The sequence below is a fragment of the Salarias fasciatus genome, chromosome 16 (genome assembly GCF_902148845.1).
Source record: "Salarias fasciatus chromosome 16, fSalaFa1.1, whole genome shotgun sequence".
Lineage (NCBI taxonomy): Eukaryota > Metazoa > Chordata > Actinopteri > Blenniiformes > Blenniidae > Salarias > Salarias fasciatus.
Window position 1 is genome coordinate 29,168,548 of NC_043760.1, and position 247,500 is coordinate 29,416,047.

General features: G+C 47.4%; 7 protein-coding genes across 8 annotated transcripts in view; 3 read left to right on the forward strand and 4 right to left on the reverse strand.

Annotated features, from left to right (window-relative positions):
* The first annotated feature begins 46,692 nt into the window (after window positions 1–46,692).
* st6gal2a (ST6 beta-galactosamide alpha-2,6-sialyltranferase 2a) lies at window positions 46,693–80,272 on the forward strand. 2 transcript variants are annotated; one of them, XM_030111872.1, is made up of 6 exons: window positions 46,693–46,927; window positions 63,641–64,699; window positions 68,875–68,972; window positions 70,835–70,936; window positions 72,652–72,826; window positions 77,074–80,272. In XM_030111872.1, exons 2-6 carry the CDS (start codon window positions 63,742–63,744, stop codon window positions 77,319–77,321), a joined length of 1,581 nt encoding a protein of 526 aa, XP_029967732.1. In that variant the 5' UTR covers window positions 46,693–46,927; window positions 63,641–63,741; the 3' UTR covers window positions 77,322–80,272. The 2 variants fall into 2 exon arrangements, with proteins under 2 accessions (XP_029967732.1, XP_029967733.1); XM_030111873.1 differs by having other exon boundaries at window positions 46,693–46,923.
* On the reverse strand, window positions 73,992–109,837 carry LOC115403081 (vertebrate ancient opsin). The gene is given in 7 exon segments (XM_075410458.1): window positions 73,992–75,690; window positions 80,331–80,351; window positions 80,353–80,565; window positions 91,732–91,949; window positions 91,952–92,056; window positions 108,978–109,538; window positions 109,611–109,837. Coding segments are annotated over 6 exon segments (1,140 nt in total). The 5' UTR covers window positions 109,345–109,538; window positions 109,611–109,837; the 3' UTR covers window positions 73,992–75,474.
* A 10,217-nt stretch (window positions 109,838–120,054) lies between these two features.
* Window positions 120,055–158,993, forward strand: uxs1 (UDP-glucuronate decarboxylase 1). Its single transcript, XM_030112197.1, has 15 exons — window positions 120,055–120,840; window positions 128,677–128,704; window positions 130,031–130,079; window positions 132,777–132,820; window positions 133,540–133,600; window positions 135,029–135,209; window positions 139,822–139,926; window positions 141,233–141,292; window positions 141,643–141,764; window positions 149,850–149,969; window positions 150,441–150,484; window positions 156,366–156,426; window positions 156,511–156,568; window positions 157,114–157,217; window positions 158,217–158,993. The coding sequence occupies exons 1-15, from the start codon at window positions 120,753–120,755 to the stop codon at window positions 158,346–158,348; spliced, it is 1,257 nt and encodes a 418-aa protein (XP_029968057.1). The 5' UTR covers window positions 120,055–120,752; the 3' UTR covers window positions 158,349–158,993.
* Window positions 158,994–159,084: 91 nt separating this feature from the next.
* Window positions 159,085–164,295, reverse strand: ecrg4a (ECRG4 augurin precursor a). The gene is made up of 4 exons (XM_030112198.1): window positions 164,143–164,295; window positions 161,339–161,386; window positions 161,098–161,267; window positions 159,085–159,380 (listed from the first exon to the last, which is right to left on the reverse strand). The coding sequence occupies exons 1-4, from the start codon at window positions 164,210–164,212 to the stop codon at window positions 159,231–159,233; spliced, it is 438 nt and encodes a 145-aa protein (XP_029968058.1). The 5' UTR covers window positions 164,213–164,295; the 3' UTR covers window positions 159,085–159,230.
* Window positions 164,296–194,528: 30,233 nt separating this feature from the next.
* Window positions 194,529–228,774, reverse strand: nck2a (NCK adaptor protein 2a). The gene is made up of 4 exons (XM_030112592.1): window positions 228,523–228,774; window positions 202,716–202,957; window positions 196,718–197,460; window positions 194,529–195,623 (listed from the first exon to the last, which is right to left on the reverse strand). Exons 2-4 carry the CDS (start codon window positions 202,939–202,941, stop codon window positions 195,429–195,431), a joined length of 1,164 nt encoding a protein of 387 aa, XP_029968452.1. The 5' UTR covers window positions 202,942–202,957; window positions 228,523–228,774; the 3' UTR covers window positions 194,529–195,428.
* Window positions 228,775–242,701: 13,927 nt separating this feature from the next.
* Window positions 242,702–247,470, forward strand: fhl2a (four and a half LIM domains 2a). Its single transcript, XM_030112631.1, has 6 exons — window positions 242,702–242,789; window positions 244,917–245,091; window positions 245,166–245,340; window positions 246,033–246,202; window positions 246,318–246,504; window positions 246,588–247,470. Exons 2-6 carry the CDS (start codon window positions 244,936–244,938, stop codon window positions 246,737–246,739), a joined length of 840 nt encoding a protein of 279 aa, XP_029968491.1. The 5' UTR covers window positions 242,702–242,789; window positions 244,917–244,935; the 3' UTR covers window positions 246,740–247,470.
* The window catches only part of c16h2orf49 (chromosome 16 C2orf49 homolog), a 2,731-nt gene continuing 2,677 nt past the window's right edge, over window positions 247,447–247,500 (reverse strand). Inside the window, exon 4 of the mRNA XM_030112632.1 lies at window positions 247,447–247,500. This exon is cut by the window's right edge and continues 1,212 nt beyond it. The gene's annotated coding sequence lies outside the window, so the exon portion shown is untranslated.

Genomic DNA, 247,500 nt, shown 5'->3' on the forward strand with positions numbered 1-247,500 from the left:
GTAACTTCTGCAAAAGGAAGCCACATCCAATTTACTTTTACTTTTGAAATCAGTCCACCTGAGAGACAATCCATGTGCTGGCGTCTCTGTTCATCCACAGCGCCCATTCAGAGGCCATGCTGCGACTTCTGATGGACGGCGCCAGAGCAGCACTTCAGTGCCTGGATTCTGGGTGGAACCCTCCTGCACCGTGAGGAGCTTCTGTCCTGATATCAGTCGCTTGCATCTCTTCCAGTGTCCAGGATATTATACCAGCTGGGTAATCTGATTACTGGTCGGGCAGACATGGTAACGTCCTGGATTTGATTCTTGCCATTCAGCTGACTGTTCAGGACCGGGCTCACCCTCTGGGGGGATTTGGTCGTGGTTGTGAACAATACTTTGGTTATAAAGGCTGCTACAGTGAATATTAGCCAAAGTTCTACTTTATTTTCTAGAATTCTGGGTTATATGTTTAATATGAAATCTAATTACAGTGTTGTCTGCAGTTTACCTGATGTTTGCTGGGTAGGTGTCGAACTCTTCGCCCCTTGATCTCAATAAAACACGTAAACGAAAGATGGAGGGATTGTTTACGTCATCCTCTTCAGAACACGGAAACATCCAGGAGGTAAGGGTTCACGGTGTTTGGAGACGCTGATACCAAGTCTTCTGTGTCCAGAACACTTTATCGTGAAACTCACAGGAAACAATTAACGTCGTTCTGTAAATAGTGAGTAATGTGATGTACAGTGTGTTAAATTTCCTGTGTAAACACAACCATAGAAATCAAATGTCTGCCAAAGCTCAATCCTGGTTCCTGGTTCCTGGTTCCTGGTTCCTGCTGCTCTTTTTGCAAGAAAGACAAATGAGCTGACAGATGGGGAGCACAGTGACACACACACTCTCAAACACACACTGTTTTATAATTACTCTCATTTCCTGGATACTGCTCCCGACTCTGACCGGCCCGGTCCTCGACTTGAAACACTGCAAACGGGAATAAAGATCTACCACACAATGAGTAAACAGCTCTGTGTCCCCACAAAGACAACGTAAGACCAGAGTACAAACACACACACACACACACACACACACACACACACACACACACACACACACACACTCACACACACACACAGAGCTGGTGGCTGGTGAGCCCCGCTGCTCGGCTGCCCGCTGCAGTGTTTCCGTTCATGGTCCTATCAGGCCTCCTCTGTGGGTGCTCGGCCTGGACTACGGGTCCGGGGGGGACCTGACGTCACTTCTGTGAATGTGTGTGTATCAGTCCGACAGCAACGGTGGAGTGCAAGTGTGAAAATAGGTGAGAGAGAGCAGCTGAGCGGCGTGGGCGGTGGATATATCAGGACTGCTGTTTTCTGAGATGTTAAATTAAGGCACAAGCCGGGCTTCCTCCCAGTCCCCGTCCCTCTGTCGCCCGGTCCCAGGTTCAGCCTGAGCAGGGCCGGTTTGGTGAGCCGGGCTCACAGGAGGTGCACCACAGCAAATCAGGGCTGTTTTCTCCATCCTCCGTCCTGTGAAGCCCTGCCTCAGTGCTGCTTGGCCTGCCCGGGCTGCAGCACCCATCGCTGCCTGCATTAGCTGCTCTCGGGTTATGCAAAGCTTACATCATGCAGGCATCCATGCATTTATGCCCCGGGGGAATAGTGATGGCGAGGGGAGTGGGGGAAAGACCACTGACGCTGGAATTACCACAGGAAACTCTCTCTTCCTGCCGGAGCAGCAAGAAATAGTAACATTGAAACATTTAAAGCCTCACCAGACAACATCCCCTACAGTTTCATTAAATCTTTATGCTGTGGCTCTCCTACAATGCCAGGAGACCTGCTGTGTGTGTGTGTGTGTGTGTGTGTGTGTGTGGGGGGGGGGGGGGGGGGCAGAGAGGGGAAGCTTGCCATTTGTTCTTTCTGTTTTGTGCCTTGGGTCTGAAGTGTGGTGTTATTTAGCGCGGTGCACAGCCGAGCCTGTTCGGTGTGATTACAGCAGAAACAGAGGATGGAACGGCTTCCTCCGCCACACACACACACACACACACACACACACACACACACACACACACACACACACACACACACACACACACACACACACACACACACACACACACACACACACACACACACACACACACACAGCGGTCGCTCCGACAGCACCAGCAATCAGGCCCGACCTTCACACCCACAGCAGCTGATTCCAGCCCCGATCGGAGCAGTGTGGGCAGATGAAACGCTTTGTGTTTTTATTGTTGTAAAATACATTTCAGACTCAGCAAGCAACCTTCTGCTGTTTTAATGTTTGAACTCAGTAAGTGAATGTTGCTTCCCACAGATATTACCTTCATTCTGATCAAAGATCCAGATTTATTCTGTTTTAATGATGTGAAAAGAGTTAATAGGGTCAGAATCTCCCCTCAGCCCACGCGTCTAAAGCACAAAGTCAAAGGTTTTTGAGAAGCGACCAGTGCTAACCACTTCTCCACTGCGTCACGTTTCACCATCTTCAATGGAGACTTCAGAAGCTACAGACTGATTTTAACGTGTTGATCCTGCTGAGGCTGTTTCAGATGCTGAAAATAGACTTTATTTCCTCATAAATGGGACAGATTTCCTAAACTGAAGGCCGGGATTGGAAGCGCAGACCGTCAGGATGTTCCGTGTGCTCCAGCGCTCGGCTTCTCGCCGCCCATCAAGCTCCTGCGATCCAGTGCTGCAGTGTGCTGTTTGATAATGCTGCTTAGCATTCAGGAGGAATCTCCAGCACTCAAGTACTCCCAGCATCACGCTTTTAACTCCGTCCCCCTGGAGGAGCGGGGATGAAGGGGGAACGGGAAGGCAGGCAGGAGCACAGGGATCCTTATGGGAAGAGCGAAATTTCACAGGACAAAAGCCTGTTACTGAATTCTTGTCATGATCCTTTGGATAATAACCTCGACTATCCTGCCCCCCCCCCCCCCCCCCCCTCCGGATCTGACTGGCTGGTTCTGTGCTCCTGCATACCAGCCTTTGCGCTGTCCCACCACTCGCTGGACGCCGCTGAATGCCTCTGTGTTGGACCGGACTCCCCGTCCCTCCAGCAGAGCTCAGAAAACAAGCAGCTTGTGAAATGACAAACAAAGGCCGCTGCGCTGGCGGGGAAGGCGCTGGCGGGAAGGCGCTCTTCTCAGAGCCTCACCTGACGGCCTGATTGCTGTGCGGTTTGAGCGTCCTCAGACCCACAGCTCATCAATATACCTGGCGGCGCCGCGGCTCTCTGCACTGCAGCAGGACGCCGGCGTCAGCAGGATGAATATTTATCACAGCCACTCGTCACAGGCAGCAGGGGGGGGGGGGGGGGAGAAGAAACTTTCCCCAGTGGCGTCATGATTCCGGCGCTGAGTGGCGTGAAGCTTGTTCGCTCTGATTGGCGAATGAAGGGAGGACCGGGCTGAGCGGAGCGTCTCCTGGGTTACAGTAAATGTCTGGGCTGATCAGCTCGGATTGGTTCAAGTGGTCGCAGAGGACTTCCCGAGCCGGCGGGGTTACGGAGCGAGTCCTGCAGACGGTCTGGAGCACGAGGGAGACGCTCCGGTGTTATCCTCGCCCCGCCTCCGTCTCCTCCAGGAGCGGGCTGGAGGCAGGATGAGGGAGAACGCCGCCCCCCGCCCCGCCGCCCGCCCCGCCGCCTCCCCCACAGATGCACAGTTTACTCCGTTCTGTCCTTATTCACACCAAATCCTCTTCTCCATGCAGCGTACGGGAGTCCGGCGCCGTCCCGGCTCTTCTTTGTTTCTCGCTCTGATTAACTGAGAGGGCGTCGCTGCAACAGGCCACATCTGATGTGCTGCCTCTGATTAGAACATGTTAGAAACATCAGCGCCGCTCCGTCTCCTCCGTCTCCTCCGTCTCCTCCGTCCTCCTCTCCCACTCCGTCTGCTTCACCCACACCGCGCTCCTCCTTGATTAAAGATTTCACTTCAGATGGTTGCCTTGTTTTCCCTCCGCCTTCCCCCCCCCCCCCCCCCCCTCCCCCCGGTTATGTATTTTTCCGTCCGTCTCTTGTCGTCACGCCGGCCTCTCGGTTGCCCAGAGGCCAGTGTTTGATTGTGCCGCCGCTCTCTCCGGTCTGACCTCTCGTCTCTGAGCGCTGTAGTCTTCTTTCACGCTCCGTCCCAATCGGCCGGCCTGACCTTGGCGGAGCAGCGGAGTCGGAGACAGTGACGGGTCTCTTATCCGGCTGCAAATGAGAAGAGAAAAGGAAACACACAACTACACACAGCAGAGGGCCGCTTTCATATTGTTCAAAGAACTCCGTTTGAGAAACGTCAGTGTGAACCACTGGACAAAGAAACGGGAACCAAATGAGAGGAAATTTACAAAGCAGTGACGCGAATAACAAGGCCTCGGTCAGACAACGGTTTCGAGTGTGTTTTTGGCGTCGGTTTACACGACAACGGCGCTCAGAGACCCTGAAGCCCTGCTGCCGCACAGTGATACATCCGTCTTTATTTAAGCAGTTTCACTTGAGGAGGGAGAGCCGCTGTACCGGGTCTGACTCTGTCTAATTCATTCATTACAACAAAGGTCAACAGGTCAAACAGCTCCGACACTTTCCAGTGGATTACACACCATAACATTATGACTGCAGTCATATGTGGGGTGCATTCAGTCACAGATGAAACCGTTTCCATCCTGACTTCCTGCTGAGGTGTGATGGGCTGATGGGCAGCTGAGGGCAGGGTGGAGGAGATGGAGCTCGGGTCTGGAGCTGTGGGGAAACCCTGCTAACAGAAGCCTGGCTCCCTCTGAGAATGGAAGTCATCTGTCACGTCTTCACAGCAGATGGATGTACTGTACGTACACACTACCACACATTCTTCTTTTAGGCCGTTCTCCGTCCATCACGTTGGCCTGACTGCATCCATCACCTCCCTCCTCCTCCTCCTCCTCCTCCTTCCTCCTGATCTCTCATTCACAGGAACTCCTCACAGAGCAGATCATTAAAGATAAACATGTCTCTGCTGGACTTATTTACATCAATATATAAACAGTTTTTTTAATTAGATCATTCTTTTCCAAGTCAGCTAATCAATCATTTAACATGTATGTGAAGATATTGAACGTGGTTCAGGCTTCAGGTTTCTTCTTCTGGTCTATAAAAGTCCATTAGTTCAACAACTAGAACGAGAACACAGCGGTACCTGCTGGATATGAACACTGATTATGGTTTATATCAGCTTTACAGTGCGAGCCGTGGCTGAGGGGAGCGTTTAGTTTCCAAATAAAGCAGTAGAGAGGAGGATTGAACCTGAGGCTGATGACGGTGCTGCAGGAAAACTCCTCTCATCATTAAATTCGATTTGGCAGAAACACAATCATCTGCAGGGAACTCTGCGGCGAGGCGTCGTCAGATTGCAGAGATATTTCAGACGAGTGTGTGTGTGATGGAGGATAATCCAGGTGAAATTTACACCCCTGCTGGTCGTGAGAGTCATGATAGTTCAGCTGAGATTTCTCCATTTCAACCTGCAGGCTGAGAGCAAACCAACATTTAGTCAGAGGACGATAAAATACCCAAGTTATGGAAGACTGGAGACCGGAAAACTGCTTTATTCTGAGAAATCCAATGCAGCAGGAGAGCTGCTTTCATACCACCTCCTCCAAAAGACACAAACCCAGAGGGTCTTGCAAACAAGTCATGAACTGTAAAGCAGAATGTGGTAAGATTTTCATTTTCATTGTTCTTCAAGTGTTTCACTTTAGAAAATAACCCATACAGTGAAGTGAGTTAGAAAATAACTACATGCTCAAAATAAGTCTTGAGAGAATTACAATTTTTCACAGCAACAGGTTTATTAAATGTGTGCACTCCCACAAACTACATGTGCGTCTGTGCACTAAGTCAGACCTGTCAAATACGTTTTATTAGAGGAGCCACATCTGACCCAGTTTCATCTCCAGAGGACCAGGCTGGTCAAACAGCACCAGATGAACCTTTACATCTCTTTACTGTAGCGTAGAGCAGCGGTTTTCAAAGTGTGAGGCGCGCCTCCCCTGGGGGGCGCCAGAGGGTTTCAGGGGAGGCGCGGCGCGACAGAGAAAAAAAAAAAAAGAACAAAAAAAAAAAAACGTGTGGGCTTCCGAAGCAGTGTGTCCTGTGAGATTCCTCACGCCAGGGATGGGAATCGACAACCGGTTCTTTTGTAGAACCGGTTCTTCATGTCTCAATTCCAAAGAGTTATTTGTCTGTCTCCTAAACGACTCCGCTTATCGGTTCCGCTGTGTGCGTGACGACGTACCATGCGCTCTGCGCATGCGCTCACAGCAGCCACGGGGCAGCTGCGGTCCGCTCCGGCGCAGCTTCAGAGCCGCGGACCGGAAACTTTAGGCAAGGATCATATTTTTCCTCACTCCGGAGCCCTGCTGCTTCAGTCTGAACAGAAACGAGTCGGTGCCAGATGAAAGTAGACACGTGTTCCTAAATCAGTGATTTCAAAATAAAATCTGTGTCGTGTTTTTGCCTTCACATTGTTTTTTTGTAATTCTTCTGGTAGAATATATGACAAACAACGCGATCTAATCATTATATGGATTAGAAAAATGAACGATGTTGTTCTTACTCATTGCAGGAAAGTCAAAGACACTAAAATTGCACAAATCAAAGCTCCATGACCGGAGCGGCTGTGTTGCCAGATTGGGCGGGTTTCTGCACAATCAAGCTTGTTTTGAACCCAAGGCGGGTTGATGGAATGGCTATGTGTTGTGACGTGTTTTTTTTTTTTGAATGCAAATCAGGTTTTTACGGTTTTAACATGCATTTTCTACAGAGATGGAGCTTTGGATTCCTTTCTATTGTTGGATGGTTTTAACAATATATTTGGGGCAGATCTGGCAACCAACATCAGCTGACAGTAGACACACCAAGACCTTGTGAGTGACAGAGCTGCAGAGCTGGACCAGACATGCAAGGGCATCCAGTGTGAGGCCGGTGTAATTTGGTTTTGAGCTTTCCAACCTGGCGTCAGGAAGAAGCTCCAGAGTTTGGCTGTATGTTACACCAAAAGATGAAACTGGGGCTACTTGCACCTTGCAAAGTTTTCATGACATAGATATTTTTTCCTTCTGTTCAGGATGAAGATATGAAAGAGTTAATGCAAACACCCCATTTGTATTGTTTCATTTCTCACTCAATGAGAATCAATTGATAAGAGAATCGTACCAATAAGCAGTACTGATAATGGAATTAGGATCGCTAAATTCTTAACAATCCCCCCCCCACCTCAGACAATAGAAGTAGGCGGGTAAAGGGGGGGCCACCATGCTTTTGACTTCTCTTTGGGGAGGCTCGCTATTCCACACTTTGAAAACCCCTGGCGTAGAGTATATGTGATGAAGATATCTATGTTTTAAAAAACTCAGTTACCGCTGAAGATTATAACAGTCTCAAACCCTCTGCTGTGAAATCCAGGTAGACAGCCTCTGAACTTCTCCTGTTGCATTCTGGGAGAGCTTGTGTTTGGTATCGGTAAGGTGGCTTTAAAGGCAGCTTCACTGAGACCTCTGCTGACGGTCTCCTGGCTGGTGTGGCCGGATTGGAACCTCTTGTGGGCCCGTTTCAGGCCACGGACCTGATTTTTGACACCCTTGCGATAACAGATGGAAATATATAGAGTTGTGATTATCTATCAGTTAGCAGGCTATATCTTATTTGATCTGAGCTTTACAGATCAGATGGGGTGGGTGTCGTCTCACTTCCTCATGACTGTTTTTGACCGGCGTCTTCATCAGCTTCTTCTACAGTCCTGTGTCTGATATCCTCAAGCATCCCCGCCCCACAAACAAACAAAAAAACAAACAAACAAACAATCTCCTCCTGTCGCTCTGCAGCACATGTCAGTCCTCCATCTGTCCTCCTCTGCTGCTCAGGTGTTAAACTCAGTCGTTCATCACTTAAAAACCTCCTGCTTGTTTAACACCTTCATCTCAACATCAGCTCTTCACCCCCTTTCCCACCATCCTGCCCTATAACCTCCTCCTCCTCCTCTTCCTCCTCCTCCTCCTCCTCTCCTCATCGGTCCTCCAGTCTTGCAGGAAGCCAGACAGGAAGTGGTTGAGGCTTCAGACAGGAAGCAGCAGAGCAGAGCAGAGCGCTGTCTGGCAGCAGGATCGGCCACATACGATCCTTCCTATGCAAACATGACGTGCGCGCTGGAGATAACAGATCAGTATCAGCAGCTGCTGAACGTCAGCCTCGAGGCTTATGGGAGATGTTATCAGTCCCGTTTATCAGAATTCACCAAAAAAAAACCAAAAAAACCCCCCAGTATATACTCTGAACCGTTTGTGAATAAAATACTTTTCTCATATTATAGTATTATTAATAAAACATGCTTTCCTCATTTCCTCCTCATTTGAACATATTTTGCATTTTAAGGACGTGCCTTGCTCGTTGGCTCATCGGCTGTTTGTCTGCTTTGAAAAGACGTTGCAGCGAGTGAGGAATCGGTGACGTGATCTGGCTCGTGGAGCACCTCCAATAAACATGCACAGCTGCATGAAGCGATACAGACGCGGCCCACAGTCATAACGGGTTAAAGCAAACACACCGCCTCGTCCACACGCTCTTTAATTAGCTCTTTGTTTTCAAAGCAAGCTCAAGTTTGCTGTTCCGATGAAAAATCAACTGTTCCTGATTCTCCATTGCTTCGTAATAAAATGATAACGCCAGAGATTTAACGAACAGAAGGTTTCTGGAGTCGTCTTCAAGACGAGACAGAATCATTAAAAACAGTCCCATTCGGCATCGCCCTGTTTCAACAAGGCCTTTCGACGTGACTTTGTGCACTTTTTCTTTCTGCTGTTGCAACAAAGAATTAAAGAATTCAGCAGATGAGTCAGACTGGATTTCCACATCTCCCCTACAGCACTGCTGGTCTTCAGGTTGAGGCTGGCAGAGGGAGAAACCGCTCGAGCACGTTTGGCCCTGCAGCCTTCATCGTGCTGTAAACTCACCGCCGCACTGAGCTGAAGCCGCTAAAGCTGCCATCGAACAACAGCAATGCGATAACCACCATGAAATATTTCAGTAGTTTACGTCTGCCCCTGGGCCTTATGTTCGACACCCCTGGCCTTAACTCAGCTGTGTTACGATACTGCCATTTGTGAATAAGAGTGAGGTCACACACACACACACACACATGCACACACACACATGCACACACACACTTCCAGTTTTTGGTGAGCTGTGCAAACTTTCTGCTGATCGGTGTCCTGTCTGAACAGGAAGTTCGTCTCTTTTCTGATGAAAAACGCTCTGTGGGCCGGAGATGGAGGGAGGGAGGCGCAGATGAAGCAGGAACATTTTCAAAGAAAATCACTGCCGGTTGTTTATCTTATTTTCTAAATTGGCCACAAAAAATGTACATGTGTACATGCAAAAGGGGAGAAAGCAGCACTTATGGAGGGGGAGGGGGGGCGGGGGGGGGGGGGGGGGGGGTCGGAGAGGAAATGTCTCAGAGTGAGGAGCGGACTTTAGCAGAAGGCGGGGTCACGCCTGCAGACTGTCGTGCTGTAATGCTTACTCAGCGGCGGCCGGGCCTCGAGGGAACCTCCGGCTCGTCCAGCTGCTCTTCATGTGACTGAACTCCTCCGAGCAGCTCCAGGCTCCGAGTCCCAGCAGACGCCCACCTTCTCCATAGGAAGAAATCAAGGTTTACTTACAGAGACTTAAAACAGCTGATCTGGGTCCTCAGCGTTTGGTTCACACGAGTCAGTCATGGAAAAAGACAGAAAGAAGGAAAGAAAAACCCCTGGGGAAGACTTGAAGTGGTCCAAAACAAACAGAGCGAAAGAAAACACCGTTTAGTGATGAAGGCCACTGAAAGAGGAGCTGGCACGGTCCAGCTGAAGCTCTATGGGTCCAGATACCAGCCGACTGTCCCAGACCCCGTCCAGATACCAGCCGACTGTCCCAGACCCCGTCCAGATACCAGCCGACTGTCCCGGACCCCGTCCAGATACCAGCCGACTGTCCCAGACCCCGTCCAGATACCAGCCGACTGTCCCAGACCCCGTCCAGATACCAGCCGACTGTCCCAGACCCCGTCCAGATACCAGCCGACTGTCCCAGACCCCGTCCAGATACCAGCCGACTGTCCCAGACCCCGTCCAGATACCAGCCGACTGTCCCAGACCCCGTCCAGATACCAGCCGACTGTCCCAGACCCCGTCCAGATACCAGCCGACTGTCCCAGACCCCGTCCAGACGGCACCCCCTGGAAGAGGCTCTGGCGCTAACAGCAGGAGATGACAGGATGAAAACACTCATCAGGTCCTCTGACAGCAGCGGGACGGCGAGGCAGCCGGGGCAGATGGACGCATGGCGAGCAGAAGTTTGACCCAACCGAGAGATGAAAATTAACATTCATTTTTAACTTCCGATTCCTTCATTATTCACGAAGGTGAAAATGCATATTCATGAAGGAAGAGGTGTAAATATTACAAGAGATCAGTATCTGGCAGGTCAGTTTCCACCGCAGCAAACAGGACAAGGCGACAGGAACAACACCAGCAGGACGAACCATAAACGGCAGGTTAAACGAAAACGGGAGATATTACTGATCTCAGAGCAGAGTGTCATCAGTGTAACGTTCTGATGAGCACAATGTAAACGTCGTGATGAGAAGCCAGGTCAGGATCTTTCAGGTGTGAACCTCACACAGTGTGTATGGCGGTCTTCCAGCGGCAGTGAGCATGTGCGCTCCCAGAACCACAGCTGAACATGCCCGGGGTTATAATTAGTCATAATGATTGCCTCCCTTGATGTGGCGCAGAAGCCGTCCATCTCAGTAGATAAAACAGGCCGATCTCCTGACTGACTGGAGGGGTTCGCTGGGTTTACACGCCGCTCATCGCTGGGTTACCACGATCCTGCAGTCACACGGCAAGAAAACCTGGCGTCGGCGCCATAAACCAAGTGGTAGGAATGGTGAACCAGAGCAAAGACCCACAAGTCTGGATTTGGGTGTTTGCAGGTGAGGGATGTGTAATTCCTCAGGATTTAGCAGATGATTCTAAATGATCTCTCCGCAGAAGCAATTAAAGCGCCGCTGACTTCCAGCGATTCCGCCTTGTTCATAATTCACACACTGGGTTATGTCACGAACAGAGCCAGTTAGAGCGCACGCCTGATGAGAGGCAGCCATTTGTTTGCTCATGAGAAAAGCCTGCTCTGGCAGGAAGGACCGAGGAGGAAGACGATGACAGCAGGCCGAGGAGAGACGAGACGCTTCCACCGTGATAATTCAGGAGGCGCTGCAGGAGTCCGGGCGCTGCTGCGGACGGGTAATATCTCCTCGGCTAACGCCGCACCGGCGCTGAGATGAGATCTGAAGTGAATTACGAGGGCAAACAGATAAGATGTCAGCTGCTTCTTCACACGCTCCGCTATGATCGAGGGGGAAATTTCATTTCATCAAAGATTTCAATGCAAACAACGCTTGGAGGAAAACATGGAGTCAGACCCATAAAATATGATTTTCATGAGTTTAATCACTTCACAGAACAAACACACTGATGTTTGCTTTATATGGAAGCTTCATCCAACAGGAAAGTCTGAGTTCTGATTTTAAAATACAAAGAGTAACTTCATGATATTAAACGGTCCTGCTGAAGGAGAACCAGCCTGTTGTGGGTGTTGAAGGTTCTGACGCTGTCAGGTTCACTCCTCACTGCTTCGTCCAGAGACGTCTTTGTTTTTCTGTTTCTTTTTTTTGGGAAACTGTACTTCAGTCAAACATGTGAACACACTTGAACACCAGTATCAATACTTTACCGCTGACGTGATCTAATCTGGCTTAAAGAGAAAGGTTCAGAGTTACAGTGACGGCAGCAAAGGAGGAGCAGAAGAGAGATGAACAGTGATATATATGTAGACTTCCAGTCTGAGCTCCTTCAATAAAAGTTAGTTAGTTGAAAAGTGATGTGTGTTTTGCATCCAGGCAGTACGATCATACACTCGTTGTGTGTGTGTGTGTGTGTGTAAATCTTTGTTCTACATTCTGAACCTGCTCCCTCTCACTCACACTCTGACCTTGTCAGGATGTGTCTTTCAGCATTTCCTCTGTTCCCCTCTCGTCCCCCGTCCTCTGTGCTGACTGGACTGTTCGGTCGGACATTTCCTCAGCCAAACTGCTGCTGCCCGCCTGCGCTGACGGAGATCTCCACCTGCGGCAGCAGGAAGCCCGGCCTCCGCCTGCTCTCCTTCAGACAGGCTGAACCTCACTGCATGTTCTGACACCAGCTGAACCTGGAAGACAACCGCAGCTCCTGACGGTGTGGCCGAAACGAGACAGGCTCAGTGAAGAAAGCTAGGAGGAGGACATAATCACTAAATATTCTATGGGAGTGTCCATCCATCCTCCATCCATCCAGAAGTCAGTGTTCTAAAGCCCGCCTCTCTCGGAGGACACAGAGTCATCTTGGCTGGTTTGAAATAACTTTGAAATGAAGCCAAACACTAAATTCCCACAGTAAGATGAACCAAACAATGGAAGCACCTCTCTTGCAAACCAACACAATAGTTTGAGCGGTGAGAATACGGCGGCTGTGAAAAGGGTTTTTACCAGAGAGAGCGTCTTTGTCTGCGGCGCCATTGTCTTCCCCGTATCGCCTCCTCGGCCCTGGAGACTGGCCTAACCGGCCCGGCTCTGCTCCTTCCCTCCATCCTGCATCCAGCGTCTCCAGTCGAGCATGAGATGCTTAGAAAAATGTTATCTCGCGTACTGCTGCCCTCTGAGGGGCATCATGCCAGGCCGACACTTCGGCTCTGAAAGCCCTGAATGGATCAGTGATGACCCGCGAACCCCCCACCCCACCCCACCCCACCCTCAACCCAACCGGTCGTCACACTCGGATGAGCGCGGAGAAAGACCGGCTCATTCCCAGCCGCTAATGGCTGCCTCTGGGCAGCCAGGGACAGGAAGTCACACATACAGCAGATTCAGGGAGGGAATGCAGATGAAGAAAGACTCCTTCAGCTTCAGGTGCATGAAATCATTTCTGAGAGAGCAAACACGAAGTGAAGGTGACTGCTGTTCGCACACAGCTCTGAGGCGGACGTACCTGGAACAGGGGGGGGTGAAACATGAGGTCCACAGGCTGCCATGTGGTCTGCTGTTTTTTTAAATAACAGTTGTTTGGTTTGGTGAAGATTTTCTTATCCTGTATATTCTGCATCGCAACAAAGAAAACCTCTAGAGTTTGAATTAAAAGTTATTATGTTTCTGTCTTCCCGCTCCAGATGAACTGACTCCACAGCTTTAGTGTTTCAGCCGAGACTCGAAGACAGAAAGAATAAGTCACGACTTGCTGCCTCAGCAAAACAGGAGGAGAAGAAACAGATTTTCTATCTTTACAAACCGATTCATCTGATTGTGTGAAATACCTCAAGACTTTAAAAGACAACATTCACTCTCAACAAACAACAAAATAACCTGAGCTGAGTAAACGCTGCAGCTGAACATTGTTTATTCCTCTGTGACACTGATCTCCAGCGTGTCCAAAAACCAATAAACACACATGAATAAATCAGGCCGTTACGCCGCCTCCCTTTACTGCCGGTGTGGTTTATTTTCAGTAATAATCCCACACACACCATCCTGGTGACACAGAACGTCATTAATGTTGTAATTTGCAAGAGAAAATTGTCCCCAATAGATCATTTTTAATTTAATGTTTGCGGAAAACTGCGCTGCCCAGCTGTTTTAGAAAATTACTGAACGTCAAAGAACTCTGATAAATAATAAATAATTTACATTACAGTTTAATGACTCATTTTGAACATTTATATCCTCAGTCAGAATGAATAATTTCAGTCCGACAGAGACCTCTGTCATCACAGGTACGCTGGGTTTTATCTCATCGTCATGAAAGACACTTTTCACGGATTTGAGTCGGTCAGTTTCCACTCAGTACTTTTTAACAAGGCGTACTTCCCACTTTTTTTTCTTTTTTTTTTAGCAATTCAGCTTCATTTATCTGCCTGTTTGATTAATTCTGAGGTTAAACACGTCCCGTTACGGAACAGTTGGTTCAAAATGGCAAAAGAAGAAAAACTGACAGAAAAAACATTTTGATCAAAGTGCTGATTTTACTCATTTATTCAAGAACAAGTATGAAACTACAGGCTCATAAATCTACCTAAGGAGAATTTCAAACCAAAATGCAGAGCTATTAACACTGTCAAAAAAGCCTTCTATAGTCATGAATTCCTGGATAGCATCATGAAGTCCAATCAGTGTCTCAATAACAGGAAATGTACTGTTGTCACTTGGACTCAAGGTGGTGGAAATTCCCTCTCTGTGTTCTCTCTTTCGCCTCCTAAATCACGTTGTCATCTGTAGAGGTTAAAATAAATCCCGCTGCAGGAAAGGATTTGACTTTCTACTCCTATAGAGAAACTGCGGACCCTCGCCTCGATAATGTAATGCTTCATTTCTATAAAGGTCATCCCTCCAGCTCACCGTTCCCAAAGTCTGATGTCTGCATCGTCACCAGACTGCTGCTGGACATCAAGAATCTCTTATTTTACTCAGTTCTTCTTTTCATTTCGACTCAGGGCCACGTTTCCTACCATGTGTCAGTTGCTTCAGTGTGAGAGGAGAGTTCTGACCTGATGAGGAGTTCACAGGGCTCCTGATTCAGACATATTTGACTAATTTGTGCATATTATCCAGATATTATCTTGTCCAGGTATTTTGCCTTGCAAAGGTCCAATATGCACGCTGACGGCGTGTCTTGCAAAGTCCGCGGTCACGTCCGACACGCAGTGTTCTCATGAACCAGGCTGTGTGAACGTTCTCAGAGGACTCTCCCTCCAAGCTGCTCAGCAAACCTTTTCAGGCGGACACTTCAATGAGGACGCTCATAATAATGCTCGTGGTGCTTCTGCTGCCTCTCCACGTAATGCTGCGATGGCTCTGAGCCAGCCAAATCTCCTCCTCCTCCTCCTCCTCCTCTTCCTATTGTCTTCCCTCTCTGCAGATTGTCTGGTGCCGTGCGTTTTATACATCCCACTTTAATGTCTGGTATCTGCTGGGCATTGTTCGGTAAAGCAGTGGGAGTCTCATTGTGCTCCGGGCGCCGTCTTCATCTGCTTCTGCTCAGCGCTGTGGAGCTGGAGCTGTTTTGCAAATTCAAATTTAGAAAAAAGAAACTTATCAGATTCAATGATGCAAAATGCTGAATGTATTTTTGCACTTGACTTTAGAAAAAAGATGTTTAGCAGAGGAAATGGAAGCTGTGGGGAAAGTGTGTAAACGAGGCCTGAACGGTCAGACCGATCAGACCGCAGTGAGTTTCACTCTGCTGATGATGAGTCGCTGCAGTTTAAACCCTGAACATGCTTCAAGCGGTTGAAGACTTTACACATTTCCACAGACAGTCATCCATGTCCAAGTCAAGGGTTTACACTGAGAGTTACAACACTGACGTAACGGGCGCCATTTTTTGTCACAGACAGTTTGAAGCTTGAGATCACAAGTTCAGAATGTTGTTTGAGGCTACAATATTTCTCCAAAAGCTTATTTTATACCTAATGATAATATAAACATGGCTCCATGGCGTGATAGGCTAGATTTTTGCACTGTAAGAGCATCATATAGACACCCCATCATCAGTGACTCTTCCTGAACAACATCCAGGCATGTTGCCTCCGTTCCACCTTTTGGTCGCACTGCTGTCACAACCACAACCAGCGACCGACCAAAAGAAAGGTCCGACTTAAAACCGCATTGTTCCTCCTGGATCCGAGGTCCGACTGTCGGTGGAATCCTCCTCTCTAATACCTGGAATAGATTTTCCCATCGAGGCTGAGGAGTCGGATCCCCCTACAGCTGGATCACACTCCGGTGATGATGAGGGTTGTTGGACGGATGCAAACGGTGCTAAGACACACTTGGACACAGCTGAAGGACACGAGGACAGGGAACAGCAGTCAGACAAGAGGAGGGGAAGTCTAGGAGCCTGGAACCAGAGACAGAGTGAGAATATCACCTAAAACACGTGACCTCTGACCCCACGTCACTCACTCATGTCAATTTTCCTTTGCGTACATTTAGAAAGCCTAATAACTCCAGAGAGAGGATGCTCTTCCTCCTCCTCCTGTATTTCTACACGGCTGTCTGTATTTCTGTTTCAGTAAGTGATGGAGAATCTTTTTGGGCACAATGGAGACACTGCCTCCTGTCAGAGCTCCGCCTACACTCCATTAACGTCATCTTTTTCTTTTTCAAACAGGATTCTTCCGTTTTGCGGTTTTCCTTTCAGTGGCGGTGTCCTCGGCGTCCTTCACCCGCTGAGTCCTGCTTTGTTTAGCGTGCAGCGAACGCGGCGCCGCGGCGTTTTGCTCTAGACGAGATTGATTTAGTCCCGTTGTAACGGCGATGCAGCAGCAACTCCATGTTTTCTGAAAAAGGAGGGAAGACTTTGTGCTACAGGACGCACAATCTTTTGATTTTTAGTTTTTTTCTTCAGTCATTTCATTCAGCTAAATAATGTTTCACCTTGTGTTTCTTAGAGGACACTGAAGGGATTGTGCTTTACAACCAGAGCCAAAACTCTGACCCAGCACTACGTAATTATGGAGAGCGATTCAGTTTTCATCAGGACCAACATATCTACTATATTTGTTAACTTGTGGGGGGAAAAAAGGCAAAGTGACATCTCTTTACAATCTCACATTACTGACTGCGTGTTCGTTCAGCCTCTCTCTGAGGTCGGAGTGCAGTCATATGAAAAACATGCTTTTTATGGATACACATGTATAATTAACATGCCACAGACGCACACAGTCAGCCCGCCATACATGCTTCTCTCATTACAGTCGCAGCTCCAGAGATAGTCGGCTGAGCTGGGCGGCTCATGAATTCACCAGGGCTCCGGGGCGTCTTGCGATCGCCGACGTTTAATGAGGTGTTTGTTGTGCTAATGATCAGAAGACATGCATAACATTTAGAAAGTTTATGGGGCCATGTGGCTGCTTCATCTCGTCTGCTCTTCAGCTCTGAGCAGTAACGTCTGAAAGATTTCAGAGCTCAGCTGTGGCTGCAGTGAAGGTTGGGACGCCTCCGATCTGCTCCGATCTGCTGTGACTGAAGACATGACTGAACAGAAAGGACGCTTTGGTGCTCATTTTATCAAGGAATGAAAACCATCCTGGTCTTCTGTGCTTCACCCAGCTGGGATGGGATTGTGTTTTTTTCTGCAGATCTTTCTCGAAAGTGCGTCTGTGCTCTGTCATCTGTAAAGGTTTCATCCTGAAAGAAGAAGTGATGAGAAGGAGGAGCGACAAACACAGAGGTTCACCGGTCAGTTCTGTCTTCCTGATGGAGGCTTTTTCACTTCCTGTGACACTTTCATGTCACCGACTGGTCGTGTCTGTGGATTTTTTTTAAACTTCGCTCTCTGTGCTTCTCGTTAACCTCAGAAATCTGCTCATCTTTGCCTGCGACGCTCCTCAGTCTGTCACTGAAGCGCTTCCTGCCTGGCCTGCTGGACCACGGCTCTGTACCGGCGCTCTCCACCTCCATTTCCACAAGGAACTCCAGAAGAGGAGACTTTTTCAGAACCTGGCCTTTGTCTTCAGGCTTCACTCGTGACGTCCACACGCTCCTCATAAAAGCTCTAGAACGAGGGACCGGGATCAGCCTCGCTGCTCTGAAGAGCTGGCCTCAAAGAAGCTGACTGTAGCTACAGCAGTGTGCTCAGGTTCTGAACTCCCTCTCCTGCTCTTCAGACCTGCACCTTTCTAATGTTGTATATCAACTGCTTTATGTTGTTTTGTTTTTAATGATTGTACCATAATTTTTGAACATTTCTCTTGTCTTTTACAACTGAATATGTGGCTCAACCAGCTTCTGCAGTGGGAAGACGTTCACTGACAACTTCAGTGTCTTCTGGACTGTCGGGACAAACAGGAAGGAGGTCAGCAGCACAGGGAAGGTGGAGCACTTCTCACCTGAGCTTTAAAGAGAGTGGGGCTCAACTGTCCAAATGAGTCAAGAACAAACTGCAATACCATGAACAGCAGACATGAACCAGTGTGTGTGAGGGTGAGGAGGGGCCAGTGAAGAAGTGAGCAGTGAAACCCCGGCTTCATTTACAGCACGGTAACCTAAATCCATTTCCCTTTTCGGTTGCTTGTGTTTATTTTACAGTATGCTGTCTTTTATCTTTTATGCATGGAAGTTCCTTTGTGTGCGAATAAAGATAATTACAGGCACAGCAATGTACAACGTACAATGTACAACCAAGGTACGATCCCTCTCCGACTCCCTTACAACCACTTCGAACTGCTGCTAACGATCAAGTCGAGGTCGTAGATGATTTTATCTATCTTGGAGCCAAAATCTCTTCCGATTGTTCTTCCGACTGAGAGATCATAAGGCGCTTGCAACTCGCCCGCAGCTCCTTTGGACGCCTGCACCCCGTATGGCGACAGCAACATCCGATTAGCTACCAAGATACGCCTGTTAAATTCAGTGGTGCTCCCTGTTCTCCTCTACGGGAGTGAAACATGGACACTATCACCGAACAAACAAGACGACTGGACGCTTTTCAGCGCAACTGCCTTCACAATATTCTCGGCACCAGGCGGTTTCATCACGTCAGAAACGAGGCTGTATGCGCCAGAGCCGGTGATCCCGTACCGCTCTCGACCATCATCAAGAGAAGAATACTACAACTCTTCGGACACGTCTCTCGCCTTGGCGATGACATTCCTGCCAAAGCAATCGTCGCCGAGGCCACCCGCCGTCCGCCAATCGACAGGAAGCGCCTCCACGGCCGTCCGAGGCCTTCCTGGCTAAAAGAAGTCTCCGAGTACCGCCCACTACCCGTTCTTATTCGCAAGGCCCAGGACAGAGCCACCTTCAGGATGCTGGTCGCCACGGTCACCTAATGGCCAAGTGAACACCCAGAGGTGCAACATATGTTCTGTTAGCTAAACAACCAAAAAAAAAAAAAAAACTATAACAGTATCCATGGTGAATGAAGGACTGGGCTCAGACTGAAGGAGGAAGATTTCAATGGTCCTCTGTCTGAAAGTCTGAAAGACAAAACATCTAAACGTTCTGCCTGTCAGAGCCACATGAGGCCAAAGGGACGATGCATTTTGAGGACAATGACCATTTGTTTGAGAAAGAAATTCAGTTTTGCCACCTGAGTGAACTGTTTTGGAAGAAATCTGGTGAACCAGGTGGTTCTGCTGAACTGTCCAAGTTGTTTTTGAGAAGAGAACCAAGAGAACTGAGAACTTCTGGTCTGAAATGAAACGTCAGAGATGAGCCAAAGCTGTTGAGAAGGATCTTTACATTCTGGTGTCTCTGACTGTTTATATGGGGAAGAAATGTAGATTTGAAACATGAGTGAACAGTTTTGGGAGAGAGAAGAGCTTTAGTAGGTGGACTGCGGTGTTGAGCTGAACTGTGAGACTGTTTTGCCAAAAGATTTCAGAGTTTTGAAAAAGTAATTTCTGTTTCAGGAAATGAGCAAAACCAATGGAGAGAAACTGTAATTCGGGATTTAAAACAAAATAATTTGCACAGAATCCAACAATAAATACATCTGACTTATTTTATTACCTTTATCCTTCTAAAGCTATTTGTTCATTCATTCTTCATTTCATTGCCTTTTATACTCCCACTGTTTTAATGTTTCTCATCAACTCAATCACATCAGGATAAGGTTCTTCATTGCTCTGCTTTAATGTTTTTCTTGATTACTTTGTAAAGCACTGTGAATTTCCTTCTGGCCAATCGCTCCTCCTCTGCTCCACCAGGCCTCTCCGTCACCTCGTCCTCCTCCACCACCAGAACGCCAGCAGAACTTTAGCACTTGTCACACGTGACCTTGAACTCACCGGCACGACTTTAGTTTGACCTCGGAGTCGACAGCCGTGTGCTTCATGATCTGACTGCTGAAGCAGCTTTGACCCCTGCTAGAGGGAGATTTCCCCCCACAGAGATCACATGATTCAGTCCAAGAGGACTGAAGAGGAGGAGGCTGGACTGATTCACACCACCCATCAAATCACACCCAGGGTAGAAGAAACAATTCAGTCCTGCTCATCAACACAAAGAACCAGCAGCATGTTTCCTTTTGCTGGTTTTCCCAACATTCAATGTACCAAACATGGATTTCTGCTGACAAGTGATTCAGTTGAGAAAAAGTTCCTCTTCCTCACCTCTTTGACCCACAAGTGATGTTTGATGAATCCAGAGGGTTTTGTGCTCACACACATTCTGGATGTCATCCTTAGAGAAGTTTAGAACCTGTTCTGTTTGGTAAATGAGGAACCTGATCTTCCTGTTTTCTGGATGTTTCTTCTTCCTCACAGACACCTCATTATAATGAAAGTCTCGCCCGGAATAATGAGCCATTCTGAGGAACTTCATGAAAACACATGGTTATATTCAGGCTTTCCAGCACCGAGACACTGGAAGCAAGTAGGAACGTCAGCCCCGATCAAAGAGCGTCCTATCAAATAAGAGAATGTGAAGGAGAAACAGTCTCCTGAGAGGATTTCAGGTTTTAGCTGAGACTGGTGAAGCCAGTTTTTCTTCCAGTAAATATGGAGGTTAAGATGAACGTCACCGTCTCTGATTGATTGTCGAACCAAGACGAAAACATCCATCAAGAAAACACAATTACCTGATGTTCACACAAACACTCCCAGCTGGCAGCACTGGCTGCTGGAACAACGGAATGCTTGAGCCTGTCTGATTTGCATGTTCTGCACCTGAACCGGTGACTGGACAGGCACGGGAAACACCGGGCGAGCTTCTTCCAGGGCTCTCGTCCTGGACAGAAGTCTTCTCATGTTGGGTCTTTATTTAAAAGAGACACGATAACTATTCCAGCAGTAAATCTGGTAATATCAGGATCTTTTTTTTTTAAATGACTCATTTATGGTCCCATAAAATAAATGAAAGAGAGGAGAGAGTACAGCCGTGAGGAGAACCGGCAGAGGAGTAAATGACGATTGATAAATCGCCACCTGTTGAAAACGAACACGTGCTCCAGAGGAATGTGTGGCGGACACAATTAAAGGCAGAGGGATGGTCTTTGTGCCCTGCAGAGGTGTGGGTGAAGGTGAGAAGGACTCCGGCTGCAACATCCACACCTCTGTCAGCGAAGCGGAGGATCGGATGTCTCCCGGACAGAAACTCTTCTTTCCCTCTGTTCTCTGATGCCTTCATGAGGAGGAGGCCAGAGCCTCGGGTCTGAAGTCACCGCGAGACACTGGAGCTGTGATTTGTGTCACAGACACAATGATGGAGTCTTTTCCAGGACGTGGGACAATGTGGACGCGAAGAGAGGGAAAAAAACCCTTCCAGCTGCTCAGCAGTGTTTCAGAGTCCGACCTGCTATTACAGTTACTCTCCTGTAACGATAATGAGTGTGAAATGCTCCTCCACTACTCTTTAGTGTTGAGGAATTGAAAAAGAGAAAAGCTAAATAAAGAAATAACACTGGAGGATCTCAGACGTCTGAGGCTACAAGAGAGAAAAAAGGAAATGTGAAGCTTGTGAAGGAAATGTTTATTCTCTGTTGAGCCGATCTGAGACTGGATGTTGTGCGCAGTAATGCTGTGAAGCTGCAGAGAGTTTCCTGTACGGTGGACGCAGTTAGAGGCGCCCTGGTTCTGCCCTCGGCTCGCCCCACGCCTGCTCCTGGACGCCCAGGCTAAATATACGACTGCCATCTAAACGTGTCCTGGTACTGTCTCCCACTGTCTAATTCTGCGGTGCCGGATCAGTCACTGTGTCTGGTTTGGTAGCAGGGAGTCTCACTAATTACCATTTCAAACCGCTAGTTTGGCTTCCATGTTCCCCTCATTATATCTGATGGGGAGTCTGACCGGTCGGAGGAAAGCTGTTCAAAAGCCCAAACAGAGCTCAGGAGAATCGACACAGCGCCACACAAAGACGCACATTCACACAGCGGCAGTGTGGCCGTGGCCGTCAGAGCGGCCTCTCGCTCACACACATGCACGGCCTTTGTTTGGTACAGTTCGTGAAGTGGCACGCATGTAGAAGATGCACGACAAGCAAAACAATTACAGCCTGGCTTCCCACACGCTGAATAAATCATGCAGATGAAGCGCTACCTGTTGTGATTTTCATACTTCAGCGTAACGAGAGGAACTGGAGCTGTGAAGATGTGCGAGAGGCCAAGGCGGTTTCATTCAGGCCTGCACGTCATCCTAACAGCATGTCCACCATGCCTGCTCTGTCATGCAAATGGAGGAGACTGAAACGTCTGGGAGGATCAGACTCTGTCACCCAGCGGGGAGCGCTTCCTGTTTACAAGTGAAAACAGGAAGCCTTTGTTACATTTTGGGGGCCGGTTCATACGACATCGCAGCCACTGAAAATCCAGCTTTTTAAAGAAAGGCTCCAAACACGGGACTTTTAAAAAACTCTCGGCAGGAGACTGGGCGTACGACCATTTCCACGCTACAATCGGTATTTAACGGTTTGGAAGTGAGCGTATCAAACCTCTCGGCAGATCTGACATCCTGTAGCAAGGTTTGACTCGCAGAGCAGCAAAACCTGGCGGAGCGTGGAAATAATTATTAGGCAAACCTCAACATGTCATGAAGCAGAAGCAGGCACAAACTCAGAAAAGATCAGAAAGTAAAAGAATAAAATAATGCCTTCAGGGAATATCTAGTAAATCTCCTCTGTGGGACTGATAAAGGTTTTCACTTTCAGTAACAGAGACCAGGAGCGCTGTTTTACCAGTGCAGGTGTTCACCGTGGAGCAGCCTCAGACTCTTCAGATCCAGGTCTTGGCTCGGTGGGGGAACGTTGCCGTTTACCCTGGAAAAATGTTGCCTGTGTAGTTTCACACTATATTTGTTTGGTCAATGCAGTGACTTTTGATGTGCTGGAGCCTCGAGAGGACCCGATGTAAACGTAGCGCTTACTTCAAAGTAGCTCAAATGCTTTATTTAATCAGACACATATATTCTTCCCTCTCACACACACTTCTCCCTCATGCTTATGGTATATTTTCTTTGTACATGAACATATATATCTATTTATTTCGAAGAATGTATGCATGAGAGAGGTGAATATGAATGAAGTCCTGTCGAGCCTCGTTCTCAGATCTGCACTTGTTTCTAGGCAGGATTGATAAACGAGGGCCTCTGGCTCTGTCGCTGTGTAGACGGGAAAATGCTGCGACTACACACCATGACCGTAGTGAACTGTCAATAAGAACAACATGTCGCTGTCATTAATGCCATGACTCCTGGTCCAGATTCTCCTGGTCCTGGTCCTGGTCCAGGTCCTGGTCCCAACTAGAGGACTAACATGAGAGCGACATGGCTTCAGAGCGTTGCTGCTGCTTCTTCGTTTACTGACATTGTTTTCAAAATGTTGCTGTGTAAACATGAAAGTTTTCTGAGATGGAAATGCAATCATGATGTTTTCACAGGAAATGCTGTTGTCTAAACGGCAGCGATGTGTGAACATGTTATGAAGTTTTCTAGCTTTACAGTAACAAATAGACAGAACTAAAAAAAACAAAAAGAGAGGTTTTTGGAGTGAAAAAGAGAAAAAGAAAAGAACAAAAAGAGAATGGGCAGGTCAGCAGGTGATTAAACATATTTCTATATGTCTACACTCAGAGCTCTATGTGCAGGGCAGTCATGATCCAGGTACAGCACAGACATTGACGCAGCACATTTTTTTCAGTCAGTTTTGTCTTTATGCATTCTAGCGTTCTGTCTCTAATACAAATCTGCTAAAACTGTCAAATTGTTGGTTCAATCTCCCAACCTCTTCTCAAATGTTCTGCTTCCATCATCCGAGTCTTCATGTTCAGCCTGGGGATCTGGGGATCTGGGGATCTCTCCAACACTCCAGATGTTTCCGTCTCTGAACGGCCAATCAGAGCACACGTTTATCTGTAACCTTCATTTCTCGAGTCATAAAACTGAAATGAATTTCTGAAGCTGCTAGTTACTCTAATTCTATTTTATTTTATTTTTTAAAGTGAGATTTGATTAGATCCAGCCTGTCAGCCTGTGTAGAACGCTGCTGAATACAACACGACTTCCATGTGCTGCACATGAAGGATAGAGGGAAAAGAAGTGAAAAATCTCATCCTACTCAGGCAGTAATCCTCTAAAGAGGGCTTTGCTGCCTTTCTCTGCCAAACACTTTGATACATTCCTTTTGAAAATACATGATTCAAGAAGCTGGAACAGAGAGACTTTACTGGGATTCTGGAGGAGAGATGTAGGGATGCTCCATATCCCTCTTCTGGATGAACAATAAGTTACCAGGTTGATCGTTTCTAGCAGAGATGGAGAGTCAAGGAAGATGCTTTATTTTGAAATAACATATGAAATCTTCGGGTTTTCTAATGCTATTCGTAGAGGTGAAGGTGTTCTGCCCTCTGGGTGAGCTGCGCTGGGCTGCTTTTGTTTTTTTATCCAAAATAAAAACTGAATTCCACAGCATGCTGAAACCGTGAAGGCATCTCGATTGTAAGAATGATTTAAAATACTACTTAAAGCAATAAGAGATCAGTCACTAATGCAGGCTCAGAACTGCGGGCCTGGTTGGATTGTTACAGATGCATTCATGAATGTGTGAGTAGCACTTTACGGTCGTAGCTGTTTGATTTTTCATAGGCTTGTCGTATGCAGTGAGGCAGCAGTGGCTCGTCTCGACTGGCTTTCAGTCTCCAGACCGGCGGTTCTGCCTGTCCATGCACCAGAGTGTCCTGAGACGCTGAACCAGGAGGCTCCCCCATGTGAGACAGTGCTTTAGTGTGTGTGATCAGTAAATTCCATTCACCCTTTGTTGAACAATAAAATAATTCCTTCCTTGAACCTGCTGCAGTTGAAGCATCAGATCCTTTGAAAACAAACCTCACTTTGGATTTAACATTCACAACTGGATCAGACTCGGTCCGACACACTTGAAAGGTTCAGAATTTCAGATTTATGCATCAGTCAGCTGCAAGACAACATGCAGTTTGTCGCAGTGTGTGAATGTAAAAGCATTGTGTTGCTTATTTAGTCTTGATGATGCAGCTAATTTCATTGCATGAACTGAATTTTATGTGTCAGATGCCCGAATCCATTTGTGTCTGGCTGTACTGTGCAGTAGGTGTGTGGGCCAGGCGGCAGAAAGATTGGGTGAAGATTCAGTGTTTGCACCTGAAAGTGGATCTGCTGAAGGCAGCTGTTTAATTCCTGCAGTCGGCTGTCAGTGAAGGCATCGCTGCATCTCTATGCGCTGAATATTTTAACCAGCCGATGTGCAAACTTGCTGAATTCTTCGCATGCTGTTGGGGGGAAACAGCAGAGGGTGGAAGCTCTCGCAGCAGACCGGCCATCATACACAGGCCTGTCCATCAAATACCCCGTCGCCATGGAAACAACCTAGTTCCGAAGTAGCGCGAGGCGGGTGCAGCATGGTAACGGAGGCGAGCCGGCCGGGGTGTGCGCTGCTTTAAAGGGACCACTGTCTTCCTCGTCTTCTCTGGTTAGACAGAATGAAAGTGGCGAGAGAGCGAGCGTGACACAACATCTGCCTCTGGAACCCAAAATACACACATCCGGAGAGCAGCCCGACTCAAGCCCGATTCCAGACACACACTGGGGGTTTGTGTGTGTGTCTGAGTGGGAACTGAGCCTTAAAACACTAAATACACTGTAAATATACGAATGCACCCGCCACACAGGGGAGTTCTGGGGGTCAGGATACGGCTTTAGGGTAAAGGTCACGTTACAGCTAAAGTTAAGTTTAGGGCAGGAGAGTGGTGCTGCTGAAGATGTCCATCAACGGGCCTTGCACGGATTTAATCTCATTCTGATTGCGGTGAAAATAAGTGAAATAAGAAAATAGATGACACAGATTTTGCCAGTCTTTCATGAAGTGGCGAAGCAGGTTCAGAGAGATTCACAGAGGAGTTTCAAAGAGCTCAAGCAGACTTATCTTATCAGCGGCATGTGATCATTAAAGGCATTACATCCAGCTTACATCACTCAGATAAGAGGCAGATTACCAGCAGAGGTAAAAACCCAAAGAGAAAGGTGAAGGAGAGGGGAGACAGAAGAAAGTTGCAGACAGAAAGATGAAGCTGTCTCACTTAAGCTGCAAAGACTGGAACATGAAAACAGAAGCAGACGGGCCGGTCGTGGCTGTCATTAAGAAAAAAACCCAGCATGGTTTAAAATAAACTGCAGGAGTGTCAGTTCAAAAATAAACCCTCATCAGAATATTAATCACACTGTTTGCATGTGAAAAAGAACTGATTGCTGCTTTCTGAGATTGTCAAACCTCTTCAAGACAGACAGCGAGCAGGAAGGAAACTGTAACCTCAAACCCGAGACGAGAGACACTCCGAGAGAACGGGAAGTGAAAAAAGGTGAGCTGCTGAAGAGCGTGGCTGTCGTTCGGTGTGACAGAGGGAATTGGGCCGCCGTCTCCCAGGAAGTGACAAGCATGGTGTGAAAAAGTCTCTGGTAAGCCTCATGGGGTCCAATACAGCTGCAAAAAGGGAAAAAAAAAGCAAAGCAACAGCAGAGTAAATGAACATGACTGCAAGTGACAGAAACCAGAGTCCCAACACTCTGCGGATCAGCTGCAATGAAAATAAATCACACAGTATGTTTAGACGCACATGTAGGACTGTTCCCATCGCACAAGTCTTCTATTGTATGGAGGAAAAATAAACTATGGAGCAACGTCAGAGCAAAAGAAAAGTAGCTGAATGGCGTGCTGTAAGTAATCAGTTGATTGACAGAAAACCTTCTAGTTTGGTTTTTTATTATATTGAAAGGAATAATGTTTCTGAATAAACATGTCTCTTCATTGAAGATGCAATTTGTAATATTTTCAGTAATTATGCTGAAACAATCAGATGAATCTAACAAAACAAGTCACATCTTCTGAAAAGCCTTTTCGTGATTTGCTAGTTTGGTGATTTGCTTTGCGTGTTTAGCCAACAAAAATTGACCACTCTTCTAACTTGTCTCTGTTCTAGGAAAGATTTTTAGATCCATGTTGTACAGTGTGGAAAGTTGTGAACTTAAAAGATGGTTAAAATGACGGCCTCTGTACAGGCCTTTAGTCATGCAATACAAGATAGCACCACAGACATGTAATTACGCTGTAACGTGCATGTAAGTACGCTTTAAAATGCATGTAATTACACATTAAAATGCATGTGATTACACTTTAAAAAGACGTAATTACGCTACGCATGTAATTACACATTAAAACACATGTAGTTACACATTAAAGCGCATGTCATTACAGTTTGAAACGCTTGCAATTACACATTAAAACACATAATTACACTTCGCATGTAATTACACATTAAAACACGTGCAATTACCGTATTGGCCCGAATATCCGACGACTCTGATTATAAGACGACCCCTTTTTTTCAAATATCATTTTGTGAAAGTAAAAATATGTTGAAGACAATAAGGTTACTCATAAAATAACTTATTATTGTACAATTATTCAAAACCCAAAAACTCACAACAGAGAAAACATTTCACGTGATTTAAGATTAAAAAAAAATTGTTGCAGTATTAAATCAAAAATATTTTCTCTTTCTCAAAATAAGCAACAATAAGCAACAATTAAGTACCTCAAAGGTTCAATAACTGCATTAATGATGGAAATAACTCTATAACCATCAAATTCAAGTTCTATTCCGCTTCATGAACATTAATAATTCAGCAGTCTGTGAATGTTGGATTCAGTTCTGCATGTAGAGAACAGTTCTTCAGAAAGAAAGCAGGAGATTTCAGCTGGTCTGAGCGTTTATTACTTTCTCCTGAAGGGACTGTAAAACTGAAACAAACCAGATCTACATATAAGTGAACATAAACACAAAATGTGTCACAAGATACATCACTGTCTAAAAGCAAAACAAGTCAGTATTTAAAATCAAAGCCGCTAGCTCAATGCTAACTATTAATGGAAACGCCATTAACATGCTAAAAGTATTAACATCTGCGTTGAAACTTCAAAACAAACGGACAAACTCACAAGTATCAATTTCACCTCCATCCTGAACATCAACTAAGTACATTCCAGTACTTACAGGCAGATATTTTCGATGCGCTGTTTGAAATGAACCCTAGAAAAACAAACAGCAGCCACACTGCTCAGTCTTCTTCTCACACTGCTGTAGGCTTACACTCTGTCCAACTCACTACCGCCCCCTAACGGGGCGGCTGAGTCACTGCATGCAAGCAGAGGCAGTACAGGTCACTGGTACTTTGGCTCCATCTAGTCCTCGATTATAGCACGACCCCATTTTTGAGAATACCGTTCCTGGAATAAAATATCGTCTTATATTCGGGCCAATACGCTACATACGTAATTACACAGTAAAACATATGTAATTAGACTTTAAAAACATCAAGACATATAATTACGCTTCACATGTAATTAGACATTAAAACACATATAATTGCGCTTCGCATGTAATTGCACAGTAAAACGCATGTATTTACACTTTAAAATGTTTGTAATTTCACATTAAAACATATCAAATTACGCTTCGCATATAATTACACAGTAAAATGCATGTAATTACACTTTAAAATGACTGCAATTACACTACACATGTTTTTACACAGTAAAATGCATGTATTTACACTTTAAATGCTTGTAATTACACATTAAAGGACAAATAATTACATTTTGCATGTAATTACACAGTAAAACGCATATAACTATGAATTAAAACGCATGTAATTACACATTAAAGCGCACGCAATTATGCTACGCATGTCATTACATAGTAAAACACATGTATTTACACTTTAAAATGCTTGTAATTGCATATTAAAACACATGTAATTATGCTTCCCATGTAATTACACATTAAAATGCATGTAATTACACTGTAAAACACATGTAATTAGGCTTTGCATGTAATTACACATTAAAACGCATGTAATTACGCTACACATGTAATTATGCAGTAAAATGCATATATTTACACTTTAAAATGCTTGTAATTACACATTAAAAAGTATGTAATTATGCTGTAATGCACATGTAATGATGCTACGCATGTAATTGCACAATAAAACGCATGCAATTAAACATTAAAATGCATTCAATTATGCATTAAAATGTTTATAATTACACTACATATGTAATTACACATTAAAACACATGCAATTAAACATTAAAACACGAGAAATTACACATTAAAATGCATGTAATTACGCTACATATGTAATTACACATTAAAACGCATGTAATTAAACATTAATATGCATGTAATTACTCTACACATGTAATCACGCTGTAAACGCATGTATTTACACTTTAAAATGCTTGTAATTACACATTAAAACGCATGTAATTACGCTGTAATGCACATGTAATTAATCTACACATGTAATTACACTTTGAAACGCATGCAATTACGCTGTAACACACATGTAATTACACTTTAAAGCACACACAATTACGCTACGCATGTAATTACACTTTAAAACGCATGTAATTACACTTTAAAACGCATGTAATTACACTTTAAAACACTTTTTTTTCTTGAACCTACTATCCTCTGTAATTTCTACAGTGGTATTTTTATTTTTTGTCTAAATAAGGCCTAAAAGCAGGCTGATGTGTTTTCCACAGGGCACACTCACTGTCTGCAGGTATCTTAGATAACAGAAGGTTGTCTCACTTAGAAGTAGCCTCAACAAAATTGGCTTGAAGGCCAAGGAGAGTCCGTGTTCCATCATGGCACTGTTGAATTTCTGGTTGTGGGTGCTGAAGGCGTTTGACTACAGCTCCACTCACCGCTGGGCGAAATGCGCATGGTTGCCCTACTGCAGTCAGAGGACTTGGTCATCACTGGATGACAGATGACCACTAGCACACAGCAGCGGTCCAACAGGTGACTGCAGAGAGCACAATATCCTGTGAGCTTTCCCATCTGTCATGGGCCAACCTTTCCCCTCAAGATCCAAGAGCTGTTGGACAGAGAGGCGTTGTGCATTCAAGCTGTAGCACATACTCCTCTCCAAATAATGGATTGATCATGTTATGTGTGGACTACTGTTTGCTTAATGCAAAGACAAGGAAGGATGCTTATCCCCTGACTCAAACTGAAGAGTTCCTGGATGTCCTGTTCCTGGATGGCGGTCAGTAGTTTTCAATACTGGACCTTGCCAGTGGGTACAATCAGGTGCCCATTTAAACTCATTAAACCCTTAATCCTTGAAATAGATGCCAGTCAGGCTGGACTTGGGGATGTGTTTTGCCAGGAGGGGAAGTGACGACCAACTACTTTAGAAAGCAGCGGCCTCTGACCCACCTGTCCAACTACAGCTCCCAAAAACTGGAGTTCCTGGCATTAAAATTGGCAGTGATGCAGAAATTTAGACATTATCTACTTGTAAAAAAAACTGTAGTGTTCACTGATAACAACCCCCTCAGCTATCTGCAATCAGTTGAACGGGGGGGGGGGGGGGGGGGGGGGTCAACAGTGGGCATCAGAGTTGGCAGTGTTTGATTTTGAAGTCAAGTATTGACCTCCCGGTCAATAGTCAGGCAATCATAATGCAGATGCCGGGTCCCACTAGCAACAGCCCCAGAGCACATTCTCCCTCTTTCTGTGTTTGAACATGCTGACGAAATCCATTGACTATCAGAAGACACGCCAAAAGTTGCCCCTGCTGTTGTTGGTGATGGTTGCTCTTCCAACACAGCTTAAAGTTGGGTACCTGGTTCTTCAGGCAGCAGATCCAGTGATTGGTTCTTCCCTGCAGTAATCACTGCATGCTGGTTAAAGCACTACAACCAAAAGTTCGCACATTTAGTGGAGGGTTGACCAACTCTAACCCCTTGGACATCATTTCCAACGAATTGACCCTGTTGGACAAAGGTAATGATGGATGGGAACGAGTTCTCCAAATTTGTCAGATCAGTGAGCCGGTATGGTGGCCCAGATGCTGACATAAAAATGGTTCTATATGTGACCAAGGGGAAGTGAAACTGAAATTAGGAGTGGTACTGTCACTTTAAAATCACCGCAGGGCTAGTCTGGCGAGAGCTGACTTCAAGTGAGATTTTAAAAAACTCAGGGAGAACAGGAGGGAAAAGATACACGCGCAAGTGTCTGGAGAAAGAAGGTGATTGAGGTGTGCTGGTTGGGCTATTTCACCACCACGCTGAGAGAGATTGAGCTACAGAACAGCGTGAGTGATCTTTGTCAGTGTGTGAAGTTAATATCATTTGTTCTGTATACTCTGAGTACAATGGTTTTCAATTGTGTTCTGTGAATTCAGAGGGGAGATTCGCAGTGTTCCAGGTGTGTGTGTGTTCATGCACAGGTCAACCACAGGAGTGGAAGTAAGTTTATAATATTTTGTGTGTGAACTATGTTTGAAGGCATGTTAATATGGTTGTACTGTAAAGTTTGTGTTGTTTATAAAGTTCCATTTCATGCATTTACTGAAATTGGTGAATATTTTTGTTTGAAGAAACTCCTTCTGATGTATTATATCTGTGTTGTCTCTGTTTAGGAGAGAGAGCTAGTACTGTTGTCTATATCACTACCATATTTGTACGTATTGATTTTGTTTCACAACATTTCTGCTTCTACTGTGAACTACCAACCTCAATCCTGTCACATGAATGCTGACTCTAATGCTGTTAACTCTGTTGGGGAATAAAATCCCTCATAAAATTTATATTGTGTCCAATCCAGTCATTGCATGACCTGGATATATATACCCATGGTGTGCCTGGAAGCATTCACAGTGTTTAAGGGAAGAGTTTTTTAAAGGATTGCTTGAAACGACTATGAGGGGAAAGGGCAATGTGAAAGATGTAATCAAGCATTGCATCATTTGTGAAGTACATTTCCCTGGTTACAGAAAAGAAAATGGCTGCAACACCTGCCTCAAGTGCTCTGCTCACTACACAACAGTGCACCAATCAACAGGCTGTATTCGCCATGTGAACTCGTGTTTGCTGAGAAAGCCTGTGGATTTCCAGTTGGATGTCGGACTGTCTGAGAGTGTGGTGACTGTCAGTTTTTGGTTTTTTTTTTTTATCTCATAAGTTAGGTTTAGTGGGACTTTTAATTCACTGGTTTTGTTGTTATATTTTCACTTTTTTAGATGTTTAATGGCCATTGTGCAGTCTTTGAGTTATATTTGATTTAGAGTTGTGGATCTTGTGTTTAGTGACACCCTTTGGCAGGATATTTTATTATCTATGATTCTTAAATGCATGTACTGGCAAACCTCCAATGATTATTGATTCTTAAACGTGCGCAGTTGGGATTGTGTTGGAGTGTGTAAATCCCATCTATCTTATTATATATTTTTTTTCATTTCTAGTCTGCTGTTTTATAGTGTCGTCTGGATCTGGTACTGTGTGGTGTGGTGATTTTCTTTTGTCCTAGATCACCTTCCAGCGTAGCTTCTCTTATCTCGATGTGGATAACAATACGCCAGTCACAAGTCATATCAAACAATAGAACCTTTTTATAGGAAATGAGGACATAGACACACTGAGCTCTGGACTCTGGTTCCTACTCTGATCATGAGCAGCTCACACAGTGTGCAGGGTGTGTGTTCATGCAGCCGCCTCACACAGGAGGGACAAGGTCTCACTACATGATGTTCGCAACACAGGTGTTCTGTATTCTTCTCCTGCAGACTTGTTTGTTCCAGTCAGTCGTTACCCAGTCTCGAGCGCTGGCTCTCGGTCTGGATGAACCGTCTCCAACCGTCCCTCCCCTCCGCGGTGTTGTTCACCCCTGCCGCTTCTACTCTTGGCACCAACCTTTCTTAATAAGAACACACTCCAACACACCCTCAGCTATTCTCCTTTACTTTCACTCTGCCATTATGACACTGAACTCCTTTGGTAAATATGTTTGAGTAAGCATCCCCTCTAGTCCAGATCTACTCTCTGATCCTCTTACAGGCAGAAAACTTTTGCCAGGTGCTCTTAACCCTCTTAGTTTTTGACCAACAGACCACAACTCCAGCAATATGAACAATATTGCTCCACTCTATTCTGGTCAGTATGATTGTTTAATTACTGCACTCAGCTCTAAGGAGTTAATCACCAGATCACCAATCGTTGCCACACTAGCTTATTAAACTTGCAATTCCTAACAGTAGCCTTAGCCCTCCTGTCACCTGTGGTTTAGTGGTCATGTTTGAAGAAAGTGTGTTTATGGAGAATCACAGTTCTGGTCTTTGTTGTGAAATCTGGATCAGTGGATGAAAATGTTTGCTGAATGGAGCTGACCCAAGAGCACCTGGAAGGTCTTTGACTCTACAAACACAGCGAATGTCATGAAGAGATGTCAAGCATCTGTTTCTGTAATGATGAGGCCTTTTTGTCTATATTTGTCCCTCCTGGGTCGCTGAGTCCATCCATCGCTGCTGAGCGCAGGAGGAAATGTGGAACAGAAAAGGCTCAAGCAGCAGGTCTCCCAACACATCCATCATCCTCCATTCTTCCTAATGCACATGTAATATTTAAGTGGAACAAAGTAGGTGTGGGAGCGAGGCAAGACGAAGGAGGCAGAGGAGCAGGAGAAAGGCCCTCACATACCTTTTATTCTCTTTCAAAGAAATGCAGAAGTATTGGGTCTTCAGCGTGTTCCGCGGAGACTTCTTTTAACAAATGCTCCTTCATTGTTTCCACTGATATTTCCCTTTGGTATTAAAATGGTGTCTTGTCTCTGTGTTCATCATGTGCTGTAGGTTTTGCTGTCAGGTCGGCCTTTGAAAACATATTTATGAAACATGAGTCACGTCTGTTTTCCTGAACTCTTCCTTTCCGACCACATTTATTGAGAACTTTTCCACTGAGAACTCAACCCAGTCTCACTCCAGACTGTGTAACAGCTACGTTGGTCCACAGCACATGCAGTAGTCATGTCAGGAAAAACGCCTGGAGTGTGTTACAGTGCTGTTTGATCATCCAAGTCTGTCCTATGGGCATTTCTTCAGGTCACGGGACTGTTGTCTCTCTGCTACTCTGATGAAAAGCATGGTGGACATCTCTTCCATTTTGGGTGGAAAATGCTGTATTTCAAGATAGTTTGAAGACTTACCTTCATTTTGACGACTTTTCTAGATACAGATGATCACTTTATTCCCATATTCTGTGTTCAATTGATGTACGCAAACTGTAGTTTTTTTTCCTTTTGGTGTATGTTTGGCGTAATTTCCTTGTTGCTACAGACGTGTTTGAAGCCCCCTCCTCCACCAGCTCCAGGATTACCTTCTGCTGCTACAACAGAAATTTCCTCCGTCAAACACTGCACTTTTTAATCTCACCCCCTCCTCAGCTGTCGCCGGGTCGTGTAGACAGCCGATTAGCTTAGCCACTGGCTAGCTCGTTCGCAAACTAGCATCGTAATCCAGGCAGTGTCCAGAACCGACGGTATCAACAGTTAATCCGTGAGGCAGTCAGTGGTCAAAAAACAGTGAAGCACCAAAACACACAGGTCAGTGACACACACACAAGAAACGGCGCCACACACAGGAAACTTGTCTGGTTGTGAACCCAGAACATTCTCACTGTGAGGCAAGAGAGCTTAATCACTGCTCCACCATGCAGCCCTTCACTTTAAAATCATCAGCTAAAATAATGTTGATTTGATAGTTACCTCTTTTTTTCCCCACCACTTAATATTCGTATTCATTAAAGACTGCAATCAAACACGTTTGTGGTGCCATTTAAACACTGCGCATTTCATTCTCTTTCAGAGAATAAAGTGAAGAAAAGTTAAAGTCCTGAACCGCTGTTAAGGATGGATTATAGTAAAAGAACTTTTGATGCTTTTGGTGCTAAACACAAAAACATTACAAAGAGGCTGTAGTGGAGAATATGTTTCATATGCCTCCCCAGAAAACGACACATCAAAAAACTGCAATACTTTGCAAACAGGTCTTTCAGTCTAAATGACCAATAAAAACACTCATCACAAATATGAAGAAGAGGTCGTCATCTGCATATGAAGTAAATACAAACAACTTCCAGTCACTGCTCAACATAAGATGAGTGAAGGTCTTGTCTTCAGTAATTAGCCTGTTAGGTGACAGTTAGCAATTCTAGCCAAGGCAAGTGGACAAAAATAAAATAAAAATCACACACAACCAAATATCAGGGTGAAATACAGACACCAGATGTTGGATTAGGTGTGCCCATCTCCAATTCCAAGAAACATTTATAACGTTTGAGAGACGCTCACCTCTTCAACCTAACCTGTTGAAGAGGTATCCTTCAATGTAAAAGTCAAAAAGATGTCTATTCTGTCATCCTGTCTGAGGTCTTCTGCCACCAGAACGTTTGTCTGACACACCAACAGCACGTCTCCTCAGCCCCTGTCCAAACCAGTGGTGTAACCTCTGACCCGTGCTTATCACTCACTGCCAGTATCAGCTTCTCCGTCTCAGCCTCCGTCGTTTGTTCAGAGCCAGTCTCTCCAAAGCATACATCATGGCGGTTTCACCTCTTTCCTTCCACTCGTTCAGCTCTGACGCTGGACTCCACCCACTCCATCCGGCCTCCTCTCTCCTCTTTACCTCTTCTGTCCACTGTTTGCTACACTGCATGTTTGACCGCAGGCGCTTGATCTCATCCACCCACACCACATCTACATCTACTTCTACATCTTTCGACCTGCAGTGTTGTCATTTTTGGCCCATCATATCCTCAGTCAACCTAATCAGGGTAAAGATGTTCTGGTGGTTACATTTAAAAATCCCCTTGTCCCACACCAAACCCTCGCCGTTCTCCGTGAGCCATGTTTTGGGCGTTTAACTCACCCTGTCTGGATGATGTACAGCGGGGTGTCGGATGGTCGTGAGAGACAGAAGAGAAACAGATCACTCTCCGTGATGCTTGTTGTCAGCTGGGACTCAAACAGGGGTCTGCTGGGTCAGAAGTCCTGCCCACAGCCCACCTGCCTCAGCACCAGTAGCAAAACCACCGTTTCTCCCTCTCCATGGAGGGTGACATCTCACAGAGCTGGGTCAGTTTCCAGGCGGCAGAGGCAGATTAAACAGTTGCACATGTATCATCGTTAGTTTAATCATGGTTTCCAGGCTCCTGTGTATTAAACCTTGCGTGCTTTGTCTGGACCTTGTTTGGATCGATTCAGTGTAGTGTCTGTCATCACGCAGTTCTGTCTGGATTCTTGTGGCGTCTTGAGCCCATGGCCTTGCTTTCAATGATTTCTCTGACTGTCGGAAGTCTTTGCGGGGTTTGGAGAGGTTTAAGTGGGTCCTGTGGACTCACTTGACTGCTGCCTCCCTGTGCAAAGTAATTTTATGATTCACTATCTTACGGAACTCATCTTTTCTTTGAGCGCTGTGCTTGCTTTGTCAACGGGTGTCTGTTTTTCTAAAGATTAATCGATGAGAGTGTGCAGCCAAAATAACAAAACTGAGCATGACAAACCTTAACAGCCCTGAAGGTTTCTAAAAACAGCTTATGAATAGTGAAAGGTGCAAACACAAACACTAATTAACATAGCATTTGCATGAGGCTCGGTGATTTAATGGCATCACGAACTCTTCAAGACGTTTCCTGCTTCACACCCAGCGTTGGCTCTGGGACTGGCAGGTTGGGTCCTGGACAGGACTCCACACACACACACACACACACACACACACACGATCTATAGTTCATGTAACGTCTTGGCTGGGAATGCTAAGCTGTTAACAAGACAAAAGAGAACATCCATCCGTCCATCCATCCGTCCATCCATCCATCTGTCCGTCCACCCGTCCTTCCATCCATTCATGACCTGTCACGGACTGACAGCCTTTCTGTAAAGAGTATCTTTACCTTTATGTCATTTCAGGAAGTGTGTTTTCTCACCCCTGACTCGTCTTTCAGTGTTGAATACATCGGCCCACCCTCATTGTTTCCTTTGACACTTATGTCACTCAGTCTTTCCCTCTTCCATTAGAATGGTGTCCTGTAACTGGTCTCTGTGGGATCTAATGACTGTCGTGGCAGAAATGTGACGGTCGGTCCTGGGTTGGGCCGGGGGAGGACACTGGATCACAGTCTTCACAATACTGGAGTGGAGACAGTGAGCAAAACCTCAGGAGATGGAAAGAGCTCGATGACATAGAGTTTACTCTCACAAAGACAGCAGACCAGAGTCAAAACCCGGATCAAGAGTGAAAACAGGCATTTCACGTCCTCTCTTACATCCTGTTGAACTCCTCTCATGGTGGAGCAGAGCACTGCGCCCCTCCTTTAGAAAACTAAGCCCTTCACGATTCCATGAATAATCATGTCAACTTTAAAGATTATTGATCTCTTCAGCTACCTAGCCCAAGTATTTCTACCCGACTCCACTAGTTTACCTCATTGAGCCTTTTCTGAGGACTGACTCTTCCTGTTTTATTTTTCAAACATCTTTACTGAGTTCAACGTGGTTGAGGAATGATCCTTTTTAAGACTCTTAAAGCATATCATACAAAGGACGAACTTTATCTGAAATTTCATTATAGGCTATACAATGCATGTCCGTATTTCTACAGCGAAGGAGCTTTCACCAGAAAAGAACAGACAATCATCACCCCTGCTTAATGTCAGGGTCGTTTTGGTCAGAAGATAATCAGCATTTAAAGGTCTTTCATTTCTCAGTAGCTCACCTCCATCGGTCATTGCGTTAATGTCAGGCAGGTATAAATACTGACCTTGATATTAAGAGCAACACTGTGAGGAACTCCCTCAGACCAGACGGTAAACTGGACCTGACGGACCGGGGACTTCAAGCATCAACACAGAAACAGATGCTGAAGTTTCCTTCAAACCGCCGGTGACTCTTCCACAGTCGGTCGTTTAAAGGTTGAAACGCTTCACGTTACAGGCCTTCACGGTTTGGCCCTCTTGGTGAGCTGAGTGACGTCCTCATGCTCAAACTGGACAACATGTATAAGACTGGATTATGCTATTTTTAGCACACACTACTGTTTTTCTGTGCCATAAACAATTCATGCGTTAGTTTTAGAGGCATTTGATTATTTTCTTCATTTTAAACCAGTGCACAGGTATTTTTGGAGTTAACTGAATAGTTAAAACACTCAGCAGGAACATAGAGGCAATGTTAACAACTTGAGTGTTGTGTTTCCAGAGATCTTCGAAGAGAAAAACAGCAGATGTTTGTGTTTGTCCTGTTGTTTTATTTCACTGTTGAGTTTCATTGATTTTGAACAGAGGCCAGACTGAAACGCCCCCCCTTCCGTGACGGGGACCCTCTGCCCCGGTTACTGATGCCCAGGGCTGTAACACTAACTGTACATCCAGTCCTTCACAGATTTTGAGCACAATGTAGGTGTTTTAGATATAAAGTTTCATAGAATTCAGAGAGCAGCACTCGGGTTTCCATACATACAGGCCCTGCCAGCAGGCCTGTAGGTTTCTCCATTATAGCTGTGAGATGAGCTCATGACGCCCATTGAGAGACGCATCCCCGCCAGACAGAACCGTCCGCAGCAGACTCGCTGCCGTCCCAGCTCAGCTTCTCACGCATGGGTGTGTGAGGGTGAACATGAGCCTGATCGGGCGCTCTCAGGGGTCTCGTCCTTCAGCCCGTCGTCCCCTCGTCAAACACCTCCGCCGGCGTGGCGTCGTGGTGAACGAGTCCATTAAACCAGCCCGGCTGTTCAAATCGGCCGAGATGCAGCGATCGGGGGAAACAGATGGCATGAAATGACCTGGATATTGGAGGCTGGGAACGCCGGAGCACATCGGTGTGTCGCCATGGAAACCGTCACGCTTTCGCAGGTTTCTAATGCCCACAATTAGCTGAGAAGAAAAACAAAGTGTGGGGAGATTAGAGAGACCGCCAGATGTTCTGATGTGAATTAGCAGTGGAGGGAGGCTCTGACTGCCTGCTGATTCATCGCAATCACAGCTACGATTCGCAGAAATGATTACGCAGGTAGCAGCAAACACTAAATGTGGAGCGGAAACAGTCGGGAGGCCTGTTCATCGTTCATCCAGGATTTAAGCTTCACTGTCTGTAAGAATTAAACATTTGTTCTTCAAAAAAAATAAAAAAAAATAAATAAAATTTAAATGTTTCTAACCACAGAATATGACTGAGCGATCTACTATCCATCATGCAGGAGTTGTTCAAATCCCTGAAAAAAATCAAGGGTTAGCATCACTTAAATTCCCTCATGGATGGAAAAAAAACTTAGATAGGCTCTGACACTATTGCAGAAAATATCATCCAAGCAAAACTCGTTATATTATCTGTTCTCTCACTTTTATAATATTAACAGCTGAGCGCCAGACTTATGTTTCAAAGTGTTCTGGAGAACAATAAGTGAAAGTGAAAGCCAAGGCTAACTGCACACAACCCCACAGCCAGGAGTTTGGTGTCAGTTCCTCTGTGTAATAATATCCTTCTTGATTCAATCACTTTTTCTCTAAAGTATTATTTTGGGAGTAATTCTGAAAACTCGTCAAACAGCTAAACCTCCAAGTTTGAACATACAAAGTAAAAATCCCTTTCAGACGCTAAGCAAAGCACCGTGATGCATTTAGCATTGTTTAGCATTTAGCTCCTTATCAGCTAATGAATTAAAAACACTGAGCATTTCACATCATACCTGAATCTTTACAGCAAACATTTTATTGACCGTAAGTGAAAAAAAGCCATTTTGGAATTTTTTTCTGCCAGAATACAGTAAACCATTTGACTCACACCAAGCTTCTGGTGAAAAGGTTCCAGTCAGTGTGCGGTGGTGCAGTGGTTGCTTTTTTCAGGGCTGATACCGATATTTACAGCCGATTTTATTTTGCAGTAAAGGTGAAAATAATGGTGTCAAAATTTTGAATAGTTCAAAGCCTCTTGGGCTTCCGTAGCTACTTCCTTTTTGTGTTTTGTAGGCTAACAGCTGAGTTTTCGGAGCGTTTCATTATTGTTCGGCTTTTTTTAAATGAGGGAAATATATGTCTGTCAGTCATGCATAACTAGCATTTGTGTTTTGTATTTAGTCAGTGAAATGTTGCTCAGTTTAATTTGTTCCAGCAAGTTCCACGACTGTTGTGCTAACTGTTAGCATGTCAATGGGTTCTCCGATACAAGTCAGCATAAAGCTAGCTGGACTTTTTTCCATAATGCAAGTTGTGATTTCCTGTGTTTCAAAGCAGAATTCAGCCTCTACAGGATTAATTTGCCAGTCAGGAGACAAATCTCTTCTCTCCAGAGCTTGTTTCACTGACAAAACTTCTCTCTATGCATGTGTATCTATTAGGGGCGTCTTTAAATATTCGACAATTCGATGATTTGTTCGAAGGGCCTGATTTGATTCCAATCATGCAGTCGAAGCATCGCAAAATGTGGCTATGAAACAAGGACCATTTCATTACAGCTGTATGGGGGTGCTGAATGACTGATTTTACATAGAATTGCTTGTTATTTTCCAAATAAACATGATATAAATCCTATTTGATATACATGTTAGCCTATCAAATATACTGTGGATAAATTTACTTGTACTTTTATTCAATATTCTATCTATTTAGTGTTTGTGAATGAACCACCATGGTGAGTGGCACAATACAATTTTGCGCAGAGCTCCGTCACAGAGCAGCATCTCTGTGGTGATTTAGCTTAACTTTAAAAGGCTCACAATGTCGAGAAAAAGAAACAAAAACAAAACTTCAGACCAAATCAAAGATGATCCAAAAAAAGTCAAATGCAAGTTGTGTCCTTTCATATCACTTCACAACAACATGGCCTTCCACCTTAAACGGGTCAGTAGCCAGATAATTGGGCTAATAAAAGACGGTTATGTCACTCAATTCTCATTTTTAATGCTAACTTTTATTTCGTTTAATTGTAATATTTTAGGTTATTATTATTATATTATTATTTTTATTTATCTAAAAGGCTAATGCTATTTAATTTAGTTCTTTGTTTTTGCATGGATGTTGCGCTGTGAAACGACCCGACACAGCGCAATTCAGCCTATTTCATTTAATTTGAGCAGATAATGTGAGAAATTGTTTAGCCCAAAAAATTGAGCTTATCTGCAGAGCTTATAGATATAAATAAATTACAGAACGCCTCGACGCTCCGTGTGTTGTGTGAGCACCGCTCTACGCTGTGCCGCGCTGCTCCGACGTCCGTGTAGGCACCGCGCCGCAGCGCGCCCCACCCCCCCTCACCGCTCCGCCAAACAAGATGATAGATTCGACTATCAGTCGACGATTGGCAGGATCAGACGAATCAGACTCGACTATGGAAATTCTTAGTTGGGGACACCTCTAGTATCTATGGATCTATGCACATATATCATGGCTCTGCAGGCTTTCACTGCTCATTGGTTGTTAGTCCTGTTGGTTCTGAGTGTAACCAATCAGATGCTGCTGTGGGCGGGACAATGCTGGAGGCAGCGCATGCTGCAGGTAGAGAGACGGGGCTGAATGTGAGACAAAATAATCCCGTTTCATACTGATCTATCAGTCGTCGGATTAAAAAAAAGGCCGATGCCAATATGCGTCAAAATGTGGAATATCGGCGTCGCCCAGCTGATGAACCGTCGATCTCTGCGATGAACAGTGATCAGATACATTAAGCCCACCTCCTCCAGCACCGGTGTGGACGCGCTGAGCGTCCCACCTGGTCCTCTGCATTCCTTCCCGGCTCCTCACAGAGAGGCTGTGCCATAATGGAGCGTTGCTGAGTGACACACACCTGGAGAAGGACGATAAGCCCCTGAGTCAGGTGTGCAACAAAGAGCCGCCGAGCCGCCGGGGGGACGGCTGCTGGAGGCGCTTCAGCACAGGGTCTCAGAAACACACTTCCCACTGCCGCCTCACACTCCACTTTTCATCCACGGTCTGGGAACACACCAGCCAGTTCGTGTGAGTCATCTGCCTCCAAATGCCCCGTTATGGAGCTCCGCTCTGAGGAGAACAGCGTGTGTGTGCGTTATTTCAGGGGAGTATCTGTGAAAACTCCCCGGCCCATGTGTGCGCGGCCACTTGTGGGGAATATTTAGCAGCTCTGACACGACTCCTTGTTCCCCCTCCTGTCCCTGAGTGACCATCTGAGCAGCGTTCAGCGGCGAGGCAGGATGTTTCCACGGCGAGGCCCGGACCGGTGCTGCTGGTGTAGCGGTTCACCGGCAGCGGGCTGGATCTCTTTGTGCTGTGATTTATTATTCATTGGCACAGTTGTCCGTGCAGCAGTAATTGCAGCGTGCAGCCGCAGCGCCTGCATCTGACGGAGCACAAACGAATAAATAACTCTCGATGGCGAAGCCATTTGAACATTTGACATTTACTGATGAGGCAATTAAGGGAGCAGCGTAAAAACGTGCAACCTGCGCGCTTGTCCCAGCGCCGCACGGCCATGCACGCCACTAATTGTCTCTCACACGTGCACGCTCACAAATAAATTAAGCGGAACGCATTCACCCCCCCCCCCGATATCTGTTCCACAGCTCGTCCTGCATCTCAAGGCCCATAAAGGATGTAATAAAACAAAGACGGGTGGCTGCTCGACAACAAAGGCCCTGGGATTTAACTGTACTATGTTTTGCATATTTCGCACAGCTGTGCTTGTTTTGTGTGGCTTGGAGGCTCAAAGTAAAAAAAAAACACACACACACACTCACTCAGTTAGAACCTCAACACAAGCGGCCTTTTGTTCTTTAAAATGAGATAATACCACCAGCATCAGAAGAAAGACAAACTGCATCCAGCAGCTGTACATAATCACATTCCCACTGCTGTTTACTGATGCATACATGCGTTATGTGATTTCAGATCTTGTCACCTCGGTCTGATTAGAACCAAGCCGGAGCTTTTTTTCCCATGTCGACACGGAGAAGACGCAACTGTCCTTCAAAACTGGTGAAACAGCTGTAGAAGCTCCTGGGGCTCATCGTTGCTGCTATATGCTCAGGATGGTCAATAAAGCGGCAGGAAAGGATATTCCAATGGCTAAAGTGAAGATTTGGTGGTTTGCATTTAAGTCACATGACAGAACTCATCAATCTATGACTAAAAAACTGATCCATGATTGATGGACGAGACAAAAGCAAAGAGTAATCCTGTGATGTTTCTAGAAGCCATAAAAACCCAAAGCATCCACCGATCTGACAGGTTTTGGTCTCTGCATGATCACAGCTGCTACGCAAAGCTCTCCTCCTTCTGTCGGCTGCATCTTACAACCAGTTAACAGAGCAGCTCCACACCTGCAACAAACTCTAAATTTAATTCAATATAACCTCGTTTCATTCAACTGTGATCAAGTTGTGTGTGTGTGAGACAGAGAATGTGTTTCAAGTAATATTTCTATTTTCGTCGACTCCTTCACTTAAAAAGCTCGGAGAATTGAATGAATGCAGCGGACTGAGTGATTTTCTTTAATGCCACGGTTTAAACGCGTCTACTGTTCCTCCGTTTCTGCTCCCAGTCAGTTCAGCTCGCGTCTGAATCCTGTTTCTCCAGCCAGAGACGAGTCTGTAACCACTGACAGCTGAGCAGAGGTCGCTCCACGACAATGTCACCTGGAATACTTTGCATTTTTGGGAACTGAAAAGTGTACAAACCAGAAAAACTGTGTGAACAAGGGCTTAAGTGTCTTCATACAGTACAACAGGGGCGTCATAGGTTTTCAGTTCGGGGGGGCTTAAAGGGATACTTCAACATTTTGGCAAATTGGCCCATTTAGCGCAATTCCTCAGTCATTTTGAACAGCATACTTACTTTTTTTGTGAGGGCGAGCTGTTGTTTATCCAGAGGTGAGTCGGGGAAGGTTTTCGGGATGGACACAATAGAAGTGAATGGTATTTTTGGTTCCCCTCATCAAACTCATCAAATAAAAAAATCCGACAACCCCAGAACACTTTGGTGGACACGTTATAATCCGCACATTCACTACGCTGTGGAACACCAACAAATAATATTGTAGCGTTACGACACTGAAGCAAATACTGGGAACTACTTTTTCTTTTGAAATCACTACGCCCAGACGCCATGTTTAGTAAGTAGTTCCGTTTTAGCAATCTACACATAAACAACTCAATCTGGTAATTTTGCATTAATATTTCACAGCGTAGTGAATGTGAGGATTATAACGTGTCCACCAAAGTGTTTTGGGGTTGTTGGATTGTGTAATTGATGAGTTTGACGAGGGGGAACAAAAATACCATCCACTTCCATTGTGTCCGTCCCGAAAACCTTCCCCGACTCACCTCCGGATTAACAACAGCTCGCCCTCACAAAAAAAGTAAGTATGCTGTTCGAAATGACTAAGGAATTGTGCTAAATGGGCCAATTTGCCAAAATGTTGAAGTATCCCTTTAAGCCCCCAGGAGATGTGCAGGATGTGAGCAAAGGTAGCACAAAACTCCACAAACAGCTAACAAAACCTGAGGAATTATTCATTGTTACTGGGTTTTTTTTGACGCAGTAAAAGTAGAAATAAAGGTTTGCAGAGTAACAGAGTGTTTACAGCTGCTGTTCTCAAACTGGGTCTCTTTACCCCCAGTAGGTAGTGAGCCAGAGCTTGGGCTCTGTGAAAAAAATGAAAATAAAATGATAATAAATTAATAACCATCCTGTATCAGTAAAAAAAAAAAAAAAGAAGTGTATATCTACATGTAGGTGTAAACAAACTAATTCCTCCCACAGCTATGGACCAATAAAAACCCTGACCTGAGTGATGCAGATCTCTAAATCTGTGATCATTACTCTCATCACTCACAGCTCCTGCCTCTACTCAGCGTTTCTATCCAGTGATGATGGAAACATTTAAATCAGCTTCTTCATCGAGTGGAGCTGAGTCTCAACCAGCAGAATGAGGAGAGGTCAGGACCTTCATCTGGAGTTTGGTTCCAGTGAGAACAGAGACAGAAGAACAAGATGAAGCCATGAAGCCACCGAGTTAAAGCAGAACCTGGTTATCAAAAACCAGAGTTAAACAGAAGAGAGAGTGAGGAGAACATCAGCCTGAAAACAGGAAGGGTGAATTTGGCTATGACTTCAGAAACAGCGAGGGGCTTCTGGTTTGGTGGCAGAGGAGGATCTGAGTCTGTTTGCCATCAATCAATCAAGAAGAGAGAAACTGTGTCGCGACAAACAGGTTCAGCTTCTCACTAGTTTAACCTGTCAGTGATGTGAGTGATAAGACTAGTTGCATCTATTTACTGGATGACTGTAACTGTTCTATGTTTGTCTCTTTTCTGCCAATGAGTCAAAGTGGCAATAAGCGTTGAACCTCTTGAGAAGGGTTTGAGCTGTTTGTTCAACAAACCGTTCTCATCTGGACTGGTTCAGTGTTCATACTGTTCAACTAAAGATGAAGGAAACTCTGGTATGAAGCTTCACAACTGCACACTTTATTTTTAGCCCTGCTCATGTTCTGAAAGCTGTAAAAGCTGTAAATTAAAATTGTAAATGCTGTGAAGGGAAATTGTAGCTTCAGTAAGTCTTTGCCTGTGTTTAAAATGATAGAAATTGCATTGATATTACTCCAATTTCATTTAGTTAAGTTCAGATCTTAAATATTTAGGTTTGAAAGTTCAAAAAATAGATAATTTATTTGGCATTTGGGGTTACAAATGGCTAACCTCGTAAACCAGCCCTGCCCACTTGATAGCTCCACAATCCAAATGTGGTGTGCAAATATGGTTTACCAGGCTGACAAATGGCAGATTGTGTTTAATTAACTTGAGGATTATGAGTAGTCCTTGCAAAACGTTCTCCCCTGTCGAGATCCCTGGATTAAAAAGTCTGAGAACCCTGGTTTATAATGATAAATACAGGTTTCTATTTGTCAGACAAGGAGCATTTGGTTTAATAACATGGGACTTTCTGCTTTTAGCTGGAGCTAACTAGCTGTTACTACCAGCAGTGATCAATACTTACTTTACTGAAAACCTGTTTTATATCCATCTTTCACCCATCCCTGCACGCTCTTCTCCTCATCAGCTCTCTGAGCTTCAGCAGCAGCAGCCTGCAGGTACCGGCTGACCGTGAGGCCACAGGGAAAACCTGGACTGGATTCTCAGTGCTGAGGTCGTTCTCTGTATGAACAAGTGGAATGGATTCACCGAAACTGACAGATTATTGATCATATATGAGTGAATAATGAACGATGAATGAATGAAAGATGAATGATATGCTTATTTATTCAAACTCATATTGTCTCCAGTGTCTTTTTTTGATATATTTTTTTCTTTCAAAACGAGGATTGTGGGAGGGAACATCGAGGTTGCCAAACAAGCAGCACCACATTCCGTATTTTTTCGGCTTCTCGTTCATCGGGTTTGTTTCGGTTTAATGTCAGAATTGAGTTTATTTTTCTCAGAACTCTGAATTTTCCTTAAAAATTCTAATTTATCAGTTTCTTACTTTTATCAGAGTTGAGACTTAATTCTTCAGAACTCTGATTTTATTCTCAAAAATTATGATTTCAATCTCAGTTTTCTGACTTATTTAACCCTATTAATTCTAAGAAATTAGCCACTGTCATTTCTTTGGTGGTTTTTTTGTAAGTTTAACCCAAATCCCTCATAATTCCTTAATTTGCCGCTGAAACGTTCCTCCTCGTGATGTTCGGTTTTGCTCCGGGCCCACAGGGCGGGGGGCGGGGCCTCCGCTCTGACTCCGCCCCCCAAAAATCGGATGTGGATGCGAGAAAAAAAAAAAAGGCCAGCAACAATGTGACAGACAACAGAGCCGCTGCGCTCCGAGTCCGAGTGCTGCTGCTGCTGCTGGAAACCTCCACAGAGGAGCGGGTCTCTGACCGAGCCGAGCCGAGCCGAGCCGAGCCGAGCCGAGCCGCGCAGCACAGCCGACTGGCGCGCGATGCCGGGGCGGACCGCAGCATCCAGCGGGGCGCGAGCGGCGCTGTAGGTGAGGCTTTGTTCGCGTTCTGATGCCTTTCATGCAGGTCTCTCTCCGTGCGTGCATGTGCGCGTCGCCCCTGCACACACAGAGGGGAGGATGTGCGTGCACGACGTTTTGGTCCAGAGCGGCGCCTCGTGCGTGGCTGCGGACCGAGGACCGCGGGTCGGTACCGGGGAGCCGCTTCGGCATCACGGGGCGCCGCTTCCATCCGCACGTCAATCAGTTCAGCAGCCGCTTCACAAAGGACGCTCCAATAAACACGATGCGCGCGCACGCACGCACGCACGCACGCACGCACAGAGCAGAGTTCAAGGCTGTGTTTGTTGCCGAGGCACCATTGAGCCCGTCTCTCCGCGGTTTTTCGGGGATCTGCCTCCCGTGGGCCCGCGGAGGAGGTGCGGAGCCGTCCTGCTCCTCCAGGCTCCTCCAGGCTCCTCCAGGCTCCGACCACCGCACTGCCCGCGGTGCAGGGAAGCCCAGGAGCAGCGTGCACAGGGCCGAGGTCCACGTGCACGCAACGAGCACCGTGGTGCCAGTCCTCAGCCTGCTGATGGACAGAGACGGTCAGAACACGGTGTTCAGAGCAGGGTGGAGGCGCCTGGGGGGGCACGGGGGGGGGGGGGGGGCCGGGCGGGCCCGGGACTGATGGCAGGACCTGGTCCTGAGCAGGGGGGGCTCGGGCTCCTCAGAGGGTCTCTGCCATGAAGCTCCTGTTTGAGGGAGTTCAATTAGATTAACTTCAAATGAGCTTCCTCCACTGAACGTGTGTTAGAGCAGTGTGTGTGTGTGTGTGTGTGTGTGTGTGAGACCAGAGTTTAGTGAAGTTCCAGTGCTGACCACCCACTGGGCTCATTGTGACAGCTGCTCGTCTTTGAAGTCCGTCCAGGCCGTCGGCCGCAGGCCCGCGGTGTTGTAATGTTAATTTGCAGCAGCCTTGTTTCTTGTCAGAAATGCGGCGTCTGGGGAATTTTATCGAGTGACTTTCTCCTCGAAGTGTGTGTGTGTTTTTTTTTCTTTTTTTTTAGCTGCCACAGAGCACCGTTGGCTCTGTTCATTTGAATAAAACTAGAGAAACTAGGAGTGTTTCACTTCTGGTTTTGGGCCGGTTGTTTTGGCGCGTCGGTCGCAGTTCTCCTGACCTTCAGGGTGGGATAACGGGCTGAACTCCGGCTGGAACGGGAGCTGCAGCTGCTGTAAAAACTCTGCAGGTTGATGTGGCGACCTTCATTAAAGGGAAGAAACCCAGTCGCTTCAAAGCAGGAACTCCAGGAGAGTTTTCAGAAGAAGCTGTGAGAGAGAGAAAACGCTGGCTTCAGCTTCAGCCTGTGGCCTCAGGTTCTACTGCTGCTTCCTGTTTCCTGATGAGAGAACCTCTGCTTCTCAATGGAAACATCATGAACGTGAGATGTTTGTCTGCCACACTAATCCATTCAGAGGAAGAGTGGTTGAAAGTTTGGTGGGATTTTGATTAATTATCTGGAGGCATAAAGCAAACACGAGGCTGGAAGGATGACAGCTGAGGTGTGTGTGGGTGTGTGTGTGTGTCCTGATGTTTTCAGTTCTGCAGAGGTGGTGGTGAACTCCCCGCTCAGACAATGCTGCGTCCCTGCTCAAACATCTGTCTTCTTATCGGCCGTCTCTGACAGCGTGTCACATGTTCGCCTCTCAATCCAGCGTTTACCACCCTGCAGGATGTGGGGCTCGCTGGAGAACAACGCAGCGGGATTAAAATGTGTGTTTCGGGGGAGAACTCGATCATCTGAACCAACACACCTCTGGATGCACATCTGCACCAAGACACTGAATCACTCGGCTGATCTGAGTTACACACGAATCACCTTCAAGAGCGACAGCAGCAGAGGCTGAAACCCATCGCAGTGAGAACACACACACACACACACACACACACACACACACACACTCGCACAGCTGTCCTCAGCAGGCGGCTGGTGAAGCGTCCTCTGTGCTGCATCCACAGCCTCACCTCGCCTTGAAGTCTTATTGCATCAGGGAGAACCAGATGTTTTCCGCTGCAGCAGCTCATGGTTCAGGTCGGCTCTTGTCCTGAGAGGATTCTGGGGGATTCTGACCATGGCGGCCTGAGTTGTCCACCTCCCGGGGAGCCTTGCAGAAGGCTCTCCGGTGGAGCAGGTGAAGCGGAGCTGCTGCTTCTCCGCTCTCTGGCGCCGCATTATGAACGCACTAATGGGTTTGTAGACGCACGCCGCCAGCCTGCACAAGCATTTAGGCTCTGGCAGGGCTGCTGCATTAATGCGTTTACACAGAGCTGTCTAATTACGGCGATGTGCCGGCTGGCACCTCTTTGTCTCTGCAGCTGGATGAAACGTGGCGCCCTGCCTCCGCCGCCGCAGACGCGGCGCAGGTGTGCGGGAGCGCCGCCGTCTCCGCACGCACCTTCATTCTGCCTCGGAGCGCCGCAACGAGGCAGGCTTCCAGCGGTTCCTTCACAAGTCCTGCAGAACCCAGCTCTCCGGCTCAGTGCGCACGTGGCTGGAGGTGCTGGGGCGGCGCTGTTTGTTTCTCAGTTTACCTGTTCCCTCTCCACCTGTCTGACTGTTGTGGGACTGAAACACACAGCGGTGTGTGAATGTGTGTGTGTGTGTGCAGCTGCAGCCAGCTGGGCAGAGATAAACACGGATAAATTAAAGTGATCAGCGGCTTGTAACAGTTCCGAGGCGGCGGTGTGAGAATATTCATTCACACTCCAGACAAACACGTCAGTCAGTGCAGGTAGTCTTTTTTTCCTGTTTTCATGCGTGGAGAGCGGCGGCAGCGAGAAACGCTGCTCTAAAAATACTGATGCAGGCAGCGGTGGCCTAATAAGAGAGGAAAACAAAGAGTGATGCTCAGATGAGGGACGGCGCGATTGATGTGAGGAAGAGAGTGTGTGTGGTGGCGAGCGTTCAGCCATCAGGTGGAGTTCCACGCGGTTTCCGTTTCCACATCACCTGAAGAGCTCAGTGGAAACGTGGCTTCATCTGACGGAGTGTGTGGCGCTGAGAGAAGCAGCCGCTCCGGTCAGGAAAGGTCGAGGTGCAGGAAGCGTCTCTGTGAGGGGATGCAGGGTGTGTGTGTGTGCGTGTGTGTGTGTAACAGATGTGTAGCTGCAGATCTGCACATCGAAGAAGCTTCTTCCAGGACTGTTCTTCTTCCACTGTACTTCCTGAAGCTGATTTCCTCTCCACGTCATTTCACTGTTGCGTCGACGGCTCCGTGTTCCGCAGCACCGCAGACGCAGCATCCTCCTCTCAGCTGGAGCTCAGTGATGTGTGTTTCCTCGGGCTCGACGGCCTTGAGGCGGATTAGTTGAGCTTTGAGGTTTCCAAGTCGCTGTTGGGCCAGCAACAGGACAGCGTGTCTGCTGCCGAACCTCCGCCGGGGTCCTGAGGGTGTTGAGGCGTCGGGCTTATCCGCCGCTGTCCGGAGTTCCGGTTTCACCGCCGTCCGCTCCAGACTGCCGGGAGGCGGCGGACGGTCTGCGCGGGCGGCGCTCTCTGGGAAGGTGGAGGTGTAATTTCAGATGCGCTCCGACCGGCCAGACCAGCAGTTATCTGAGCCCGATCCCCCAGGCCTCGGGACCAGCTGTGCCCCTCAGTCCCGGCCGGGCGCGAGCGCGAGCGCTGGGGAACACATGGCCGTCCTGCAGCGGCTGAGGGGAAACATGGAGTCGGTGTGTGTCCCCCGGGACGCCGTCTGGAGGGACGCGCCATGTCTGAGGAGCTTATTGCGCCGTTGCTTTCATAGTTGTCTGTAAGTCTGTGTGAGGCGTCTAATCGCGGTCCGTGTTTAGAAGCCAGTGTCCAGAGTTCAGGCAGATTATGGAGGTTAAGCCGTCTGAAAATGGCTGTTGAGCTGTAGATTAGGGGGCTTGTTCTCTGCAGCTAAGCATGGTTATTTCATTTTTTTTTTTTATTTTCATCGAATGCAACAGCCTGTGTGGTTGAAGCTGATACGAATGAATCCTGTCAGCATCTTTTCAGGCATTAACGTCCGCTCCCCGAACCAACCCTGTTCCTCCGTCTCAGAAATCAGTTTTGAAGCCTGAAAGTCTAAAAATACGAGCTCAGACACTTCCTGCCAGGGAAAGGGAGTGAAACGGCGTTTTAACTAGACTCTCTTTATTTTCTCACGCGGGCTGGAGTCTGCGGAGGGCGCCGGGCTCCCGCTGGATTTATGGGCCGTGATGAGGTGTGGAGCTGGTTTCCTTGGCGGGACCTTGCCGCTGGCAGGAAGTGTTCAGGAGGCTCTGCGGCGTGGAAGCCGGTCGTCGTGAGCCGTGATTTATCAGAAGAGGATGTGCTCTGGAGGTCAGACGGACTCGGCTCTCCTTTCATCTCCTCTGAACTGAACACGAGGATCGCTGGTTCGGCCTCGCCGAGTGAGGTGCTGTAATTCCCCCGTCACCGGACTCTGCCCGCCGTCTGGACGCCGAGCAGCCGGTGGACGAGGACGAAGACTTTCTCCGGTCTGGTTACTCCCTCCAGATGAGCCGGCGTCTTCCCTCTTCGGCGCTGGTCTAAATGAAACGCGTCCTGCGTTCTGCCGGGCCCGATCGGCCCGGGTGAGCCCTCTGGACTGTGGCTTCTCTGCAGACGGCGGCGGCGGCGCTGGGCGGTGTGGCGGGTGGGGGTGCCTCCCAGCGTCGGCACTCGGCCGTGAATTCTCCCCCAGCAGATGGACAGTGACAGGTGTGTGAGAGACTCCCGCTTCCCTGCACCTCTCAGCCGCTTTTTGGGCGTAGCTGCTTCCCGAAAGGAAGATTAATGATTTTCTCAGCGCACTTCTGCAAAAGCAGACATTTTGGTCCTGCTGATATAATCAGTAGTGAAGCTGAAGGAGGGCAGGAGGGGACGGGACCGGCCTGATCCGTCTCTGTGGGATCAGGCCTAATGGAGTTACTGCTGGAGCCGGTGTCGCAGCAGCTGGAGGCTCCGGCCCTCGTGCCTGGAGTCCCGACGCCACCCAGAGACATTCTGACGGAACCAAACCCTCATAAGTACCTGTGCTTTCTGTACTTCTGCATAGAAATGCTTATTCACGGAGGAAAGTTAACATTTAACTCCAAACCAGAAGTGCGGCGGCTTCAGACGAACTTCTTGTTGTTTGAGATTTCTCTGAAAGCTTTTCTGTAGATAGAATCTCAGGCAGGAAGAAGGAAGGTTTTCTGCTGACAAGCTCAAACTGTCACCCATCAACAACTTCCTGCTGCTGCTGCTGGAAGAAATGACCTGCGGCAGGAAACAGGCGGCTTTCAGGCAGGTAAAGGCAGTTTAGAATCAGTTGACAAGGATTTCAAAAGACCAAGTACGTGCACGCCTATCTGACACACACACGCACGCACGCACGCACGCACGCACGCATGTGTTTGTTGATTGGACCATGTGTTCATACAGACGTAGAGATGAATTTATCCTCAGAGCAATTGACGTAAACAAGATTATAAATTCATGAATTACAGCCCTACTGAGGTAAAATAAAGTAAGAGCAGAACTTGGTCGTATCTGGCTTCTGACTTTTCTTTTACCAGCTGTTCTTCGTGGTCTTTGTCGTTTGCCAGAGGTGAATCGTTGTCTGTGGAAAGGTGAGCTGGCGGCTCGGCCGGGCTTCAGGGCTTCAGGTAATCCGTTCTTTCTTCCCGCTGCTTCCTTTCACTCTGAAGCGGTGTGGAGAGGAGTTCTGGACGCCTGCAGTAATGCTGCGGTGGTTCCTCGCCGTGTCGGTCCTCTCGCCGTAGGAATGGTTTTCCAGCCTCCACGCCGCTGCCGTGTTCTCATGAGCAGACCGACGGCGCAGCATCCAGGAGGCCTCCTGGTTCCTGAGCTGCTGGTGTCGAAACTGAGGAACGGGAGTGCGGATTCATTTTTCAGGAACAGAATAAATGTTTCTCTCTGAACTAATTCATCTAGTCTGCAGCGTGACTGGATCCAGTTTTCTCTCCTTTTTATTTTATTCTTTTAGAAGTATTTTAAATGTGGTATCTTAGGGAAATAAAACTGGCTCTGTGGCCATGCAGACCCAAGACCAGCTGTCATGTAGGTCTGAGGCCGGAACAAAAACCTCCTGTTGGTTCAACACCAGCAACTCAACCAGCAACTCAACCAGCGGAGACTTTTGAAGCAGCAGTCAGAACGATGTCTCTCAGTAGTTTAACCTCTGAGGATGAGGAGGTTTAACTACAAGCTAAGCTTCATGCTACTTGATTTGTTTTGAGTGTGTAGTTCAGGTCATTTTGTGGTAGTGAAAAAACGTTTGTTTTATTTGTGTAGTTTATACTGTGTGTGTGTGTGTAGTTTGAAGCGTGTGTTGTGAGTGTGTGTAGTAAAGCGCAGACTTTAATGAGGATGCTCGGCGAGTCGTCGCCCAGAGCAGCCGTTGCCTTTACAGCAGCGATGGAGCCGCTGAGCCGGTGTTGAATGGCTCCTTCAGTCCCACATTATTCGATTCTGTGATTGCTTTTCGGATGAGTCGGGTAGTAAGACACAACACAGAGAATCCTCCGTATCGCAGTCGTCCAGACTGTTTGTCCTGCCTGGGAAAAGGCTGAGGAAGCAGAGCTCTTCGTCTGTGTTCCACAGCAGGAAGCCGAGTCTCCTGGATGTGTCCTCAGAAAAGACAGGAACCTGTCCTCCATCGTCACATTTGCGGGTTACTCCGTGGTGTTTGGAGTGTGTTCTGGACGCTCCATCACTCTGACAGGCGTGTTTCCTGTGCAGCCTCGTATGCCACACTGTGATGATCCGTTAATTAAAATGCCTTCGGCGTACAGTGGAGTCTTTTGAGCGAGCGAGCCTTTGTCTTTGTACTTGGAGCTGAAAGCCGTGCGTTTGCTCATGGGCTGACTGCCCGTGCTGACATGCAGTACACGCAAGTCCATGCAGGCTGCCGTCGCCCGGAGCTCTGCATTCCTCCCGAGCGTCTCCCCGGGAAGCCCGAGGTTGAATTCTTCCTTCGCCGTCAGTCGGAGGTGGAGGTGTCTGTGCGACGGCGAGCCCGGCGGCGGCGGGATGGCCTCGGCGGTGAGGAAGACGGTCGATCCGCTGCTGGTGGCGAGTCACATCTGCACGCCGATACCGGCAGCACAGTGAAACACGCGCGTTGACTCGCACGGGCAGGAACACGGCAGCGGATGCAATATTAACTCCGGCGAGAGCGTGGGAGCCTTGAAGTGAGTGACTGTGGAGGAAACAGACTGGAGCACATCCAGGGGAGCAGCGCTGTCTGCGCCTCCATCTGCATGCATGGCAGCTCGGCTGAATGTAGGTCACAGAAGACGGCGAGCGTTGAGCGTTGAGGGGGGGGGGGCAGGAAGGTGAGCGGAGGAAGCCTCTCATTATGTCATGGCGTTGAGGAAGCCACAGGATCAAACCGGGATTTATAGGCTGACTTTAACCCGGGATGATTTCGTCTTCTCTCTGGGAGCAAGAAGTAATAATTCTTCCATCCATCACACACGCAGACAGTGTATTTACACAGCGGCACAATAAATCATCGGTCCTGTCGGCCCGCCGTCCCACTCTCGCCCTCCGTGACTGGACCAGAAGCCAATTAGCTGCAGAGACAGCTGGAACACGAGCGCCGTCTCTCCTCCGTCCACGGAAAACGTTCCCGCCGTGGCTCGTCCTGCTCGCCGTGCTCTGTGGGGACGGAAGATGTGATGAAGTGCAGTGGAGTCGGTGTAATTACACAGGGCGAAGTCTGCTGTGGCCGCGGTAATAACCCCGTCGGCCCCCGGGCGGAGGCCGCGGGGACGCCGCTCGAGATGCAGTGACTCATTTATTTACGTGTCCGATCGGGTTCCGTTGTCTCGATCAGATGTGAGCTTTCCGGCAGGATTCATTTCCTTCAGGTAAAACCTCCAACAGACTAATAAAGCTCCTTAATTTGATCTTCTCCTTTTGGACGGTGGAGTTTGGACTTTCCTGAAGTGTGTGGTTGATGGCTCGCTGATCTCCGTCTCTAATGGGAGGGTTGAACTGCGGCTTTGGGAGGAAGTTGCTTCAGGACCTTCAGCAGGTCAGAGACGGGATTTAATCCAGACGTATTCAGTGACGCTTCTTTCAGCTCCTGTTTATTCCACACTGTTTCGGTTTGGGTGTCTGTTTACATGACAGCGTTGCTGAAAGCCTCTGAAAACAGGACTTCTGGAGAACAGGCTGGGGGTGTGGCCTGACGGATGCTGCCTTCCTCTGTGATCTGCAGCTGTGTCTCTGGAAGGACCGTGCGGGCTGCGTGACGATCGCCTGATGCTTGATTTCACATTGAGTTTGTATTTTTGGACGTTGCCCCCGAAGCGCCCCCGCCGACTCCGACTCTGGGAAACTGCACGGGGAGCGGATGTCAGACGCTGTGACAGCGCTCCAGCCTTAAACGCAGGGTTACGGTTCCTCCGAAGCGGCTCTCGGCGCGAGCTGTCCACCCGTGTCAGAAATCAAACGCTCGCACTCGGTCCCCACGGCCGCTCCGGAGGCCGGAGCGAGCGGGCGGGCGGGCGGGCGGCGCCGTCCAGGGCCGTGCACGAGCAAACCGCCTCTCCTGCCTGCTCGAAGCTGCCGGTCACGGAGTGTGTCTCTGAAAACACGGTACACGAGAGAAAGCCCAGCTTTTAGCCGATGCATGGCGCCGTAGTGAAACCCCTCTGTGCTCGTGTGAGAGGATTAATTCATAACGATGAATGCAGTGTGAATTTAACAGCAGCTCTGCGATCCACGCTCCTGAAGACACAGTTTGTTCCGACAAACAAGCAGCGAGTGAACAAAATGGCCAAGAAAGACGGTTTCAGGAGCGCCAGTCTTCCCTGTCCTCCCCTGTTTGTATAAACAGCTCCTACTAGTGGCCCTACAGGAAAACTACATTCTGCCTGTTCCGTGTAAACAGACGCCGTTTTGAAACGTTGCTCAAAGTTTTCCGAGACTGAAACGTAAAAATGACGTTTTCACTTGAAACGCTGTGTAAATGGGGCTTCTGTGTTTCCTGTTTGGTTCCCCGTTTGGATGAACGGCGTCTGAATAGAAACCCTCACACCACGCCGAGGCGCGTTGAGCAGGGCCTGCTTCAGGGTCCGGTTCCTCTGAATCCTGTTTGTTTACGTTTCCTTCTCTGAGCTGAAAACTCGACGCGCCGTCGGCTTTCTGAACAGACCGAGCGCAGGTTTTTTTGTTTTTTTTTTTTAATCGTGGTTACTACAGTTTGCGTTCACACCTACCTTTGCTGTTTGGTCCAAACGGCGCACCAACTGGCGAGCCTGTTTCCATGACGACCGAGCGTTGTCGATGTGGGGATGGGAGCAGGATGCTCAGGACTGGGAGGAGGTTTCAGTGGCACTTGATGCTGTTCTCTGATATCGCTGTGTTTCACTAGATGAAGATGGAGAACACACACACACACACACACACACTCTGCTCCACTCTGAAGAACACATCCGTCCATTGCAGACTACCGCAGCCTCTTTAGCCCAAACCTATGAATATGCAGAGCAGTTAGCATGCGTCCGGGGCACCCCCGCCTGGAGGCCCCCTCTCCAGGCTGGTGGAGCTCCTCATGAGGGGCTTCTCGGCTTCGCAGCCGTTTCGACACGCGGGCGGGGAACATAAATCCATCTTCAACACGTCTCGTGTGATTTCGCTGCGCTCGCCCAAAAAAAGCCGCTCAGGTTCATAAATAGCCGCGGGTCCCAGTAGTGGAGGAGCACCACCCACCCTTCACCCACTTGTGTTTCAGACTGCTTCCCAGCATCTCCCTCCTGAAATGCCGCTCTGGAAAAGCAATTTTCCTCCAGGCATGAGGCACATACTGTATTTGCATTTATATCGTGTTCTGTTCATATTCCAGGGAGAGCTGCACTGGAATTTCAGATATCTTCAATTCAGAGAAATCTCAGATGTCTCTGCTGACCACACAATTCTGTCGGCACTAGAATGCAAAAGCAAACCTGTCCTGGAGCTTTTATAGCTTCGCTGTGATGTATCGGCTCTCAGCCGCTGGAAAGCGCTTGAAGTGCAGCAAGGTGAACATTAAAGGAAAACATCTTTACTTTCTCACTTGGAGAACAGCCTCAGTCTTGTGGGGTCAATATTTCATGAGGAACAAGGCTCCAGCCCGTGTTGCACCCTGGGAAATGTGCACAGTTCTTCAGTTTCAGATCGCCCCGCTGTGTGGATGTAGCAGTCTTCAGCTGCTGCCTGCATGTAAACAGCCCAGACCAGGGTTCTGCAGCCTGTATGACCAAAAGAGACATTTCAGTGACTTTCCGTCAAGTCCAGCAGTTCTGGAGCCATAAAGAACATTTGAAACCTTTAAAATGAGGCGAATGCAGCTCAGGAAGCTTCACTCTTGGTTTTGATGAACAAACAAAAACTAGATTTTATAATGCAATCATGAAATTTCATTACTTTGAACCTATTTTTGTGCCGGTTTCTAACAGTTTTGTTCCTGTTTTTAGGTTTCTTTTGTTGACAGTGTTTAAATTATAGCAGTTTTAGCCATTTTACCTCTTTTTAAACAGTTTCTATGCTTTTCTCCTGCCATATTTCATTTTCTTATGTTAGAAGTTGGAGAAATTTCAGGTTTTTTAAGCTGTTCTGTAACTTTTTTTCCCCCCATTTCTTGTGGTTTTTGCTATTTTTCCCTCTTTTGAATCCCTTTTGAACGACGAGTGATGAATCATATAATAATTTAAGCATAAGTTAAAAGTTTATTCAGGTTTCATGTGGTGAAGGCTTCATGGAGCCGCTACAGAGGGACTGAAGAGCCACATGTGGCTCCGGAACCGCAGGTTGAACACCCCTGGCCCAGATGAATCCGCTCTGTCGTACTTCCTGCTGCCCGCCGTCCGCAGCGTTGACGGAGCGCTCTCTGTACATTTCAGAAAGGCTTTTTCCAGGTGAGCGTTTACAGGTTGAAGGATCCTGCCGGATTCCCCTGGCCGCTGTGGAAAAGTGTTTCCTGCGAGGTGGTGTGCGACCGTACTCCCTCCAGGCCTGTACTTACCTGGCAGCTGTGGTTCAGAACACTGAGACTGTTGCAGCGAGCCGCACGCAGCAAGGCATGCTGGGATTCAGGCAATGTGGTTACGTAAAATACATACATGGCTATAAACGTTCTGCAGCAGGGTTTCTATTCTGGAGACGTCCAGAGAGCCTCGCCGTACGACAGTCGTTTCTACGCACCCTGTGTTTTAAAGCGGGATGTAAGCGTTCTCCGACCACACGGGTTCTGACGTCCAGCTGCAGCCGGCGCCGCGCAGCGCGACCCCGGGGCGGAGGGAGGGGATGGGGGCTGTAGGGTGAACCGGCCTGAAGTGACGTGTGGGGCAGGTGGAACGCGGAGCCAGGAGCTGCTGAGGCCGAGCAGCTTCACCGTGCATAATGAACTGCTGACTTCCTGTTCAGACACACACACACACACACACACACACACACACAGACACCTATGTCATCAAGTCAAACCATAAGAAGCTGTCATGCTCTGAATTCTCAGCTGGAGTTCAAAAGACAGAAAAACCTCAAGCGCCTCCCCGCCTGGCGACCCCGATCGCGGTTGAGGCTGAAATCTGCGCTGTTTCTAAACGGCTCTGCATCAAAGTGAGACTCGCTTCACTGATTCCGTTGCTTCTGTTCCTGTCTGCGGGTTTTTACATTACAGCACTTTATTTTTTGTTTCCGTTCAAATGAGTCATTTTACAAACGCTTCTAAATGTCAGCAGCAGTTCAGGGGGATCCCGCTCATCATGTTTAGTTTTATCGTCTTATAATCGGTAAAGGTTAAGTCGTATAAAGCGAGCTGATGAATCTGTCAGCATTGCTCCAGAAACCAGAGAAATTCCACTCCTTTAATCTGAATTTAATGGTAGTTTTATGTCACATCCGAGCACACATGTCTTGATTCTATTTTTTATGTTTTATATTTCACTGTTAAGCAGTTTCGGGGTGTGTGTGACTCTAATCAGTAGTCATCTCTGCTTGGCTGTCAAATCGTGAGGCTCCTGACCAGTGGTGGACAAAGTGCTCGGCTCCATTCCTTCAAAGTATTGATGCTCCTTTTCAAACGTGACTCCAATACAAGTGAAAGTTATTGGGTCAAATTCTTCTTTTGAAAATACTAAAAGTAGCAAAAGTACATTTTTGTTTGAATGTCAAACATTATTGCCTTTTTCGCCAAAATCAATTAAAGCAACCAAACGACTGAAAGTGTCTTCTGACTGCATTGAGAGCTGATTGAACCTTTCGGATAAAAGCTGGTAGGAGACGCTGATAATCCGAACAAGATGCTGCTGAAACACAGCTGAATTTCAAACACTGAAGGTTAGTTTTGGGGAACACCTCAGTTTGAAACTCCAGAAGTATTGTAGCTAACTCGGTGTGTTCGCTCTCTAATGTTAACTAACTTATTAATCCACACAGGAGTGACTCCAATACGACAAAGCAGCAGGTATAAGTATCATTTCGTTGACTGCGAGATCAAACTATCGTTGCTACAAGTACAGGCTGCTTCATTTGAAGTGTTTATCTGGAATTCAGGCGTTTACACAGTGTTCTCTTAAGTCCACGTTTTCTCAGGATGGACGAGCTCTTGTAGATTGAGGTGAAGTTTGAGCTCAGCAAACATTTAGAACAATACGAGTATTCTAATTTTGAAGAACTCAGACATGGATCTGGCCTTGGGCGATCCTGTGTTAAACCGTCATCTGTAGACCCGCCAGCTACAAAATGATCCAGCTGATCCGGTCGCCCTGGCGTGGAGCAGGGTTTATTTCTGCGTGGTCCTGCAGTAAATCCAGGTTTCAGCCGTCCTGCGTCCCGGCGCTGTACGGTCCGTTACTATCGTCCCGCTGCTGAATGACGGCGGCTCCAGACGAGCGTAGCGATGCTGCTGTAGATAACCAGTGAAGCCGTGGCTCCTCGGCGGCGCTCTTCATCTGCACGTCTTAATGAGCGTGGCCGAGCGGGCGCGAGCGTCAGTCCGTCCACGAGCCGTTCGGAGGGCGGCCATGTCTGCTCCAGGCCGACAATGGGAGTGGAAATGAGGCTTGTAAACGTGCATTCAGGCCCTCAATGGCCGGGATTCATAAAGCGGGACCGTGTCTCCGTGCAGCTTTATCATCCTCTCTGGAAGAATGCGTATGCAAATGTGTGTCTTTGTGCGCGCAGACAGTTTTAGCCACTAATCCCCTGGTGTGCCTAGCCCGTCCAAAACGCCTAGCAAGCCTCTGAAATGCTCATTTTACACACAGCCGTGCAGCGCCTGCCTCGCCTTTTGCCACATATGTTTTATACAGGAACGATTCTAAACGGCGTGTGGATGTATGTTCTCCCGGCGAGCTGGACCGCAACGAGCCCAGCACCACCCCCCTTCCATTTACCACAACACACAGATACCCCGCTGCATGTTCAGCCACGTCTCTGGGAGGAAAAAAAAAAAAAGAAGAAGCAGAGAATATAAATGGCCTCTGAAGATGATAGTGCGATCAGATTAATTCCAGAGAAAGTGGGATGATTCACTGAGCTGTGCGGTCGGACGGGACGTCAGACCTCGCCGGTTTCCATAGAGATTAATTGGAGCTCCTGACCTTGTCATCTGTAATTTTCTGAACGGGTCTTACAAGTACAATGCTGCCATTGTTAATTTCTGCCACAAACGTACAGAATCTGCAGCGGAGCACTTTCAAATCCTGCCTTTTCCTCCTCTGGGGTGTATAGAACACAGCGCTGCTCGATTCATAGCAGGCGGATCTCTGGATGGAGATCGCCGGAGATCAGGGATCACATGCTGCCCGGTTTCATCTGGACCGGCTCAGACTCAGAGTATAGCAAAGAAAATGTTCATAAAAACAACCGATAACAGGACCATCTCCAGTTTTGTCCAGACAAGCATGAAGTACTGCTGTTTGCCGTTTTGGAGCGTTTCCCCTGAAGGGGAACGTGGAGCGGCCCTGATGGCGCCACCAGTGAGCACCGCCACCTGGGTATTGGCTTCAGGGACCTTTCTGTGTGGAGTTAGCATGTTCTCGCTGTGGGGGCGTGTCCAGGTAGAGCTCAGCCCCAGTCATTCATGGGGGATCTGGCAGAACATCTGGTCACGTTCAGGGTTGCCAGATCTGACTCCGTTTCCAGTGCAATGTAAAACTCGCTCAACTCAATACTTAACTCGTATTTTCCCAATGGAAGACTCTCCATAAACACTCAGCTGCACAGAATAAATGAAGACAAAAGGCAGCAGGAGCAGGCTCACAGACTCTCCACCACTGGATCACTGCTGCTGCTCAAATTCAATTCCAGCATGAACCATGAAAAACCAGACACCTGAACCCAGCTGACTGTGATTTAATTGATCGTTACTGTTTTTCCAGCCCATCATGTTCAAAAGAAGCCCGACTGGGCAGAAACGCTCCAACCTGGCAACCCTGGTCTCCTAATGCCAAACGTCAAGTCACTGACTGTAAATGATGAAAGAATGTTTCCATTAGACTTCAGTGATTCACTTCTTTACCAGCAGGCCTGGAAAAACCTCCTCATGAGAGTAAAAACGTTGCAGCCATGTTTTTCGAGGTTTTTCGAATGTAGGCGTTTCCATTACCAGCTTTTAAATCCCACATTTAGATTTTGTGGATTTCTTGGGCTGATGGAAGCAGCCAGTGTCTGGACACGCTCCTCTCCCCTCCCAGAATCCTCTGGGAACAGCTGCTAAGAACCAATTCCCACTTTCAGACTGGTTTCATTCACTTATTTATTTATTTCCCTTTTTGCGCGATGCAGGTGTGAAATTCATCCGGCTGTCGAGTTATTTGCACCTGCTGCGTACAGAAGGACAAAACACCGAACCCTTTGTCTCCTGCACAAAGAACTGCAGTTTGCCTTTCTGTTCCAGCCGCCATACATCCACCCTGCCTTTCCTTTCTGCTCTTTGCGCCGCCTCTCGTCCCTCGTGGCCTGGGTCTCGTCCAGATCTTCAGTCTGGCAGCGTCTCTCCTCCATGTTTCCCGTTTTGTTGTTTCTTTGTGCGGCTCCGTCTTCGCCCCCGCCTCTCCATCTGTGCCACACACTCACTCAAACACACATCCTGATTACTGCCAGGTGAGGGAGACTCCAACGCACACACACACACACACACACGGGCTGACGCGACGAGCCTGGGGGCGCACACTCACTGACAGAGGTGTGTGTGTGAGTGTGTGAGCAGTGGAGCATATAGATGACATTTGCTGGTTGATTGCGTTGCCACTGCATTTTTCAGCTTTTTTTCTTATTTTCTTTTCGTATTTCCTGTGTGTGTGTGTGTGTGTGTGTGTGTGTGTGTTTGTATTTGCAGGTGTTAACTAGCAGATTTTCCTCTCGGTAACATCTGACCTCGGCGAGGCAGACATGTCGAAACGCCGCCCGGCAGATTACTGTCTGACACCGATCCCACCAAGACACACATGCTGCAGGTTTTGACAAAGACCTTCAGTGTGTGTGTGTGTGTGTGTGTGTGTGTGTGTGTGTGTGTGTGTGTGTGAGTGTGTGTGCAGATGTGTCGGCTTGCTCACAGTGTTCTCCTTCTTCCACACTGACTCCGCTCCCTCTGGCCCAGTTGCTCCCTGCTGTTTCCCGCCTGCTTGACCGGGGTCAGCGATTGAGCTTTGACCTTCTGTGCGGCCCCGGGGCGACAGGCCTGGATGTCTGGGGGACGGGGGGAGGACGGGGGGGAGGACGGGGGGCGGGGGGCTCTGAGATCACTGCTGCTCTCTGCAGGACCCGGCAGCCACACAGACAGGAAGCTGTAATTAGGGCGAGAGGTGTTTTAACGCAGGCACCCCTCCACCCCTCCTCCACCCCTCCACCACATCCACCACATCCTCACATCGCTCCGTCTCCAGAGAGACAAATGCTCCCACATTAAGAGACCAAAACTCATAATTAAGCGTGCTTGAGAGGATTGTCGTCCTCTGATGTGAAGCAATTTAATGCTTCATTTATTCACCTCCACTGCTGTTCTTCTTTTTTTTATTTTTCTCTCAGTAATCCATCGGCGAGCTCGGCACTTTGTACAGCAGAGTTTTATCAAAGCTGCAATAAGGAAAACTGGTGATAATAATGACTTTCAGTCATTGATTTGAATTGAAATCCGTTTGATGTTTGCAGCCACAGGGACTCTTAAAGGTTTTACGCTAACTGCTAACTGCTAACTGCTAACAAAGGAGGCTAATCAAGAAGCTTTTTTCTGGGTTATCTGACAAACACGAGCAGCAGTTTCAACTGTAAAAGTCACACAAAGAGCTGCAATAAAGAGAGAAACAGAAGTGTAGGATCCCTTTACATCAGAAAGTGATCGTATTCAGTGACGAACGGCCGTTTTGAGCGGAGCTTTGTGTCTGATCAGCGGCGGTAAAATGAGCAGTCCTGCTCTGAAGTGGAGCGAGTCTCCTGCTCATCAGTCCCTCGGCCGCCGCTCCGCCGCTCTGAAACGCTCCGTTTGAACAAACCTTTCATCCAACTGTCTGCATCCATCCCGGCTCCATCTGAAACTGGGATTAAACCTCTCTGATCGGTTCCAGGAGAGCTTGAAAGCTCATTTGTGGCGTTGATGAGATGATTTACGTTGTACTGATGTGTCTGATGCGGCGTTGACGCTCTTCCTGCTGTCGGCTGTAAATGTGCTTCCTGGTGATAAACGGCTCCGGTCTTGTTGTTCAGTTGTGAGTAACGAGCTCCCTCCTCTCCGCAGGGTCCAGCTTGCCGGTGGCAGACTCATGGGCAGGAGGCGATAGGAGCTTCGGTCCAGGTGAGGCTCGGCGCTGACTCCGGACCCCGGCTGAGCGCCGGGCCATGAAGTCCAGCATGAGGCAGTGGCGGCGGCTGATGCTGGCGGGGATGCTGGCCTGGGTGCTGCTCTTCCTCGCCCTGCTGTCCTACTTCCTGGAGGCGCGAGTGGACGAGCCGCTGACGTCGGCCGGCTCGCTGCTGTCCCAGCACCCCGACACGCGGCGCCTCACCTCCATCCAGGCCTCGCACCCGCAGCACGCCCGGCCCGACCGCGCCACGCCGCTGACCACCGCCCGTCCCGGACGCAAGCCGAAGCCAGAACCTTCCGCCGGGTCGGCGGTCCCGGACGCCAGCCGGGAGGCGAGCCGCGGCCCCGACGGCGCCCCCTACGCCGTCTACGGCAGCCAGGAAGGCGCCCGGCAGGACTACCTGGACCCGCAGAGCCTGGCCGCCTGGTCCTCCTTCGGGACCGAGAACGTGGGCTCCCACTCCGACCCGTCGGTCCAGAGCCGCGAGAGGAGGGGCCGAGCCGGCACCACGCCACGCCGCGGCGGCGAGGAGGAGGAGGAGGAAGAGGAGGAGGAAGACGAGGAGACGGGGAACAGAATGAGGACTACGGCCGAGCAGAGGGCCGGCGCCGACTCGTCCGACCTGGAGGAGTACTACTTCTCCAAGTCGGCCTCCGTGGTGCAGCGGCTGTGGAGGGGCCGGGCGTCCGCCGACATGCTGAGCCCCCGGCTGCAGCGCGCCATGAAGGACTACGTCGCCGCCAACAAGCACCACGTGTCCTACGCCGGGCGGCGCCGGCCGGCCCGGAGCGCCAAGGAGCTGCTGTGCCAGATGAAGGCCCAGGCCCGGCTCCGCACGGTGGACGGCTCGGAGCAGCCCTTCTCCGGCCTGGGCTGGGCCCGCCTGGTGCCGGCCCGGGCCCTGGACCGGCCCGACCTCGGCCGCTTCAAGACCTGCGCCGTGGTCACCTCCGCCGGCGCCATCCTGCGCTCCGGACTGGGCAAAGAGATCGGTGAGTGGCTGGTCGTCAGGTCGTCCGATTGTCGCCTGCTGATGACGGGAGCAGGATTCCTGTTACAACACACCTCAAACTAACCGTCTCGCCACGCTCCAACCCAGCGCCCGCTCCCATGACTCAACAGGACTCAGCCGGCTGAGTCTGCAGGACGGTTCCAGACACGTTTCCATCGGAGGGTTGAAGGGCTCACTGATTTCACAGTGAGGGGGTGGAGGTGGTGGAGGGACAAGACGTCCAGCTGGGAATGTAGTTAATCTGTCTTCAGGAGACGTCCAGGTCTGATCGGGTCGGTGTGTGTGTCTGCAGTGATTGGCACTTCCTGGTTGTGTGTACCTTTTGTTGATTAACTTGTCAGGCTGATTGTTAACAGTTGAGTGTGTGCCGAGCCAGCTCTGTGTCTCGGCATTTGTGTGTGTGTGTGTGTGTGTGTGTGTGTGTGTGTGTGTGTTCTTGTATTTCTATCCTTGTCGGGGCCAAATGTCCCCACAAGGATAGCAAAACGTGGAACGACGTGCCTTGTGGGGACCTTTTTCCGGTCCTAAGTAGGAGAAACAGTGTTTTCTTGACCATGTTGTTGTTACTGAAAAAAGTAAAAGTGCAAAAACATTTCTTTAGGGTTAGGCTTTGTTGTGGTGTGGGTTAGGGTTAGGGTAAGGGTCAGGGTTAGGGGCTAGACATGAATGGGAGTCAATGGACGGTCCCCACAAGGATAGAAATACAAGACTGAGCGTGTGTGTGTGTGTGTGTGTGTGTGTGTGTGTGTGTGTGTGTGTGTGTGTGTGTGTGTGTGTGTGTGTGTGTGTGTGTGTGTGTGTGTGTGTGTGTGTGTGTGTGTGTGTGTGTGTGTGTGTGTGTGTGTGTTTGGCAGTGTCTGGGTAAGTGGGGAGAGTGTGAACTCGGTGACAGATGGCTTCCTTTAAAAAAAAGAAGCACCCCCCCTCTGCTGGCCAATCAGGCGTCTCCTCATCACAGATATCTCCCCGCTCTTCGCTGTGAGTTCAGCTGTTCCGACTGCTGCTGAGTCCGGCTCCGGCTTCGGCTTCAGCGTTACGGGTTCATCTCCACGGTGACTTCCTCAGACAGAGCGGCGTGTCGGAGCTCTGAGCATGCAGGAGGCCTGAACCTCCACCTGCTCGGCAGATCTTCCCGGTTTTAACCTCGGTGCTACTTTAGTGGCTGCAGAGCGTCGGCGCTCATCAGGCCGTCTCCATGACGGAACTCAGGATCTTTGATTTGCACTTCCTGGTGCAGAGAGAATCATGAACTGTCATCAATCACAGAAAATCTGAACTGACTGACGCTTCGCCAGCCCAGTGTTCTGAGTCAGATCATTTACTGAACGGCCCCGCAGTGTCGGACGAGCTTGGCAGCATTAATTCCTGCTCCTCTTCAGCGGGGAATCGTTGATCTCTGACGGCTCCTCTGGAGCCGCCGTTCATCCCAAGCGGCTGAAAACCCTCATCCTGCTGCAGCCACAGGTCACACCGTCAGCTGCCTCACTGCATCCTGGGCGACTCTCACTGGAGAGCGGCGAAGTGTTGCTGCCACCGTGTGGCGAGCAGGGAGAACAGCAGGGAAATCAACCCTTGAACAGTTTTTCCGGCTTTTACTGAATCTTTTCAGAAATATATTTAACTCTTTGTGGAGGTAAAATTGGATGATTTACGTTTGAATTTTTTTTTTTTTAAAGTTGCTGGTATGAACTATATCAGGCCGTCATTTTAAAATAAGGTCAGTTTTGAAGTGTAACACTGACCAAACTTTTAGAATTTTAGAATTAATTTGTCGATTTAGAAAATGACAGAAGTCTCTCGTTGTGTTGTAGTATTTATCATTACTCCACAATTCAGTCAAAATGAGAAGAACTCGGCCAAGTTTCTATGATAATAGGGAGATTAAAGCGAACTTTCGCCATCATTTTCATGAATTCTCAAAACCTCACTGAAGCTATATTAGAGCACATGGATCCACTTGTGATTTTTAATTATTTCCCATTTAAATTAAGAAGAAATGAAGAAGGCACTGTCCCAGCTTATTATTTTATCCATCATTATGACTAAATCAAACCAACCTGTATTCTCACACGTGGTGTTTATTGTGTATCTGCTGTAAAATGTTCGATTCGTCTGCAGTGTTTTTCACTGTAAATCACATTTCACTGCGGTATTGACCGTTATGGCGCGTTCACTTATCGAGCTGCTATAAAGTCACTTTAAGACGTCCATCATGTGTCCAGAATTACAGTTCATTTTAACCAGTCAGGACTAAGTGTGGAGAGATGTTTTAAACCTAATGGTGCAGTTTGATGAACTCAGGTGTTTCAGAACATATCGAGTTTTATTTCCTCATCAAGTTTCAAAAATCAAAATCAGAAAACGAACCTCTGAACTATGAAAAAACCTCTCATAAGGAGACCTGAACCCTGAAGGTCTGATCTGGACTTTACTGCTGTTAAAACCAGCAGGGTTCGTCTGAAGAAACATGATCGTCTGTCGCTTTTTATTCCTGCAGGACGTCAGAGGCTTTTTATTTCTGTCACTCAGCGTTATTTCTCCAGCATTTTAAATCCAGCTGCGGCGGAAAGCAAAGCGCCGCGCACGAATTACCAGAAAAACGATGAGGAGCTAAAAACACAGCGGTTCGCATAAATCGGCATTAAAGCTTCACAGACGGTGGAAACGGCCTCATGCTGCATCCAACGCTTCAGAATCGGCTGCAGCGGCTCCAGATGTGCACATGGAGAAGGTCCTGGTTTGATTCCAGGCTTTATCTGTGTGGGATTTCACCTTTGACCCCTTCTGCCTGTCTGGAGGAGAAGCTGATGAATGAATGAGTGAACAACACTGACCTCTAGTGGCCGTATTTGATAAAGCACTGGTGTGTGTGAATGTGTGTGTGTTTACTCAGTTTTTATCTTCGCTCATAAAAAAATCTGGAAATGAAATAACAGTTGAGCTCAGGCGAGTGTTTCACTCTCGAGACGACTCTTTATGTTTCTACAAACAAACCTGCAGCAGAAACGGGAAACACGTTACTGTCAGACACCAGAAACTTAACAGCTGGACACATTAAGGTGCTCCGGGAGCTGATGGGGGTCAAAGGTCAGAGACCCATGGTGCTGACCTGTCCGCTGTGGGATTCCAACCTGTGACCGTCGGCATTGTTCTCAGCATTCTCCCTTCAGTTGGGTTCTTGACTTTAATTCAGTGAATTCAGAGGTTTATGAAAACTTTAACATAAAATTTAGGCAATAAGTGGCATTGAGAGAGAACTTTACTTTTTAATCATGTGGAAAAAAAATAGATGGAAACTGAAACGTGTCACAAGAAACAGAAATAATGAAGAACTGAACGAGGAGTGAGGTCTGTGTGGAGAGGATGAACTCCATGGATCAGTCGTCGTCCTCAACCTCTGCTTCCGCTCTTGTAAGATTAATCTGTAAGCTGTGAAACATGCTTCTCCCCGGGGTTTCAGCCTCTGGTTGCTCTTTAGCTGGAACACCCGGATCCCTGGGAGCGTTGAGGCGAGAGCAGGTCGGGGGAGGAGCGCAGTGCTGCTGGTGGCGGTGATGAAGGAAACCTGACGGATCATCCATTCTGCCGTCAGCTCGGCGTGTGAGGAAGACGACCGCGACCGAAGGATCGATCGGCGCACGGCCACAAATGAGCTCTCAGTTATCCCCACGGCCATCCATCAGGAGCATCATCCCAGTCTCCCGGACTTCGAAGGACGTTCAGCTCGGCGAGGCTGCCGGTGCGACGCCCCTCAGTTCCCCCAGCCCGCCGCTGGAGAGCACTTCAGCGCCGCCGCCCGCCTCCTCTCCTGTTTACTATGAACCTGTGGCTGATTTGCATCTCTGCAGTCATTTGTTGCCATGGTAACTGGCACGCTGTGTGCCGGTGACTGCTTCTCTGTGTGTGTGTGTGTGTTGTGGAAATGATCCAGAAAATGAAGCCTGTGTGTGTGCGCGTGTAGCAGGAAGTGAATGTGCGCGGCGCCGGGCCTCTCTGGAGGTGGACCGTCGTTCATGTCAATCGATAAAACAAAGCTTTGTGTGAGGGAGCGCTTCATGGGAGCACCGCGCCGTACTCGGCCTGCTCCTCTATTTCCTGAGTCTAACGTGAATAAATCAAGGTCAGGTTGTTGATGAGTCGCTGTTTCCTCCGCAGACTCCCACGATGCAGTTTTACGCTTCAACTCGGCGCCGACGGAGGGATACGAGCGAGACGTGGGCAACAAGACCACCATCCGCATCATGAACTCGCAGGTGAGCCGCCGTTCATCCCTGAATGATGCCTGACCGTAAATCATTAATTCCGCGCTCCGTCCCGCAGCGCGGCTCCGGCGTGCGGCTCTGCACGTAATGAACCCATTAATGGCCGCAGCGTTCTCGTGCAGTCACTCGCATTTGTTTCAGCTCTAATGCAGAAGGCAACGAGCAGCGTCCGCTAATGACGGCGCTGTCTGGCTTCACATGGACGTCCAGCTTCGTGCTGGATGTGGAGCGTGTCTCTGGTCAGCGTGACGCAGAGCCGAGGCGTGGCTCCGGTTCTGACAGGTCGACCCTGCGAGGACTCCTCTCCTCGGGAACGTCGACTGCCTTTTCCTATCAGAGCAGAAATCAGACGAGAGAGGGATTCCTCCACAAACACTTCAAATCTGGTGGAGCAAGGCAGCAGTACATTCCTTTCAGCGCTGCCGTCTTGTTGATAAAATAAGAAAAATGACTCTTAAATCTTGGTGGGACTGTGTGGGAGGATCCGGAGCGCCAGTCTAATAAGTTCTCCTCGACATGGCTGCTGTAAATATTTGTATAAACAGCACGGAGCTCTGCCCTGCCTGATCTGCTCTCACTCGCTTTATTATTGTCATTTTCTCTCTAAGCTCAGACACAAACTGCATAAACACGTTTAAAGCCGAACAGGACTGAAACAACGCTGATGTGGAGAGGAAGAGATAAAGATTAAAGCCGTGGCGGCAAAAAACTGGCTTTGTGTTATTAAAAGATGTTTTGGCATTTTTTTACAGGAAGAGCAGTGGAGTTTCTCTGTCTGAACACATAAATACTGCTCTAATACCACACACACACACAGCATTGAAAGGGAAAAAAGCAGTCATCTGAAATAGTTTCAGTTTCCTACATCCATCTGAATAGGACGGTGTTCCTCTTCCTGACGGGCCTCAGCTCCAGCTGTCACTTTCACTGCTGCTTGACGAATGGCTCCCGATAAGAAACGATCCGGTTTCACTTTTATTTATGGAGCTGTGGGTTCAGCTCTTATCTCAACAGGCTCAAGTCCACAAAGTCGGTCTCCAACCTCCACATGAGCAGGAAAAAAAAAAAACTCACCGCCCCGTGCGGGGGTGTCACGCCACGGCGGTTCTCTGAAGCTTGTTTTATTTGGCTGGAGGACTGAAACTCACCATAAGAGTGGAGTCAGAAACCAATCAAAGCTGACATTCCTGAACATAAAATCTTCAGGTGCTAAAATCTCAAACCAGATGGAAATATGAGACTAAAGCAGGAGTCTTAAACATAAGGCCTGTGGACCAAAACTGGCCACAAGAGCCTGCTGTTCGGCCAGCAGACCACCAAAGCAAAGCTTAGAAGTTCGAATTGAATAGGGCGTGTTGGGTTTTTCAGCCCTGTACTGAGATGAATTCATCTAAAACGTTTATCCAGTGATGGAAGCAAAGCCTGCATTATTGATTATTGATTGATCCGTATGAACTGAACCAGACCTGCGTGTCCTCCACCAGGCCAACAGCTGCTCCAGTGAATCCAGCTCTCAGTTCCACAGGCCGGTTCAGCCCTCCAGCGCTGATTAACCTGCAGACGGCCTCCGTCACTGCAGAGAAACGCTGCTCCGCCATTCTGTTTTCATGCGCTGAACGCCACCGGAATGAGAAGCGGACTCCTGATGTTCTGGTCTCTGGAGGACATTGTTATTCTGGCGTGTGGATGTCCATCATGGCCGCTGTCGCCTCTGATTAAACGCGGGGCGGCGTGGTGCCCGGCGTTACAGGAGCTGAACTCACTGGAGAGTTTTTTACTGGACTGATAGCTCGCCGCTCGCCGCCCGCCGCTGCTCGCTGAATTGATTTTTCTCCTCTCATGTCTCCCTGCAGATTTTGGCCAATCCCACGTATCGATTCAACACCAGCTCCATCTATAAGAACGTGACCCTGGTGGCCTGGGATCCCGCGCCCTACACCCTGAACCTGCTCAAGGTGCGTCTGGAGGACCGGTGGCTTCCGCCCGTCCTTGAAAGACTCTCGTTCAGGTTTGCTCGTCGGTGAAGCGTGTGGTTTTTTTTTCCTTGCGTCCTGCCTCCGCCCTCCTCGTCTCCACCTCCTTCCTCCTCGGCTGCTTTATAATTGCTATTCAGGGAACGCACTTCGGCCTCAATCAATAAAATCATAGCGTTGTGTGATCAGGTTTGCAATTAAAATGGATTCTCCTGCAGCAGGTCTTCATGATTTAGATTCAATAGGCTCGTTATTGAATCGTCCCCGACTCATTCTGTCAGTTTCCTACCAGCGTCGGAACCGAAGCTCAGGCGAGACTCTCAGCACCGGCAGAGTCTCGTCTCTGCATGTGGTGAGAATAAGAGGAAGTTTCCGGCTTCATGAAGACGCCGGGGAGGAATAAATGAAATGAGAGTAAACAGAGGGGATGTTTGCTTTTCAGCATGAACCACTCGAGTCTTCAGCCTCGTCCCAGAGAGACGGCTCCGTCCTGCTGGACAACTCATTCTGAGCCTTTCCTCATTATTTACCACATCCTGCATGAGACACCGAGTATCTGAAAATAAAACTCTGAGGACGGGTTTCTAGTCTGAAGTGGTCAGAAAAGTGATTTTCCTGTTTCTCCTCCTGTTCAGTCCAGCTGAATCATGAGGATCAGAATCTGAAAATGTTCCAGACGTCCTCCTGAGGCGTCGACGTTCTGGACTGTTCCACGCCCAGAGAGAACCCGGGACTGGCTTCCCTTGAGCAGCTCAGCTTTAACATGCTGGATGGTTCAAATCCTGCGTTAGTGTTTTCTGATGAGAAACTGCTTCAGTTCAGTTAAGACTCACAGAAAGACATTTTCGTGTATTTAATTAGTGATTTTGTGTGTTGATTACAAGTTCACAAATAATGTGATTAATCGCATTTAATTATGGTCAGATTTGTGATTAATTATATACAAATTTTGCATTGACAGCACTTATACATAGAGAATTTGCAGACTTTATTTTCCATGTTTGGAAACTGAGATAAGTGTTACCAGAAGCATCAGAACATTTTGTTTTTCTAAGAAATTCTAACGAGGAAAGCAGTCAAAAGGGAACGTTCATTATTTAAACACAGCAAAGAAGAACCCTGAAGCTTACATCTGAAGGTTGTTATTTTACCATATATAGAACACACACCTCACTGCTCTCCTGTTTGTCAATCAGTGGAATCATTTCTCCGCCGCACCGTAAACCGCCGGCTCGCCCTCGGTGCGGCGGTCCGTGGAAAACACGCCGTCCGTCTCTGAACTCCTGCTATATAATGCAAATAATTAGTGCTGCGTTTGAAAATCAAAGTCATTCATAATTCAGACGGGCTCACGTCGACGGCCCGGTGTTTTCTTCCTTTATTATGGAGAAGCAGCAAATTACGGTCAGTGAGTTCAGGTTCTGACACACACACACACACACACACGCGGTACATTGAGCAGAATGCACATACACGCTCTAATGTAGCTCATCATGAGAATCCTAAATTATCAGCTGACCTCTTTTCTTTGCGTCCATTGTCGGCCTCCAGCCTCCATCTCGGCTCTTCCCGCCTGCCGATTGTCTCCATTGTCCGGGGCTGAATCTGCTGCTTCGCCTCAGAGGGAACGTCTTCCTGTCTGTGTTCCTGAAGAGAGACTGACCCTGTCCGTCTCTGGTGTTCTTCCCCCCGGTCAGTGGTACGAGAGTCCCGACTACAACCTGTTCGGTCCGTACGTGGAGCACCGCCGGCGGAACCCCGACCAGCCCTTCTACATCCTCCACCCCGGCTACGTGTGGCGCCTGTGGGACGTGATTCAGGGCAACACTCAGGAGAGCATCCAGCCCAACCCGCCCTCGTCTGGATTCATAGGTGAGAAAACACACACACACACACACACACACACACTCATACATGTATACATTTCATGCATGCAGAGCTACAGCTGCTTTGTTCTCTTATCTTCATATTTCACTGCTTCTCGCAGAGCAGATGTATGCAAACGTACACACACACACACACACACACACACACACACACACACACACACACACACGTGCACAAAGCGAGGACCTGATGGGTTTTTCTTCGGCGGCATTATCAGCATGCGGAGCCGCTGCAGAGCCGCTCTGCGGGGGGACGGGCCGCAGCCATCTGAGGCGCTCTCCAGCATGTCAATAAGCTGGCCGTTTTGGCGTCCGGGCTGGCGTTCTGCGCTTTTCACAACAACATCGGCTCAGAGTAGTTATGGCGACGCAGAGAGAGACGGGCGGGGACGACGGGGCTGCTGGAGGAGCTTTCACCAGGATGAAGACGCATCAATACCTGCAAAAACACACAACTCCAGCTACTTTAGTTTTTTTTTTCCTAGTGACACAGACGATGACTAATGCTGTATTTTCACGAAGCCAAACAATTGCCGCTGAAAATGGCTGCGATCTCAACTTAAAGTCTATTCTACTGAAACCTTCTGCTTCAGAATACAGTGAGACGTCCTGAACTCCCCTGGAGCCGTGACACTGTGCATGTTTCTCCAGCCTCGTGGCTTTGAGGCCGGTTTTCTATATATCTCAGCTCGGGACTCGGCGCTGTGTTCTGCCCACTGCTTTTAGGAAAAATCCATGTTTTCTTGTGATTCTGACGGTTTGCTTGGGGGCGTGGCCGGACTGGAGCCTCCGACGGGCCGGTTTTGGCCCCCGGGCCTCATGTTTGCAGCCTGGGCTGAGTGCGCCGCCGTTTGACCTTATCGTCTGTCATTATAGCGGCCCGCCCGCCGTTATCTGGCTAATCTATCTGAGCAGCCGTTGCTCTGGGGACGAATGTCAGGCGAATGCAGACGGATCGGATCCAGAGCCGCCGTCCCGGTTCTGCTCCGAGAGCCTCGCCTCAGCAGAGGACAGGCGCTGGACACGGCTCCCTTCCTGCGGTGTGACTGTTGAGGCCCGCGCCTCGCTGGGACGGCGCTCCTCTTCGTGTTGACGAGATGCCTGTTATCAGGGTTCAAAGGTCACACACATGCACAGCTTCTCGACACGTCTTTCAACAGCAAGAATATTTATTAAAACCACTGAGTCGAACAGTAAAACACCCAATGAACACTGATCGTTGCAGAGTCGGCCTCTGGCAGCTGGACCGGCTCGGACGCTCGCCCGGCCGGCCCTCAGGCTCGGCACCGGAGCCTTTCAGCAGTCTGTGTAGTCCAGCCCAGTCAGCCCGGAGCGGCGGTCCGTCCCTCTGTCCGTTTTCCGCTCGCATCTCATTTAAAAGTGAATGTGCAGCAATACATGCAAAGAAAGAACATGAAACTACATGGACTCACCGATCGGATGGCTACATGCAGACCGAGGCAAACTTTATACAGGGTCAGAGTTCAGTATTTACAGTCCGAGCGGAGGCCGGGGGGGGGCTGGAGTTAAACGACGACATCGATCCACCAAACCACTGATCCAAGCACAGACCCGGGACGCTTTATGGCACGATGACGACTGAACAGCAGCGAAGCAGAGGCACTGGGTGAACCTGGAGACCGCCGGGCTCGGCGGAGGACGAGGGTCTGAGGAGGCTGACTGGAGCTTAAACGCAGCGCAGCGGAACTACTTGAATTTGCATGAAATCTTTCGTTTCACTTCGGCTGTTGGACACAGGCGAAAACCTGGAGGGACTCATTTCTCAGGGTTCTCTGGTTCAGGCAGCGGTTTGCAGCTGCGTGGCGTCGAGGCCGCCTTAATAACCGCTCCAGCGTCTATTATCTGCCTCCTGACAGCGGCTCATCGATTCCCCGCGGAGTCCGGACGGGGTCGATGGGCCGGGCGGCGGCGCTCGGGAATACTGCTGCTGCCGGAGCAGGAAATCTGCATGAAGCCCGTCCAGCGGTCGATGGCTGGGCGGAACACAGCATGCATGACACACACACACACACACACACACACACATACACACTTTCTCAGCTTCCCCTCACGCTGCCCGAGCTTCAGGACATTTATTTCCCTAATCAGATAAAACATTATCTCTAATTTAATCAGAAGAGTTTGGGTAATTAGGCCCAATCCTTCTCATCTTAATCCCAGATTAGAGGTAGTTGAGTTTGTGGAAACTCTCCAGTGTGTGTGTGTGTGTGTGTGTGTGTGTGTGGGATGACGCTACTGTCCACTGAACCCAAACGTGACACAACATAACGGGAGTTTTTCTTTTTTAGTTGTCACCTCTAATTATTGAAATTCGGTTTGAGATCTGGTCGAGAAAATAAAGAGTTTGTTTCCTGAAAGCCTTTTCCTCCATGTTCAGTTCAGACGATACATTTCCAGACACTTCTCCACAAATACAGTTCACCCTGTCTTCAATGCACTGGACGAGAAGGAAAGTGCTGGGTCGATAATAAAACTATCAAGTGAATTTATAAAAATAATGTTTTAATGTTTGGCTTTAGAGGAGATGTGTTGGCCGTCTGGAGGAATCCCGACTGAACGGACGAGTACTTCCTGAACGCCGTGGAGCTCAGTCACTGGGGTCGGGGTCGGGGGTCAGGGCGTGGCCTCGGGCGGGTTGGTGTGCTTGGTGCCGGGCGTGCTGGAGCACGGGTTGAGCACGTCCGTGGAGATGTGGGCGGTGCAGGCCACGGCGTTGCTGTGGATGCGGCGGTTGAGGTGGATGACGGTGGTCTTGGAGGGCATGGAGGTGTTCCCGTTGTCCGGCGACAGGCGGCTGCAGTGGAACAGGACGAGGAAGCACCTGTAGAACTGAGACGGGGAGACGGACGGTCAGAGAGCGTCTCCAAGGATTACCTGAACAGCGCCGACTGGCCGTCGGGGAGGAGAACCGACAGCAAATCGAATGGGGAAAAAAAGTTTTCATGCACTCTGAACAGTTACAGACTAAATGCGAGGAGCCGCAGCCGTGGACATTGAGACATCTGCAGAGCCTTCCTATTGGCCGCCTTCACATCATGAAACGCCGTCCGTCACAGCGAGTCTCTCCTGCTGGAGAAGCGAGCAGGATAACAAACGGCGAGGAGAACGTGATAAACAGGAATCAGCAGGAATGTGCAGAGCGCGCATGTGTGTGTGTGTGTGTGTGTGTGAACCTGCTGCACTTTTCGCCGGCTGCATTTCACAGTGTTTGAAAGATATCCAGCGGCGCGCTCTTCATATATTATGAATTCAGCTCGGTTCTTTTCTGCTCCAGCTCAGGAAGACGCTTGCTCTTTTATTGTCGGCTCAAATGAACGCCGCGTTCACACCTCCGGTTTAATCGCGCCTGCGCCTTCAGATCGACTGCTGGTGTCGGTCACGAGTGTTTCAGGTGTGAATGTCGGAGCGGCATGTGTTCAGCATGTCGGCGTGGAGACCTTCCTGGAAGGTGTTCTGCAAACCGAGGTCTCTTCATTCCCTCCAGATTCACCTCCTCATGCTCCACGTCTGAGCTGAACACTTCCAGCTGTCGTTCTGACCATATGACAGCTTATCGGTACAGATGATGAAGACGTCTGTTTTCACACAAACCTGTGTGAAACGTCCTTGAAACTCCTGTCGCTGCTTCATTCTGCGTGTTTCTGCAAACTCCCCCCGACTCTGAGGCCGCCGTGGGAAACAAGCCTCCCCTTTACCCAGAATTCACAGCAGCATTGACTTGTCCGTGCTCTTTGCGGGAACGTCCCTGGTTGGACTGTGGTTGAGGGAGTTTGCATGTTTCCCCCAAACAGGCCAGTGAGACGGAGTGAGGCCGTCTCTCTGTCCCGCTCTAACGCGAGCAGAAGACACTCCTCACACGCTGAATTTGATAAACGCTCGATGGAATTTCAAGAGATCCCTCTCTCACTTTTATTAAGACAAGAAGAATAAAACCAGCTGCTGCATGTTTGGAGAGAATAAATAGGAGTTTGGCCAGTAGTTCATCTGAATTCCAGTCTGCTGAAAGCTTTGAGATACTCCGTTAACATGATGAAACACTCCTTCATCCAGTGCAACTGCCTGAAACGGGCTTCTCCTCCCGCGCTGAAGCCCGTCAATGAGTCTGCGCCGGTGACTTCAGGTGTTAAAGTGTGTGTGTGTGTGTGTTAGAGGGTCAGCTGCAGGCCAACTGACGCTCTCTCTCTCTCTCTCTCTCTCTCTCTCTCTCTGCAGGTATCATGGTGATGATGGCGCTGTGCGAGCAGGTGCACGTGTACGAGTACATCCCCTCCATGAGGCAGACGGACCTGTGCCACTACCACGAGCGCTACTACGACGCCGCCTGCACCCTGGGCGCCTACCACCCCCTGCTGTTCGAGAAGAGCCTGGTCCAGCGGATCAACACGGGCCCCGAGAGCGACCTCCGCAGGAAGGGCCGCGTCACGCTGCCCGGCTTCAGCGCCGTCGACTGCGACGTCTGAGATATGAGGGCTGACCCTCTGAGCCGCCCCGGCGCAGACCGACGCTCTGGCCTTTCCTGGCTGACCACGGGAGAGATGCAATAAAGCCGCGGCGGGCGAGGAGGCCGGAGCTTACGAGTTTGAAATTAGATCCACCAAGAGCATAAGCCATAGCCCTCCAGGGAGGGATCAGCGCCGAGGTTTCCGACAGACCTGGTCTTCAATAAAGAAGGTTTACTTGAGCAGAGACGGAGAGGAGTTCTCTGAGATGAAGCTGACTTTGGGACATTTTTCTGCTTTAGCTGAGCCGCGTTAGCTGTGGAGCTGACTAGCGTAGCAACTCCAGGTAGACAAGTGAATTTTTGAAATACCGGGTGTGTTTTGACTCAGTAAATCTCCGTTTTGCAGTAGTAGGAGTGGTTTTCCACTGTTTATAATGGTGGGGGGGGGAGGGGGGTCTTTCTTGTTTGTTTTGTTTTGTTTTTTTTACATTTCTACTTACTGGTCCAAAGGGTTGTTGTGAATAAATAAGTCATCCATGCTGAATGTCTCAATATAGTCACACAATCACACGAAGCGGGAGGACCTGACAGAGTGCGGCGGTCACGGCGTCCAGACGCCGCCGCGTATCGTCCTGTGAAATCAGACGCCGTGTCTCGTGTCGTCCTGAGGGATTAGTTCCACTACTGAATACTGAACGACTGTGCGGACGACCGCCGGTCGGGGCGGAGGGGGCCGAGGCGGGATGTGCGGAACAGCCAGGTGCTCGGAGCAGCCGTAACCCTGTGCCTCCCCTCGGGTTGCCTTGTCGACTCCTCACGCACATGCAGTACATGTGGCGGCGGAGCAGCTGATGCACATCAGGGGATCGTCAGCCTGCTCAGTGATCACCAGCCCCCTGGTCCCCCCCCCCCCCACTTTCCTAGTTTCTGATGGTCGGTTAACGATTGAATGTATTCTCACCGTTGCGTGTTGCGCTGTGGTTCGCTCATGTACAGCATATTGCAGGGTTTCTTTCTTTTTTTGTTCTTTTCTTTTGCCTTCATGAAGTAGATTCCCTACATCTATAAGTGTCTCATACTTTCTGAAGCCTCTCATATGAGTTTGAAGCGGTCCTGCAGCTCGGCAGTGTAGACGACGATGAGAGAGGGATTCAGACGGCGATATCCTGGGCTCTGCTCGTCTCCAGGCGGGATGATTGTGTGTTTACAGTGAGCCTGTGCCATAGCTGCAGAAAGCTCCGGAGGCATTCAGTCAGTGTGAACAACATGGGCAGGTTGTCATTTCCCCCATGCAGTCAGGGGGGGAGCAATCGCTCATTGTGCTCTTCTATAAAATGTGCTCGTGCCATTGGTGGTGGTTTGGTAATGATGCGGGAGGCATCGCGGAGCCGTTTGAAGGCTCTGCAGGAGTCGTGCGGTAGGATGCGGGTGATTCTGGGGGTTGACTGCGGCTGGGTATCAGAAGAAATCTGCAAATCCAAACACTGTGAAAACTCCGGTTTCTCCATTGGTGCACGTCCTGCTTGTGTTTTATGTTAAAGTGTCGAAACCACTGTAAAGCTGAATTTCGGTTGAGAAAATGTCTCTGAGCACGATTAAAACAGATGACATGACTAATTCAATGAATTACTTGCACGACAAAGGTGCTTCATCACATTGATGTGATCTTCCCTTTATTGCCCCCCAAAGCATTTTCCACAGTGAGATATGACAACGCTCTACTGGCGATGATGGGAGTGAATCACTGGAAACGCTTGACGAATGGTCTCGTGTTAATTGGAAGCTTGTCTGACGCCGCCCTGCTTGATGTTTCCTGTCACTCAGTGCTCGCCTACGTTTTTGCTCCGCATATTGATTAAAAATAAAAAAATGCAGAGGTTTGATACCCGGCCCCAGCAACGCAATAAATTCTGACCCCAGGAAAGTCAGCAGAAGACTGCACCCGAGACTTTAGGTGTTTAAGAAGCTTGAGGAGATTTCCGTGTGTGTGTGAATCATGCGGTTTTTCGGCCGTGCCGTCGGTGGTCGTGTGTTTTCGTGGTTGTGATTGTAGCACACGAAGGTGCGAACGCCGGGACACCGTCTCTACTTGTACATTTCTAACAACCTTCAGTTTCCCATGCAAATCAGGATCAGGGCTAGTACTTAGTCTGTGTGTGCGTGCTGTGCGGCGCCGCCGCCTGAAAGCGTCGTGGTTTATACTGCAGGCGGACGCGGTGCAGCTGGAGTTCCTTTAAGAAGTGGTGTTTTCCAGAGTTCACTGCATGCCGATGAATCACGTCCAGCACTGCTGCAGCTATCAGCACTTTATCCAGTGCAACGCCTTCTGGCAACTTCATCTCTGCGTCTTGCTATTGTGCCAATTTCCATCTTTAATTGCGTCCCAGTTGTGCGGGTTAATTGCGGGACGAGGAGTCAGAGCGGCGGCGGAACTTCTGATGCTGAAGGTCAAATTTAATTACATTTCCTCCACTTTTTAGGGGACTGCTTTGTTGCCAGTATTAATTAGAAGACGTTGTTCTGAAAGTTGACATTAGCCCTGATGTTAATGTAGTGAAATGAGGAAACATGTTTGGTCATTAACTCTTGCCCCTCTCAGCCGGGCTCTCGAGCGCCTTCCTCCGGAGGCCTGTTTTTTTATGTCCTGCTTTCATTCAGGGTTGTGGGAACGTTTCTCCACCGCACTGCCTCTGAAGGATTGTTAAACATTGAGTCTTTTTTCCGATGTGACCATCCTGCGTTTTCCGGCAGTCTTCTATTTGGGGGGGGGGGGAGAGAAAAAGAGACGTTTGTGTTTGAGGGTGAATTTTGTCTCTCACTCCTAGCAGCCTTAGGGTGTTGTTGATTTCTACTTTTCGGTGAATTCTCTTCTAATTACACTTGAATGGGTGTTTAAATAGAGCATTTGTATGATTTCAGTTGTTGTAACTTGTCCTTTTTTTACAGTGTAAATAAAGCAGTTGTATATGTGACGTGTCTTGTGATGATTGCGATCGTGTCGTGGGACGGCGGCGGCGAGGGGACCGACCTGCTTGTTCATGAGGATGTAGGATGAGAGGGTTGATGACGGTGCTGCTCTTGGCCAGCAGCGACGGAACCACGCTGGCCACGGGGCTGATGATGTTGGGCGGGCCGAACGTGGCCATCATGGCCACCACGCCGTAAGGCATCCAGCACAGCAGGTAGCACGCCGCCGTGGTCAGGACCATGAACAGGATGTGGTACTCTCGCTTCCTGGCCGCAGTCTTACGGATTTTCCCCACCTGTGGAGGAAGAGGGAGGAAAATCCAATCAACGACAAAAACATCCCCTACCACCTAAAGCAGGACAATATCCATGTAACATGGAGGAAACTTTAATTTGATGTAATTTGGAGTATTTAATTCTGAATTAAATGCATCGTCACCGTGGCCATTAGTAACTGAAGGTAACAGTATGAGAATGAGCAAGAAAGGAGGGTCTGGTGAGATACTCATGCTACACAGAGAACCGGGGTTACGCAAGTAACCTACAGTAGTCTTTCACAGCATTCGTTTCGTGTCTCACATTGGGAAATCCTGACTCCTGGATCGCTGTGCAGATGTTACGAGGTAACAAGTGACGAGAATCCAGATTCACTGGGCCAGACTGAACGCAGAATGGGCTAATGTTGGAGACGTAGCATCAAGCCTGTAAAATCTGGCGAAAGTGCGACAAATCAACTCAATGGAGATCCCTCTGGAAAGGGCCCACGGAGTGGCGAGACCTCTGGTAGAGTGTGCACACGGTCCCTCTGGGGGCCGCAGTCCCTTGGCACTATAAGCCGAAACAATAGTCCCAACAATCCATTGAGAAATCCGTTGTTTTGAGACCGGCTTCCCCAGACGGCTCAGCACAAAAAAGTTTTTCTTACAACTTTTCACCCTGCCTATATAGATCCTTAAGGCCACTTCTGCTCATCTGAGGAGAATGGCGGCGGGGTGGAGGACACCAGGTCAACATGATCCCAACACCTTAGGCATGAATGCTGGGTTAGGCTGTAAAGTCACTCTCGCATTCCCTGAGGAGAACTTCGTTCTCACCCGCCCGTTAAGGCTGTAGTCTTCAGGGCTACTATGTTCAAGTCTACCTGTCCAAGGGGTTCAAAAGGTGAGTCGGCACCAAGGGAAGGTCCCAGGATGGTGCTAGTGATTTGCACACCGGGAGCTCACGGCATGCACCCTACATAAAGCAGCAGATCAAAGGTTGCTGACCTGCCGTCTTCCCCTCGAAGCCAATATGACAGGCAGAAAGTTTTTCTTTTGTCCACCATGTCTTGTAAGAAAGACAAGATCCCAGTCACAGAACACTGGAAGGGAACTTGTGAGTCTGAGCACCATTTCTCAAAAATACACCATTTTCTCTCAAAAAGGGGCCCTGGCATTCTGAATGGCTTCAGGTACACTCAGAGGAAGACACAGTTCTCAGGTTCAACCTCTCACAGACCAAGCCCACAGAGCCAGACTCTTCAAGTGGGGATTCAATATTTCTCAGGTCCCTCCGGGTCGGCGGGGACCAAGGCTCCTGATGTCCCGATGCAGAAGCTGAGTTATCACCACCAGCCAGTGCTTCGCCGGCCAGCAAGGAGCTATGAGAATCATAGTAAAGCCTCCATTCTGCATAGAGGGAGTTTCCCCTGGACAGGCCATCTGCTCCACAGTTCATTATCGCCGGCACATGAGTGGCCTTCAGGGACAGGAAGTGTCTGCTGGTCAAGATCAGTTTGTGTGCCGGTCTGTGTAACTATAAAAGACCGCAGACCACCAGCAACTCCAGACGATTTATGTGGGACGAGCGCATATCAAGAGCCCACGTCCCATTTACTGCTCTTCAAACCCACCACCCAAGCCCACTAGGGAGGCGTCTGTTGTGACCACCCTGCATGTATTAACTCCCACTGGCACTCCCTGTGTGAGGAAGCCCAAGCTTCTCCGTGGGATTAATGCTGCTGTGAATGTCACAGTGACTCTCACCTTGCGTGAGCCATGACGGCGTAGGTCGAGCTTGTGAGAAGCCACCCAACGAAGCATTCCCTTCATATGTAGGCGTCCTATTGGCACCACCGTGCTGAGGCCATTAGTCCCAACAAATGTTGCCAAAGCCTGACAGACACAAAATTCCCCCTTAGAAAAAGGGCCAAACAGTCTTTTAGCACCTGTAGCCTTTCTCCAGTCAGTCTCCCTCTGGCCTGAGCTGAGTCTGCAAATTGGCTTACGAAAGTGATTTTCTGAACAGCAAGATAAACACTCTTTTCTAGGTTTAATTTGAATCCAGATTCAACAGTGTAGCCTTGTGTGATCTGCTGCCTCCTGTTGGGATGACGACCTGGAGTCTCCGCCCCCCCCTAACGGATCCTACAGTCGTCTCTGCGCATTGCACAAACAATTTCAGGCTCAATGTCAGACCAAACAGGACTATATAGACGTAATTTGTCCCCTGAAAGGCGAACCAAAGATATTTTCAGTGTGGTAGGTATGTTGAGATGTGAAAATAAGTGTCAGTGTTCTGACCCCCCCCCCCCCCCCCCCCCCTACTGGAGGCCCAGATTTCTCTCTTTTTTTTAAAAAAAAAATATTACTATTAAAAACTAATGATGCATTCCACAAAGACATTAAAAAATGTAAAGGAACAAGTGTGGTTTTCATTTTCTTAAATTATCGGAATTGTCGGCTAGTCTACGTACATTACGTAGGGAGCCTACGTCAGTGTTGACGCGCAAGTTGCCGCACATTTTTTATGAATCGGCAAGAGAGTTTTTGCTATGTACAAAATGGATATACGTACACAAGTTCAAGTCTGAGTGGAAGGATGCACTGATGAGGAGGTTAAGCCGGGAGAAACGCCTCCTCCCTCTGTACTGACCAGAGGACAGCGCTGCCTCCACTCAAAGTAGGTTCAAAGTGTGTGTGTGCGTGTGTGTTTTTGAAATAATGAAGCCTGATGTAAGTTGTTGCTGGATGTGCTGTTTATTATGTTAAGCATCAGTGCTGTGCAAATACATTTTATGGGTAATATAATAATTGTGCCTCTCCCCCATACATTTGATATGCCCCCCTTGAGACTGATGTGTGGCGGCGGGTCTGGGTCTGGTGCGGCCATCATTTCTTCCTCCAGCTCAGCTTGTTCAGCCATCAGGAGGGAGGTGGCGTTACCAGCCTGGGCCGCTCTGTATGGCTTCTCTGTAAGGCTGGACTGGAAGCGTTCTGCACTGTGTAGGAGAATGCACCCCGGGGAGGACAGCGATGTTTTAGCCATGCTCACCTGCAGCTGCGACGCTGACTTCCACTGTACTGGCTAACGCTAACCTGGCTAGGCGTGTGGATAGCGGGACCAGGCTGTGAATGTTGCGACTTCCAGGGGTTTACAGTGGGAGTATGGACTCTCAGTTGGTGCTAGCTGGTGAAGCTAATGTCGAGAATTACTGCTTCTCAGGAGAGGTATTGCTGCCATGGAGTGTTACCACTTTGGTTTTAGCTAGCTGATGAAAATATTGCTATTTGCACCAGCTAGCAGCTCAGACTACTGGTTGGAGACAGACCCGTCTCAGCAGAACCACTCGGCTTCTGGATCAGACCGAGATCCCAGCGCCCAGCGACCGAGTCTTTCGCTCGCGTTTGTGGAAGGTTAAGCTAGGTCCCAGTGAAACAGCTAGCTCAAGTGAGAGAGTTTGGAACTTTTGCTGTTAGCGAGAAGAGGTTTTAGAATGGCAGGAAGAGTCAGCACTACTGCTTGACTCCAGCCAGGGACGGCTGGCAGGATGCAGTCGGAGGTTCTGATGACGTTACGCTGAAGGCGTTCCCAATGTGAGACACGAAATGAACGCTATGAGAGAGACAGAGCATTCAGTTGTCTCAGTAAAACACATATTCATTACTAAGGCTTAATTTGAATGAACACGATCAAATGGAAATATTTTCTGTTTTCATTTTAGAAAACGCTTGCTTTTAGACAGCAGCATTTTGAAAAAGACAACGGCACAATTACCAGGCAAAATATGGAAAGAAATGCAATAAGCTCACAATTACAGAGCTACAAGTGCAGCTTATCAAACCATTATGGTCACATTCTGCTTCTCTTTAGACGTCAGAATTTAATGGATCTGGTTTCATCTTGTGGCTCAGCCTCCAGTCCTTCTAATGGCTCCTCAGGAAAATGAATGACAATAACGGCAACCTTTATTTTTTTCTGCTTTATAATGAAACATTATAGAACAGGTGAAAGAACAAGACATGGTTCAGAAGCGCTTATGTAAAGCCCATTATTACTGCATGAGTCTGACTGATGGAAGCACGATGGGTTTGACATCCTGAGGACAGAGAGATGATTCACCGAACCTTCAGACGTGAAACCCAGCTCTGAAATGAAGACTTCAGAAAATGAAAGAAACTCAACAAACGGTTATGACAAACAAGCTGCTGTTTGTTTCTGAATGGGAAACAACGCCTGTCCTCTGGTCTGTTCATTTTTCCCTTTGCGGGTCGAACGACAGAAACAACATTACATCTGCATGTGAAACTTCACAGCAGGTTAGTCGTTAGAACAATGGATTTTCGAACAAACTGGATTCAGACACGATTCAAGAACTTTGCAAATGCATGGAAACAAAATCCATGACTCCATATTGTCCAGGGAGTTCATGAAAAAGACCTCAGAATGCTTCCCGGTGTTGTGAAAACAGTGAAAACACCTCTCTGACACACACAGAGCATGAGGCACATATTTTACTCTCAAACAGGAGGGAAACATCAGACACAGGTGCCTCGCTCCATCAGGATGCCTGGCTCACTGTCACTCGTCCTCATGTTGTTTAAAGTTGTCACCGCTGAAAATAGCTGCCAAGAATCTGCTTGTGGCAGATTGTGTGACTCCTTTACACTGTTTGAATAGTTTCTTTTGAAGGAATTTACCACAATTACCACGATTTATCGCAAACCAAACCAGGTGAAAGTGTGCTGTAAAGTCAGCTGTGATTGTTTTAGGCCCCATTTACACCACAGCGTCAAGACAATATAGAAAATCTCAAAGAAAAATTTGCCACACAGTCTATATTTGACAACCATGTGGTCTAAAATTGAGAATTATATCTTGTGTAAAACTAAAAGCAACGATAAATTGATTGTAAAAGTGAAATCACATATGCTATGATTACAAAAGTAAAGAACTAGTTTATATGGTAAATTTAATAACTCGAACTGGCAAATTAACCCAGACAACCCCTTTATGTCTGGTTTGTGTTTTGTGCAACAGGCCAGTCTGAGATGAGCTGCTTTACCAACGCAGCCACAGACTGCAGCTTTATTCAACACTCAGTTCTAAAACAGCATGTTTCCCTCATAAAATGAGACTTATTAACCACTTCTTAATCCTTTCCCATGTCAAACGATACAGCCTGGTGGTTCTGGTACGTTTCTTCTCTCTTCCTTTCATCCAGTAAACCTTCTCATTGAGGCAGTTCTTCAACAATGCGTTGTCGTGAATACATTTCATGTCTCTGAATAGCGAGCTTTCTCTTCCCTGACTGGCTGCGGTCTGGATGGCGTTGGAAACATCTCGTTTCTTTGTGCATGCTCGTGTGTATGAGCTTTTCCCCGCAGCGCTGGGTGAAAATGCAGAGAAAACAATGAAACCCGAGCACGCCGAGGCTCCCGGCTGCTGAGTTTCCTGTACGGACGGCGCTGCAGCGAGCTGACGGCGGAGAGGCCGGGGTCAGCTCCCTGCCACGACGCCCATCCAGGTCCCCAAACCAAGGACGGCTGGTGAAAACAGCACAATGGGAAGGGAGATTAAAGACAAAAAGGATGGAAGATTTCATCCAGGCAGCGGAAATTGTCTGCAGGCTACAAATTCAGCAGAGTGCGAGGCGACTCTCGCAAGAATTGCTCCTTCTCTATTGTTTCCATAAATTGCACCCTGCAGATAAACAACACACGACATCTACAGCAGCTTCACATGTAAGTGTTCTGTTTCTGCGTTCCGTGCCTCAGAAGTGCTGCTGGGTCTGAACTGCCCTGAAAAATCAGCTGCAGCCGCATAAATGGATTTTCTCTGGATCCTCCCACAGTCCGTAAACATGTGTTTGGGGTTAATTGGTGTCTCTAAATTGCCTGTACATGTGAAAGTGATTGTGAATGTGTATGCTTCGTCTGTGGTGTGTGGTTGTGTGTGTGTGTGTGTGTGTGTGTGTGTGTGTGTGTGTGTCCCCGATGGACTGTTGATTCCTGCGAGTCTGAACCAGATCAGGCCGTTTACCAGATGGATCACTGATTTCACTGGTTGTTCTCAATCAAGGAGCCAAAAAGGCATAAAAACGCCTAAATCGACCCAACCCTGACAGGAAACAAGAGCAGAGTCTGGTTTGTCTTCACTTAACTTGTCTTTGCTAAAGAACATTCTTAATGTGAGTATTTTGTACAGTAATCTAACGGCTTTGCCAGTCTGGTTCTTAAAAAGATCGGAGCCAATATCAGTAACGGAATGTCTTAAATGCATTACGCCACAGCTGCATAAAGCCACGTCCTCCTTTAGTCATGCAAATTCCATTACCAATCAGCCAACAATCAAATTATGAAGGACAATCTCAACGGCGTGGACAGCATCACATTTTCCTACTTATTTAGCTGTGAGGATTAACTTTCCCCAGGGTTCCCTTGGTGATTCATCAAACTGCAGAGTAATCCTAATCCAATTAGAGTTCTCCCAACAACTCTGTGGATGTCTTCATGGACAGGTGGCTCTGCTTTAATCTCAGCCCGAGCTTCACTCATCGCATACTTACCTGAATTAAAATCTTCTCAGCAGGGATCCTCAGAGCTCCACACTTTCTCATCATTTCTTCTGTACTTGCAGAAACTTGACCTGAATATTCATCAGTTTAAAAAGCAATCGACCTGCAGACGATCTGCTCTGCGGCGTGATAAATGAGTGTTTCAGAAGCTCTCGTGTTTCTAAGCAAGAGTCCCATCCTTTGTGATGCTAGCGCTCACATTAGTCTTATATCCTCCCGGCTGAACACCGTTCTTCGTTGTCTTCATTATAAATTCATCAATTCAAAGTTTACTGCCTTGTTTTTTCCCCTGACACATTCAGGTATCGGCGCTGTATCAATGATCCAGCTTTGCTTTCACTTCTTCAGTGGAACCAAACTCCGAGTGCCGAGAATCCATGATCTGATCCCGACTGTGGTGAAAATACACAGCAGCAGTGTTTTTCACAGACATGAAACCCATGTGTTTCCAGAAAGTTCTGTTTTCCTCCCGTTTCCACGGAGACAGAATCAGAGCCTTTTCAAAATGTTCCACTTTGGGATCCATTGTTAAAAAAAAGTTGAGTTTTCAGTTTGTCTGGGCACCGTGTAAACTAGAACAACTCCAAAAACACAACAGAGGTTTGCAGCACAAAGTTCTCCACATGTTAAAAACACAAACTGCAGCCTGGGCTTGTTGTTCTGGGCAGACTGACTCGAGGTTCCTGCTCAGCTGGAGCGCTCTCTGCCGGTTTGACTTGTTGAGCGTACAGAGCAGGGGCCTCAGTTAAACGTTTAAATTAGAAAACATCAGCTTCCTGCCAAAATACAAGCTTCTGTGTTACTCTACATGATGTGTTGCTCTAGTTGTATTAACAGGACGACGTTTTCTCTTCTCTTTAATTTAATAAAATGTCATGTTGCTTGGCGGTCCGCCTGCGACAAACTGTTGCATGATCAGAACTAGAATTTGGCACTCAGAGAGCGCAGACCTCCGCCACAGGTCAAATCAGTCACCAACAACAAGAAGAACACCATATATAATAAAAATTGTGATCGGGGGGTGATCGGAGCGGAGCGGTGCTGACAAACCAACCAACCAACAAACCAACAAACCGATGTGATTACATAACCTCCTTGGCGGAGGTAAATATCTACAGAATAAACCAGGTTAGGACCTGAAGACTGGTGGGAATGTCACCTGGACACTCTACCAATCAAATCCTGATCAAAACAACCCAAACTACGTTCTATCAATAATCTGAGCTGATATCTAAACACGGAGTTGTAGCTCTGCAGCAGGGAAACACTTTCTATAGAGGAAACTTCTGTTTCACTCTCTGTTAAATTTCCTGTCTGAAACGTACGTAGACTTTCAGTGTGATTTCTACGCCGTGTTTTATAAATGAGGCCACAGGTCTTTGAGTGCTGACATCCATCCAGACATCCAAGCCACAGTTTTTCCTTCTCTTGTTCACAAACATATCTGTGCCAGAAGACCCGTCTCATTCCGTGTGAAGTGTGTGTGGTGCGGCTGTGTGTGAGCTGAGCGCCGTCGTTTCGATTGTCCCAGCCTCTTATCTTGATGAAGGTGTTTGCTCCCTCATATCTCGGATCTCCTTCACATTTTTGTTTTATTACTTGTCTTATGTAAAGAAAGTGCTCTCTGCGGCCTGGGTAATGTACAGCCCTTGGTCTGGCTCCCTCTTGATGCAATCAGAAAATGAAATCTCCCTCTCGGAGAACTGGTTATTTTAGAGTCTGCAGAGAGCTCAGTGTGTCTGGGAGGCCTTATCCTCAAAATGCCTTTCAGTTTCTCTTCTAATCCTGAGTAATTGGGCAATTTTTTCTTCAATTTCTTCAAGCAAATCTTCCTGGACATGACAAATGAAGGCTGTGGGAGTTTAACCTTTGTTTAGATTTCCTGGCTGTGGAGCAGGGGGTGTCAGACTCGTTTTAGCTGAGGGGACACACACCGCCGGATCGATACAGCGCTAACCTTTAAATCTGAACTTTAGAGTTTTCTTCTGTGAGAGGCTGAGTAGAAGTTTTGAAAAACTCAGTGCTTTTGAAACATGTTGATACTTTCTGCTGCAAAAATCAGTGAAATGAACCGAAATCTTTTTCTGTAACCAGTCAGAATGCCGAGGTTCCCCGCCTTCTGTACCCTTTTGAATTTGCAGAGATAAGAAACTGTCAGTGGCAACAAGATGGTGGTGAAAGGGTGAAAGCAGATCTCGCTCATATGGACTGATAAAACTCTTCCGCTTCTTCCCTGTAAAGTCTTTTACAGCGCCGTGTGTTTTCTCCGCCGATGGAAATGCTTTGTAAAGCTGTGTGAGAAGATCAGCCTGTCAATCACCGCTGCTGCTGAGTGCTCCGTTCATCCAGAGGAGCGAAATACAAATAAACAAGACACCTCTTCATCCTGGAGGGGCGCCGACTGTATCACGACTGTGTTCAAAACTGCTACTGCATTTCATCTTAAACCACTGGAGACATGGAGAGGAGGCAGCAGGAGACACAAAACAAAGAGCAGTTCATCTACTGTGGTCCAGACAGACGGATTTCTAATCGCAGGACGCTCTGGAGAAGCCGCTTGTTGACTGCTTCCCAGGAGGTCGGTCTGCGGCCCGAGTCGCTTTAACAACAGTGGATTACAACGGTTCCACAACAAGACAATGGCCGAGCAGCTCAGACTACGTCTGAGCGGTAAAGCTGCGATAATCCCCGCTGCTGAAGCTCCCTGTAATCCCAGGAATAAACTGATCCAAATCTCTCCCGGCCCAAGACGCTCCCCAAACTCTGCAACCTTCAAGAACCCAAGCCTGAAGGGACGATACGGGCCGGCTGGAGTCAGGCCAGGAAAAACAGGGTGGAGGACCGGTCTGTGGTCCTCCACCCCCCCCAGACCCCGTTCACAGGATAACGTGTCGAATGCATCGTTTTTTTTTTTGTTTTGTTTTGTTTTCGTTTCAGAAAGCTTTCGCGTTTACACGGCAACATTTTGAAAACGATGGAGGACTTCAGCTCCATAAAGGGTTTTGTTCAGTGAAACCTTCCACTTTCTTTGATGTTATCACTCTCATATTGGTCCACTTGAAGGAATTCATGCTGACGGGTCAAATCAATAATCCCAGTCCAAATATCTACATAATGAGTCCTGAGAAGCACAAAATAAACGGAAGCCTCTTCCTCTGTGTGTTTAATATGTTCCCTTATCTTTCCTCCTAAAACATGAGAGAAGATTTTTAATCAAGAACACAAAGTTTTTCCTCACTTCATTGGATCTTTGGACACTGTAACACACAGACCACTGAACTGAGCCCCAGGCCGCCGTTCCTGTAGTTTCCAGACCGTCAGCTGGACCTGAGTGAACACTGCAAACCTGCTGAAGCAGAGTGAGTCTGACGCCTGTGATTTAGTGAGCGAACATGAGCACGATGGCAGCGGATCTCATCCCGGAGCGCCGTTCTCGTCCACCGGCTGAAGCCGTAACTATTTTCTGATGGATATCTGCTTGATTTATCAACTGTCAACCAAATCTGACATTTACTGTTGATGTATTTAGCCAGAAAATTCCTCTATCAACCTTCGCTGCGGCCGTGTTGAGGACTGCATTGATGTGACGCCGCGGCGTCGTGTCATCTGTCAGCTCCCCTCGCCGTCGCCTGCCAGACGCCTGAAATGGATGTGAGGCGCGTCGGGGTCTGCAATGTGACTGGCAGGTCGCCATTCGCCGTCCCCACGCCGTCCCCACGCCGTGCCAGGCGTCCTGCAGCGAGGCCGAGGCCACGATCGGCCAATATTAACTATTCTTCATCTTTTATCTTTAACGTTTAAAGAACTGAAGAGGAATTTGAATGTTGGGCTGTATTGTTATCATATTTGGGAACCTGAGTGTTTCTTCATGTCTCTTCTCTCGGTTCTGAGTGACAGAAGCTTGACGTTCAAAAGCCTCGTCTCAAACATCAAGCTTCCTTTGTGGCAGAGGTTTTCTCAGAGCGGAACAGGTCAGGATGTTTGTGGGAGCAGCAGCCTCCCCGCCGGGCTCTGACATTTCTGCTGGTGGGTGTAGCCCCCCCCCCCGTGGTTCCATTGCACATGTGTTTGGCTTTAATTTCTCTGGATGCTTCAGAAACATCCTCACCTTCTCTGAGAGAGAACAGCCACCGCTTCGCCCCATCCCATCCCTTCAACCTGGCAGCCGTCAAAGCACTGATCAGTCTGAGAACTGAGCCCTCCACAGGCATGAGATGTCTGTGAGCGTGCACGTGCACGTGAAGCTGTGGGTTTTTTGCTGTGCGCCTCCAAACAGCTGAGTCTTAAAAGGGAGAGCTGAGATGTTGGTCAGGAATCCCTTCACAGCAGCTCATTAAGAGGATTCAACAAGCCTGTTCTCCTCTGAAAACACAGCGTTAGACCATCTCGGCTCATTTCTAACTGCAGCGGCTCAGAACCCTTTTCTTCAGGGAAATGTATTCGACATCCTCCCGCCTGTACGCTCTTCAGCCTCACACACACTCCACATGTGAAACACAGTTTCTTCATTATGTTCTACAGCGATGAGTTTGGGTTTCGCCTCCGTCTCGGGGTGTTTGGCGACGCTTCAGCTTCAACGGTTTTTCACCACAAACGACGGTGGACGGAGGAAGACCTGAACACGCACCTGCTTGACGGCCCAGAGCAGCCGGCCGTAGCAGTAGATCATCACCAGGACGGGCAGGCCCAGGCAGAAGATGAAGAGGCAGATGATGTAGGCGTGGGACTGGACCGTCCGGACCGTCCAGGACACGGAGCAGCTGGTCCCCGCCCCCTCGATGCCGTAGCTGCTCCAGCCCAGCAGGGGGGGCACCGTCCAGAACAGGGAGTAGAGCCAGGAGCCCCGACGGCCAGCAGCGGCTTCCGGTAGTCCGGCCAGCGCTTGTTGTACACCGTCAGGGTGCTGTAGCGGTCGTAGGACAGGATCACCAGGGAGATCAGCGACACGATCCCTGAGGAGAACACAGCCTGGTCACATCTGCACTGCTTTTACTTTGAAGGAAACAAACTGGGAGCAGCTGTTCATCAGAGGACTTTCCCTCAACTTGTTCAGCTGTGCTGCTCCTGAAGCTCACACACACACACACACACACCACACTTCACACAGAGTTCACACTCGATCAGTGTCGAGTGCGTCGAGGGCGGATTGTCACGCTGGGTGACTTTAAACCTTCCGCTGGAGACACTTTATATCAGCATATCAGATCTGTTACTGCTGCTCCCAGTCACTGTTCACTGATTGAACATTTCATTTGGATTTGATGAATAAATAAAAGCTTATTGCTTTTGTTCCTCGAATGCCCTCTTTTTCTAGATTTCAAATTAACTGCAGGAGGTTTTGAAATGATTTATTAAAGGATGTCTCTTTATACTATTTCGTTCACATTAAACACCCTGAAAAATGTCATCTCACACTTGAAACTGGTGTAAAAATTACTTTGAACCAAAGGAAAAGGGTCAAAAGAAGAAATCACAAGTTGTGAGGGTTTTTTTCAGACGCTGTCGTCCAGTGATGTAAATAATCAATCAAAGGGAACAGACTGGAAGATTAGAAACCGACACAACGCCAGTAAAGTCTGATGTAACTGAAACCCGACAAAACTCATGAAGCGTGATCGAGTAAACTTCTGTTCAAGGCTTTGATTCGGTTTGATTTTTTAAAATATTTTTCATACTTAAAGGTGCATTAAGAGTTTGCACGTTTTATGCGAAACACCGACCCCTGCAGGCCTTGGGCGTAACTGCAGCTTAGTGAAACACTCGCACCTGTGGCTTGTCCATGTACGTGCACGGAAGAGGGGAACTCCTTCCTCACTCTTTAAGTAGCGCTCGAGTAAAATTTAAGTTTCTTTTGCCTGGGTGGGGTCTGTGCTGGAGCTGTGGCAGTGCTAGAAGCCGGTCTTTTCTTACTTTCTGGAAGATCCATCCTCAATATGCTCAGTTGTTGCTCGCTAAGCATCTGGCAGAGTAATGGCGGACAAAACGAAACTTAAGCAAATTAGGCCATTTAGCGCAATTCCTTAATCATTTCGAACAGCATACTTGCTGTATTTGTGAGGGTGAGCTATTGTTTATTCTGTGGTGAGTCGGGGAGGGCTTCGCGGCGGACACAATGGAAGTGGATGGTATTTTTGGTTCCCCGCATCAAACTCATCAAATACACAATCCAACAACCCCAAAACACTTTGGTGGACACGTTATAATCCACACATTCACTACGCTGTGGAACACCAACAAATAATATTGTAGCGTTACGATATTGAAGCAAATACTGGGAACTACTTTTTCATTCGAAATCACTGCGCCCAGACGCCATGTTTAGTAAGTAGTTCCGTTTTAGCAATCTTCGCATAAACAACTCAATCTGGTAATTTGCATTAATATTTCACAGCGTAGTGAATGTGCGGATTATAACGTGTCCACCAAAGTGTTTTGGGATTGTTGGATTGTGTATTTGATGAGTTTGACGAGGGGGAACCAAAAATACCATCCACTTCCATTGTGTCCGTCCCGAAAACCTTCCCCGACTCACCTCTGGATAAACAACAGCTCGCCCTCACAAAAAAAGTATGCTGTTCGAAATGACTAAGGAACTGCGCTGAATGGGCAATTTGCCAAAATGTTGAAGTATCCCTTTAAAGGCAGTTTTCAGCCGATAACATAAAGCATCCATCAGTCCAAACCACCAGTTTAAAAGTTTAATTTAAAGTCATTATTGAAGTTTCAGCATGCAGACTTCCTTCCTGTAGCCCCTGATTTCTGACCATCGGGAATCAAACAGAGAAAGAATTTCCTTTCACACCTTGTTGGATTTCCTTTCAAAATTAATACAGTGTCTGTGTTAAAAATACTGTTTTCAAACTGAAAAACAGGCCAAAGCCTAATTATGTGATTGATCAAGATTTAAAAAATTAATCTTTAGTTATCCCTACATTAATTCATCACAATTAATGTGATAAACTCTGAGAGTCCTAAGAAAAACAGATCGACGGAAAAACTCTGGAGTCCGTTATGAATGAATTCTGGATCGAAGATTAATAATAATAATAATATAATAAATAATAATAATAATGATAATAACATAACAATAAAGCTACCATAAACATTTAAAGCATTTTTGCATTTTGTGTGTCATGAAAGAGAAATTCCTGCAGTTGTCCAGACAGCCTGAAAAACTGACTGATTTTAAGATTTGGTCCATTAAGAGAAATAAAGGCGATAAATACACATTTATTTTGTAGGTCCAGTCTCTCCTGTCCCTCCTGTAGCTCCTGTTAAGCAGAGACTTGCTGTTTAGTGCCAGCCGAGCGGAGAAAACATGAACAACGTGACGTCGGATCAAGTACGAGTTCACTATCTACGAATGTGCAAAAGTGCCAATAACCAGCTTAGAAGCGCCCGGCGTCCAGAGTTACATAACTCTCTTCTGGAACGCCGCTTTGGAAGCGCCCACCTCTTACACCGAAGTGTTTTTCCTCATGGCGTGGCTGACAAACAGCTACTTTAACTTTTCATGAATAATGTGGAGAAGTTTCAAACATTTCGGTGCAGTTTATCGTCTCCGTCCTTGAAATCTCATGACCAGAACGTCTTCAGAGAACTGTCTCCCCGTTCTGGCAGAGAGTAGATCCACCTTCTGGATTTAACTCATGAAGGACACCATGAGAAACTGGAACTGGAACAGAGACGTAAACCTCCAAAGAGAATGGAATGGCTGGAAAAACAAACTGTAAAACACAAAATGATTCAAACGATGAGGCGAAGCTCCGGGCTGCAGCAAGGTGGAGTTTACAGATCTGAAAGTTCAGTTTGGGACAAAGTGAGTCGATTTTGCTGCTGAAGCCCCGTTTACTCGACAGCGTTTCAGTTTGGTTGCATTTTTGGAGTTTGTTTAGATGATTGAGGCTCCGAGCCACAGAAAACGGCTCCCAAGGTGGAACTTTTCTCCAGCTCCATGTAAACGGGGGGGAAACGCAACTTTTTGAAAACGCTACTCCTGCACATGCTCAGCAGAGGGACAGTAAGAACCATGTTTTCCTCCTCATTTTTAAAATCTTTTCAGTACATTTTCAGTAAATATCTCTAATTTTCACGGGATCCGAGCGCCGGCTCAGTGACTGAGGTCTGTTCCATGAGTGAACAGAATTATGAATCCCGACGCTCCTCCTCTCACGTTCAGAGCTTCGCCTTTCTTAACCAGTCCCATTCACAGCTCCACGTTCTACCAAAAAGGAAAGAAAAACAGATGATCCGAAGTCAAATCTCTTCAGAATTCAAAGAGCAAAGCCCCCATAACGCTTGGCACGACCGTCTGCCACTGACAGAATCACGAGTCAGAAGTCATCGTTCTCTTGAACAGTGAAATGTGCCTGAGAGAAACCAGGAAACAGACCGAATAAAGCCTGAGAGCAATAAGCCTCTCAAAATAAAAAACAACAACAAAAGTCTCATGTCAGCTCGAATTCCAGTCAGAGTCCACATTCCAGCTGAAATAACCTGAATTCTTCATTCTGAAACGCCGTCGTCACAGCAGCGGAGCAGCGAGGATCTTCTGCGGACCGCCGTCCAGCCGGAGCGGCGCCCACATGGCGTGGGGTGAGCGGGGGTGATTACACGCTTCTGCCTCGTAATTAGCTTCCATGTCAGCTTCAACATTGCTATTATGTGCTGATAATTTTAACTTGCCACTTAACACAGAAGTGCCTGAAAACGGGAATAAATGTAGAAATGTCAGCGCAGCCGCCACCCGCTGTGATTACTCCCATACCCACAGACCCTCTGTTATTCTGTCACTGCACTTTATGGCCTTATATATGTGTCTTCATACAGCTGTCCAGGTGGAGTTCACACTGAAAAGAGCCAGATCCGTCCAGCTCTGAACACAGCAGCAGCCCATCACAAATATGGCTATTACTCTGTTTTGCATGAGTCGATCTGTAAAAAAATCCATTTCCAGGTCTTCATATAGCTCCTCCTGAAGCGAACGGCCTCTTGGTGCAACGGTCGCCTGTTCGAATCACTGCCATTGACTTGTTTTTTCTCCATTAGGTTGCAACAACAACTGTTGTTCCCACGCCATCCCTCATCTTATAAGATTCCAGTGCTTTGCTGTGATGGGGACTGTTACCAGCGGCAGCTCATCATTCTTTAATTACAGCCAATACTGTGAGTGTTAACTTAAATACAGCACGTTTATAAACCGCATAGTGATGGTGAATCTAACAGCCGCCTCAAGCTGCAGCCGTCAAACCGCTGGTTGGTTTGATTTTAAGTCCTTTATTTATAATATTCAGCAATTCGTGAGTTCGATACTAAAACGTGCCCCAGACTGTTTATCTGCTCTTTTGTGGCAGATTAGTTATAGAAAATTAAGCAAATATATTGTTATATAGTTTATTATTTATCATTTTTTCTATTTCTGGGTGCTGGGTAGGGGGGCCCCTCTCTCGTCCAGCCGCCCCTGCGTGTTGCACAGTGTGGTGAGCGCTGCTCATGTCCAGCTGCTGTTCCCTCCTCTGTTTGAATCCTCTCCGGGTTCCAGCAGGAACATGTCCATAGAACAGGAAGCCTCATCGAGCCATCATGCTCTCTGCGAGTCTCTCATAATCTGTGCAGTTTCATCTCCACGTCAAATGGAAATACGACTTCACTAAAACTGTCAGACTGACCTTCCTCTGCGTTCAGCGGGAGAGAGAGAGGGAGAGAGAGAGAGAGAGAGAGCTTCCAGGCTTTGCTCGAGCTCCGTTTCCTTTTGCTCTGAGTACAGCTCACTGTTCCCTCCATCTTTCACTGTTCTGCATTAGTTAGCTGCTGGTGCTCCTCTGAGGCCCCGGATGTCTCCGGTTCATAGACATGATCACACAGCGCGGCCTGAACCGCCGACTGATCACACTGTTCACTGTATATGTGAGATTATAAAGCACATATCTGACGCTTCATGGCTGACGATCATAATGCGGAATACAATCTATATTTATGGGATGTGTGGAAAGTGATGGAAATGCAGGACTGTCCTGCACAAAGCCAGACATCTGGTCACACTAATAGACGTGCTGGTGGGAGTACCGGTACGCTTGGTGCTTGGAGAAGTGCCAGGACGCTCAATTGACATTTTTAGAAGTCCCGGAACTCCGTACCGGCGCGTACCGGCCCACTTAAACCACTCTATCTAATCATACATTCATAAAACGTCTTCTCTAGTGGAAGCAGCTCCCTGCTCTGCATCAAGAGGAAGAAATCCTGAGCTTGATCTATTAAGAATCTGCATGAAGATCGCCTGTAAGAGCGGGTGTACTAATGGGGCGAGCTGAGGGTTGCAAAATACCACACAGCGAGTAGAGCGCCGGAGTCCATGAACACGGAATGCAAGAGGAGTGTCCCAGGGAGCACGAAACGTCAGGACGAGCCTATGAGAAGACATTCATGTACAAATCTGAAGACACCTGATAATTACATGTATGAGGCTTCAACAGAGAAGCTGAAATCCTGCCTTGCTCCTGCCCTCATCCGCTGTCATGGAAAAAGGAGTAAGTGAAAAAAAAAATCACCTTTTTAAAGCACCTCAAACATGTGGCGAGTGTGGCTAAATCATGGCTCCAATCAACAAAGCGAGCACATGTGAAGCACCAAAAGTCCTTACGAAACAAGACGATAGCATATGTGGAGAAAAGTTGATGATATATGTCCATTTCCGCGAGAAAGAAAAGGTGTGTCCTCTGCTCTCTGCCAATTCTTGCTGTCAGTTATAATGGGGCTGGATGGGGGAAAATCTCACACTTTTCCCAAACTGAGGCCCCTACTGTCTGAACTAAAGGTCTGACTGCTTTGAAAACCCCACAGACTGGAAGATAAACACATTTCCCATCAAAAGTGATAGTTTTGCTCACTTTGGCCCAAAATTCTGAGATTTGACAGGAGTTTTCTCCCAAAGACAAACTTTTTTTTTCCTGCTCCCTCCCACTCCGGCTTCATGTCCAGCTTCATGACCATATATGGGCGTAGAGTGATGACATCATCCAGCTGGCCCTCATGACCATGTATGGGCGTAGAGTGATGACATCACGCAGCTGAGAGCAGCTGTCAATCAAACTCTGTTGGTCACTTCTCTCATTCAGTGACGTTTAAAAGCTTTTAAAAATCATCATTTTAAATCATCAGGAAGGTACGAGGACGTCTCAGTCGCCGCCCGGCGGGCCGGCTCGGTCCCGACCAACATTGCTTCCAGCTTTGCTTAGAAGACTTTCCATTCTGGAAATGCTCTTTTTCCCACACATGATAATGATGATAATGATGATGATGGGATCTATAAATCAGGCCACATATTGAAGTTGAAGACTTCAACTCAATGACACTCATTCAATTGCAGCTTCTGCATCAAATAAATAAACACATTTGTATATACTGGAGTAGCGTCTGTGTCCTCTCTCCTTGCACATTCATGCAGTTACTTGTATTTATTGATGGCTGTTTGTGTCTTTATCCTCTTGTATTTTGTCCTCACTCACGCTCTCACCTGCAACATCTGATATTGTCTCCATAAAATGGATCTTTTTCTTCCCACCGTTGCTCTCAAAGAAAATCAATCTCCTTTCATTTCCTTGTGCTTTAACATAGATGGAGTGCTGTGCAGTGAATTCAGAACAAACGCTTTCCATTTACTGCATTGCTGTTGCATTTTCATGGATACTTGGATTGTTTGATGAGTGACAGTAAAGAACTTATGAGATAAAGTGTTTGTTCTGACTGAACAGGCGTCACGTGGCCAACGCTTTCTCCTTGATATGTTGCAGAGACGACGCTGGGTGGTACAGTCCATGCTGAATTATTCCAGTAAACAAGACAAAGCAAAGCAGTGCTCCTGTCAAAAAACATTTTGTCATGATAGTAAAGATCAAACAAACCATTGTGGAGAGAGATACAGAAGAAAAAGAGTCCTGCTTTCATTCAATTTGCACTCTTCCTCTGCCTTCTCTTGGAACCATTATTACCAGACTGAAAAGAACAGCTGTGGGCTCATTAAACATAATGACACAGGACAGCGCTGGGCTCAGCATCTGCACTTCCATGACAACATTTTTCATATCTTGAAGCTTTTCGTGCTTGTTGCAACAGATCTGGCTGCAGTGTGTTTTCTACCAGCTGTAAATGCAACACTATGCTAATAATACTGCAAAACTGTGATCATCATCTCCTCTGAGGCAACACTAATCAGGGAAATTGTTTTTTTTTTTTTTTTCCGGCTGAATATGAATTTAAATTAAAGAAGATTATTAACATTTTTTCATTTTGCATAAACCTGTAGTGACGGAAAATTAAGATCTAAAACCTCTAATTATAAAAGCTCCGCAATAAAATTTACAACATCTGAACATGGAAAGCCTGGAGAGAAGAGGGGCTGATATGTCTAATCTGTTACTAAGTAATCCACAACTGTACTTAGATTACTTTTTCATTAAGGAGTAATGTGACTGGATTACTATGTCAAAAGTGGGAATTATATCATAATTACTTTGTCAAGTAACGGTTCGAATACTTTTTCCCAATATTTAGTGAGATCAAAAGGTCTGAGTGTCCACAGAATCTCAGATAATTTATAGAAAGAAGGGAAACAGCGTCATACAGCGGAGACGAGAGCAGCAAAACAAACCCAGCGTGGCCACGGCGGGAAGAAATCCGGCGACGGCTATATATGACATGTTTTTCCAAGCCGTTTTTAAACGCACCATCAGAGTACACATACTAACAGGGGTGCTAATACCTGTGGCGCTAACGCCACATGCTGCTGATAATGCTCAGCCAACCCCTCTGGGTCTGGACCAGTCAACACATCCAGTTTTAACGCTTCAACATCCGATAGGGTTGCTTATTTTTACTGTGACAATTCTGCAACTTCAGTTTCAGCTGTTTCGAAGTCAGCGGCAGTGGCGTGCGCTCTCATTAAAAGACAAACTTGCCTCCACATGCAATGAATGAGCTTTACTGGGAGTCCACCGACGCTTCCACCGACATATTAAAGCAACACTAATCCCAGGAGAGCAGTGTGTGACGCTTTAAATCTGGTGATTTGTTAGAAACTTCCCTATAATGTGTGTAAGGGGATAAACTCTTTCTTCCACCAAGCCGTATTAAAGCAGAATTTGGAATGATGACAACGGGTTTTATCGTGGCAGCCAGGCTCATCCCGCAGAGCTGGAAACGGCAAGAGCAGATTCTGCAAGAAGGATTAAAATAATGACAGAAAGTGCTGAATTTGGAAATACACCACTTAAAAAGAATACCTCAAACAAGCCGACTCAATATGTGAAACATTTTTCGCTTTGAAATGATAAAAACTTGATTATTCTTACAGAGCATGTGGAAAAATGTTTCCTGCTTTCAAGGTTTTAATTTGTTTTGATTTGTCTTCAGTTATCACAGATGATGAAATGTCTTTCAAGATAACTGACAAAAGCAAGATTAATTTTTCACTCTTAGAAATGTTTCTATAAACTCTTGATTGTGAGCAAAGCCAGGCCAGTATAGATGCTTTAGGGCAGGGGTTTCCAACATAAGGCCTATGGGCCAAAAGTGGGCCACAGGAGGCTCCAAACCGGACCAACAAACCAGAAAGAAACTCTCACCATTTCAATGAAAACATTTAAAAAAAAAAATACTCTGAAGATTTTTGACCCACGCCCTTTCCCTATCATTGACAAATTTAGACAACCTCATAAATACCTTTTTTTGTGTCTCTTCGTCCAGTGGCTGGTCCCCAGCTGTTAGCATCGTAGCTTAGCTCAATTGCTGGAAGTCAATAGGGAACAGAGCCGTACTGACAAAAGTGCACAAAATACTCCTTACAGTGGTCCAGGGATGGCGTATTAGCAAGTGACGTGTTTCTTTTCAATCCGTTAAAGTAACGTTTTGATAGACACAGACCTGCATGCGCAGTGCTCCGTGGAAGGATATACTGGAGCACAGCAGTAGAAGCATAGACTCAGCCGCTGTGCACCGGTATATCCTTCTGCGGCGCACTATGCTTGTGCAGATCTGTGTGTATCAAAACCGTTTTGATTAAAATAACGTTTTGACAAAACGTTATTTTAATGGATTGAAAAGAAAACACGTCTTTTAAAATGTTTTATAACCATTTGGATTTACTTTATGTGCTAATACGCCATCCCCTGGACCACTGGAAGGAGTATTTTGTCCACTTTCGTCAGTGTGGCTCTGTTCCCTATTGACTTCCAGCAATTGAGCTAAGCTAACTACGATGCTAACAGCTGGGAACCAGCCACTGGACATGAAGACACAAAAAAGGTATTTATGAGCTTGTCTAACTTTGTCGAACACCCCGTTTACATGCTTTAACAGACAGAGTTACCACGTTTACAAGTCAGCGCATTCAATCGGGATCTCCCTTTCCAAACCACGGCGCACGTCATCGTGTTCTCAAAACAGAACAGCTCTGACCTGAGTGGCTTTGTGTTGCCAGATTGGGTGGAGTTTCCGTCAAAGCAAGCTTTTTTTTGAACACGTTGGACGGGTTGATTAAATGATTATGTGTTTATGACATGTTTTTTATCATACAAATATGGTTTTGACGTGCATTTTCAACCGAGATGGAGGTTTGGGCTGCTTTCTACGAGTTTCTGATTTTAGAAACTCGATCGGCTAGATCGGCAGATCTGGCAACCTCCTCCACTGGACTGCAGAGGCAGACACTGCTGCGGTGATTCCTGTCTGTAGACGGAACGCAGACAGAACGGTTGTTCTGTTGTACATGATTTTTCTGCAGACCATACAAATCGCTGACTTTCAGAAGAAAGCATGTGCGGTGTGCGCGCTCAGAATAACAGTTCGTATCAGAAGCCTCACACGGACAAAAGTGTGGTTGAGCTGCATATTTCTGGTGAGTTTCGCGCCTACTCGTTACTGGACTCAAAATACCATGATTCATTGCAGATGGAGCATGCGCAGAACCGAAAACAATGTCCCGTTTCTCGATTTGTGTTTACATGGCGGCACTTTCGAGTTTGAAAAGGAGTAACCCAGCAGTCATTTTCAGGTTTTTAAAATCTCGAATATGAGCTTTTTTGGGTTTTTGCGGGTGTTTACATGTCCACGCGCTACTGGGTTATTGCCAATATCTGAATTTGAAAAGGGTTTGAAAAGGGTTATTGGCTGCATGGAAACGTACTGAATGATAGGGATAGGGCGTGGGTCAAAAATCTTCGGCGTATTCCTTTAAGAGCAGCAGCAGAACACATCACTGACACTCGAGCTGATATGAAAGCCCCGTTAAGACAGTTCCCCTCTGGCATCATAAAGCATTTCTATTGAGACTGCAGTCATTTTTCATACAATTGCTTGGGTTTTGATTAAAAAAAAAAGACGTTTTCATCACGTATGCTCCGTCCTGCAACAAAGACAAAGTTTGAATTGAAAGGTTTTCATGGCTCTGTTTGCTCCATTCAAGGTGAACTTGAGCTGCATGTGGCTCCTGGACTGAAATATATTTCACATTCCTGGCTTTATGATGATGATATTACTTTTCTAACTTCGCTGTGACAGTGCAAACTCTTCATTTAAGTACTTTATATGCATGTGTTTCTGAAATACACCAGAATGCTGGACAAGGTTTGGCTCTGGATAAGCAGTGAGAGCTATTGAAAAATAGCCTACAGGTGAGCTGAGAACTGTTTTTTTCATTCCTAAGTAATGTAAAGTCTGGAAACTAGTTGCTGTTGAAAGTCACGCAGGAATGCAGAGTGACAAGTGTCTGTCGTCCTCACGGCTCTGGGGCCTGGCATTCGCTTTTATTCTGTCATCCTGAAGCAATTAGATGCGTGCATGTTGAGAAAATGAGATTTGACATTGAGGTTCAAGAAGGCGCAGGGGGGACTGTTTGTGTCTTCACTGCCCCACGCTCTATAAATATGATCATTCAGTTGCGCCATTTTTAATCTGGAAGCGGCTCTGGGCGGTCTGACAGGAAGTGGTGACTAATTATGATGTTGTCGGTTATGGGTGAGTTTGGATTCTGGCAATGACACACTGAACCGTCCTGTCTGGACGGCGATGAATATCTAAAATAGCCACTAGTGTCGGGGATAATCTGATACATCCAGCGTTTTATATGCATTCAAGGATGATCATCTGCAGCTTGATATGTGATCCTGCCCGAGTGCGGCACTTCCAACAAGGCCGCGGCCCTGCAGCACGGAACCAAGGTTAGTGTGAGACATTTCAAAGGAGCTGGACCGGTCCACCTGCAGCCCAGTCCAGGCAACAAAAGGAAGCATTCTATGACTTTTAATAAAGACATTTCAGGAAAGAAGACGCTGAATGAGCACCTGGACGTCACAGAAGGCTGAATCTTCAGGCCTCGATGGCACTGTTAGGAGATTCTCATCTTTTTTATGACTTTTACTGATCACCACAAAAACAAAAAAAAAAAAGAAAAAGCTCACCGATTGTTGTGTTCAAAGATATTAAGGAATTCTGGCTTCCACGTCGACTCTCATTAAGTTATCGCTGCAGTTAATCATCTTCCCAGGCAGCATATAATCTGATTTAGCTTATTATCATCAACAGCCTCCTAATTATGTGTGTGTTAACCTCATTTGTTGCACCAAAAGCAGCAAACCATGATGCTCTCAGACAGGCCATCACAATGTCCCTCTTTCCAAATCCACTCGGATCTTCACACCAGTCCGTTTTCTTTCCGTCACAGCTCCCGTTAGGAAAACTGTCGCCTGGCTCCTGGAATATGGCGCCCGCTAACAGGTGCTGTGATCAACAAGTAATCAGTGTTCTCTAATTCACTTGTCCCTTTTCCGATCTGTGAGCAATAAGCTGCAGCAGCCTGGACCACAGCGCTGAGTCCAGCTGAGGCTGGATGCTGCAGGCGCTGACAGACATCCTGAGGAGAACAGAGTCAAAACACCCGCTGATCTCCCGACGCTCCATGAACCACACATGCCCCCTTCCTCTCACTGAAGTGCAAATTCCAGGGCATCAAACCTCCCTTTGTGCACAGCTTCAACAAGGTGGAGAAAGGAAACGGCACGGGAAAGCCACAAAGATTTACAAGCTGTATATTGACAGGAGCATAAGAGGAGGATGAGGAAGGAGCGAGCAGGGAGGAAAACACAGTCCGCCGGGTAAAACACCGCTCTATCAGTGACGACGGTCACTTCAGCGCCTGGAGCAGTGGGGCAAACAAAATAATTCAACCCACAACATCCTTCTGAAATTGTGTTTTTCTATTATTCATTTTCCGTCTCTTGACGGAGCGTGGTGTGCTATGATTTTTCTCAGCGTTCCAACGAAAAAATTTGGAGAAAATTCACAAAAACCGGGCATTTTTCCTCAGGTTGAGAGCCGACTGAATTTTCTTTTTTTAATCATCCCTGAACAAGTCCATCGTGCCTCGCCATTCGTTGACATAGAGACATCATTAAAATATCAAAATGTTGCCATTTTTGCGCTCTATCCAGATGTGAAAACCTCATTTCCATATCTTCTACAAAAATTAAACTGTGAGGTTCAATACGGAAAAAATTTCAGCCATTTTTAGAGTTTAAAATGGGTGTGTATTGGAGAGGGCTACAGTGGTAGACCCTCTATCTACATGAAAATGAAAGTATTTCTCTCATCCCACAGCCACTTCTAGCTCAATCTTAGCAAACTATACATCAAAACGTAGGAATTTTCCCTGTGATTCTCACAATGCTTTTATTTTGTCTCTGTATCAAACGGTTCTCTCTGCAGATGCATTTGTTTGAGGAGAGTGCAGAATTATCTCCCATCCGCTCCAATGCATTTTGGAGAAAGATTTTCTCGCCTGAATCCAAAAGTTCACACATTTTACGGACTGGCTGTGGCTAAATGGATGATCCCACAGACATGACAATGTCAGGATGAATCCATGAAAGGCTTCTGATGCTCACTGTAAAAAAAAAAAACAATCAATTTCACCTCTGGGTTTTCTAAAACCGACATTTCTTCAACCATACAAACTGGATGAAAAAGCGCTGATTCATTGTCATGGCTGGTGCAGCCGGTCTCCATGGCAACAGACACACCTGCTGAGTACAGCTGGTCTCCATGGCAACAGACACACCTGCTGAGTACAGCTGGTCTCCAAGGCAACAGACACACCTGCTGAGTACAGCAGGTCTCCATGGTAACAAACAACACCTGCTGACATTCTGTCATGACTGATCTCAGCTAAGAACTCACAGTGAATATGGAATAACACACACACACACACACACACACACACACACACACAGATTCGGCAGCAGCTGGCAGGCACAAAGTAAAATCTCCTCTGGAATTTTCTAGTTAGTTTATTCAGTCGTTCACTAAAGAGGTCACATGTAGAGGTTTTGAAATCCGTTTAATTTTTTCCCAAATTCCGTTTTTTTCCGTTTTAATTTTTCTGAATAAGGTATTTTGCTTTTTATGCTCATTTTTACCATAAAAAAAAGTGTCTGGTAAGTGGAAATGAATAAATGTCCACAATTTAATAGCATATAACAGTCCATTTAATGTTTAAAGTGCTGCAACAAAGAAATACTTTTCAATTAAATTTTAAAGAGAAACATAATAATAATAATAATAATAAACACTCCACCGTCGCATGTGTCTTTGCGAGTCCAGTCCACGGTACGTTGACAGCATTTACAAAAACGCATTTACAATAAAGCTTGCCCCTGAGGCATAAAAGTCCGTGTACTGTTCTACTCTGTATTTACCGCTTAGCATGGAGTTTCGTAACTTTTTGGAATGTGTGAGAGGGGAGGGAGCAGTTCGCTTGGACATCGTGTTGTTGTGTTAGCATGTTAGCAGCATTGTGGAAGTGACGTACACGTTGCAACAGCTCGGGCATGTTTGCTTTGCACTATAAGGTTCCATTTTCTCCCGAAAACTTAATTTCAGGCCAGATTAGGGCCAATTCCACAATATTCCGCATTTTATTCCAATTCCGTTTTTATTGGTCATTTCCGCGATTCCGTCCACGATTCCGTTAACACGGATTTCATATGGCTCTAGTCACATGGCGGTTCTTCGCTGGGTGATCCGGTTTCCACCCACAGTCCACAAAAACCTGCAGTCGAGGTGCAAACGGGACTGGATCTGTGTTCACTGCGTTTCCCCTCAGCTCACAGGGATCACTTCCAGCCTGGGCGGTACGCCCTGCTGTCTGGGACTGATGAAGGAATGAGAGACAGCTTGTTTTCAAACGCCGTACGTCTTTCCGGCACAGCGTGGGTTCCACGCCGCACCGCAGAGGTCACGTTTGGCTGGATTCAGATTAAATCGGCTGTCATTTATCCATCTGCCAGCCATCAGGCGCCTTCAGGAGCAGATGTTCCTGCACACATCTGCTCATCTGGGCTGACGGTGACTCGATGCGGAGCCATCCGGAGGTGACAGGAAGTGCCAGCGCCGCTTCTTAACCTCATTTCAGAGTCGACGCTTTCTTGTTTTCTTATGGTTTCTCAGCGTGTCTGTTTGTTATCAGGGTTTGCAGCTGTTTGTAGAAACACTGACTCAGGGTTTATTACACGCCTGCAGCGCTGTTTCTGTGTGACGGTAATGCTAGGTTGTTTTTTTTTCTTTTGTTTAATTTGTGATATAAATACAGGAAGGGTCAGCAGATAATGCTAAGACTCATGTTCACGTGTGAGAAGAAGCCTCAGAGTTTTTCATTACGGAGCAGATTTCTCCTGGTCCCGAGCGCCCGCCGCCACTTTCATTCCTGCTTCATTAATTCCCTCTAAGGATACGTGCAAGGTGAGAGCGCACCTGAGACTGGAACTGCGGCTTTACCTGATCTGCTTTCAGCCTGGCCTTTGCCTCATAAAGCAACTTTATACCTGGAAATGCTGAGGCTGAAATTCATAAAAGTTGTTGTGTGTTTTTACCAGCTTTACGTCCAATGATGAACTTTCACTCCTCAAACTGAGACCTCTTGAGAAATGTTTCTGTTTAGTGCCTGTTCTTCCCAGCGGGGAAATGAAAAGCCTTGTCCTTGCATCAGCTCTGGGAAATCTATAGGCTATCTGATTTTATACACTCATCGGCTATTGATCTTCAGGGCAAAGATTAAAACCATAGAGGAAACAAGAGAAGCCATCCTGCAACAATCAATGAGTAATTTCTTCTTATCTTATACTTTCAGAGGTCAGTTCACCCGATTTGTTCCACTATCACACCATCATCTGGTTGTGCGACTGCACTTTAAAACCCCTGGAAACACTCATCTGGCTTCATCGCTCATCTCTGTGTTTGCCTGCGAGTAAAAATACAAGCTCCACTCTTCATTTCCGTATTTTGAGGCACATGAGAGAGTTTTTTCCACATTGTTTGTGGCGGCTGTGATCACAGAACAGCCTATCTGGCTGTATTCTGTGCCGTGTGGGGAGAGGGAGAAGGTCAGGGTGCAGGAGAGAGACGGGTTATTACAGATCCATCGATCCGGGTCGATAGGAAACATGAATCTCTGATACACCTGCTTCAGGAGAACGCCGCCTCTAGACTCCCGTCCAGCCCGGAACACTGGCAGGAGTCTGTCACATTTAATGTGAAATCAGCAGGATGGGAAATGTGCTCATTGATGGTCGAGCACTACGGAGCATCTAAACCGCATTTTCCATTTCTGTGTTAATGTTTCAAACCTTTTTATCATTGGATCAAATCACTGAATCTTATGTCTTGTAATACTTATTTAGCAAGTTAGTGCATGGAGGAAATCTAATTATAAAAAAGAGCCTTTAAAGGTTCTATTTAAAATGAAGAAACACACGAGAAAGATTACATTCAGCCAAGGACTCTCACCACAGTGCAGTTAAATCCAGCTGTGGTGTTAAATACGGTGTCAACGGCGCCGTTTCAAGATAAATTCAGCTTAAAGACTCTGAATGAGGCGTTCATGTCCTTGTGATGAGGATATTTCCCACCTGACGCCGAGCGTCATTAATCTTCAGGTTCCACATAAAGGAACCCCGCTGGGCCCATTGTGTGTGAGAAGGACACCGAGGCTGTATAAATGTGATTTGTACACCTTGTTCCCTTCCCAGCGTTGAGAGGAGGATATGTCTGGATCTCCAAGGACTTCACGGATATTCCCTCAATTCCAAAACAGATCCAGAGTGACTGCAGACAGTCGGAATGTGTGCGCTTATTCCCCGTGTCTGAATGGAGCTACAAATAAATGAGCCTCATCTTGTCTTGAAGGAGAAAGTGTTGACTGCATTTGAAACAACCCAGCCAGAGTCCCATGCTTTGAATACATCTTGGTTGAATGTGTTTATTGAGAGGAATGAAAAAGAAAAGAAAAAACAGCACGTGACTGGTGCCATGATTACTGAGCACTGTGTGGATATAGTGGATGAGCTGTGCGCCTTCATGACACTTCAGCCCGAGCTTTTCAATATATTCCTGTTAGTGGAACTACTGCAGCTGTCAGAAACGCTTTATTCTGCAAAATAAAAAAAAAAATGAAAAGATATTTCAAACTTTTATTTCTGCCTCTGACCTCAATAAAGCATTAGGCGTGTGATATAAGGGGGATTTCCACGCAATAATGATAAATCCAGCTGTCTGCTGCAGCCTTTATGGGGACTGAAGGAGATCTGGATCTAAGTGGATTTATGGTTGTATGATATTGTACCATGCTGCTTACAGAGCTTCATCTCCCGAACCCCAGGTTGGCTTTATTATAAGTGTAATAACGCGTAAAGAGCGCAGAGACTCCGTCCTGCCCGTCGTCTGGAAAGAGGGCTGTTTTCCAAAAACTCAAACGCAATTAGGCTGACAGGATTCAATTCCCCCTCCCCGCTTGGCAGCGTTACCCCGGCGGGAGGAAGGCGCGGCGCTTACCGAAGCAGGAGTTGATGAAGCCGTACCAGCTGCAGCCGCGGCTCCCCAGCAGCCACCTCCCGCGGATGCTGGACGCGAAGCTGAGCGTGGTGCCGAACAGGCACACCAGCATGTCGCTCACGCTGATGTTCAGCAGCATCATGTTCACCGGGGTCCGCAGCTTCTTGAATTTGCAAAACAGCAGCAGGACGACGAAGTTGTTGAGGAAGCCGAAAGTCATGATGAAGCCCAGCACCACGGACAGCACTACGAAGCCGGTGGGGGAGAGCTTGGCCGAGCCGGCCGGGGCGTCCAGCAGCTCCCGGTCATCGCTCAGGTTGAAGCTGTAGTTGGTGCCAGCCTGACCGGAGAACATCCTGCGGTCCATTCATCTGAAGTTTGCCTTGGCTCGGGGGGGGGGGAGGTGTGATCACATTGCTCGGCTGGAAAGTTTAAATATTTAGCAGCTTCCTCCCAGAGTCCGTCTCCGCGCGCCGCTCCTCCGTGCGCCTCATGGTGTGGTCAAAACGCACATTCCTCCACCTCCTCCGCCTGATCTGCACACTTTAGGACTTCTGGACCCTGGAAAACTGTCGTCAGTGAGAGAAAAGCATTTTTTTCTTTGTATTTAAACCGCCGAGCGCCACCTGTTACCTTGACGCGCCGTCTCCGTCTCCTCCACGTGCGAGACGCCGCTTCGTATGTCTTATGTCTGATCGGACTGCCTCACTCAATTAATCCCATGTACAAGTGACTCAAGCCTTTCCTGCTTGTCGTGGGCGGTCAACACTTTCCGGTTGTTCATTGTAATCCGCGCTCGCAGTGGAGACTCCGGCAAGGTGGACGGATCGGTCTGCGGCGCGCGCGAAGCTCCGACAGGATTTTTGGCAAGACGGCTATTGCGTCACGAGACGCAGGAATGCAAGAGGCCCGGGGGGTTCGTGTGTGTGTGTGTGTGTGTGTGTGTGTGTGTGTGTGTGTGTGTGATATTGCACATTGACCCACAGGGACTTAACGCTACATCGACGCAAATTTATACAGTTATGCATTTATTTGCAAAAAAAAAAAAAAAAAAAAAAAAAAAAAAAATATATATATATATATATGCAAATCTCAAAGTGCTCCAGCTCAATTTTATGTATCCATGGGAGCAGTCAGTGAGGAATAAAAGCGAGCATATCTATTATCTAAAAGCGAACGCAGGGATATTCCGGGCTGAAACGGAGGAGGGATTGTAAACTGTGATAAAGAGAAATACTCCAGGGCTCTTTTGAAGCTGGTTAGGAGGCATTCCACAGGCAAGGAGCAGCCGAGCAGAAAGACCAATCCAGCATGGTGCAGGATTATGTCCTGGTGGGTGGAGACAGCTGGAGACTGAGGAAAACGTCTGCTGAGCCGGGTTTTGGTGTGCAGGTTGCCTTCCGGCCTTCTGGCGGTGGAGACCACTGCTACAGACAGTCAGTCGGTATAATGGGACTCAGATTGTCTGACAGTGGATGTTAACTCTTCATCCAGAGTCCAGTTCTGTTCGCAGCAGAAGGTTTGCTGGTCTGGTGTCCGACAAACCTTCATCCATAGACTGAACCAAACGCAGTGTGTGCCGTCGTGTGTGTCGTCTCTCTACGAGCGACGCCTCAGCTCTTCCGGAGCTGCAGTGAACATGTTGCGGTGTGTTTACGGCTGCATCCTTCACACGGGGTTGATAACAGTCTCCAGCGGGCCTGCGCGCTCGATAACGGCCTCCGGTCTGCATATGCTGCAGATAAAGCGCGCTGAGCTCAAGAGGAACTGGGCCCTACTTTCACATATGTAGGGAGTGATAAGAACCAGGAAGTGCCACTCAGTCCGACCAGCACTGAGAGCAGTGAATGCATCCTTTCAGTTCAATCCTGCATCTCCTCAGTCTTCCTGAAGGAACGGAGGACCAGCCAGCGCTTCCTCAGGACTCCACTCAACGGTGTGCCGAGACCAGTTTGTCAAAGAGTCGTGATGAAAGAGGCGCATGGCGCTGATAGCTCAGTTTCCCATAATGCCCGGCTTCCCCGTTTGCTCACTCTGAAGGAGATAATTCAAAGTCAGTTTAGAGCAGCGGATTGAATAAAGCAGGAGTGTCAAATATCAGGACCAGGTTTGGAAAGTCATGCACGTATTCTAACAGTTTCGGGGGGAGTTTCACTTCACTGACATTTCACTGTATTTAGCATCAGAAGGTTTCACTTAAATGGAGTCATTCTCAGTAGAAATTTAAAAAATATAGACGTTTTCATCATGTATATTCTGCTCCACGTTTAAATTTAAAGGTTATTAAGCCACTATTTTGCCCACTAAAGATGAAAGTGGGTGTTATGTGGTAGCCTCGTAAACCAGACCCGCCCACTCCTCATCCACATTTGGATTTGGAGTTAAGCTTATCTCTTGAGCTCATCTCCAAAATCCAAAACGGATGAGGAGTGGGCGGGTCTGGTTTACGAGGCAAGTTATGTGGACCCTGAACTGAGAGGTGCTTTACCCTCCAGACATAAACGCAGAATTACACAGATGTTCAACTGCTACTATCAAGAGATGGTTTGGATGATTTTTCAAATGTGAGGCTGGAACTAACAAATAATGAGCATAACCATCGATGAACCTAGAGCGCTGAGAGAGGCTGAGGCTGAATCAGGCTCAGTGAGGCTGCATGAGGCTGCATGAGGCTGCATGAGGCTGAATCAGGCTCAGTGAGGCTGCATGAGGCTGAATCAGGCTGCATGAGCTGCATGAGGCTGCATGAGGCTGAATCAGGCTCAGTGAGGCTGCATGAGGCTGAATCAGGCTGCATGAGGCTGCATGAGGCTTCCAGGTTGATGCTCTGCTGCTCACTCTGTTTACAGTGAGAAATGGAAATGGATGCTTCGATTGAATGAGAAGCTGTGGTTCACATTCCCTGTTTTTAATTATTTATTCCTCATATTTAAAATGTCAGAGTGTGTCGTTTCACGCGTTCCTCCTGTCCAGCTGAGAACTCATCCCCACAGAGTAAATTCTCTCTGTTCTCGTCTCCCAGCGGGAGTTCTGATCGGGTCCTTCTCCAGCCTGATCCTGTGATTCGCTGACAAAAACCCCTGATGCCCATCATTCATGTAAATCCCCCAAACGTGACTTTCAGCAGGACTTTCTGTGTATTCTCTGATCATCTGGTGCATCTCCTGAATAAATCCATGCGTGGCTCACTTTCAGCTGAAGAAATGTAAATATCACTGTTAAACATGCTTCTCGTGTGAAATATGATCGCAGGCTGGACCACCACATTTTTATCTGTGTTATTTTAGAGTAAATCAGAAAACGGGTGGAGCGGCGTGGTTATATATCACTGCAGTGCCTGAGACATGTTGCCCCACACTCAGGGAGCGATGTTAAAATAAAAAAAAAAGGCCCATAATTAAAGACATGGTTTCACCCTGGAAGCTCGTCTCTGAAGGAAAATAATGGGAAGCAGTTTGAAAACTTAACAGACGGTGATCAGTAGTCCTCAGAGATTGCTGAGTCCTTGAGATCGCTGTTATTAGGAAGACTTTTCATTTTCATTTTAAAACCACAGCTAGTTTGTTTGACTTCATTTGTGGTGATCCGAGCGGGCGTGGTCCAGGAGGAAGAACCCTCCGCTAAAACTCCCTGTACGGACGAGTCCTGTTCCAACGGCGTGAACCCGGCACTAATTCCTCTGGCGAGCAGTGGAGCTGCTCCGTCTTCACTCCGCTCCTATTCGCTAAGCTGTTGATCACTCAGAAAGAGCAGAAGTGACCGGACCGGAGCTGGATGCGGCGGTCTGCGTGCCCGTCCCCCGTTCTGAACAGCTGTCACATGGCCCGCTACCAAATGGCGCCCCGGCAGATGGGCCGCGCCTGAAACCGTCTCAGAGGGATTTTATCAGCCAGTCACATCGCCGCATTAAACACCTTTAAAAGAAAAGAAAAGATGAGAAGCAGTAGGTGATATAATGGAAAGAATTTTCATCTCCTCCAGCGCCACAGAGGAGAGAGGGAGGGACGGTGCCGTGATGGTGTGATTACCGAACGGGTGAAGGCTGATCTCTGAGTCTTCACTCAGAAACTCGGCCTGCTGGGAAGACGAGAGCTAGAGAAGAGAGGACGGTCTCAACATCTCCAAGAATGGCTCATCAGGATCGATGAGAACGGCCGTTTATTTACATTCCTGTTTCCAGCAGGTGCGCTCTCTGCTTGCTGTCGGTGTTTGCACACCATTAGTCGATCTCGCTGTGAACTGGAGGAATATGTGTGTGTCTGCGTGCCGACCCGGCCACCATCTGAAGCCCCCAGCAGACTGGAAGCTCAGTGCCGTCTGACTTTACGTTTATCATCCATCACTGAGCTGTGACGACCGCCGTTATGAATGCACCGCGCAGTCAGACGACAGAGTAAAAAAATACATTTCGATTATGAAAACATTGTCAAGTTTGAAGCCTGGAGCCAGACAATGAATCAGAAATGTCACGAAATGTCAACATTTTCAATTATAATGTCAGTTATCTAAAAGTTATCTGCAGGTGTAGCTGAAAAGTCTGAAGAGTAAACTGTGCATATTCTCCAATCGGCATAAAAAGCTGGAATGTTTCAGTGATTCATGGCTTTGGTTTTCATCGCTCTGGCCTGCAGGTTAGAAAACAGAACAAGCATGGCTCAGATTATAATAATATGTGATTTCACTTTCAAACTGAGCGAGTCTAAAGCTGATCAGCTCCAGTTCACCACCCCAGTCTGTTATTTTCACACTGCGTGCCCAGTGACCCTTATAAGACGCTTCTCTGATCAAGACTCTTTTCACATGTACTTGTGCACCAATGTTAAATACAACCGACACATGTTTGTAAAAAACTGTTCGTTTTGATCAATTCCAAGCACTTCTGATCACCTCTCTTATGACGTGATCAATAAACTGGAGCAGTTTTAGTGAAATCAGTCCATGGCCTCATTCTGTCCCTCCACATGGACGTCTGCTGTCTGGCCCCCTGCTGTGCTCCAAACATGAAGACTCCAGCCACCAGGGGTCATTAGAAAATATCTAATAAGATGCAGTTGACCTCATTGGCCTTGTTAATCATCATGACTGAATCAGTATTAATAAAATTGGACATTACCAGCCCCATGAATTAGATTTGATTGATTCTGAACAAAAACGATGATTTTTATGAGGGTGCTTTGAAATATAATCTAATTGCTGCCGGCTCTCAGGGAATTTAGGGGCCAAGATACGGCCAACTGCAGTAGGAAATAAAGGGTAATTATCTGGAGGCTGCATGAGCTAATAAAAGAAATATCAATATGGATATGAGCAGTTATAGGAAAAGAATCAATTAGCAACCTCCTCTCGGTTTGTCGTGCAGTCAGTGAAGTGTAAGACAGATTTCTAATGGGATAAAGCTGTGTTTGTATTCATTCCATGCTGCAATGCAAACATACAGACAATATAATACCTTTACAGAGCAGCTATAGACCTGAGAGCAACACGATCGGAATTTTAAAAAACATGAAAAAATATTATTCATAAGGGCTCAGTTCATTTACATCCCCTCTTCTTACTGCACATTCAATGACTGAATGTTTTGCATCATGGCTCGGGGCTGTTGTGGCTCAGATGGTACCCGGGTCATTTGGTGTCCTTGGACAACAGACTAGTTCCCCTCTGCTCCCTGTGGAGAGACAAGCTCTGTCACCGGCGCTCTGCAGCCCTGCTGTGGACAGGACACTGCTGTGAGGACAGAGGACAGGACACTGCTGTGAGGACAGAGGACAGGACACTGCTGTGAGGACAGGAGGAGGACAGGACACTGCTGTGAGGACAGAGGACAGGACACTGCTGTGAGGACAGAGGACAGGACACTGCTGTGAGGACAGGAGGAGGACAGGACACTGCTGTGAGGACAGGAGGAGGACAGGACACTGCTGTGAGGACAGGAGACTGGGACTGACAGCAACGCTGGAGAGGACAGGTGAGGGCTGAGGATGGACGGCATGGCTGCGGTGCATCGTCCATCCATCCATCCCCATTATCCAGCCATCATCCATCCATCATCCATCCATCATCCATCCATTATCCAGCCATCATCCATCCATCATCCATCCATCATCCATCCATTATCCAGCCATCATCCGTCCATCATCCACCCATTATCCATTTAGTCATCATCCATCCATCCATTCATTCAAATCCATCCATCCATCCATCCATTCATCCATTCATTCAAATCCATCCATCCATCCATCATCCAGCCATCAACCATCCATCATCCATCCATCCGTCCATCCATCCATCCATCCATCCATCCATCCATAATCCATCCATCATCCAGCCAACAACCATCCATCAACCATCCATCATCCATCCATCATTCGTCCATTATACATCTATTCGTCATCCGATCATCCATCCATCCATCCATCCAGCCATCCATCCATCCATCCATCCATCCAGTCATTCAAATCCATCCATCCATCATCCATCCATCATCCATCCATCATCCATCCATCATCCGTCCATTATTCATCTATTTGTCATCCAATCAACCATCTATCTATTCATTCAAATCCATCCATCCATCCATCCATCCATCCATGACTTCACTGCTTCACTAGTGTAAGGCAGTCATTCCCAATCTTTTTTTTTCTAGGGACTCAAATGTTTAAGATTGTAAACCTAGATGGACGCTCACATCACTGTCACACAATGAAAGCAAATAAAACAAAAATACACTGTCGTGTGCCCTGTGAACACTGTCCTTGTTATCTTCAGTGAGTTTTTCCTTTCAGAGGATCAACTCGATGGGTTCACCATTGGTGTTTTTTCAGCTTACATGGTTTCAAATGTCCGTTTTTCAGTTTTTCACTAAAAAAGATGCATTCAGGTTTATTTTTGTCGACTGCTTCCATGAAGCCACATTCTATGTAACTCTCCTGATGCTCTCTTCTCTTCTGAGCGATTCGTCTTTCTCTTCAGCCTGACCCTGACCTACTGCCTATTTTTTTCCCGCCGCTCATTTGTCAAGTTTACCTCTGTGTGCATTTTCCACGCTTTATTTAGGTTTTAAAAATACTTTTAAATAAGTGATACACACGTGAAGTGAAGGCGGAAGGTGAGTAGATTGTGACAATTGAAATGAATGCTATCTCACCTATTTTTAGGGACTCCAACCCCACCTTACCACACACACACACACACACCACACACCACACACACACACACACACACACACCACACACCCACACACGCCTTGGGGTCAGGCCCACTGTGCTCACGAGGAGCTGGAGGTTGTGGTTCTCCTGGGCAGAACCAGAGGGTGTGAGAGGAGTGATTGCGTTGAGGTTTCTGCCGGCGCCTCGTCCCTCATGCTCGCATGGAGCCGGTGCACGGACAGCATTCCTGGAAGCCTCCATACTGGCTTTTCACCTTCAGCGCTGTGATCAACTGAAACGCTCCGACTCTTTTTTGAAATGAAGCCAGTTCAAGACAGCTGGAATGAATGTGCATGTTCTTATTTCTGGCTCAGAAGGAGTCCCATGTAATTCCTTTTTGTTCCATTTTGCTGTACGTTCCCTTGTGAATCGTCAAAGCAGACAATTTTTTTTTTTTTTTTTTTTTAATTGCCAAATCGGTGCCTGAAGACAAACATATTTCTTCTGACATTTCGCTTTACCTCAGGCTGAGTCCCTACATACACTGTCAACTGTGAGACCTTTTGAAGAGACGCTTTAACAGGAAAAATGTACCTCAGGTGGTCTCCGGTCGGGAGCGCAGACATCTGAAAAATCGTTTGGATTCAGTGGGAAGAGTCTTCTGCAAATGCCAAAGGATCTGAACACTTATGAAGACGCCGCCGCATCAGCTGAATGTGCTTCGTGGAAATAATCTCCTCACATTCCCATCACCCTGCTTCCAGGATCGTTTTGCTTGAGGACGCCCCTGCCTGTGGGACGAGTGTTTCAGAGCGTCTGTCTTTGTCTTTGCGTCCCCATCCTCTGACCGTGACTCACCTGAACGTGGGAGTGGCGCGAGGCCTGCGGGGAAAACGACGGCGTGGAGTCAGCATTGCTGCCGAGGTCACTGGGAAATGTTTCTGCTTCTGCTCGTGTGTGTGTGTGTGTGGTGTGTGTGTGTGTGTGTGTGGTGTGCATGCAGTGGATCGCACATGTGTGTGCGTTCCTGAAGTAATTGGTGGATTGGATGTGTGTGAGCGCTCTTATCGTCTGGGTGTTTAACGACCCGTCTCTGACCCTGCCTTGCTGCCTTGCTGCCTTGCGTCCCGCCAGCCGGAGCTCCACCTCTGGGTTCTCCTCGGCGATCTCTTCTGCCTGATCCCGTCTGCAGATGTCGCGGCTAATCGTCCAAAATCCCAAAATAGAAATGTTAAAAAAAAGCAGCTTCATTTTCTGCTCCGTCCACATTTCAGTGAGACGAGCTCATTTCTGTCAGAGCTGCTTCTGGACGACAGCTGCAGTGACGGCCGGTTCCGTTGTTTCCCGGCATCAAATCACAGAAGTCTGCTTAAAACGCAGCTGAGCTAAACAACAGAAATCCGCGGTCGTGATGCTTTCAGCCGATGCAGCCGTGTTGAGGTTGATCAGAGCGCCGATCAGCCCTGCAGCATTGACCTTCGCTGAGTGTTCAGTTTATCTGGCCTTAAGTTCAAGTTTCTGGTTTACACTAGAAATGCTTTTCCGTCTGCTTTAAATTAAGTGATAGATTTTTTTTTTCTCGATTTCTTTTTCCTTTTCTTTGCATAACCTCATTCAACCCTCTCAAGGTTGCTCACTTTGTACCGAGTAACTGCTGCTTCCGTTTGAGAACGTCAGTTTCTCGTTACAGCCTCAACAAATACAAACGTGATGCTGAGGATTTCATCAGCTGAAGTACTAGATCAAGTTGTCTCGTGTGTCGTATTGCTATTTGCTACTATTAAAACCTCAATCTGAACTCACTGAGTTCCGAGTTTACAAGAATCAGCAAGGCCTTTTCAGTGGATTCAGTGCGTCAAGCAGTCACGGTACTGGTATTTTCTTCACCTTTGACCTCACCTTGAAGCACAGACTCCATGTGGGACTGGAAGCATTCCTCCTAAATGTTGGCCGACCACTTGCTCCTCCGTTTTCAAATAGTTCACCATTTGAAAGAACACTGATGATAGTGAATGCGTGTCCTTTACTCTACGTCTTCTTCAATAAACGAATATTATGTACAGAAAAAATCCAGAGCCAACCGACCCATCCATCTTCTGTTTGACTTTATCTGACTGTTACACAGTTCCACTGAGCTCTCCACCACTGCTCTCCCTAGGAAACGTCAGAAAAATCCACTGTCGGTACCTCATTGTGATTTTTCCGAGGCTGATTCATATTCATGGTGGTGACAGGTGTGTGTGCGTGAGCGCCGAGCGCCGTGACTTATCCTGATGTGCTGAACACGCCGCTCGGCTCGACGCCGACTCCTCCGAGGCCGCTGCTGCTGCAGAGCGCCATCGCCGGAGGAATGCAGCCAAGATAAATGGATAAAGCCCATCTCTGTAGCCTATTATGTGGACTTACATTCTTTTGCAGTCACATAAAGGTGATCTATTGGTCCCACAAAAATGTGCAGTCGGATCAATATTTTTTTTATGCTATGGGGGCATTTTGCTCCTCGCTCATCTGACACCAGTGGAAATTGGAAAAAGATGTATATTAAAATTTAATTGGATGTATACAAAACACTTCACTGTATTGCAACACAGGAACAAAAACACCCTGTGAAGGCGTAACACTGGGATAAATGAAACCTTTGCAGTTTAAATTGTGACAATATTAAAAACTGAGATGAAAATGGACCAACATCAAAATCAATAGTTTAGAAAATAGCAGCTGATTGCAGGCGTGGAGAATTTGTTTGGCATAAAAACACCCGGACAAACAGATATCTGCAGCGTTCTCCAGTACCTGATAAACACTGCTGCATCGCTGATGCTGGGATTCACAGTGTTGCTTTTCAGCGAGTTCAAACCAGTTTAACTGGAAAAATATTGAAAGCTTTACCTTTATTATGTTTCACTACTTGTCTTTATATCCGTTGCCTTTCCACTTTGATCTTTGCTGCTGGCATTACTTTAGGCATAATTCCAGTTTGTCTAAAATATTGTGGAGGAAAAATCTCTTCTTGTCTCAGTTTGACCCAACAGTCACGGCAAGTTTAATCTACAACCTTGACTTTAAATATGAGTGTTTCAATGACCTTGTGTCTGTGTCATGCTGGGAAGTGTCTCTCTTCCTGATGCACTCTGTGCTTTCTCCTCTCCGCCCTCCATCTCTGTCCTTGTCCCAGTCCCTGTCCCTGCCTGCAGGTGTCTCTGGTATTGGCGCTCAGGGAGTTTCCAGTCAGTGCTTCCTGCTTCCTTCAGCATCAACCCTGTTGTTCTCCATGGTACTCCATTTAGAGCAGCAGTAGTCAATTAACTGAAGGTGAATACATGAAATCCAGGTCACTTGTAGAAATCTAGAGAGAAAATGTCACTTCATTTGGATCACTGCGCATGTCACATATCAAAACAATGAGGTAACACTTCTGCTCTGAATCAGCCAAGTTCTGCAATTCCCGTGACTATTTTAGACTGATAATGTGTGAAAGTGAAAACAGTGAGAGGTCAAAATCATAAATTGTGCACACCAAAAAAATAAAGCTGCAGCCTCCACCCATCCACTGGAGCCAGTCCCAGCAAGAACAGGGTACACCTGGGACAGGTCCATCACAGGACAAACAGAGGCACAACAAGCCCACATGTACCTAGGGGCAGTTTAGGATCACTAATTAACCTCATCGAATCAACACACAACCTTAGGGTTTAATACAGGAATCAAAATCCTTCATTTTGGAAAGGAAAAAGAGATCCTATCTATCTATCTCTCTAAGTTTGATGAAGCTGTAGAAAGTGGCGTCTTGCATTAAAAGCAACGTTGTTGTTTTTTCCTGAGAAAACATTCCTAAAGTATCAAACTACTGAAAAAGTCCTCATGACATAAAAGTGGCATTGTTGCTCTGACAGTGACGTCACACCGTCAGGACAGCTCAGGCTGCTCAATCGAGCACCGACAGATCGCTCCTCAGTGATCCTCGGCCCAGCTCACAGACATAAACTCCGGCATGTGTACGTTTTTTACCCTTAAACTGAGCGGATACTTATTCCGTCGGCACGCAGGTAGCTATTACTGCCAGGCTTGATTCTCGGGTGCTGTTATTTACTTATTTTATTTTAGCGACATCTATGAATTCTCGCTATCAGCTTAGCAACTTGCTAGCCAGGCGCAGCTAACGTGAAGCTAACGGCTAGCCGCTCGGCTTCTCTTCATATGTTTACGCGACGTTAGTTTGTTGCCTTTTTCCGAGCGCGCACGTCCATGAACCAGACTGGCAGGCGGCGGCGTGCGCGGCGGTGTGTGTGAGTGTGTGTTCGGCGCAGCGGACGGATGGCGCTGGAGACAGAGCGCTGAAGTGAGCGCTGGGACACGGTGTCACCTGCCACCTGAGACCGCCTGCTGCCTGCTACCTGCGCGCCCGCCGCTAGCCACGTAGCCCCGCCGCCGTCCTGTCGACGTAGCAGAGCGCGACCCGGCTCCTCTGTTAACGGTTAACATGGAGTAAAGAGGTGCCGAGGCGGTAGAGCAGCCGAGAAAACTCCGACAGCAAACTCCGCGGGGGGAGGAGATGAGCGATAGTGGGTCAGAATGCGCTAGCTGGACCTGAGCGCCATCCGGTTCCTGGTCCAGTCGCTCCCAGCTGGAGATGAAGCGGCTTGTCTGGATGATCTCAAGTCTAAACAGAAGGATGATGAAGCTCCTCTTGGCCCTCGCTTTGGTCGCCTACATTGCCTGTAAGTACAGTGAAGTGTGTTCTCCCTGAGAACAATATCATATTGTTTATTCTCAACGAGGCCACTCAAGGCAAGCATCCCTGTGAGTGGGGTAAACCGGTGGTTCCCGACCTTTTGAGGGACCTGGATAGCAATGTAAACTGACCTCATCCCCACAACACCTGGACAATTATCAAAAACAAAAGTTGGAGGAGCTCCATAAGTACTCTGTTATAATACGCTATTGTGTTGGGTGAGTTCCTTTCTCTGGGTTCATACTTCAAACTTTAATTCACCAGTTTTTCAGTGTTTTTGTTGTTTCTCTGAAGCCAGAATGGTTCAGCTATTTCTTTCAGACTAGCTTCCTCTGTGTAATTTGTTCTACTTTGTGAGCTTACCTTGTGTAAACCACAGACAGGATGTTCTCGTCCAGCGCTGAAATCCTTGAGAGATTCTGATATTTCTTTAGATTGCTAATAGAAATTGTTAAAACCTGAGGTTTTGGGTGACAGAAAGGAAGAGCGGCTGGGATTATTTCCTCACTGTGGTGTTTTTCTTGGTGTATACAGCACATGTGACACTTTTCAGGGGCGAGATGAGGTTAGCCAGGAAAATACATGAAGTTTAAGTGTCTGTGGCCTCTCAGGCAGGGTACAGTGGAATTTGTCGCCTAAAGCTCCTGAAGCTGGTGCCACTTCAGTCACAAATAATAGTTTACTTGCAGAATCCTCAAACTGTTAAAGCTGTAGCACAACTAGAGCTAAGTGGTTAAAATACTACACTTACTGTCACACTTAGACTTAATAGAATTTTTAGGATTTGAGGATAAGTAAAAGCATCATATAAGGTTAGAGGTCATCATCCATTTCTTTTTTTTAACAATGCTACTTCAAGGATGCCCAGTATTACAAACAAGTTATTATTAATACACTGAATGATAGTTGCACCATTAATCAACATAAATGTTTGGATATGTGAAGAAGTCTTGATCAATAACTGTAATTTATTGTAACATATCTTGATCATGCTGCATTATTAATGTTAAGTTAATAGTTTTAAATGTGAACGTAAGTTAAGACGTCTGTGACAACCAATGAAATAATGACCAATAAGGTAATAACTTGCCAGTAATGTAATAAAGTAGTCAAACGTTTGTTGCAGTCAGGTAGATTAATCCGTTATTAACATGTTATGTGATGGACGTTCTTAGATTTTCGACTGCCACAGAAATCTCTGATGATGATCGTTGTTTTTGTTTTTCACTTTGAATGAATTGGCTCATTTATAAAACTCCAGTCACTTACATCTTGTATTTTTGGTCACATGACGACTTTAGTTTTAGGAAGTCAGGATCTCAAATTTTTAAATCATGTTGTTAATCCTGATGACTCTTAAACATCATGTCCCCTGGAATCACTGTGGGGTCTGTGTTCGCTCCTCCGGGTTTAGGTGAGACGACAGCAGAGGTGTAACAACTGTTTGATAATAATACTCGAGTAAAATGAAGGAGTAGGCTTTCCAAGACATTTACTGACTAACCTCTCGACTGTTAAAAACGTTTGGATCTGCAAATTCATACATTCATTATAACTATATATAAATATAAACATAAACAATATAACCTTTAGTACAGCAGGAAATAAAGACATCTTTGTAAAACAACACATTAAGGCAACTTTTGCTGCAACAAGTTGAGAGTTTTTTTTTTCTTTCAAAACGTTGCCCCAAGACATTCTAACAAACAAGAGACGTCATTTGTTTGCTCAGCGCCAAAAACATTTCACTCAAGCTGCTGTTCTTCCTTTTGGACTATCATGAATAGTCCTACAACCTTCCACGTCAGTTTGTAGATATATGTATATAAAACTGATCAAGACTATGGAAGTCATTTATTTTAGTAGGTCTTGGGAGTCATGTTGGGTGGAATGAGCATGGGTTCTGAAATTTAACGTGCTTTGCTCAAAACTCTTTGTGTGTGTGTGTGTGTGTGTGTGTGTGTGTGTGTGTGTGTGTGTGTGTGTGGTGTGTGTGTGTGTGTCTGTGTCTGTGTCTGTGTCTGTGTCTGTGTCTGTGTCTGTCTGTGTGTGTGTGTGTGCACAGCGAAATAATGTGACTATTCTGATGGATTCCAGCCAGAGCTAACGGTAATGAGCGGCATGAGGTCTGGTCTAACAGAGTGAAGCGGCGTTAATTTCTTCAGAATCGTTCTGAACAGCATCATGTCCCCGTAAAGCCTCGACCTCTTCACCCTCAGGCACACTCGCTAATTCACTCCATCATAAAGTCATTCTCTGGGTCAGGCCTTCTTCTCAGTGACCTAAAAAGCATCTTGAGTTGACACGTCTGACTCCGGATCGGTTGCGATAACAGAAGGGTGTGCTCGCTCTCACTTCTGTTCACAGTTAATTTTCCGAACGAATTCCATTATTAGCCGCCAGACTGGTCGACCTTCTTTTTGACTTCCTCCATAAATCCGTTGTTCTTTTTGTTTATTCAGTTTATGATCCTTGCCCTGAGCTACACAGTCTTCACGAGGCCCGGGGCAAAGTTCACGTCCTCTCAACACCAGATGCAGCGTGTAATATAATCAGTTTTGATAACCTACATTTGTTTTGAGGTCAGAAGTTTGCCGACCAGAAGCAGATTTCACAGCCACAGTCCAGCTGGCTGGTCGGTCCAGCACTGTGACGGGATGGGCTTCAAAACCGGTTCTGGTGCTTCTGTAAGTCCGGGCGGGGGCCCGGTCCTGCTGGAAGATGACATCTGCCTCTCCATACAGATCCTCAGCAGAAGGAACCATCAGGTCTAGAACACTCAGTCCTTCTTATCCTTGGCCCGGTTGAGACGCTTCCTACGTTGGCTCAGGCTCGCAAGAGGCTTGATCCGGGGAAGTTTAACTCTTTGAATGGAATTATGGAAATAAATACACTTCTCCATGATATTCAAATTTTTTGCAAAGGCTCTGTGGTCAAGTGTTCAAGCCGACTGCAGTTACTCTTTCAGCTTTTCTGTATTGAAACAGGAATATTAAATACACTAAAGTTAATGTCACGTAGGCCTGGGCGATTATATGATCGTGATTGGTGATCACGATTAATTTCCAGTCGATCAGACTGATCAGCTGTGAGCACATTTACTCGATCAGACATGGCAGAAATGTGCGTGACCACAGCCAATCACAGTCGACTTTTTCCTGCTCAACTTCCGCCTGTAAGTTGTCTGAGAAGTAAAGCAGCGAAGCAGATGAAGTCACCCATGACTTGTCGTTATCCTCTGAAGATGAGGCTGCTGTTGACAGGAAAGGCTGCTCCACGCCGCACCGCTGCTAGCACACTGATCCGCAAGGAATCTGGTCTTTTGAGTACAGGAGCTACTTGTGATAAAGTTTAACTAACGATCGTTCAGTTCTTCTCTTTTACTGAAAAAACGGTGCATCGCATCATTGAACATATCACCACGTCTTGCTGCTAACAACATGCAGAGAGAGCCTGCAGCGGCTGCAGCCCTTCTTCCTCTGTGGTGTCTGTGTGAAATAAGGTTGAACATGCAAACAGCACACCTAGTGGCATGAAGTGCAAATGCAGTCATGGCGTTGTCTGTGCGCCGTGGTCTGAATGAGGATCTCCCTGTTGTTATTCCAAATGTTTCAGAAACCAGAATATTTATCGTAACACGAATATTGACTGCACGTAAACGTAGCCAGTGTCGTCTTTTCAGGCCACTGCACTGTACGTGCAAAATTCTAAGAGGAGAGAAACGATCACATGCATGATTACTTTTGTCTATTTTTTTTTTTGTATTATTGTAGTGTTACATTTTAAATCTAATCTGTCCAGTCTAGATTATTTAAATTTTGTACATTTGATGCAAGCATTAATGATGGCCGCAGTATATTTAGCGTCATAACTTGAAAATAATGTTTACATTCCAAAGCACCTTCATTATCTCCAGGCGGTTTCTTTAGTTTTTTTAATCTTTTATAGCAACAAAAATCCTCAGGGCTGTAAACTGTCACACTTTAACTAACGATCGTTCAGTTCTTGTCTTTTACTTAAGAAAAATGGTGAATGGCAAGATTTTATTATCTTGGTGCTAGATTTTTTTTTTTTCCCATTTACTGCGCTGTTAAGTGAAATTGTTGTTATATTTTTCTATGTTTATATTAATTAATTTGCATTGCTATTTACTTGGTTTGTTAATAAAATGTTAAACTATTCTGTAGTTGTAGTTTTCAGTGCAGATGCTTTAAAACTTGTTTAAAAACAATATAACATATCGTGATTATAATCGAGATTGAATGATATGGGAAAAAAAAAATCGTGATCATTTTTTTTGCCATATCGCCCAGCCCTAATGTCACGTCTCCATCACCTCTCTGCAGCGCTCTGGTTTGAGTGGCACTCTGTTCTATCGGTATAATTGCACAGTGCACTGCTTTCCTGCGTGTGGTTTAATACCACAGGAGTGGCGAATTGAAGCCACCAACTGTTTATCTCCAGGCGGTTGTCTTCAAATATTTAACACAGGGCGGTGCGATGCTCATCTGTTTACATTAACATGATGGATTTAGGTGCAAAACAATCACCGCTGCACCGCCGCAGGCGTTTTTCTACTGGGAGTGAAGTGACAAAGTAAATCCATTCAGTTTGTATTCAACAAATTGGTAAATTTGTTGTTTAAAAAAATGATGACAGTGTTGTTGAAAGACGAAGGACCTGCGTCTTTGTTTGTGTCACTGTGTCATCTACTCTAAGTGGAGCAAATTCTGTCAAAAAAAGAGGATCTGCAGAACGAGCGTCTCTGTCGTTTACCTGTCCTGGAAGACGAGTTGATAACTCGGCTCAGTCAGTACATGATTTATACACGGTTAGAATGTTTAATGTCTGAAGCAGCGTTTCCTCCAGACCATGTGCGCTCTGCCCTTTACCCGCGGACGGATGGAGGTCGTCTGCCGCCAACACTTATTCCAATCAGCCGATTAATTGACCAGCAGCTGCGGCTGAGCGTCGGAGCTGTCAGCTCGGCTGAGTGGTGTGAAAATCAGCCGAGCGGCGCCGGCTTCCCGGCTCGGCACCTGTTTAGTTCCGTATCAGGTCATAATGAGGAGGAATGGCGGACAGAGACCTGTTGATACAGCCGCAGAAGATTCCAACCAGGAATCAGAGGAAAAATGGATTAAACTTCAGATTGCGGTGGAAGTGGTGGTTTTAATTTAATTCTGATGGGAAGCTGTGTGCTTGTCAGCGTGGTTCTTTCTTTGTTGGAACATTTCGTGCACATTACGTGTTTTGTTGTTGAAATGCTTGTTAATATTTTACTTTTTATTGATGCCACTCATTCACAGGGAAAGTGCATTTGTGGAACAGCTTGTAGAATTCATCTAGAGCTGCACAATACATAGAAAATATCTCAGTGTCACATCATCAGCATGTGCAGGATGTAAAAGACTGATCTGCCTCCATATGCTGGGCATTTAGGATCTGCAAATTCACAACCGCAGAATTTTACAGGGTTTATTAATCACAGTAAATTCACATAATTGTGCCATTAATTTAAAAGACTAGATATTTCATGCATGTTAGCCACAAGACAGACGTCAGAGGCATAAAGTCAAACAGTGGCTCCTCATAGGCTGCCGGTGGGAACATGTGCAGGTGTGATAATCAAACAGAACTGGAGACGAGAACAAGCTCTGATGTTTGAAGGAATCCTTGTTGAAACACAAACACATGTCCATCATCTACCTGTTGATTTAAATTAAGCTCATGTTGTTATCACGATGCTAACCATCTTCACATGTCCACTGATCGCACAGCCGACTGACTGCACTGTTTGGTGAGGTTCATATTAGTATTTTTAGTACTCAAAGTCAAAAATCCTCGGGGTATTCCTTTAAGAAACAAGACATTAGCTTTTTATTAGCTACTTTAAAAACAAGAGCAGCACAGACACCACTCAGTGGGAGCCTTAACCGTTACAGAGACCTTATTAAAGCCTGATTCAGAGTCCATCATGCAGCCCAAACCTGAAGGCTGTATTTCCACTGAGCACCTCTGCTCAGCTGCTCCGTCGCCGCTACTCGCTCCTGGACTGTAGGACCAAACTGGCTCTCTCTCACACACAGCCTGCTGTTAATGAGTCAGTCAGTCATACTTTAATCATGCGTGGTGTGTGAGCCTCGGAGCAAAGCCCTGCGTCCGCTGAGCGGTGAGACTAATGAGCGCCATCAGGCTCAACCTGCTGGATCTTGATATTTTTCTGTCCTGACATGATTTCCAGCCGTCCTCACTTTGTCATTGTCATTAATATTAAAGGATCCACGCTGCTGACGCTGCTCCCGCTCTCTCGCTTACCTGTGTGCCACGCTGCCGACTCATGGCGTCTTGAAATACTTGCCGGGCTTTTATTGCATGTTCCTTTAGAGTGCGGTGCCATGTGGAGCAGAAATAAATTAGGGTTATTTCCGAAAGGGGCTGTTAGAAGAAAGGCAATAGTCTACCCAGCATTACGGTTATATTTTGGGCTTAGTTTAGAAGAGTGTCTCTCAGACTTCACAGCTGGAAGAGGCTTAACACTCCAGGTTACCAGCTGACGCTCGTCCCATTAGCTGTGGAGCATTAGCTGTTTTTTTTTTGGTCCGTTGTTGTTCAGCCGTCTACATTTCACACAGCAGCAGCATTATAACAGGAACTCATCCTAATGAGGACGGAGAAAGCAGCCACCACTTTCAGAGTAGTGGCTGTTTTTAATTGAACAAAGCAAAAATAATAGTTATTATTATGAATTTGATGTTTTATGTATTTTAGAACATATGACTTCCTCTCTGTGCCACTGGCAGGAGCTGGAACGCCAGTAGAGTCATGGCTCATTTAAATTGACCAGCAGTTGGTGATTTGAAACATCGGCAACTTGATGGTTAAAACGTCAGTGATCAATCCGGCGGCCATGACGGTATCTGCAGTGGCAGTATTTCAGGAGGTGGAGGCACCAGGGCTCAGTTCAGTACAGACCGTTTGGTGTTTTTAGATCGGAGTGTTTTTGCCAAAGCCGTCACAGCAGACTCCAGTGTGACCTGAGCAGGCCCTCCTCGGCCCATGAGCAGGGCAGGCCACTGTGATGATGTGTCCTCCAGCTACACAGCAAAGCATGTCATACCACAGAAAATCTTTTAAAACGATAAGCGAACATCTGGAGCTCCAACCTTTACTCTGTTTATTAAGTCTGATTGATGGATTGTTCCTGCACACTGGATTGATTCTGCCAGTTAAGCCCGGCTGTGTGGCACATGCCAGGTTCACAGCCCTCAGACGGCAGGGCGTGTGGGAACAGCCGTCCAGAAAAACATTCTGGACAAACAGAGAAAGGCCGCGTCAGTTTTTATACCTTAAAATGTCTTTGCAGCTCAGTAGACAGAGAAAATGTCAGTGTGACAACTGAAAACGTCGCCGGTCGATCAGTGCTGGATTGTAAATGATGAGACTGGGATCAGAGGGTAAATATTCTCACACATCACGAGTTTAGATCCGTCGTTGACACTGAGGTGGACATCCCTGCTTCTGGTTTAAACATCTGGTGTATTTTACAGCCTGACTGAAAATACAGCGTGATAGCATATTGGTTAGCATTGGAATGGTATTACAGTGGAGGAAATAAAGACAGGACAGCCATTAATCTATTTTTGGACCGATCACGAGGTCCTGATGAATTTCCCTTCATTCATTCTTGTAACAGAGTGAGGATTGAGTCAAACAGACCCTGAAGGGTTGAGGAAACCTTTCAGAAACAGACAAGAATAGAATTTCCCTCAGAACCTGTTTGAATTGCTGATCTGATGGTGACTTTCTGTCTCTCTTCCAGCTGTCTGGGGAACGTATACAAACATGAGGTACAGTATGAGCTTTTTTCTCTCTTCTGAACCCCGTCTTAAACATTTAGGGCTTTCCTCGTCCTGCCGCTGCTTTAACCCCAGACCTTCTCTCCAGCCTTAAAGGGACTTAAGGCAAGATTTGTGAAAAACTACACATCCATTTCCAGTTTGTTCAATGCTAATGGGCCGTGAAGCATCAAAAACCTAAAATAACAGGCCAATCTGCGTATCTGCCTGTTGCCTTATACAGGCTGTGTGCCGCATGCTGCAGTTCGGCGTCCGAATTTCCCGCGCAATCGTGGGGATGTGACGTAAATTGACGCTGTATGCGCGTTGCCGACAGCTCTTGAACAGGAAGAACATGGCCGCCGTGGACACGGACTCAAACACTGCTGGGATACAAATGGATTCTTCAGCAGCCATCAAACGACCTGCATCCACTCAAAGCCCACAAAAAAGTGCCACCACAAAGAAAAAAAGGACTTTATCAGCGTTATCTCGTGAGTCAAAAAAAAAAAAAAAAAAGTGTTTGTGCGCGCTCCCGTGCCGCCTCGGCTGGTGGCTGCAGTTCCCCACAGCGCCTATCGGGGCAGCACTGAGGTAAATTTTGTAAAGTTGCCTTAAGTCCCTTTAAAGTTTTGACTCACTGTTCTGAAGCCCTTCACTGCGACACACACACACACACACACACACACACACACACACACACACACACACACACACACACACACACACACTGTTCGTCATGACACCGGAAACGTCTAAAGATGAGCCTCTGAACCAGCAGGTGTGTCTTCGTCCTTCAAACCAGAACATCGTCAACAGACGTGTCCGTTCGTCCCTCATGACTCACGGCAGTTAACTCTCTAATCAGAATTCATAATGTTCTTCAAGCGCAGCAGCATTGATTACACACCCTGAGAGCGGCTTGCTTCGTGGAGGCTATAGAGTATGTGATGAATGTGTGCTACGTGATTAGTATGACGAGCTGCTCTGCTCCTAAATGTTGCAGTATTTGTATTTATTTTTCATGCCTGACGGCCCCGGCGAGGAGCTCAGCTACATGTAGGTTGATGTGGATCCACGGGTCAGCCGTGATCCCTGGACGTCTCGTTACAGTGACGTCTGCTCGGTTTGGTATCCGTCATGCTTTCATCTACATCTACACCCTTCAGACCTTCACAACGCCGGCGCCGCCGTGACAGTGACTGTGTTCGATACTTCCAGCGCTAAAAGGCAGAGCTGGATGGCTTGTCGGCATCTGTTTAAACACCGGCTCTGCTCGCCGCTCTGAGATTGAGACGCCTCTTCACTCCTGTTGTGTTTGTCCGTTTTTCATCACAGATCAATACAAGAGCACGGCGAAATGAAGGTTGAGCAGAGAATTGATGAAGTAAGTTGAACGCTGCTGTTTTCCCCGTATTCTTCTCTTCTGTTTAGCCGGTCTGAGGGTCTGTTGTTTGCTCAGGGCTCCTTTCTTCTTCTTCTTTCCTGCAGTGCGTTCACTATGGTGCAGCATTGTAAACACACCCAGCTGCCATCAGAAATATATCATGACACGAGAGAAGCGGGTTGTCTTCGTATGAATACTCGGCTTTCTAATATAATCCTTTCATGGCTTGACTCGACACCCAGGATTTAATGATTTGACAAAAATGTGTTGAAGTTATTTTTCAGTTCTCTCTACTTCATCATGCTGTCAGTTCCCTTTTCCTGACCTGCTGTTTCTGCTCGCTGGCCTCTGTTGAGGTTCTGGCACAGCGTCAAACAGTTTCCTTCAAACTTGACAAAGCTTCTCAACAGCAGTCCAGTCTGTGACCTCCACCACTCGGTTCTCGCTTTTATTCATCTCATTTAGTTTCACCTCAGTGTAAGCTGGGCCCTGGTTATTTCTTTAAAATTCCCTTTTCTCTCATTTCTTTGATGAGCCAGTCATGAGCTGAACCATCACGCTCAAGGGTTTTCTGTTGCCCTTTGTTTTGTATTTTTGTCGGCCTGCATGATTTGCATGTCGTAGATAGAAATGTGAAGAGGTTAGTGTTACCAAGGCAGTGAGTCCGATTCCAAATGAAGTCTCTCACATAAACATATAGACACTATCACACGATACAGTTTATCTGCAGCAGAGTGTCGTTTATCTGAGCGCCTCCACTCCGGCACTGCTTGGTTTCAGGGACAGTCCGCTCCGTTTGGGCAGCATGAGCGCTCGGCTGGACTCTGGGCTGGACCTCAGAGGTGAACTCTGGTCCACTGACAAGTCAACTATGATCCGGCCCGCCGTGCATGTTGGGTAGTGGAGGAACAAAGCTACCAGCGCTAGTCCAGAGGAGCAGACAGTCAGCAGAAGGAGAGAGCAGGAGGACGGCTGGTGGGCCGAGGAGCAGCTGCCAGAGGACGAGATACTGCGGCCGCTGGTGGCTAGCTGCTAGCCGCTAGCCGGCTAAAGGCGGGAAGTCCTGCTTCGGTCCAGACCGATCGATGAGCCGGGTTCCTTTATTTCTGCTCATCAGGGGCACTTTCCTCTACAACTTTCACCCTGGACTCTTGTTCTCTTCTTCCCATTTTCTACTGTAGGTTTTCATTCATTTGTTTTCAATGTGCTAAATCTAGGAGCTAAAAAAGACTTATTTTTAATCTTTGACAAGTACAGCACTGATTTAATACAAAGGAAAAGGCAGGACGGTCTTATTTGTAGTTAACATGTCTATAAATCTGAGAGTCTCGTCATCATTTGGGTTATTCGTGGTTCCGTGTTATTTCCAGTTGAGCGGACTGCGAAGCGCGGTTCGGCTGTTCATGTGACGTCCTCTGTGCCTGCTTATGAAAACAACCAGTGATTTTGGAAACGCCGCATCGCTTCAGTCCATTCGTCAATATATTGGACTGAAAGCTCGCACGCACGGACACCAACGCACAGAAGTGAAAAGTCAGCCACCCGACACAAATCGCAATGCTTTTAATATCGAATGAGAACTTATCACATATTGCAGACGCTGGGTAAATTAATTAGCTGCTATCAGGTTGACCTTCCAGTTTAAAGAGTTGGCTGGCTCATGAAATGTGACATTCTGCGGCGATAACACAGGTAACATTCTGATCCTTTCAAATCAATTTGGAGCTCAGACTGTATAATGATGATAAGAGATATAGCTCACAAATATATTAATTATTCCATAAATTCAGGAAATGACAGAGTTTTCCACAGTTTTCAAAGGAGTGTTTTTTTTTTTCTTCTCTTAAACCAACGGTTAACTTTTTAATTCTTCCGGAGAATCAATCCAGGTAATTATGTGGCACAGACTTCATTTTGTTGTATTTTTCACACACAAAAGAATTAGATTTATACAGAGGAGTTAAGAAAGAGGACATGCAGTGGAGCTTACACTCTTAGCGCCTGCTGTCATTTTGATATTAGCTAAAATTGAAATGATCCGTTGTCTGATATTTGAAACAATCAAGAAAATTTCATGAAATTACAGTGCATTACTTGCCACCCTCAGAGCCTGCTTAAATGAAATAATTGGCTCTGATATCCTTTTGTTTCCTGCTGCTTGTCTGGGCTTCACTTGTCAGAAACACTGTGAAGCCTCGGCTGCTTCAGCGAGCTTCTTTTCACTCTTTATGTCCTCGCCTCATTTGCAGCAGACGAGCAGATATTGCACAAAAGAACTGGACATGACCTGCATCCTTTTCCCTTCATTTCTGTCTCGTAATTATCACCAAAAGTATTGACATTTAAATAGATATGGGTCTATTATTCATGTATTTATCTAATTGCTTTGAGCATGAGGAAGCTTGGCAGCAGAATACAGATGTGCAGCAGGATCGTCATGTCATCCTTGATGGCTTATATAAGATGCAAAGGCGAGTACAGAAGGTAACGGCAATTTCTGCTGACTGAATAAATGAATGGAAACTTTCAGGAAAACGACCTGTTTCATGGGAATCTGTGCTCAAGAGATGAGGCGGCGTGGCGTTCTGTTTGAAAAAGCACATTTACATGCTGATTTCCTGAATGGATTCATTATGCTGTGAGTGCAGATGTGCTTTCAATTCGTCCTCCAACCTCTCGCTTCTCTCTTCTCTTCAGGCCGTGGCTCCTCTCAGAGAAAAGATTCGTGATCTGGAACAAAGGTGTGTATCTCTTCTGAACACCCAGGTCCGTGCGGCCGTGCGCCACATCCTTTTTAACCTTACAAAACCGGCGCCGAGCGGAAAGCGATAAAGAGAAAGAGGCAACACCTCGAGTTTTGGAATTTCAAAAGCATGAAACCCTTTGTGCGTGTCTGTGTTCAACACGGCGCTGATTTGCATGACTTCCCCTCATTAATGGGCCGTCTGATAAAACTTACTGTAATTAATGGAATTGTGTCGGCGCCTCCTGTGGCGCCCGTGATAAGGACGGGCTGTAAACGGAGGGAATAATGACGCTGCCGTGACGGCTCTGTGTCCGTGCAACACGCCTGTCTGATTTGAAGGATGAGCGCGTTCTCCCTTTTGTTTTCACCTTTCGGTGTCTTTAATGCGCTTGTTTCATTGGTCAGTGGGAGTCTTTTATTCCTAACCTATAAAAAGACAACGTGTGTGACCTTCTTGTGTCATATTAAAAAAAAAAAAAAAAAAAAAAAGTCCAGAAAAATAAACTAAAGATTAATGAACTCGTGTTGGACCACTGCTTCGATGAGGTTAGGTGATTGTACTGGGAATGTGGCAGCAATCAACCCATCTGTTACACATGTTTGATAATGTAACAGTAACATACAGTGTTTCTGTTGTTGTTGTTTGGTTGTGATGTTCTTCCAATCCTCATTCATTAAAATCCTTTTTTTTTTTTTGTGTGTTCTCCGCTCCAGTTTTTCCCAGAAATATCCACCCGTGAAATTCCTGTCAGAAAAGGACCGGAAGAGAATTCTGGTATGTGACCATCATCGGTACACCCTCAGTCACACTGCCGGACCACGAGGCCGACGGCGCTTCCTTCAGTAAACGTTTGAACAGGTGTTCTGACGGATGAGGGCTTCGTCATGTCTCTCATCTGGAAACGCACCGTATTCGGTAACTTCTGGTGTGACGGTTGTAGAGTCTGCCAGCGTTTTGAAACATTCTCAGATAAACAACACACCCACAATGGAACTGTTCAGTTGCAGTGTTTTTAAATGAGTTCCCCTATGAAAAGATAAGTGGCCGTTGTTGAGAGTTTCTCCGGAGCGCTCTGTGAGGCGGCGCAGTCTTTTCGCGCTGTCAGAGGAGGAAATCTATCTTCATTGTCCGATGCGTGACGCTCGGAGTGAGTCGGAGAGCGAACCGTTTCATAACAGCCACCGAGTTATTTTAGCCCCGGCATTACTCACTGCTCACACACACACACACACACACACACACCAGACAGATGTGACATGGACGCGATTGCTGGGAAGAAGTAGAACCATTTTCCACTAATCGTACGACACAGAGGAATGGCTGTGGTATCCGTGGTAACCGTACGGCAGCGGCGGTGACAGCTGTCACATTAAGATGCTTTGACGTAAGTCACACATTATGCTTCTGTGAACTTCCCGTCAACACTTCCGCGGGCCAGCAGGTAGCTTCTGGGATGTTTTGCCAGTGAAAGTTCAGCTATTTCATTTTTACCCAATATTGGATTTGTGAGTAAAGTTTCAGTTTCAAGCAGGTTATTTTGATGCTTCATTTAAAACTGGCATGTCAGAGGACAGCTGAGAGTTTGGACCATCTGGTAAATCTGGTAAACACAATGAGATCAGAAAAGCAAAGAGAGAATCATTAAAACAAAATGTTGAAAAGTCTTCTTCTCAAACACAGCACCCGCAGTGAAAGACTCCAGAGGTTAACAATACTGCATCAATATTCGACATCGCTCATTCATTCATCATTCAGTAGATGCACTGCGGAGGAAGTTCATTAAATGTTTGAATATATTCATTCAGGGGGAAAAATGCTGGTCAGCAGATGGTGATTTATTACATTTTCCAACCTGTTAATAATTCAGCGATCAGGCTAATCATTCAGGTGATGGTGAGGTGAAATGAAATGGATCATTGTTTAATTTCACACTTGACATGCGATTGCATGTGGAGAAAGTTTCTGATGAGCCACATAAAAGGATTCAAGTCTGTGAAGAAAGTTGGAATTCAGCAGAAAATATCACGCCTGTTTCTGATCGTATAACAGGACGCTGCATAGGGGCGTACATAGCTGCTGTACCGTGTGTGTGTGTGTGGGTGGGTGGGGACTATTGAAAGGCCATGAATCTGCTGTTCAATCCCAACCGGCCCCTGCAGTGACCTGCAGTCTGTATGTAATGCACGCGTGTTCCCCCTCCAGATAACCGGAGGGGCTGGGTTCGTAGGCTCCCATCTCACTGACAAGCTGATGATGGATGGCCACGAGGTGACCGTGGTGGACAACTTCTTCACCGGGAGGAAGAGGAACGTGGAGCACTGGATTGGTCACGAGAACTTCGAGCTCATCAATCACGACGTGGTGGAGCCGCTCTACATTGAAGGTGAGTGGAAGAGGACTTTGCCTTGACTGTAGCGTGTAACTGCCTCCTCGACGTCAAGCTTTACCAACGTTAATATTATAAAAATACAGTGGAACCTGGGTAAAATCACAAATGGTGGCTATTTCTGATCCTACTGACAAGGCGAGAGATTCCCTTTTCCCCGCAGCAGGAGTCTCAGTGTTGTCTGCTTCTCTTAAGAAATGCCGTTAAAGTAATGTTTTCTCTGAAATTCTAACGATTCGCTCAGTGGTTCGGCAGGCTGCATTGAAACCTCTTGCTAGGCTGGTATCGGCCCACGGGCCTTATGTTTGACAGCCCTCGGAGTCCACCTCTTAATCCTCCAGCTCAGCTCCTGGAAGTGGAGGCTGTGTGTGTTGAAGATGCGAGTGTTTTAACATTAATCATTACAGTCCCCTGGCTTCTGGATGCTCCAGGCGGCAGAGGAATTGGTACAGCAGCGGATCGTTCTGAGACGGAGGGTTTCCTGGAGCAGCAGCAGATCAGGGTGTTGTTGTTAGAATAGGTTTTTCTTCTGCTTCTTGAGGCGGGCCCTCGTGCGCTGACCCTCTGGAGTCTTCTGCCAGTGATAATAGAATGTGAGCAGCTCTCCAGTGTTCGTCTTCGCAAGAAACTCTTTGTGAATGAGGAAGAAATCCTTCCCATGTTTTCTCAGGCCTTTGGTGAAGCTTTTCACATCAGCCTTGGACCAGCGTTGCTGAACGGCTTCAGGGAAGAGTTTTCCTGCGGCAGCTGGACAGCCCCTTCAGGCCGTTCTCAGTGGCGGCCTGGGGCCTCATTAAGAAAGCGTGGCGTAGGATACACACTATACACATGAGTGTATGAACATCTGAAAGCTAAAAATGGCGTCCGCCCCCAGAAAAGTCCGACTTATCAAACCGGGAGACGCTCACCTGCGCGCTCTTTCCCGTTAGAAATCACAGCCGGCTGGCTGAGCTGCTCAGGTGGATTCTGCTCTTGTCCCGCTCTCAACACATCCTCTTCCTACCATGATATTCCTGAATATTCTGCCTGCTGATCAATAATGGATGTCCTGATTGATCGTGGCAGAGAAGCCAAGGAAAACGTAATGGGAAGTGAATTAGAAATACTGGTGAGGGAGGTGGAGGCAGGAGGATCGTATTGGGTGACAGTGGAATCACTAATAAATGGAAAATGAGTGAGTGGCAGCATGTGATCAGCTGATGTGTCCTCACAAGCAGTAGAATGCGAGAAACACGGACGGAAACACACCCCTGAGATTGAGGGTCATCTGTTTAATGCAACCGGGATGTTCAGTAATGTTTGTACTTGTGTCAGTGGTGCAGTTACTATTTTAATATATTTAACGTTGCCAGAGGGCTTTAATACTGTTGAGCTGCATCCTCACCTGAGTTGTAGTACGGAACGGTGGGGCTATCCCATCATGCCATTGCAACATGAACCACTCAGAGTTTAGGGATCTATGCGTCTGTCACAGTTTGATGAATAAGTTAGCAGTGCTGGTTATTCCCCTCAGTGCTGTATCTGTAGCACTGACTCGCCTCACTCCTCATAGTTCTTCTGATTGTGATTTGTTTATCCCTGAGACGCCACTCTTCTGTCGTCCTGCCTCCCAGCTCTCCTCTTCACTTCAGCTTGCAAGACAACTTGATCCCGCCTGTAAATAATAGAGTCCCGCCAGCATTCTAGAGCCTGGGACAAAGGAAGAAGGAAAATGGTCCAGTATGGAGGACAATAAATCATCCCATCTCCATAATGGTTGTGAAGAAAAGAGCATTGTTCGGTCGCACAGATGTGCTCTCTGTTTACACTTGGGAAAAACCCCTTCTGCATTTCTAACTACATTTAAACAGATGTGATTTACAATAGTCGAGAGGCTAAATGAACCCCATCTTCACCTCTGCACGCAAAAGATTCACATGGACAGAATCCACTGATGCACCCAATGAAGGGTGGAAAGTAAAAGCATTTGAAAATCTTTTTCTGCCTGCAGTCATTTGCTGTGTTGTAGAGAAGTGATGTACATTCAGGTGTGCAGATGATGAAGTGTTTCTGTTTGTTTTTTTGTTGAAACAAGCTCCCAGTATAGAGAATTCTATCATCATTTCCTGTCATGAGCTCCTCAATATTCTCAACAGTGCAAACCATTTAATGTCTAATCTTTTATTTGAATTGTATGTCATCATTTAAGAGCGTCTTACGAGACATTTAACAAGAGCATTAACAGGCCAGTCATAACAGTAAAAGTTTATTTATCCCTTTATGTGAGGCACTTTTATTGTGTGGTGTGGCCAGTCTGACAGGGGAAAAGAATGGAAAGAATTGGCTGAACTGAAAATACACAGTGCTTCTTACCATGAAACCCACATATTTAATTTACATCCAACATCGCCGCTGATTGAAAGTGCAGTCTGGTGAACAGTCTTGAAAACGCAGTTCATAGATTCCCTGCTGCTCTCCAGGTGACGAAATCCAGTGAAAGTGTGTGTTTCTGTGTTGCTGGAGATGGATGAAGCACTACAATAAAGGTGAACTGAGAGGTGATAAAGAGTGAGCGCAGTGCATTGTGTAAAAGTGAAAGTGAAGCAGGGGATCAAGAGGTCAGCCTTTCAGAGTGGAACGCTGTCGGCTGAGAGAAGAAAAGCAGAATTATTTGGGGAAGAAGACTCCAGTGGAGAACAGGGTGAACTGGTACAGGGGAGGGTATACAGAGATTTAATTAGGCCTTGTTCCAAGGATGAATACACTGCTCAGAAACAACAGCTAAGCCCATTAAATTTTTTTTTTTTTTTTTTTTTCAAGGCTGCCAAGGTGTTTAGTCACTTCAGAATCATACATTTGGCCGTGATCCTGTCGCCATGTATGCTTTCTCTTCACTGTTGAAAGAATCTGGATCTGAAAAGAGAAAAGCTCAGAGCATTAGTCGTGGCGCTTCTGACTTTTTATATGAAGAAACAAGTCTTGATTTAGGATGAACACAGCACTAATGATTTTCTTATGTTTTCTGGGCTCCTATTTTCATGATGTCCTGTCGATACAGACACACAGCTTTAGCCCTAAATGATTCCTATTCCAGGCAAATTTAGGCTTCAAGTTAGTTTTGTTCAAGCAGAAACTTCTTATTTTTGACCAGAAACGATAGCGAATTCTTCCAAAACTTAATAAGATGATGTACCAGAGGCACCACTGTGGGAACAATATTTCTCATTTGCATTTGAGCAAAAAGTGGCATGTCCAGAATTATCCACACTTGTCAGTAATCAGTAGAAAAGCCTCTATAAGCTACTGCAGTAATAGTAACTCTTGGTTCTAAGATAGGGCTGACAATGAAGTGCGCTCTCAAACATTTCTTCAGCAGACAGCGCCATCTAGTGGCTTCAGAAAATAGACAGTGGTTCGTGAAGCTCCATCTGCACATCCCTGTACAGCAGTCAAACTCTTCCTTTAAGTACTGAGCAGCTTGTTTCATGTCTCCACTGCTGTTTTTTTACCATTCTTTTTCAGCACTAAGCTCCAACTCTCGTTTTCAGCATGTCCTCCAGTTTATCCTCAGAGCGGTCCTCTTAAAGAGACGCCTGTCTCCAGGGGACACTACTGCTTGGATTTGGAGTTTGTCCCCGCATTTTACTGTGTTTTGTTTTGTGAAGAGTAAAGTAATAAATAGCAAAGAGATTTCCTCTTGAGTATCTCCACCTGCAGCCACATGAGTTATGCTCTGTGTAGGAGTCAACCTCTGCCTCTCTTTAAAGTGCACCTTCTGCAGTATAAACACAATTTATTATGTTTGAATAGCAATAAAGACACCACACATTTTTTTTGGGTTGTCTTCCTCACACATTTTTGACAGATGTGACGCATACGGCGTGATTTATTGTCCGTAAAGCACAGTGCAGTGTTTTGCTCTACAGCGTGTCTCGTGTAATAAATGACTCCTCAATAAAGATCCACCAGTGGCTCAACATGAGGTTCAACCCGCAGGTAGAAAACTCAGTGCTTGGATTCATTTCCTTCAGCCGTCTTCATTCCGCTTGCTGAAACAGTCCCATTCAGATTTTGATGTCACTGAAAACGCTCCCACTCCATCGCCACGTAAATTGTGTGAATTTTGGGAGTTTATTTAGACGACAGTGGTGCTCTGAGCCCCAGAAAATGGCTCCCAAGGTGGAACTTTTCCATCACGGTCTGACACCATCTCCATGTATAGGGGGGTAATGCTGCTGCTGCACATGCTCAGTAGATCAACAGTGAGAGCAATGTTTTCCTCCAGAGTGTCATCATTCTCCTGGTCCTGGACTTGGTACTTTTAGCGTTCTCTCATTGTTAATGTTTAGAGTGTATTGTTCTCGTTATTCTCATGTTTAGTGTGTTGCTGTCTGTAGCGTGCGTCTGTGTGGTTTCATTACAGAAACAAAACTCCACATTGTCTTCAGCGTTCCTGTGTGAACAGACATGGTTTTCCTGCAGTGTAAATGCTAACCTTTTCTGAAATGAAGGCGTCTGTCGGGGAAACACTGGAACACAGACCTCAGTTAAAGCAGCGGCCTGACACTCGGCTGGACTCCGTCGCACCAGTGCGTTACGGTGGGATGATTGTTTGTGTTTCTCTCCACAGTGGACCAGATCTATCACCTGGCTTCTCCAGCTTCACCTCCCAACTACATGTACAATCCCATCAAAACTCTCAAAACCAACACCATTGGGACTCTGAACATGCTCGGTGAGCGTCTCCACGTCTCCGTCTGATTGATTCTTCTCTCCTCAGGGAATTGGGACAGCCTGGATATTGAACATGATGCCATGTCTGCAGTTTTCACAGAGCTAGATTTCCACTGACAGCAGATCAAATACTGAACATTTGGTTTAATGAAAAAATAAAGCTCACTTTGCTCACTCACCACCAGAGTCTGGATTAGTTGATATAAAATAGAGTACTGTCCACAAAGCTTCTGGAATTCTGTTTCAAGTCCTGTCTTCAAAAACTTCTGCTATTTATAGACAAAGTTTGGATGAAATTGCTAAACCTCCCTCCTGTTTTTTTTAACACCTTCCCCTCTAAAATGTTATGGCCAGTAAAGTTAATTAGATGTGAAATTCTTCTCCTTTTCTTTTCACATTACAACTTTCTTCTGCCTTTTACTTCTGTCCTGCCTTTCTTGCGTTGGTGTCGTCAAATTCAGAGTGAACTTTTTAATGTCTCACTTGTAACATTTATATATTTTAACTCAGGACTGAAAATAATTGCCTCCTGTTTTTGGTTGTGTTTTACACACAGTGCCTCTCAGAAAAGTGTTTTCCCTCCTTTTCTGGAGTTGAAAGAGAAAAGTCATACATCAGCCTCATTAAATTCTCAAACTTAAACCATCTGCCGGCTTCCTGAGTCTGCAAAATATGTTATCCTTTAACTCAACTCTGTCTTGTTTTGTGTGTGAGTGAGAGACGCCTCCTCTTGTTTCACACTCACGATGATTACTAAACTTTTACATGTCAATGAAGTATTAGAATCATTCAGATTCAGCCGTTTGATGAGCATCAGTATTTGTACGACGCCTCCACTGCTGCCTGTCCGTCCTGTCCCAGCTGTCTGCATTCAGCATGTGCTGCTCTGTCCTCTGAGGTCCTGTCGTGTTTACAAAAGCCTCCGCAAAGCAGAATACAAGCCGCTGTTGGGAAATCCGCGGTTATCTGTCGCGGACATCGCACTTACTTCTGCAAACAACAATAAGCCACATGGATTCTGCAAATCAATCCCAGAAAAGAATTAACACCTTGACCAGATTCTGATAACACATCGCTCTGGCGCCAGTGTTTATTAGAAACCCGAGGTGATCTGGAACTACAATGCCGCGTGTCTTCATCTCAAAACATTATTTATAGATTCTGCAGGATTCTGGCATTTGCTTTTAATGTTATCTTGCTCTTCTAAAAAAAAAAAAAACATGTATTTCTGTTGTATCTGTGGATTGTGATTCTCTCGGTTTCCAGCAGAGTAACATTTCTGACCGCGTTTTTGTTCGCTGTCGCAGGTTTGGCCAAACGTGTCGGCGCCAGACTTCTCTTGGCTTCCACTTCTGAGGTTTACGGAGGTGAGAAAGATTCGTGCCAAACTGTCAGGCATCATTTCTGCGAGTGAGCTGGACTGTGAAATGCTCTGTGACATTGGCAAACTTCCTAAACATCTTTCATAAATGCCTCATCCTCTTCTCTGAATGCCATGAAAGAAGTGGACGGAGGTCAGTGTGCTGCAGCGGCGAATTCCCAAATGGCCAAAATCCCCGGCATAATATTTCTGACTCCGAGGCAACATCTTTCACCATCAGAATCCTCTTTAATTCATTTAGAAACAACGGCTCAGACGAGTCTGAACACGCCTCTGAGCGTTTCATCTCGTCTACTGAGCACTTGAATGTAGCGTCGTCTTCTTCTTTTGTTTCAGATCCAGAGGTTCACCCCCAAAATGAGGAGTACTGGGGTCACGTCAACCCGATCGGCCCTCGGGCGTGTTACGATGAGGGGAAGCGTGTTGCAGAGACGATGTGCTACGCCTACATGAAGCAGGTATTTTTCGTCCGGCTCTGCTGCACACGCTGAAGGAAAGAGATGATTTTCTGTTGTTACGGCCGTGCGATCAGACACAACGATTTTTCTATTTTTTAAACTGTCAGAAGTTTCATTCATGCCCGCCGTCCCCTAAACACACTGCACAGTGACTGCTGCTCGAAGCTGCGCCTACTGCAGCCTGAAGAAAAGCCTCAGAGAGCCTGACGATCGAAACGGCGTGCAGACACCACTTTCTGTCTGCCTGGACATGAACTCGCTCAAAATGTTGGAACGCCTGTGGAAGTACCGGGTACCTTTAGCTAACCACCCATTCATGCGACAGAAACTCCTCTCAAACGGGTTCTTAGAACAAGACAGTGAGTTTACTGGGTTTAAACGGCCGCTAGCAGTGACCACATCTCCATCCAGCAGAGCAGCTTTGGGTTACAGTCGAAAATGACATTTGCTTCATGGATGTTGTTCAACAGCTCTCAAGTCAAATGTCTGTGGGACGTTTCCAGCGCCTTTTCAATCTATGTCATAAGAAATTAGGGCAGATGTGAAGGCAAAAGGGGGTCTGCTGGTCCTAAAGTGGCTTTAAATGTCACTGGAGCTCGAGGTTGGTCCTTTGTTTGCTTCTTTCAGAGGCGCATGCTGTTCTCCTGAACAGCACCAATCCAGCAGAGCGAGACGAGGCGCAGGCAGTCCTGTGCCAGCAGTAACAGAGACCTGCAGCCATGCAGAGTAGCTCCTGAATACTCTGCTGTCTGTACAGTGGACTCTCATGATCCGTCATGGCAGAGAAGACAGGAAATTTAGTAGCGAGTGAAACAGAAGTTTTCTCTATAGAAAGTGTTTCCCTGCTGCAGAGCTACAAGTCCGTCTTTAGATATCAGCTCAGATTATTGATAGAGCGAAGTTTGGGTTGTTATGATCAGGATTTGATTTCTAGTGTCTAGCAATATATTGCAAAATATACAAATAATTTCTCATTTCAGTATATTGTTGTATATTGTAAAATAGTTATATACCAAACCTCATACATGGAGAATATTTTGATTGAGTTCAATTGAGTTGATTGATTTGAGTTCATATTTTCCATTATACTGCCATATATTTCTGTTTCATGAGGACAGCAGGCGAACTGCCGAGCAACATGACATTTTATTAGAATAAAGAGAAAAGAAAACGTCGTCAGGCAGCTCTGTTAATACAACTAGAGCAACTCGTGTGGAGTAGAACAGAAGCTTATATTTTGGTAGGAAGCTGATGCGTAAACACAGCAGGAAACTTCTTCAACACAGCGGCAGGTTGAGTCCCGACTCCACGGTTCTCTGGAGAACCTGAAGTGTCCCGACTCCACGGTTCTCTGGAGAACCTGAAGTGTCCTGACTCCACGGTTGTCTGGAGAACGTGGAGAAGCTGCAGTGTGTGGATCCTGACCGGCCCTGAGCTGCAGACTCTCATCAGTAGAGTCGTGATGAGTCGTGTGTGACGTCTGTCTGAAAATACAGCATCATTAAAGATGCTGTTAAAACATGAAAACTGCTGCTGTCTGATTATAAAAACTTCATGGATCCTTCAGAGCCTTAAAGTCTGAAAAGTGATGAAATTAAATGTTATGCAGTCGGGTTCTCCTGTGTCCAGAGTCTTCCTAGAATCGCCAGGGTTAAAGTCAGCGTAGCGGTGCCTCATTCTCACCTCATGTACATTCATCTAAATCCCCACAGTGGTGCAGGACAGTGTTTATCGGTTCTGCTCCACTGGTCCCCCAGACCAGCATGTTTGAGATGTTCCCTCTTCCAGCACGCCTGATTCAAGGGATCTGCTCATCATCAAGCTCTGCAGATTGCGTTGGAAAAGGGAAACTTCTGAAGCATGTAGGACGGGGGGTTTGAGGACCAGGACTGGCGAACAGTAGCGTAGGAAGAGGCGTCCGCCACTTTCAGGCTCCATTGTGAGCGTAAGCAGCGTTTATAGATGAGGACGTTAGAATTGGAAGAACGTGAAGGTTTATCAAGCGTTCACTCGGCAGTGCAGCTTATCGCTGTAGTGTCCTGATCCAGAAGCCTGTTGTGAAAGAGACTGACCGCTACTCTCTGCTCATCTCTATTCATCTGTTCAGGCTGGGCGGACTGATGGTCATTATCACCTGTTCCCTCTTCTGATTGGTCCTGCTAATGTAAATTCACCGGGATTCACATGTGTTTTCATGCGGGTGTGTGTCTGTTTGGTTTTCCCAGACATCTTGCTGCACATTGTGGTATTCTAATATTTGGAATAACAAGACCAGCAGTGTGTTATGTTGTAACCCTTTCAGAATTTTACCAGAGGCGTTGCTCTATTAAAAAAGTCTTTTTAGAGGTAAATTTGGTATCAGTGGAGTCATGTAAACAAATCTTTTATTGGATCTGGGTTGAGTTTTATGATGAAACATCCAGTAAAGCTCTTGACAATTTCGTTTATTAAGGCTCTTTGATTTCCACTTGATTGACAGCAGCCTTTGATGATCAGATATGAGTGACTTCTCTTGCCTTTCCTTCAGGCAGGTGATATTTATTTATCTGCCTCGTCTCCTGCTCCTCCTCAGGAGCTCATTATCTTTTTCACACTTGCACAGAGAATTCTTGGAAATTGGTGGCTTTCAGAGTCAAACTGTCAGTCGCTCGTGTGCGTGGAAGAGAATATCAAACTTTCCATCTGTTGCCCAGTCATGTAATCGAAATTCATTAACATTTAAAAGTTAGAAGTTATGAAAGTGTTATGCAATGTGTGTGTGTGTGTGTGTGTGTGGGGGGGGGGGGGGGGGGGGGGGGGGAGCAGGTGCTACCAGCTCGGAAAAGAAACATTATTAAAAATAAACCTCTAAATGCCAGATGACAAGAAGCAATTAAACCAAGCACATAAACAAAGTCAAACAAAAGCATAGGGCTGTTCGCTGCTGCTACTACTACTGCAGCTACTACTGCTACTACTACTGCTACTGCTACTACTACTGCTGCTGCTACTACTGCTACTGCAGCTACTACTGCTATTACTACTGCTGCTACTGCTGCTGCTGCTGCTGCTACTACTACTGCTACTGCAGCTACTACTGCTATTACTACTGCTGCTGCTGCTGCTGCTGCTGCTGCTGCTACTACTGCTACTGCAGCTACTACTGCCATTACTACTGCTACTACTGCTGCTGCTGCTGCTACTGCTATTACTACTGCTACTGCTGCTGCTGCTGCTGCTGCTACTGCTATTACTACTGCTACTGCTACTACTACTGCTGCTGCTACTACTGCTACTGCAGCTACTACTGCTATTACTACTGCTGCTGCTGCTGCTGCTGCTGCTGCTGCTACTACTACTGCTACTGCAGCTACTACTGCTATTACTACTGCTACTACTGCTGCTGCTGCTGCTGCTGCTACTGCTATTACTACTGCTACTGCTACTGCTGCTGCTGCTGCTGCTACTACTACTGCTACTACTACTGCTACTACTACTGCTACTGCTACTGCAGCTACTACTGCTATTGCTACTGCTACTGCTACTGCTGCTGCTGCTGCTGCTACTACTACTGCTACTACTACTGCTACTACTACTGCTACTGCTACTGCAGCTACTACTGCTATTACTACTGCTACTGCTACTGCTGCTGCTGCTGCTGCTACTACTACTGCTACTACTACTGCTACTACTACTGCTACTGCTACTGCAGCTACTACTGCTATTGCTACTGCTACTGCTACTGCTGCTGCTGCTGCTGCTACTACTACTGCTACTACTACTGCTACTACTACTGCTACTGCTACTGCAGCTACTACTGCTACTACTGCTGCTGCTGTTCTTGCTGCTGCAGCGGCGTTACACCGAGTCTGGCTTCAGTTCACTGCTCCTTTCTACACTAGATGACAATAGACTCAACATGGGTCACTTCCAGCGTGCATGTGCGGCACGTTGAATGTTCTGTGACTGTAGAACAGGGTTCTCGTACAGCTTTCCCACATTTAGCTCAGGATTGTCCCAGAAGCTCTTGAGCCGGCTGCTGTGATGCTTTATTTGTTGAGGAGATGTTGACTTGAAGAGTTTCAGACGCTTCATTTTAGTGGCTGGATTTTGGAATGATGGTAAATTTGTCCTGCTGCCACCTTTTTGGTGACGCTGCTGTGGAACTTTTTGCACAGCGCTGTTGTTTGCTGAACCTTCTCCTCCTGGAAGCAGACCCCCACCAGACCATGGATCCGGCGCTCCTGCTCTTTGGACGCCGTGGTTTTTGCTACATGGCCGTTCAAGCCGCTCGTGCTGAGAGTGAAATAAGAACAATAATCTTGTCCCTGAAGATGGAGGTTACCCAGAAGTTGATGCCTTAAGCATGTGCCACACATCAGATTGAATTAGGCGTTTGGACGTGCGCGGCATAAATTACAGTCCAGAGCGCTGCTCTGTGTGACAGCAGGAGGAGCGGCAGGCAGTGCAGCTTTGAGCCGGCGCTACGACTGCCTCTCCCGGCTGCATGGGGAGTGTCGCTGTGATCCATTGCTTTAGTTTAAACTGTAGGCTGCATAGGCTTCCTCAATTACATGTGGCATCCAGCTGAAGTGATATGACCACTCCTCCGCCTCCACGCAACCCCCACATGACCATAAAAGAAGAATTTATTATCCTAATATATTTCCAAGCACCGTTTTAACATTGATACAATCCATTCAGGCTCTGAATCGATAGTCCAGCAGGTGAGGAAACCCAAATTAGTACAAACACACTCACACACACTCAGCCCTTCTGCCGCTGTGGACCCGGGGACTATATGTACCGCTGGTTTTCTTCTTCTGGTACTGGGACGACGGCCTCAGCGTAGCTGTGCAGTAGTGGAGCTGGTGTGTGAGCTGGATTGGAGACCAGCGTTTTGACGGGCTTCCACTTTTAGGAACCTGCCAAAAGAAAGCAGACGTCAGACACTGAGAACAGTCTGCTGTTATACGCTGAAGTGTCAGTGAAACATCAGTCAGTGGATCCTCTGAGAAGACTGCGCCGTGACTTTTGGTTGTTGATTATAAAGATATAATTCAATTATGGTTGATTTGTATAAATTAGAGCAAATAACTAAGCACGAGGATGCTCCTGTGTTGTTTGCATATTTTATCTCTGAATTGAGTTTTCCTCTTCCCTATACACTCTGGGCAGGAAGGTCAGAAGACGGGCATCAGAACTTCTTTGTGAGCAGAATAACTTCTGTCTCGCGGTCTCTGTGTTCAGACCTTGATAAATATGAGCCCTCAGTGGAGTCCAGTGCAGTGTGGATGTGTGTGGTGGTTCAGGCTCCAGGAGCCGGCAGGACGTTCACACCGTTTAATCGTCTGCCCGACAAAGGTCAGAGACCTGTTATCACAAACAGCTAGAGTCCATTAAACTGCTTTAAGACTTTTAAATTAGAGTTGTCTCCGATCTCCAGCCTTTGAAATATCTCATCAAATCAATGGCGGTTTACTCTTGAACTGTAAAAGGGGAATAAGGTTCTTCATAAGTGAAAGTGAGGCTGACGGCAGCGTGCTGCGCTCTGAGTGACAGCCTAATCAGTCTTCACGGCCCGCAGATAGACCCTGAAAGCATAATGAGCCGCGTGGGAAATGACATGTGGGTGAAATATGGCCGTGTCGCAGAAAAACAGCAAGTGGAGTTTACAAAGCCACTTTGTGCAAATCGCAAGGTTCCTGAACCAGTAAAGACTCGCCACTTCATAGGCTTTGTCTCACACGCGCTTCCTGAGAACACAATACCTCCGTTACCTTGGCACTCTGCGAGCTTATTGTCGAGATCCGTTTGCCGCCTGATTTCTCAGCAGTCTGGAAAGTCTTGGTTCTCGCCTGTAATCTTTACATCCTCGTCTTCTCAAGCCGCTGCTTGTTAGTGTACACAGGCTGAATTAAAATGTGAGCCTGAGCACAACGCAGAGATGTGTGGATAACCCCGGACCGCCATTTCTACGTGAGGCCTGTGGACTTGCTCGTCTCCACGGACCTCTTCATCATGCTGTCCCCATTGTGTCCTTGTTCTTTACCGTACTGAATATATTTGCGGGTTCTATCTATTGAATTTCATGTTCCACTTTTTCCGGAGAGCAATCTACATAATCTTCATGTTTTTATTCATGTTTCGTAAGAGGAAAATGGGTCTATATGACCAGAAATGGTATACAGTGATGCATGAGGCTGACTTTAAAAGGCCATGGATTTAAAAAGGAAGAGAGGTTGATATCTGGAGTTCAGCATCCTTCATGACGTCTGCCGGCTCGACTCTTCCCTCAGGAGTGGAGGTCAGAGCCTTCCAGGAAAATGCAGAAATCTTTTGGGCAGCAGGGATATTGACAAGCTTTCCAGTGCTAACGATGCTAATCCTGATTCAGAATAACAACTGAAACCTGAACAAGCCGCAGCATCCGCCTCTTCATGCGTGAAGTGGTTTCTGGGTAAAGCAGCGCGAGACGGAAGATTCCTGCTGACGCCGTGTAGACTGGTTACTGCTCCGCAAAGTAGGCCACAGTTAACACACATGACAGATTGTTCTAATTTGTGCTGAGCTATTATGGGATGGCCCACAAATCAAAGAACGGCCGCATCTGGCGCCGAGTAAGCATGTAGCCTTTCTGAAAGACGCGCTCACCTTGAAACGGACTCGTAAAGAGGAGCCGTATGGAGGGTCTGATGGGTGAAGGGGCCGGTCCGCAGGTGGCTAGCTTTGTTTGATTAGAGCCGTTTCCTCAGTCTCCAAAAGGTGTGTGGCCATCCCACCGCCACAGGCTGGACTCGCCATGATGCCGGCGAGTAGAGAAAGAACCCTCGAAGCAGCCTTTCCACTGCTTCTGCTCTGCTTGCTGCTGGCTTGCTCGCCGTCTCTCACTTCTTATCTTCTGAGTCTCTGTGTCTTTTGTGTGATGTTTAGTAGAGATGGGTGCCGAGCCCCGGGGTGAAGGTTTTAAATGTGGGCGGATCAATAAGCTCTGACAGTAATGGTTCTTTTAATTGTACTCCACAACAGCGGTCGCCAACCTTTTAGCACCGTGGACCGATTTTAATCAACATGATTTCTTCTGTGGACTGACAGGATGGAGTAGAAACGCACCTCAACGCAGGCTTCATGGAGAAAAAACAACAACTGACCGAGTTAAGAGCAGGAAGAAGCTGCTTTTTTTTTTTTTTTTTTAAGAAATAAAACTTAATGCAGCCTAACAGAAATTAAAAAAAAAGTGTAGTTTAGTTTATTTGTTTCTTTTGTTTAAAACAACAACACAAAAACAAAAAAAATGATGAAAATACAACAATGTCAGTTTGGACACAAAACAAATGAAAGAAAAGGAGCAGAGAAAAGAACAATCTTAGTACATCTGCCCCTTTGCATACAAATTATTTAAACTGATACAAATTAACAATACTCAAAAAATTCACTCAATTTCACTCAATCAAATTTTTCACCGCAACAACTTAGTTTTCATTTTCATATTTATCCAACGTGGATTTTTTTAGATGTTTCTTAAATGTCATAATTGTTTTGCACTCTTTGATTTCCTGTTTCAGAGCATTCATTAAGTTCACTCCTTTAGCCGCAATGCTTCTTTCTTTGATTTTGATTCTGAATCTGGGTTTTTTGAACACGTCTATTCCTTTAAGATTGTATGTACTGGTTCTTATTTCAAATGTTATCTGAAAATTTGCAGGCAATAATTTCAACTTGGCCTTGTACATTATCTTTAGGATACTTAAATCAACAATGTCTTGGAATTTCAATACTTTCAGTTTGATAAACAATGGATTACATGGCTCTCGATAATGACTATTTGTAATTATCCTTAAATCCCTTTTTTGTAAAATGACAATTGTCTGTAAATAGGTTTTACATGTCGCACCCCATAATTCAACACAATACATGAGATATGGTAAAATCTCAAAAAAGTAAAACTGAAGTATCAATAAGAATGCCAGTAAAGTACCGGATCAATATAAGGAGTTGTACTGATCAGTTCACGTTCTGCCGTATCCACCTCTGACCTTTACAGCAGCTGAGAAGCGTCTGTTCCACCAGCCTGAGGCGACTGGCTGCTCTTTGCTCTGTGTGCAGGAGGGCGTGGAGGTGAGGGTGGCCAGGATCTTCAACACGTTCGGCTCCCGGATGCACATGAACGACGGCCGCGTCGTCAGCAACTTCATCCTGCAGGCGCTGCAGGGGGAGCCTCTCACTGTGAGCATCCACGGCATCGCTGGCGTTTCTACATGCTGGGCGCAAAACTCACCGCAGCCCGAACCACAAACAGCCGAGAAAATCACCACACTGAGTGCGGCTATTGCCAAGAAAAATAATCTTTTATAAAAAGATTGGACTGAGGGAGAAGCAGTTCGTAAAAACATTTATATTCAGTGTATTGATTATTTTCTGTGCCGTATGAAGCAGTATTTCAGGCATTTCACACTCGCTCAGTATTTCCACTGGACATATCCTGACAGCGGGCGAGCGGAGCCGGGGAATGACAAACAGGGCTGTTTATTTCAGCCATGTTTGCTCTCCAAGCTCCCATCATGTGTCCGCAGAATGCTGAGTGTAAACCTACTGTTTTAAACACGGTCGCTCGAATTCACCGCGACCTTGACATTTTCCTCTGCCGCCACGTTTCGCCACGCAGGGAGGATAATGCATTTCCTCTTTCCCTTCAAGGTTTACGGCACCGGCTCCCAAACAAGAGCCTTTCAGTATGTCAGGTAAGAGAATTCCAGCCATTTCAGTCCCGCTCTGAAGTGTTTCTGTCTGAACGTGAGCCTCGCTTCATGGCTCGTCTGTTTGATTGTATTTTGAAGTGTCGTGAAGAGTCGATGCTCAGTTGACCACTTGAACTCAAACCTTTCAGTTTGTTCTTAATTGCTAAATTACAGTGGCAATAACATCGGTGAAGTAACCAACAGATGATATTTAAAAAGTGTTTTTGTTTTTAAGAACAGGAAGGTTTAAGTGCCTGAAATGAGCAGAAGACATGCTGCAACGCTGCTGTGTCTCAGTGTCGCGTCGAAGTTTTAAAACATGACAAACCGTGCTCAGTGCTCCTCCGTGTGCCGCCTGTCAGCTGAGAGGTAAATATATATGAAATGATCTGAATGCTCACTAACAGCCGAGAAACGGCGTCAGATCTGACAGCCGCGCTGACGCCTGTCACAGCACAGGTGAGTCGATACGAGACGCAGGCCCCGTCAGAGGACACGTGGAAGAAAACCCGTGTGCCGCTTTTCAATTCAAGACGTGATCGGCGGGTTCAGACGTCGACGTTCACGTTTCCATAAATAGACAGGACTGGCTGCGCCGCGGCGGCGGTGTTTGTTCTGACTGAATCGAGCCCGGCGAGTGTGATTTACACTCCGAGACACGCAGCAGCAGACCGATCGATCCATCCACGAGGCTTCAGATGCAGCGTTTAGGCTCCATTCCTGCACAGACCGGGCTCCCAGCCTCCCGCAGAGCAGCTTTCCGTTGGTTTTCTCAGGTTAAAGTTTGCTGCTCGGTCTTTGTGCAGATCGCCGTCTTGGTTTTGAGGACGAGAAACGAATGGTTGAGAGCGTTCAGAGCAGTTAGGCCTTCCTGTCAGGTCTTCAGTTTTACCATCAACTAAACTAAAGATCGACCGATGTGGCTTTTTTAGGGCCGATGCCTATTATTGGTACTTATGGAAACCGATAACTGATATGTCGAACCGATATTCATTTGCAGTAAAAATGAACATTTTGGCCTCAAAATGTAGCCGTGGGTGGGACATTGTTACACAGCCCAGAGGAGTGACTTCAGGCAGAGAGAGAGACGGCTGTATATATGATCCAAAGAGCACGTTTTAAAATAAATTTATTTTATCGGCTATTGGTGGGGGGGGAAAGGCCGATACCGATTATTAGAAAAATGATCAATATCGGCCGATATTATCGGCCAGGCTGATAATTGGTCGATCTTTAAACTAAACCTCTGAAGTATCAATAAACTCCTGTTCCTGGAGCTTTTGTTCAGTTGTTAATGTGACGATATTTGTGGCATAAGTCTTTTCCTCTGTCCACTCGCCTCCTGCCCCTTCAGCCCAGTCTCATCCTGACAGACTGGAGCGTCATAATAACCTTTAAATGAAAACTTGACTGTTTTTCTGTCTTGTAGTGCAGAGTATAAGTGCTCGAAAATGAACCCAATCTCAACCTAAAACCAGTTGTAATGAAACCGTTGACCGCAGAATCCAGTGAAATGTCCAGGAAACTTCTCCTTCATCCCCTGAAACTCCCCTGACAGCACGGCTTTGACACCAGGCCAGTCTTCATGGCAGCATCACACACATCTCAGCTCAGATCTGCTGTATGGTTTCTGCAGCTGCTGAATTTTTATATATTTATGTGCTTTCTTTGAAAGTTTTCCAATTTGCTTGGCGGTTTGGTGGACCGGATTGGAGGGCTTTCAGGTGACTGACTTAAATAGGAACTGTGTATTTACTGCTCCTAATAAACCTCAACAACACAAACAGCAGAATGGAAGGAAACTCATGTGTGTTTGTTGTTTATGTCCCTCAGATGAGTTTCAGTTTATCATTCTACTCCAGTAGAACCTATGAACACGTGACCCTCCTCGTGCTTCGTGCTCGGTCGTCATGGAAACATGAAGCACGGCGTTGTTCTCACTGCAGATCAGAACAAAGGAACCAAATGAGAAAACGACTTTAGATCTCAGTAGTCCATTTTCTTTCAGTCAAGTTGTACGAGTTACAGAGTTACAGGCAGATTCCATCCATCGTCTGGACTGCCCGTCCTGTTCAGGTGTCCAGTGGGTGGCGCTCTAGGTGGTGGTTATTGTGATGCTAGGACCATGTTACCACTGCACTTCCTGTTTCATGGTGAAACCTAAACCTACCTGGCAGTGCCAGGCCCTCAGGATTCCCCAGAAGACTTTGATGACTTTTACTCACCGACGTCTTTTCTGTCAACAGACCAAATTTGAGGCGATCCGGCGTTACCGCCTGGACTAGCTCGCTCTAATTCACTCAGGAAATGTGTGTATTTGGACCATAATGGTCCAGAATCTGTCATATTTCTTCCCTTGAGCTTTCTTGAGGACTACCCTGGACTCTTGGGTTGTCTCACCCCGCGGAGTGTCTGGGTGACTGTGTTGGTCCTGGAACAGACTGGAGGACCCCGCCCTCGCCCATGAGCAGCTGGGAGTGGCCTCAGCACCCCCTCCAGCGCGCCGCGGCCCTGAGAAGGACAAGCCGCTCCAGAGGATGAATGAATAAATGAATGTTTCAGTTTCTCTGAGCGGTTCCAGTAGGGTCCTGTCGCAGCCCTGGTCCCCAGACCCTGCATTAATGTGGGCCGGATCAGTGTGAGGAACCTTCGCTTTGAGCATGAAGAGACACGACTCGTATATGTATTTACGTTTCTGAAATAAAATTCAATTCAGTTGTATTTGAATTTGATTTGTGTTGTGCCAAATACAACTCAGTCATTTCCAGACTCAGAGGAGACTTTCTGCAGAACCGGACTCAGAGGAGACTCAGTGGTTCCAGTGGAATCGGGAGGGTGGATGATGGACGGATTGTACTGAGGGGTTCAGAATCTTCGTCATAATCCCACCTGTATGCGATGAGGCTGTTGAGTCTGAGTCTTTGAATTTTCTTAAAAAATGGACATAAGAGCTTCCTCGTGGCTCTTTCGCAATTTGAGTCCTGAGCATGTTTTTCTTCTGCCAGCTCAGCCGTACTGTAATAAACCCCCCAACTTCTCAGATGTGTGCAGAGCGCCACGAGCTGACCTTCTTGTTTGTTGTCTTTTTAATTGCTAATGAAAGGTTTGACACAACGCTGAACTCCTGCCTTCAAAAGGACACACATCCTCAGCAGCGCCGCTCGGGCAGGCCGTGGCATTCAAGTCACGGCCGATTATTATTAAGTGACCCGAAGTGTGTTAAGAAAGGACCCCCCCCCCCCCCCCCCCCCAGCGCTCCGACCAGATGCACCTGTGGAGGCGGCGCTTCAGACCACGAGTCTTAGTTTGAAAATGCAACATTACGTGTTCATCTTGCCCAGCGTTCTGCAACCTTTAGAACCAAAAGAGCCGTTTTTGGGACTTTCCGTCAAGTCAAATTGTTCTGGAGCCGCAAAGGGTTCAGAATAGTGAACATTTTATTAAATTTAACCTATTTCTGTGCCTGATTTTAACAGTTTGGCTTCTGTTTTCAAGTGTTTTTTTTATTGTTGACAATATTTAAAATTTTAGCTGTTTCAACCTTTTTACCTCCTTTTAAAGGTGCTGTAGTCAGGATTTTGCTAGTCAATGCAAATTTTTCTGTTTTCTTTGGATTAAATGTTAGAGTATCCATTGATAATCCTTTAGGAGTGTAGCATAATTGCACTACCGTGAGGGCGCAGCGTTTCCATCTGTCTCTGTTCTGAGCTGAAAAGGAATCTCGACAGCTCCAGGTGTCTTTGACCAATCAGAAGAGCCCATGAGGCTCTAACTGTGATTGGTCGAGGGGCGTTCGTCGCATGTTCTTGTGGGAGGGGCTTAACATGCGTGAGGGCGTGATGTCAGAGAAAACAGGACAGGATTGGCTGTGCTGGGTTTCAAATCGCCATCTTAGATGGGTCAAATCGCCATCTTGCTTAGGTAACCCTAAGCAAGATGGCGGAGAAGCGGAATCCTGCCTACAGCACCTTTAAGCTGTTTTACATGTTTTTTTCCAACAATATTTACTTTCTAATTTTATTTCATGGTTGTTTTTAGATATTCTATCATTTTTTTCCCCCCAATTCTTGTGGTTTTAGACAGTCTTGCCAATTTTACTTGTACCTTTATTTGAATCCCTTCTGAACCGAGAGTCACGATTTTTTTTGAATAGCACTGTGGTGTGTAACTATAATAAAAACAAGTTGATTCTTTATTGACGTTTCATATTGTGAAGGCTTCATGGAGCCGCTACAGAGGGACTGAAGAGCCACGTGTGGCTCTAGAGCCGCAGGTTGAACACCCCTGATCTACAATTTTTCCAGCATTTCAGTGTCTGGTAACAACCCTCTCATTTTCATTCCTTGATGGCTTTGAAGATTTTTGTACCAATTTTTTTTTTTTTTTTTTTTTTTTAAGGAAGAAAACTGAACTTTAGATATGCCCTCACTGACCATACTTTTTTAGAACATGCCTCGTGCACTGCTGACGCAGTCCCGGCGGGCTAACGAGGACCTGAGAGCACGGCGTCGCACCTCTGTCTCTGCACCGCCATAAATCAGCTGCACGGCGCGTAGAGGTGCAAATCCCCCGAGAGCCCGCCGTGCTGAGAAGCACGCGGGGAGGCTAATTATCCCGCAGCACTCGAACCCCCGTCCAGACCGCTGAGGTCACTTCCTACACTCTGAACTTGTTTCATGTGAACTTTCCCTGAAACCGCTCTCTCTCTCACACACACACACACACACACACACAGGTAGAGGACACTGGAAGTGTGTGACTTCTCGGATGATTTGTAGTGGATCATGATGACAGTTTTTCCTGAACGAGGTGCACAAAAGTGCACGTCTAAGTATATCATGTACGTATGTATGCAGAATGCTAATTTGACCTTTGAAGGGAAAGTGGAGCAAATTATTGTTGGCACGGCGCGGCCGCCGTGAGGAGAGCATGCTGAAAGGCTGCAGGAATGTCCTCCAGACGCGTGCAGAGCCTGGTCTGGGGTTTTCAGAGGCTTGTTAGTTTCGCGGCCGTGGTTCAGTTTGACAGAACGGGGATGAAGAAGTCTGCGTACGCCGGGGCATGTGGAGCGCTTTGCTCTCATTATACGATCACAGGATGAGCATTTTGTCCGGGAACTCTTCTTTAGCAGTAAATCTGAGTTTAGTTTTTGGATACAGAGGAGTGTTTCTCTGCGTTCTGGTAGTTTTTGGAGTTTTGAAAAGTACTCGGACCAGAGTCTCTGAATGGCAACAGCACTGAGAAACAACAAATATCAACCTTTTGGCTGGTTGGCAAGGCAACAACCAGCGGCTTCAGATGGCCGAACCAGTGTCCAGAGGAAGGAAAAAGCCACGGGAAAGAAACGAGACAGTTATTGACATGAATTAGTGGCATAAAGACACATAAAGGGTGAAAGATGGAGGATTGGTTGATTTTTTTTTGATTGATTTTCTGCATTCCGTTCAGTCTGTGTTGTCGGGCTGGTGCTCAGGCGCCAGGGTCGTCAGGTTCAGAGCTAATTAGCAAATATTTTCTGTGGAAAGCTGAGCGAGGAGAACATGGTAAACATGTTGCCTTTTAATGTAAACACTCATTAATTTTAAATTCCAGCGTTTTAATGTTCCCGTTTATCTCAAAGGAGCAGCCCCACACTGTCCCCCTCCGTTGTTCTGAATTCCCGGTCCGACGGTCGGACCTCCGTCTGCATTGAGGGGAAAGATATAAACAGAGAATAAGTCTGACTTTCATGTCAGTGAATAGATTGAAACGGAGTGAAGGCGGGGCGGGGCATGGGAACCTGCCTGGTGCGCTCTGGACTTGGAGACGTTTCTTTGCCGCTGACGAAGACCCTGGCGGGCTCAGTGCGGTTCCTCACGCTGTGTGTTCTGCGCTTTATTTGCAGCGATCTGGTGAACGGCCTTGTGTCGCTAATGAACAGTAACATCAGCAGTCCCGTCAATCTGGTGAGCGCCACACACAGCACTCCATCCTGAATGGTTCTGTCGAGTCGTCCTCCGTCTAAGGAACGCTCTGCCGGCTGTTCACAGGGCAATCCAGAGGAACACACCATTTTGGAGTTTGCTCGGCTCATTAAAAGCCTCGTGGGTAAGTCTGTCTTCCTCTGTACACACGACTCACAGCCTCTCTGTTTAGTCTGGACCGGGGTTTATTTCTCACAGCGCTTCTGGATATTTTTGTGTGTTTTATCTGAAATAATTACATGAAATATGAAAGTTTTTGCTGAAATGTCAGAGCATACACACACCCTGAGTAGTGATGGGTAAATGAGGCCTCATGAACCACTGTCTCTATGTTCGGAAGCCACTAGATGGCACTCTTGGTTTTAAACGAGGCTGAAGGACTGACCATGAAGTGTGCTTTCAGTCGTTTCTCGAACAGACAGCGCCATCTAGTGGCTTCAGAAAATAAACTCGGTGGTTCACGATGTCTCGTCTCATCAGTAGAATAGACGATACTTTATTCAAAAGTGTGTTACGAGAGCAGCTTGTCTCCGGCGTTGTGCACGTCGGCTCAGCCGTGCGTCTGAGCAGTTCACTGCTCAGTCGTTACCTACTGAAGCCTCCGACCGAGCGAGAACATGGAGGCTCCAGCCTGACCCTGTGTGTCTGCTTCCTGTTCCGGACCGGCAGTGAGCCGCAGTCAGATCCAGTTCCTGCCGGAGGCCCAGGACGACCCCCAGAGGAGACGGCCCGACATCCGCAAAGCCAAGATGATGCTGGGCTGGGAGCCGGTGGTGCGTACCCTCACATGGACGAGCCAAACACGATCGTTTTCACTTCCTGCTGCATTCAGAAAGCCGTTTCTATCCATTATTTTTTGTAGTGTTATTAATATTACAGGAATCTTTTCTTCTTTTGGTACTGCAGCCATAGTCCATGTAGAAGCCCACCAGAACGTGTTTCCTGAGACTAATCACTTCAGTGTAATAATCACGTCTGTCACTTTTTACGTCCTCTTCAGAGCCGTGACCGCTGGAAAAACTCACACTGTTAACGCCGGGATGTCTTCACAGTTAACTGCTTTTTATTCTGGGAGACATAAAACAGAACCCACTAACGTATGCAGGCGTCTGTGAAAACCCAGAAGAAGTTTGAGCCTCCCGTCACCGCGGTGGCGTGGACTCGTGGGCGCCGGGGTTTTTTGGTTATTGCGTCCGCTGTGCATCCAAACGCTGCAATTATTTGATTAATGCCAGTTATCACATTTCCACGCTGATGTTTACAGGTGCAGCACCTTGATAAGACAATCTGATCAGGCGCAGCGGCAGGAAAAAGAGGAAGAGAGCTTCACAGGAGAGAGAGAGAGAGAGAGAGAGAGACTTTACAGGCTGCAGATGAAGAAAGGACGGCGGTGACGGCACATCCACGAGAGAAATGTTTGATTCTGGCCATTTTTAGAAGAGACCGTTTGACACAGACGTCCTTCAACAATGCAGACTTCACTTTCTGACTTTAAATACACATTTCCAGCTTTTATTCGTTTTACCAGAGGCAGGATGTTTAGTTTTTATTGTTAGTGCAGCCTACTTGATATGAAGCTGGATCACAGGCGACCTTTCTTCTTTCACATGGATCATTTATGTTCTGTCGAACAGCAGCTCGGTTTAAAGCCTGAGCTTCATGTCCTGATCCTCCGCTTTATCAAAGTCTCCGGGTTCCTGTCGTCACACTGTAAAGAAAGGACTTCTGCTGTTAAACTGACCCTTCCTCTGTGTCTGTTGTTGTGTTGGAAGGTTCCCCTGGAGGAAGGCTTGAACAAGACCATCCAGTACTTCAGCAGAGAGCTGGAGCATCAGGCCAACAACCAGTACATCCCCAAACCCAAGGCGGCCCGCATGAAGAAAGGCCGGCCCCGGCACATCTGAGCCCCGTCCTGCTCTCAGCCTTCAGAAACACTTTAAGACTCCTTGAGGAGGAACGCCGCCAGATGATGAATAGTGCACTCTTGGAATATCGTCTTTTATTTTTGACAAGCAGCAATGAGTCTTTGAAAAACTTTTTAGGGAGGAAAGAAAAGAAGAGGAAGCTTCTCTTGTGTGGAGCTGCTGCTGGATTGTGGGTGTAGACTGAAGGACATGCCTGAATCAGAGGCCAACGTTTTTTCAAGAAGTTTAAAGAAGTAAAAGAAGTTTAAAATCCAGCCTTCCTTCTTTTTTTTCTTTTTTTTTTTCCTTTTGTGAATTTGTGCTTTTGCTATTTAAATTGCTGTCAGCGGAGTAATGCGAGCAGCCGGCAGTGCGCGTTAGTGCTTTGTGTTTATCGGTTTCTTGTGTTTGTGTCTCCTGGAAGGAGCTACCTGAGTGAGTGAGTGTGTGTGTGTGAGTGTGTGTGTGAGCAGCGGCGCTCCAGCACCCTGCGGGTTCTTCATTCGGCTCACGGCGGGACCGGGACGGACCGCGTCCCGCCTCGCCTCGCCTCGCCGTGTCTGAAAGACCCCGCCAGGCTGTGCTCTGTCAATCTGAGGTGAAGAAGCTATTTTAATAAAAACGTTTCCCACACTGTGCGTCTGGCGCTGATGGCTGACGCGGCGCGTCTTCTCCTGTTCAGTGAGGAAAACCACAAGCCAGAGGAGGACGGCGACTTTATTTACAAGCAGAGACAGGAGATTCCTGCTCGTGCAGCAGGGTGGTGTTTATTGAGATGAAGAGCCGATCTGTGGAGGCCCCGACTGGCGCAGGATTCCAGATGTGCTCCGGGGTCGGACGCCGTCCTGCCGTCTGTCCACCGCGAGCGTTGGCGTCCCGCCGTTAATAGTAGTCGTAGTTGACGTTGGCGCCGTGTCGGTACGAGGATGGGTCCCGCGGGCCCATGGCGGCGTTCTCGTCGTAGTGGTGCTGCCGCCCCTGGTCCCTGGAGCGCGCCTGGTCCATCCAGTACGAGAGGTCAGTCTCCAGCCTCTGGTGGGGGACAAACGCCACGCGCGTCAACTCGTTAGGAATCTCTAAATAAATCTGGGGCTAATGGGCATGCGGGCAGCTGGTGAGACGTCCGCTGAGACCGTCGGCGGCCACAGCTGTGCCAAACAGACATTGAAAAGGCCAATTCTCTGACAGCTCTGGCCTTTTAAGAGCCAACAGCAAATGGCATATGCAGTAGGTGTCATGTACGAGGCTGCTGGACAACGAGCTAAAAATGGCTGCAACGCTTCCCTCAGCTGTCAGAGCGCCGAGGTACCGGCTCCGCTCCTCTGTTCTCATCTGGTCCCGAGTGTCCCTGCTGGATCCTACATGACGGTCATGACCTGAGAGCCCAGCTGAGGGATTCACTGCTTCATGTCTACTCCTTCACTGTCATTCCGTTTTCAGCTTCTCTCCATCATCTACATGTTTGCTTGTTTTATAAATGCAGCTCCTTGATAACCTTTTTCTTATTAGTCCAGTGGAAGAAGAGGTTCTCCAGTCGTATTGATCCTGACGTGAAGCCCCGGCTCTGGCAGCGCTGTGTTTTTATCAGTTTGACTGACTGGCAGAGAAGCGCCGGCTCTACAGCTACACCCGGCTCCCATGTCTGTCTGGGCTCGGCTCAGCCGGACGGCATGCAGAAAGTTCCTCTAAATCAGAGCTTTGACGGGAAATCCTGAATTGTGCTTAGCCTCGTAAAGCAGCCCCGCCCACTCCGCATCCACGTTTGGATTTTGGAGCTGGGGTGGAACTCCTGTCTCTTCAGTAAAACAGCCCTGAAGGTGAGACAGAGTGGCTCGAGTTGCTAAATTCACTGTAACTGCAGGAGAAATAAAGCAGGAAATGGTTAAAATACCAAGTTCAGACCACCTGGAGCTCTCGCCTCACAGCTCTTGGGTTCGAGCCTTTCTGTGTGGAGTTAGCATGATTTCCCTGTGTGTGTGTTTCCTCCCACATGTTAAATCCATGTGTGAAGCTCCAGCGCTCTGCTGCTCTTCTGGTCACGCTAAACGCCAGCTGGACGGCCTGGGCGATATTTGATAGGAGGGGGGTGAAATGTTTCCCTCTCTCATAATGAGCCATCTTTATTAGACCACTGCAATAAATAATTGAGCAAATGCATTTAAAGCTGCAGATAAAACTGCTGTTCGCTCGAACCAACCGACAGCAGACCTGCTGGAGTCGAAACAAGCTTCAGTGGTTTAAAGCCAAAGCCCGGCCTGAAGGCTTAATTTGAGAAACATGAAGTGTTTTACGGTGTGGAGCTGTTGATTCCTTCTCTGGTTTTGTGGTTTGACTCATTCGGAGCATCAGGTTGACTTTTAATCACCCAAGAAGAAGCGTCTGAATCGAGGCTATTAAAGCTTTTCCATCATTCTAATTAGTCCTAAATTCATAAAGGAAAAGAATGTCTGATTAAAATGACAAAGTTAATCCTCAAATTATTCATTAATCATTAAGATAACAAGAACAACTGCCTCCCCCCCCCCCCCCCCCCCCCCCCCCCTTTCCCCACCCATCTGTCAAAGGAAACACACACACTTCCCATCTGGTTGTTCAGTAAATCACTCCCTGTGGAAATCCGTCCTCCTGCTGAACCGGCGGCGACGTGCCGTCTGATATCTGGGATCTGCTCTGGCAGGTCTTCAGGTCCACACATGCTCCTCGTCCCCCCCCTCTTTTGCCGTTTTTCCAGGAACCGATCATAACTCACCTGCTCGTCGAATCCCATGGACATGAACTGCATGATCCACTGCTGCACGTCGGGCCGGCTGCGGTCCCAGATGTTCCTCTTGGACCTGCTCAGCCTGGCCAGGAACTCCTGAGCCCTGGAGGGCGGGACGGCCACCGAGGACCTGGACGGGGCAGTTCCGGCTCCTGCCACTGGATGGAAGCAGAAAGATTCAGAGGCCTCTTCTGTTTCAGAGCTTCTGAGGTTCAGCAGAGTGTGTTACCGTCTCGCTTCCCCAGGATCTTCTGTAAGCTGCCATCACTGGAAGCATCTGTGGAGCAGAATCAAATCGGCGTTGGCATTGTTTCCTCTACCGCCATGACCAAACCTGCAGACCGCGGCCAAACGTGGTTTCCCTGCTTCAGCGTGAGCAGCTCTGTGTTTGCATTCCCTAAACCAGCTTAACGTTGAAGTGAAGTGTGTATGAAGGAGGAGAAGTGGTGTGTGGCGGAGCATGAGCGCTCTCCGACGCCCCTCCAGCTCCGAGCCGTGCACGGAGCGCTGGCTTGCACTAATGAGACATCATGTCCTTCACTGCATAAAGGTTGGATCGTTATTCTCACTGCGTGTGAGAAACGCTGCTGAAGCTCCACGCTCTCAGTGAAGAGAGAATGAATCTCTCGGGAGTGTGTGTTGGCAAAAGCATATCCAGCGTCGATCAGGTGAGTAACCGGAATGTGGACGGCAGGGCGGAGGGCTCTCTGAGCTCTGCATCTGAAATCGACATTAGTCGTACGGCGCTTTCTCCTCATGGAAACAGAAACCTGAAGCACGTGGACCGTGAAGTCCCAGAGTCCCCGGCTGGAATCTGGGCTGCGTTCAGGCTCTCCTCGGCACGGCACGCTTCACGCTGGTGGGTTTCCAGTGGACGGACGCCGCCGGAGGAAACTGCTCGCATGTGGCTGTTGGAGCGAATTTCTTTTTCTCATTACTGGAGCGGCGTGAGTCAGATTTTCCACTGCCTCTGCATGGAGCCATTTAGTCTTTATTCTTTATTCCTTTGTCCCGCCAGCGTCAAACCTCTCATCAGAACAGTGCAATAATAAAAGAAACGGTTTGTATTCTTCAAAAACGGCTCAGCAGATTGATCTGAAGGAGGTTTAAAGACTGAACTGTCGTGTCTGGTGAGGTCTCAGCTGTGGATCTATGGATCTGAAATGCTTTTTTTCCCCAGACTGCAGCTGCAGTTCGAGGTGAATTCTGTCAGATTCTAGACGTGAGGTCCACAGTCTTCCAGAAGGACAGTTTGAGCATGTGTTCACATCCGTCAGTGTGAACTCAGTCCAGGCTTCACGCTTCCTCAAAGTGAGAGTGAGGACCAAACAGGAAGACGAGCAGACGTTTGAAGAAGCCTGTCTGCTCCTTCACCGTCTCCCATCTGTCGGGTACTTTTTAACATGTTCCTGAACATTCAGTGAGCAGATCCATATTCATGCTAAACCTCTCTCACACAGCAGTTCTCTAAAGCTTCACACACACACACACACACACACACACACACACACACACACACACACACGTTCGCCTGTCAATCTACTGAATGTCGGCATGAAGCGTAAACATCTGAGGTTTGGAGGTTCAGTCTGCTGAACTGCGATCTGTCGGTGAGGGTGAGCACAGCCTCAGCTGTGAGGAGCGGACTGACGCCGCCGTGTTGAGTAAGTCGTGGTGTCCTGAAGCAGAGCCCTGTGGCACTCCACGGCAGCTGAGACTGCCCGGGGACTCCCTGCCTTCACTACATGTGAAGTCGGGGCCCATCTGTGAAGGCTGCCCTCACACACACACACACACACCCACACTGCAGTGCAGCTGTTACTGAGTTTTACTGCAGAGACATGAAGTGGAAGTCATTCTGCTGAAGACTGACTTTTAAACTTCATCTCAAGGCGAAATCCCTCAATCGGTCAACATGGATCCGTTTGTACGCTCATACATGAAAATACCAACTCAGACCTCAATCACTCCTTATTAATTTACTATGATATAGATGGATTTTTCTCATTGATCAAATGTTTCCAACACGGTTTTAACTATTCCTCTCATTCCATGGAAATGCTCATCTTATCAGTGAAAAGGACGACGCATCCAGCTGTATGCAACTCCTCCATTGTTTCCCGGTTGGTGATGAAGGAGTTTTTGTGGAAGTAGAGGAGTTGAAAGCCATGTTTCACTTCTCAGATCTTAGTCTTTTCATGGTTTAGTCTGTCCAGCACAGAGGTGGCTAGAAGTGAAGAATTTGGAAATATCTGTATTTTTTTCTAGGTGTCTCACATCTCTACTCTTTACTCATCGCCTCCTTAAGGAGGATGATTCAGAGTGAAACCAGCAGCTGGAGAGTAACAGCTGCAGATGTTCAATCATCAGTTTAATCAACTTAAAAATAGTTCCTGTGTCTGTTTCCTTCAGGATTTATATCACTGCTAGTGATTAAGGAGCAAAGCAGCTCAGGAAGTTAGAGAACAGTGAAAGTTACTTCTTCACTTCATAAAAAAACAAGCCAAAAGAAGATGCTTCCTGTATATTTGTTGCTGAGCAGAGCGGAGAGAGTTTGTCCGTCAGGTGTAAACACACCGAGTCGTCTCGTGCTGCCTTTCTCCCCTTCAGGTCCGGACATGTCGGTGCTGCAGCTCGGCTCTGAGCTGGAGCTGAAGAACAGCTCCAGCCGCATGCCTCGGTTTTCATCTGTAGAGCCGGCCGCAGTGAAGCTTTGTCAACTGTTTCTATGTCTGCGCGCTGATTTGGGAGAAAAATGTTGGCCGATTCTGAGCAAAGCCTTTGTTCTGCGCCCTCGACGGCTGTGACGAGCCACAGCCTCTCACTACACGTGTCTGAAAGGCTGAAACACTCGCTGCCCTGCCTGTGTGAAATAATGCTTTTAGAGCCCCGACTGCCGCCACAAGCAGGAGATCAGTGTTAGGCCAGACGGCGGAGGACAGACAAATGTGTGAAAACGGTGTCAGACTCTGAAAGCACATCAAAAGAAAAGGTTTTTTTGGGGGTGAAAACATCCCATAAAATGTGTCTTACCTTGGAGAGTCAGTGCGGCCAGCAGCACCGCCAGCCCCATCAGCCTCGCACAGAGCTGCCGGGATGCCATTTTGTCCCCACTCAGTCTTTCCACAACTCCTCAAAGGCAACAACTGTGCAGAAGCTGCTGCGGGACCAGAGGGGGGAGTGGGCGGGACGGCGGCCCGGGCTCTCCGAGTGGAAACTGGCCTCCGGCGCTGGAATGCCTTTTTTCTCCCAGACATCCCTGCTCTGAACTGCAGCTGATCCAGCCTGTGTGAGGTGTGTGAGGCGGTGGAATGAGCTCCATGTGGCTCGCCAAGCGGCCTCCTTCACCTGAAACGACGGGTTCCAGTGTTTCCTGACGGCGCTTGTGCTAAAGGTCCGGCCTCTTCCAGGACTTCATGCGCGGCGTTTTCTCAGCTGTCTGCAGAGACGCTGCAGGCCAGATGCGAGCGACAGCAGAAGCCACTGGGAGTTCATTTCCACAGCAGCGACCCGCAGTGGAACACCCCGGGCCGCTTTACTCCCGTTTCAAACATCCAGCATTTCTTTATCCAAGTGACTCGGTGAAGGACGCCGTGAGAGCCGTGAGGGGAGAAGCTCATGAATGTTCAAAGTCCTGATTCCTGAACACCACGGCTGGACGTTCCGCTCAGCAGAACATAATTCTCCGGTGTAAATGCATGTTCTCACGTTGTGACTCTGAATTGAGCTCTTCTTCCTCCACAACTGCGTCGTTGTGGTTTTTGCTTTTTCCATGAAGCTTCTCCTGTTGAGGGGAGAAATAAAATGGAGACTGATGTCTGAGTTTAACTGAGAATCCATTTGAACACTTCACCGTTCCAGGACACACACTCACATTCACCCTGACGGCCTTCACACACTGGGATCTATATATAACATGTATTATCTTATGAATTTATGAATTCTTTGGCTCAGTGAATTATTTACTTTTGTGAAAAAAGGGCATTAAATCAGCTGAAAGCAACACGTCCTGCTGGGTTATTAATGAGAACATTTAGCCCGAGGAGATACATGAGAACAATTGATCTGCCGGGGATGTCTTGCTGATCCTCAGAGCTGCGGTAAAACAGGTCTTCCTCTCACAGAGGAACCTTCAGGCGCAAACTCAGCACTTTTTCAGTCGCAGAGACGCCGGCTGCTCGACCCGAGCGGCCGAGGCGGTCCCAGCTTTGTCCCGCTGGCCTGGGATCTGCTGCTTTTGTTTCAGACACCTGCCATTATGTGTTTGTGGTTGCAGCCTTGTTGAGGAGCTGCCTGGGTGGAGGGAGTCGCCGCCCTGCTGGACCCGCCTGGTCAGTGGTGTGTGTGAACGACTGTATTAGTGTGTGAGAGAACGCCAGAAGCTGCTGGACCCTGAATGGAGTTGTGCATGAGAGATTGTGATAGTGTGTTCTGCCTCACACACACACACACACACACACGGACATGTTGGCACGTGGACGTTATGTCCATGAATAATTCAGGTTTAGAATGTGACGCTGATCAAACACACGCAGATTTCACTGTTTATACCTTCAGATTTCCTCTAAAGCGGATTAATTTGTCACCTGTTTTCAGTGGAAGACTAACAGTCACTCTGCACACACACAGTCCTGGGATCCTGCTGTCCTGCCATATAGGAGTGTGTGTGTGTGTGTGTGTGTGTGTGTGTGTGTGTGTGTGTGAGAGAGAGAGAGAGAGAGAGAGAGGCTTTTCATTGTTGTTTATTTACACTCGTTAAACTGAAATAAATGTGAAGTTGGGGTTAAAGCAGGTACAGAGAGCGGCGGTCTGGCAGTGCGTCGCTGGCCACAGCGGACCAAATGGAAAATCAGCAATGGAAGGCCGAGGCTCATAAACCAGGAAAGAGGAGAATTATAAATATTTACTGGGAATTAAATGTCTTGGGCCTGCGAGGCGGTGATGACTGGTGTCACTGTTCGGCTCTTCGCTCCTGAAATCTGCAGAAAATTTCCACTAAAGCTGAGCAGCAGTGTTTGGTTTAGAGCTGCAGATAGACTGTGAGGCTCTCCGCTGCAGCAGGAAACCAGAAACTCGCCGACGCTTCCACTGTTTCCACGTTTAAAGGGTCTTTGGGGAAATGTGAGACGAAGGAATCAAAGGCAAAAGAAAGAGTGTGAGCCTGAATGAGGAAGTGAGGAAGGTCTTCTTCGTCGTTCGTGCCATGTCACTTGATTTCCATCTCATGTTCTTTTCATCTGAATGATTCTCAGACACAGAAAACAAGAGGCGTGTTTTGTGAAGTGCATCAGCTGGGCTGAACGGACCGAGCGGCGGCGGGTCGGCCTGACGCTCGGGGAGGAACCGGCAGCCTCTCTCTGTCAAGGCCGGTCTGGAGATGAGACTTCCTGATTGGTCAGGGGAGCCGACTCCCGCTCCCTGTCCTCGGATTCACGCTTCAATGAATGGAAACAAAATACAGAAAAGGAAAACAGATGTTTGCGGATTCATGGAATTCACAGATCTCTTATTTGAAAGTCAAGCGGCGCGGTGGCGAGTCCCCGCCCCCCACTGGGGCACTAACGGCTCATGTTTCCTTCAGTGGAGGTTTGGAATGAACAGCAGGAACAGGTAGCGAGACGTCTTTCTTGGAGGGGGGGTTTCTGAGCTTCTGCTCTTGGTAAGCCGAGTTCCAATCAGAGGAGCTGCACCGAGCCTTGCTCGTGCCCCGGTTCCGTTCGGGCCCTGCCCTCCGTCTCGGTGCCGACACCCCCCCTCCTGTCCTTCACACCTCACAGACCCCTCAGTGGAACCGAGGAAATGCTGAAACATTGAAACATGGACTCTGGGAGGCAGGAGGGCTAACCACTGCTCCACTGGGCCGCTCTGAGCATCTAAGCGGCTTGCTTTGGAGGATTCCTGTCAGAGCAGCTTCCTGCTGTTCATCGTCATCCGCGGTCGTTGGAGCAGATTTCTGGATATTGTGTAATGTGGACGCAAAAAAACAAAAACTTCAGCACCCAGTAACCGGAGCAGCCGGTTCTCTGTACCCGGAATCTCACATCTGCAGCCGGACTCTGACCAGAGACGCCTCAGACTCATTCAGCTGCTTCTAGCTGCTTAAATCCCTTCCAGGGTGCATCTGCTGAATCTGATCCTCAGACAGCAAACGCAGTATTTTATAGTTCTGAAGTGTTCCTGAATGTCCCGTCAGTATTTCTCGGCTGTTTTTAATCTCGTTCATTGTTTTCTGTCTGGAACAGAGACGTCCTTTCATGCTATAAACTTCCTGGAACAGAACGGCTTCTTGTGACTTTCATTAAACATGATCACCTCCACTGTGGAAGAATGACTCCAACTCTCTGAGGACCTTGAACGATGGAGAAGGGAAAGCGTCTCAATGAGAGGTGTGTGACCTGCAGCCAGTCAGCTCAGACTCCTTCATATAATACTCTCTTTATAGATTACTCTAAACCACCGTTTGCCTTTGTGACCATGAAAAACTGATTTTCTTTACACTATTGAACACACAGGTCCATACTGTGGTGTAGTCAAACATAGGGCCCGTGGACCAAAACTGGCTTGGCATCAGGAAGACTGTGAACGTTTCTAGAAAAACCTCGACTTTCAACAAAAGCGAAGCGAACACGACTCGGCATGGAGCTGAGAGCCGAGCGGAGACATGGGCCCCGCCCCCACAGTTGTGTCTCCTTGTTGTGTTTGTCATTGTGTGTTGGGTGTGAACCCTGCGTCCCTCCAGCCTCCAGGTAACCGTCCGCTGGAGGGAACACTGTGTTGGTCCAGAGATTTTTACAGTGCGGACCAGGTTCTTCTTCAGGATTCCCTTTTCCCGCATTTTGCCGCCTGCCGCCTCGCGCTCGCAGCTCTTCCAGCCATCCAGAGCAGTCTGGACCACCGGCCCCAGCAGGCTGAGCGTCTCCTCCACCTCCCTCCAGCTCCGTCCGGCTCCGCCCGGACCGGAGGAGGACAGAGGGAAGTGTGAACATATTTCACACCTCTCCTTCCGTTTCAGTCCTCCGGTGCACCGCGGCCCTGATTCCATCGACGGAGGAATTTATCATGACGTACCTGTGGGAGGCGGCAGGCCGGCAGAGCAGGAGGGAGCAGCGCAGAGGGAGGGGAGGGCGGATGATCAGTTCTACGCTGGATCAGAACTCTGCCAGCGCTGCAGTGTGTTCTTTAAAAGTAAAAGATGTGTACCACAGCGTGAGTGACAGGAGAAAAGGTCAAAGTGCAGAAGGCGCTGTCACCTGATCAGCAGCAGCTTACGTGCTCCGTCTTGTCCTTTGTCTCGTCCTGTCAGATTGATCTCAGGAGGATGACTGCACAGAGCACACACACACACACACACACACACACACACACACACACACACCTTTTTGCACCTGTCCATCTGACGTTGAGCCTCCTCCGGAGCGTCAGGGATCCATGGAGTCTCCTCTGAGGACCAGGCCTCAGTCCTCGTGTTCTGTCAGCATCGGGGCTTTTTAAAGAGTGGAGTGATGGAGCGACCCTGCAGCCGTCACTCATCCATCATTTATAATATGGATCAGAATTCACGGGAGATATCAAGCATCTGGGCTCGTTATGTCAGGTTGAGTTGTGTTTTTTTTTTTTTGTTTTTTTTGTAGACTAAAGCTTATTTTATCATTTTAAAGAAAGAACACAGAAACGTTGAGGAGCTGAAGGAACAGCTGGAGCAGATGTGGAGGGTCCACTCGGGCCGCTGACCCCCAGACCGTCGGAGTGTCTGCAGCAGACCCACGAACGTCCGAAACCTCCAGAACAGCGCCTGTTTTCTGTAGGGTAACCTTTGACCTTTGATGGCACGCTGCCCCGTCCCTGCTCTGAATCACATCCTGCATGCAGAGCTCACAGTTACCACTGTCTGACTCTAATAATGGACGACAAAGTCAAAGAGATCAAATTAACACGACTTCCTCCCTGCTGACGCAGCTTCAGCTCAGCTTAATGAGACAATCCGTCAGTAAAGACTCGGAGTGCCGACAGCTCAGCAGCGCGTCGCAGAGGGAATTTCACCCACAACCTCTTCTCCTGCAGACATCTCAGATGCTATCGCTGTTTTCACACATGTCGCTGACACAGAATTTAAACTTTGCTTAATTTGTTTCCTCTCCTCAATTTCAGTATTATGTATCTCAGCTTTTGTGAATTAAAATATGTAAAAAATGAATTCAAGCTCCCTACCTCTCTCTCTCCCAATATCACACACACACATATGTATATGTATATATATATATATATATATATATATATATATATATATACAGCCTCAAGGTTAAAACCATCTGTGTTAGTGTGAGATTTATGATTTTTTTTTTGCCCCCGAAGATTGAAGGGGTGAGAAAAGCAGGAGCCGAGATGAAATGAAGAATGCAGCAGACAGTTTTCACACCTGGCGTCCAGGCAGACAGCAGCAGTGTTCAGCCACAGGGCGTCTGTCTGACTTTCCTTTTTTCACATGTCCTTTCAAATTAGGAGCTTGTCTTCAAGACTGAATTCAGACTCGGATGAGGTATTACATATGACCTGATTATCAGAATGATCTAAATATCTAGGACCATTGAGAGGAGCTTCAGTTAGAGCTGCTTCCTCTGCTGCTTCCTATTGCCTCCACCCTCATCCATCTGCAGGGAGCGACTCTGTACTGTCTGAGTCTGGTTCTGCAGGTTTCTTTCATCGATCATGCTCGCTCGTGTGGAATCGTTGGTTTTTCTCTATAAAGGTGCCTTGAAATGGCTGTGTTGCATTTAGCGCTACACCAATAGAGCTGATTTGAAACTGAATTCAATGTGAGGATGTTTGTTTCCTCCTGAGGACACTTGTGTGTTGGAGAGGTGAGGAATGAATGGACGCTGTGTCTTCCAATACACACTTGTGTTTGTTTTCTGAGTAGGCTCATTGCATCTCGGCAGCACTGTGTACGTTCGACCATGGATGCTGTGCTGAGAGTCAACAGTGCGCGCTCCACTACTGGATACACTCATTTATCCATGTGTTCCAATACTTTTTTCAAGAGTGTCCTTGAAAACAAAAGCAGTGGCAACAATGAGTCACAAAGACTGTGGCACGAAGAGGGAAAATGGCTCTCAACAAACCCTTCACCCTTTCCACGCTGCGCACAGCAGAACTCAGCTGGATCAAACACTGTAGATTTGATCAAATTCAGCTTTTTTATCTGACAGGATGCATCTCTTAACTGCAAGTCCCAATCATTGGTGTTGTTCTTAGCGGTAAATAATACTGCTGAGATCCTGCTGGTGCTCCAGTGATTTACAGTGTTTCTCAAATGCTAAAACACAAAAGCCAATCCTCTAAACCAAACGACCAGTTGTCTAAACACATTTACTAAATCTAGCCATCATTTGCCAATATCATAAACACATTTCACATGAAGACACAATTCACAAAACACAATCCTCCATTCTCATAAATCTAAACACATTTTTCCTTCCTTCTAAAACACAAGTTGCAAAAGAACTCTGCTCATATTCTCAAATGAAAGTTCATGGGATGCAAAATGCTCGCCACAGTCAGCAAACAATGAACACGCCTGGCGTCATTCATTACACACAACGACTCAAAATCGAAGACACCTGTTGCTAATGCTGTTCCTGGCCAACGGGGGGGGGGGGGGATGAAACGTCTCCTCACCTTGCTCGAGGAGCTAAGAGACATCCTCCTGGACCGCCAACAACACCATCCTGGGCCTGCACATCCCATTTATGTGATAATTTGGAACAATGTCCGCTTCCACAGAACAAACCAAATCAGAGAGTGGTTCACCACCAACAGTAACCATTTTTTAAACGTCTGTCTGCCACCCTGCTCCCTTTTCCTGAACCCTACAGAGGAGTTCTTCTCATCGTGGAGCTGGAAGGTTTATGACAGACAACCATACACTAGAGAGAGCCTCCTAAGGGCAGTGGAGCTGGCCTGTGTTGACATCCCAGTGGAGGCCTTCCAAGGATGGATTCGCCATTCCAGGGGGTTTTTCCCACGGTGCCTGGCAAGAGAGAATATAGCCTGCAATGTGGATGAGGTGATGTGGCCTGATGCAGCTCAGCGACATGATGCCGCACAGTGATAGTGGTGTGTGTGTGTGGTGTGAATGAAGTAAATAAAAAAATTCACACCCTGAACATGTTTTCAAGAGTACTGTTGTGTGCAATAGATTCTGTTTTTGCATTGAGTTGTGTTACAGTAGTGTACATGCAGTAATTTCTATAGATGTATACTCTTCATAAATCTCAAACTGAAATCAGGAGCGCAAATATGAAAAAAAATGAAAATGAAACTTAAAGGCGTCTAACCGCCTCAGGAGACTCGAGAGTCTCGTTGTGGGAGGTGGTTTGCGCGCAGCACCGGGCCCTCAATACGAAGATAAAAATACCTTGTTTGTCAAAGGGTTGCTACCGAAATTGTGTATGTGTGCATGTATGTGTGTTTTTTTCTTTTCAAAATAAAAACGTTGTTGCTAAGCCACTTCGACACCCTCATCTCCCCTCCTTACAATGTACCCCAACAGTAAGCCTTCAGCCTCTGATTTTAGGGTCATTTTAGGGTGCGATTGTGATTTAAAGCATTTAAAGCTAGGGTCGGCAATCTTGGAAAACTAGCATGTAGCATGAATGTAGCATCTCCCAAGGCTACGCCCAGCTCCCACCCCATTGGAGGAGCTCCCGTTGGGAGCGAACGAACTGAACGCGGAAGCGCCGCGCGCACGGAAGCGCCACGTGCACGGAGTTTGTGATCTCTTCCAGTGTTATTAACCTTTCTTTTTTTTGGAACTTTTTATTTAGTTTTTTTTGTTTGTTTTTTTTATACAAATAAACAAAATGTGTTGTTGGAGACAGGTGGTCAGAAGGGGAAAAAAACATATACAATAAAATATACGGTAATTGTAACATAGTTTCACATCGCAGAATAATGCACAGCCTGTATACTTTTATACCCACTTATATACATACTCTATGAAAAAAAAAAAAGCCTTGTGTCAGGCCTCATTTTAATCTCTGGTAAGTTAGTAAGTTATATTAATAACCCGTACAAATTTATATCATCAAATAATCCATGACTGAGTGCCATCTCTGAAGATGTCCATTTTCATTTGCAGTGATGCTGTCATTTGTTCCATTATGCAGACCTGCTTCAGTTTTTGCTTCCATTCACTTACAGTTAGTGGTTTAACCATCTTCCAGTTCAAAGTTACAATTTTCTTTGCAACCAGTATTCGCAGTATATAACTCTGGTCAGCACTGAAAAGGTCGACCGGTATGACACCTAACAAATAAAACAGAGTGTTTGAGGGGACTTCTCTCTTTAAGATGTTTTCCATTTCTTGTTTAATCGTTTTCCAGTATTCATGTATCTTTGGGCAGTCCCAAAATATATGTGTATGGTCGCCTACTTTACCACATTGTCTCCAGCACATGGATGCTGAGTTGTTTTTAACAAAATTAGAAATGACCATGGGGGTACGAAATTATCTGATTTTAAGTTTCCAGTCAAATTCTTTCCATTGCTGACCAGTGACACCTCTATGACTCTCATTACAGAGTTTATCCCACAATTCGTCTTCTATTATACTATTAGTTTCTAATTCCCATTTTTCTTTTATGTTGTAAGTATTCAGAAGACTATCTGATAGAAGATTTTTATAGAGATTAGAGACATGTTTGGACCGTGGAAACTCTTTCTGAGATTATGATAAAATATTGTTCTATATTATTTGGGATTTTGATAAGTCGGTCTTTTACTTTATGATTTGTTATGTAAATCCTAATTTGAAGGTATCTATAAAAGTCACTTGATGATAGATTAAATTGTTCCTGAAGTTGTGAAAAGGACTTTAAATGCCTTTCTTCAAATAACTGATTCAAAATAGTGAGGCCTTTAGCCGCCCACCTTTTAAAACCGTAATCCCATATTGAGGGTGAAAAGTCTAAATTACCCACTATTGGCATCACTCGAGAGATGGACCCTGGATCCTTAATCATTTTTTTAACATCTGCCCATATTTTTATTGTATGTTTTATCCATTCGTTTCCAATCTTCATCCTATTAACTTGTTTTAAGTCCATAAAAAGGAGGACAGATAGCCGTACCTTTTCAACTTCACCCTGTTTTATTTGAAACCATTTTGCCTCCTCGTCTCCACTGATCCAAGTCGCAATAGCTGATAATTGAGCTGCCCAATAGTAATGTTTTAAATTTGGCAAAGCTAAGCCCCCTTTATTTTTAGGCAAATGAAGTGTCTTCAATTTAATTCTAGGATTCTTATGTTGCCATAAAAATTGAAAAATCAGTTTATTCAACTTATTAAAGATAGAGATTGGAACTTTGACGGGTAGCGACTGGAGTAAAAACAGGAGACGAGGAAGTAAATTCATTCTCACAGTTTCTATTCTTCCAAAGAGAGATAAAGGCAGAACTTCCCATCGTACGAGATCAGTTGTAATTTGTTTAATTAGCTTATTATAAGTTGAATCAAAAAGTTTTGTGTTATCAGATGTTATAACTATTCCTAGATATCTAAATTCTTGTTTTGACCAATGAAATGACGCTACCCCTTCAAGTTGGCCAGGCCACTCTCCTGATATCATCATTGCCTCTGGTTTATTTTGATTTATTTTAAATCCTGAAATGTCTCCATACTTTTCTAGTAACTGCATTAGTCGGAATATGGAAGTTAGAGGGTGTTTTATGAAGAGCAGGATATCATCTGCGAAGAGAGAAATTTTATGAATTCTAGCGCAACCATCTTCAATCCTTTCAATCTGAATATCCTGCCTTATGGCTTCTGCCAGGGGTTCGATACTGAGGGCAAAGAGGAGCGGGGAAAGGGAATCGCCCTGTCTTACACCTCTCTCTATGCCAAAAAACTCAGAGCAATGCCCATTAACTCTAATTTTTGATTTGGGATTTGTATGTAGCAGACGAAACCAACCAGGAAATTTTTCACCAAAACCCATCTTGATTAGTGTTTGTTCTAAAAATTCCCAGTCTACCCGATCAAATGCTTTCTTTGCGTCCAAGCTGAGGAGCATTGATGTTTGTGTGTCTTTTGCCATTAGCGACTTCAAATTTAATGCTCTCCTAATATTATTTGTCCCATGGCGACCAGAGATAAACCCTGTCTGATCTGGTTTTATTAATTTCTTAATATGTGTCTGCACTCTGGCTGCTAAAATAGAGGTTAATATTTTGTAATCAACGCACAGGAGACTGATAGGATGATAGCTAGAGCACAGCAGTGGATCTTTTCCGTCTTTGTATAGTACAGTGATAATGGCCTCTGACCATGATCCAGGAGAATCCCCTGAATTTAACACATAGTTATATAGCTTGCATAGTACAGGAGTTATTAACCTTTCTGACTGCCTGCACACAATGCGCATAGGAGCGCAGCGCGCCCGCTCCGCTTGGTTCTATTTTTCACACGAGCCGAGAGCGCCTCGACAACGCGTGCGAACCAGGGCCAGTGCATGCCATTGAAATGAACGCGCAGGGGGCTGGTAGAACGGCGAAGGGATTTGATTGGTTCCTTAAGAGCGGTCCGCGCCTTACGATTGGTCTGAGTTTTTACTGTCCTGTGGCCGCTACAGTTGTCAGATTTTTTCCGCACCTCTTTCCATACACATAATGTATTGACTTCTCCAAGGGGGCAAGGAGCATTTCACTCAGTATGACAAGATGTGCTTTTGGACAACATCGTCTACCCTAGCTTTAATAAATAAATTATTTTTCTTTGAATGGAACCACGTCTCCTGCTTCTTTTAGTATCGACCTGGGTGCTGTGAGGGGCACCTTCAGAACAGACACATTTCCCTGGGTGTGATTCCCAGGGTGGCGTTGTCTGGCCCCTGGGTGTATCGCCTCGACATAGCCATAGTCCAACACTACACACCGACACTAATCTCACTCACCGTCGCCACAGGTGGATAAAACAAACACTGTCATGATGATGGAGATCATCCACGAGTCACATTCATGTGTTCATTCACACATACCTCTTCTGTGTAACTTGATTTCAGGTTTCAAAATGATTTCCAGCAGTTTATTCTGACGACAAACCTCCTCCTCGTACCGGACGATGGTTTGTTCAAACACGGTGAATATTTCTCCAGCTGCAGCAGATAGTCTTTCACTGATGAACTCTCTAAAAGCCTAGATTGAAGTCATTGTTGCCGCAGAAGATGAAATATTTCCTCTGAAAGATACAAAAACACACAACTCCAACAAAGCTGCTTCTTCTCTCATTTATTTGAGGATCACTAACAGCACTCAGCTTCATACTGACACCTACAGGACACAGGGGGAACTGCAGGTTATTCGTCTCACCTGTTGGAGTTCACAGTGGATGAAATTATGTTGATGGTGATTTTGACCAATTAAAAACCAGAATAACTTGGATTTGAGGGATGTAGGGAACATAATGTGTTATGTGAAGCCACATTAATTGACATCCTGGTGTGTATTAATTGAAACTATCTTCTGTTTCAATATTACAACCAATCAAAGGGTTTAGATGAACACAAACATCCTGCTTGGATGTTTTGACTCTTTCAGATAAACCGAAAGTTACGAATGTAACTACGGTTCTATGAATCCCGGATGAGGTTAACCCGCGCATGCGAAGTTCGAGTATGTATACCAACAACGTCACTTGTGACCCCTGGGTGACCCAGGAATTACTACAAATTCCGGTCAGCGAACCAGGATCGTTTTCTGCGGAATCTTCTCGCGTGACCATGAGGATTCTGAGTGACAGAGTGCTCTGGCGGTCATCCGGGATTCATTGAACCGTGGTTACATTCGTAACTTTCATTCTATTTCATCCCAACTGACTGCCAGAAGCGGTGCTTAAAGCACTGGAATGACGTATGCCAACTTGGCCACGAGGAATCCCAGGGACCCACCTCACTAGGACGCCTCTGCCGGGTCCAGGACCACCCGCAGCGGATGCTGCGGTACTACGTCCAACTTGTAGAATCTGGAGAAGGTGCCCGGTGTAGACCAGGAGGCAGCAGCACACAGTTCGTCCAGGGGCACCCCCTTCAGGGTGGCCCATGATGTAGACTTGGAATGGCAACGCACCCCCTGGGGCGGAGGCCGGCCTGCGGCCTGATAAGAATGGTGAATGGTGCCCACCACCCAGTGGGACAGCCGCTGCTTAGACAGCGCAGAGCCCTTCCTAGGGCCCCCATAGCAGACAAAGAGCTGGTCAGTTGTCCGCACATCCACCGTTGCTGCCACATAGCCCCTCAGGGCCCTGACTGGGCACAAGAGTGCTGACTGGTCCCCCAAGCCGCCTGGTAGGGGGGTCATTTCGGGCAAGTCGAATATGCTGGTTGGCCCCCGGCCTCGACCAGATCTTAGGTAGGAACGCAGTGTTTGGCCACAGCATGACACCAACCCCATTGTGGGGACATTTGGCCCCCACAAGGATAGAAATACGAGTACACAGACACACACACACACACACACACACACACACACACACACACACACACACACACACACACACACACACACACACTTACAGTGAAAGAGGGGACTAGGAGCTGGGGCTTAATCGTGACTGGGGAGGGGGAAAACCAGAGGGGGTAGAAACCTTAAACTAAGGGAAAACACGAAAACTCAACACAGCAAACCAAAAAAAAAAGGAAGTGCACCACAAACGAAATGGAGACGACCACCACCAGGGGAATCCACCACCATCACCACTTGACTCCACCACCAGCTCCCAGAACAGAACAAAACAAATATTACAATTCATTAAAAAAAATTTCAGTTTTCCCACAATGGAGGGATAAACGATGTCCCAATTGCACAGCCCTCCTTCAACGAGACATTAACTGGTGAGCCGTGTAGTAGTCACCATCCAGATGCAACAACCAGACATCAAACCCTCCCTGTGGTTAGACGAGGCACCATCCTAATGGCGGCCGCACAGAAAGCAGGGAGAGTTTAAGAGCAGTACAGGCCACGGCAGGACAGGTCTACACAGCAGCAAGCAGCAAGCAGCAAGCAGCGACAGCGGAGTGCAAAAGCAGCAAAGCGACAAATAATTTGTAGCAAAGTGTCGAGGCAGGGCAAAACAGCAGCATCTGAAGCAGAAGTGGAGAAGAAATATTAGATTGGAATGTTGGAGCTCAAACACCACAATAACAGACATTCCTTACCACTTTTGAGCTGAAATGCAGCTCCTCAAAAGGGAGAGGCTCGAGCCGAGAGCTGCACTGGTTGCCTAGTGACAATACAGAGGCTAAGTTAGGCCAAAGCTAAGCTAACTTAGCTACCGGAGCCCTGTACCCCCACGAATGAAAAATACGCTTACCAGCGATCATGCCGCGAGAGGTGTAGGTCCGCGTCTAAATGAATGACTGTCCGTGCTAAAAATAGATGCTCTAATTAGAAAGGTATTTTTACAAATTTCCAAGAAGAGCGGAGCTCCTCTTACCTGCCGCGAGGCACCGAAGAACACGGAAGTGAGACGCCGGTAGGCGGGCAGATGCGTGAGGTCCAAGGGGGCAGACCAAGAGGCGGCACTTTTATGGATCACCAGCTGGTGCATGTGGCCAATGAGAGCCCAGGCGCTCAATTGAAATCCCACCTCCAACCACGTAATGCCACATCCATCCACCCCATTTTGCATCGGCGGCCCGTCGATGCCTCCGAGCAACGAAAGGAGCTTATGAGCCCTGACGTGGTGGCGGTCAGACGACTGGCCTTGGGAGATTAAAAGGATTTTGGTGTTGACCAGCGGTTGGCCGTGTAGACCTACGCAATGATCCCCCAGAAGGGGCAGGATTGTCAGCAGAATCTTCCACCAGTGGTGGCGCTGCAGAGGAGGTACTAGGGCCACCCTCTGATGGTTCCGGCCTCACCTGAACAGGTGGTGGACCAACAGTGACCGGCGGGGACGATGGACCCGAAGCTGTTGGCTGTGGAGCCTGCATTCTCAAAAACAAATCACCCTCGAGAGGGGGTTCATCCTCCACTACGGGAACTGCGGGCAAGATTGGGGGGCATACAACCGGAGCTGAAGCTGGTGCTTCATCACAAACCAGGGCCTTCAGCAGAGAACGGTGCACCTTTTTAACTTTGGTCTCTTGACCCACTGGGGCCACAGCGTACACTGTCCCATCCTCAGATGGGATTTGAACAACCACGTGGGTCTCCGGACACCACAAGTCATGGGTCTTTTGATGGCCTCTGATGCCGTAATTGCGCAACAGCACAAGCTGGCCCTCCTTAAGAGGGGCTTCTCGCACATGCTGATCATAGTTGGCCTTTCTGCGGGCGGCAGCTAAACGCAACTTCTCACGTGCTCCGTCGAAGGCCATTTGAAGGCGAGCTTGGTGCTCTCGCACCCACTCATTAATGCTTCCCTCCACCGGGTCTGGCACTTGACCCAGCAGGAAGTCAATCGGAAGATGTGGTTCCTGCCCAAACATTAGGAAAAATGGCGACTCGCCTGTTGACTGGTGAGGAGTCGTATTGTACGCGTAGAGCACCTGAGGCAGGCATGAACACCAGTCCCTCTTACGGGATGTGGGCAGTGCACGCAACAAATTATGAAGCATCCGGTTGAAACGTTCGCACTGGCCATTGCCAGCAGGATGATACGGCGTAGTGCGAGATTTTGCAATCCCATACATGTTACACAACTGAAGGATGAGTGCACTCTCAAAGTTAAGGCCCTGGTCGGAGTGGAGGCGTGCAGGGACGCCAAACTTTGCAAACCACTCTGAAACCAGGACCTGTGCCACGGTGGAGGCCAGCTGGTTGCGGGTTGGGACCGCCAAGGTGTACTTGCTGAAGACGTCCGTCATTACCAGAACATTCTCCAAGCCTGCTGGGGTTGGTTCCAGCAAGGTAAAGTCAACCACCAAGATCTCGTTTGGCTTCGAAGCCAATAAATGGCCCAGAAAAGCAGGGGCAGTGGGGTTGTTGTCCTTACTGAACTGACACCGTTCACAAGCCCTACACCACTCGGTGACCTCACGGGTCATGCTCGGCCAATAACAGCGGGAACGCAACAAAGCTAAAGTCCTCTTTACTCCTTGGTGCCCGTGTTCCTGATGGACCTGGTTTAAGACCTCCCTGACCAGAGCCCTGGGCAGGAGTACTTGACACAAGGCCCCGCCACCATCAGGGCGAAACACCTGCCGATACAACAACCGTCCAAACTCAACAAGCCGATCCCATTGATTGAGCAAAACAAGGGTGGGTTGAGAAAGAGTTTTCCGCTCCTCAGGAGTAGGCTTCCGCTGCTGCTCACAGAAGGTCCAGATCTCCTGAATAACAGGATCAGCCTGCTGTAAGGCATAAAGGTCAGCCGGGGCAAGTGCGGGGAAGACAGTCATCACAGACTGTGTCACCTGAAGCCTGGTAGCTTGCAGTGCTTGCTGCAACGACAAGGGCAAAGGGGTGCCTGGGACATCGAGGGTACTACCCTGGACGGTGGGCCGAGGGACGGGACAAGGCATCCGCATTTTTGTTAGACTTTCCTGATCTGTATTTCAGCTCAAAATCAAAGGAAGCTAACTGGGATGCCCAGCATTGCTCAACCACCCTGAGTTTTGCAGTGGCCAGATGGCTTAACGGATTATTATCGGTGAAGACAACACACTTTTGACCAAGCAAGTATTCCCTAAACTTGTCTGTCATGGCCCACTTGAGCGCCAACAGTTCTAATTTCATAGAACTATAGTTGGACATACTGCACTCAGGGGGCCTGAGACCGCGACTAGCATAGGCAATAGGTCTTACCTTGCCTTCCTGCTCTTGAGAGAGCACCGCCCCCAGTCCAAGGTGACTTGCGTCTACTTCCAAGATGAAGGGCAATGAAAAGTCAGCATACGCAAGGACCGGGGTTCTGATGAGCTTTGCCTTTAGGGCATCAAAGCTTTCCTGGCAGTCATCACCCCAGAAATCAACGCTGCCCAGAGGGGGTTTCTTTTTAGACTTCTCAGAATGTTCAGCAACCCTACGGTGCAATGGGGCAGCCAATTTCGCGAATCTATCAACAAACTGTCGATAATAGCTTGCAAACCCCAGAAACGAGCGAAGCTCAGAGACATTGGTGGGGACTGGCCAGTTTGCAACCGCCTCAATTTTCCCAGGGTCGGGGGCCACGCCCTCGCAAGAAATTACATGGCCCAAGTAACTAACTTGACGCTAGAAAAAGCTGCATTTTGCAAGCTTAACTTTCAGCCCTTCATTGCGTAGCCTACCCAACACCTGATCAAGCCTCTCCAAATGCTGTTCAACACTAGACGAAAACACAACAATGTCATCTAGATAAAGGAGCAATGACTGGCCCTGTTGGTCACCAAAGATTCTTTGCATTAATCTTTGAAAGGTGCTGAGTGCATTGCACAACCCAAATGGCATACGATTCCATTCGAAAAGGCCGAGCGGGGTGCAAAAAGCTGTCTTAGCACGATCGGCCTCCGTAACTGGAACTTGATTATACCCACTGGCCAAATCCATTGTCGAAAACCAGCAGGCTCCACTCAGCGAATCAAGGGACTGTTCGATTCGGGGAAGGGGAAACGCGTTCTTCCGTGTCTTGGCATTGAGCTGGCGATAGTCAACGCAAAGACGCAAACTGCCGTCTTTCTTGCGGATTAACACGATAGGGGACGCATACGGGCTTGAACTCTCCCTGATGATCTGTGCCCCGAGCAACTGGTTAATGTGTTCCTTCGCCAGTTCATACTCTGAAGGCGGAATGCGGCAGTATCGCTGCCGCACAGGCACATCATCAAGAAGGGGGATGTCATGAGTGATCAGGTTGGTACACCCCAAATCCTGATCATGAGTAGCAAACACAGAAATATGCTTCCTCAACAAGGACCGCACCTGTTCTGTTCGAAGGTGGATAGAGCAGACAGGTTTAAGGTGTCAATCGGATCAGGTGCTGGAGCTGCCGATGTCTGAGAAGCAACTGTGACAGCGACCGATGGGAGCTCAGTTACACCGGCAGGGAGACTAACTACATTCACGGTGTCCAATGTGCCCACCAAGGTACGGGGATGAAGGAGGACGTCATTGTTCCCGACGTCCACAACGGGAACGAAAGCTGTTCCTCTAACCACCTGAACCAGGGCCGGCGAGGCCAACAATCCAGCAGGCAAACCCGAGTCCAGCGGTTCAAACAGGACAGTAGTCCCCAAGTACTGTTCACAACAAGTAGCTGGTATTATCTTAATTGCACCTGCTGGAACCCGGACTGCCCCTTTCCCTCTAACCCTGACTTTACCTGGGTCCTCTCGAAGAGGTCGAACGTCAGCGGCATGCCATTTCTGGAAGGCATCCAACAACAGGGTAGGGGACTCAGTAACAGGGGCTGTATCGAACAACGCAACCCCATACTGTCCAAAGAGCTGTAGATAACACTTACAGAGAACATTCATCCCCAAAACACCAGGAACCTGAGGAATACCACTGGGAGGGTCTTTAACGACGAACACTCCACAGTGGAGCATCACCGAACCACAAAGCTCAATCATCAGCTCCAAATAGCCATCTTACTTTAACAACTGTTGTTATCAGCATGTGTTTACACAGACCTCCGCCGTCATTCGTTAACACGAGAACCAGTTAATCCATAACATCGCGTTTAATCCTCAACGCTGCCCCGTCCCCGCTGCCCTCCACAGTTGCCGTAAAACCGGACTTTTCAAGTGAGCGTGAACGTGAACTGCGTGTGCCATTCATTCTTGCCAAAGTGAGAGGCGCTCTCATTCACGTTCATGATATGAAAACTGAATTGCTCAGTTCACAGTTGACTGTAAATACGAACGAGTTCAATGAATGCCGTTCATTGAACTCGTTCATGCACAACACTGGACGTAGCACCGCTAACAAAGTAGCACAGCAGGTAGCGCTCAGCACAGTCATTTACCGCAATACTCCTCTCGGCCCAGCGCCGCAGAAGGGCCAACAACCGGGGAACCCGACGCGGCCGACCCCAACGGCCCTGTACAGTCAGCCTGGCTACCTAGCCAGGCAGAGGAAGCACAACGCCACACCCGTACAGAGGAGACGCGCTCTCCGCGGGCTGACTCCCACGGCCAGCGGCCGTACCAACCAACGGGAACGTCGGCGTCCCTGTGTCCTTGTGCACTCCCAAAAATATCCGCAACCTTACCGCAGTCCGGAGGGCAGAAGGATCTCACCACGGAGATAGTCACCGCGACAGCCAAGCGTCGCAGAGGGGATGGAATCAAGTTAGTCTTGGTCACAGCCTTTGGAGGGCGTTCCACAGCTCTGACTTGATTAGTCACAAGGCTCCCAAGAACCAAGCCAGAAATTGCCAAAATAGGCAGGTCCCGATTCTCCAAGCCTCGAACAGAAAGCGAGAAGAAAAAAAGGAAACAAACCTGGTTCGCTGACCGGAATTTGTAGTAATTCCTGGGTCACCCAGGGGTCACAAGTGACGTTGTTGGTATACATACTCGAACTTCGCATGCACAAAGGGAACATTCCAGTACTTTAAAGGTGCTGTAGGCAGGATTTTGCTAGTCAATGCTAATTTTTCTGTGTTTTCTTTGGATTAAATGTTAGAGTATCCATTGATAATCCTTTAGGAGTGTAGCATAATTGCACTACTGCGAGGGCGCAGCATTTCCATCTGTCTCTGTTCTGAGCTGAAAAGGAATCTCGACAGCTCCAGGTATCTTTGACCAATCAGAAGAGCCCCTGAGGCTCTAACCATGATTGGTCGAGGGGCCTTCGTCGCACGTTCTTGTGGGAGGGGCTTAAAGGTGTAATACAACATTTTGATTTCCGGGTGGATCACCTAAATAATTGGTGGGTCTGTTTGTCAATCATTCTGACGAGCTGCTTTCGTAAGGCGGTTCTACGTGCTTGCGCCCAATCAGCTTCTCCCTGTTGCGCATGCGCATTCAGAGTGTTTATGTAGCCGGTGAGCTTCTGAGCTAGTACTTACCGATGGCGAGTCTGACATAATGAAACTGTAACTGTTTTGGAAAAAAAGCTTTATTTATGAGTGAGGCGGATCGCAGAAACTGTAAACAGAGCCGTGCACGCCGGAGAAGAGGAGATCGCGCTCGTACACTTCCGCGTTTCCTGGGAGAAGCAGGAGAGCCGGGCGGATGGTCTGGCGCATGCGCGTTGTTCAAAAAGTGAGTAACAGACGTGGGGCTTCGTCTTTTCGAGAAAATCGTGTATTCGACCTTTAACTTGTGTAAGGGCGTGATGTCAGAGAAAACAGGACAGGATTGGCTGTGCTGGGTTTCAAATCGCCATCTTAGATTGGTCAAATCGCCATCTTGCTTAGGTAACCCTAAGCAAGATGGCGGAGATGTGGAATCCTGCCTACAGCACCTTTAAGCACCGCCTCTGGCGGTCAGTAGGGATGAAATAGAACTTTTGTTTTGGAAATGGATGACATGTTTCGATGAATGTAATCAGTTTCAAGACATGCTCCAGATATATTATACTCCAGAAAAATGTTTGGACTTTGCATATCAGCAGGCAGGTGTTGCAGACTCACTGATGTTACAAAAATAAAAACAAACACTGAATGAAAAAACCCACTGGATTCAAACCAACATTGCATTTTATTTTTTCAAAGTGCACATCTGTTCATACAAAATTTTATTTTTATTTCTATTTTCAGAGCAACATATAGTCACGTTCAGGAGTGAAAATCCAAAGGAATTAAGTCTTTGAACTACCAATACACTCTTAAATCAACTTAACAGCAACACTTTTCGTTTCTCCCACCTGCATTTAAACATTCCAAAATGTGTATACTGTTTGTTTTAGAACAAAACGTATATAGTCCTGCACTAATATTAAAACGTCCATGTTCCATAATGGTAAGCAGAGAAAACATGTGTGCAACTCCCAGAAACTTAGTGCTACTTCATCTCAGGGAGTTTTCATGTGGTGCAGCAATGAAATATGAGCACTAAATCTTTCCCTAGGATTCACGAGAATACAGCTTCCCATTTGTGAGTTTTCATGTGGACCAACAAACTATCCTGTCGACTGAAACTTTTGGAACATGTTGTACAAGAATGTGGCTTCTCACCTGTGTGAGTTCTCATGTGGCGTGTCAAAGCAGTGCGTACAGAGAACCTTTTTCCACATGTTTCACAAGAGTGTGGCTTCTCACCTGTGTGAGTTCTCTTGTGGAGATGCAAATGGGCCTGCTGACTGAAACGTTTCCCACAAGTTTCACAAGAATGTGGCTTCTCACCTGTGTGAGTTCTCATGTGGACTGACAGACTACTCTGTGCAGTGTAACTTTTGCCACAGATTACACAAATAGCCGTCTTATTACCAGAGACAGATCCTAACTTCTGACTCAATCTACGTCTTTTACGGACAGTTTTGCCACACGTTTCCTCACAAAGCATCTCTTCTTGTCCAGCCTGCTTCTCTGAAACGGGAAAGTTTTCCACACGGTCACTATGAAACATACTGACTGTTTTCAGCTCTGCATTTGCAGCTGATTCTGATTCAACATGTTCATTCACATCGTGGACTTCAGAGCCAGGAGAGAAGAGCTGCTCAGAGTCCAGAAGTTCTTCTGATTCACTCAGGTAACTTTGATCCTCCTCATTAGAAGGTTCCCTGAAGGAATCACTTTTAAACTTCTTGGTCAGCTGCTCTCCATCCTGACTGCTACCAAATTCCTCCTGCTCCCCGATCTGTGGAGGTTCAGGTTCCTCCTGTTCCTCTTCACACGGTAGGAGTCCTGGTTCTTCTTCTTCCACTTTGGTCTGTAGAGGTTCTGGTTCCTCCGGCTCTTCTTTAAATTTAGAAGACCTGGTCCTTCTTGTTCCTCTTTGCTCTGTGAGGGCTCTCGTCCTCCGAGATCTAGACAGTAGTTTGTTTCCTGTTCAAAGCGCTGATCCTCCGTGCAGCCAAGGTGCTGTGGGAGCTCTGGAGAGACAAAACAACAAGGCAAAAGGTTTGTTACTTTACTTCTACAGTTCCAGCTTGAACAAAAAAATAAAAAAAAAAACAAACTAGGACTCTCGTGGTGAAATAGAAACTTTAGATTAAATTTCAAAAATAATGTACAGTATTGTGTATTATTGCTTGATATCCACTTGGTGATTGAGCATGAACTTTGTCAGTCCATGTTCAGGAAAAGTAGTAACAGTTCAGTTGTTTATACACTCATAACATGCAATTCAAACTTAATGTGGTTTATATCGGGCTGTCAGCGTTAATGCGTGATGAGATTGATGCAGTCCACATCAGAATGATCTGATACTGAGTGGCATCATAACATGGTTCACTGTCACTATGTTTAACTGCGTGACAGTGGAGATCATCCACGAGTCACATTCATGTGTTCATTCACACTTCTCCATACCTCTTCTGTGTAACTTGAGTTCCGGTTTCAAGATGATTTCCAGCAGTTTGTTCTGACGACGAATCTCCTCCACGTACCGGACGATGGTTTGTTCAAACACGGTGAATATTTCTCCAGCGGCAGCAGAGAGTCTGTCACTGAGAAACTTTCTAAAAGCCTCAATTGAAGTCATTGTTGCTGCAGGAGATAAAATATTTCCTCTGAGAGATACAAAAACACACAAATCCAACTAACGGTTGACTAACTGCTTCTTCTCTCATTTATTGGAGGATCGCAAACAGCGCTCAGCTTCATACTGACACCTACAGGACACAGGGGGAACTGCAGGTTATTAGACTCACCTGGAGTTCACCAGCATGGATGAAACTATCTCTATTGTGATTTTGGCCAATTCAGTGTCAGAATAACTTGGATTTGAGGGATGTAGGAAACATAATGTGTTTTTCCTCACATTATAAGGGGCGGGGTTTAGTCACGTGGAGAGGTGTGGTGCACTGATGGCGGGGGTTAAAGGGGCGGAAGTGGTCTGTCAGGTTGTTGCTTCCTGGAATTACAGCTGTCTCCACTCGACTCTATTCCTGCGTCCGTCTCCTCCTTGTGTGATCTCCACAAGATAGTCTTTCACTGATAAACTCTCTAAAAGCCTCAGTCGAAGTCACTGTTGCTGCAGGAGATGAAATATTTCCTCTGTGAGACAAAACTACATAGTTCCTACAGCTCCTCCCACTGATGCCTGTGGATCCGCCTCCAATTCTGCTGCTTCTCCCACTTTTTAGGAGGATCACAAACAACATTCCGCTTCATACTGACACCTACGGAACTGCAGCTTATTAGTCTTGCGATGTAGCTGGAGCTCTTTTATGAATGGACAGTACTGTTTCTCTTTCAGTTACCAATGTAATGATCAGAATCCATGAGACTTAAAATGTTATCAAGTATTTTAAAACAGAGACGATGCCTGGAATTTCTGATTGGTTGTAAATGTTCCAGAAACATGCCAGGAATTATTTTTAGAATCATAACCAACCAATCACTGTCAAAATATGAAAAGTATAAAAAACCTAAAGCTCATCAAAAAATCATCCTTGATGAATTTGTCAGCTCTATGTGTCTCTAACTCCTTTGCAATCGATTTCTCTTCTAATAACACATTTAACACTGGTACAGTATTGACCAGTATGAATGAAACCACCTTAACAGTGACTGTGGCCAGTTTAATGGCAGAATAACTTGCGAAGAATGGATCATATGTATGTTTTGGAATGCCAAGTTAACTGACCTCCTGGTGTGCATCACTGGAACAATCTCCTCTTTCAGTCTTACGACTGATCACACCAAATGTGGCTTTGACGTTTTAGTCAATCGATTCAAATAAATCTGTTTGAGAAATGGATGGCATGTTCGGATGAATGTAATCACTTTCAAGACGTTTTATAGTCCAAACTTTTACAATGTATTTCAGCAAGAATGTGGTGCAATAACAATTGAAAACATTTTACTTCTATTCCTTCAAAAATCACATCTGCTCACACAAGATTTATTGTCATATTTTTCATGTTATTATGTCATGTTAGGAAAAAATGAAATGTGCTTCTTTAAGTTTCATTCTGCAACCAGTGAACCCTTGTCTGCCTCTGTTGTTCAACAAAAATGGGAACCACATTTATTGTGACGAAACAGCAACAAAAACATTTCCTGAAGCACGGTCTCCACAGTGTTTAACTCAGTCACATTTCCTTTAAACTGAATGATTTGTTGTGATTTTGGTCTCAGGCTGAATTTCCTGACCGAAATCTCCCAAAGAGTCTTCCATGACTTCATCTCTTGGTGAGTTTTCCTGTGGCCCAACAAAGTAAATGGACTACACTTATATAGTGCTTTTCATCTGCATTAGCAGAGCCCAAAGCTGCCTGCTTGGGAAACATCAGCTTTGGCTGACCCGACAGTGGGGCACCCGGGGATGACGATGCAGGGGGTCTTCTCTGGAGCGCAGCCTGCCCTGCTGTGCTTTCAGGCACGTCACACAAATGCTGGGGAGCAGGACAGACATCTGTCTTCAAAGCGCTGGCATCACCAGGAAGACCCGTCTCCTCGTCACCTGCAGTATGAGCAGCAGAGAAGGTGGTGGATGAGAATCCAGGTTTGAGACTCTTTATAACACTGATTCACTGTGGATTCGCTGTGGTGACAGGTGGTCGACAGCAAAGTCAAAGCTGAAAGTTTTATTTGGAATTTTCTCCTTTCATTAGATGTGAGTAAGAAATATTTTCTGGACTGAAACACGCTCATCCAGTTGCAGCAGCACCAAGTCAGAGCTTATTTTTCCCTTCATCTTTAACCTGTGTTGTGTTGTGTTGTGTTGTGTTGTGTTGTGGGGGGGTAATCTTGGTAAATACTTGGTATTTTAAGTTATTATAGATTATATTTGATGAGTTGTTAAATTATTATTTTAAAATTATGCTTCTTGCAAAATTCTTGCAAGAAAAAAAAAAAATCGCTGTTCCTGGCTGGGGGCAGGATGATCATTACATCATTACAGAGTGCTCTGTAATTCATTATTGTATTTTGCGCATAATGCAATTAATCGCGATTAATCAAAGAAAAATTAGCGATTAATCGCGATTAAGAAATTTAATCGTTGCCCATCTCTAATTTTAAGCAAAAGAAGCCAGTAATACCAAGAGATTGAAATTCATTCGTTTCAAAATATTGAATGAGAAATTATTTAAACTGTGCTATGAAAACGTCCCGGGTGACCTAAAGGGTAGAAACTGATAAAACTGCCTCGTCCAATATATTTTCTTCAGGGATAAACTACTTCTGTTCCAGTCAGTAACTTTCATCTGCAGTGAATGGGAAAAGGACCAACTGGACCTCCAATGATTTCTGATGTTTGGCATTTTTATGCGTGGTCATAAATTCTAGCGCTCCCTGCAGGTACATGCAGGTTTGAGTAAAGAAGGAGGAGCAGGTGGGATGAGTCGGCTCCAGTATGAGCCTCTCTTTCCTTTACCTGGGTATAAACTCTTTGAGGCTTGGCAGAAACTGTGGAACCGGAAACCATTGGTCTGTCAAAACGAGGAGGAAAGGTGTCACCACCGATGAGCTCGATTTAACATCGCTTTGACGTTTCGTACGCTTCTTAAAAGTCGTCCTCTGAGAAAAAGCTCTCTTACTGTCTCAACTTGATCCCAGTTTGACTCCCGGCACCAGGGTTCGATCGGCCACGACAACAAGCAGAGGTTCAAAAGACAATCTGAGCGGCTTCGAAATGACCTCCGTCAAAAATGTGTCCATCTAACGTGTCCATTTTCTCCGGAACACCGTCGGGTCGCAGCTGGACGCAGCGTATAGTGGCCGAGGGCAAAACTCAATAAATGGATTAAAACAGCCCCCTGCTGGGCCCTCATGACACCAGAAACCATTTCCTTCATATAACATGAACATTAGCAGGAGCGCACGGACGCATTAGTAAAGTGAACTAACTAAACTTCCCAGTCAGCCATAAGATTGTGACCGCCCGGTGTGTGTCCAGACAGCAGGGACGGTCCTCACAGGCTGCTCCTCCTTCCCAGCATGCATCATTGAGCCTGGTTTACTGCTTCTCCCTCCTTCAGAGCTGCAGACTGGAAATGCTAACCATTATTGTCTGGCTCTTCTTGAAGTCACTCAAATCAATTTGTTTATTTGTTTTTTAACCTCTAAAAACTTCAGCTACGTCCCGCCAAGGACGTGAGCTCTGCCAAGAGGGTTTTTTTTTTGCACATATATCTTAAATAACATCTTGAAATCCTCTTTCTTTTTAGGTCATGCAGACAGCAGACAATATGCAGAGTGTTTACCAACGACGGCTTCTGAATTCTGTCATGCAGACGGCGTGACACATCTCCCCTCAGGAGAGACAGTCTGCTCACCTGCTGCCAGCTCGGCGCGGAAGAGCTGCGATCCAGCCGTAACAGGACAAGATCAGTATTTAGAATGGAGTGCTGACTTAAATCTGGTCCTCAATGACCAAAGATCCTCATGGCCAGGATCGTCGCCCTCAAACTGGCTTCTCCGGAGCTTCTCCAGGAGATGTTTCAGAGTTCAGCCAGCTGCAAAAGAAAGGCTCATTTATTTCAGAAAACAATCCTGTGTGATCAGACAGGTTCCACTTGGTTGAAGTTTCTGGGTGTGCACATCTCTGAGGATCTTTCCTGGAACACCAACACCACATCACTGGCTAAAACAGCTCAACGGCGGCTCTACTTCCTCCGTAGACTGAGAAGAGCGAGAGCCCCGACCCCCATCATGACCACCTTTTACAGAGGCACTGTAGAGAGCATCCTGACCAGCTGCATCACGGTGTGGTACGGCGCCTGCACCGTGTCCTGCTGCAAGACCCTGCAGCGCATTGTGAGAGCAGCCGAGAAGATCATTGGTGTCTCTCTCCCCTCCCTCTCCTCTATTTACAACACCCGCCTCACCCGCACAGCCACCAGGATCGCAGGTGACCCCACTCACCCTGCCCACAGCCTCTTCAGCCTGCTGCCGTCGGCTAGGAGACTGCGGAGCCTCCGGGCCAGAACCAGCAGACTCAAGGACAGCTTTTTCCACCAGGCAGTCAGGAAGCTAAACTCCCTCCCTGCTCTGCCCCCACTCCCTGTCTCTGCCCCCTGCCACTGACCTCAGGCCTGAACTTTTCTGTGTTTTACTGTGTTATTAGTAAATTATTTTATTTTTTTGTTTGTTGCACCGTGGGTCCGAGAGGACTGTAATTTCATTTGTGCTGTATGTGTTTATGTATGGCATATTTGACAAATAAACTGACTTTGACTTTGACTTTGACTTTGACTCTTCTGCTCTGACTGAAGTTAAACACGGCGTTCCCCAGGGTTCTGTCTTAGAACCTATACTCTTCACATCATACATGCTTCCTGTCGGAACATCATCAGGAAACACTCCGTTAACTTCCATTGTTCTGCAGATAAAACGCTAATCCACTGACCAGCGGAACCAGAGAACAGAACTGTCGTGCTGTTGACAGCTCGGCCTCCAGATGAACAGAGCAGGGTAATGAAAACATGCAGATAATGAACACACAAAGCGAAAGCCTTCCTGCTGTCTGCTAAGAACTCAGTGGAGGCTCAGACACTCCGGCTGAGCTTCAATCAGCTCTGCTATTGACTGAAAATGGAAAATAGCTGTGGAAATGTACAATAGAGTGTGGCAGGATCCATTATGCAGTCGATAAACCTGCTGTAAAGTGTGGTTATATGTATGAGTCAAACTCGACAACCTCTGAAACGGCGTCCGTTCAATCTCCCCGACAAAGAAATACCTGCTCACTGTAACATCACAGCGCGAGGCGGCTTCCACACGCTGCTTCATGTTCTGCTTTTCCATGGTTTCCTTTGATGGAGGAAGTGTAACATGTTGCTTCTCCTCATTTTTCACCCGTTTTACAAGATAGCAAACAGCAGCATCCTGTGTGAGCGCCGCGGCTCCAGTTTCCTCTTCAGCTGTTGGCAGGAAAGCATTTATTCCACAGTTTAACATTTGATACTGTGGTTTAGCCGCTCCGACGCTCGCTGTGTTTTATATGAATTCTCTTGAAAGTAACAACCCATTCCACAGAAGTCAGCTTGTCTCTTTTTTCCTCCTCTGGACGGAACAAACGGGCAGTTTTTCACTTTTCATCCTCGTGTTTTCATGCTCTGTTTTGCTCTGTGTGACTTTGTGTTTGATTGCCAGTCTTTAGCCACGAACTGAGAGAAACAAACCGGGGCTTGAGTGGGATCCAAACAAACATTTCAAGCTCTGTTATTGGCAATTTGTTCTACTTCCTGCACTTCAGACCGTTTGGAAATGGGAAAATAGATGCTTTTCCATCACCCAGTAAGACGTTTCACTTGATTTTTTACAACAGGACCAAACATTCTTGTCAATGTTTCTGGTCACCATCAGATTTCTGAGGTGTCCATATTGTTGTTTCATTTTTATAAAGCATCCTACCCTCTGTGGAACTTCAGTGACTGTATCCAGTAACGCGCTGTAAAGACACTCACTGCTCTTTTTGCGACTTCGCTTTCTGAGTGAGACAATACTTTGAATGTGGTATAAACTGCAGTCTGGGCTCACGTTGCATTCATTATTACATAACTACAGCGATGTGCTGCAACTGCAGCAACCTGAGTGAGTCAGTGAATGAGATCCGTTCAGGTCAGTTAATTATCCCACTTAAAAGAACAATCAGTCATCATCTGCTCGCTGTGCAATCCGCTGCCAAGCAATCCCTGACAATATGGACTTCTTTAGAATAAAATGTAATCGTATTAAATGAAAATATTCAGTCAGTTGGGTTTATTTCCCATCGTGCTCAGAGAAGTGACCTGTTGAGCAGAATTCGGCTTGCTGTGAGAACAGCTCACTGTTGCCACCATGTGGACAGAGGCAGGAATCACCGCTGGATGGACTGATTTGATCTCATCCATCAGTTTTTATCCTCAGTGGAGTTTATAGAGTTCCTCCACACACACTCACTCACTGTCTCGGCCTCGCTGTGGGAGGAAACCCAAACGCCTGAAGAGCCGTTAGAGCGGAGGAAGATCAATCTGTCCGACCCTCAGCGGGCCGATCGGCTCTTTCCGCCCCCAGTTTTATCACATCCTGTGAACTGAGCAGCGTTTCAGTGTCTGCAGCGCAGTTTGTGAGTGTGTGTGTAAATGTAAACACACGCAGGTTTGTGTGGGCGTGACAAACTGGATGTGTGTGTCATTAGATTTGAGGTGTGTAATCCAGTTTGTGAGTGTGTGGCGTGGTTTACATTCGAGTCCTGAGACCTGAACAGACCCGCAAGGGCCTCCAGATGGTTCTGTCTCCACGTCCACGCCTGGCTCTGCGTTCAGGGGATGTTTGGATGGATTCCTGCTCCTGTGAAAACAGATGATTGTCGTTTTATTTGCCGAGTCTCTTCTGACTCCATCTGAGACCAGGAGAAGCTGGACGGTGGAGAAGTCTCTGCCGTCAAATGACCCTCATTCATTTCTGATGAGTGACCGGAGGAGTGTGTGGGTCGATCCGAAGCGTGTAACGGCATCTGGAGAGAGCATTATTCATGTAACCTTCAGGTGAACTTTGACCTTATTTTTCCCAGAGTTTCAGTGACCATCAAGGGTCCACTGCGGGAATCGAACCAGCAAACGTCCCACCTCTGACCTCTCAGTCAAAGATGACAGACCAGCCGGAGCGTCTCGCTCCAGACCCTCCTTCTGATCTTGACACTGGGGCATGAGGCAGCAGGGACAGCTTCAGCTGCTGCCCCCGGGCTGGCGGCGCCATGTGCGAGGGCGAGCCAGCGCCGCCGCCCGCTGCCAGGGACAGCCACAGCTGGGAGCGCTTCACAGGACATGGAGATCACAAGACATCAAGTAGGTCAGGACTTTTATTTAGACTCACATTTTTATTTTTTAAAGTGTTTATTTAGTGTTTAAGTGCTTTATGGATAAAGAAGGTCTGGACTGGATTTGGTGATTGACCAGTTCCCAAAAGAGACGTAATTGATGATTATTCAACTTCCTGGGAGTTTGTGTGTTTTAATATTAGCAGTGTGATTCAAACTGTGAGTCAAGCTGAAAATCACTAAAACAGTTCTTATTTCCTCGCATTGGGAACACTGGACGCTACATTCTAAATCCAAACATGGAGAAGGCTGGAATGAAGAAACCATGTTGGTCTGTGGAGGATGTTACGTTGCATTTTAAAGCTTTGTCGATGATTTTAGCCCAGCAGTTTTCTGAGTTGCATCGTTTTCTGAACTTCTTCCTTCATTTTCTCTTCTCCATCAACGTTTTAATCAATGCAAAGTTTCCCCCAAACTTTCTTTCAGGTTTTCAGAGCAGTTCATGGACAACAAGTCAATAAAGTCTGACCGGACTGAAAACAGAGTAACTCACCTCACGAACTGAACCGTTCCAAACACACTCCTTAGAGCAATTATCCAACTGCAGCGGCAGGAGCAGGAAGATCATGAATGTAGAGTCTGTAGCTTTTCTGTGACTCGGCTGCATCTGAACCATTCACCATGTGGTAACGTCATTTCATCGGACTGAAAAGAGAAGCGCTCACTGCTGAACAGAAATCCAGGTTTCATTACCAAGAAGGACGACTGACACACGTCCAAACCTGTGGTTTAGTATTCTTCAAAAAGTTTTATTGAACAAAAGTATCTGAATTCTCATCACGTCGTCGGTGATACAGTACCGTAGCTGGATCTGCCTGATTCATATATGCACCTCTTCTTATTCTGAATATATACATACAGTGGAGACAAGAATTAAATAGCAATGCTCAATAACATTCAGATATATCGTATAAAAGCTGAGGACCCCAGGATCAACACTCCCGTCCGTAAGCAGAGTCGCGCCGCCACTGGAATCGAAGGGGGACAGGTTTGGTGGGACGAGTCGTCAGAATCGAACCGAGGAGGCTTTTGGTTTGCTGACAGTGAGCGACGGCGAACACACGGCGCCTCCACGCAGCGGCAGACTTCACAGGTTACCTCCAGGTGTGTGGCGTTCGCACCACGTTCACACCACCCATATGAGCCAACGCAGATGAGATGGCGTGTGTGTGTGTGTGTGTGTGTGTGTGTGTGTGTGCGTGTGTGTGTGTGTCTGTGTGAGGTCAACATCTTGTACTGTAGACGGCTGCAGCTGGAGCAGTCCTGGCCTCGGTAAAGGAAGTCTGGTCACTGAAGCTGCGGTCAGGTCGTCGCTGTGAGACTCTCTGCCACCGAGTTCCGGGGAAAAGTACCGTTTGTCAGTCAGCCTGAGTCTGAACTCTGAAACCTGGAGCCCCACGGCGTTCAGGCACAGCGTTCTCATGAAAGTACCGTTAAAACACGTTTCCCCGGAGCTCCGCCCACTGCTCCTCATTCTGCTCTCCGTCTGTTTGGTAAAGAACACTTGATTCCAGGCAGACAGCAAAAGGCCTCTCCTCTCCTCTCCTCTCCTCTCCTCTCCTCTCCTCTCCTCTCCTCTCCTCTCCTCTCCTCTCCTCTCCTCTCCTCTCCTCTCCTCTCCTCTCCTCCTGCAGCAGGCGGTCAGCTCACCACGGATCTGGAATTAGTGTTTTCATCATTTCCAAGAAGAGAAACTTTCTCTGAATTGTTTTTTTCACACTATCTATGAACAGCCAGGCCTGACCGACAGTGGCTCCCTGCTCTGCTGTTTGGGGGGGGGTTTCGTCAATAAATGGGCTGAACTCACACTTAATGTGAGAAAACTAGGATTAACGACTTTTAATCCCTCCTGGAGTCTCCAGTCGTTTTAGGCGTCATTCAGAGAAACAAACCGTGGAGATGCTGCATGAGCAGACGACGACGGCGCCCAGTCGGTTACACATTCGGTTACACAGAAACACATTCAGACTCGACAGGAAGTCCCGGGTCTCCCCTGCTGCAGCGACGCCGCCTCCCCACGGCGGCAGTCCACCCAGGGGAGAGACGGGAAACACGATCGAACAGGGAGGAGAGTCATGTGGAGGAACGGTGGCGATGAGAAGAACAAGGCAAGAGAGTGATTCTGGTCACTTAGTGAAGTCAGTGGATGAAGCAACGGTTCCAACCTCCGGAGAGGACTCTAAATCATCAAAAATCAAGGAAGGAACGAGCGTCTGTCTCTAGAACAAACCGACGAAGCAGAAGGATGGGTGCCCGGGGACCGCCGGGGGTCCTGTGGACCGCCGGGCGTCTCCGGTGAGGGTTAAGAGCAATGGCGAGACTGGCGATGTGTGTGTTCGTTAATGGACATGAAGCTGGACATCAGGGGGAGAGCTCCGCCCCCAGCAAGGCCTCGGGCGCCGTGTGTGTGTGTGTGTGTGTGTGTGTGTGTGTGTTCGTGTGTGTGTGTGTGTGAGATCCAGTGTCGGAGCCGGGCCCCGGGAGTCACAGCAGCGCCTTGACCAGGTAGAGCTTCTCGCCGTGCTCGCTGGTGAAGATGGGCGCCTTCTTGTAGTGCTCCACCAGCTCGTCCATGGAGGCGAAGCGGCGCTGGCCGATGCAGTACGCCCCGTCCGACAGCTGCACCTTAAAGTGCTTGTTCTTCCCCACCGCCTTCAGAGACACCGAGAAGTCGCTGGGCTGCGGGCGGAAACGGGAGAGGAGCAGTGGGTCAAACAGGTGGGGGTGTTACACTGCGGCGCCAGCAGGGGGCGGCATCTCCTCACTTCTACAGCAGCAGGAATAACCGGTCCGAAGCGAAGCAGAGCAGCTCAGCTCTGATTCTTTAACTCCACGCTTCTTTTCTAGTTTAGTTCAGTTTTCCGTTGACTCTGCAGAATCTGGAGCCAAAACACTTCAGAGTTCATCTCCTGAGAAACAATCTGCAGCTTCAGACCACTGAGCAGGACTCTGCAGCTCAGAGGGGGAAACAATATCCATGTGTTTAGATTGAAGGTTTAAACTGTCTTCAGCAGGAATTCTGAACAAATGAGACAAAAACAGGCTTCTGTCTCTTGGAGGTTTTGTGAAAGAGAATTAAAAATACTTGATTCCATATTTAACTGTTTAACTGATTCTGGCAGCAAATAACCTGATTTTATATGTATTTTCCTATTCTCCGCCATGCTTTTTATGTTTTATATATTTGCTGTGTATTAATCCTTTAAGTCCGTTTTGTCTCTATAGTGCATCAGATTTCAGTTGCTTTAATATAAGCTAAAGCTCAAACATGTACATGTGGAAGACCAGGTCTTTGTTGTAACAATTCATGTCATGCCTTTGAAAAGCCACGCTGCCGAGGAGGATGCATCTGTGGCATGAGCACCCATCAACCCAAGCCCTTCATTCCAGAGAGAAGCAGTTTTAATTCAGTTTTTTGCCTTTTCCAAACCGATCTGTGGACGATAGCCTCATTCAGTGAACATCCTCATTTAGATTCATCCTCCTCCTCACTCGCTGTGTCTCTGACTGTCTTTTTGTCACAGTCTGATCGACTGTTAGCTCCTCATCTATTGATAGTATTGATGAGTGTTTTCCTGAACACCCTGACGGCTGACTCGAGCTGAACAGCTGTATGTTTTCATTTCTCTCACAGTTTACCGGGTTTCTCCTGCTGGTTCTAAAAGAGTCTGATTCACTGAGAACCTTCTTCAGGCTCCGCCTCCTCTCGGTGGTGACAGATCAATGCGTCAGTCCCCCCCCCCCCCCCCCCCCCGCATCCCCCGCTGACTCACCGATGACTCGCTGTCCCGTATGAGGAAGTCGCCCTCCTCGCCGCGCTCGTTCAGGATGCACTCCGCCTGGTGCCGGGGGATGTTGCCGTAGTACCAGTCCCTCCCGGCGAACCGGCCCGAGCGCGCCGGCGCCGCCAGGCGGGCCTGCGGCGAGCCGGAGGGCGGGCCGGGCCGCTCGTCCAGCACCATCACGTAGTTCTTGGGGACCAGGCCCACGGCGCCGCGGGAGTTCTGACACCGCCACCACTCGGGGTCGTTCTCCGGCTTCTCCACCACCTCCATCACCTCCCCCTTCTCGAAGTTCAGCTCCTCCTCCGTCACCGAGCTGAAGGGGTAGAGCGTCTGGACCAGGTGGAGCGCGGCGCCGCGGCCGTTGGCCAGCGGCGCCCCCCCCTGGAAGCCGCGCGAGACGTCCCCGTCCCGGTCCTCCGCCCCCCCGACCTCCTCCTGCACGTAGTTGGAGGGGAACCAGCCGACGCGGCCCGCCTGGCTGCCGCGCCACCAGCCGTCGCTGCACTTCTCCATCACCGTGACCCTCGACCCCTTCAGCAGGGTCAGCTCGTCGTCCCGCTCCGCCGTGTAGGCGAACTTCACCACGGCGGGGATGTTGAGGTCGTAGATCCTCTCGGCGGCGCCGCCCACGCCCCCCATGCCCCCGCCGCCGTTGGAGGGGTACTCCGTGTCCGAGCTGGGCGTGGGCGACGCGTCCCGGGCGCTCGTCTTCCTCTTGGTTTTTCCCAAACCTGCGGAAACGAGCAGAAACCAGACTGAGAACGTTTCACGCTTCACGGCTCGGTCCTTGGTCCGCCTGCTGCCCACTTCCTGTTCAGAGCTGGGCCCAAACCCCGACACCCTGGAGCGGTGGAGCAGTGGTTAGCACTGGGTTTGGTCTGGACGACTTCCTGCGTGGAGTCTGCATGTTCTCCCTGTGTACATTTAAATGTCAGGTTAACAACATTCCTACTTATTGAGAGGAATCTGTGCGTCAGGGTCTGAAGATGAAGATGAAACGGACTGATTTCATCACACCCAGAGTCTCCAGGTGGCGAGAGGAACAGTGACTCCGGCGGCGGCCAGGACATTTCGTACCAGAACGCCTCTCTTCACACCACAGTTGTCGGACGCCGCAGGAGGACGGAGTTCTGCCCAACGCCAACCGGAGAAACTCTCACACTGAGAAAGTCGTCGGTCGAGCTGAGATCCTGATATCTGAGTTCCTGATGTGGAGATCCAGACTCTTCTGTTCCAGACTGAAACCAGAAACTGCTCCTAATGAGCGCCGTGATGATGGGAAGAGGCTGCAGGAAGCGGGGAGTGGTCTGGGCTCCTCGGGGAAGGGAGGCAGTTCAGGTCAGCAGGAAACTAATGGAGGCAGCGTCGTCCTGCGGGTCCAGCAGACCGTCAGAGACCGCCTCAGGAGCCGACACGCAGGAAGTGGCATCAGCGCTGAAGGACGGCCTGATGCTCCTGATAACTGAATTAACGCAGAGGGATCATCCGCCCGCGCCCTCCTGCAGCTGCTTGGTATTCCGTCGACACGTCCGACACACATCTGCACGAATCAAAAGGCCCAGAATAGAAAAGTGGAGCAGGCACCGCGGGCCCGGTGATGACAGGCTCATCCAGATCAAAGCCCGCCGCCGCCTCACCTGCCGCCATCTTCCCCTCAAACGCGGTCTCTCAGGTGAACGCAGCCGAGGAGGCGAGCGGCGGCGAACCGTCACAGGAACGTCAGCGCCGAGCACAGCGAGCACAGCGATCACACGCTGCGGAGAACGGCCGGGTTCACGCAGAGGAGCATGAAACTCGCTGGCAAAGCCGCCGAGGAGGAGGAGGAGGAGGAGGAGGAGGAGGAGGAGGAAGAGGAAGAGGCCGGAGTGCAGGGGGAGGACGGCGCTGCCCCGGCGGACGGTCCCCACAGAGAGGAGAACCGGCTCGTCCACGGCTGACGAGAACGGCGAGCAGCAGCACGAGGCGGGAACAGCAAGAGGACCATGTTTATGGACCTGACAGGTCTGAGGAGGCTGGAGGGCCGAGGCAGAGGCTCTGCCGTCAGAAAGCAGAAGGACACACACACACACACACACACACACAGTACACCTTTCCTCTGCACTCATTTCCACTTCAAGGCTCCAGCAGCTACCTTTCCTCCTCCCACACACACTCACACACTCACACACTCCAGCCCTCAGCAACCTCTTCATCTCCTGAGAGGAGAGTCCATTTCCAGCCCGGAGGACGGGGACCCAGAGGGGGGCGGAGCTTATTGCTTCAGTCTGGCGGAGGAGGCCGGAGGGAGCATTACTGGATGAAATGAGTGTAAACAACAGCACAACACCCCCGCCCCCCCCCACCCCACCCCCACACACACACACACTGAGGTGTGTGTAGTCTTTAAAAAACATCTCAAATCAAGTGTGAGGAAGAGGACGGCGATGAGCTGCTGATCCTGAAACGACGAGCTTCAACCACGTTCCTCTACAGCTTCAGTAACTCGCGCCACATCGACGACTGTCGTCACATAATCAAGACTTTTATCCTTAAATCTGTTTTTTTTCCCCAAAATTAAAAAATAATAAAAAATCCTCCACACCAGGCACATAGAATATATATAAGAAATGTGTGTTTTCAGTAATAAACATGTGAGCAGTGACCAGGAGCCAGACGGATCGATGCTCCACCAGAGAGAACTGATCTCAGCATGTCACCATGTCTAAACCAGGGGTGTTCAACCTGAGGCTCTGGAGCCTCATTTGGCCCTTTGATCCTTCGACTGTGGCTCCCTGAAGCTTTCACTAAATTATACCAACATAAACATTTTAATAGAGTTTTCATTTCATTCAAACATCAGAGAAATTTTCTAAATGACTTATTTCTTAGACTAAAAAAGAAATTCCTAAAATGAGAAAATATGCTAAAATGACTAGAATTTCTAAAGTTGGGGGAAAAAGCTTAAAAATACAACAAAAAAAAAACTGCAAACTGGATTAGACCAGAGATTAAACGGTCTCAATGTCTCCTTCTGTGTCCATAAGACTCTATAACCTCCCTCCTCATAGTGTCTGCTGTGTTTTTGTTAATTTTAAATTTTCTGTGCTTACATTAGTCACAGTCAAGCCTTGTACATGTTTATATTTCATTTTTATCCTGTCTTCTTTGATATTGAACTTTATTTCAATTCATTTTCTGTGGCTCAAATAAGCATTTGAATTCTAAATGTCAAAATTGTCTGAAAAACGCTGAAAAAGAAGGACGAAACTCCTAAAAATCAGCTGGAAATAGACTGAAATGTTTGCCTGTTGTTAGTCTGAATGAAGACTGAAATACCGCACACCTCCAGCAGGGCTGGTTCTTCACCGTTGTCGTGTAAACGGACGCCAGAAACACCTCTGGAGCTTTCGGCTCTTCCCTGAAAGCGTCTTGTGGATGTGTTTTTATTAGGAGCTGCCGGATGGTGGATGCGTGGTGTAAAATCTGCGCCGGGCTGAAAGCTAGCTGAGCTGCGGTACCGGCGGATCCTGGTTCTTACTTCCTGAGAAAGGAAAGTGGGGCACAAAGCAGCAGGCGGCTATTTATAATTCAATTCTGCATCATTGACATCCATCGAGGCAAACGCATTAAAGCACGGCAAGCGAGGAGGAAAAGCCAGAGATAACAGTAATTACAGGCCGAACGCACGCTCCGTCACCTCAGCCAATCAGGAGGCAGCTTCAGGAGTGTGACTAACTTCCATTAGCCCCTGACCTCACCTCTCGCGCGTCACCTCGGCGTGAACGCGGACTCGCCCATCGGATTCTCTCAGGCTTTCAGCGCTGAAGAGCGGCCGGACGCGAAGCAGCTACTTAGACTGAAATGGAACGAGGCCGTCGGGCCGGAGTCGATCCGTCACTCAGCTCCACCATTAGCAGGCCCGTCCCGCCGCTAATCAAACTCCTGATCACAGCACAGCAGAGCCGAGGTGTCAATGGGGACGGGGGGGGGGGGGGGTCGGCTCACTGTGACCCCTGCTGAGGGTGACAGTGGCCCACATAGCGCCGCAGCTCCCCTGAGGGCAGGAATCCACACATTAGACCAGACCGAGCCCACCACACACACACACACACACACAGACACACACACATCCAGCTACTGCTGCTATTTTTAATGTCTTTCCCTCCATCATCTCGTCCTCTTAGAATCTGCATCAGATGTTTCCATCTTCTCTTTCTTTGTTCTCCTCTCTGCTACCGTTCCCACAACAACAACAACAACAACAACAAGCAGCTACCTGATGCTACAGAATCTGTCAGCCCGGCTGAATTTCAGTGCAGCTCTGCCTCCGGCTGTTTTCGCTGCTCCTGGAAGAGCGAGACGATCATTTTTTCAGTTCCTGCCTATGAATCCTGGCACATCCTGGTTTGGAAGCCCCTCATTCACTGAGACGTCTGAGGCTGTCACGTCACGCTGCTTACCCGAAGCTTTGTGGGCGATTAGGAGCTTCATTATTCCCAATCATTATGTGCCATTACCTCAAATTCCCCAAATCATGAGAATTAAAATAGATCCTGCGCCACTGAGCGCCTGCTCTCCCGTCTAGAGGGCTCCCCGCTCTCCAGCCGATTCATCCTCCAATCAATCAACAGCGAGCAAACAGACGGCCCGGAAACTCCTGACGGACCGGGTATTCAGGCAGCAGGTGATGGAGGGATGGAGGGATGGAGGGAGGGAAGGCCTGCGCTCCCTGAGGACCACAGACCACAGCTGGTCCCTCAGTACTGACACACAGGATGATCATATTGGGAAAAAGTTGAAGCCGCTGCTCCCCGAAGAACAGCGGGACGCTTACCTTCCCACCGTGAAACTAAACCACATGCGTTTTTATTCAATGAAAAATTAACTCATTATGTTATATTAATCAGCTCCAATCCTCAAAAAACTGTCCTCTAATCTCTTCCCACCGCCGTGTTTCTGCTGACATGACGGAGAAGGCTAAACATGCAATATTCATGCCTGACTGGGAAATACGCAGTGAAATAGGTCAGATCGGCTGGTTTGCAGCTTTTTCCCATCACAGCCTGCTGAAGCTGGTGGGAAACGTCACATGATCCCACCTGAAGCCTGTTCTCCAGGTGACCCGGTGCATTTCAACAGGCAGTGCATTTTAATGAGGTGCAGAGGAGATAAAAACACCCAGAAAGATCCAGAAGAGAAACCAGCCTGCAGGACGGGGAGATCATTCAGTTCACCTCTAATTCACTCTTCACGATTAAAGCACAGTGAAATCTGCCTTTACTGTCAGCCAGTCCGTCCTCCCTCGGTTTGAAACACTGCGTCCTGCTGAAACTCAGACGACCGACGCTGGGACCCGTCCTTGAACGTCCCTCAGAACGAGCAGCTCGCTCTAATCGACCAGCGGTGAATTTTTCATTCTGAGTGCTTCCAAAAACTCTCTGGACAGCAAAGGGACGTCACGTTCGTAGCACATCTGTACCGCTTCAGCAGTCTCAAAGTGCTTCACACACACCACACACACACGCACACACACACACACTGGGAGGAACCTGCTCGTGCTCAAGGACACTCAGAGTCAATGGGAATCAAACCCTCCAGTGGAGTCAGAGCCTTGCATCTTTCTTTCCATTTAAAAACAGACTGAGATGGAGTGATTTGGTGTTGGCTAAATCAAACCTCCACATTCCCATGATTCCCTGTGAGGGGCAGGAAGTGGAGCACAGACATTCTGCAGCTCGCCGTGTCATAAGCTGATCGCTGCGCTCGGTGTCTGGTGTATTCCAGTCATGGCGGGGGACTGGGAGACGGCGTGCTGACAGCTGAGAGCGGCGGCCGGCTCCCCGAGGGCGGAGTGACAGCTCCCAGCCCGTGTTTCAGCCGTGAGCGCACGCCGGCCGCCGGCCCACTTCCTGTCTGCTCCACTGGGGAGCGGGCGGCGCTCAGAGGACCGTGCCGAGATCAACGCTGTGACTGAAAATAATCCTGTAAAGAGCCAAAAGATGCTCACCCAGCGTGTCCTTGATGTTCTTGACCAGCGAGCCTTTCTTCAGGCTGTTCTTGCGCTCCACGTAGTTGGAGGGCACGTAGCCCGTCTGGTTGGCGGCGTTGCGGACGCGCCACCACGTCTTGGAGTCGTCCAGGAGGAAGAGACGCTCATTTTTCCGGATGTCAAGTTCCTGGTCCTGCTGGGCCGTGTAGTCCCACTTGGCTACAACAATCACCTCCTCTGTCATCTTTCATGGAGTCCCCCTGCGGAGAGGAAGAGGAGGGACGCCGCCGCCGTTAGAGCAAGGCCGTCCACACGGAAACGCCACAAACACCGACAACGACTCGGGTACATGCTGCTGTTCTCATCCGTAACAAGAAAACACACACAGACTGTGATGGACAGACGGTAGAAGGTGGGACAGTGGGAGTCAGAGCTGAAGACACTGGCAGCAGCGATTCTGGGTCAACAAAGAACGGACCGAATTAAAAACGTCAGAGTGGAGCTGCGATAGAAAGCAGCCCGTCCTTCTCTTACTCCACATCTGTTCCTGCTGCTCAGTTAACAGAATTTTAATCGTGGTTACGATTTGACGCCAAACAACGGTGTTTCAGTTCTTCGCAACTCAACCGCGACGCCCCGCCCCGCCCCGCCCGCCTCCACAGGATGGCCTCACCGAGGCACCATAGATATATACAACATAGACTTGGCAGATGCACCACATCATACGTCTATGTTCGTCCTGGTCATGCTGTTATGCAGGTTCCGGGGCAACGTGAAGTCCAGCTGTTTGGTTGAAAACACAGCAGATAGAATTACCAACATTTCCTGGTATAAAGCACTCAGTAGTGCTAATGGGGCTAAAACAGCTGATTACTGACTGTAGGGGTCTTCTGCAGGCTGGGAAAAGCAGGAGACGGCTCCTTCAACCGTTCTTTTCATGACTCTGTTGAATGTTGTGGCAGTGCACTCAGACCTGAGGAGTGTTACTGTGGACCAGTTTAACAAAGTATTAATTTTGGGCTACTTCACTGAAGCTTCTTTCTCTCATTGTATTTTATTTATGTCTCGTTTTCGAAAGACTGAGTGCAGTTTTTTTTTTTCTTACTTTATTGAAAGATATTTTTGTGAATTTAACTTCACTACACCAGCGTTCGCTTACAGGTGAACCAAGCTGTTTGACCAGTTAAACCATAACTGAGCAGGCTCCTCTCTGTCTCTACTTCACTGAACATAAACAGTGATCAATATACCAGCAGCGCGGCGCGGCCTTGTCCGTCTCCTGATGCGTGGTAATTCTGAGGTGTGCGTATGGAAGGCTCAGCGCTGATGTGACAAGCGGGAAGTCATTACAAAAATAATCCATTTCCATCGGTGCACACAGTTTTTAAAGCGCTTATCCCGGCATTAGAGCGGATATTCACCGAGCGGGCTGCCGGTCCATCACAAGGCTGAGATTACATAACCAGACCCGTGTTTGTGGCGGAACCGGACGATGAAACCGGGACTGAAACTCAGGTTACTGCACTGGAATGATGAGAAGATCTGAAAACACACCCCTTCCTCTTCACATTGCTAGAAGGACGGCGAGCGATTACACGCTCCAGTTCCCCGGACTGGAGCTCAGGTCAGCCACACAGGTCCGCTTCAGCAGCTGATCCAGAGGGAAGGAGGTGTGGAGAGTGAGATTTCATTTATTCCTGCCCGGCGAGGAGCTTTTCTCTGATAAACGCCGTCTCACGGTATGAGAACCATCTGAGCGGTCCAGTTTACATTCAGCCCCGTGCCAAGTTAGCCGTCTGGAGACGGGCCCACTGGAAGGAAGGAGAGAAAATCAAGCCAAACTGGTGCAGATAAAAAGATTTTCTTTTGCAATAAAAGTGAATTAAGTGACAGAATAAAGGCCCAAACTTAAGTAGTAAAGCTTCTGGGTGATCCTGGAACAGGAGGATGAAATGAAACCGTCTCTTTACTTCCTATAAAAAGCTGTTTGAGGCTGTTTGCAGTTATTAAGCAGGTGATTTACAGCTTTGACACTTCAGGAGCTGAAATCGACTGTAAAATACTGTCTACAACTCAACTGGGCGTAATACACTTTTAAGAGCGATTTAATGATGGCGGCCAGGTAAGTCAGTTATCCACGGCTCCACCGTGACGAATGAAAACTTCTGCCGCTTCAAACCGACACGAGTCTGAAATGTGCAGCAGCTCTGGTGGTCAATGCCAGACGGGGGAGAAAACGTGAGCTAAAACAATCTCACCCTGAATTCCACTTATCTGGTCAGACTGTTAGGAAAACGATCTCACCTGCAGGATAGAATAAGTCACATGACGAAAGTAGAAATGAGGAGCCACTGTGCATTATGACAGTTTTCACAATGTCGAGCAGTCATTAAAAGACAAAAAAAGCCTCCTCCTTATTGTTCGGACGTTCTTCTCTCTATACATCCATTTATTCCTCATCAGTCCAGGGACCTTCCTCCTCAACATCACAGGCAGATACAATCATTCACCTGGTGTTTTACACGGTTTTCCTCTGAACACACACGGTCCGCACGGAATGTAATCCAGAACACCATCTTTATTAGATTGCGCCGCCCACGAAGGGAGATGTAAACGAGATCAGACTGAATTGTGGGAGAACAGAACACCGTCTCCACGTGATGAACCACATTCCTCTGTACAGCATCGATGTGTGTTTCTACACACATCACAGATTGGTGACAGTCTGCCAGCACTGGAGGACACACACCAGTGATGCCACATCAGGGCGGAAACACACACACACACACACACACACACACACTCAAGGTGGCAGCGATCCACAGGCTGTTCATAAAAATGTTAATAGATGAAGCTGAGATTGCACGTGCGTCTGCAACTCTGAGCTCGGATGCAGAAAAGGAAGAGCGCAGCAGGAGTTAATTTAGCTGCACACAGATTAAACATCAGCCGGATCATTTATTCTTCATCCCTTAATGAGAGGGCAGAGCAGATGAAGCGCCGCCAGCCGCCGGAGTCGTGACTCACAGAGCCGAGCCGCACAAATTAGGCCGTACGGAGCGCTCGCTCACTGCCGCTGCCACCGACATCCTCCATGTAGGCTAACGTTTCATCAAATGCAAATGCGAGCACTCCAGAGCAGCAGATGACTCAATTCTCCGTCAATTAGGCCGCCGGCACCGCCGGGCGCAGCGCGGCCCAGACGGAACGCCTTCCCGAAGGTACAGTCACCGCAGGAAAACAGGTCTCTGTGTCGCTGCGGGAGATCGGCTAATTGCTCGTCTTTCTCCACAGCGGAGGGCAGCGGTTTGTCCGGCGGAGCGCCGCAATGTGCCTCGGCTCGCCGTCACTCAAGCCATAGAGCCGGATTTCTCCACAGGCCGGGACGGGGACGGCACGGCGGCGAGTTCACCACGAGTTACACTGCTCAACTCTCTGAACAGGCACGTTTACATGGACCACGTATAATCCGCTTATATGGTGAAGCGGATTGTAAATGCGTCATGTAAACACAGAGTGGATCCGCTTCACTCGAAGCGGATTGTATTTCGGAGCCGATTGTACGAGGTGGTGTACACCGATCGACAATCCGCTCCGCGTCCCTTATAAACGCGCCTGGCAGAACGGGGATTGAACAGGATTGAACGGGGGATTATTTGTTCCGCGCATGCGTTCCCTCGTATGTAATAACGTGATGAGGTGTGCAGTAAACAGGAAGCAGGACAGTCAAAAACAAGCAGAAGAACACGACGGTGGTTGAAAAACACTTTTTTAATAAAAACCCCGAGAGAACAAACACTGGAGAGGCGAGATGGAAGCAAACTGTGAAACAGCGAGTTGTATAAAGAGCTCCGTGGCAGAATACGAGCAATCGCCGGCTGGTGTTATGGATTAACTGGTTCCCGTGTTAACAAATGATGGCGGAGGTCTGTGTAGACACCTGCTGATAACAGCAGTTGTTAAAGTAAGACTCACAAAAGACTTTAAACGTATACACTCACTGTAACTGTCGATAGCCGACGTTCACCAGAACGACTACATGTTTCAGTCATCAATTGGTCACAAGTTAACACGGGCACCAGTTAATTCGAAACATCGGCATGCGGAGCACAGCACACGCCGAGACGTGGCGCTCGGCGCGGCAGTGCTCCGGCCAGGGGAGCAGCCGCTCCTTCAGCAGCGTATCATGGAGGTGTTGGGACATTATCTGAGCAGATATCAGCAGATAAAACACTCTGCTCGGCGCTGAGGACTGCTGCCGCAGAGAAAAGACCTGGAAGTTCCTCGTGAGACTTTTTTGCGCATGTCACAGGACGCTGTATAATCCACTTCACCCAGGGTCCTGGTGGACGAGGATTCATCGTGGATCGCTTTGTATGCTGTTCATGATTACATTCCATTAATATGATTGTTTACAATCGGATTGAAAAAAACACCCATGTAAACTGGGTCAATGAGACAACTTTCACTGCAGTGGGGCGAGAGAGTGGCGAGGAAGAGAGGAAGGGTCAGTGAGAGAGAGAGAGAGAGAGAGAGCGAGAGAAGCAGCAGCTGCACATCTCTGAGGAACGCAGGAAATAGAAGAGGAAAGACAGATTTATGACACAGTGAGGGACGGTGACGTCAAGCCTCCAACGGCAGGAGGCATGCGAGGCGTCTCCTCTGCGCCTCGGGCGGCGGCCGGATCACGCCACCGCCCCTCCTTCCCCTCCTTTTATTATCACATTTATTCCTACTGGTGTGAGTGGATGAGAGAAAGCTAATGAAGCCGGAGCGGGAACCCGCTCCCTGGTATTGTTACGGCGGCTGCGTTTGAGATATTGGAATATAAAGCAGGTCGGAGGGTGTGGACGGCGTTCGACCCGGCCTTGGCGAGCCTTCCTCCCCTCCTCTCACCTGGAGTGCTCTTCTCTGCGACAACCAATTACAGCGCCCTGCTATTCCGATACGGATCATGCTCGCACAAATCTTCAGCCAATAAACAAACAGGCAGTCTAATTTGCTGGAGGGTGTCACATTTATTGGGACCAGCATGAGTCCATGAAGAACTGAATTTGATGGACTTGAAGCCGTCTCCTCATATGGCAAGTCTGATTTGATTAGAATAAATCTGGAGCCAGTCCTTTGTGTGAGAGCTGCCATCTTGAGAGCCGCATGTTGTTTCGGAAGGCGACACAAAATTACCATCGAATCAAAAACCGCCACCGAGATGCAACGAAGTGACACCGAGTGGCCAAACAGGCGTACGGAGTGCCGAGCACTGGCCACAGCCGCGATGCCAACAAGACAGAATCAAACAGACGCCAAACTATCAGAAGAAACCCCACAAAGCCACTGAAAAAAAAAAAAAAACACAAAGACACACCCCAAGAAAAACGCAGCCAGCTCAGAGATTATCACAGAACAACCAGAACATCCAAATCCACAACGAACAAGTAAAACCAGGCACGAACTGATGGTCACATCCAGAAAGGACAGCTGTGAACCGAGGCAAGAGGACGACACACATCCGGGGAGTCAAGGACAAACAGGTCCAGGATTTATTTACCCATAATCCATCTGGATGGACTCGGCATGACTCTGATTTACCACAGGAAGACCTGAACGTCCTTGCAAGCATCCACGTTGCGATTACGTGGCGTTGCATCACTCCAGAGACGCCGCCGGCAGCGCGGGTTCAGACGACAGAGGACGGTAACGTATCTGAGGAACAGCAGGGAGGAGATCCGCTCCTCGCCGACCTCTGGAGCTCAGGGCCGAGCGCCGGGGTTGTGATTGTTGTCAGTACTCCTGGATTCTGGTGTCCGCTGCTTGTAGCGAAGCGGCGGCACGCGCCCTATTAAAGCTTTTGTTAGAAAGAGTTTAATCGTATTTGACGGTGCCAGTACTCAACGTTACCAATTTTCAGTAGTTTTATGTTTGTGTGGTAATAAATGTTAATTTGTTGTTGGCAGCAGACGAGTCGCTAACGGATGCTAGCGTGCTAAAGAATAGAATAGCATGTTCTGTGTGTATTTCTGTAGCCGCAACCTTCACCATCATCAATCCTCACCCTACTTTAGAAGCTAAACTAACCAAATACCTGCAGTTAAATTAAAAAAAAAGTCAAATACTTAAAAGAAACTACGAAGTTTTATAGAACAAGTTCATTCACCTGCAGCTGAGTCTAATTCAGGCAGAAAGCAGAGCAGCAACAGCTGAAAACCAGCTGACTGGAGAATAAAGTGGTTTTCATGAGTAACATCCTTCTCTTTATTCATAAGACAGAAATCTGTCTCCTTGACTTTCTTCTTCTCACCCACTGGGCAGCTGATGCCAACGCCAGTCTCAACCAGGTCCCTGGTCCCGAGTGGCCGGTGGCCTCCGTCACCGTCCGTTAAAACAGAAACCAGCCGAAAGAAGCCTTTTCTAATTCAGTGATTCAACGGATGCTCTCTACAGGGAGGAAAATACAACACGTGTTTTATATGATTAAAGCCACTATCTTATTTCCACGATGCGGTTAACAAATGAAACAGGTGGTTGAACAAAAACTCCCTGTTTCCCCCCGTGAGAACGAACACAAAGATCCACAACAGCAGTTTGGGAAGAGGCCGAGTCTAAATAGCAGGAAGGCGGAGAGCTGCTGCTCCTCATGACCCCACCATTCCTCCGCGAAGAGAGTTAAAAGAGGAAAGGCGAGCGGCGGACCGCTGAGCCGGGTTTCACCAGCACTTCACAACTCCCTTCTGTTGAGAGGGGGGGTCGTTTAGAGGCTCTTTCAACGCCGCACAAAGACAGCGGGAAAGTAAAAGAGGATTATAAAAAAAAGAGGGGATGTTTAAAGAAAAAACCCGTCTGGCAGAGCTTTCTGTGTTTGGCATTCAGGTCAAAGACAGCCGAAGTGCAGCCAATGGGAGGGCATCTCCACCTCCCCCTCCGCTCCACTCTGTTTGCAGTGGCTGCTTCTCACAGGAAGGAGGACTGCTTTACTCCCTACTGGCAGCCAGAGCGAGCGGGCCGGAGGACGGCCGAGAAGCCAGACGCTCCACTCCAGCCGCCGTGAGCCATGAGTCTCCGACTGCAGACCCGGTCTGAGGACCAGACTCGGCCTTTTCCACTTGCTGCTGACACACTTTCCACTGTTTTACACTCTCCCCCTGAATAAAAGTGAGTCAGCCCTCCACTGAAACGGCTCATTATTTCACGCAATCTTCCTGTCTGCCAATCATACCGAGGATTTTCTGCTTGTCACATGTCCACAGATCTCAATCGGAGGAAGTGGCGTCCGACACGAGCTCTCCGGAACGCTCTCCGTCAGCGCCGGGGAGCCAGACAGGCTCCACACACACAAATCCATCAAAATAAAAACAGGTTTGAAACTGAAACCACCTGAGGACAGCTCCCGGAGTGTTTCCCTCCATCGGATCGCAACAGGACAGAGAGGAAGACACGCAAACGGAGAGAAGATGTCTTCATCCCAGCAGTAAGATCCCTGACAGAGCAGCAGCGCTCTGACTGCCGCCGGTCTGAGCAGCAGACAATTACTGTGGCTTTAAAACATAAGTATGCAGAACTAATGGCAGATAAATGACGGGAAGAGTTTTCAGCTGGACCTCTGCTGCGTTCAGAGACCCGTTATAGAGAGGCGGAGGCCTTCAGACTGTTCCAGCCCTTCAATCCTTATTCTGATCATCACAACTTGCTTGTTAAATAACATCAATATAATGGAGTGCTTCTCTCCTCCAGAGCAACAGACTGATAAATACACCATAGACAAGACTTTATGGGCGATTTCATTCATGGAAATGCCCAAATTCAGGAGTTTTGACACAGTTAATTGAATATTTTACTCTATTCACACTGAAGAATTCAAACACCAATCGCCCCTCAACAAGCTAAAGAAACACGTTCATCCCTCAAACTGTGATTTAATTACGCCGTGGCTGCTCGGCGCTGAAGCACCTGACTGACTCATGAGCCGAGGACCAACTGGAGCTTCCAGCACACAGATGGCTCAACTTCACACAGCGCAGCGCTCGATACCCAGCGTGGCGGCGAGTGTTCAGACCGGTCGGCGTGTTCGGCGGGTGAGGGTCCAGCTCAGCTTCTCTGTGTGACCAAACGACATGGTGGTGATACGAAGTACCCAAGTATTAGTTTGGATCCGTGATTACCTAAAGTTTAGTCACACAGTGAGTCATGTATTCATGTATTCATGTGTTCATAATGGAAACAGACGCTCAGGATGTTCAAACAGCTCTCTCCACTGAAGCATACTGTGTGTTTTAACCTACTGGATAAAGTTTCCTGTTCAGCCCTACGTGATGGATTTGAGTTCACCTGACATACTCAAAGACAATATTTTTGATCTAAGCATTATCTTCTTGTATTGGATAGATTTGTCTTCATTTTAGGCATCTTTTACTAATTTCTAACATAAACCATCAACAGTCCTTCAGGTGTTCTCCTGGCCTCAGCCTGCTATTAGAAAGGTCAATCCGACCAGCGACTGAAGCCAACAGAGAGATGCCTCAACTCTAATCCGTCCTTAAAGACTGATGACAGAAACGTGGACGTTCCCTCCCCCGTCCTCCCTAAAATCAATTTCTCACATGTCACTTTCATTTTCCGTCATTACTCCAGCGCGCCTCTCATTGTTGAGTCAATCTCCATGACAACAGCCACTGGGTGGTCGCTCTCTCCCCGCTGACAGGCCGTCCCTTTAAACAACGGACTTTCATCCCTCTGCTCTTCAGTTTGTCATATTCCTTTACGGACGGATCGGCGTTTCCAATTGCAGCCGCAGCTCGGTGGTTGAAACTGAGCACCGCTTTGTGCACTTTAAAGGAAAAATCAAGCGGCTGAAAGCCGTGCTGATCGTGCTGGATGTGTTTCAGGTTGAATGGTATTAAAACTAAAATCTTAACAGCAGGAGGGAGCGACTCGTCGTTTGTTTTGGTGCATCACGCGTGGTCAGGCTGGATGCACAGAACGGCGTGGAAACCCAGGCTCAGAATCGCCCTTTGGAGACTGTGCTTCTACACAGGCGCAGGATGTCCGCTGCCTTTTGCACATTCTCTCCATAACGCAGCCAGGCGCTCGCTCCTCTGGCTCCGCTCCATCCTTCCCTAGTGTCGCTCTGCCGACGCTCATCGCGGCTTTTCTCGGCGAAAGCGCCACGAGACGGCGGCGGCGTTGTAACTGCCGCTACGTAAACACGACTGGATCAAACTGTGTCACAGGACTGAAGGCGGATCTGAGCAGGCAGATGGTAAAAAGGGATGTTTTTCCCACTCGGGTGTCAAAATGATTTACTGGCTTGTTCTGAGAGCTGCTGCTTCAGAGCAGTGCACGGTGTTAATTTTATTTCCTTATTCCACGCTAATGATCATTCTGGAAGATAATGAAGAGCTCTGAATCCCTGCTGCATTCGTTCTTTTAGCTTCTTCTCATTTCTATGATTTCTCTCCCGCTGTTCAAGGCAGAAATAACTTCAAGCTTGGAGTGTTTTCTCAACTCCCGAAGCCCAATTTACTCCAAAACAGTGCAGCTCTTGTTCACTTTGCACACATCCCGGCATTGCAAACACACGAGTCCTCCACTGAGCAGCCAGCTACAGCTCATCCTGCAGCTCCTGCACCTATTAGAGACTCCCTCCACTCTTCTTCTTCTTTTAATTCACTGTTGTCTCACAGGAGGAACAGACCGTCTCTATTTTTGCCTCGGAGACAGTCTGCTATCCATGTCCCCTGGCAAAAACAACAAACGCCGGGCACAGTAAAGCACAGCGGGGCAGATGTAGTGCGCACAGCTTTGATGTACAGCGCCGATGTTCTCCCTCGATCGGAGGAGACGCAGAAACACCTGAGGTGGTGTTGTGTTTGTGTTTGTGTTTGTTTCTGCGACAGAGCCAGCCGGGGAGCGATGGGAAGAAAAGGGGATGTGGGGAGGGTCACGTCCGGGCCAAACAACAGATACGAGGCGGCGGCTTCAGGCTAGAGGAATGTTTTCAAATTAAACACGCTACTCTCTTTGAATTCAGATGTATTTTCCTAAGCTCTCCGGGTCTCCAGGGGGCGTTCGCTCAGCGAGCATTCTGGGGACGAGGATCAGAAACTGGCTCTAATGCGGCCGACGCGTCGCAGTTGCACGCCTCCGAGGTTTACTGTCCTGATACCCGCGCCTTCCTCTGACTCTTGAGCCAGGCCAGGAGTCAGGAGGCAGGACTTGAACCATGCATGTGTTCCTCCTCCACCTCCTTTTTAAAGTCGTCCTGCAAGGAACCATCACCGTTTATGATTTGTCAAACTATGGAGAGAAAGAGGAGCAGTGGGGAGATGCGGCAACGGCGTCCAAAAAAAGATGTGCTGCAGGATGTCGGGAGAACAAGCGCTGCTCTGTGCCGTATCGAGCAGTTCGAGACCAGAGGCCAGAAACATTTCCACACCGCGCTGCCTTATTGGCTCGGAAACTTCACTCCCGAGTGCGAGCGGCTCGCAGAAATCCAATGGACAAAACGCCCTGAGCCAAAGGAGCCGTTCATTTCAGCTTTTCTCACACTCCATACAGCCGATATAATCAATTAGCAGTCTGGAGTTAATCCAACCGAGTCACGCAGCAGCAAGAGAAAGAAAAAAACCTGTAACTGGAAGTGTGAAGGGCAGAAAGACGCTTCATTCTTACCTTCATCACAACACGGCTGTGAAGACGACGATTATTTTACTGAAATATCAAAGAAAAATCATCTGAAGCGCATGTTTCTGAAGCTGATTAAAGTCACGAAAAGAAGAATTTTCACAGGTGTGTCTTGTTATTTTCTGTTTGCCAGTCATGAACGAACCTGATTATTTTAAGGAAACCATCAATATCATTACTCTCAGTCCATCTGCAATACAATTTAAAGATATACATCAACCCACACGGCCTCGATCAACATGGAAACATCAACGCAAACAGCTGAGTGATCACAGACGATTCTTTAAAATAATCCTTATCATGCATCACACCTACAAACAGGATCTGACAACTTTCTGCCTAAATATAAAGCTCTGCGCTCGTATCTGTTAAATACGGAGGATGGATGATCATATAGGCTTATCCTGGCAGTGACACAAGTAACTTCATCAGAACCCAGGGTTCATAGGAAATGAAGGAGAAGTCACTGCTGATGTTAAACTAAGTATATCTGTCGACTTTTTCCTGTTACCTCCAGCTTCCTGTGCAGCAAACATTTAATGTGTGGTCGACTGCCAAGCAGCGCTGCAAAACACATCAAGTCTGTTCTTTCCTCAGGAGTCAGAACTGCAGCGCAGATACTTTGATGGACGAAGAAAGGCTCTAATTTCACTCTCTATGGGAGCGTAAACGCCAGACGCCCTGAATCTGGGACACATGCATCACACAGAATTTGATTTTCCAGACCACACTTTGGAGAAAGTTTTTGTTCCATCAGCGTGGCTCTGAAATATCTGCCCCCAGGGCGCGCACGCACACACACACACACACACACACACACACACACACACACACACACACACACACACACACACACACACACACACACACACACACACACACACACACACACACACACACACACACACACACACACACACACACACACACACACACACACACACACACACACACACACACACACACACACACACACAGAAACACTGTTGAACTAACAGATCCGTGGTAAAAAAAAAAAAAAAAAAAAAATGATGAGAAGTTTCACTAAAAAACACCCCGCTCAGTCGTATCAGACAGGCAGCACACACGTTCACACCTGGAGGCCACAGAGAGCAGTTTTCTCTTTGTTTAAGAGGTAACTTGGCAATTCTGCATCTTGAAACCAGTCCGTCACAAGTTCTACTCCATTTAAACTGAGCGATCAAAGCACCTTCTCACCCCGTAGCACAAGACCGGCCCCACGACTGCTTAGATTCACCGGGGACTGAATATTCTCGTCTATCTTGACGACATTTCATTCCAGGAGTTTTGTCACTTTGTCCAGCTCACCTCTAATTCCACACGTCCCACAGACACTTCCCTGGATCGGGATTTGACCGGGGACTTGTGGACTCCGCTGGAGTCTAGTTACCTCTCCGCCAGAAGCCAGTCTGAGATGATTGGAGCTCCTCATCCGGCTGAAGTAAAGCCATGGGGGCGGGGTGGAGATGGGCAGAAAGTGGAGAGGATGTGGTGAACAAACAATCCTCAGATTGGCCCACTGTTGGCGGAGAACATATATATTTCCCTGACAGCGTGTGAAAGTCACGGCGGTGAGTAATTGTGATGAGCCTGTGTTTCCGTTCTGTGAGAAAAGTTCCCCTCTTCCTGCACTACAGGAAGAGGGGAACTTCTTCGGCTCAGCTCTGACAGATGATCTCAATATCTCAGTTCTGAGGAGGAGTAATCTGTCATTTCTCAGTTCAGTGAAGAAACGGCCCTGAGTGAAGCAGCCCAGCAGCCTCCGACAACCCAAACAGTCAACCGCCCAATCGACAGTCCATTTCATTTTCAAACTGCGAACCCTGGAAGGGCTGCAGAGGAGATGAATCGAGGCCAGTCCCCTGGACACTCCTCTTTTCCTGGTCTAATGCGAACCGCTGTAGATTACACTCCAGCTCCAGCTTTACCTCGTCTTTGTACTCCCTGCTCCGGCAGGTTTCTCACCGCTCCTCCCTCAGTTCTGGACCTGAATTATTCTCTTTGATCCGACGATACCTTGAAGTTCCCCCGAGAGCCCGAGCGCTGCAGCGATGCTCCCGCAGATGGACACACTCCGCTACAGTCGGACAGACAGTCGGTGACGCTGTTTCAGGTCGACTGAAATCAAACCCTGCTCCCGAGATCAACAGTTAATATAACACAGTCGTGCATGCGTGGCTCCAGAGATCAGCCATTTGTTTCCCTCAGCCGCTCTCGGATGCAGATTTTCCCCCCACGCCTCCGCCGGGACCAAGAACTGCTCCTCAGAAAGATCAGCAGCCCATCGCCGGTCCCAGCTGTGTGTTTAACACAGGCTGCGGGGAATTACCCAGAGAACACGGCTTCAGACTACTATGAAAGTGGAAACTATTGGTTTAAGACAGAAGTTTAGCTCTTTTAGCATGTAATGATGCAACATGATGAAAACACAGATTTCAGTCAACGGTGTCTTCTCCAGAGGACACATTTCATTCCGGGGCCGTTGGGACCGCGATGGTCATTTCCTTTAACGGCCGTTATGTTCCATGACTAAAGAACAACAATCTATATTTATCCGGGTTCTTGGAGTCACACGAGAACTCTCCTGCCGAAGCTTCCACAGAAAGAAGCCGTCGGTGTGTGTTTGTTTGTCTCTGCTGCATAACTCTGGCCGAACATCAGAGCCACGGCGAGGCCGGAGCCTCGTCAGCCCGGACGCTGAAACCCATTCACAGCTTCAGGATTGGGCTTTTTCGGAGCTGACCCGGGAAATGTCTCTCTGCCATGGGAATGAGTTCAGGAGACGTTCCCCCACAGAGCGGCTCCACGCCGCTTCTCTTACAGAGGAATCGCTTGCTGCTGGTGAAATCGGATTCATTTCAATTTTAATGAGCTGAAAACCTCCCAACACGTTTTGAGGGACCTGCATGTATAATTTATGGGAAGCTAATAGCTGATATACACCTCATCATTCATTCGTAGCCAGGGTGTTATTTCTACTGCCAGAGCCGATAACGTGTATTGAAAGTTCTGAGTCTCACAGCAGGAATAAAATAAGGCAAAGAACGACGCTTGACTGAGGTGATATCAGCCGGACGGTTCAGTTCAGTGGGATGTCGTCAATGTCGGGGGCTGCATTCACACAGCATGTCGTCACCGCTGCAGCCTCAAGCCCAACGCCTCTCACACACACTGTAATTTGTGGATCGGTGTATTGCCCAAGGACACTTTGATCCAAGCATGCAGGAGGACAGAAGGGGACAGAAGGGGACAGAAGGGGACAGAATCTGACGACACACTCGACCAAATGATCGACAGCTGCTTCTATCAGTGGACTAAACTGTTGTATTTGTAATAACTTTCAATGAATTAGGATTTCAGTCACTACATTAATATTAAATACGCATTATTAAAATATTCTTAACTGACTCCTTGTGTTTTTGGAAAATACATTCTTGGATCTGAAGATGTATTTTTGTGCCACTGTAAGGATCCAGGCAGCAGAATCTCAATCCAGTGACTCTAATGTCCCATTCACACGACGACGTTTCAAGCTAAAACGCGTCGTTTTTGCATTTTCCTTTCAGAAAAGATTTGCACTGACACGACAATGCTTTGAGAACGTTTTCCGTTTACATGGAAACAGCAGAGCGGCTAACGCGACGCAGTTAGCATTCCAGGCTACGGGTGTGTGTTTTAGTAATGAAGCCACACACACGAGAACAACACACTCTAAACACGAACAATGGGAGAACATGGACAGTCAGGTGAACAGGAACCCAAGACGCGACAGATGGTTGGAAATCACTGCGGTGTAAACCAGGGCCCTTGAGCAAGGCTTGAACCCCGAACAAGTGGAACTGTCAGAAGGAGCATCCAACATGAAACTAATGCCAGATCAAACACGGAGCTCTGGGTGGACCGGCTGAGGCAGAGGGCTTGCTCCTCGCAGAAAACACTGCCAGATTCAGCTCCGGATTTTTGTCCCAACTCCAAACATGATTTAAAATCTTTTCTTCTTTCATTTCAGACCTTAAATCTAGCCTCCAGTCATAAAAATTTAAAACTCCCACAGCTCGCCCAACATCTGACTTCTGAATAAATTTGGGGAAGTGATTTTTTTTCCCCTCTGACGGCAGGAGCTGAGGATGCGCCGTCTCGTCTGTCACGCATCCATACAGCCTCCCCCTCCCGTTCAATGCACTGGCTGAGAATATAAACAGTTTACATACATCTTCCCACCGCCGCCGCGCTCCAGCTCCTATTACAGCTCCGCCGCTCCACATTTTCAGACACACTCCGGTGATTCGGTTCGGAGCGACCGGAGGAGTCCGTGGCATTTCTGCATCTCTGACACGCAGATGATGCGACTCCCTCCACGTGAAAAACGCCGGCGCCGTGCAGGCAGGGAGCATCTGCCAGCTGCTCGCCGTGCACAACCCTAGGTCACGCTCAGACAAGTGTAGGAAAGGGTAAATAAATGCCCCGTGGCAAGTGCATGCGATTGTGTGCAAGTGAGAGCAAGCAGGAGACACTCAATACGCCAAACACTGTGTGAGTGTGTGTGTGTGTGTGTGTGCAGTGCTGAATTCTCAGGAGAACCCCGTGGCATTTTGAGCTATACGTCTCATAAATAAAGCAGGATTTCCTTCTGTGTGCAAGAGAGGGAGAAAGAGGCACAAATGGATTAGAGGAGGTCTCTGGGATTGCAGCAGAATCAAGGCACGAAGCAGCAGCAGCGTCTCAGGACACACACACACACACACACACACACACACACACATACACACAAAGACATGAGATTTTTATAACTTCCACAGTCAAAATGAGCTGAACTTGGGATTTCATGCAAAAACCGGCTTTAAAATATTGAACAGTATTGGAGGCAGAGATATTGCAAATGGAGCTTGTTGTTTCTGAATGATTAATGCGGCCTTGAACAGGCTTGACGAGCGCCGAGCGATCGGCCATGATTAGTCAAACTGTGGGTCCAGATGGCGGTGAGGCTGAAGTTCAGAGAGGCCGTCACGTGCCTTCAACTTCTCCACAGTCAGAAACCAACTTGGAAAAAGACGAAATAAGAATGACCTGAGTGTGTTAAACGGCAGCGACTGGACTGCAGATTTAAGCTTCACTCAATTCACATCCGAAACTTAAAGCAGAAACACGACAAACCACACATAACCTAATTATAATGAAGATAAATCAGTCAGTCATTATGTTAAACATGCAGTACAGACCAGAGTCCAGTTTTTCCAGAGTGACTGTTCCCTCTATCAGCAGCGGTCACATGAACACATCAGATCACCTCAGCCGCCGGTACAGCCTCGGCCGCCGGTCAGTCCTCCGACGGTACCCCGGCAGCAACGTGTCTCGCTGTAGTTTCACCTCCTCTCGTTATCAGACACAGGTTACAGTTCACAGGTTAACTCTGATAACGTATCAGTGACAGCGCTAGTTTTTCCCTACAGAGTAAACACAGCGCCACAATGAAAAGTTGGACTGATATCAACATCCAGTTTGAACATAGCAGTTAAAGGTCGACAGTCGATATTTACCAGTATCAGGATAAAAACAAGTTTCTATGATGACTCCGTAAACTGAACACCATGAAAAAGTAATGAATTTCTTAATTTTCCTAAATTTCAGATACAAAACAAAGTCAGTAAATAATGATATATATATATATATATATATATATATATATATATATATATATATATATATAACAGTGTTAGTTTTAGGATTTTTAGGAACACCTTGAAGCTTGTGTCAAGAACCTCCATGAAAGCTTTTTTTATCATATACCACACATCAACATACCCCGACAGGATTTCATACTTTAAATCAATTCCAACTCAAATCCGTGAAATAGATTGTCCAGATGACCTTCTGACTAATCAAACTTATTTGATAACCGACACTGGAGTCAGATTCAGCGTCATTCTCGAACGTAAATCAACCCTAACCCACAAACACAGCGGCAGCTAGATGGAAATGAATACCAGCTGTTAATATCAGACCCGTTTTACTCATCGCTATCCCCAATATGAATACCAACACTGACATCTATCATGCATCCCTATACCTGTCTTGACATGAAGACTCTAACTATGAGAGAATCAATATTTCCCATTTTACATGTTTTCAGAGGTGAACTGTAATAATCTCAGAAAGCAGGCCACTGCTCAGTGAACACAGTCAGATCCTCTCCGGCTGCTGCTCCGTCTCGTCTTGCTTGTTGTGCAATCCTGACTCCGACGTTCAGACCCGGCGAGGTGGAAGCTGCTGAGCCGGTGGCAGGTTTTCACTAGACCTGAATTCCATCCATATAATCCCTCCCATAATGCATGCCCCAGCAAACGTCTTGAGAAGCTCTTACTCTCATTTTTTTTTTCCCTCCCCTTCATGCGCAGCAGGCCTTTCCTCAATCACGAACAATCACTGAACTCACTCTCTCTGCAGGCCTGAGTCACAAACTACCAACGATTCCTGCTCTCCAGGGATCGTCCCGAGTCCCGACCCTGGAAATACAATACAGGCCGTTGATTTGGGGAAATCTACTTCAGTAACCGATCGGTGCGCGAGAGCCAGAGTGCTGAGGGTGGAGGTTATCGGGAGCCTGTTAGGAGCCTGTTGTCGATTCCTCGACAACAAATTCGAAGGCCAAGTATTTTTAAAAAAGTTCCACCTTCGGAGGTTTTTTCAGAGAGTCGTGTTTCAGTGGCTTTGACTCTGTTGTCATGTAAACCATCCAAAGCGTGTTCTCACATTACCGTGTAAACAGGGTCTAAGATACTGGATCTTGTCTGAGTGGAAATAAAGAAACAGTTCAGTTTGATCTATTTCTTCATCTTTGTCAGGTTAAAGGTCTTTCTTGAAGACGTCTTCATGTCCCAGAGAGGACATGTCCCTTTGCCAGCATCAGTACAGTTACTCATCTGTTCTCAAGCAGACGGTGGTCTCAGAGTCCAGCTCCAAGATGTTTGGGTTTAACGCCATTCGGCTGTCGTCCTCTGAAGAGCAGAACCCCCCGGATGCAGCTGAGAGAATGAAACGAGCCAGCACTGCCGTCCATCGCCGATTAAATATGTAGCGGCCACGCTGAAGCGACTGGACCGGGTCGCTCACGTTACTCCTAACAAGCTCGGCGCTCGGACCCACAGCACACCAGGAAACACGACGCCCACTGGGCCCACGTACTGAGAGACGAAAACCGAACTGACCCCAGGAGGCGATGAAACAACTTTTTATCTGCAGTTAACTTTCTGCAGAGCCTGGACGTCAAACCTGGTCATTTATATATAATGCAGCACAGCTTACTAACAAGCTGTCAGTGTCGGTCATTAATGGGGATGAATGCTGGGTTTTTTGTTTTTTTTTTTGAAGAAACAGGCCTGAATCCTAACAGCAGGTCATAAAACCTGCTCATTGCGGCTGAATGGGGAGTTCGGAGCAGGAACGCGCTCCGCCGCTGCACAGCTCAATGCCAGCAGGTAAACAGCAGCTGTAAAGCCATTTACCCAGCGAGGTGGCACACACCGGAGTTCAGCCTTCCCTCAGTCCACATCACGCTTAATGGGCTTCAACTAACTGGGAGTAAACATGGGAGGAAGCTTTGATTGGATCACGTAAGGAGAATTACACCATCTTATCACTGCTCAGAGTTTGCTTCAACCAAAAACCCAGATCAGCGTTCTGGCTGTACCAAACTGTGAGCAGCGATGTGGAGCAGGGATCGCTGTGTGAAGTACAGATAAGTAAAGCTCCTGTGCTCCGCTGCACTACGGCCAGCGGGGAAAACAGCCACTTAATTAAATCAATTAGAGCATGAAGGCTCCGTCCAAGCCTCTGCACAAAACTACGGCATCAAACTAACCGCTCAAACAACACAGCTTAAAGCTGGACGGCTTTTCAGAAGAGACAGAAATAATAGAAACTAAGCTGATTGAGCCCGACGAGCGCCAGCATGTTCAGCCACATGGACATAACGCAGCTCAGCTGTGAGGACATTTACTCGCACAAAGGGATTTTAGAGGATGCCACTGAGAGGAAAGCAGTAAGATGTGTTGAACTGTTTGAGATGGGGAGAAAAAGAAACCAGACTCATCTTCATGTAAAGCGAGAACGCTGGGTTTATGAGGCTCTACGCTGCTGTGTTAATCATTACACCTGATTCCAGCGATCCGGCGGCGAAGCAGCTTTTCCTCCTGCTCTGATCGGCGGTTTGGCACCGAGGCTCCGCTACACTAACGAGTTCCCCGAAATGCTATCGTTCTGAGATTTAGTGAAGTAATTACCTGCTGGCAGGGACACCTTGATAACAATCACAGTGACAAACAGGAAGCCTTGAAAACACCCGGACGCCTCGTGCTGCTAAAGACGTGTGTGAGAACAGCAGTGTGTCAACATTCAGCCACTCAATCAATGGAGAAACGGCGCAGGCCGGACTCTGTCCCAACACTTCACATCCCAGGAAGTGTGTGTTCTCGCCGTGCAGACGCGGGCCGGGGTTATCGAGGACCGGCAGCAACAGCATGTAAACACACAGCTCAGACCCGGCAGCAGCTGGACGTCTTCACCTGGAAACACCGTATGAATGAGTCCTGAATCTGCCGGAGGTCCAGCACCCTGCACATGCTGCCGTTTCCACTGGTGTGTGTGTGTGTGTGTGTGTGTGTGTGTGTGTGTAGCGCTTCGACATATCGTGACGATCCCACAGGCCTGTTTACCGTCTGAGGTGTGGCATCAAGGTGACTTAGTTTCGTTTCACAACACTAAAACAACAGCAAGCCAGCATGCTGTGGGTAATCTGATTACTTCCTCTCTTTCAGGTGTGTGTGTGTGTTGCGCTGCACGTCTAAGAAAGTTTCATAAAGCCGAGGATCTGTGGCGTCACGAGTGCCGCCACGCCACAGAGTTAATGACAGTGATTGCCTGGTGCCACAAACCAGCCAAACGCCAGATGACCTTGTTATTTAACACGCACACACGCACGCACGCACGCACGCACGCACACACGCACACACGCACACACGCACACACGCACACACACAGTATGTAATGATGACTGTGAGAAATACACGACTGCATGCTTTCCAAAGGAAAACGGGAAGGTGAAATCACTGGCCACGCCCACAAGCTACTGATCAGTTCCAAACATTGAGTGAATGAAGACCGTGCAGAGGTTCCCTACAGAAACACTCCGTCTCTCCAGCGTCTTTGGTGTCGGGACACCAACACACAGCAGATACGATGAAGGAGAGGAAACACCGACTCTGAACAGATCACTAAAAACTGTTAAGGGGAAGAAAAATGTCCTCCTGAAGTGAGTGATGGACAGTTGTCCGTGTCAGACTCTCCTCTCACGGTCCTGAACTTCGGTCCAAACGCTGGACTGTCCTGCTGGGAGGCCTTGGGTTTCTTTACGGCCCAAGCACCACTTTTCTGCCCTGTAACATGAACCCCCCCCCCCACACACACACACACACACACACACACACACTGAAGGGAGCGTGGGGGAGCTGCCGCCCCTTGATTACTATTTAACGAGGACTTCTCGGGATGTTTTTTGAATTTATGGTGGCGTCTCTGCGCGGAGTGCGTAGCGGCTGACTTTACAATCTGCAGGGTAATCTCCCCGAAGACCTGAGAGGTTTACAGCCCTGCCACTCCGGCACGCTCAGCTTTTCTCTATCTCCCCATTAAAGAGGAAAACCTGCCACCTTAAAGAGAGGAAATGTCAGCGCTCTGCAGAAATGTGCAGCTGGGCTTTTTTGTTTTTGTGATATAATGATCCACTGCTGCGACAGAGAGCGTCTTCATCTCACTCAGCGCCATCCCAGGCCGTACCATCTCCGACTGTCACACTGTGGACAGCTCAAAGACTGGCCTACTGTACTTCCACCAGCTCTGCTCAGTCCCAGTGTCCCCCGTCCCCCCCCCCGGAGGAGGATTAGGCCCGGTGCCCAGTGGTGACACCAGGACGCTGAAGCCAGCACTCATCATCGCCGGGCATGAATCAGAAACTTAAGCCCGGCAGCAGGGGAGGGAGGCGATGACTGAGATGAAGGACGAGACCGAGAACAGAGGAAGAACAAAGAATAAAACTAGAGCAACAAAAGAGGAAGTGGGGACAGATATCTGAAACCCCTCGAGTACGGCCAAGGAGCACAGAGTAAAGCCATGTTGAAAGAAAGAGCAGCTCCACTGCACCGCAGCGTGTTTGTCCAGGGATGAACTTTGACCCGGTCAGGATGTAACCCTTCACAGCAACCCGGCTCCAAAAAAACGAGGCACAACCTGACGAGAGCCAGGAAAACAAAACACATCGAGTCCACTAACAGGGTGTTTTTAATTCCAAATTGGTTTATTTTGAATTCAGTAAATTAATATTGTATTGATGAGCTTCGTCTTTACATGGGAAAAACAAAGGAGAAACTCCTCTCTCACTGCGACGTACTGATGTCTCCTCGAGGTGAACAGCGTTTTTCTCGTCTTTCTTTCTGGATGAACTTTTACGCTACAGCTTTGAAAAAATGTCCACCTTGTTGGGCGCCTGTCGATTCGCTCGTTTCACTGTATCCAACTCTTCTAAAACTGCCGTTAAATAAATTGTCTCCATACGAGTAGAAACGTGGACCGCTTTCCGCCATCTTGAAAAGTCGCGTCATCGCGACGGAGCAAGCGCAGAATGACCAGAATGAAGTTGCCTAATTAGCATATCATCATCCAAAGTGACGTACAACACTGGGGGACATTCAGGGTTGAGTGTCTTGCCCAAGGACACTTCGACATGCAGACAGGGGGAGACAGGAATCGAACTCACAACATCCGGATTGTGGGATGACCGCTCTCCCCACTGAACCACAGCCGCGCTAATTATTACATAATTAATTCTGAATAAAGTTTTCAGGCGTTTACATGCTCATTTTAGAGCGGAAGTATCCTTTATTCTGATTTATAGAGGAAAAAATAGTCCCATGGAAACGCATGGACTGCTCACAGGACTAGGAGCATCTGGACCAGGACCAGGACCAGGAACAGGACCAGGACCAGGATCAGGAGAATCTGGACTGGGACCAGGACCAGGACCAGGAGCAGGACCAGGACCAGGAACTGAACTAGGATCAGGACAGGCAGTAGAATTTCAGGAAAGTTCCAATTCCTCTCGTTTCAAAGAGTCGAAGCTTTTAACAAGTCCTCTGTTTTCACTTGAAAACGTTGTCGTGCAAACAGGCCCTGATATCGAATGATGTTGCTTTTTGCAGGTGTTCAGTCTGATATGAACATATTGGAATAACGTAGCCTGATGGATGATACAGGACGAAGACTTAAAAGAGAAAGGAAGCAACTGCATGATTTAAAACCGTGGTTCAGCAGGAAAACGGGGCCAGCAGTGTTTTCTTTTCTTCTCCATCCTGAACTATGCTTGCAGCAGTGTTTGGGAACTCTAGCTGGGCCGCAGTATTTCCTGCGCTTGCTCTGTGAAGGCCTGGTCGGCAGCAGCTGATCAGCTCCGACAGGGCTCGACTCTGAGGAGTATTATTTGGAGGTTTATCGTCAAACGGCGGAGCACTCGGTGTTGGTGTCTCTACAGTCGCCTTTCTATCCAAAACACTCTTCCACTACCGCTCCTCATCAGGACGACAGCGAGCCGTCAAGCCTGCGGTCGGAGCGCCGCCTGCCTTAAATCACGATAACAGGATCTATTGGAGCTAGCAGCAGCTAGCTTCACACCGCCAGCTGTCAGGAAAGCGTCCGCCAGTCCTTCAGTCCCAGTCGGAGAAAAAATACACACAATTTTAAAAGAAGCTCGATTCAGTCCAACTCAGGAAAGCAGTGAAACAGATAAAATCACCTTCCACCACACACAGCAGCAAATCCCAGACTTTGATTTGCAGATTTCCACTGCCTGGAATCTGAAGAGCTGTGGCACATCCAGGACAAGATAGCCGGCGTGTGAGCAGGAACCAGAAGGAGAAAACACAGACCCGCACTGCAGTGATGGAGGAAACCATGAAAACAAAGATTTATGGTTGAAAACTTAGAAAAGCAAACACAGGACAAATGTAAGCAGATTGTATTTCCCTGGCAGGGTCACACAGGCTTAATAACAGCTCAAATCCCCTTCCTTTCCCCAGGTCACGGGGTCAGCGAGCGGGGGCCCATTGTCAGAACGGCGGCGTTCCGCCCGTTTAATGGCTGCAGCCGCTCCCCAGATTAAAGACGATTAGACAGACAATGGGATGACCTTCATCTCGCCTCCAACACAACGCTCCTCATGAGCATCGCTCCATCTCCTGACTGCCCATCTGTGCCTGCTCTTATTAATTCTGCTGCTTTCCTCGAAGGCTCGGGGATTTCCTGGGAGAGACACGAGGCCAAAAGACCAGAGATGAAAATGATATCTGCAGCACGGGAGCTTCCTGAAGGAAACTCTGCATCTGCACGTCCATGAGAAACACAGTACGGAGCGCATTAAAGGATTACAAAGGGAAAAAAAAAAGACTAAGAGATAACATCTGCAGGTAATAACATGCTGTCATGAAACCTGAGAACATGTAATCTACGTCTAAAACCGGTTTGTAACAACATGCAAATTCTAATAAAGAGACGATCCCCTTGTAATAATAAATTATTTAACTACCAATTACATTATTAGAGCATGAATTTTTAATTCTTACATTATCATAGACAATTAAATGGATGAATATTTCATAGCATTATGTCTGCTTCATGCAGGCTGGCCTCATGCTGTCTGCCAACAGCCACAAACCATTCTACAAAATACATGACAATTCAACACAATACAGTAAGAAGGAAAACTTCTGTCTTAACAGTGGTTTTCTAGCAGCGTCTGCTGGAAACAGCAAGACGCTGGCGTCATGTGACATTTAACCACGTGCATTCTGGGAGGACGTCTGAGGCCCATTAAGCACATGAGAGAAAGACGAGCTGAGTAATTAGCCTCTTGTCATAACGGCGCAATCAAACAGAGAGAGAGAGACGGGGAGAGGATTCAAAGTGTTATCTCATCTGGAGAAACGCTTTACGGATGCAGAATTAGAAGAAGACGCCTGAAGACGCCGCTCGGCGTGTCGACGGGAATCTGAGGCCAAAATATTAACGGCTGACTGGAAATATCACAAGTAAGGTTATTTAGAGTTTAGAGTTCATCACGAACAACTCAACCCCCTAAATACCTGCAGCTCGGGAAAGGAGGACGATGCCAGACGCCGTGCATCGACAGCTGAACGTGAGGAATCAATACGTGCTCATTCAGGCTCTGCTCTTGTGTAGAATTAAATCAGGGCTCTGCGTTCGTGATTAGCCAGCTGTGCATGACGCCAAAGGACAGCTCCCACACATTCTACAAACCTTTGATTTGACCAGTCGATGGTAAAACTGTGTGAATGAACACAAACCTCCCTCCTCTTTCAAATCCTTCATATTTAACTTCATTTCAGTGTTTATTTTTCCAGGAAAAACATCTTTTGAAGTATTTCATTTAAAAATTCCTGTAATCTAAATTCAGTTCAGTGATGTTCAGATTTAAAAATTCAACAAGATCATCATTTTTTTTTTTTTGGGGGGGGGGTATTTTTGCTTTGCAGCACTTCAGCTGTGGGAAAACTAGAATTTAGCGAGAAGCTGTCATGAATTATTATCATCATCATCATCTGCCATCCTGCTCAACATGTTTTCAGGAAACAGTGAATGATTCATAGTTTCACACCCGTGATGCAGTAAAAACACAATAAGTCAGTAGTTATTGTTTTACAGCTTGATTTACATCAAACTGAGCCGCTCGACTCCAGAGAAGAGCACAGTGAAACCTTCAGGTGGAACTACAGGATCCATGAGGGAAAAAAAAACAGCAGAACATCCAGACTTGGAGGAGAAAACACTTAACAAGTCAATAAAGCCACAAAGACTGTCCCAGCTCCAGCAGTTGATGCCAACAGGCAGAAACTTCCACGCAAGGTGCTCAACGTTGTGATCAGAAGACAACCCTCTCTAAAAACTGCATCCGCTGAGAGAAACTGGAATCACACATTTCTTTAGTTTTGCTTCAAAACGGCCTAAAATGTCTGTGATTATGAGACGGGAGCAGAGAGAACGTTTGAGCGAAGCCTGAATTTCCAGTGCTGAGGAAGCGGGCTGAACGCCGGGCCTGTGCCGCTCAGGCAGGAGCTGCTCTTCCAGTTTCAGTCGGCTCTCTGCAATGCTGGAAATGCCGAGCACTCCTCAGAGCCGCACTTTGGCCTCGCGCCTGACGTAACCGGAGGAAGTTTCTGAAACACAGGCCTCTCACATACCTGCCATAGCCGGACCAACCCTGTCCGACACACTGCTGAGCAGGGCTCCCTGCAGCAGAGGGTGTGTCTGCACTGGGCAGGTGTGGCGGCAGTGTACCTGCAAACTACCGCCTGCGCAGCCATCTTTTAAAGGAAAGACAATAAAGAAAGTGTAAATCCTCCCAGCAGGGCAGAACAGAGACAATGCTGTGTGCTCTCGGTGCAGTTCCCATGAAAAGCCACTAGACACCCTGACAGCCTCTGCATGGCACCAGCCGCCTCTCCGGGCTCGGGGGTAAATGTGGCTCTTTGTCAGGGCTGCAGGGTTCGTTTGTGATTTTTCTTTTAAAACAGCAACTCTGACACAAGCAACATGCATCAATATGAGAGAAAACACGGAGAGGGGCCGGTTTAGCAGATTAGAGAGTGAAGATGAGGAGGATTAGTGAAACAATCCAGATGTCTGGGAGAAGAGAGGAGGACCTGCTGGAGGAGCTGCTGCCGCCTTCCGGGCCTTCCACAGGTCAAACCCACACACCGGGGCAAAACGGGAACGTCTGGACGTCCAGACCGCTCGGTCCAGATGTGAGGGGCTGAGAGAGCCGCGGGGCAGCGGGGTGTCTGGAGCCGAGCGGCGTGAAGGCAACACCGAGCAGGGAGAGCAGAGCCGAGTGGACAAAGAGCCGCCGTCAGGCTCCGGAGTGAGGGCGGACAGCCGCCGCTCTGCGCCCGCAACTTTCACCAGAGTCCCGGTAAAGTCTCCGGGAGACGAACCGGGCCGCGGGAGAGCGCACCGGGGCGCGCGGGGCGGCCGGTTCCAGAGCCCCAACTTCCCCGGCGGGTCTTACCTTAGTGTTGACTCCAGAGAGAACGGGCGAACCGCGACACGCGCAGCGCAGCGCGCCACGAGCACGAGCAGAGCCGGAGCCGCGGGAGCCGCAGGAGCACGAGCCCGGCCTCTACATCCACATGCCCCGGGCCTTCACGCGGTCTTCTCCCTCCTCCCGAACAACATGGACCGTTCATGCGGGGCTGCGACCCGTCCTCGCTTGTTTTCTCCAGCGCAGGCTGACTGGCTGGCTGGCTGGCTGGCTGGCTGCGCGAGACGCTCCGTGAAGCCGCGCAGCCGCAGCCGCTCCTCCTGCCTGCCCTTCACAATAAAGCTCCGGCTGACACTACAACAGTAACAACAACAACAACAACAGCAGTGACAGCGTCAACATTATTCCACGTGCAGTCTGCAGGTGAGACACTGCACTGAAATATCAGAATTCACAGTCATTTTTGTTGAACATGTTTCCACATTCAGGGTAAATATATTCAGATACAAGTCACAGACTGTGCTTTGATAGGAAATAAAAGAAACCATGAAAGAAGAATACTCCTTAAGTGGTTAAGATTGTGGAAAAAATTAAAACAAAGTAATTAAGCAAGGCTTAAAAAGGAGAATGAATACTGTACATTCAGAGCTTTATTAAGACAATAGTGTTAAAATAAGTAAGATTTATTTGTCCACTGAAAAGCCTGAGCAAATAAAATTTAAAGGCCTGATTTAAAAGATGTGTGTGTGTGTGTGTGTGTGTGTGTGTGTGTGTGTGTGTGTGTGTGTGTGTGTGTGTGTGTGTGTGTGTGTGTGTGTGTGTGTGTCAGAAGAGGGTTTGTTCTACAGGTGAGGAGAGAAGGAACTAAAAGCTGCTTCACGTTGTTTCTTCTGACTGTGGAAACAGAGTAAAACTCTTTCTGAGGACCTCAGTATAAAAGAAATACAATAGTATGTTAAAATATCCAATAAAATTAAATTTAAAAAATTAAGTAAATATTAAATATTGAGGATGGATGGATGGATGACAGATGGATCGAGGATAAATGACCTCTTATTGTACTCATTTAAGATGGTAAGAGATTTCTTGTTTCAACACTTATGAAGAGAAAAGGCTGAGGTCTAACATGTTAAAGTACAATGCCACATTTGCCACTATATAAAGTGTGAAGGAAGTTGGAATTGTCGTGCCCAGTATAATGTGAAACTTAAAAAGAGTTAAATCGTCCATATGAGACTTCCAGGTGAAATGTTCTAATATATTTACTTATTTAAGGTTAGTTTCAATGAAAAAATATTATAGCATATTGTGATGTATAATATAAAACAATCTTTATATCACTTTTATCATGTTATTCATGATAAAAAAAGAAAACTTGCTGTCATTTGGTGAGTTAGAACACATTTTGTATGATCACTCAGTTTATCAGTTATTCATTTTTAATTTTTATCATTTATATTTGAAAAAATCTACTGTATTTGTTTTCAAATTGCTTTAAATGTCATTCTTTTGTTCACAAGTTCTGTAATGCCTTGCAAAACGAAATCTTTAAAACATTAGCTGCTTGAATGTGGAAACATATATTGTTTCTATATTGCCTGCTACATCGATCCATCTGCACACGATGCAGCTTGAAGACTTTCATTTTGAAGGAATCTTTTTTGCACTTCCGGTCCTGTTTTTAGGGAACTTGATGGCAGGTTCCGCCGGTGACGTCACCAGCACCGGGACCGGGACCGGGACCAGTGCAGGACTAGACCAGAGGGTTGGAGCGTCTCTTCTGGTGTTTGCCTGTTATTCACCCAGAGTGGAAACTCAACAACCAGTTGTCTCTGACTAGTTCTCCGTTTGGTAAACTCTGTTAATCCTGCAACAATGGAGAGAACAGGAAACTGTTTAAAACTCACGTCTTCACTGTTCCATGTGCGGTCCGTACTCTTCTGAAATCATTCCTAAGTTTTATCCGTCTAATGATCATATTGTTAAAAGACTGAAAAGAGACACTGAAATGCACTTTTTGTTGAAACAGTTAGTCATTTATTTTGGCACTGCTCTGTTGTCCAAAGCTTTTGGTTCGATATCTCTAATTTAATTGCTGGAAGTATTGAAAAAGACTGTAAGTTGTTTAGGATTTCTTGGCCTCTTTGACTTTAAGAGAAATAAGACAAATTCTAATGAAACGTTCATTATTGATTCAATTATTTTTGGAGAAAATTCCAAATTCACAAATGTAAGTTCATACTTAAAAAAAAAAACTGCCTCTATTGCTTTTCACGGTGAAGCAGCACGTCGAATTGATGAAGTTTTCTTTAAATGAAAAGGCAACAAAAACTGAACATTTTTAAAGATTTTGGCTTTTTTTTTTTTTTTTTTTTTTTAATAAAACCTCTAAACCCACTGGTAAACTATACGTTTCTTTTTTTTCTTTTTTCTTTTCTTTTGTAAAAAACTTGTCATTTTGAATAAAGGTTTGTTTGAAGACAAAAAAGCAATTCCAGGAGGACAGAGGCAGTATGAACAGGGTAACATCGCCCCCTGGCGGCTGCAGTGAGGAATGATCCTCACATAGTTCCACTCACAGAATCTGACAGGTTCTACCACACGTGACAGAGATCCTGTCATCATCCAGGGGCAGCGTGGCAGATCAGACCTGTGAGGGGTCAGATTAGATTAGATTGAAGGCGTGGATCATTTTTAATTAACAACATTTTGGACCAGGTGTTGTTTCTCACCTGAGAACACATTAAGTTAGGAGAAAATATTACAAGCAATCTGAATTCCACTGTACCTCACATGGCTGCTGGATACTAGAATTAGATTATAAACATTGTGTTTATCCAATTTAAAAAACATGAAATGCCTGAAAAAAAAAAATACATGCGTACATACAGAAACGTTTAAGTGGAAGCCTGTCCAGGTCACTCATAGCTGGATGCATATCATACAGGAAATATACGGCCAGGATGAACGTGTGAAAAGGAAATCTAAGTACAACAAACAATAAAGATACAAACATAAACCCTGCAGTGGGTAAAGAGAGCTCACAGTGTAGGAAACAGTTAAAACATTCAGGGAGATAGAGATGAATAAAAAGTCAAACCTTGCAGTAAAAAACGAAGATTGCTGTTCAGATCCAGGTTTGGCCTTTTCTATGTGGAGTTTGCATGTTATCCTGTAGCTCTGGGTTTATCTTCCTCGCTCTGTGTTTGACTGTGTGTCTCTTTGTGTTAACCCTGTGACATCCAGAGTGTCTCCTGCCTCTCGTCCATCTGGAGCAGTAGGTTTGTCATTTGGATGTACAGACTTGCTGCCTTTATGCTCCATTGTAACACTTGTCTCCCAGTTGAGGGTTGCTGGTTTGGTCGCTGCACCCTGAATGAAGAGTTCATTAGTTTGAGGCACGGCTGCAGGAACCCTGAAACAGAGAGTGTGTGACGACAGTCGGTGACTTCCATAAAGTTCTGATATGAACAGGAAGCTGAGAGCTCCCGATCAATCATATTTCACCTCAAAAGTTAAAAAATAAGTCCCACAACTGATCACAGTTTTGGCATCTTAAGAAAAAAGAAGCTGAAATTATTTCCAAGAAGTGAGCTTGTTTTAACCACTGTTCACGATGAGGATAAATGCAATGGACTCGTTCCATAAACCTGATTATCAAGCATATAAATGTGTCCAACTGAAAAGTCCCATTCAGACCAGGACCGGTTCACCTGATCAGAGGGATCGATCCACTTCCTCACATCCTCTCACTGACAAGATCAAAGAAACGTTTCTGAAAGGACACTTCCTGCATCTCGCTCAGCTGCTATAATCCCACAAGATATGAAGACAGGAAGCCAAAACTGGACCAGAAGAGAAAACTGCTCATTCCTTCAGTGAGGGTGAGGCGTGGTTAAAATGTCACATCTGGGATGAATTCAGTAGAAACCTCTCTCATACTGCATTCATCAGATTTATAAAGGACTCTCGTCCAGATGTCCAGTAAGTCCACCTCTGCAGGAGACATTCACCCAGCAGGTCTCATTAAATACCTGAGGACAATCCCACGTGGTGAGAGAGCCGCCGGCCATGTTCCCTCAGTCCTCCAGTTTAGACTGTCCAGGTTTGGTTCTAAACTGAGAGACTAACAACGTCAAGCAGAAAGCAGATCAACATCACTGACTGAAGGTTGATGAGAGACGAAATGAGCAAGATGAGTCTTGTGCTTTGTAGAGTTGTGTTTTGCAGTACCGTGTTTTGTAGTGTCGGGTTGTGTATCAGCAGGGGGCAGAGTGTCTCTGGAGTTCAGTCTCTTCTTCCACCTCTCAGCAGGTCCTCCCTGGAAGCTATAACCCTCACACACTGGTCAACAGGTACAATGGCTTTTCTTCGTTTCGACCCTGACCTGTCCATTCCGTGCTCTTCTCTTTAACGTCTAACTGAGAGCTGATGGGAAAGAGCTGATGCTGCAGTAAATATGATCACAAGTTCAGGTTGTTAGATTACATACAGTGGCTCAGTTCAGCTCAGAATGTCCCGCAGAGCTTCATGAAGCTCTCACTAAACACACACACACACACACACACACACAATGATTAACCGATTCGAAGCTGTTGTAAAAGCGATAAATAACTGGAATGGCTTGTGTTTGGTACCCTTCTGGTCCTAATCCCCGGGAAAGCTGAATATATTCGTCAGGCCTGACTGACCCTTGTCAACACTGTCTGCCAGAGCCAGGACCAGGATGTCTTCCATTTCAGACCCACGCCCCTCTTCTTCTCAGCAGCCGTGCCGTGGCATCCCGCTGAGCGCCGTGCAGGGCTACGGTTACAGCGCTGATGAAACCGGGTGTTTATTCTGGCAGAAAGGCGCCCGTCTTTAGGGCCGCCTGACCACAAGCAATGACCGACGTGACGAAGCGGCGGCTCCCCGGACATGCCCGCTATCCTCTGGCTGCTGAGAGCAGGGAAATGTGAGTCTGATGGGATGCAGATCGTATGTGTGGCGAGTTTTAGCATCTTTAATATTCAGACACACAGCATTAACATACACACCGAGTCACACAACAGTCTTTTAAAACACAAATGCTGGAGCGAGACACAGGTTTTCCCATGGTTTAAAGCAAAAAAATATAAAAATATTAGGAAAATAATTCAATTTCTGTCAGCACAGGGTGTCAAAAATAAGGCCCATGGGCCAAAACCACAACTGACTCCAATCAAGGCACATCACCAAGCAGACCACTGAAAACCAAAGAAACCAACATTAACTGAGGGGGCATGTGGCCTCTGAACTCAGACGATTTCACACACCTGCTTTAGTATCTTTTGAATTTGGACTGAAAGTCCTTTATTTCTGTTCTCTGGGTTAATGCATCTGTTTGAGCGTGTTCTTCCGCATTAGATCGTGCTGGTTGTGCAAAGTACTTTATGATCAGCCTCTTTAATTTTCTGAGTAGATTTGTATTTTTCCAGTGAAAAGAGGAAACATCAAAACCACATCATGACATTAGCATTACATCAGTCACAGGTAGATATGGTGACTGGATTGGATAATTTAATTTTTCTCATAATCTGAACTGATTTCCAAGTCTTGCTGCACTACAGTGCTTTGGTTTACCAGGTAAAGCGTGTCCATGAGCATCGCAGCATGGTGGCAGCGTGATGCGTTCAGAGAAATGTTTGGCCTTCCAGCGAGAGCCGTCGGTCCTCCAGGAGGCTTTCCCTCAGACTTCTGAAAGGGATCCTTTGACACACATGAAAACCACAGAGGATCTTCACATGACTCCGGTGGTATAAGGTATACGACATGACACGCCGTCACTTCTCAGAAATGCTAATGCTGAATAAAAACATTGAATTTAGGTCAAAACATTTGGTCCATCTTTACTGCTGAAAGAGGCTGCTGCTGCTGCTGAGGCTGCTGGACAGACTGAATCCTCGTGACAAACAGGGCTGTCTGAGATCAGAGAGCTGCCGATCAATACCTGGAGCAGTAAGAGCTCCACTTAGAGGAACCAAGACTCCAGGGGTCAGGGGTCAGGGGTCAGGAGGAGGGAGGGAGGAGGGAGGGAGGAATCTTATCCTAGATAATAATTATTGTCCCATCTCAGTGGAAGTGTCTCTGGGCCTGCACAGGACGCCCTCTGTCATATCTTTAAGCAGGTGCAGTACCGCTCGTCCGGAGTGTCGTTCTAATTGAAGGATGGTCGCATCTTTGCTCTCTCTTCCTTCTCTCTACTCTTTTTTGTTGTTGTTTGCTTGTTTGTTCACTCGTCCTTCACTCTCTGTCTCTCTTCTTGTCTTTCTGTCCCCCTGTCAGGTCCAGGAATACTCACGTATCAATACTCAAAATGAATAAAATAAAGTAAGAAAGCACGATATCAAGAGGGGCTTGATACATATAAGCTCCTCTTGGGAGAGCTCATCTGTCTGGAACCTTCCAGCAGCCAGAACTCTGCTCTGCTGCTCCGATGCCGGACCTGTCCGGTCATGTCAGCGACCTGCATGCAGCCAGCCCCAGGCTGTGGACGAGTGCTTGTGCTCCCTGGATGTTGCTGGTTGGGTTAAATGCTTTGAAGGAGCTGAAGCAGTAACTGTAACGCTGATTTACCGGAATGCCGGTTCTGCTCAGGCGTCGCCTCATGCTGTGGTTCGTCTGCGCTGAGGTTTCACAGAGAGTCCTGCATCCTGCATGTTGCAAATCATTTCTCTGAGCTCCAGTCAGTCAGATTATGGATCAGCTTGATCAGTTTTAAATATCAGTGGACTGTGTTTGTGTCCACCAAAAGTTCGAACTGAACAGTTTCATTTTGTTTTTATATTTATTATGATTCAACATTTCCCAGTCAGTGAGATCAATTCTATCCTAATAAGATTGATTGAATCTAGAAACCGCTCTGCCAACAAAGACAAATCTAATCATGGTTCCAGACATGATCTTACAGAAGGAGAGCGCTGAGTGGTTCTTCGGAGAACAGCAGGCCCGTCTCAGGCCCTGAGGAGGACGAGGCTGGAGTCGCTTTCCCTGGAGACACGGCGCTCTGCTTCCAGGATCTGTTTCAAAGCCGACATTTGGAGCTGTTGTGGAGGAAGCAGCACAGGTGCGACTGAGCTTCAGTTCTATTCCAGTGAGGAACCCGGGCGGCCATGACGGCGTGGCCGCCAGCCAGTGGCCGTACGTAGCCGGCAGCACGCCCCCGAGGGAGTGCGGCCTTCTCACGCTTTATTTACAGCCGGCTCTGAACAATCGAGAGATTACTCTGAATAAAGCACTGACACATATCACAAACATCCATGAACTCAACGGGACTATTAAAAGGCCTTTATCATCCACGGAGATGAATGACTGAGAGTCTGAGCATTGCAGAGTAGGGACTGTACCTTCAACGGGACACAACACCACACAGTGTTCCCTCCGACCCCCAGATCGGGGTAAGGGGGGACGGCAGGAAGGGGGGGATCAGCTGTTTTTCCCTGCAGGCAGAATTAGGTAAACACAGCCGGAGTCGGAGAGGCCCAGTTCTGATCCAATAAATGAAAGCTGCAGGCTTCCGTTGATGATTTTACCCTGTTAGTGAATAAACTAAGTGACTGAAACTTGTTTTTCCTGACGGTGGTTTCAAATCAGGTCTTTTAAGCTTCTCTGAGAAAACATTGTTCAGGTGATGTACTATTGACTTCACGTTATATACTCCAACTAGGAATGTCCTCATTTCAAGGAACCATTAGGAAAACAGTTTCGTAACAGGGCCACTCTTAAACAATTCAGGAAATACGAAAAACTGTGGATCCCAAGCCTCTTCTTTAACATGTGGATGTTTATTTTATTGCACCAACACCAGAAAGTACAGAATATAAATGACGAATCATGTAATCACAAAGGATATTACTGTTAATAATAATAATAATAATAATAATAATAATTTCACATGCTGTGAAAAATTCGTGCAAAAAAAAACACAAAATAATTGAGTAGCAAAAATAGCTCAACCAGAATCACAGTTACATATAAATGACTGTGTGTGTGTGTGTGTGTGTGTGTGTGTGTGTGTGTGTGTGTGTGTGTGTGTGTGTGTGTGTGTGTGTGTGTGTGTGTGTGTTAAAGGTTAGATGTGCTGGGTCAGAATGCTCAGTTTGAGTCACAGGACACCAGAAATCAGCGTCACACAGCTCTCACATGTCACAGCAGGCTAAAGCACATCTTCACAGCTGGTTTCATCGGAGTGTCACAGTTAAAAGTGTGTGTGTGTGTGTGTGTGAGAGAGGAATGAATGCATGTGGAAGAAAAGAAGAACTCCCTAAGAAAACAGAAAACCCGCTCATCTAAATAAAGTGTGGGGTCACTGCTGGGGTTGAAACTTCCCACCGATCAGTGCAGGGATTTATCGGTCTGGGAACTCAACACCGGGCTAAATGACGGCGGCTTTGCTGTGTCGTATATAGACGCACATCAGTGGGAAGGCCCCGGGCGAAGAAAGGGTGAAAATGAGCGCAGGAGGCGTTTAATAACTGCCTTAAATTCACCGTCAGGCGGCAGAAGGACCACCGGAGCAGGGACAGACAGCTGGTCCGGCACGGGGAGAGGAACCAAGCCAAGCGCTGGATGTGTCGGTGCAAACCACTGCACCACTGCAGTTCTGATGCTCCTGGGGTTCAATGTTGTCTGAACTGAGCTCTAACTGGTTTTGTTCACCTCTGGCAGGTGAAGATACGGGGGAAACCCAGCAGGAGCTCATAGAAATTCAAACTGACCTCTCACTGTAGCTTTGTGATTCTCTCAAATGTAATTTTGGATATTTCCCAGTTCCCTCATCTTAAATATGATTTTATCGTTAAGAGACAAGAGCATCATCATCTCTTCATGCAGTTGTTTGCTGAAGTCATGACAGGATCACGTGTTATGATTTGAACTTTATAGCAGGAATTTCGTACATCACACAAATTATGGCGCGCAAACATAAAATCCTCTTGACCTTTCACTTGAAAAAAAATAAGCTGAAAGTACGTAACTTCTAACAATAACCACAGGCCTCCAGTACTCGGTTGGTGTCCCTTCATCTTTTATGATGCAAAAGCTATCATGAGATCAGGGTTTTGTGTGTTTTCTTCCCAGGACTTTCAAGAAAATTAGTCAGGATATCACAGGACTCATCTTTACCCCATTATCTTGGGAAATGCGGTTTGTGTCTAAATTTTCCAAATGAAAATTGGATCGCCTGACAATAAAGTTAGGAACTGTTTTATTTGCAGGCCTGTAAAGCCATTGCAAAACATGACATCACTCCAGACGAGCATGCCAATTATAACAAAATGTCATAACATGTTCTCTGCTTTGTTTGGAACGATTAAATGAAATCTTTAAATTAAAAACAATTCTACCAGGAGAAAATAGATCCCTGCTATGAAAGTAACTATTTCATTATTGATCCCAGACCTCAAATCAAGTTAAAAAAAAAAAAAAAAAAATCATATTTGCAGTTTCCACACAGGTCCAAACATCTGTTCAGCCAGACAGCATCTCCCAGTCCCCCCCCCCCCCCCCCCCCCACCCCCACCCAATCACATGTGCCATCCCAGTTGCCAAGGTCCCCATGAATGCATGCACACACCCACTCATCCACCCATCCTCAGCTCAAACCCTTACACACACACACACACACACACACACACACACACACACACACACACACACACACACACACACACATTCGCTCCCACTCTCCGTTCTCTGGAGGACTGAGGAGGACTAAACCCCCCCATTAAAGGGCCAACATTCACACAGTCACCCAAAAATACACTACATTAACACCGAGGACCAATCTGGAGCCAACAATTGACTGAACAAGCGTATGTCTGACTGACATGACATGTCTGACTGGCACTAAAGATGGACGCTCAGAGAGATTCTCAGATTGACACGTCTTCAGACGACATGCTGACGCAGCTGTTTTCCAGGATTTTCATTCTGACATTGTATATTGACACAAATTATGCTTCGTTCAATAACTGAACTCGACTGGAGGTCCTGAATGGAAGGAGAGACTATATCGAAATTGAAAACCGGGATTCTTAAAGGTACAATGATTAGGGGGTGTGCGTTATGTGATGTAATATAACTTATTGCACCTTTAACTTTCTGAAGTATTTTCATCATCCCAACCACTTTCTCAGAAATCTCGACAACTAAACTTTTACAATTTTGATGCATCATGAACAATTTATTTAACTCTTAACCCCTCCATCCATCCATCCATCCATCCATCAATCCACCCCTCAATCCATTCATCCATCATCCATCCATCCATCCATCCATCAACTCATCCATCCATTGTCATCCATCCATCATCAATCCATCATCCATCCATCCATCATCCATCCATCTGTCATCCATCCATCCATCAATCAATCCCCCAATCCATTCATCCACCATCCAGCCATCCATCCAACAACTCATCCATCCATCCATCTACCCATTCATTATCCATCATCATCAATTCATTCATCCATCCATCCATCAACTCATCCATCCATCTACCCATTTATCATCCACCCATCAATTCATTAATCCATCCATCTATCATCATCCATCCATCCATCAATCCATCCCTCAATCCATTCATCCATCATCTAGCCATCCATCCATTCTTCCATCCATCCATCAACTCATTCATCCATCCATCCATCCATCCATCCATCCATCCATCCATCCATCCATCCATCCATTAACTCATCCATCCATCAACCCATTCATCTTCCATCCATCTATCATCATCCATCCATCATCAAGCCATCCATCCATCCATCCATCATCCATCCATCCATCCATCCATCCATTAACTCATCCATCCATCTACTCATTCATCATCCATCCATCATCAATTCATTAATCCATCCATCTATCATCATCCATCCATCCATCAATCCATCCATCAGCTCATTCATCCATCAACGCATTCATCATCCATCTATCATCATCCATCCATCATCAATCCATCCATCCATCCATCCATCCATCCATCCATCCATCTGGCATCCATCCATCCATCCATCAATCAATCCCTCAATCATCCATCCATCCATCCATCAACCTATTCATCATCCATCTATCATCATCCATCCATCCATCATCCATCCATCCATCCATCCATCATCCATCCGTACCGCTCACAGAGTTGCTGGAGCTAACTATGGGTGAGATCAGAGTAAATGACGTGTAAAATCTCTCTTGCTGTAAGTTTGCTATCATCGGTTTTAGCTAGCTGGACGCGATATAATAATGTCTTAATGAACCAGATTAAAATTTGGTGGCCGAAGGATTTTGCTCTGAGTAAACTGTCATCAGCTGGTCGACATCGACACGCTGGCGGTTCCCCTGTTGCCCGTTAGCTTCCTGCAGCTTTGGGATTTTCTTCACATGGCATCAAAGTCCTCATTAATCCTTCGGCAGTCTTCAGCAGACCTCTGCCGCACAGTTGCTACCTCGCCCCCCGCTGTGGGCGTCCATTATGGCTGCATCCATCTTCATCAGCCCTAACTGCTCATTGGAGACCTCCGTGGTGGCGTTGCACGTTCGTCAGAGGCGCTCGCCGGGTTCCATTTTCAGCCGCCCCCCCATCCCGCCCAGTGAAGTTCTTCCAAGGGATCAGAGTGGATCTTGGATGACCCAGAGAAATTCCAGTCCAATTGGCCGCTGTCGCTCTAATGATTAACAGTTCCGTGGTGACGATGGGGTCTGCCGGGCTCGACCTTTCCCCGCGGCTGTATTTGCAGCAGGAGTAAGCGCCGGGTTTTACCATCACGATAGCCTTGCCGGGCCCAGACAGCTGCACCGTTATCCCCCGGCCCGAGCAGCTGAGGTGGAGGCCTCGCTCCAGAGAGCGCACGGCGGGGGAGGACGGACAGCCGGGTGCCAGCTGAACGTGGGGGCAGGAGGGGCGGGGGCCGGGGGCACGCTGGGGCATCTTTTCAACAAGCCATGGAACTGATTTGTCCCTTGTGGAATGAATTAGACCCCAAAGACTGAAATGAAGTGAAGTCAATGAAAAGGATGGCCTCCCGTGCACGTGTCAGGTACTTGTAAATATGCAAATTCATTTAAAATAGGAAATCCAAAAAAGTATTCTAAGCACAAATTGCTTCTTCTTCTCAAATCTCCCATGATATTATGATAAAAGGGACCTTCTTTATAAAAGAAAAAAGATTGAATTAAAGCACACCGGATGCCTGATGCCACATGCCTGTTACTGAGAGTAATCAAATCAAACTTTTTCCAAGAAAAAGATTAAAAGAACAATATTCTCCTCTGTCTGACAAGCTGTCTTCTGACTTTAATTTCACTGACAGGACTGGGAACCAGCTGCTCTTCAAGTCTCAAACACAAACTGAAATGTTTGGTTTGTGCACAAAACAACAACAACAACAAAAAAAAAAACTACTGCAAAACTGCAAAACGCTCTTTCTACACATATTGATATGCGCAGCTACGCTTGTCATGTCAGAGCCGCTCAATCACAGCAGCACTACCAGTTCTCGGAGTTGACACGGTGATGTTTTGGGCCAATTGATCCCAAACTGGGATCAGTGCGTGGCTCAGTGCCAGAGATTACAGGAGGTGCTTTGTTTGCTCTGAGGTTATCAGAATTAGATTCACACACACAAAAAAACCCGTATGGCACAGCTGCCAGAAAAACTGGGAACCTTTAGGAAGCAAATCCCTGTAAACATGCATAAGTCCTCCTCACACACGGCGCTCCGATCAACAATGGACATAAATACCTACCCTTCTCCCAACTTCCTGTACAGAGGAGGTCACCAATGAAAGCAGCAGAAAATAGCTGACTGAATAACTCAAACAGAGCCAAATAACACACACACACCCCCAGCTTCCTCCCACAAACTGATGTAATTTCAGCTGAACGTAATCTGCCAACACACCACCGGGTTTGACAGTGTGGGTGGCTGGATGGGGGGCAGAAGTCTGGGGTAAAGCCAGAGGAAGGCCTTTTCTGTTCAACACGTTCAGGATGGAAGAGAACAATCAAATAAAACACACATTAAATAATGGGGACATCTCTTTGGTAGTCTCTTTGTGGGTCAAAGGAACCGTGAACACTTGAGTTGAAAGGTTGGAAGGTCGGAAGGTTCTAATCCAGTAGTGATGTTCCAGTTCTGCCCCTGCAGTCCACTTCACACACTGCACCTGGAACACACTCGCAACACCAGACAGCTTCTCTCTGGTTATCCAGGATGCACAACTTTAAAGCCATTACAAATAAAAGTAGATGTTTACGTCGACGACAAACCAACAGTGGGGATCTCAGAAGTGAGTCTCCCTGAATTACGGTAAGTCAAAGTAAACATAAATATAAACACAGGCATAACCACAGGAACGGCACACACTCAAGCTGCAGGCTGCGAAGCTCCGAACTCTTCAGCTGAACCACAAATAGAGCACTTAAACCTCAGCAGAGCTCTGCTGACGCATTTTCTGACTGGAGAGTGTCCAGTGAGCAGCCGGTCAGGAAAACCTGAGGGAGGGAGAGAGAGAGAGAGAGAGAGAGAGAGAGAGAGAGAGAGAGAAGGAGTTGGGGAGAGCACAGGGTGACAGAGGGAGCGGCAGTGTGAACAGGAGAGTGTCGGGGGGTGAAAATAGCGCTACGGTGTTGGAGAGGCCGTGTGGGCGTCTGTCATGATGGAGCCAGCAGCCAGCGGCGAGGGGAGGGAGGCCCCGGATCGAGTGAGGTCCCCAGTGAGTGAGGGAGATATGGGGAGGTAAGGACAGACGAGACCGCTGACCTGCAGGAAATCTCGCAGGGCAGCGCTCTTTGACATTTGACCCCCTGCATCTTTTCCAGCATGCTTGTGTTCTGATAACGGATATTTCTGATGTAAAGAAAACAATAGTCCAGAAGGAGGAGGACGACTCCCCCAGACAGGAGTGATATGTTAAAAGAAGAAAGAAAAACACTGCAGAGATGTTTTTGGAAAGAGAGTGGGTGAAGCAGTGAGGGACACAGTGAGTGTATGAGCGAGTGAACAACAAGTGAGAGGCCTTAAAAGGCCAGGCGGTCCTGCCGGGGGCCGCGGGGTTATCTCTGTGAAGCCCTGCTGTATTTATAGATCATCTCAAAAAAGACTCCCGACCCCCCCACCCTCCCGGTGCCCCCTCCCCTTCATGCCAGAACCCCTCCCCCTTTTCCAATTAGCCCTGATGGGTGGAGTAATGCAATCAGCAGTAAGTAGCGGCGAGCGCAGCCTCCTCTCTCAGTCCGCCCCAGACTCCACACAGCCACACACTCCTCACACAGGAAGGTAAGACCCGGCGCCGCTCGGCCGCTCCACTCTCCATCCATCCACCCGCTCATCCCCCGCTCTCCATCCTCCACCACCCTCTTCCTACCTGCCTCCCCCCACACCTGAGGCCTCTTTTAACCTCTTCATCAGAAACAACCTGGTTTCCTCCTTCTGGCTTCTTCCCGAGACCTTCTGCACATCTGCTGACCTCCGTCAGAAATGTTCATCCCTCCACCTCCACCCTCTTTTCCACCCTCCAGTCTCCTTTTAATAAAACTTTACTTCTTCACGCTGAAAGGCAGCCACCACTCCTGCAGAGTGCCTTACAGCCTTATTGTTGGATTTCTTTTTGCAGCACTCATCCAGTTTCTAATGTTCCAGAGAGATCAGTGAAATACTTTTGGTGAAGGAAAGTCCCCACGAGAGTTTTTAGACGTCTGTATGAAAAATGCAGTTTGTAGTTTTGAAACTGGAAACAGGTTGAATGTCTTTCTTGCTGCATTTTTTTTAACTGTGATCTGCAACTCAAACTCAAATCAGAACATTTTTCAATGGCAGCATAATTTGATTGAACACTTTATTGACTTATCCGCTCAGAATTAGAGTTTGCAGTCTGTTCAATTGAAAAGGAAAATGCATTAATGCAGAAGAACAAAGAGCGGCTTCAGACGAGCTGTTCACCCGTCTGGCTGTCTGAAAAGCACAGAGCCACGGTTTAAACGTCTTCTCACGGTTGGGCATTTTCAAGATGCACGGAAAGACCAGGAAAGAGCAATGCAAGTGTAGAAAGTGCAGTTTTCTGCAGAATGTCACCAGATACAGAACACAGCTTTGATAGACATCAAACTATGACTGAAAAATCAAAACTGGAAACAAAAAAAAAAAGAACTTTTGTGGTGCAACACCTGCAGAGATCGTTATGAAAACATTGTTATGCAAGCAGGCGTCTGCAGCGAGGAGGACGGAGGCACGGCCGCTTCCCGCTGGCTGGAGCTGGGAAACAGCTGCACCACACGTCTCCACAGCCCAGGGTCTTATTTGTGGGGGTTCAGATTATCCTCTCTTTATTTTTAGGGTTCAGATAAATCCTGATATAAGCCAGGTGAGTCATGGTGGGAGAGCGACAGACAATGAGGGAATGTGGGCGGGACAGCGGAGGGGACATCTCAGCTCCAGCCGGATGAAAGACCCCGGCGGTCTGAATGTCACTCATCTCCCACCCATCTCGTTTTGGATCACGAAAGTGGCGATCACAAATAGATGAACAAACGGGAGCATAGAGGAGCGGCGGCGGTGGATGGAGGGACCTTCAGATAAAAATAGTGACGCACAGAATTCAGTCAACCCAGAAGAATGAAACAGTTGGTTGTTTTTGTTCTGTCCTCCTTACATGGCGCAGGTTTCACCTATAAATCAGTTAACTCACTCACGCCAGGTCCCATCTAACTGGGTTATCTCTCATGCTGGTAGAAGACAGAGGAGCTCGTTGTCCCCGTCTTCACCGTACTGTACCCTTTATTCAGAGGATGCTGTCCTTGGCCAGAGAAGAGTGAGAGTGTGTGTAAGGCAACATGTGAGATAACAGAAGGCTTAACTGAAGAACTGCAAGCAGCTGCAGCCTGTGGAGTACAGTCAGTGTTACTGCTGTCCCATTCAAACCCACTCACACACACACACACACACACACACACACACACACACACACACAATGGCGGAGGGGTGGTGTAATCCGGCGCTGACAGCTGGAGGTGAGGCGGTGGATGTGTCCGTGTACAGTGGCGTAACGCGCGCTGGTATGCAAAAGCTCTGTCTCTGAGCAGGACTGATAGGAGTTATTTATATCCTCGTCATCTGTCACCCTCTGCTCTGGCACACACACACACACACACACACACACACACACACACACACACACACACACACACGAATGAAGGACGAGAGACAGAAAGATGAAAGGAGAGAGTGCGATAAGGGGAAACCATGCTCTGCGCTATGTGAAGGATCTTAATGAGGCAGTTAGGACCTCTGAGAAACTTCTGCAGGAATCTTACAAACGTAGACGGGATAGAAGAATGAGTGTTAAAGCATCTCTCTCCCTCTCTCTCTCTCTCTCCCTCTCTCTCTCTCTCTCTCTCTCGCCCCCAGCTGAGCGACCCGGGCCACGATGACTGAGCGCTACGACTGCCACTACTGTAAGGAGTCCCTGTTTGGGAAGAAGTACGTGCTGCGAGAGGAGAACCCCTACTGCGTCAAGTGTTACGAGAGCCTGTACTCCAACTCCTGTGAGGACTGCAAGAAGTCCATCGGCTGCAACACCAGGGTGAGAAACGCCCCGGCCGGCTCAGAGAGCGACACACAGCGGCCCGGCCTCACTTCCTCTCACCTTTCTTGCAGGATCTGTCCTACAAGGACCGCCACTGGCATGAGGACTGCTTCAAGTGCTTCCAGTGCAAGCGCTCCCTGGTGGACAAACCCTTCTCCACCAAGGACGAGCAGCTGCTGTGCACCGAGTGCTACTCCAACGAGTACTCGTCCAAGTGCCACGACTGCAAGAAGACCATCATGCCAGGTAGAGGAGAGTGTGTACTGCACACACACATTCACTTCACTCGTCTGTCAGTATCATTCCCGTTCATGAAATACAGTTTAGCCTTTAGTGGAGTCACGTTTTTTTTAATCATCTGCTTTCAATTTAGTGAGCATAAGTGAATGAAAACACACACAGAGTCCAAAGCGATGAAGATTACCCTTTATTCATCCCACGTGGGGATTATCAGTGAATCAGGGTGATAAGATCAGCTGCTACAGGTTTGGTTTGTCCTCCAGCTCCTCTGGGTTTACTGAACTAACGTGACGATAATAAGACAGGATGAGTTCAGTTCAGGATTCTGAGGAAGCTCTGATCATCTGGCAAATGTGAACTGATACATCTACAACAGGGAACTATGAGGGATATGGCAGCTGATCATGTGAAAACATATATTTCTAATTTTATCATGCGGCCATTTGGGATCTTCAACTGAGAACTGCTTCAGGTGTGCTTTTTAAATCACCATCTTACCTTTACAACCAGTGATTAGGGTGTTTCTGAAGTTTCTGGTTTAGAAGATGAACTCAGAAGATCAGGCTTTGCGGTCGACCGACTGACACAAAGCTCACAGCACAGCGTTAAAGACAAAAGTAAAAACTGGATTTCAGACCATGACATGGTTTCAGTGCAGTTTAGATCACTAAATGCTGATAGCCTACGTTCCCCTGCAGGCTCCAGGAAGATGGAGCACAAGGGGAACAACTGGCACGAGACCTGCTTCACCTGCCAGCGGTGCCAGCAGCCCATCGGCACCAAGAGCTTCATCCCCAAGGAGAACAACAACTTCTGTGTGCCCTGCTACGAGAAGCAGTTCGCCATGCAGTGCATCCAATGCAAGAAGGTAGGATGTGAACACACTCCACCGCTCCGGTCAGTGTGTCGTCCTCGCCGGTCCGCCCGCCGACAGCCTGTCAGAGTTTGGACCCATTAACGCTCCCCCCTCCTCCCGGGAACAGGCCATCACCACCGGCGGGGTGACCTACCGCGAGCAGCCCTGGCACAAGGACTGCTTCCTGTGCACCAGCTGCAAGCAGCAGCTGTCCGGCCAGAGGTTCACCTCCCGGGACGACTTCGCCTACTGCCTCAACTGCTTCTGCAACCTGTATGCCAAGAAGTGCGCCTCCTGCACCACCCCCATCAGCGGTAACCCTCCACCACCGGCCTCTCAGTGACTGCCTCGCAGTTTTCTCAGTTGTACTGATGGAGGGATTGATCTCCACCCGCAGGCCTCGGGGGCAGTAAGTACATCTCCTTCGAGGAGCGCCAGTGGCACAACGACTGCTTCAACTGCAAGAAGTGCTCCGTGTCCCTGGTGGGCCGCGGCTTCCTCACCGAGCGCGACGACATCCTGTGCCCGGAGTGCGGCAAGGACATCTGAACCGGCCAGACCGCCCGGGCCGGATCGGACCGGACCGGACCGGACGGCCACGTTACGATCAGCACAGAGCTTAGCCTCCACGGCATCTTCACTTCTATGCTTTTCCATGAATGCACATTGTTTTATCAAAGGAACTAACAACAGCGTTACTCTCTAATTAAAGAAGATATATTGGTCACGCATTGAAAATAGTTAAACTACTAATCAATAACCGCTGGCATGAATGTAGACTTTTGTTTGGAAGTGTGTTTGCAGACCGGTTTTAAAGCACACGGTCTGTGTTGAAGTGTGACAGTAGCTGCTGCTGCGAGCAAGGACGAGTTTGATGATATAGATATATAAATATAGTTTGAACTGTTGCAAATGAGCTGCACTCTAACCACTAAAACTGCATCAATATTCTGATATTCATGGTAATAGAACTGCATGAGATGTGGGTTGTGTCAACATGACTCTGCTGATAGTTTATGTGAAGGAAATGCATATAAGAGATGTTTATAGAGAGATTTGTGCTTCTATACCAGCGAGAGAAACGATCAGTCACAGAGCTGCTGACTTTCCACTGTGATGACAAAAACCAACCATGAGTGATTCTGTCGAGGGTGGGGAGTCAAAACGCTCGTTACTGTGTGTTTTAATGGACTCCATCTGATGGAAGACGCTTTAACATAGAGGTCAGTTCGTCCAGAACAATAAATACAACTTCAAAGACATCGGATTCATCATTTACTCTCCACACAGTTTATTAAAAGGTGATGTTT

What these genes read in the sequence shown, in the direction of transcription:
- fhl2a (XM_030112631.1), top strand. Translation starts at nt 244,936, where the DNA reads ATGACTGAGCGCTACGACTGCCACTACTGTAAGGAGTCCCTGTTTGGG. An exon ending in CCATCGGCTGCAACACCAGG is followed by an intron (nt 245,092 to 245,165) that starts GTGAGAAACGCC and finishes CCTTTCTTGCAG; the next exon opens with GATCTGTCCTACAAGGACCG. An exon ending in AGTGCATCCAATGCAAGAAG is followed by an intron (nt 246,203 to 246,317) that starts GTAGGATGTGAA and finishes TCCCGGGAACAG; the next exon opens with GCCATCACCACCGGCGGGGT.
- ecrg4a (XM_030112198.1), bottom strand. Translation starts at nt 164,212, where the DNA reads ATGGCATCCCGGCAGCTCTGTGCGAGGCTGATGGGGCTGGCGGTGCTG. An exon ending in GGCCGCACTGACTCTCCAAG is followed by an intron (nt 161,387 to 164,142) that starts GTAAGACACATT and finishes TCTGCTCCACAG; the next exon opens with ATGCTTCCAGTGATGGCAGC. An exon ending in CCATGGGATTCGACGAGCAG is followed by an intron (nt 159,381 to 161,097) that starts GTGAGTTATGAT and finishes GTCCCCCACCAG; the next exon opens with AGGCTGGAGACTGACCTCTC.
- nck2a (XM_030112592.1), bottom strand. Translation starts at nt 202,941, where the DNA reads ATGACAGAGGAGGTGATTGTTGTAGCCAAGTGGGACTACACGGCCCAG. An exon ending in GAACATCAAGGACACGCTGG is followed by an intron (nt 197,461 to 202,715) that starts GTGAGCATCTTT and finishes TCGTTTCCGCAG; the next exon opens with GTTTGGGAAAAACCAAGAGG. An exon ending in TACGGGACAGCGAGTCATCG is followed by an intron (nt 195,624 to 196,717) that starts GTGAGTCAGCGG and finishes TTCCGCCCGCAG; the next exon opens with CCCAGCGACTTCTCGGTGTC.
- uxs1 (XM_030112197.1), top strand. Translation starts at nt 120,753, where the DNA reads ATGAAGCGGCTTGTCTGGATGATCTCAAGTCTAAACAGAAGGATGATG. An exon ending in TTTGGTCGCCTACATTGCCT is followed by an intron (nt 120,841 to 128,676) that starts GTAAGTACAGTG and finishes TCTCTCTTCCAG; the next exon opens with CTGTCTGGGGAACGTATACA. An exon ending in CACTTCTGAGGTTTACGGAG is followed by an intron (nt 141,293 to 141,642) that starts GTGAGAAAGATT and finishes CTTTTGTTTCAG; the next exon opens with ATCCAGAGGTTCACCCCCAA.
- st6gal2a (XM_030111872.1), top strand. Translation starts at nt 63,742, where the DNA reads ATGAAGTCCAGCATGAGGCAGTGGCGGCGGCTGATGCTGGCGGGGATG. An exon ending in TCCGCATCATGAACTCGCAG is followed by an intron (nt 68,973 to 70,834) that starts GTGAGCCGCCGT and finishes GTCTCCCTGCAG; the next exon opens with ATTTTGGCCAATCCCACGTA. An exon ending in GCCCTCGTCTGGATTCATAG is followed by an intron (nt 72,827 to 77,073) that starts GTGAGAAAACAC and finishes CTCTCTCTGCAG; the next exon opens with GTATCATGGTGATGATGGCG.